Source organism: Phocoena phocoena, chromosome 13, assembly GCF_963924675.1.
Source record: "Phocoena phocoena chromosome 13, mPhoPho1.1, whole genome shotgun sequence".
Lineage (NCBI taxonomy): Eukaryota > Metazoa > Chordata > Mammalia > Artiodactyla > Phocoenidae > Phocoena > Phocoena phocoena.
In genome coordinates, this window is record NC_089231.1 from 53,157,563 (window position 1) to 53,445,920 (window position 288,358).

General features: G+C 40.9%; 5 protein-coding genes, 2 non-coding genes and 4 pseudogenes across 11 annotated transcripts; 6 read left to right on the top strand and 5 right to left on the bottom strand.

The window, feature by feature from the left end:
• Positions 1 to 11,289: 11,289 nt before the first annotated feature.
• Positions 11,290 to 11,709, bottom strand: LOC136133219 (endothelial differentiation-related factor 1 pseudogene; annotated as a pseudogene).
• A 10,956-nt stretch (positions 11,710 to 22,665) lies between these two features.
• On the top strand, positions 22,666 to 22,776 carry LOC136133358 (U6 spliceosomal RNA). Its single transcript, XR_010656506.1, has one exon. It is a non-coding gene; the product is annotated as a U6 spliceosomal RNA (small nuclear RNA).
• A 1,104-nt stretch (positions 22,777 to 23,880) lies between these two features.
• CLUL1 (clusterin like 1) lies at positions 23,881 to 49,675 on the top strand. Its single transcript, XM_065890523.1, has 7 exons — positions 23,881 to 23,992; positions 25,144 to 25,292; positions 30,130 to 30,297; positions 32,212 to 32,644; positions 36,787 to 36,924; positions 45,286 to 45,500; positions 49,487 to 49,675. Exons 1-7 carry the CDS (start codon positions 23,887 to 23,889, stop codon positions 49,673 to 49,675), a joined length of 1,398 nt encoding a protein of 465 aa, XP_065746595.1. The 5' UTR covers positions 23,881 to 23,886.
• An 8,772-nt stretch (positions 49,676 to 58,447) lies between these two features.
• On the top strand, positions 58,448 to 69,810 carry TYMS (thymidylate synthetase). Of its 3 annotated transcripts, XM_065890014.1 has the most exons (7): positions 58,448 to 58,658; positions 60,481 to 60,554; positions 62,940 to 63,114; positions 65,341 to 65,442; positions 66,140 to 66,315; positions 67,065 to 67,136; positions 69,673 to 69,810. In XM_065890014.1, the coding sequence occupies exons 1-7, from the start codon at positions 58,448 to 58,450 to the stop codon at positions 69,808 to 69,810; spliced, it is 948 nt and encodes a 315-aa protein (XP_065746086.1). The 3 variants fall into 3 exon arrangements, with proteins under 3 accessions (XP_065746086.1, XP_065746087.1, XP_065746089.1); XM_065890015.1 differs by lacking the exon at positions 65,341 to 65,442; XM_065890017.1 differs by lacking the exons at positions 60,481 to 60,554; positions 62,940 to 63,114.
• A 1,120-nt stretch (positions 69,811 to 70,930) lies between these two features.
• Positions 70,931 to 92,549, bottom strand: ENOSF1 (enolase superfamily member 1). 3 transcript variants are annotated; one of them, XM_065889576.1, is made up of 16 exons: positions 92,434 to 92,549; positions 88,899 to 89,007; positions 84,935 to 85,050; positions 82,928 to 83,014; positions 82,573 to 82,599; positions 80,455 to 80,527; positions 80,307 to 80,345; positions 79,829 to 79,911; positions 79,014 to 79,048; positions 77,014 to 77,101; positions 75,420 to 75,554; positions 74,559 to 74,600; positions 73,622 to 73,751; positions 73,293 to 73,392; positions 71,694 to 71,775; positions 70,931 to 71,075 (listed from the first exon to the last, which is right to left on the bottom strand). In XM_065889576.1, exons 1-16 carry the CDS (start codon positions 92,515 to 92,517, stop codon positions 70,974 to 70,976), a joined length of 1,332 nt encoding a protein of 443 aa, XP_065745648.1. In that variant the 5' UTR covers positions 92,518 to 92,549; the 3' UTR covers positions 70,931 to 70,973. The 3 variants fall into 3 exon arrangements, with proteins under 3 accessions (XP_065745648.1, XP_065745649.1, XP_065745650.1); XM_065889577.1 differs by lacking the exon at positions 74,559 to 74,600 and having other exon boundaries at positions 70,974 to 71,075; positions 92,434 to 92,517; XM_065889578.1 differs by lacking the exons at positions 84,935 to 85,050; positions 92,434 to 92,549 and having other exon boundaries at positions 70,974 to 71,075; positions 88,899 to 88,961.
• Positions 92,550 to 103,858: 11,309 nt separating this feature from the next.
• On the bottom strand, positions 103,859 to 181,876 carry YES1 (YES proto-oncogene 1, Src family tyrosine kinase). The gene is made up of 12 exons (XM_065889649.1): positions 181,730 to 181,876; positions 131,493 to 131,765; positions 126,932 to 127,031; positions 122,967 to 123,065; positions 120,823 to 120,926; positions 120,586 to 120,735; positions 119,470 to 119,625; positions 119,122 to 119,301; positions 113,204 to 113,280; positions 111,858 to 112,011; positions 108,083 to 108,214; positions 103,859 to 107,248 (listed from the first exon to the last, which is right to left on the bottom strand). The coding sequence occupies exons 2-12, from the start codon at positions 131,755 to 131,757 to the stop codon at positions 107,040 to 107,042; spliced, it is 1,626 nt and encodes a 541-aa protein (XP_065745721.1). The 5' UTR covers positions 131,758 to 131,765; positions 181,730 to 181,876; the 3' UTR covers positions 103,859 to 107,039.
• LOC136132721 (small ribosomal subunit protein eS25 pseudogene) lies at positions 109,938 to 110,315 on the bottom strand (annotated as a pseudogene).
• LOC136132722 (small ribosomal subunit protein eS26 pseudogene) lies at positions 117,503 to 117,851 on the top strand (annotated as a pseudogene).
• On the top strand, positions 168,396 to 168,492 carry LOC136133362 (U6 spliceosomal RNA; annotated as a pseudogene).
• A 42,141-nt stretch (positions 181,877 to 224,017) lies between the features above and the next one.
• TRNAE-UUC (transfer RNA glutamic acid (anticodon UUC)) lies at positions 224,018 to 224,089 on the bottom strand. Its single transcript has one exon. It is a non-coding gene; the product is annotated as a tRNA-Glu (tRNA).
• A 40,273-nt stretch (positions 224,090 to 264,362) lies between these two features.
• On the top strand, positions 264,363 to 271,067 carry ADCYAP1 (adenylate cyclase activating polypeptide 1). Its single transcript, XM_065889845.1, has 5 exons — positions 264,363 to 264,996; positions 265,324 to 265,434; positions 267,609 to 267,740; positions 268,185 to 268,283; positions 269,400 to 271,067. Exons 2-5 carry the CDS (start codon positions 265,325 to 265,327, stop codon positions 269,587 to 269,589), a joined length of 531 nt encoding a protein of 176 aa, XP_065745917.1. The 5' UTR covers positions 264,363 to 264,996; position 265,324; the 3' UTR covers positions 269,590 to 271,067.
• The last annotated feature ends 17,291 nt before the right edge of the window (positions 271,068 to 288,358 follow it).

Sequence of the window (288,358 nt, forward strand, 5' to 3'; positions counted from 1 at the left end):
TTTGTTTGTTTGTTTGTTTTTGTGGGTTTTTAAAATTTATTTTTGGCTGTGTTGGGTCTTCATTGCTGCGCGCGGGCTTTCTCTAGTTGCGGTGAGCGGCGGCTACTCTTCGTTGCGGTGCGCAGGCTTCTCATTGCGGTGGCTTGAGAGCATGCTTTTTGAGATTTATTCTTTTTAATGGGTTAAGGTGTGTTTTATGCCCCGTAATGTAGTCCATCTTGGTGAAAGTTCTGCGTGAGCTTGAGAAGAATATGTCATCTGCTGTTCTCAGATGCAGTCGTCTATCGATGTCAATTATATCCAGTAGATGGATGGTGCTGTTGAGTTTAGCTATGTCCTCACTGAATTTCCGCCTCCTGGATCTGTCCATTTCTGATACAGGGGTGTTAACGTCTCCAGTTGTAATAGTGGATTCATCTATTTCTCTTCACACATGGATCAGTTTTTGCCTCATATTTTGATGCTCTGTTTTTAGGTGCATAAGAATTTTATGTCTTCTTGGAGAATTGACATTTTCATCACTATTTGATGTCCCTCTAGATCCCGGATAATTTTCCTTGCTCTGAAGTCTGCCTTATCTGAAATTAATGTTATGACTTCAGCTTTCTTTTGATTACTATTAGCATGGAATATCAACCAGTGTCTTTATATTTCAGGTAGGTTTCTTATAGACAACATATAGTTGGGTATTGTTTTTTTTTATCCACTCTGTCAGTTTCTGTCTTTTAATTGGTGTTAGATCACTTAAGAACAAGAAAAATAAAAGATTTTATTTTACCTTCACTTATTCCTTCTCTAGTGCTCTTCTTTTTGTTCTTCCAGTTTTATTGAGCTATAATTGACACGTAGCACTGCATAAGTTTAAGGTGTACAGCATAATGATTTGACTTACATACATCATGACATGATTATCACAAGAAGTTTAGTGAACATCACCATCTCATATAGATGCAAAATAAAGGAAAAAGAAAAATAATATTTTTCCTTGTGATGAGAACACTTGGGATTTACTCTCTTAACTTTCATAACATACGGAAGTGTTAAGTATATATTAATCATGTTATACATTACAAACCTAGTACTTTTTATCTTATAGCTGGAACTTATATATTTTGACCACCTTCATCCAATTCGCCCCCCACCACCCCCTGCCTCTGGTCCTTTTCCTATGAGTTTGTTTGTCTGTTTGTTTTTATATTGTCTTGTATAAATTTATTTATTTTTGGCTGCATTGGGTCTTCATTGCTGCACGCGGGCTTTCTCTAGTTGCGGTGAGCGGGGTTACTCATTGTTGAGGTGCGCAGGCTTCTCAGAGCCGTGGCTTCTCATCGCAGAGAATGGGCTCTAGGCACACAGGCTTCAGTAGTTGTGGCTCCCGGGCTCTAGAGCGCAGGCTCAGTAGTTGTGGCACATGGGCTTAGTTGCTCCACGGCATGTGGGATCTTCCCGGACCAGGGCTCAAACCCGTGTCCCCTGCGTTGGCAGGTGGATTCCTAACCACTGCGCCACCAGGGAAGCCCTTTCCTTCACTTTTGAAGGATTACTTCACTGAACCCAGAATTCTAAGTTAATGTTTTTTATTTTCAGCACTTTAAATGTTTCACTCCACTTTCTTCTTCCTTGCCTGGTTTCTGAAGAGAAGTCAGTACAATTCTTATCCTGGTTTCCCTAAAAGTAAGGTGTTTCCCCCACTCCGCCTCTGGCCTCTTTGGGGAATTTCTCTTTGTCTTTGATTTTCTGCAGTTTTTTTAATTTGATAATGAAAGGCTTTAATTGTAATGTCATTGGCACATGTCATTGCTTTATAGTTTCACAACTTAAGTTTAAATATTAAGAGATACTTGGACATATTTTTTTTTTTTTTGCGGTACTCGGGCCTCTCACTGTTGTGGCCTTTCCCGCTGCGGAGCACAGGCTCCGGACACACAGGCTCAGCGGCCATGGCTCATGGGCCCAGCCGCTCCGCAGCATGTGGGATCTTCCCAAACCGGGGCACGAACCTGTGTCCCCTGCATCAGCAGGCAGACTCTCAACCACTGTGCCACCAGGGAAGCCCGGACATTTTTTAACCAAATAGGAAGCATTTAAAATACCATGGTGTTTAGCTAATGTGTATTTAAAAGTATAAAGGAGATTCATAAAAATAAAAAGATGTTTTAAACATAGGGTCTGTAAATACACCCTATTTTATCATTTATGGTAACATAGTATGGTATTTATTTGTTTATTTATTATTTTATTAATTAAAGTGTAATTGACCTACAACACTCTTTGTTCCAGGTGCACAACACAGTGACTCAATATTTCTATACATTACAAAAGGATCACCACTTCTACAGTTTGATAATTACATGCAGATTTTTGGTGTTGTCTGAGATTCCTGGATCTGTGGTTTGTGTCCATCATTAATTTTGGAAAATTCTCAGCCATCATCATTTTCAATATTTATTCTTTTCCTTTCTTTCTTCTCCTTCTGGTATTCCCTTTATACACATGTTATTGCGGTGGCTTCTCTCATTGCGGAGCACGGGCTTTAGGGTGTGCAGGCTTCAGTAGCTGTGGCACGCGGGCCTTGTTGCTCCGCGGCATGTGGGATCTTCCCAGACCAGGGCTTGAACCCGTGTCCCCTGCATTGGCAGGAGGATTCTTAACCACTGCGCCATCAGGCAAGTCCGCTTACACATTCTGATCTATCTTTTTCATTCTTTCTTCTCTTTACATTTCAGTTTCTGAAGTTTCTATTGACATATCTTCAAGCTCACTGATTCTTTCCTTGGTTATTAATGAGCCCAAAAAAGGCATTCTTCATTTCTGTTTCAGTGTTTTTGATTTCTAGCATTTCCTTTTGACTATTTTCTAGAGTTTCCATCTCTCTACTTACATACACATCTGTTCTTTCATAATGTCTACTTTTTCCATTAGTGCCCTTAGCATATCTGTTATTTAAATGATGATTAAGTCCTGTTGGTTGTTGGTGATGTTGAGTTTTTCTACAACCCTGCTGACTTTCTGTCCACTTATTCTATCAATCTGTTGAGAGAGAGATATTGAAGTCTCCAGTTATAATTCAGGATCTGTCTATTTCGCCTTTCAGTTCTATTAGTTTTTGCCTCACGTATTTTGCCACTCTGTTGTTTGGTGCACAGGCATGTAGGATTGCTGTGACTTCTCAGGAGATTGACCCTTTTACTATTATATAACATTTGTCTCAGTCCCTGATAATTTTATGAGCTCTGAAGCCTATGTTATATGATATAAATATATCACTTCTGCTTCCTTTGATTAATGTTTGCAAGATATATCATTTTACATCCTTTTACTTTCAACTTGCCTATACCATTATATTTGGATTGAATTTCTTGTAGACTGTATTTAGTTTTAATCCACTCTATCAATATCTGTCTTTTAATCAGTTTATTTAGGCCCATTCTTTTAGTGTAGATCTGCTAATGACAAATTCTCTTAGTTATTTTCTGTTTCTCTGAGAATAACTTCATTTCCCCCTTCATCCTGAAGGACACCTTCACAGGATACAGGATTCTGGGTAATCAGTTCTTTTCTTTTGGCACTTTAGTGTGCAGTATGCTGTCAAAGTAAGGACTAAACTAAAATAAAAATGAATGTGTTCCCAGGTTACGTTCATAAAAGCGCAATTCACCAAATGAGGAGGGAGACCCATTTCTATGGTCTGGAGGACGATGCTCACTTGTAGGTTTTACATCTTAAAAGGAACTGAAGAAATCAAGGCCTGTTGACAGCAGTGAGATAAATAGGGTGAGGGGATACAAAACCACATCCTAAGAGAAATGGCTTAAAATAACTAAGGCTGTTTCTCCTGAAAAGAAAATTCTCTCGAGGAATATGACTTCCAAAGAAATAGGACTTGTTCCACAGGGCTCCAAGGGGTTTCAGAGAAGGAATGACAAGGGAAAGAGATTTCAATTTCGTATCAGGAAGAATTTTCAGCAACCAAAGCTGCACAAAGATGGACTGCACTGCATAAAGATTATGTTCCTGTCATAAAGGTTCAGAGGTATGGGTCGGATGAATATTTTGCCAGTATGCCACAGGTATTTCAAGCTATTGATATTGTGATACCTTACCAAGCATCTCTATTTTCATTTGGGATTCCTGGATGTAAAATGAAATGGAGTGTATTTATTTATTTATATATTTTATTGAAGTATAGTTGATTTACAATATTGTGTTAGTTTCAGGTGTACAGCATAGTGCTTCGAGTTTTTTACAGATTATATCTGAAATGCAATGTATTTAGATAGAGAACCTTTAGACGTGGCAAATTCCGCTTTGATTTTAACAACCAAACAAAATTATTTATCCTACATAAGAACATTTTATTACTACAGTTGGTGATGACACTTATAGAAAATGTCTGCCCTGTTATGGATCTTGCCTGATACATTTATAATTCGAGGTGATGCTGTAAAGTGCTATGTGTGATTTTAACAATAGCCAACACTTAAATAGCACTTACTCTGTACCACCCACTGTTCGAGCAGCTTCTACATATTCAATAATTATCTCCACTTTACAAAAGCATTAACTGAGACACGAAGAGATTAAGTAATCTGTGCAAGGTTACACAGCTAGTAAGTGGTAAAAGGAAGATTTGAATCCTGTCTGTCTGACTCCTAAGTCTAGACTTGAAATGTATACATTGCCCACCACCCTAACTCTTTAATTTAATCAGCTTGTCAGGATCTGTCTACTCCCCAATGCATGTGTCCCTTTCAAAAGTCATGCTTAACCAATGGTACTGCTGGGCTCAGAATATTTTTGGAAGTTCTCTTTTGGATACAATCTAAACACCTCCAGCATATTCTCTGGAACATTCTCAAGAGGCAAATCTAACTCCACTGAGACTGGACTTAAGCTTTGGAAATAGCCTCAAGTGATTTGTAGTCAAATCTGATGGACAGAGTGGCTGGAAAAGCTGGATGTTATCATTTGACATTTAAAACCATCAATGCCACTGAAATGATGAGCCTAATTTCTCTGAATGGTTTGTAAACTGGCTTTGAAGTTTCTTCCAAAAGAGAAGAAAGGTGGTGACTGATGACAGTATGGCTGGAATAAGTCTCTAATCACCATAGCAACCCAGTGTTTTGAAAGAACAACACTCACTGGGATATGTCCATCTGGTGATGTTGTTATTTTCAAAGTTATACACTACACAGATGCATCCTTTGCTTGGTAAAAGAACTGTTCTTGCTTTTTTCTTTTTTTTGGCCATGTAGCATGTGGGATCCTAGTTCCCCAACCAGGGATCGAACCCGCACCCCCGGCATTGGAATCGCAGAGTCTTAACCACTGGATCTCCAAGGAAGTCCCTGTTCTTGCATTTATCAAGAAATAAAAAGGAGAAGGGAGAAGACACCAAATAGGAGATTTCCATGCATCATGTACTTGAATAACACAGATCTTGATTAGGTGCCATTAGGGAGAAAAGCTAAAGCCTTTGGAATCTCAGTTAGAAGTAACAGAGTCATCATATCATCTTGGGCAGCAATAGCTTCCTAGTGACAGACCTAAGTTTGAAGCCCAGAACAGAGCCAGTTCCTAGCTGGTTTTGGCAGAAAAATTACTTCTCTGAGCCGTAGTATCTTTATCTGTAAAACAACATCCTTTCAGGATGTTGTCAGAGTTAGAAATAATTTCTATAAAGGGATCTGATCCATACTAGACCAATAGAGGGAACATGTTAAAAATAATTGTAGATGAAGTGTACTAAGAAAGGCAAAGTAGATAAACGAGTACATCCTCTTCACATACAGAGTACAATAACCTCAGAAAAATGCTGTCTAAAATAAACTCTCCTACTGATTCACTGTTCACCCCCCCCAGGACCACTGAGAGCAAGTTTGGGACACAGTGTAGAAAAACTATTTAAAAATTTTATGGCTCCTTAGCAAGTATAGGCCTGCAATTTCTGTTGGCTTCCTGGCTCACTTGCTCCATCACCCAGAGTTTGTGAATCTGCCCGCCCCCCGCGGAGGCCCAGGGACAGAATCTGGCGTGTAGAGACTGACTTGGCGGCTGAAGGAGAGCTGCCTGCAGCTATGCACGGTGTACCTCGCGCAGCGCGCAGCCAGCAGGCAAGTGGAGGCTGAACCCTGGCCAGGACGCTCTCGTTAAACCCAGCGCCTGGCACAGGGAACAACTGCCCAGAAGTACCTTTTACTTGGCACACATGCACTGACTGCTTTTTTTTTCCTCTGCTTTATCTGCCCAGAGGGGTGCTTTTTTTCTAATTTGCACAAAGCATTGTATATATTACGCATGGGCCTGCCATCAGAGTGGTCTCTTTGTTTTTCTTTTTTAACCAAGTTAGCTTGCCAAGTTTGAAAAGTCAGGGATTTCACGCAAGATTCTATATTCCAAGCTTCTTTCGGAAAACGGGATGTTCTTTCCACAGTAGGCCCATATTCCTTCCTGACAACATTTTAGCTGGAACCAGATGGCCACTGCTCGCTGCAGACCCAGACGGCTGGTTCTCCGCAGGCCAGGGAGACTCCTAGGTTCCCCCCGCAACCGGGGGTTGAGAGGGGTTGGGGGGTCGCGGGTGGGGCTGGGGGTGGAGGGGAAACGAACGCTCTGGGCTAACAGGTCTGATTTCCAGCTAGTGGCACAGCTGGTGAACGTCTTCAGGGGGCAGCACGTGCCCGCATATGAGTGATAGGTGAGGCATGATGTCCTTTAGGAGGAAGAAATTTCTCTCCTTACCAAAAGCCAGAGAAAGGCACTGTCTGGTCAGGCAAACCCCGTGGATATGGGGCCTCTCCGGTGTGGGCAGAACAAAGCCACCCCCTGTTCTTTTTCCTGGGGAACGTGCAAACAGTGGTGGCTACTTCAGAGGCTGCCAGCAAAACTCAGGCCACCTCCTGGGCTATTCCAGGACATTTCTTCTCTTTATCAAAACAGCCGGGAGGAGGACGTAGATGCTAGGAGACAACCCATCCCTACAAATCTATTGGCAAAAAAAAAAAAAAACCAGCGGAAGAATCACTCTGACACTTGTGTATCAGTGTCAGGCAGTTCATGGCATTCTCCGCACAGGTGGCTAAATTCAGCGTCAGAGGAAACCGTGAAAGGGCCCAGTGATTTCAATCCACATTCCTGATGGGCCCTGGTTAATGATGTTAATGAAATGAAGAGCTGCATACACTATTTATGGCGAGATTAAGCCGATTACTCTAGCTTAGCCTACTTTCAATGTACAAATCTCACCAGTGGACAATGCAAGGCTCTGTTATCTGTTTTTCTCTCCCTGGGACTTTTCTCTGGACATTGGAAACAGGAATCCTAATAAGACCGTTTTTTACCTGTCTCATTTGAGGACAGGATTTTCAAACTCTCCCTTCAACATTGATGAAAATCCCTCAGTCCCTGACAGCGACCGCAGAAGCTTCCAAAAATATGCAGCAGCACAATTACTAGGAGAGATGAGATGTTGTTAACTAATAAAGGTGCCATAAATAAAGAATGATGAACCACCATGGGAAATGAATCGACAGAGAAGGACACGTCGGAATGTGGGATAGTAAAAATCACTTAAACTTTGCAGGACCTTGCAGAAAGTCGTGGTGATGTTCTGCCAGGTCCCTGGGAGAGTGGATTGAGATATGGCTGTTTCCCAAGACTTACTATCTAGTAGGCTGTGTTTAGACCCGCTCTGAGCCTTATTCCTTGGACAGCCTGGAGTCTCTCTCGTGTCTAAAGGGTTATCTGAGTTCCTCTCTGCACTTTACAACCTTTAGGCAGGAGCAGTTAATGAGACTATCAATTCCATGGAAGCATCTTGTTTGTAGCAATGGGGACGGGGGTGCCTCTTTGATAATTTAGAACAGTGCTGAGGAGAGGGTCAGATCTCCCTGGGGTGGTGTCACAAACTGGAAAAGTGGCTGTGGCACTGTGTTCCTCTACGGTTTTCTACAGCTGTTCCAGATTTTCCATGGGCTCACCTTTAAATTAAAAGAATTTCTGCACTTTCAAGAATTTGAAAACAAAGCCATGTGTGAGAATATGAGACCCGCTCCTATGCCCTTGCAAGAAATAGGTTGCATTCCTTTTTCTGCACTCAAAAAAACAGTACCTCCTCTTTTTTTGTTTTAGAATGCCATATATGTAAATGATCCCAAATTAATCTTTAGCATGTGCCCATGTTGTTTTGATTTACTAAACTTTAAAAATATGCCCATTGTTCCCTTTTAACAGCTTTCGGCAACATTTTCAGAAATGGAAATATATGAGCAAATTAGTAAATGAGTACAATTAGCCAGTACCATTTAGCAAGCATTCAAGGTACGAATTCTTCTACAATACACAAAAAGCATCAGTATAGATCTTATAATGCTATATAAGGTTTCTTATTTAACTTCACTCTTAATTAGCAACATACAATGAAAATTATATAGAGAGAAGAAAAATAATATAGTCACTGGAATAGTATTTTTACACACTTTTAAGTGATTTTGGTTTTGTTTTTAAGGGAATTGTGTGATATAGTGGAGAGAACAAAAAGATCTGGTTTAGATAGAATTTTAGTTCTCTGCCTTAACAGTTTTGTGACATTGGGCAAACTACTTAACTTCTCTGATCCTCGTTTTATTAAACTGTGAGGTGGAGTTGGTAATACTCATATAACAGGGTTGAAAGGATTAAATGAGATTCTGAGTAAAATGTCTAACGGTGCCTGACACAGTGTAAGATGTTCAATTAAGGTAACTCTCATTATTTGTAGTTTTCTCAGGTGATGGTGACTTCAGATGCTTAAGTAAATTTTTTTAAAGCTTTAGAAATAGTTGATTTTTCAAATTATTTAAATGATGTGGTGATCATTTTATAATGTACAGAAGTATCAAATCACTAGGTTGTACACTAGGAAATAACATAGTGTTGCAGGTCAATTATGTCAATACTTCCAAAAAAAAACACAAACAAACTCATAGAAAAAGAGATCAGATTTGTGGTTACCAGAGGCTGAATTGGATGAAGGTGGTCAAAAGGTACAGACTTCCAGTTACAAGGTAAATAAGTACTAGGGATGTGATGTACAACATGATAAATATAACTAACACTGTGGCATGTTATATATGAAAGTTATTAAGAGAGTAAATCCTAAGAGTTTTCATCACAAGAAAAAATTTTTTTCTATTTCTTTAATTTCGTGTCTATATGAGATGATAGATTTCCACTAAACTTCTCGTGGTAATCATTACTTCTTGTGGTAGTGATGGATGTAAGACAAATCATTATGCTGTACTTTAAACTATACAGTGCTGTATGTCAATTATATCTCAACAAAACTGGAAGAAAAAAGGATATAACTCACATATCACACAATTCCTTCATTTAAAGTATACCGCCCAAGGGGCTTTCCTGGTGGCGCAGTGGTTGAGAGTCCGCCTGCCGATGCAGGGGACACGGCTTCGTGCCCCGGTCCGGGAGGATCCCACATGCCGCGGAGCGGCTGGGCCTGTGAGCCATGGCCGCTGAGCCTGCGCGTCTGGAGCCTGCGCTCCGCAACGGGAGAGGCCACAACAGTGAGAGGCCCGCGTACCGCAAATAAATAAATAAATTAATTAAATAAAGTATACCCCCCAAAACTATTTAAAGGATTTATTTTTAGCACCAAAAATGTCAGTGACATTTTTGTCACTATCATGGAACTGTCATATTGTCACAATTATAAAAATTAATAATGATTTAAATCAGGGGTCCCCAACCCCCGGGCCACAGCAGACTGGTACCGGTCCGCGGCCTGCTGGGAATCGGGCAGCACAACAGGAGGTGAGTGACAGACAAGTGAGCGAAGCTTCACCTGCCACTCCCCATCGCTTGCATTACCGCCTGAACTACCCTCCCCACACCCCGGTCCGTGGAAGAATTGTCTTCCACGAAGCCGGTCCCTGGTGCCAAAAAGGTTGGGGACGGCTGATCTAAATTGACTTTAATTTAATAAATAATTTAATTAAAGTATTAATGAAATTATTTCCCTTAGTGTCACATCACAGAGGCAAATCTTAATTTTGGTGACTGGAATAGGGGTAACTATTCCTCTTATTTGCAAACTATCACTTGTTGTTACTGTATATACAGCAGTTGGATTTTTGTTTTTAATTTACTTCAGTAGCTTTAGCCTCTCCCACCAAGATTCAAGGCAATCCATTTGCCAATTTTTTTTCTAAAAATCTCTCATAAATTATAAATACTATACACAGGCTAAATCTTTCCTGTACTTCCATATAGGACATAAATCAGTATCTATATGATGTTTCTCACTAATAAAAGGAGTGTATCTGGTTCCAGAACCAGGCAGTTTTATTGCAATACTGAGTTTCCACAGTTCAGCCAAAAGTTTGAGGATAAAGATTTGCTGCAAAAAGCCTTAACTAGTTCTCAACTGCTTTCTCACTTGGCATATAAATACAAAAGTTAGAAATGGCCACTGGTATGATAGCTGTGGGTGCATACTCCTCCCGTAGAATATCAGAAGAGACTTGCAGTTTACAGACAAGGCTGGCAAGGTGTTCGGAAATATATCCAGAAACCTGAGGAAATTGGTGGAAAGAGAGGCTTGTTATTTCTGTAAATATGCTAGAGTACATTTTGATTTTACACCTGAGGAACCAATTAGATTAGGTATGTTTGTAAGGTTTGGGGTTAAGAAAATACTGTCAGTGGAGGGTTTTTCTTAGGACTTCTTAATTGATTCATCAGCAAAGTTACCAGATCCCAGTCAAAGAAGATTCTAAGTTTTACAAAACTCAAGATAACTGTCAAAGAGCTAGAATAGCTTTAGCACCTCTGAATAATGCCTCAATGAAGCTATATCGTGAGGAATCTATCTATCTATATGTATTTTTTTTTTTTTTGGAAGGGAAACAAATGTTTATTAGCTTCTCTATGAGCCGGGCTGGAGACGCAGCTCCTCTCCCAGACGGTGGCTGCCCACCCTGTGCGAGGTGGTCCCCCTCCGAGCTCCCTGGAGCCACCCCGGTGACGGGGCAGACCGCAGGGGAGAGGAAGGCAGCGTTCCGCACCCCACGTGAGGGACGGGGACAAGGAGGAAAATAATCAGGAGAAGCAAACACTTTGCAAGGTTTTGTTTGTTAGTCTGACAGCAGGTAGGGGTAGAGGGGGCTCCCGGGCAGGGCTACCGCCCCGTGTTCCGCGTGGCCGCGTGAAGAGACCCACGCTGGCGCTGGTGGTCACGCGGAACCAGCCAGACAAGATCAGCTGGAACGCGCTGATTTCGAAGCTTTGTGTTCATTTCGCCCTCGGCCCCTTCTCGATCGGCTTCCCAATGTCTTTCCCCCGGAGCTTAAGGCCGATGGCTCTCTCGATTTTGCCCAGAACCTGGTTGTTAGAAATGGCCCGGCCCCTCTCACGGTCAGCGACAACCTGTGGCTTTTCGTCGCCAGGGCCTTCTGCGTCAGCCCTTTGCTCTGCCGGCCCTGCAGGATCACCTTGCCCACCTCCAGGCTCACCCGGTCCTGATGCAGCTCCTCAGTCCCCCAGGTCCAGCTTGGCTGTGTTCTTGGTGATCCAATGCTGTTTGTTCTGGCCGGCGGCCCATTTCTTGGAAGCCTCCACATATTCTCCTGCTCTCTGAGCTGCTAGAGAGGAGGACTTGGCCTTGGCCTGGGCGGCCATGGGGCCCTTTTTGGGCCAGTCACTCTCAGCCATGGTGGGGCAAGTGGTCCGTCCGGCGGCTCCGAGGGAGCTGCTTGAGACCCGGCGACGCGACGTCCCCTTGTCGCTCGGCCGCTTCCGGTGCCCGCCGTGGCCCCGCCCCCTAAATCTATATTTTTTTAATTAACCCTAATTGTAGGGTGACCAACTGTCCCAGCTGACCTGAGACAGAAGATTTCTCAGGCTGAAGGATTTCGGTGCTAAAACCAGGACAGTCCCAGGCAAACCAGGTTGGTTGGTCTCCCTACCCAATGGCCTGATGTATATCATTAGATAGAGTATCTGGATTCTTTCATGCTTCAAAAATCTACATGGCTTGCCTGACTCTAGACAGTTAGCAAGCTTTTATTCATTGCCTGCTGGGGGCCAAGATCTGGAGATGATGTTGTACAATTAGTAGACAGGCATCCCTAACTGAAATATTTTGTGTGTCTCACGCCCTGTGTCTTATGCTGATTGCCCCATGTGGATACAACTATTTCCAGGTTCGTGTTGCTTTTGGAGCTATTAGACTGAACTCAGCAAAGCAGGATGACCAAAATTAGCCTTTCCAGTGGATTCTGTCTTGGTTGTGCTGTTGTCATCTAAGTTAGATATGATATCAAGAAACGTATAAAAACAGTTCCATGTGAAAGCAAATTACAATGGGCCAAAGATAGATTGTAAACAGCTTGCCTGCCTTCCCGCCTACTTTCCTATAAATATTAAGTTAAATATAGTATATGCCCTAACATTGTAATTCACTTCCACGAGGATTTATTGGATGATTATCCTGGGTCAAGCCCTGTGCTAGGTGCTGGGACTACAAGAACGAATGAGAGATGGTCCTGCCCTCAGGAACCTTCCATCTAATGGGGAGAGAAACATGTGTCACTTGGTCTCTATTTGCCACTGTCTCCCCCAGATCCATTCTCGCCCCCTCTCTGCCTTGCTCCACGCCTCAAGGATTGATCTCTATGAGCTGCATCTCCGGGGCTGTCTTGCTCTGTGGCTTCTGGTTGAGTTCAGCCAATGGGAGGCATTGTTTTGGCTTGAAGCTCTGACCATTGCTCTGTGATTGTAATTCTCTCCTCCAAGCCTCCAGCACTTGCAGGGCTCCCTTAGCCAATAATCAATTTCCTTACCTCTGCCCACTTCTGTGAATAGTCCCTTCATAAATTTAGTTTCATGATTTCATCTGAGTGTGCCTTCTGTTTCCTGTACAAACCCTGACTGATTCAACAGGTAAATAAACTACTGAATTAAAGGAGGTAAGTGAAGTAATAGAGGTATATATACACAAGTAGAATGGTGTGATACAGGAGGGCATGCTCAAGAATGCACAGAGAATGGGAATGAGTAAATGCTTCTTGATCTGAACACTGAAGGATAAATAATAAGTGGGAGAAAGACCTGGAAGGGGCAATGTCTAGCATGGAGAGAAAACTAACCAGGATGTATTCATGCAACTGTTAGCAGATTAGGACAGCTGGAGCACTAAGTATAGGGAAGGCAGCAGAGGGAGATAGTGTGGAGAAATAGACTGGGTTCAGGACATGTAAGGATGTTAAGCAATTCTGTTCATTTCACACGCACACTGCCTGCCTCTCTCTCTCTCTCTCTCTCTCTGCCAAACACTGTTCTAGGCACTGGAGATTCATTAGACCATAAAACAACAATCCCTGCTCTTAGGGGATCTAAAACAGGGCATCAATAGAGATGCAAAAGAGGGGACAAATATTGTAAAGGAGATCAAAAAGGAAGACAATGCCCAGGACAGTGCAGACAAATCTGAGATTTTTTTAAAATTTTTAATTTTGAAATAATTATAGATTCCCAGGAGGTTACAAGGAAATGTATAGGGAAACCCCATGTACACTTCACCCAGCCTCCTGCAATGTTCACATCTTATACAATTATAGTAAAATATCAAAACCAAGAAATTGTCATTAATATAATCACAGTGTTTTCAGATCTCATCAGTTATACACACACTCGTGTGTATGTGTAGCATCGCCACCATAATCAACATGCTCAAGCCATCATGTTACCTCTTGATAGCCACATCCACCTGCCATCCCTAACCCCTGAAAACTACTAATCTGTTCTTCATCTCTATAATTATGGTATTTCATGAATGTTACATAAATGGAATCATGTATCATGGATCCTTTGGGGATTGGCTTTTTTCACTCAGCATAATTTGCTTGTGACTCATCTAAGTTGTGTGTATCAATATTTCACTCCTTTTTCTTGCTGAGTAGTATTCCATGGATGTACCAGTGTTTGTTCAACCCACTGAACCCACCGAAGGACATGTGGGTAGTTTCCAGTGTGGGGTTATTATGAACAAAGCTGCTATGAAGAATTGTATACAGCCTAGATACTTTTTGAGTGAATGAATGAGATAAAATGGATAGAATGCAGTGACCAGCTGTAGGGGATGAAGCCTGACATTGTTAGTAAAAAATGAACCCCAAAGCATGTGCAGCCACCAAGTACTACAAAAAGGGTTTACTTTGTTTCACATATGTATGTGTCTTACACATATACTTTATTAATAATCAAATGGTATCTTTTAAAATAAAACAATTTAAGATAAGCAAACTGAATTTAAAACTCTAAAGTAAAACTTGACAACATATTTATGTTGTCAAGAGACAACAGCTCTCAGTACAATCATTTTAAATATTTAAGTAAATTTTAAAGGATCTTTGTTGTGATCTGGCATTTTTTAAATTCTGATGCTTTACAAATTCTGTTTTGTTAGTTGCTTGAGTTCCTATTCTGCAATGTGCTATTATTATTATGCAGGATTGTATCCATGCTCCTGAAAGAGTTTTAAAATTAATTCTAATTTGAAGAAAGAACATTCTACCCATAGAAGGTTCAAAAATAAAAATGATGAAGGACACATTTCAGGAAAACGCACATGGTATTTTACATCACCTACTTTAGAATAATTCCAGGATAGTTTCTTTTACTTTTGTTTTATTTATTCTACTTTTTAATGAATTTACAAATAACCCAAAATGTTCCCTAGTTTTTTTGCCTTCCAGAGTCACAATTTCCTTCAATACTCAAGTAAGGATAATTCATCCTGGCAAGTCTGTTGCCTCCTTTTGGGTAAAAATCTGGCAATAAGCCAAAGAGCATTCGTAAGGGCTCCTGATCTATCTACAAGATACGTGTATAATTTCTTTGCCCATTTTAATATTTTAGGTGTGTTGCCTTCTTGTAAAAATTTGCAGTCAGTACCCATGAAGAATTCTTTTTTGCCATGTAGAAAAAGTCTAGTTTGGACTTCCCTGGTGGCGCAATGGTTAAGAATCTGCCTGCCAATGCAGGGGACATGGGTTTGATCCCTGATCCAGGAAGATCCCACATACTGTGGAGCAACTAAGCTCATGTGCCACAACTACTGAAGCCCACTCGCCCTAGAGCCTGTGCTCCACAACAAGAGAAGCCACCGCAACAAGAAGCCCGTGCACCACAACAAAAAGTAGCCCCCGCTCGCTGCAACTAGAGAAAGCCCACGCACAGCAACGAAGACCCAACGCAGCCAAAAAATTTAAAAAAAAGTAAACGACCTTAAACAAAAAAGTCCAGTTTGCTCAGAAAAACCCAACAAGCCAGGTGATATATTCTATTATTTATATGCTCCTGTTCATATTTTATTATTTAATTTGGACTTGAAACTACTTAGGCAGTTATGGATCAGAAAGTGAGGCTGAAATGTACTATCCAACTGATAGAATGATTTATTCCTCCACAGGTCATTGGTATAGGCTACAGTTGTCACCAAATACGTATGGTATTTTACCTATCCTGTTGCCATGGAGATCAAGAACCAAATTAAAACACATTTGCCAGGGTCATAATAATGTAGCCAGAATTTAAAGAAAAACTTGATTTGCAGTTATATATAATTTTGCTTGTTTGCTCTGACGGTCTGTTGACTTCTAAGTGCTTTAGCTTATCAATAATAATAAAGCTTCTCGAGCCATTAACTCACATGGGTCTTGACATTCCATGAGCCCAGATTCAACACATCGTCTGGCAGTGTGCTTGGGTTGGCCCCTGGATTGAAGAAGAGAGGGAAGTCTGGGATAATTCCCAAATGTCTGGATCTGGTGACTGGGATCCCATGGTAAGGCAAGTTTGAGGAGAAAAAGCTGGATTAGGAACTGTTGAGTCTGAAATTCCTGTGGACCATGCAGTCCGAGAGGCAGCCAGTAGAAGACTGGCTATGAGTGTCTGAGGTTCCAGGTCACATCAGCCAAAGAGGGTGGCTTGGCATTTTCCCCAAGAAGAGAATCCTGGGGAATATAAACATCTAAGGCTGGGACAGAGGAAGAAGGTCAGGAAAAAGACCGAGCAGGTGTCTAATGTCTGATAAAGTGCCTGACACACAGCCGGCACTCTGCAAATACTGTGAAAGAATACAGAACGCAGCCATGGGGATCTACAGCAGGATGGTTGGGCAAACTGGCTCAGCTCACGCTTACCTGCAACTAGTCAGAAATGTGCCTGGGGCTTCCCTGGTGGTGCAGTGGTTGAGAGTCTGCTTGCCGGTGCAGGGGACACGGGTTTGAGCACCGGTCTGGGAAGATCCCACACGCCGCAGAGCAACTGGGCCCGTGAGCCACAACTACTGAGCCTGCGCGTCTGGAGCCTGTGCTCCGCAGCAAGAGAGGCCGCGATATTTAGAGGCCCGCGCACCGCGATGAAGAGTGGCCCCCACTCGCCGCAACTAGAGAAAGCCCTCGCACAGAAACGAAGACCCAACACAGCCAATCAATCAATAAATAGAAATGCTGTAGAATTATTTTTTTAAAAAAGAAATGTGCCTGGACCCAGAGGTTCATGTAACGTGTCAACCACTCTTCTCAGATCACTTCTGGTCAGTGCTGCGTCCACGTCACGTGCCCTTGGTCTCCCTTACATGTGCCTCTTCTCCATTTCTCTGGGGTTCTGGCTTGGTTCACCCCAGGGATCTCTTCCCGCCTGCCTGTGTCATCACACCCTTGTCGGGGGAGCAGTATACATTGCCTCTCACAGCATAATTGTGGTTTGTTATTATCCTAAAAGACACTCTTCCTGCGGAGGGGTTGGGATGGATGAGATAAAGGAGATTTAGAAGATGGAGAACCCAGTGAGACTAGGTGGAATTAAAAGAATGAAGGGGAAGGTGAACCCCATCCTGCTACAAATAAAAGGAACAGTCTGAGGAATAAGAGGAGAACCCAGAGAGAATGGTTCAGTAATACCAAAGACCAGCTGCTTTAAAAAATAGTTGCAGGACTTCCCTGGTGGTGCAGTGGTTAAGAATCCGCCTGCCAATGCAGGGGACATGGGTTCGAGCCCTGGTCCGGGAGGATCCCACATGCTGCAGAGCAGCTGGGCCCGTGAGCCACAACTACTGAGCCTGCGCTCTGGAGCCCGCAAGCCACCACTATTGAAGCCCGTGCACCTAATGCCCATGCTCTGCAACAAGAGAAGCCACCGCAATCAGAAGCCCGTGCACAGCAACGAAGATCCAACGTAGCCAAAAATAAATAAACAAATTTATATATAAAAAAAAAAAAGTAGCTGCTAGTCAACTGTGCCAAATGCCACGTGGAGGACAAGAAAGAGGACAAAAAGTAAGCCGTGGATTTGGTGATCAGTAGCTCCGTGATGCGTTTAACAACAAAACTTCCCACTGGCAGAGAGAGTGAAATCCAGGCTGCAGGTCAGGAGTCGTGGGAAGTGAGGGAGGGCTACACGCCCCAGGCTTTCTCATCCAGGGCAGGGCATCGCTGGACACCCTTAGAGCATCACAACCCCAGCAGTCCCCAGTGATTCTGCTCCTTCCCTCAGCTCACAATCCAGTCCTGCCTCCAAAATAAGTCCCAAGTCTGACCACTTCTCACTCCACCCAAGGAGCCACCCTTGTGTGGCCATCTGTCTGGGTGATGGAAACTCCCTCCCCCCTGGTTCCCCTCCCACCTGACTGTCCCATAATCGGTCCTTCACAGTGGCCACATGGGTCTGTTAAAACCAGTCAATCAGACCATATCATTGCCCTTTGTAAATCCTCCACAGTGATCCTGTTATTAAAAATAATTGTTCATGTCTGAGCCTGCCATACTACATGATCCGCACTTTCTGCCTCTTAGCATCCTACTTCCCCTTCCTCTCGCTGCCCTCCGCCACGTGCGCCTATTTTCAGTTCCTCAAACAGGCAGGGTTTGTTCCTACCCTTGCACTTGCTATTCCATCTTTCAGGCAGGGCTTGCTTCTTGCGCATGAGTCCTGCACTCCCTCATCCCTATGGCCCCGTATTGGTTTAATGCTCCGCTGTTAGCATCTTGAAATTCTTCATTTTTGAACTGAGGGGCCTCACCTTTCCATTTTGCACTGGGCTCTGCTCTCAGGGATCGTGTTAGATAGATGTCCCCTCCTCAGAGAGGCCTCCCTTGGCTTCCCAGACTAAAGCTGCCCCCACTTTCCAAAACACAGGCAATCCCCTTATCCCGTTTTATTTTCTTTGTAACAGCTTTCACGCTCTGATACGTTCTTGCTTAGGTACTTATTTGCGTGGTGTCCACTTCCCTCCCCCTGGAATGTAACAGGAGCTCCTACAGGGCAGGAACCATCTATTCTGTCTCGCCCCAATGTCCATAGAACCTCAGTGTGTGGAACACAAGGCTGCCCAACATACATTTGCTGATAAATGAGCTGTTCCAAGACTGAACTCCCTGGACACAAGAGAAGAACCATGTTTGGTGTCATGGAAATTCTAGAATGCATTTGGTATTTATATACATCCTGATCAATAATTAAATTTTTGTGGTGCTGGTCTGTTCTGATAAATTCTGATTTCATGATGAAGTTAAATGGGATATGAATTCTTCTTATTATATTCAAGGTTGGTCTTTTTCATGAAAGATTTTGAAATCTGGATTCAATGCCTACTTTTGCTGCCTATGTTATATGAGCCTAAAACATCATTTTAGTTTAGTCTGAATTTTTTAAAAGAGGTTGTTGGTCTACCTTCCAATTACATTGTGCTCTATGGCTCAATAAATCATTTTCGTTTGTATTAACTAATTTGACCTGTTCAGTAACTCTATACAAGAGATAAGGTGGCTGTGTTATTTTACCGATGGACTCAAACTATGTTGAAGCTTGATGAGAATACATGAATAATAATCACAGATATTTAGAGCTGGGAGTAAGAGTTGAGATTATTTCTTCCAATAATTTCTCATTTTTAGATGAGGACACAGAGAAATCCAGAGCCCACCACGAGGCAAGGATTTTGACAGAAACTGATTCTTAAATCAGTGAACTTTATACTTCACCATTGGTCCTCTCTGTTAGAGGTGGCCAACATTTGCCCAAAAAGAGTATTTACAGTCTACTTCAAAATTTTGCTTTTTGATGTGAATTATATCTTTAATTTTATTAAATCAATGGCTGAATAGATGAAGATAAAGAAAGAAGAAGGGAAGAAAAGGAGGGAGGGAGGGAGGAAGCAGAGCTAGGGAAATTATTACTATTGTTACTGAACCAGGTTCACTTTGCCTGACACTCAGCAAGCCAAAACACTGAGTTGCCAAGTTTTGCAGCAAAGAGAAGGTTTATTCACAAGGCAGTCAAGTGAGGACATGGGAGAACAAGTCTCAGACCATCCTCCCCCTTTGGGGTGCAAAGGCCTTGGGGTATTTGGGAGATAAAGAATAAAGAAGCAGGATGGTCTGAGGGGTAATGAACGTGGGGAGCATGAGGAAAGTGCTTGGGAAAAGGTGTGGTAATCATCATCGTTCTATGAAGGCCTCTGCACATTCAAAACTGGAGGTACTTAACATGGTCTGAGGGTGGAGTTTTTGGCCCTCTGACATCGAAACGTCACTGACTGGACACTCACACATGCCCAGTTGGAGGGTTGGTGGTCCTAACCAGTGTTAACCACTTCAGCTTGGTCTTATCCAGCTCATCTCCAACTAGACATAGCTGACTCCAAGTACCTGGAAAATAACTTGGGCAAACATCTTATTGCTTCAGCTGCCTGCTGCTTGGAGGATGTGCAAGTCTTAAAATGACCTTGATTAGCAAAAGCAGGTAAAATGGATTTGACTAATAATTACCCACGGTTTAATTATAATCTACATAAGTCATTTATTTGGATCTTTATGCTCTTGTCTTTTACTTACTTCTCTTATGCATTCTCTCCTTGATTTTTTTTTTTTTTTTTTTTTTTTGGTGGGAAGGGAAGGGACTTCTACCAGAGTAACACTCCCTCCCAAGCAGGAGTGGGTTATTTGACACACGGGAGAATCCAAGTTGTGGCAAAAGCATTAAGGCTTCGCTCTCTTTCCTCCCCTTTCTGACCTCACTGGTGCAAGACAGCAAATCCCAACTTATCCACAGGACACATGCAGGGCTGCCGGGTTACACAGCTCCACGGACCACGGACATTGTATCCTGGAGTTGGGCTCCACAGAAGAAACAGCACAAGTGGCACAGGCTTCCTGGCCTGCTCTGTGCCAAGTGGTTACCCGAAGGGAAGCCCAGAGGTTGTCTGGCTATGCCAGTGGCAGGGTGGGCCGATCTAATCAGGGGTGACATAGTAGCAAGTCCATTATGGGCACACATCTAAGATGCCCTGTCCAAGCCCAAACTTACCAACAATAAACCTGACATTTTGAAGTCCATCTGTCTGACTTCTCTATTTCTCAGTTAATACCCTGTGCCTCTTTTTGTTGTCCTTCTTAATTAAGATGACCTTGCTTCTAAGTGTCCTTAGTTACTGACTAGCTATAATATTTTACAACCCACTTAAACCTTGAATGTAATGATGTCATAATTATGAAAGTAACCAGATTCACGTGAAGTGTTGCCTAATCTTAAGAACAAAATGGCATCTGTGAAAACAGCTGAAACAATTAGAGGAAGAAAGTTTTTGGAAGCTTCAGGAATTTTTTTTTTTTTTTTGGCAGTACACGGGCCTCTCATTGTTGTGGCCTCTCCCGTTGCGGAGCACAGGCTCCGGACGTGCAGGCTCAGTGGCCATGGCTCACGGGCCCAGCCGCTCCGCGGCACGTGGGATCTTCCCGGACCGGGGCACGAACCCGTGTCCCCTGCATCGGCAGGCGGACTCTCAACCACTGCACCACCAGGGAAGCCCTGCTTCAGGCTATTTTTAAAGTAATTAGTACTAGTTAAGAATAAAGTTCTCTTCTAGGAAATTACACTTAAAGGGGGAACATGGAATGCAGAAAAAATCTACCACTAGAGAGAACCACCAGTCTTCCTAAACATTGGTTCCACTTTCAACAAAATGTGGGTTGTTGAAAAAGAGCATGTAGATGCCAGCCAGGACTTCAAATGGGTCCAAACTTGGACAACAGCAAACTAACAAGAAAGGTTCTCAGGGTCAGAGTTTGCACTGATGCTGCACAATTTCCTATGATTGACTTTCCCAGAACTGTGCTCTCCTCTTCCTGAGAAAAATACCCAAAGTACTGCTTCTTTGGCCAACCAATCACCTCTCAGGACAGGACACATCTGTTTGTAGCTGTGGATTGTAGTTGCTCAAAAATGACGTGAGGCTTCTTAAAATAATAATAGGTCAATTTGCTTTGAGCTGATCTGTTTTCCAACAGAGCTAAGAGGTTTTCCACTAAATCAGAGATTCAGCAGGTAGTCAAAACAGCTGAAATGAGGTGTAGGCAGGACTTCACGTGTGTCCTGTAATTGCCCATCCCTACATCCAAGCAGAGCAGAGATAAACTCCAGACTGCAGTTTACTCAGACACAAGGATCAACTTCTAAGGGCACTGAAAGGCAGGTGAACCAGTTCAAAACAGTGTGACCTGCTTAGAAAGTATTGAGTATCTAATAAGTATTGATTGGCTAATCCTTCAAAAATTGCAAAGGGGGCCCAAGACAATCTTGAGATTTCAGTAGCCAGAGAGACCCAGACAACACCTGGCTATGGTGACTCTCTAAATTGCTTTTAAATGAATCATTCGCTGAATTTTCAGTTCAGCTAATCAATTATCAAATTGTAGTAAAATACTCAGTTATATGCTCAATGTTATCACTTTAGTTAAAATGTGTTTGCATGTATTTTTTAAAATGCCAAATGACTATGTAAATAATCTTCAAAATGTTTTTTAATTAATTTTTATTGAGTATAGTTGATTTACAATGTTGTGTTAGTTTTTGCTGTACAGCAAAGTGAATCAGTTATACATATATGTATATCTACTCCTTTTTAGATTCTATTTCCATATAGGTCATTATAGAGTATTGAGTAGAGTTCCCTGTGCTATGTAGTAGGTCCTTATTAGTTATCTCAAAATGTTTTAACTAAGCATTTACTTTATTTCATATTGTTGCTTATACTTTCAATCAAAGAAATTTATTGGGCCTATAAAAGAATATACATAGAATAAATTTCTATTCTATTTATTTTATATTATTATTATTCTTTTTTTGGCTGCATCCAGTCTTAGTTGCAGCATGTGGGATCTTTCGTTGCAGCAGGCAGGCTCTCTTGTTGTGGCACGCAGGCTCCAGAGCATGTGGGCTCAGTAGGTGTGGCAGGTAGGCTTAGTTGTCCAACAAAGGATTGAACCTGCATCCTCTGCATTGGAAGGTGGATTCTTGACCACTGGACCACCAGAGAAGTCCCGTAAATTTCAAATTTAAATATATATATATATATTTTTTAAGGCTTTAATGAGTCCTATAAAAACATATTTGTGGGGACTTCCCTGGCAGTCCAATGGTTAAGACTTCGCCTTCCAGCAGGTGTGGGTTCAATCCCTGATCAGGGAGCTAAGATCCCACATGCCTCGTGAGATATGCCTCGAGGCCAAAAAGCCAAAACATAAAACAGAAGCAATATTGTGACAAATTCAATAAAGACTTTAAAAATGATCCACATCAAAAAAAATCTTAAAAAAAAAATTGTGTGTGCTCACTTCGGCAGCACATATAAATACTCAAATTGGAATGATACAGAGAAGATTAGCTTGGGCCCTGCACAAGGATGATATGCAAATTCATGAAGCATTCCATATTAAAAAAAAAAATCTGCGTAAGATAAAAGTAACTCAAGGTCATTGTTCCAGATCGTGTAGACAGCCCGCCCTCTAGTGTTCCTTTCTAAACCCTACCACATTTTAAACCATAATCTCAAAATGCTAGGTTAATAGGATTAAGAACTGTGTCATCAAATTAATAGAACAAGGCAAAATCCCTGACACAGACAAAAATTAAATCAGAGAAAAGTGAAGGTCCTTCCAGAAGCTGGTGACAACCTCACTGGGGAGAGCCTGCAAAGTTGGTGGTAAATATATTAAAACTTCATTTGGTAAATAGGGTCTTAATAGAAAGAGAATTAGTCCAAATGATAACGGTAGATATAAAATGTGATAGCTTTGTAAATACTAGTATTTTTAAAAGATATTCCAAATGTTGATTAAATAATGGAGTTTTTTTTAATAAAAAATATACATAAAGCAGATAAATATCCCCTTTGGGAGGAAAGATAATCTAAGTTATTTTATAGATATAACTTTATGAAAGCATACATTTTTACTTGGAATGTTTGCAACTAATATTTATCAAATTAAATTTAAAAGGAAATTTATTATCTGAGAAGAAACAAATTTAACTGTGCATGATTCATACATCCTGATGGACTTTATAAGATGTATGAGAAAAATCTGAGGGGTTTTTGCTTTCATAAAAAAATAAGTAGTAAGCCATTTAGTTTAAAACTTACTTGTGGACTCTGAATTTTGGAAAAAACAGTCCCTTTGACATACCTAATTCTGTGTTTGGGAATATTTACTGTTGACAAGGAAATAAAATGTAGTTTGGATTCTATGGGGCTGTTATCCATGCTATTGGTTGCCCTAAATTTCAAATGCTTCAGATGATGACCTTATTTAACTGTCAGGAAGAATGTAAACAAAATAGGGACTTGGGTTGTCTTTTTAAAAAATTTATTTAGATTTCAGGTTTCCTTATGTCTCAGCCATATCAGCATACATTGTCTAAAGTCATAAAGAAAAACTGACAGCAAAATGCTTTGGATCACCATGTGTTTTCAATTGATGCCAGTAGAAACTAACTTAACCTAAGGCATTTGATGCAGGTTTATTTTTCCTTTGCAGTCACAACGGAAACATGAAGCTGCCACTCTTGGTGTTTATTGTGTATCTGCTGTGGTTGAAAGATTGTCATTGTGCACCTACGTGGAAGGACAAAACTGCTATCCATGGAGGCCTGAAGGGTAATGTTTGGTTTTTTTATCTGCACTGTGTCCCGTTTTCCTGTTTGCATGTCCTGCTGGCATTTATGGTGATTTACAGTTGAGAGATAACTGTATTCAGGATGCCCTCTAGTTTCACGGTGAGATGTTCTCCAGGCACTTAAGCCAAGTAGACAAGACGCCAAGCATCTGGATAAAAATAGAAAATTCCAAATGCGTCTCTGAGAATGATCCACATATCCAGATGTTTGCCATCACAGAGATAAAACTTGCCAACGTTTTGAGTTGCATTGCTTGGTCTCATCCAGATGTTTGGTGTCCTCTGAGCACAGTTTTAATGAACAGTGAAATTCTTTTCTAGCATTTGAAAAATTTAAACAATTAAAGTAATCCATGCAGTTATTCTTGAGATAGTGAAAGAATGGGTTATAATGACATTGAATCTGGTTGGTCTGTGCTCATTAACTTTGGCCTTTGCTTGATGAGATATGCTTTGAGTACTTAACAGGAAAATAAATTAGTTTAAACGTTTCTTTTTTGGGGATCTGTAATTAAATTTGGAGGCCAGATTAAGCTCCTTTGGTGGCCACATTTGCTATTGTGAAGAGACAATGACAAACCACGAATTTCATACTCGCTAAAGGCTTATTAAAGGGGTGTAAGAGATGTCCAGTAGGTTATTAAAGAATCTTGCATTATACAAGATGCTTTCTAGGTTTTATGCCTCCTGGGAAGGTAACTGAAGCTGAAAGAAAAGGAAATTGTTCACTCTGTTTAAGATTCCCAGTTGGGCATTTAATATAAATTGTCTGTGAAGAAAATTCAATGTTTTCTTCTAATATAAACACACTTGAGTTTTAAGGGAAAGAAAAACAATTGGATAAATGAAAACAGGCCCTGAGGAAAATGATAAGAATAGGGTTCAATGAACTCTGACTTGGCTAGCAGTTCAGAAGTGAGGAACAGAAGATATCACCCGGGTGGTAGCCATGTCCATGTGGCAGCTGACAGCCCAAATCATTGTGATCTGCTTTCAAAGTTTGATGCTGTTAAAAAAAAAAAACAATTAAGCCTCTGCTGGGGGAACATGAAAAGTTGGTGAACTCATTGTGTTCTGATACGTTGTAATCTGATCAGATCTCAAAGGAAAAAACTACATCGTAATCTTTTAGGTTTTTCCAAGGCTGGGGAGATAGATATAGATGAAGAGGTGAAGAAGGCTTTGACTGGCATGAAGCAAATGAAAATCCTGATGGAAAGAAGAGAGGAGGAACATAGCAACCTAATGAGAACCCTGAAGAAATGCAGAGAAGAAAAGCAGGTACAGTCATTGAAAATCACACCTGTCCTTAACTATATCTGGACCATAAAAAGTGCATGTCTGAGTGCACTGGAGGAATTACTTATTTACCCTAATCATAGATTTTCTGGAGAGCAGCCCTTATTGGAGGAAGAGTTTGAAGAAAATTTCAAATTTCTTCAAAGAACATATTCCTTGTAGATTAGGCCTTCGATGGCCTCCAAACTCGGGAATTTGGGGGATTCGGCTTTGTTTGGGAAGTGCTGCTTTCTTAAAAATGCTTTACTGGTGCCTTTTGAGTTGGGATATTGTGTCAAAAGTGTCTGGGAGTTTTTGGCTACATCAGTGGCCTCCAAAGTTTTTTTCTTTGCCATCCCTATTACCATAATTATTGTTAGCATCCACTCCTGAATATATGCATTTTAATTTATTCATTAAATTAGACACATGAATTGCTACCGTTATTATCTCAAGGCACAGAATGCACTTAGGGATCATCATTAGCTTGGGTAGATGTAAGTCCATATTTCAGATCATCTAGATATTTTGAAAATATTTTAGCTTATTGACAAATCTGATTAGATCATCATATTTTTACTGACACAAGGCCAAAGAGCTTATAATGAAAAAGTGGCAGCCCTGCCATTTGCTTCTTATCTACTTGAGCTTAAGTTATTCATATTTTTTAATCTGCTGGGGTTTTTTTTCAAGAAACTTTTAAAGCCTCCTGTTCATTTTGTGAGGGCTAGTTTAGTTAAAAGTAGTTAAAAAACATCATTTACCTGAGTTCTCTTAAATGGCAAGTCATTGCAATTGGCTCCAAGTGAACAGAGAGAGGCAACCAGTGTCTCTTCCGCAGGGTCCTCACGCACAGCTGGCCACACACAGTGGCCTGACACAAGCACCAGCGCATGTGAAATAGTACATCAGCCTCATCAACTTTTTAAATTCAAATACCTTTACTTAATAGTTGTTGTCCAAACTATGTATCTTATCAATGGAGGATATACATTATATTCAAATGTCTATGGGCCATATTAAAAACTCTTCATATGTTACAGTATAAAGCTCAATACATTTCTAAATTATAGACATTGCATGGCTCATAGTTTAATATCATTAACCATTAACATAACACTCAGAACAGTTAAAAATTTTTTTAAATTTATTTTCCAACATACCCTTATAGAGAATATCAAAACTATAAAAATAATTTGGAGAATATTTTAAATTTTAAAATTGGGAGTAAATTACTTTTAAATTTTATTTTCATGAAAACATTTTTAATTGTGGTAAAATATGCATAACATAAAATTCGCCATCTTAACCACTTTTATGAGCACAGTTCAACAGTATTAAATACATTCACAGTACTTCCCCGGTGGCGTAGTGGTTAAGACTCATGCTCCGAATGCAGGGGTCCCGGCTTTGATCCCTGGTCAGGCAACTAGATCCTGCATGCATGCCGCAACTAAGACCAGCGAGCTGCAACTAAGACCCGGCTCAACCAAATAAATTAAGAAATATATATTTTTAAATGCACTCACATTATTGGACAACCGATCTCCAGAATTCATCCCATTTTGCAAAACTGAAACTCTATACCCATTAAACAACTCCCCATTTCTCCTTTCCATAGTTGATTTTTAAATTTAAAAAACACAAATACAAGTTCTAATATCTCTTCTCTAGACCTTGATCTACACCTAGACCTGTAGACCTATAAAGCTGGGGGTTACAAAGCTCTGGAGCTGCTGGAATTCATGGTGGCCACTGGGTGTCCCCTGATCCATTGGAGCAGGGCTACATCACAGGCTGGGACCCCAGAGCTGTAGTCAGCCTGTCAACAGCTGGTTGATTTTGCAGCTGTCCCTCTCCCTGCACCACACAGGGTCCCTGTCGAGGAAAGGAGATTGCTTGACCAGCAGCTGGAAGCCCTCCTCTCTTTTGGCAGAGATCAAAAGACCTTGAGGAAATGAAAACCAGCTCCTCATGAGGAAAATGTGGAAGCCCCTCTAGCTGTGTTCTTCCCTGGTGGGCTTGTGAGTCTGGCCACCAGGAATAACCACACTAGATATCATTCACAGGCCCTTTATAAAACACATTATCACCTGCAGTCCTTCCAACATCTGAGTAAACCATCACTTTCATTTTACAGCTAAGGAAACTGAGTTTTGAGATGTTAATTAATGTGGTGTTGTTGTTGTTTAAAATTCTTATTGGAGTATGGTTGCTTTACAATGTTGTGACCCTGTCATGACTGACCCAGGAGAAAGTCCACTGGCGCTGTGCCTGTGGAAGACCCAGTGACTTTCTGTTTTTCTCCCTTTCCCAGGCCTCCTGACAAGCCAAGGAGGGAGCACATGCTATGGAAAGAATGCTTGGTGTAAGTCAGGTTAGCAAGTGTTAGTTCCATTTCTGACCCTGAAGAATCCCAGGAGCTAGTAGAATTTTTATTATTTCTTAAGATGTACTTATTTTATTTTTTTTAAAAATCATTGAATTATACTCAAGGTTTGGGTACTCATTTAAAAATTCATTTAAAAAAGGAAAAACCGGGCTTCCCTGGTGGCGCAGTAGTTGAGAGTCCGCCTGCTGATGCAGGGGACACAGGTTCGTGCCCCAGTCCAGAAGGATCCCACATGCCACAGAGCGGCTAGGCCCGTGAGCCATGGCCGCTGAGCCTGCGCGTCCAGAGCCTGTGCTCCGCAACGGGAGAGGCCACAGCAGTGAGAGGCCCGCGTACCGCAAAAAAAAAGGAAACACCTGTTTAACCCTGAGTTTCCCTCCCTAAAATTATTTTCAATCTAAAATAAAGGATACTTCACACGAATTGACAAATATGGGGTGGGTGCCCCCGAGTCTCCCAGAACAAAACACATCCCATCCTCAGGTGATCCAGTGTAATCTCGATCCTCCTCATCAGGTTCTCCCTATTTATATTTAGTGGGAGCATCTGAAACTTGCTCTTACTAAAGTGGGAAACCCTAAAGCAGCTTCAAGTGATTCCCCACGCCCCACACCCCCATCCAGGTTTGTGTGGGACTTTGAACTGCAGGAAGAGAGTTCTAAGTATGGAATCTATCGCTGGGTGGGACATTTAGGGAGAAGCAGAAGGCATGGACAAGGCATTCCTAAACCAGAGACCTTCTTCCTCCATGGCAACATTTCAGTACCAAAACTTGGGCCATGTGATTTGGTCATTGGTTCTTGTTACACTCTTGGAGGTGAGTGGAAGGAAATCAGATGATCACGGACTATGTGCCTTGCTTGCTCATCTCACTTAATACGAAACCTTAAGAGGTAGATTCTACAGTTATTCCTATTTGCTAAGAAGGAGACATGGGCTCAGAGATGTTAAATAATTTGCCCAAGGGTCCACAGTGAGTGTAGTTTGTAATTGGAAATATTGAGATTTCAGTTTATAGTGACAATGGGCAGAATATTTAAAAGACTGATTGAGAAAATCTGGGCAGTACTGTTGCCTGTCCCGGTGAGGCAACATTTCTTGAGAAGTTGGAGGATTCCAAAATTGTTCTGCAAAGCCCAAAGAGACAAGTTAAACCTGTCTGGATCACGAGGTGCATTTGGCAGACTGGAGCCCTGCCAGGTTTCTTATGTAGGACGTAGCAAATGACACCCAGCTTAGCCCCAGGATTCTGCCATGAGGGCAGCTGAAAAATCCGAGCCCTGCAGAGGAAATGTGCGGGGATTGTCAGTGCCCAGGTGTTTCTTTGGACTTAATATGCCAGGAAAGGGTGATTTCTTTTTCGTTTCCCATAGGTAAAAGTGCATACTACATTGATGTTAGAAACTGTGCTCCCTCGTGTTTTTTTTCACTTAAGGGAGTCTTCATCCGCTCTGAGGCTTTCTCCTTATGGACAGGTCCATTATATCCCCTAAATCCCCTGAACTACTTCTCAGGCCTGGAGGGAGCCGGTCTGCAGAAGCCCACACTTGCAGGGAGACGGGGGTGGGGGGGTCTACGTGGGGCTGGCCTGGGGGGAGCTCTGGGGGCAGGGTTGACGTTCTCAGGGACAGGTGTCGCTTCTGCTGGGCGGGACCTGGCCGAGTACAGCAGGCACCACAAGGGGGAGTACTTGGAATGTGGATGAGAAGAATGAAGCCCCTCAGAATACAGCATCTTTGCTATTAGGATGCAACTCACTACAAGAATTGTGATATACAGTACACAGGAATTTGATATACAAGATTTGCTTGATACACAAGAATTGTGCTTTCTTGCAGTGTTTAAGAACATACAAAAATTAAAAGCAGCATAAATGAAGGAAATAAATGTGTCAACTTTGTAAGCCTTAAAAACCCATCTTCCACATCCTTCAAGGACTAGAAGTGAAGACAGACAAGTAAACAGATCAGTTACAGTCATTCAGCAGAGTAGGGGCTGTGTCTTCATTGTTGCTTCACCCACAGGCAGTGAATGTCCATCCCATAGCAAGCACTCAATAAATAGCTGTTGACTGTACAAATTAACAGGTGAATAAGAACTGCCCGGTCTTCAATAGAGATCAAGCAGTGCTCTTAAGTTAACAGAAAGCTTCAGGGTGGATCTGTCAGACACTAAGGGCTTGAAGAAGGAATGAGGTTTAGTATTTTTTGTTTTTGTTTTAATTTTTGGCTGCCCCACAGGGCTTGTGGGATGTTAGTTCCCTGGCCAGGGATCGTGGAACCCGGGCCCTTGGCAGTGAGAGTGCTGAGTCCTAACCACTGGACCACCAGGGAATTCCCAGAAGTTTAGTTTAGAATACGCACATTTTGTAAAGAGTGAAATCAACTAAGGTACAACACATAGAGTCATGAAATGGAAATAGGGTGTGTGTTTCTACTTTTTAATTAGGAGGCTCTGAAACTTATGAATGAAGTTCAAGAACATCTAGAAGAGGAAGAAAGGCTATGCCAGGTGTCTTTGACAGGTTCCTGGGATGAATGCAAATCTTGCCTGGAAAGTAACTGCATGAGAGTTTATACAACCTGCCAAAACAGTTGGTCCTCTATGAAAAACAAGGTAAGGGAAAAATAGAGCTCAAGGTTTCTAAGTTCTTAAGGTATGTGCTTCAGCTTACTTTTAAAAATTAACTTATGTTAATATTTAGAATAGATATGGATGATCTGATGTTGGCCTTTTGCAACCTAGAATCTAGCATTCATGTTTATGTATGAATCACTTGTGGATATATAATTTTTAAGTTAGAACAGCCATCCAGTGCTTGCCCTCCCTTTCAGGACACTGTGTGTATCTCTCAGAAACACCCTGACTCTTTCTGCCTTGTATTTGTTATTTATGAACACATTCCCACTAGATTGTAAGCTCTTTGAGGGCAGGAACCATATCTTATCTGCCTTCATTTAAGCATTGTAGGCATTCAATAAATGTTTGCTGAATTGCATTCTGAATAATAGCATTATAGTCTCTGATTTCAACCTGCTTTAGTGTTTTCTCTGGAGGCCAAGCCTTTGAAGGCATCCTCTGCCTCCTGAGTCTCTCCTTCAACGGGCTTGCCCTCTTGTGGCAGCACACACATGCCCGTGCACACACGTCCCCACATTCACGTCCCCTTTACCCCAATCCATGCACATCCTGTAGGACTGGCATGTTTTCTTTTTTGTCCTCTTTGGCTCTCTTCTGGGCAGAGGGAATCACAGAGGGTGGTGACCTGATTAGGATGAGCTCTGACCCATAAAAGGCTCCTCTTCTCTTGGCCTGAATTTCCCTTCCCCTTCAAGAAGTGGGCTGAGTAGGCAATGCAGAGAAATTCCCCTCTACATATCAGAGCATGCAGTAATCAGAGTCTGCGCCTGGCTTGGCAGTGCCTTCCCCAATTACAGAAGGAACAACCCCTAGGATAATTCATATGCCAAGTTAATTTGCCTCCACTGTTAATTGCATCTGCTCTATTTTTATAACCACTCTCTAACATACCAGAGTATACTGGAATGAGCACTGGCTGGAAGTCAGGAGCTTTGGAGACCATTCCTATCTGCACCTTTTGTGTGACCTTATGACAATTTCTTGGGCCTTTAAAGTTTCATTTTTGTGGCTGGGTTCAGGTAAACAGAAGCTGGCAGAGGGAGAGGCAGATGATCCACCCAGATTACTTTTTGAGAAAGGCATGAGTCTTCTAAGAATCCCTGGAGAATTCTTTGAACAGCCCTTGAGCAGGGGTGGGGAGTGCTCCCACAGTGATGTTTGATGGTTGCTACATTCCAAAACATACAACAGGGTCATATCACTATCATACAAGGGCAACTGTGTTCTGGCACGAACTTATGTGTCACATAGATGAAGTAGAACATGGTATGACTGCTGGAAGATCTCCCCCTGAATAGGAAATTCTATAATTAGAGCTTCATTCCTTTGACTACAGCCAAGGAGGGCTTTGATCACGGGTAATATGTAACATCTTGAAGTAACCTATTTAGCTGTATTAAGCATCTGTAGTTCAGTGTGAATGTATTGATCTTTTCCCTGGACTAATTTATGAGATGAGAGAGAGGAGAGCATAAAGACACGAATAGCATGCCACTGAAGGAAAAAAAAAAAGAAGAACTAAGGCAGAGGTGAAAGACAAGAGCCTTCTTCACAGTTTTCAGGCTGCACGGTCTAAAACCATGCATGCCAACCACCACCAGTACATCAGGACTGTGGCTTGTCAATAATATTGAAAACTTGGCCTTCTTAGGCCTTGGTAGACAAACAGAAACCAGGAGGAACTTCAGACCCTATTTCCATAGTCAAAGTCAAAGCCAGGTACATGAATGTTAATAAATTATCTTAAAGTGGATCACGTTTTCCTAGTTTGCCCAGAACTGTTCTTGATTTGGAATGACTACTTGTAAGTTGACATAAAAATTCACAGTAAAAAAATAGTCCAAAAGAAAATTAATTTATTTCATTTCTGTCCCCCATCCCACCCCACAGCTTGAACATTTTTTCAGGAAGATATATCAGTTTCTGTTTCCTTTCCATGAAGATAATGAAAAAGACCTTCCCGTCGGTGAGAAGTTCGTTGAGGGAGATGCACAACTGACCCAGATAGAGAACATGTTCAGCCAACTGACTGTGGATGTGGGATTTCTCTATAACAGGAGTTTTGACGTCTTCAAACAGATGCAGCAAGAATTTGACCAGGCTTTTCAATCATATTTCATGTCAGATACAGACTTCATGGAGCCTTACTTTTTTCCAGCTTTTTCCAAAGAGCCAGCAAAAAAAGCACATCCTGTGCAAAGCTGGGACATTCCCAGCTTCTTCCAGCTGTTTTGTAATTTCAGTCTCTCTATTTATCAAAGTGTCAGTGCAACAGTTACTGAGATGCTGAGGGCAATCGAGGATTTATCAAAACAAGACAAAGGCAAGTATTAAAAGATTATTTATTTATTTATTTATTTATTTATTTATTTATTTATTTTTATCATCTTTATTGGGGTATAATTGCTTAAAAGATTATTTAGATATCTGTACTAAAGGTTGAGTTTTATTTAACTTTGGAACTGGTAGCCATTTCTAAGTCATTGTACAATGTTCCTGAGAGTGATGGTTTATGGATAATCAAAGTCTCACAGCCTCTTAGAAAAAGCTTTGAGGTCTGCCAAACACTAGCCTTCTCCCGTCTTTGTCGAGAGCTCTGTGGGGCTGTTCTCTATTTCTAAAGCAAATTTTCAAAGCTGAGAAAGAAAACCCTGGTAAGGTGAGAACTTGAAAAAGACAGTTGCCTCCTTTATTAAAACTCAGGCAGATGCTTGGCTCTATTCTGCTTGAACACCATGGGGTTTCTTTAAAATCAGTCCAGGCTCCTCAACTTCCAGTTTGGGGAGAAAGTTAGTGCCATGTAAAACCAGGTCACATTTAGTGCCTTCCATGACCTCCTCTGCATCGCTACTGTAATCCCTTAGATCACATCATTTATGCACAAAACCAGAGAAAATACTCAGAGACAAACCCAAGACTGTAGAAATTTCTGTAAATGATAATAATCGCCTTCTACCAATACCACTCTGATATTCCATATTGGAAAAAGCAATGCTGCTTTATGTTGTTAAGGCAGAGGAGGTAACTTCTTTGGGCTTCTGTGGAGAGCCTGGGAGGCAGCATCTCAGAAACGAGAGTTGCCGTGTGGGCCACAGGTAGAATCTGTGTTTCCTTGGACATATCTCTATGGAACATTAAGTCAAGGACAGGGATGCTTTTCTCTAACAAAAAATGCAACAGGCTCCTTCTAGAAATCCCGCCAGTTGTGACAACATGGATGAACCTTGAGGACATTATGCTATGTGAAATAAGCCAGACACAGAAGGACAAATATTATATCCCACTTACGTGAGGAATCTAAACTAGTCAATTCCTTCCTTGCACCACCATCACCTCAGTGATAATCTAGAGATCCAGGGTCCCCTGCAAGTGCAGAAAGTTAAAACAAAAACAAAACAGCAAACAAAAAAAGCCTTTGTTACACCTTTATACTCTTCTCTCTCCAGTGTCCCTACCCTAACCAGACAGCAAGCTCAACAGAGGAGTGATTCTCTTCCCAGATGAGCACATGAGGACAGTTTATCAAAAATAGGCAGGCAGGGGCTGTGGGGTATTTGCATGTAGTTTCCATCACTTTTCTGGACTGGTGGTAGGTGAGGAATAAACCTATTGCCCCTAGAAAATCCACCTAATGAGACTAAACCTTTGCCCCTTGCGGTAGGCAGAATAATATAATAGCTTTCCAAAGATACCCAAATCCTAATCCCCAGAACCTGTGAAAATGTTAGGTTACACAGCAGGGGAAAGTAAGGTTGCAGATGGAATTGAGGTTGCTAATCAGCTGACCTTAAAGTAGGGAGAGTATTTGGGGTTGTCCAGGTGGCTCCAGTGAAATCACAAGGGCTCCTAAAAGTAGAAGAAGGAGGCAGAAAAGAATCAATAGAGACAGCCTCACGAGAGGAACTTGTCCCTACTTTGCCAGCTTAGAAGATAGAGGAAGGGGAACAGGAGGCAAGGGCGGGGGTGGCCTCCAGACCCTGGAAAGGCATGGAGATGGATTCTGCCCTAGAGCCTCCAGAAAAGAACAGCCTTGCCAACACCTTCATTTAGCCCACTGAGACCCACTTCAGACTTCTGACCTATAGCACTGTAAAATAATCTATGTTGTTCAAACCACTAAATCTGTGGAATCTGTTACAATATCAATAGGAAAGCTGCCTCCTGTCAATTACAGTGGTTAATATCTTCTGAGTGTAAACTACGTATCTGGCAGCCTTCACAGATAGGCTTTATTTGTCATCATCATCCCAAGAGCCAAAATTAGAAAAGTAGCTAAAATTGAATAATGAACACTGTTAAAAGGAAAAAGGTGATAAAAATATGAAATATCTTGTTTAATATATTTTTTAATTTTATTGAGTGTTGTTTCATTTTAGTCTCCATATGAAAGAATTTCTTTCCTACTTTGTTCTTTCTAGACTTCAGTTGCTGAATCTGTTGAAACAGAATAAGATAGCTTTTGCAGTTATCCTCACTTGGCTTACAAATCCCTAGAGAGAATAGATGAGATCCATTCGGTAAAACTGTGGTGTAGTAGCTTCACACAGTGCTGGGTGCTGGGAGCTGGGAGTTCTGGGTTTTAATCCTGCCCTGGAGAATTTTGCTGTCCTTAATTTTCCCATGGGGGAAACAGGCAAGTTGGGAGGGTAGATGATTTACTAGAAGTAACTGCCTAGAAGGGCCCTCAGGCTCTGTTCTGGCATGGCCGAAGGTAGGCGATGGGCTACTCTCATGAGTATAGCATGGGGAATTGGTTCAGATAGCCCTCAATTTGCCATCCTTGAATATACCAAGTATTCATCTAGATGCTGTGAATAAGCAATGATTATGACAGAGATGACACAGCCCCTAACTTTTAGGAGTTTAGTCCAGAGAAAGAAAAACAGGTCAGTGAACAGTTGCACTACCATATCTTAAGTGAAATGACAGAGGAAGTTAGGGAAGAATGACAAGATTAAAATGACAAGACCAAATCCCCTCTCTCAAAGGACTCGGAGTCTAATAGAGAAGACAAAATTAACAGCACATAATGCAGAATTGCTCTACAGTAGAGCTCACAGGGGTTCTCTGGGGTGAGAGGAGATGCCACTAAATCTATAGGGAATGGGAGAAAATGACTCCTATTCAACCAAGTGGATGGCTGCCTTACCCACCAGATGATCTAGCAAATGCCTCGTAGGTTTTTAAACAATAAACTTCAATTTTTTGTTTGTTGCTTTTGGCTGTGCCACGCGGCCTGCGGGATCCTAGTCCCCTGAGCAGGGATTGAACCCCTGCCCCCCTGCTGTAGAAGCACAGAGTCTTAACCACTGGACTGCCAGGGAAGTCCCAGTAAACTTCACAATTTATCTCGAAATGTTTCATTTTTTTAACATCAAAGATTTAATATAACGGAATATCATCAGGTTAAAAATTAATAACAAATTTTTCCTAATGTGAAACACTCAATTGGGAATTGTCAATTTGCTGTTGGACGATTTCTTTTTACATCATTTTTATATGGATGGTTAATTATTCCAGGAAAAAAAAAGTTTCTTAAAAGTTGATCTGCTTTAGATGTTTTCCTAAATCTTTGACTTACTGTTTATAACATTATATATGTGAAATGCAAAAAAGAATAGTAATAAATACCTACCACCCAGTTTAAAAAACAGACATTTCCAATATCTTTGGAACTCCAATACACATTTGAATTACAGCTTGAAAAAATTAAAATAATTACTAGAAAAAATTTTAATAGAAGCCCAAAGAGAAAAGTGGCTTACAATTCCCTATCTAGTTAACCCCAATGATATCAGAAATAATAATGATAAAAATAAGACACACTAAATTTAAAATAATTTAAATATACAAAGGAACAAAAGAAATGAAAGCTGCCTTCTCCCACCCCATCAAGTCTCTCTTCCAATAGAGTTACTATGAATAATTCCTCATGATTCCTTCCTGAAAATAAAATTATATGCATTAACGTCTGTGTGGGGAGTGGGGTTTGGGGGAAGCAAGTAGTAATAATAGTAATGATGAGTAATAATGACAGTAATGAGACTGCTGGATTAAAGGATACATGCACTTTTTTTTTTTTTTTTTGCGGTACGCGGGCCTCTCACTGTTGTGGCTTCTCCCGCTGCGGAGCACAGGCTCCGGACGCGCAGGCTCAACGGCCATGGCTCACGGGCCCAGCCGCTCCGCGGTATGTGGGATCCTCCTGGACCGGGGCACGAACCTGTGTCTCCTGCCTCCGCAGGCGGACTCTCAACCACTGCGCCACCAGGGAAGCCCGATACATGCACTTTTTAATAGATGCCAAATTGTCCTAGTAACTGGTTGCACCAGTATGCACTCTTACGATTGAATACAGAACAAAGATTTTGCAAGTGCTGGTTAGAAAGAGAAATGACATTCTATCCATGCCTTTAAAGTTCAAACTCTCTAACGACACTGATGTGAAAATGCTGTTACTTGTAGACTCCGCCCAGGGCGGCCTGAGTAGGACGGCATTGCCTGTGCGGGGCCGAGGGCTGTGCGGAGAGCTTCGCCAGAACTCGTCGGAATGTTTCCAATTTCACGCAAGATGCCAAAAATGTCAGGATTACCTGCGGGAAGGTAAATGATTATTATGTTCTCAGGGTTTCGATTGTATTCTGGTCAGAGGTCACAAATCTCACTTTTACAGGCATCGTGGATTCATTTGCTTCCCTTCAAGCTCTTTTTGGCGTGCTCATTGCCGTCTGGGGGTGCTCAGGGCAGGTTTATAAACGTTTATTATTCAAAAGTAGGTCAACTTACTTTTCCCCTTTTAAAAATTCCCTCATTATTCCCGTGAAAAATTTTTATGGTTAAAGACCAAGCGAACACTCTTGTGTGCGAAAGAGAACTCAGCAAATTAGGGTAACTTCTTTCTTCTTACTGCAGAGAAAGAAAACCACCAATGAAGAAATCTTCAAAATGTGTAAGCAAATTTTTTGCCAAATAAGCTTTTTTTCAAATGGCATTAACTCTTTCCAGATGGTGGGTTAATTACTAATTAGTATTTAAATACAGATAGTAGCTTCTCCTCCCAAGCCCTGAGCAGCACGTTTCCCGTCCTCCCAGATCTGACCAAGAGCAGCTTTCATTCCTTCCCCAGGTGAAAAATTCTCTCCACCGGCCCTTCCCCCTTTCCTCCGACCTTCAAGTCCCTTCTCCTCCCCAGCTGAAGTCACTTCCCAACCGCTAGGGTCTGAACGCAAATTTTCCTGCAAAATCCAAGAAGAGCTTTTGATTCCTGTGCTTCTGCTTTTTACCTTGCCAAAGCCCTAAGGGAAGGAAATTCTAAAAAATGTGGCTAAGATTTGAAGCAAGAGATTGAATATAAACTGGACCTTTTTATTAGAGCAGATGAGGGTCTTATTTCTTCAGAATTGCTCCCTGGGTGACTTTCTGCAGCTCTGTTTCATCATTTGGAAAATGAAATTAATATAGCTACTTCACACAGGTGTTTTGAGGATTAAATAAAATGTCTGAAGTACTCATGATTCTCATTATTCAAGCGTTTGTTTTTCAAGTCACAGTTACAAGGTTGCATACAGACAACAGAAGTTTTTACAAGAGAAAAATATACACTAATATACTGACCTCTTACAAAAATAGTCCCACTCAAACATGCCACCTATGTATCATTAACTTCCTTTAACTTCCAGTTAAAAGCTTTGAAGAATAATCTCTCCCTGACTGTCATAAGATAATAGAGAAGATGGGGTGTGTGTGTGTGGGAAGTGATTGGAAGAAGGTGATTGAAAGGTACAAACTTCAGTTACGAAATAAATAAGTACTAGGGCTGTAAGGTACAAGATGATGACTATAGCTAAAGCTACTGTGTGATATATAGGAACGTTGTTAAGAGAGTAGATCCTAAGAGTTCTCATCACAAGGAGAATTTTTTTTTCTCTTTATTGTATCTGTATGAGATGATGCATGTTAACTAAACCCACAACAGTAATCAATTCAGAATATATTGTGAATATGTAAGCCAAACCATCATGTTGTATACCTAAAACTTATACAGTGATGTATGTCAATTATTTCTCAACAAAACTGGAAAAAGAAAGACAATATATAAGAAATCAGATAATACAATATAAACACATCAAATAATCAGTATACATCAAGTCACGCAGTATACATGCAGTATAAATTGATTGCTGCAAAGGAAAAACACAGAGGAGAGGCTGTCCTAATGTGCTCCCAAACAATTTTTTTTTTTTTTTGGCTGCTTTGGGTCTTCATTGCTGCGCGCAGGCTTTCTCTAGTTGCGCTGAGCAGGGACTACTCTTTGTTGCGGTGCGTGGGCTTCTCATTGCGGTGGCTTCTCTTGTTGCGGAGCACAGGCTCTAGGCACATGGACTTCAGTAGTTGTGGCTCGCGGGCTCTAGAGCACAGGCTCAGTAGTTATGGCGCACGGGCTTAGTTGCTCTGTGGCATGTGGGATCTTCCCGGCCCAGGGCTCGAACCTGTGTGCCCTGCATTGGCAGGCGGATTCTTAACCACTGTGCCACCAGGAAAGCCCTCCCATACAATTTAAACTTTTATATTTTATGATAAATGTATATAGAATAAAATAATAGAAACACATGTGCCTAATACTAGATGAAGAAATAAAACATTACCAAAATAGATGAAGCCCCCGCTGGTGCCCCTTCCACATCACATCCTCTTTATCCCCTTATAAGGAAATCGTTTTGGGTTTTTTTTTTCTTCCAGTTTTATTGAGATATAATTGACATACAGCACTTATAAATTTAATGATTTGACATCGTGAAGTGATTAACACAGTAAGTTTAGTAAACATTCATCATCTCGTGTAAAAAAATTTTTAAAAGAGAAAAACATTTTTTCCTTGTGATGAGAACTCTTAGGATTTACTCTCTTAACAATTTTCATATATAACATATACCAGTGTTAATTATATTAATCATGTTGTATATTACATCCCTAGTACTAACATTTTATAACTTGAAGTTTGTAACTTTTAACCACCTTTGTCACCATCACTGACTATAGTCCCCACACTGTAGGAAACTTCTATTTTGAGTTTGGTGCTTATTATTTCCTTGTATTTCTTTTTTAAAAATTTATTTTATTGAAATATAGTTGATTTACAATGTGTTAATTTCTACTGTACAGCAAAGTGATTCAGTTATACACATATATACATACATTAGTTTTTCATATTCTCTTCCATTATAGTTTATCACAGGATGTTGAATATAGTTCCCTGTGCTATACAGAAGGACCTTGTTGTTTTCCCTGTGTTTCTTTATACTTTTATCATGTGTTTATATATAGCACACATACACACATATACCATACATAGCAATGTTTTACATGTTTTTAGTTTTTATATTGTCAAAGTATAACTTTTAAGCTTAAAAATATGACTCATACAAGTACAAAATGAGCGTGTTAAGATTGATTTAGGGCTTCCCTGGTGGCGCAGTGGTTGAGAGTCCGCCTGCCGATGCAGGGGACGCGGGTTCGTGCCCCGGTCCGGGAAGATCCCACATGCCTTGGAGCGGCTAGGCCCGTGAGCCATGGCCGCTGAGCCTGCGCGTCTGGAGCCTGTGCTCCGCAACGGGAGAGGCCACAGCAGTGAGAGGCCCCCGTACCGCAAAAAAAAAAAAAAAAATTCAAAAGATTGATTGATTCCATTAATAAGGGAACAAGCAGAATGATTAAGCTGGTTTAAATGAGTACAGGAGAGACTGAAGTATTTACAGTCAAGGACAGAATGTTGAAGTAAGATTGCAAAGTTAGATATAAAACTAGTTGATGTACCGAAGGGTAATAAAACTGTAACTTTTGCAGTTATGATTTCTATCAGACCAAAATAATTTATGTCTCTACTGGACAAAAATTATTTGCAACTTTTCAATCTGTAATTTACATCTAATTTCGTGGAGTCTGGCCCAAATCAACAGTGACTAGTAAATCCGACAAAGGATCATTTCCCTAGAGAATTAGGTAATCTTTGGGTGGACCTCTTAGACAATACTTTATGTGACATTGAAAGGACACACAGCCATTCTTCTGCATTGTTTCCAAGTTTTGGATAATATTTCTTAATAGTATAAATGTTATCGCTTATGTATTCTTTTGCACCTTCGTGTTTCACTCAGTACAGTTTGGGAGATTTAGTCATGTGAATGCGTGTGTTTCTAATTTCACGAATTCATTGTTGTATGTTAGTCTGTGGAAGCACATTACAATTTATTTATCCATTCTCCTGCTGAAGCACATTTAAGTTGCTTCCAGTATTTTACAAACAACTCTTGTATGTTTTGTCAAACAATGATTTTGCCTCTTTTATCAACATTTAACTCATTCTTTGTTCTAAGACTAAGCATACAGCTGTAATTATAATCTTATATTTGAAAAATATAAGATAAATGAAATATGTTCCAAAACATTATAAATCTTTTTTTTTTCATTATTTACCATGCATTTTTGGTCCCAATTTTAAATGGACTTACTGTAAGTAGCTCTTTTCCCATACCAGTTACTGGTACTCGATGTATACACCTAAATTCAAAATAGTAGTTTCAAGATAAAGGAGTTTGATGTGGAATGGTCACAGTGGGGGTTCATCTGTTTGGGTTATATTTTATTTCTTAATATAGGAGGTAGGCACATGGAATTTATACCAAGGAATGTCTGTCTCCAGCCCAGTTTCTGTTACATGAGATCATATAATTATCAGTTAAACTGAATCTCTTTTGAAAGTGATGTAGGCAATGTTAATAATTGCTTGGCAACCACAGGTATAAACTGAAAACTCTCACAGGCAGAAGGTGATACATGCACACTAGATTAAAGACAAAACAGCCACAATATTTTGCAGCTCCTCCCATCAAAAGCTGGAGTCTGTTTTTTCAACCTGAGAATCTGGGCTCGGCCATGGGTCTGTCCTTAAGCAACAAGATATTGGCAAATGTGAGCGGCTTGAAATGTGTTTGTGAATTAAAGTTGTCCTCTCTTGCTACTGGAAGCCTATCCACCACTGCGTGATCAAGCCCAGGCTAGCCTTCTGGAAGATGAGAGGTTCCAGCCATGCCAGCTGAGACCCTAAAAATGTGAGGCTCTAGACCATCCAGCCCCAGCTGAGCTAGCTCAGACATAAGAATAATCCAACCAACCCACAAAAACATGAGAAATAATAAATATTTTTTTGTTGTGCAACAAAAGCTAATGGATGCATATTGTCACATTTCATAAGAGACACCTGCTAAATGTGGGTTTTCTTTCTTCCTTTTCTTGAAACACTCATTCTCATGTCTATACGGTGACTAAAAAAATGCCCTAAGGTACTGATTATGTGAGTGTATTTTTTTAAGTAACAGCATTAAGATACAGTTCATATACCATAAAGTATACAATTCAATGTTTTTTAGTATACTCACAAAGTTGTATAACCATCAGCACTATCTAATTCCAGAACATTTTCACCCCAAAAAGCAACTCCATACTCATTGGCTGTCATTTCCCATTCCCCACCCCTTTCCCCTACCCAGCCCCTGGCAACCAATAATCTGCTTTCTGTCTCTGATTTTGCCTATTCGGGGTATGTCATATAAATGAAATTATACAATTTGTGGTCTTTTGTGACTGACTTCTTTAACTTGGCATAATTTTTTCAAGGTTTATCCATACTGTAGCATCTCTCAGAACTTCATTCCTTTTTATGGCTGCTTAATATTCCATTGTATGAATATACCACATTCTGTTTATTCGTTCGTTAGCTGATGGATATTTGGTTTGTTTCTACTTTTTGGCTATTGTGAGTAATGTTGCTATGAACATTTGTGTACAAGTTTTTGTTTGGACATATGTTTTCAATTTTCTTGGGTATATACCATGAAATATATATGGGTCATATGGTAACTCTATGTTTAACATTTTGAGGAACTACTAAACTCTCTTCCAAAGTGGATGTACCATTTGCATTCTCACAGAAATGTATGAGGGTTCTAATTTCTCCACATCCTTGTCAACACTTGTTATTGCCCATCGTTTTTATCTTAGCCAACCGAGTGGATGTGAAGTGGTATCTCATTGTGATTTTGTCTTGTATTTCTCTAATCACTAATAATATCAAGCATCTTTTCATGTTTTTATTGGCCATTTGCATGTCTTCCTTGGAGAAATGTCTATTCAAATTCTTTGTCCATATTTTAATTTTGTTATTTGTCTTTTTATTGTTGAGTTGTAAGAGTTTTTTTTTTTTTTACATATTCTAGATACCAAATGCTCATCAGATATATTATTTGAAAATATTTTCTCCCATTCTATGTGCTGTCTTTTCACTTTCTTGATGGTGTCCTTTGAAGCATGGAAGTTTTTTATTTTTATGAAGTCTACTTTATTTCTTCTTTTCTTTTTTTATTTTGGTGTCATATCTAAGAAACCATTGCCCAATCCAAGGTCACACAGGTTTATGCTTATGCTTTCTTCTAAAAGTTTTATATATTTAGTTCTTGCGTTTAAGTCTGTGATGCATTTTGAGTTAATTTTTGTATATGGTATGAGGTAAGGATCCAGCTTCTTTCTTTTACAATTGGATATCCCGTTGTCTCAGTTTCACTTGTTAAAAAACTCTATTCTTTCTTGTGTAGAACTGTCTTGGCACTCTTGTTGAAAATCCATGGACAGCAAAAGTAAGGGCTTATTTCTGGACTCCCAATTCTCTTCCATTTGTCCATATATCTATCCTATGCCAATTCCATACTGTCTTGATTATTGTACTTTGTAGTAAGTTTTGAAATTGGGAAGTGTGAATGCTCCAATGCTGTTCTTTGTTTTCAAGATTGTTTTGGCTATTATGGATCCTTTGCATTTCCATGTCAATTTTGGGATCAGATTGTCAGTTTCTACAAAAAGGGCAGTTAAGATTTTGATAGGGATTGCATTAAATCTATAGGTCAATTTGTGGAGTATGGCCTTCTTGACAATATTAAGTCTTCCCATTCATGAAAATAGATGTTTTTCCATTTATTTAAGTCATCTTTAATTTTTCTCACAGCGTGTTTTAGTTTTCAATACAAGTCTTACAGTTCGTTTAAAACATTTGTTCATAAGCATATGGTTCTTTTTATGCTATTGTGAGTGGAATTTTCTTAATTTCATTTTTGGTTTGTTCATTGTTAGTGTATAGAAATACAACTGATATGTGTATATTGATCTTGTGTTCTGCAACCTTGCGGATTTATTACTTTTTTAAAAACAAAATTTATTTATTTTTGGCTGCATTGGGTCTCTGTTGCTGCAGGCGGGCTTTCTCTAGTTGCGGTGAGCGGGACTGCTCTTCATTGAGGTGCGCAGGCTTCTCATTCTGGTGGCTTCTCTTGTTGCAGAGCACAAGCTTTAGGGCACACGGGCATCAGTAGTTGTGGCACACAGACTTAGTTGCTCCACGGCATGTTGGATCTTCCCGGACCAGGGCTCGAACTCATGTCTCCTGCACTGGCAGGCAGATTCTTAACCACTGCACCACCAGGGAAGCCCTGACTTATTACCTTTAATAGTTTTGTGTGTGTGTGTGTGTGTGTGTGTGTGTGTGTGTGTGTGTATGTATTCCTTAGGATTTTTTGTATACAAGACTATGTCGTCTATGAATAGAGATAGTTTTACTTTTTCCTTTCTCATGCAATTTTGTTTTGCACAAAGTTTCACCTTTATTTTAGGGAAATCTTTTTCCACTCTCTAAAAGAGTAAATGAGTGTCCCTTGTAGAATTCTCCTTGCCTAAGATCATGAGGTAGCTCACCACCTTCTTCCCCCATAATTAAAAAAAAAAAAAACTACACCACTATTCTAAAAGTTAACAACTCTTAACTTGCAAATGAAGATATTTTAAAAGAATATCTGGATCTCCTTTCAAATGTATAATGTATCTTGTTAACTGTGACTCTCTTTGTTTTCAAAATATTTTCTTGAATTACTTTTCAAATGTACACTATTGCAATTTTTTTTACCTGCAAGTACAAAGGTCTCCCTTTCCTGAAGATCCCAACACAAATTTTGGAAAAGTGTGAAGGCTGGAGGATCTTGCATTATATCTACATATCAAAAAGAAACAATAACCAATTTTTAAGACTTGAGATGAGGTAGTCACCTAGCTTCTGGTTGGTGGATTCTCCCCCACCCCTATCTTCCTGAAGGCATGGTTTCTTAGTAAACAGCAGAAGACATAGTCGAAAGAGCTTGTGATCTTTTTCTACAATAACAATCTTTTATGATCCCAGATGCCCTAACACATAGACACTTCTGTAGTTTGCAGATAAATAATCTTTACAGAGTATCAAGATGCTCATCAACGCAGCTCTATAAATTCCTTTAACCCTGTTTCAGTTCAGAAGGACTGTTGTGCAATAATAACACAGAGCTGCAGAATCTTAGTGACTTGTGAGCACAAAGGTTTCTTTCTCTCTCTCTGTCTTGTCAATTACAGCTTGCATGGGAGCTCTGCTGCATATCTCCTCACTCAGGTTGATGGAGCCTCCACCATATGGAGCAAAACTAGTTCCACTGTCAGGGGAGGGAGGGTGATAAATCCTAAACCATTCTTAAAGGATTCCTCCAGCAGTAAGACACATCACTTTGAATATGGCCATGCTCAACTTCCAGGTGGCAGAAAAGTGCAATCTCCCTTGTGTCCTGATCAGAGTATAAGTGAGCAGCCCTAATGACCTTCAGAGACACTATGGAAAGGAAGACAAGGAAAAGGAACATTTTAAATCTTCAGTGTGTGCTGGCTCTGTGAGCAGGCATTCTGCAGTGTCATTTCATTCATGACGATCATACCTGGCTGAAAACTCACTCAAGGTCAAAAGACTGGAAGTAGAAAGCTTAAGGGCTGGGACTTAAATCCACAACACCCAACTCCAAGTCCCACATACCTTTTTCTTTACCATGTTACTTTCTTCTTTGCTAGACTGTCCTGATGTTCCTAAACTATACACAAAAGTAGATGAGGCCCTTGAGTTGGTCAACATATCCAATCAGCAGTATGCCCAGGTTCTCCAGATGACCCAGCATCACTTGGAGAACACTACATACCTGATGGAGAAGATGAGAGAGCAGTTTGGCTGGGTGACAGAACTGGCAAACCAGACCCTAGGAACCAAGAACATCTTCAATTTCATAAAGGTAATGGAGAGACTCAAGAGCAGTTATGGAGACTAAGTGTGCATACATTGATTTTTCTGTTAATTTACTTATTAATTATGTCTGAATTTGAAAACAGGCTCTAGAAGGATATTCGTACTTCCACTGTGATTGTACTCAGGCTGACTTGTGCATGGTCTTTAGAAAACAAGAAACTCTATAAAGAAAATCAATTTAAAACACAAAATACTTTCTAATCCAGAGGTGGCTAATTCTGCTTAGAGCTATAGTGCTGATACAAGTAACCATGAAAAACCTGGCCAATGTCGTTTTTAAGGGAGAAGACTTTCAGGTAAAGCAACTTGAGATCAAAGGCTGACTCTGAAACTTACCAGCTGAATAAGTTTGGGAAAGTTTCAGAATCTTTCTAGGCCTCAGTTTTTCCATCTGGAAAATGGGAATAATAATAGCTACCTTAAAATTAATGTCTGTAAAACAATGAGTATAAGTTCCTTATCCAAAACAAGAGCTCTGTAAATTATAGCTCTCATTAGCTTTTGACACAACAAGCTACTGACTTACCTTGAAAATTAAACACAGTTATATATTAATATTCACATATAAACATTGCTATCTTAAGTTGCACTTATACCATGTCTCCCACTTGCAATCAACAACTCCTGTTGCATAACATAAAATAGTGATTGAATTTCTTCCCTGATGCACCCCCTTCACACACCATATTACATTAATATACGATGCACCAGGCAGTGATTTCTGATGAGGTTGGTATTGGTGGGCTCCTAAAAAGACCCAGATACAGAAATCACCGGCAGAGCAATTGAGGGTACAATATTTTGTGTAGCATGTAATGTTAACAATCCCCCGGGATCCCTTTACCAACTCCAGCTGGTGCTGCTGCTAACTGCTCACCACTGAAATCTTCTCCAAAGGGTTGTCCTTGGGGCCACTTATGCTCCAGAGCTCCCTGCAGGATCAGGCTGAGGCTGGAGGTCACCTGAAGGCCACCTCCCAGATTAGCATCTCCCTCTTCTCTATCTTGCTCGCCTCATCCCCCTAAAAGTTTTACTGAAAGCACCCTTAATAAATAACTGTGTCAGAATCTCAGGCTCTGCTTCTAGGCAGTCTGACCTAAGACATTCTGTATCCTAGTGATTCACTCTCTTTCAAGGTACAAGGTTGTGGTTTGAGAAATAAGTTTAGAGAGTCACAACCAGCACATTAAACAAACAAACAAAAGCAAAATAGAACACACCAGAAGAAAAAATATTAGAGTGCATTGCATTTAATAAGTCAGATGCGTATGTCACGGAACTTTCATTTCCATGATGTGTGTTTATATATGTGTATAACTTATATGTAAGATGTGGTTTATTTTCTTTTTCTATTTGAGTATAATCGATTTCTTTTTCTATTTGAGTATAATCGATTTCTAATTGAGTATAATCGATTTCTATTTGAGTATAATCGAGAAATACTCAATAGTATTTCTATTTGAGTATAATGCAACTAATGTTGCATTAGTTTCAGGTGTACAACAAAGTTATTCAGTTATATATATGTCAATATATTCTTTTATATATACATTCTTTTTCAGATTCTTTGCCATTATAAGTTATTACAAGATATTGAATGTAGTTCCCTGTGCTATACAGGGTCCTTGTTGTTTATCTATTTTATATATAGTGGTATGTATCTGTTAATCCCAAACTCCTAATTTATCCCTCTGCCGCCTTTCCCCTTTGGTAACCCTAAGTTTGTTTTCTAAGAAATGTGTGTTTTTGAGTCATGATGACAAATGTGTTTATAACTGTAGACCATAGTCAAAAGGTTTTGAAAGCCACTATCAATTCTTGCTGACTCTATTACTTCATTAGATAGATCATTCCCTAGGAGAGTAAAATAATGTGATATATTTGATCATTCTCACAAATATAGACTTTTAGTTTAAAGAGGAAAAATTCTTGTAAGGAATGAGGGAAAGAATAAAATTTTAAGAAAAATTTTAGCAATGCTTTCAATCTTTAGAAAAGTAGAGCCAATATTTAACTTTTTATCATCATCAGGATTTCCATTCTATGCTTCAATTTGCTTCCATTCTAGTGGCTCTGAGTAACATTAATTGATTTAACTAAAATTTTTGATATTGATAACAAAGACACTTCTATACAAAAAACTCCATAGAAAATAAAATTATGGTTTTCAATGGTATATTTTTCTAATAATAATCACTGCTAAAGAGCACTCAATATTTGTCTGGCAATGTTCTAAGAACTTTTCCCGTGTATTAGATCATCTAATACTCTGTGTTCCTATAAGGTGAGTATGATTGTTTCACAGATTTTTCAGATGAGGTACAGAGAAGTTAAACAACTTGTCTGAGGTCGCACAGCTAGTAAATGGTAGAACTGAGATTCAAGGTCAAACAGCTTTTCTTCAGAATCCTTGGACTTAACCACTTTGCTGAACCGCTTGTAAAACTTATTTTTCTTTAAACAGCTCTTATTTCATCATGTAATGGAAAGTGCAAATTTGTAAAACAGCACATACTGAAGAGGAATCTTTTGTAAAATAATATACAAATTCCAGCAGGTGAAAAAAGTTATGCTTTTTAGGTTGTAGTTACATGTTAGTGTTATAATTGTTTATTCAACTAGACGTAAACGCTTTATGCAGTTTTTATGTGTGTTACATGTATCAAAAGGAAAAGGGGGAAAGTTATGTTAGCTTTATAAACTAGAATTAAGAAATCACCAGTGTTGATTTGGCTTTTTAATATTCTGCTTTAGTTTTTTTGATAGGGAAATTTATTTGAACACATTTTCAAAATAGTTCTTTTTTTACATAAATTTATTTATTTTATTTTTGGCTGCGTTGGGTCTTTGTTGCTGTGCGCAGGCTTTCTCTAGTTGCGGCGAGCAGGGACTGCTCTTTTTTACGGTGTGCAGGCTTCTCATTGCAGTGGCTTCTCTTGTGGAGCACAGGCTCTAGGCACATGGGCTTCGGTAATTGTGGCACATGGGCTCAGTAGTTGTGGCTCACAGGCTCCAGAGCACAGGCTCAGTAGTTGTGGCGCACGGGCTTAGTTGCTCTGCGGCATATGAGATCTTCCCGGACCAGGGCTCAAACCCATGTCCCCTGCATTGGCAGGCAGATTCTTCTCCTATTTTTATTTTATTTTATTAATGTTTTGGCCACACCATGGGGCATGCAGGATCTTAGTTCCCCAACTAGGGATTGAACCTGCGCCGCCTGCCGTGGAAGTGCAGAGTCTTAACCACTGGACCGCCAGGGAAGTCTCTCTGGCAGGCAGATTCTTAACCACTGTGCCACCAGGGAAGCCCCAAAATAGTTCTCTTAAGGTTACATCAAGTTGCATGTCATTACAGTTTCATTTAAATTATTAAAATCAAAGTATATGCCCTTGAGAACTTATTAAGAAAGTAAACGACATGCATTTCAGATGACTGGTTCTTACAAAAATCGCACATACAACCATAAATTGTAAATTTCCTGTGGAAACTCAGTACAAAACTTGGTACATCACATTAATATTTGTGACACAGACAGTAGCGCTCACCAAATATCCCATCCTCTCACTCACACTTTCTTGCTCCTCTTGCAGTTAAGTGGTGCCATGTGTTAAGTTCTGGCCAATGAAATGGGAACAAAAATTTCTAGACTGAGATAGAGAAGAGCCTGTGTGTGATTATCCATTCTCTTTCTCTGATGAGGATGTAAAGAAAGCCATGCGTTATTACATGTGCTACAGCACATGTGAGATGATGTTCCTTTCTCAGCCAGGGTGCTGAGCATCTAGGTGGTTCACAGCCCTTGTAATGGGCATGTAACATGAGTGAAAAATAAATTATAAGAAGCCACTGGAATGCTGGGGCTAATTTGTTACCTCAGCACAACTTAGCCTATCCTGACTAATGTGGTATTAAATTAATGCTGAGTGTGTGCTGGAATTTAGTAATCTTTTGTTGTATAATCCTTCTTCTTAGGTAGTTCCAGGTGTTCATGAAGGAAATTTTTCCAAACGAGATGTAACGATGACAGAGGTAAGCATTCTGCCTTCCCCTAATTTCACACTCACCATCCCTCATGAAGAAAGTGCTGAGAGTTCTAACTTCATTAGCTACATGCTGGCCAAAGCTGTACAGCATTTTAAGGAACATTTTAAATCTTGGTAAGCAGAGTGCTTGATTAGGAATGCTTGTCAACAGGAATAGATGATTCATAAAAGGGAAAAATGACAAAACTAGTTTTAAAATACCTTGAAAATATATTCAACCTCATTAATAATCAAAGACATGAAAACTAAGACAAGATAGCAATTTTTGCCTATTAAATTTGCAAATTAAAAAAAACCCTGATAGGATGTGATGAAATGAGAATTCCCATATGTTATTGCCGGGAACATAAACTGTTTTTGCCTTTTTGAAAAGCTATTCAATTATACATATCAAGAGTCATAAAATTTCTTTTTGATGCATTAATTCCACTTCTGGAATCAATCAGAAGGAATAAATCTAAATTTGAATAAAAGTTCCTACCCCAAGATCCATATTTGCAAAATTATTTAAAATGTTAAAAACAATCTGAACATCTAAAAATAAGAAAATGGTTAAAAGATTATGGCTAAATATGCTCAGTAAGTCTTATGAAACCATTAAAGATATTTATAAAATTTAAATCATAACAGGACAACTACTGGAACAAGGGTTTATTCTAAGCCTATCTGTGAGGTAGATATTATTATTACCATTTTCCAGAAAGGGAACTTGAGACTCAGGATCCAAGGTTAAATGAATTATTCAAGTCAGCAGGTGGTAGAGCCAAATTTTAACTCAGTTCTCTCTGACTCAAAATTGCCACATTATACTGGTTCCTGTTAGGACATTTGGTCAAAAAAAAAAAAAAAGTACAAAACTCTATAAATGTAATGATCAAAAAAATCTAAAATCTGCATTAAAAATAAAAAGGATTGTCAGGAATTACAATGGGAAATGGATGATTTATTTTAAAAACTTTCCATTTTCTGATATTTTTACAATTTTCTGTAGTGAATAAATAATTTTAAGATTTCAAATTAGAAGATGTTATTTTGCTAAAATAGCTAGGTAAATGTAGATTGAACCGTATCAATGTGTTCCGCATCTCTAAACCTTAGTATAAGTACTTCCATTCCATGATAATCCTACATTGAGATAAAATGTAAATCTATTAAGTCTGCAGAGAAAATAAATGAATGACATTTCAGGCATACATTAGTCACCATCTCTGTTAAACTTAGGATGATCTAAATTAGTGGCACAATTAAAACTGTACATAATAATCTCCTTTGGTAACATGATCAATCTTAAAAGAATAATTTTTAATTCTAAGTTATTATTCATAAGGGATCTTGTTAGTAGGTCACCATCAGTGTATAATTAAGCTGGATATTACTGGATTTGCTGCCTCTCCCTTTACCTCTGAATTTTGGAGAAGTTTCTGTTCAAGTTACATCAATCAACCAATATCTTTTTAGCATCTACTAAGTGAAGGCACAAGACCAAGGTACGGTGGAGGAGAAAATGATGAATTTGAGACATACAAGACACACAGAACAGTAATAGGAGACAGCATTTAGTGAGTGCCCAAGGGGGCCCTCTAGGAGTTGAGGGGAGTGTCTTTACTTTACCATGGAGGAGAAACTTCTCAGTGTGGTACATTTCCATTTTTTTCCTCTTCGTTTTCCATCGGTCTTCTATCCCCCTCATATTTTCCTCTTCTTTTCTCTTTCCCTCCCTCCTTCCCTCCCTCCCCCCCGCTCTTCTCCCTTCATCCCCCACCAAAATATATATGATATATATCATATATATGTTTGATCATATATATATGATCAAATAATATATTTGATCATATGTGCATATATATATATGGTCAAAATATAAAGGTGAGAATATTTCAAAAAAGATTCCAAAAATAGGGGAAAATGTGAGCAAATGGGGCCAGAAAGACAGGAGTGTCTAGATACTAGGGATGCTGAGAAGTCCTATTAAACGAATCTACTCCCACCAGGGCCCTCTGCACCTCCCTCTATCCAGGAACCTCCCCCATATGAGTTTGTGTTCTTTCTTCACTTGTAAGCATGGAAGGGGGCTTCCCTGGTGGTGCAGTGGTTAAGAATCCGCCTCCCAATGCAGGGGATACAGGTTTGAGCCCTGGTCCGGGAAGATCCCACATGCCGCAGAGCAACTAAGCCCATGCACCACAACTACTGAGCCTGAGCTCTAGAGCCTGTGAGCCACAACCACTGAGCCCACAAGCCACAACTACTGAAGCCCATGTGCCTAGAGCCCATGCTCCGCAACAAAGAGAAGCCACTGCAGTGAGAAGCCCGCACACCGCGATGAAGAGTAGCCCTCGCTCACCATAACTAGAGAAAGCCCGTGTGCAGCAACGAAGACACAACACAGCCACAAATAAATAAACAAAACATAAATAAATTTATTTAAAAAAAAGAATATAGGAAGGGCTTAAACACCTTCCAATATTATATATATATATATATATATATATATATAAAAAGACATGGAAGGATACTGTCTGCCTCACAAAATGAGTGGGGAAGCTGGGCAGCTGTGCCTAGGGCCCAAACTCAGTGGGCCACAGTGAGACACTGCAGGATTTTGAGGGAAGAAACAGTGTGCTAGTGTTCAAATGGGTATTGATGATTTATTTATGACTGAATAATAAATATATTTTCAATAAAATCTTTTCACAGATTTTGGACTGAAGAGGCTGCAATGACAATGGAAAATATGTTGAAAAATTGAGATAGTGAACAAATTATTTACTAATATGGCTCACAAAATGATCTTTCATAAAGGCAGTATTAATTTTTTTCTTTTTAATTTATAGTTCTTTAATTCTAAAAATAACAAAATCACAAATTCCAAAACTTTATTTATTTTTCTTTTAATTATTTTTTTTTTTTTGCCGTGCCACCCAGCTTGCAGGATCTTAGTTCCCCCATCAGGGATCAAACCCAGGCCCCAGCAATGAGAGCACGGAGTCCTAACCACTGAACTGCCAGGGAATTCCCCCCAAAATTTAGAAGACAACGATTATCCATAGTCCCACCATCTTCACAAAACTGTTATCATCTTACTATTTTTTCTTATTCACATTTTCCACTTATTTTCTTAGATGGATTCCAAAAACTTGAATTATTTGTTTAAAGGTTAACATTTTATTGATATATATTGCCAAATTTGATAGCAGCAATGTCTAAAGTACTACTTTCTCATATCCTAACATTTCAATTTAAAAAAATCTTTACTAATACATGAAAAATTTTCTTACTATTACAACTTTTATGTTTTTGATTATAATGTACATTTTTCCAATTTGCTTACTACCTGAATTTCTTCTTTTGTGCATCCTATTTAATTCAGTGGGTAAGACTTTGTGTGTTTTGATTAGATCAACATACCAAGCTCTCAAACCTGCCAACAGTGAAATAGCAACATACTAAGGAAAATAACAGGAAAGACGGGGGAAAAGAATCACCCTGTCATTTCCATTCAAATATATGAATATTTGTTAGGCCCTTACTCCAAGAATGTAGATCGTTAAAACATGAATCCCAATTTTATAGGGTAGAACATACATTAAGAACCCTCTGGAATTCTCATCTAGTCATCTAGCATCCTAAATGCCTAACTTTATTGATTGGTTTGGGATGTGTTTATTTCCCTATTCCAGACTTTCACAGCTGTAACTGTGGTTGGCATCCACAGTTACAGGCTGTAACAGAATGTCTTGCACATCCCAAGTATCCAATAAGCATTTGGTGATTGGTTCTTACTGTCATTACCAGAATGAAAGGCACACAAAGGGAAGAAACACCTTAAATAAAGTAATGTGTCGTAAACAGTAGAAATTTATCGAACAAGTACTATGTGCATGTAGAATACAGAATGAGTATCTTCACATCAGAGGCAGGGACCATTGTAGAGGTTTAATAATCCAGGGTTACTGAGAAGATCCCTTTGAATAGTGTTATTAAAAATATCCATACAGTTGAGTTTTCTGTTATTTTGCTATGTATTAACTTTTTCAAAAGCCAAGGGTATTTATTCTGTCACTCATTCCGGACTTTATTCCAAGAAAAATGCACTCAGTCTATAAGTAATTTATTAATATTTTGATTATTGATGCTTTTTTAAGGTAAGAACTGATGCATCCTATATGCGGCAAGTAGAATTACCTCTTCAGCTGAGACCTGAAAATCCAGAAATACATAAGATAATGCAGGAAATGTAGCTGCAGGAGAGTATGTCAGTTATATATTGTAAAGTACTGTTAATTGTCTTACGTTGAATGGCAGTTTAGTAACTTCAAATTGAGTTAAAATGAAAATTCCTTTTTAAAAAATCAAATGTAAATATTACTGTATTCTATGGTATATTCATAGTTTGTATATTAAATATTAAATCACCAAGGGGTCTGTGTTCTATCACTTCTACTACAAATGTGCCACTTTCTAATTAACAAAGATTCTTTTTTTCAATTTGCTTTTACAATATAAAATATTTGACTTCTTGAAAAAAATCTGTAATTCATTCCTTTGTTTAGTAAAGATCTATAGCTTCTGCATAGATTTTTTTTTGTGGTAAAATATGCATAACAAAATTTACTATTTTAATCATTTTTAAGTGCACAGTTCAGTAGCATTAAGTAAATTCACAATGTTATGCAACTATCACCATTAACCATCTGCAGAACTTTTTTCATCTTCCTAAACTGAAACTCTGTCCCCATTAAGCAATAACTCCCATTTCTCCCCTGTCCCCCAGCCCTTGACAGCCATGATCTGTCCAACTCTGACTACTTTAGGGACCTCAGATAAGTGGAATCATACAGTATTTGTCCTTTTGCAACTGGCTTAGGGTAGTGTCCTCAAGGTTCATCCACGTGGTAGCATATGCTGGAATTCCTTTTCTTTTTAAGGCTGAATACTACTCCATTGTATGTGAGTATCACATTTTGTTTATCCATTCATCTGGAGTTGGACACTTGGGTGGCTTCCTTCTTTTGGCCATAGTGGAGAGTGCTGCCATGCATATGCGTGTACTACATAGTTTCTTTTAAAAATTAACACAACAGTGCTCTTTTTTAACAAGGCCATACAGATTTTACATAAAACACAAAGTGTTTTTGACTGACTCTTACTTAACCTCAGAATTTGGACCTTGGTGCAATACAAAAGGAGAATCTTTTGCCAGTATATCTCACTAAGGATTACACTGGGGATATATTTATAGTCAGTCTTTCAAATCATAAAAAGAAATATAAAGAGAGGACTTGAAACCTTTAAAGCATTTTTCACCCAGTTGAGCTATTTGGTAGGAAAGCTTGTCGGACAGACTTAGAGTTCAAAGGCAGCCCATCGAAAATAGTCAATTCCAAATGAAGACAAAGCTGTTTTTATCATAACTGAAGGCTATATTTAAAAGAAAGGATACTATTGATAGAATCCTGGATACCTTAATGTACAGTAAATCTCAAATAAATAGAGCCTATTCAGCCATACATTTGATATATTTGTCAGAGAAGGTGCCAAAAAATAAGTTATAAAGGGAACCTGACTATTTTATAGCCAATGTGCCATCAAAACCTTGTAGAGTAAAGAAAAGAAAGGAAGATACTGGCCTCAAAGCACCTGGCAGAGAAAAGCCTTCCCCTGCAGGCTGACCTGGATTTTAATCCTGGCCACCAGATTTCATAGGTGTTTGACTAGGCAAGATCCTTAATCTCTCTGAACCTCTGTGTTTTTAATCTATAAAATGATAAAAGTAATAGTTTTTGTTTTATTAGGTAGTTGTGAGAACTACAGTAAATAATCCATAATGATAAGCATCAATCGATGGTAGCTTTGACTATATAAATAATACTATTATTTAGTATCTGACTCATAGTTGGCTCTCAAAAATTTTAGTTTCCTGCTTTCCTTTACCTAATTGTGCCAACATTTTTGAGAATTTGTCGTGTAAAGAAGAATCAATATCCAGACCAATAATATTCAAATGTTCTTGCTCTCCTACACACTGAAAAGGAAATTGAAAAATGTATATATGCTCTTGCACATGATTTTTCAATATAAGTTGAAAGAATAGGGAATTTTAATTTTCCCATGTATTGTAAATAGTAGCATCTTTAAAAATATCTCATCCTTTTTTGAAATGTGCCCAATGGAATCTACATATCATGGCAATTTGATATCCAGTATCATCCATTTAAACAAATACACAAGTTTTTATCAGTAAGAAATTTTATCTCATTCCATTTTCTCCTTAAACTCTTATATTTTCATTCTATTTTCTCCAGAGAATTTTATTCTAATGTAATATATTTTATGCTTAAACATCTTTATTGATCAATAAAATATAAATATTTTTAAATTTTGAAAATTAAAAATTTCCTGGGACACAAAAATCTAGGTATCAAATATTCATTCTGGATTGAGTTATCATTGTAATTTATTACTTGTACATAATTGATCAAAATAAATATATTACACATTTCTATGGCTATTAAACATAAACAGTGAAATTTTTAACAGAAATAGATCTCTTAATGAGAAGAAAAAGCTTTTTTTCCTCCAGTAAGTTAATGGATCCATTAATAATTATTATTTCTTCCTAGAATGAGATAGGATTCAGCATCAATATCATCCTTATTTTGCGTTTTTATAGATGTGAGTGCTGTGAAAGCTGCTGTAATGCATTTGAGGTTAGAATGCTCTTTCCCCAGATCATCCCCTGCTGGTTTCTTCTCACTATTTAGATCTCAGCTCAAATGTGACCTCCTCAGGGAGGCCTCACCTGATGGTGGGATCTAAAGTGCTCTCTCTGAACCCAGTTATGTAATCATCATAGCACTTGTCGCTCTCTGCAGATGTCTTGTTCTCAGATTTAGAAATTGCTCCTCTAGGCTAGAGTGTCAGTTCTGTGAGAGTGACCTTGTCTATCTTGCTCCTTGGTGACTTGTGGTAGGCACTATGATGTAAACGCTGTTGGATGAATGAATGAATAATAAGCTTGTCTGAGAGGATCATTTGTTTATAGAGCAGCAACCGGGAAGGAAACCGTTCTCTCTCCATTATCATCAAACCAAGGTCCTCCAAGTACTACAATGGAAGAGGAGTCTCCACACAGGCGGGAGAGTCTACACTTGTGTCCCAAGATTAACCCTGTGGTACAAGTGATATTCAATTGGAACAATTAAACTCAGCTCAAAATAACAAAAGGGAAATAAACACAGAGAGTAACTGCAACTAGGTAATCTGGGAGATTTTCAGCCTGGGACCAGGCACATGGTTGGAAATGTGTGGAGACACTTTTGCTCGCCGTGGGATTGGGGGAATATCTATCTGCATTTAGTTGGCCTTGCACAGGCACCTACAGCCCTGCGGTAATTAATGTGTGGGACGATCCCTCGCAGCGAAGACTGCACCTCCACATCGCATTTGAGCTTCTCACACCCAGGGGCGCTCTCAAGCTAAGGCAGACAACATGAGTCCCCATCCCTGTCTAAAGCCTGTTTTCTGAGTTCAGGTTTCCCACAGAGCAGTCTCTGCCCAAATGACCATCAGAAAAAAAGCCCGCCGCGTCTGGAGACAGCCACCACGTCCACCCCATCCATCCAAGCAGTACAGCGCAACACAGGACGGCCATCATCCCCAAAGCAGATACAGGTGACTTTTTAATACTATCATTACACTGGTGTGGGCGTGGGGGGTGGGATGAGGAAGGTGCTGGGGGAGGGGAAGGATGAATCTAGTTGACCTGGGAAAGGCCAGCCTAGCAGGTGACGGATTAGATAGGTTTAATAGATTAAATATATCTAAAACATCTGCTATCCAGTGCATTTCAGTTTACCCTTTGTGAGCACTCATACAACCAAAGAGCAAGAACATTCCACCCAAAAGAAAACACAAAAACACAACATTGTTTTTGCCGAGCAGATTAGGCAGAGCTGCAGGTGAAAGATATTTATCTCCTCCCAGAATGTTTTCCTGTTACAAAAATTTTAACCTTGAGTTTGAGAAGTGCCCTTTAGCAGAAAGATTCGAGAATCTTCCACAGGCAATAAAGTTGAGATGGGGGGAGGAGAGGGGAGAAAAAGGAAAAACCATCGACTTTATTGAATGGAAAGAAATTGTGTTTAGTATGTTTCAGAGAGAGCCCACATCTCCTTCTTGGTAACCCTAGACACAGCGACATCAAGAAATTTATTGAGCATCTACTATGTGCTCAATAAACAGGTGATTCAAAAGACTGCTGTTGCATGTACATGTATTAGTACCTTTTAAACTCATTATCAAATATTTTCTACCCACCAGTGTTTATATTATAAACGTTACGCTAAAACTGAAAAATTTGGTATTCAAAACTGAAAACGGCTGGCTGTTATTAATCAAGTAAAAAAGCTGCCTTATTCTATTTGCTCCAGCTGCCGGCCTTGAGTGAGGATGGGGGAAAATGGAAATGCAAATCACTTGCAGCAGCCTCCCTCAGTTGTAGGAAACACCTCAGATAACAGGGTTTTGTTTGTTTTTCGATTGCGCGAACACGTGTAAATTGTTTCAGGGTCCCCTTGATCACCGAAAGGTGCGGTCGACCCTGAATCTTTCCAACGAGGGCGGCCTGTCTCAGGCAACGCACCAAGATACAGCTTTAGGATTTCCTTCTAGGCCAAAGGTTCTTGACTTTTAAAATGCCATAAAGGTTACGTGATTCGGGAAAGCGCGCGGTCCCAGCTGGCGGCCCAGCGCGCCCAGGGGACGCGAGGGGCGGGGCCCGAGGGGGTCGGGGCGGGGCCGACGTCACAGGAAGAGGCGGAGTCTCATGAGCGGTGGCGGGAAAAGAGGACCGTTGAAAGCGGTGGGTCGCCTCGCCCGCTGCCGCGCCATGCCCGCCGCCGGCTCAGAGCTTCCGCGCCCGATGTCGCCGCCTGCCGCGCAGGAGCAGGGCGCCGAGTCGCGGCCGCCGCCGCCGCACGGGGAGCTGCAGTACTTGGGGCAGATCGAGCACATCCTCCGCTGCGGCTTTCGGAAGGATGACCGCACGGGCACCGGCACCCTGTCGGTGTTCGGCATGCAGGCGCGCTACAGCCTGAGAGGTGAGGCTGACGCGCCACGGGGGTGGGAGGGCGGGCGCGCCGGGTGTGCACGGAGCTGCGGTGGAGAGAGCGTTCCGGACAGGCCGGGCCCCGCGGCGGGCGTTTATTCAACCTCAACCCCGCGAGGAGGGGAAGCGGCCTTGGCCCCACTTTGCAGACGCCGAAAGGGAGGCTCGGATTAGAGAGGTGACTTGCGTAGGGTCACACGGACTGGAGGGACAGAGCTGGGAGGTAAAACCGGGTCCTCTGGCTCTTAATCACGCAGTTATGCTGTCTCCCCAAAGCGGGCGCGATCCTGCAGCGTTTGCCCCAGATTAGAGGGTGGGAGAGGATTTGCTCGGGCTTGACCGGGGCCTTGGCTGGAGGGCCCCTTTTCTGCCCCTCCTCTTCCCTCCGCGTCTGCTGTTCCGCCTTGCAAAGTTTTAAAAAATTGGAGCGAAGATGACGTGGGCGAGGCCGCGTTGGGAGGAGCGAGCCGAAAAGCAGGGGCGGGAACTTGTGGTTCACTACAGTTTTGCCATCTGGTCCCGCGAACCAGCTTTCCTCTTAAACCTTGAAACAGGAACGCAGAGTCCGAGTAGGAGTTCATATTTATTTGTCTTTGTCTTTAAAACAGGGTGGCTCCTGGGAAGAAGTGTGTCTAGGGGGCTGTTAGGGTCGGGCTTTCAGGGGACAGAGGGGCGGGGTGGGGGTCGGCACCGGACGAAAGTTGAAACAGGCGTGGAGGGCGGTTGTGAGTGGGGAGACCAACTGTTGGTGAAGCAGATTGACCCAGGTCAGGGGAGAAACCCTCCGCCGCCCACCCATTGGAGAGACTGGAAAATACGGGGCTGCAGTGGCCGATGTGGCTTGGACAGCCTAGGGAGTTTTGTCTGAGCAGAGGGATCCACCTTCCTGCAGCTCCAGCGCAGTGGCGACCGGAGAGCCACAGACCTCGTTTCTACCCCCGCCCCTCTGCTTAGACCTTTGGCAAGTGGCTTAACTTCTCCCATCTTCAGCGTCCCCATGTGCTCAAAATGAAGGAAATCATCCTCAAAATGGAGGGAAGCAGGTGCTTGAAAGAATCTGTTCTTGTTACATGAGTAGCACCTGTACAAGTGATAATGTCGACTGAATAGGTACCAAATTTAGAGAGAAGCTTTTACAGTTTTCTCTATTGCTTGACGCAAACTTACGTATTACCTCCTGGTGTCTGTAAAAAGGGAGGTCATAATGGAGCCTCAAGGAAGAGGCTGTTTTGAGGATCAAATAGGATCATGCATATCAAGTGTTTAAACAGTTAACTATTTTTATTACACTTAAAAGAACAGAGGTTAATTTTCTTTGCGACTATCTAGAAACTATTCATTTTGGGCCAGGGCAGTATCTACTATCCCGTGGTCTTGAGCAAGTTATCCCTGGCAGGATAATCATGGAATAGGAGCCTTCAGGGTTTGTCCTAGGTCACATTCTATGTGTTGTCTTCGCACCTCTGTGATGAAGGGTTCACGCTAACCAGGTAGTGGGTGGTAGCTCTTTCCCTGTGTACATGTGCATCCCTGCCTGTTCCCTGCCCCAAATCACTGTGTGGAATTCCTGTGTCTGGTGGTCAAGGGGCACAGGAGGGTGGTCTCGGTCTGAATTGTGTCACTGACTTGGGGCTGCAGCCTTGGGAGCTCCACTCTGATCCGGGGGTGCCCACGTAGCAGAGGTTGCAGTTTTCCAGCTGCTCTGTGGTCACTCCAGGACCTTGTGTCCTGGAGCAGTTTGCTTTTACAGAGAAAGTTGGATGGCATGTTCTGTTTTCCCATCTTGAAATTATACAATAAACTTTGTTTTCCAGATGAATTTCCTCTGCTGACAACCAAACGTGTTTTCTGGAAGGGTGTTTTGGAGGAGTTGCTGTGGTTTATCAAGGTAAAGAAATTGCTGCTATTGGAAATCAATAATCTGTTCTCAGTACAGCATCAGCTAGATCCTTTTAAAAGTCACACCATGTCACTCCTCGGCCTAAAGCCCTTAATGGCTCCAATTTCACTTAGTAGGAGCCAAGGTCCTTACCATCCTGTCTCAGCTCTGGCCTCCGCGAGAGTCCTGCTCACTCTGCCCCTCCCATCCTGGCCTCCTTGCTAATCTTTGAGCACACCAGGACATTCCCACCTAGGGCCCAGGCACCCGCTGGTCCTGCTCCCTGGAACCTTCTGCTCCATGTAGCATGACTCGCTCCCTCACCCTGAAGTCTCTGTTCAGTGAGCTTTCCCTGCCTCGGATCTAAAACTGTGATTACCTCCCCACCCTCTCCTCCCACCCCTCCTTTGTTTTCTCTACAGAGAAATACCTTATGTATAAGGTCTGCCTTCCCCCTTTACCCCCTCCAAGGGTGAAGGCAGACAATCAATGAAATAAAATAAATCAATAAAATCAATAAAAATTTTTTTTTTTTTTAAATTTAGAAAAGTGTTAGAAGCTCCATGAGGGCAGAGAATTTCTCTTGTCCACTTTTGCATCCCCTGAGACACAGCCTGCCACACAGTAGGCACTCAGCATGAGTGATCACTGAATATAGATCCCAACTGTGCTCTCGTGTTGGGATAAGCTGGAAGGGTCTCTTGAGTAACAAGCTAGAGTGCCGTGATGGCAGCAGCCACACCTGGGCTTCCCCTCGCTCCATCTGGTTCAGACCAGTGATATTCTGGCCAGTGCTGGTCACAGGGTACCTGAGGAAATGGGCTCTGTTCTGGGCTGGGCTAGAGGTTGGGATCCCTTCTACAGGGCACTTATGTGGCTTGTATTGTCTTGGGCCAAAGCAGGCCCAAGACCTCTTAACACCTTTTAGAAAAGGTTTAGATTTGGATTCAATCCAGTCTCCCTTAGTTCTGTATTCTCGGGGTATTTTCTTCTGCATTGGCCTATCTCAACTGACAGCGAGCTTCTACTTCAAAATACATCAGCGCAAATCTCAGAAGAGGACGTTTGTAAAGCAGCTAGAGCCCAGTCTGAATAGATGGGAAGGGAGACTTTTGAAGCCACATGCGAAGGGTTGAGAAATGAGTTGTTGGAAGTGAAAAAAATCAGTACAAACTCAGTGACAGAAAGGGAGGAACTGAGATGCTCAGAAATAAAATGTATTCGCTTGTTTTATCTTAAAGCTTGAGTGCAGGATTCTAATAAATCCTTGTCAGGAACACATCAGACTCAACCTCTGATCATCACTCCATGGGTGACTCAAAAATACAGGAGTTAGGGATTTCCCTGGCAGTCCAGTGGTTAAGACTCCGTGCTTCCACTGCAGGGGGCACGGGTTTGACCCTTGGTCGAGGAAGTTCCACGTGCTGTGTGGTGCAAAAAAAAAAAAAAAAATACGGCAGTCAGAGCTTACCTGCACTTCAGCTGGGATCTTTGGGCAATATGGAGATGTATGGTCTGTGCAATAGTTAATATTGGGTCGAGTGCCAAGCGTTTTGCTTGTATTTTCTACTCACAGTAATATGGGTGGTGGTTACTACTGCTGTGCTCTTTTTTGGGTGCAGATGGTGAGGCTAGAGGGGTCAGGAAGCTGGTCAGAGAAGGGAGGAAGAGAGGCATGGGGCCCAGGTGTGTGTGGCCTCATAGCCTTGCTTGGAACCTTACAGCGTATCATACCCAGAGGCTGGTGGGGTCTGTCCTTGACCTGGATGCACCATCAGGATAAAGGCTAGGATGACATGGGCCAAATCTAATGAGGTAAAATACATGAGGAAAATAAAGCTTGTACTTGGCACCAAAAAAAAAAAAAAATAATAACCCCCCAAAACCCACACCTTAACTTTGCGAATATAGGTTGGGGGTAAACATGACTTGATAGTGGCACTTGTAAGATGTATGACTGACATATTTGCCAGAAAAGCTAAGACTGATTAGGCCAATCAGCGGAAATATCTGATATACCAGGTCTAAGATACACCAAACAGATTGCACATGAGGCATTAGATTCATCCTGGGGTATCACACTTAGACACAGAACACATTTAGTTAAGAAACACAAAACTGTTAGATGAGATGGAAGTAGTTAAAGGACTTGGAGGTGTTTCGAATTTTAGTTGAGGGGAATAGGAAAAAAGATTGGAGATCGTGATTGCAAAGAAGGATTGGACCATCCTGGGGGCCCTCAGAAAGTTTGGACTGGGACCAGCCTGCTTAATGATGGGATGTGTCAGGTGCTGTCCCCTGTCTGTCAGCACAGACCCACTTAGGGGGAGGCTTTTGGGGGATCGACTGATGGCACAGAATTCACTGGATGCTGCTCTCTCCCATCTCTTCCAGGGATCCACAAACGCTAAGGAGCTGTCTTCCAAGGGAGTGAAAATCTGGGATGCAAATGGGTCCCGAGACTTCTTGGACAGCCTGGGATTCTCCACCAGAGCAGAAGGGGATTTAGGCCCAGTTTATGGCTTTCAGTGGAGGCATTTTGGGGCTGAATACAAAGAGATGGATTCAGGTGAGGAGACAGAGTGGGGCCTCAGATTTCCTGAGTGCCTCTCACAGCCTGAGTTTGTTCCATTGTTGCAAGTGAAGCCTGGGGGATAGGAAACCGGAGATGGGGAAGTGGATGTATAACTTGGACCTTGTGAGGGGCGCTTCAGATTCAGGTGGAGGATCAGGTCAGATCATAGCAGGGTGGTTAGCACTTGCTGGGTCTTAGCACCTTCCATACCTTGTTCATCAGCAGATAGTGACCCGGTTGGTGGTTGGTCAGTGTGTTGGGTGTAGGGTTGGAAGTTCATCTGGGGGACAAGAGTGTCAGGGATTGCCCTGTGGCGGCCTTGATCTTCCCTTTTAAAGACTGAGCTGCCCAGCACACTGTAGTGGTGCTGGGGACCGGTCTCTGGTCACCCTCTCTTCACCGTCCTGGTGAGATGGAGGAAGGTGAAACATCTCACCCCTGGGCGCCCACCCTCTGTCACTTAGTGGCTCCACTTGCTGACTGTCACAGAATCCAGTCCAGGTCCTTTGACCCTTCCTGTCCCTCCATCCCTAGGTCAGGAGTTGCAAAAGCAAATGCCTACCTCGGGGTGGGTGTGTGTGTGCGGGCACGCCGTGCATGTGCATACACACAGGAAGTAACAGTTTGCTGGCTGGGCAAAAACCAGTTACCTGGAAAGCCTGTGCCATCTAAAGGGGACAGTCACACCTCAGCTCTAGCCAGCTGGAGGGATTTGGGCCTGATGTTGGGTTTTTCAATAAATGGCTAAGTCTTTGGAATGGTGGCAACTTTGGTAAGTTCAAAATGCTATGCCAACCTGAAATAGGCAAATTCACAGAGACCAAAAGTGGATGGGGAGTTGTTTAATGGGTACAGAATTTCAGTTTAGGAAAATGAAGAAGATTTAGAATGGGTAGTGGTGATGGTTGCACAACATTGGGAATGTACTTAACGCCACCAACTGCACACCTTGAAATGGTTAAAATGGTCAACTTAATGTTATATAAATTTTGCCACACACCAAAAAAAATGCTCTGTGGGCCGGTTTCTCTGCAGGTGAGTGGTCTTTCTGTTGTTAGAATGTAGCCCCCGTCCTAGGACATCCTCAGGATGTGAGGCTACACCCCTGGCTTAATTGTGCCTTAAATCCTGCCTCATGTTCAATTATTTATTCTTCCTTGAGGGACCTGATGAAATTATGGCCTTAGTTTAGAGTTGTATGAACGCTTAGCTGTTGGATTTCAGTACAAGAGTTTTTGTTTTGTTTTGTTTTTAATTTTTACCCTGAAATAATTATAGGTTCACAGGAAATTGCCCAAGAAAATGTAACCTCTCACATAAATTAACATTTGTAAAACCCACAGCACTTACCAGATTTCTCCAGCTTTATAGATTTGTGTGCAATTTTAGCACCTATAGATTTATGTAACCACCACCACAATCAAGATACAGAACTGTTCCTTCACAGTTCATCTTTTTTTAAATCTTTGATGTTACTTTTCTGGAACTGTGATGGTGATAGGACTTTCTTCCCCAAATTTAGAACTACTGGACTTGAGCATAGTCTGACTCCAATAAGTGGAAGTTTAACCAGAGGGATGTGAAGCTCTGCACATCTCGGCTTCCAGTTCATTTCAGAAGGAGGCAGGGACTTAAAAGTCCAGAGACCAGAAATGGGACAAAAGTATAAGGTGGTATAATAACTAGAGGTTTCCTGATATTTACAGTCAGTAGGTATTTGGCTGTTAAATTGTAATTTTAGGTGGGAGTGTTGGAAGGATAGTGTCTAGATGACAAAAAGGAATTCTCATCCTCTGTTAGTTGGACCGTGTATTGTAGGGTAAATTAGTGAAGATCCAGCCCTGTGCCTGGCAGTGGAGCGTGACAAGATTGGTTGATGGTATAGAGACTACGTCCTGTGGGGACCACTGGAAGAAACAGATTGTTGAGGCTGAAGAAGGTTAGTGATAGGAGAAGGGGGAGGAGGGGCACCACGGCCAAGTATTTAAAGGACTCTTAAGTAGGTAAGAAATAGACATTGTTATGGTTCCAGAGGACAGACCTAGGAGCCAAGACTCAATATAACCCGACAAAATATAAGACATTTGTATTGTTCGTTGGCTGTCGTGTAACTGTGCGCCAGGGGAGGCCATGGGAGGACAGTGTGGTCGATGACCTCCGAGACCCTCTCATGGGATGCTGTGATTCACGTGTGATGTGTTCTTTTTGCCAATTCTGCAGATTATTCAGATCAAGGAGTAGATCAACTGCAAAAAGTGATTGACACAATCAAAACCAACCCTGACGACAGAAGAATCATCCTGTGTGCTTGGAATCCAAAAGGTTGATTGCATCCCAGTCACCCTGCCATGTCTTAACTGTACCTCCTGCAGAGGCTGCCCGGCTGCCCCTGTGACCCTGGCCATGTCGCACGTGGTCCCATTTTCACCTTTAGAGGGTGAGGTTGGGCCCAGATGAAATTTGTATTTTATGGGCTTTAAATTGCCTATAAAAATACACATGAAAATTTTAACATTTTAAATTGAGGCAGATGGAATTTCAGATCACCTCCCCCTCACTATTATGAACATTTTAAACAATTATATTGTAAAACTAAACTCTACCAAGGTGTACTAAATACCCAGAGTGGAATATTTGCATTTATGATAGAGATTTTGAATACGGGAAGGTGTGCCTGAGTGGCCAATATCCTGTGGCCCCTGCAAATGAATTCATTCCTCCTATACTTGTGGTTTGGTGCCATGGTGGTAGCACAAGTAATTCATTTCAGCTCGGGTAGAAGAGCATGGCTTCAGTTGTCAGCATGCATCCACAGAAGTCTCACGTTGATGGACAGGTCTCTGTTGTCGACCGTATGCCATCCCTGGGGTTGGAACGGTCTGTGAGGGTCACGGGGGTCGCTGGCCCAGTGGCTCTTTCTCACCATCTCCGCTTTATGAGTTGGTTCTGTTTCGCTTTGCCTAGAGCTGTGTTCTTTAAAACCACTGCCCCTCCTGACTTTCCTCTGCCATCTCCTCAGATCTCCCTCTCATGGCCCTACCCCCGTGCCATGCCCTTTGCCAGTTCTACGTAGTGAACGGTGAGCTGTCCTGCCAGCTGTACCAGAGGTCAGGAGACATGGGCCTGGGTGTGCCCTTCAACATCGCCAGCTACGCCCTGCTCACCTACATGATCGCACACATCACGGGCCTGAAGGTGGGCTCCTCTCAGGGAGGAACGGCTGTTGCCAGCCTAAAGCACTGAGCTCTTATTTTTAATGATTTTTTTTTTAAAATTTATTTTTGGCTGCATTGGGTCTGCGTTGCTGTGCCCGGGCTTTCTCTAGTTGTGGCGAGCGGGGACTACTCTTTGTTGCGGTGCGTGGGCTTCTCATTGTGGTGGCTTCTCTTTTGTGGAGCGTGGGCTCTAGGCGCATGGGCTTCAGTAGTTGTGGCACGTGGGCTCAGTAATTGTGGCTCACGGGCTCTAGAGCGCAGGCTCAGTAGTTGTGGCATACAGGCTTAGTTGCTCCGTAGCATGTGGGATCTTCCCAGGCCAGGGCTCAAACCTGTGTCCCCTGCATCGGCAGGCAGATTCTTAACCATTGTGCCCCCAGGGAAGTCCCAAGCACTGAGCTCTTAGATCCTGTAACGTGGAAGAACTAATTGCAGAGAATTTTGTCTCCAGTTAGTCTTTAAATATGATAGATGTAAATGAGGAACTGGCTTACTCTGTAACCTCCTTGGAGCTTTCCCGTCCTTTTGCTCTGTATAAACTAACGGGATCGTATAGGTTATTTATTATAACTTTGATGAATCAACTTTTCTCAAAATTGACGCTGGTTAAATTCCTTGTGAAAAGCTTTGGGATGTCTGCATACTCTGTATCATGTGTTTTTACATGATGTGTTTTAAAGGAATTCAAACTAAAGCATTTACTGTTCTGCTTTCTCCCATGGGGTTTAGCCAGGTGACTTTGTACACACTTTGGGAGATGCACACATTTACCTGAATCACATTGAGCCGCTGAAAATTCAGGTAAGAAATGTATCTGTCACACTTTGGGGTTTGGTACCTTCTCTTGATAAAAGGTCGATATGGAAAACATCCCTCCTGTAATAAGTGTTCTCCTCAGTGCTCTGACAGAGATAAGAGGACCTGCTTCCAGGTTTGCGGGTGGTGGTGGGCAGGCAGGGACAAGGCAGACAGGCCTCAATGGCCACAGACACTTTACATGACACGTGCTGTGAGGTATTAAGTACCAGTACCAGGAGGTACCAGTACCAGAGGAGGAGGCCACAGACACTCACGTGCTGTGAGGTATTAAGTACCAGTACCAGGAGGTACCAGTACCGGAGGTACCAGTGCCAGAGGTACCAGTACCAGAGGAGGAGCCATCTTTGGACCAGAAGGTTTAGGACCTTCCCAGAGGTGGCATTTTAATTCATTCTTTTACTTGGAAGAGTGTTTAAATGCAAATATTTTCCCTTAGTTTTATGCTAACATACAGTATTTAGGTCTGAACTTTGAAAAGTCTGTGTTCACTTCCATAATTTACAGCAGCCAACAAAGGATTTGTTTTGGGGATGTTTTTTGTTGTTGTTTTTTTAATTGAAGTATAGTTGATTTACAGTGTTGTATTAATTACTGTTGTACAGCAAACTCAGTTATACATGTATATACATTTTTTTCATATTCTTTTCCATTATGGTTTCACAGGATATTGAATATACTTCTCTGTACTATACAGTAGGACCTTGTTTATCCATTTATATACACTAGTTTGCATCTGTTAATCCTGAACTCCCACCCCTTCCCCACCTTGGCAACCACCAGTCTATTCTCTCTGTTCGTGTTTCTGTTTCATAGATAGGTTCATTTCTGTCATATTTTAGATTTCACATGAGTGATATCTCATGGTATTTGCCTTTCCCTTTCTGACTTCACTTAGTATGATAATCTCCAGTTGCATCCATGTTGCTGCAAGTGGCATTATTTCATTCTTTTTTATGGCTGAGTAGTAGTCCATTGTATGTATAGATGTATCACATCTTCTTTATCCATTCATCTGTCCGACATTTAGCTTGTTTCCATGTCTTGGCTATTGTGAATAGTGCTGCTGTGAACATAGAGGTGCATGTATCCTTGAATTACAGTTTTGTCTGGATATATGCCCAGGAGTGGGATTGCTGGATTATATGGTAATATTATTTTCCATTTTCTGAGGAACCTCCATATTTTCCACAGTGGCTGCACCAACTTACATTCCCACCAACAGTGTAGGAGGTTTCCCTTTTCTCCACACCCTCTCCAGCATTTATTTGTAGACTTTTTAAAAATTAATTTTTTTTGTGGTTTGCGGGCCTCTCACTGTTGTGGCCTCTCCCGCTGTGGAGCACAGGCTCTGGACGCGCAGGCTCAGCGGCCATGGCCCACGGGCCCAGCCGCTCTGCGGCACGTGGGATCCTCCCAGACCGAGGCACGAACCCGTGTCCCCTGCATTGGCAGGTGGACTCTCAACCACTGCGCCACCAGGGAAGCCCGTAGACTTTTTAATGATGGCCATTCTAACTGGTGTGAGATAGTACTTCATTTTAGTTTTGATTTGCATTTCTGTAATAATCAGCAATATTGAGCATCTTTTCATGTGCCTATTGGCTATCTGTGTTTCTTCTGTGGAGAAATGTCTTTTGGTGTTGTTTATGGTTTCCTTTGCTATGCAAAAGTTTGTAGTTAGTTTAGGTCCCATTTGTTTATTTTTGTTTTTATTTCCATTGCTTTGGGAGACTGACCTAAGAACATTGATGCAATTTATGTCAGAATATTTTACCTATGTTCTCTTCTACGTGTTTTATGGTGTCATGTCTTATGTATTTCCAACAAAGGATGATTTAAGATGGCAATAAAAATGAGTGTGCTTAATGAACCTCAAGGAAAAAAATTCAAACCTTTAGCCCCTTCTGGATTAGGTCTGGGTTTGGCAAGTCTTTGAGGAGCTTGGCTGCTGTGATTAGAGGGTGACCCAGGGCTCATCCAAATGCTCCTCTCTGGCAGTCTGCTCCAGTCATGCTGGACGGAATGCTATGTGTGGTCGTGACCTGTGTCCATGTCCTCATTGCTGCTGTCTGTTCATCCCAGGAGTCCTGGCTTGCATCCCTTTCTGTTGTCAACACGTGTCATCTTCTTTGCCCTTTCTGCCAGGGACAGTTGGGCTAGGGTTCAAGGGACTCAAGTAACCATTCTGTAGCTACTTTTTATTAAAGTAGAAGAATAGGCCCTGTCTTTAACAAATTTACCAAGAGCAGTCGATTATAAGAACTTAAACCTGGTGAGCCACCAAGGCTCCTGACACCATGTGATTCTACTGAACACCCTTCACTCTCCATGTGGGCGAGAGAATTGGTCAGCAGCATTGAATAACCAGGGACAAGGTATCTGTAGTATTCCACCCCTGAAAAATAATATTGATACTTTATTGGTAAAATACTGTTATTTGTTTCATGAAGGGACACAGGGAGCAAAATTAAAGCAGGTTGTATGGATCTGGCAAAATAATGGCCTTATGTGTTTTTAGCTCCAGCGAGAACCAAGGGCTTTCCCGAAGCTCAAAATCCTTCGAAAAGTTGAGAAAATTGATGACTTCAAGGCTGAAGACTTTCAGATTGAAGGCTACAATCCTCACCCGACCATTAAAATGGAAATGGCTGTTTAGAGTGCTTTGGAAGGAGTTGTTTGAAGGATATTTACACCTAGGTGAAAGTTCATTTTGCTCTAAAGGAGAAGGAACTAGGTCAAAACCTGTTGGTGATCTATCAGTTATTATTAACTTTTAAGGATGTTGCCACTGGCAAATAGAACTGTGCTGGTTCTCTTAGTAATAAAAGACCTGGAGTTAGGGTAACTCACTGAGGATGTATGTAAATGTAGAGATTGTGAATACAGACAGGAAAGAGAAAATATATATACTCTTAATTCAAACTTTGTTTTTATGAAAATGGTCAGTGAATTTCAAGAATTATGTATAACTAACTACTGCCCAAATTGGAGCAAGCTGGATAACACCATCAGTCATAATGCCTAGTGTGGTTATGAACATATAAAAGTTATATTTGTTTTATATCTTGCTGTAATGTTCTGCATTCATGTTTTGTTTTTTAATTCCATGTTGCCATTTATCTGCTCAGTTCCTGCCTAAAACAGATTTAACTGAACCCTCCTAAACAAACATACCTGTGCTGTGTTCTCTTTTGGATGCTGCTTAGATGGGTAAGGTATATTTTAGAAATGCTGACTAAGCTATATTTCACCCTATTTTTCTATGATTCATCTAATTCTAGCTGCATTTTATCATTAAAATACAATGATTATTTGGGATAAAGGCTTTAAGGGTTATAAAAATAGTCTATGAAATATCCCTTTACCCTCATTAGCTTCAGCATGAATTCTCTAATAACGTGCTTAGACTGAGCAAGAGAAAGATGCTAAACCACCTCAGGGCTGATCAGTGAATGTTTTTACCTTTGCTGCATATCAGATACCCCATAGTGCTGCACGACTGTTTTATTATGCTAATTTATGACAAGTGTGTTTTTAAAAAGATTAAGGAATTATTCCAACATGCTGCTTATTTTCAAAGTTTAATGTCTAGGTACCAGCACTTGATAGAAATTTTCACATCTTCCTGGACTTTGAGACAGTTGGATCTACTTTTGTTTAAAGATTACATAGGAGAATGTTTTTGGCTGAAAGAATCAAGTAATGATGACTAAGCTGATGCCTGAGGTTAGTATGACTTTCAGCTGAACTTGTTCTGATTGGTAGGATGAATTTTTTTAAGCCTTTTCACTTAAAGCAAAAGCTGTTAAGCATTCAGCTCTAATTCCCTTGAGCAGCAAGGAGCTTCTCCCAAACTTCGCCATCTGGATACTGGTGTTTCTTTACAGATTCCTCCTTCATTTCTGTTGAATAACCAGCATCCTATCAAAGACAAAAAATGGAATCATGTTAATAACCACCTAGAACAAAAGTCATTTATTTTACTTATTTCTGCTGTTCCTAGAAATGCTTTTAAATCTAAGTCAGAGGCAACTGAATTAATGTTTTAAAAATAAGTTTGCAGGTTGTTTGAAATGGGGGAGAGGGACGTACTTTATTGGCTGCTTCTCAGGATTAGTGAACTATTCACACTTCCTTTGATAGTTCAACCTCTGTTGGTGAAAATGAGCCCCGATCTCTTGAACAGACGGATAAATGGCGCAGATAACACAACTGCAGTCAAAACCTTTCACTAACTTGCTAGATGGTGCCGGGGTTTTTTTTTTTAGTTTTGTTTTGTTTGGGGCAGGAAGGACCCAAGGAGTGCATGTTTTCAGGTCCAGCTGGTGAGGAAAGGCTGGCGTGAGAGAAGCCTTGTCAGGGGCATCCTGACCTTCAGGCCTGGGGAATTTGACTAAAGAGCCATATGTTTCTAGATATTGAAAACAGACTTGAAGGAGACAAAGCTTTGTGCTCTGGGGTCTAGCTCCTGAGAAGAGTAGGGCAGGGCTGGCAGTGCCTCCTCGGGGGTGGGGATGGGGCCTCCCTGGCCAAACTCACCTTAGGAGGCATGTAGGAAGCCTTCTTGATTATCACGGGGTACTTGAAGTGCTCGTGAAGGTGGTCGACGTATTCACACATCCTGGGAGGAAGGAATCGGGTTGGGGTAAAAATGCCTTCAGTTAGGTAGTTCATGTGGTGCTGTTAGGGCAAAGGGGCGAGCACCACTAAGAAAGGATGGACTCTGCCAAGGCTTGGCTGATACCATGTATTTCTATGTAAGTCCCTCAGCCTCTGGACTTGAGGTTCTTCTCTAAGGTAAAGCAGTATGGGGGATTGGATGAAATGAACTGTGAAGTATCTTTTAACTTAAGGTTTTGTGAACCAAAAGGCATCAACTTAGACTTAGACGTATCTGGGATTATTTGGGTGCCTCTAGCCAAAAGGTGAACAGATTAAAGTCACCAAATGAGGTCCCTTCCAGCTACACGAATGACTTAGAAGAGCACAGGTTTCAGGATCAGACCAATCTGTTCAAATTTGGTGTCAGCCACTGTCTAGTTTTGTGACTTGGGGCAAGCGACCTAACTCTACTGCCTTACTTCAGCCATTGGTTAATGAACAGCTGAGATGAGCAGGCCGTGTGTCCAGTGCTGGGGACACAAAGGAACTGGTAAGAGAGGGCCTTGTGGTTTCAATGGCTGTAGATACCAAGTTGTTGACTATAATATGTACTGTGTATAATCTAGAACAGGCTACAGATGAAGAACCGGCCCCTTGGGAGAGGACAGTGGGCTTTGAAGAATGAATAGAAGCAGTGCTCCACACACAGGGTTACAAAGCAGGTGACAGCACATGGCATCTGTGTCTGGTGGCTGTCCCTCCTGCATGGTGGCATTCCCAAGCAGTGAGGTCTGCTTTCAGGGGGTGGCATAAGGTTCTCACCCACTCATAGGCGGGCATAGTGCCCAGTGGGTCAGAGCTGACCCTCTTTTGTATTCCTCAGAACTTTGCAGGACCTGTCAAGGTTGGTTAGGAGTGTTCGTTTGTCTAGTTTAAAATAGCTCAGGTTTAAATACCCAGCTGCAGAAAGAACCATTACTTTATAGTTGAAGTCCCCATAGACCCTCACAGGTCCCACTTCTCAGTCCTGAACGTGATGTTCACCTTTCCCGCGCATGTCCTCATGCTTTCACTGTATACTCCTAGTGATCTTTCTGCACCATCGCATTTAAGTCTTGGAGGAGAGAAAGGCATAATAAAGTTGCATGTCTGCAGGTGACTGTAAGGAGACTGTCCTAATTTAAAGCTCACCTGGTACATGTTGAGAAATAAGATGGAACTAAAAGATGCAGCCAGATCCTGAAGACTCCAGTGTTGGGAAGAAATTGGACAGAAGCAGAGAGTATACATATGAAAGCGGGGCTTTAGAAAGTCAGAAACAGGAGCTGTTTCTGGTTTCCATTTGGTTGCAGACTCTCCCCATCCCCCTTATGTACCTAGAAAACAGTAAGTCAGCTACCAGGAACCCACCCTCTAGAAGAAAAAAGACTATTCAGTAGTGGGTCTCAAACTGCCTTTGAGTTATGGGATGTGCCAGTGGCCAGGGGTCTGGCCTGGATTGAGACACAGTACTGAAGTTAATGCCACATCACTGACCTGTCTTTGAGGCTTGCAGAGACTGATATGAAGTCAAATATAATCAGGTGCTGCACCAGTTCACAGAGGCCAACTCCACCAGCATGCGGGCACACAGGAACTAAAAGTGAAGACAGATTTCCACTGAGTGCTAAGTAGGGCAGCGAGGGAGAAGTGAAGGAGAACCTGTGGCTTTTCTTGTTGCCTGCAGGTGATTAAATCGTTAATATTTAGGAATGAAAATCATCAAGGATTCCCTGATTAAGCCAAAAAAAAAGTCAAAATGGGAAACTGCAGAGGGAACCAGGCAGGGAAATGGTGTTTGGTCCGCGACCCCGCGGTGCCCTTACTGTCAAACTTTTTGGCCATCAGCAGCACTGAGAGGTTCTCGTTTACACTCCCCAGCCTGCAGCTGTCGATCTGGAGAAACTGCAGGGCTTTTGCCTGTAGGAGTTGCTTAAATATCACTCTATTGTGGCACTGGAAATAGAATTAAAATACACCAACAGAAGAGTCAGCCTCAGCCTTCAGGATCTATATACCTGGCACTGCCCCCATTCCAAGTCTCTCATTGGTGGCCTCCTGGAAGCCCGGACTGTATTCATTTTTGTTCTCACTTGGCATGAGGTGAGCCCTGACAGGCCAGGCGGGGACCTTCTGATCACTTTGTTACAGATTTGCTGGCGGAACCACGTGTGTGTCATGGAAAAGTCACACCACTCGCCATCTATCAGTGCATAACCGCCACCTCTAAGTGGGAGATACAGCATCAGGATGAAACAAGGGGATGGCGATGAGCAGGTGGCACGGGCGACAAAACAGAAGCGTGGCAGAGCGGCACTGCTCCTTTTGCTGGGAGAGCCGAGAATCTGTTCGCTCACACAGCTCTACTCGTGGGCCGCCTGCCGCGGGCTTTGGCAGGCGCTTGTGCTTCGTTTATAAGCACGAAAAGGGAACGCAATCATGTTTACCCAGTTTGGAAGCTGGCTTTCTTAAAACCACATGGTGCACATTAGGCCCCTGCAGCTTTAAATTGCTGCCTTGTAAATTCCGATGAGCTACTTTGAAAAAGATAAATGACCTTAGTCATAGGAATTGTAGAAGAACATGCAAACTCGACTATATATATGTCTTACTCCAGACTATGAAGTGGTCTAAGGTGACCCAATTTCTAAGATGAAGAAAATCTCCCAACTCAGAACAACAACACAGGTGATATAGCCTAGCGTATGCCAGTGTCCCCAGTCAGCGGCCAGTGTGTGCTGACCCTGAGGAGACATCTCTTACCTGTTCTCCGGTGGCAACGCCAATTCCCAGGGGGACCAGTGCCTGTAAAATATAAGGCAATCTGATGTTATTTTCCTGTTTTTGAACTGAGACTCCTAATGTTTAAAAATATTTAGAGCTGTTCAGCTATTTAGAGCTGAAGAAGGAAACAGCCCTGCCCTCGAGCCGTGTGAAGTTTAAGGAGCCACAGAAAGTGGTAGAGCGGGTGGGGGAGGTGCACTGGGCCATCTCTGTCTGACGCCAGCACGTGTTCCATCCCACAACCAGTTCCTGATTTCTCACCCATCTGGCAGCCTTTGGTTTAAATAGGGCTGCTCATGGAGCTCGCTCTGTCAGAGGATGCAAAAATATAGGGCTCCCAGAAGTTACACTTTCTCCTTATGAGTGACCCACCTGGCGCTCTGGCTTATAGATCTGTGCTGTGAACCCGGCTAATGGGAGACTCCCTGAGAGACAGGATATTTCTCACATATTCTTACATATGAAAGGGAGAGAAAGCTGGCCCAAATTCAGGTGAGTTTGCCCAGGAAGCGCCCTGGTTAAAGGGCTCTGTGGAAACGGATGGGCAGGTTTCTCATGGGGAGGCCTGACCTTGACATTAGCTAAGCAAACCTTTGCTTGTGAATCAGCCAGAGGAATCTACACTTTGTTTCAATCTGGGTGAGTAAAATATTTGAGTATCAGTCAGATTTCTGTATTTATAAAGTATGGGAATCAGGTCTGTTAACCTTTGGATTGCTGGTAGCCTTTCAACTGGTAGCAATTTACTTTCTCTAAAATAAATAGAACTGTGAAAGGGAATAAGCCCAGGAATCTTAGGATCTGTGACCAGCACTCTAGCAGCAGCAGCAGGTTTTTTACCTTGGAAATGGTGGCATGCCCCAGAATGTCATCAGGGGAGGTGGGCTCCTCAATCCACAGGGGCTTGAACTCCGCCAGCTTCGCCACCCACTCCACGGCCTCGGGCACATCCCAGCGCTGGTTGGCATCCATCATCTGAAAGGAGGGAGAGACCCTTCGTGGGGAGGTGTGCCCGCTGCTGACCTTGCTGCAGGCTGTGGCTCCCAGGGAGGAAACACTGTCACTTGGTGCCCCTGACTGCTGGGGCCCAGCACACACCCCTAACAAAGGGAGCCCGAGAGCAGCCACCAAGACGAACTCTGGCTCCAGATACTGTCTCAGAGGAGATGCAAGTTGCTCAGGGAGCCACTGTGAGGTCCAGGAGTGCTTGCTGGCCCTGGAGCTCCAGCCTGATCTACATTTAGAAACCACCCAAGTACATTTGTCTTGCAGGGTTCATCATTTGTAGGAACTGTTTTATCACATTCTGAATCATGCACAGTTAATACTGAGTTTGTTCAATAGTCACTTATTGGCTATTACCTACTATGTGTTTGGCACAATAATAAATAACCCAAACTCTACCATTAATTAGGCATCTACTCCACTAGGCATTTAATGGATTTTGTTCCATTTAATATTTATAATAACTCTATGAGGCAGTTCACATTAACCCATCTTACAGACAAGAAAACATAAGCAGAGAAGTAACTTGCTCAAGGATGATAAGTAAATGGTGAGTTCAAATCCAGGCCTCTCACTCTAAGGCCTGGGCCCTCTGTGTGCAGTGAGACTGCCAGGAAGCCAGGTGCTGGGTGTGCAGAGACAAGAAAGGGCCCCTCCATCCCTGATATCATCACACTTGGAGAAGCCAGACACAGAGATGGAATTCTTCAGTAGAATGTGCTGAGTGGTCAGAGGTCCCTTGTGGGACTCTGTGGGAACCAGAGGATAGTGTGCCCAGAATCTATTCCTGTCATAAATTATTTAGATGAGCATGACCTCACAAGACGAAAGTAGCATTAATTCATGTATAAATAATGGGACTTTTGATCTTAGGTCCGGGACTCAAACTTCTATTTTAATATATGAAACATGCCTCCAAAAAGATATAAAAACATCTCATTGTGACTATTTTATGAAAATATTTTACACATAGGAAGAAATGTTTTATAAAAATATGTAGGAATGACTGGTCCTTAACATTTATCTCGGCAAAAGTTCCAGCATTTCTTGAGCAATGGCTCCCTGAGACCCACCTACCTGAAGGCGGGTTGGCAGATTTAAGAAGGGGGGGGTTGAATGATTGACATACCAGGGGCGCCAATGGGAGACCTGTTTGCTCAAGTGCATCTGTCCTAGCACAAAGGAACAATCCCTAAACCTGATCTTACTGAATTAGTTCCGTAGAATAAAAAACTATCAATCAGCCCCCTCAGTTTTTTGGTTTTTTAAACAATTCGCCTACTCCAAGAGCTCAAAGCTGTACTTCTGACATACGGTGTTAAAATTCCCAGTGTTCTTTAATCCTTGCTTGAAACAAGTTGTATTTTGGCCCTGGACAAGGCTTCTCACACACAGCTGCTTACTTCTCAGTGGCAGGGAGGTTACTTACCAGCGTCTTCTCAGGGCCGATCATGTTTCTGATGAGTCGGCATCTACGGATGTCATCCTGGAGATCAGCACCAACTTTTACCTTAAACCTATAAAATAAGTTTGGTCTCGTAATTTAGATCTGTCCCCTGACTTGGCAAAGACACGTGGCTTTTCTGCAGAAGTGACTGTTTCTGTCAATAATTCACAGGTCACATTTTCTAGTAAACTCTTCCCTTTCCCAATCAATCTTCAGACAAGCCACTCAAAAATAACCCTGTAAGTGTATCTTTTTACTCAGTATCGGGGCAGTAACTCTAAATTACCTGCTGTCCTGAAGTCCAGCAATGGACAGAGCAGCTAGATCTTTAATAACATTAACTGAGTTTTTTGCTGTGCCATGAAGAAGAGTTAAGAACGGAAAAGGCATAGTCAGACTTGGTGGGTGAGCTGGCATCCTCTCCCTCACTCACCAGCCTCTCTGTCCTACACACGGACATCAGGCTGCCGCTTTGGAGCCAGGATGGCCCAAGGTCCTCCTCTCCACAACACCCACCCTCTGTGCTGACAAAAAAGCCCCTCTCACAGCCTGTGCTGTTCTCTCCCCTGTGCTCAACACCAAACACACTAAAGATGACCTTTCTATCCTGGGTGGAAGCCTTAGCTTCTGGATGCTGGGCTTCCCATGCTCAGGGGCCTAGGAATCTCTCCTCGGCCTTCTCTGACTCCTAGCGGTGTCTGCTCCAGCCTTTCCTGGGTACATGGAGGGAGGGAAGGTGCCAGCACTTACTGAGCACCTGCTACCAATCCCGGCTGTGCTGGTCCTTCTCAGAGACAGCAACCTTGAGGAGAACCATGAGATATTATGATTCCCATTTTATAGAGAGAAAATGAGGTTCAGAGAGGTTGAACAATTTGCCCATTGTCACACAGCAGGCAGGCACTGCAGGAGATGAAGGGAAAAGGCGTGAAGTTGATTCCAAATCCACCACATCCCAAGCCTCTCCACTGCTTCATGCTGCCTCCATCAAGTTCTCAGTCCCCAACCCTTTACTTAGCTGAGGATTCAACCGTAACTCTGCCTCTCACAGGTCAGTGGGTACGCAGATCACCCAGGGATCTTGTTAGAATGCAGGTTCTGATGGAGCAGGTCTGGGGTGAGGCCCAAGATTCTGCACTTGCTTTTTAAAGTTGATGGGAGATCTTGTTTTTGGTCTTTACTTATTAAGCAACCTATACAAATGGTTTTCTAAATCTACCGCGAGCAGCAGGGCACGCTAGTGCTGCTGCTCCACAGACCACACCTGGAGCGACAGGAGGCGGGTGGCCAGACTCGCGCAGAGAGCCTGGTGACGGCTCACAGGCACAATGTCCACCTTGAGCCGCATGGATGGGCTCAGTGACCAGATCAAAAGGTGATGGTCCCTGTGTCCTGCACAGCTTCGGGATTCGGGGCCACTGCCCACCATAGTTTACCCCAAGGAAACCCCAGGATGCCCAGGGGTCCATAACCACGAGGGAGAAGGACAGAAGAGAAGGCAGAGGCTTGGTCTGGAGAGGAGGTGGCCTGGGGAAGAGGGGGGCCAGGCTCTTGGGAGAAGAACTCCGAAGATAATTATTGCGACCAGTGGCTGGAAGTTACAGGGAAGCAAAGGGTCTGCTACATTGAAGCTCTTCTAACACTCAGAGCCTTCCAACAATGCACAAGCGCCCTACAAGCTCGCTGCCTCTGGAGGTTTTCACATAGAAGCTGAATCAACGCTTGTTACTATAATAAAGAGTAGATTTCTAGATCGGGGCCAGAAATCAATTATCTTTTTCAACTCTGATGTTCCAGGATTCTAACTAGACTCATAGCTCGTCTTTGGAGAAAGAGCTTCAGCTGAAATTTCCCTGGTGTGTCCTTACACACCAGACTGCCCCGGGCGAATCCTGGCCTCCTTGGTACCTTTGGATCCTGGCTCTCTCCACCGACCAGCCTCTCTCGCTAACTGGAGAGTCAAGTTCACCCAAATAAGTTACCTGGTCCAGCCGTCCTCCAGCGCCTTGCTGCAGAGCTGTGGGGAGAGGAGCAGAGCCATCACCATACACACACTCCTAGATCTAAGCAGCACCTTGGCCATCTCTGATTTGGCTTCACAAATGCTATGGCTGTACCATGAACCAGAAGAATCACCATGTGTTGAAATTCAGAGCAGAAACAGCTTAGCCAACAGAGCATGACCGCTTGGTGACTTTCTTTCCTCATCTCTATGGGAACCATTTCATTAATGGTCACAACATTCCTGGTTGGGGAATGGAGCATTTCTGTCCCTCTTTTTAAAGCCAGGATGTTCCGTGGCATCCACAGGAAGAGTGGATAAAGAGTAACGAACAGAAGCTAGTCTCCCCTCTCTCTCGCTCTCAGCGGCAGGTGAGCACAGGGTGATGGGAAAGGGCAGTAAAGCAGGCAGGCGCTGACCACCCATCAGGTGCCACCATGTGCTGCGAGCATCACACCACGGCAGCATTCATCGGAATCCTCAAACCCCCTCCACCCCGGACAGCTATTATTTCCCCACTTCGCAGTGAGGAAACTGAGGCAGAGCACGGTTAGGGCTCACATTGCACCATGTTATGCTGCTGCCTCTGCCCGGGAATCAGCTTCCCCCTCCAGGGCCGAGGTGGGGCTCACCAGCTCACGGGCCCAGCGTCCACAACAGAAACGGCTTTCCTTTTGCTCACGTCCAAGGACCTCCAGGGCAAGGCCTGGGATCCCTAACGATTCAGAAAGGCTAAGAGGAAAACATGACGTCCCTCCAGAAAGCCTGTCTAGAAAACCAGGTTCAAGCACCCACTTGCTTCAGCGTGGTGTCCGAGTAGCCCAGCCAGGCACACGACGTGGTGTAGGCGGGGTAGCCGTGCGCCAGCATTTGCTCTTCTGTGGAAACACAACGCTCGTCAACATTTTTGTGTTTGCAGGACCTTCAGCTTTAGACTTGCCCGTGGCTGCCCGCCCTGCACAGGCACCTGATGGCGGTGTGGATCCCAAGGATGTCACACCCAGGTCCCGAGATACCCTCTGGGACGCCCTGCTGGCCAAGGCCTTGCCCGTGGCGTGTGGTGTAACCCTAAAAACAGCCTTGCTCCCAGCAGTGGCCGAAGTGAACTCTGACCTAAGAGGTCACACCAGGAGGCCGCTGCATCTAGACTCAACCATCTGTCTGTGGGCCTGCTGCAGGGGGATGATGCGAACCCCTGGACACTCAAGGACGGGGACACTCGGAAGTGCACAATGATAGCAAAAATAATGAAGAGAATTTCCTCACAACCCACCTCGCTCTTTTTTCCCAACTTGACCTTTCTGCAGGATTTCTGGAAAAAATAAAAAGCATTATCACTCTTTTAGACAACAAAGCACTCGGCCCTGTTGCTTCCATATAAGAATGGACCAGAAAGCTCCCAGTTCCTGGGGATGACTCACCATAGGCTTCCTCCTCTGTCAGGACGTCAGTGATGTACCTAAAATCTAGGCAGGATACCAGCTTCCTGGGGTCCTGGCAGCAAGACAGCAGGTAGGAAAGGCCCACATCAATTCACAAGTGGATTATGTTTCTAAGAATCTGCTGGACATGGGCTTATTCTGACCGGGAAAGGACCTTTGGGTGCCCTTCTCCTCCCTCCCCGAAGTCGGGGCTTTGGCCTCACTGGGGAGGCCCACATTCTAGGCTGGGTCTCTGGCGAGACCTCCCCACCCCAATCTAAGTCAGTCAGTTTGGAAGCAGGTTGTACTGTGACCAATAGTACTCCGCTGTAACCCTTAAATATCATAAAAGCTTTCAATGCCGAGATTCTGCTTCTTTTAAGACCACTGGCATTGAAACAGGTAACAGGATCCAAAAGAATGAAAAGTCCACAGGTGGGATTTCAGGCACCTTCCTAGTGGCCCCAAATCATTCAGTTCTGGGGGCCACCTCCAGCACCCCTCTGAGAGGCCAACCTTGAGCCTGCAGGTGGCTCAAGAGGTCCACGTCCTTCCCCTTCAGATGGCGCCCCCATGCCACCCGCAACCATGTCAGAGAGATGATGTTACAGCCTCTCATTTTCACTTTCCTCCAGAGAAGAGACAACGTCTGCCGGCCCAACAGTCTTCAAGGCCATGGTTCTTTGTTTTTTCTTTTTTTTTTTTAGTAAATTTAGTTATTTATTTTATTTTTGGCTGCGTTGGGTCTTCGTTGCTGCACGTGGGCTTTCTCTACCTGCGGCGAGTGGGGGCTACTCTTCGTTGCGGTGCGCAGGCTTCTCATTGCGGTGGTTTCTCTTGTTGCAGAGCACAGGCTCTAGGGCACACGGGCTCGGTAGCTGTGGCTCGTGGGCTCCAGAGTGCAGGCTCAGTAGTTGTGGCACACAGGCTTAGTTACTCTGCGGCATGTGGGATCTTCCTGGACTAGGGCTCGAACCCGTGTCCCCTGTACTAGCATGCGGATTCTCAACCATTGCACCACCAGGGAAGTCCCAGGACCTTCGTTTGTTAACCACCAGATTTTCAGCAACCATCTAAGGCATCACCCCAAGCAAGATGATGCTCAGAGAGGTTAAGCAGCATGCTCAAGGTCACACAGCCAGGAAGTGGTGGAGTCCCCAGATTCAAAGCCAGGTCTGCCTGGGTCTGAAGTTCACTCCCCTTAACCTGCCCAGAGTTTTTTCCTCCTTGGCAGCCAGGTGCTCATCCCTGATATCAATAGGTCAAGGAGAAAGGAAACGGCAGGGGCACATCTTTAGAATTCACTGTGGGCTCCTTGCTCAAGAGTCTGATCTGCCATTTGCTCTTGGAGTCAAAGTGACCAGATAATATTTTAATAATAACATCTTGCTCGTCAGAGTTTGTAAAGCACTTTTCTCAATTGGTCTTTAAACCAATTCTATGGAGTTTCTAGAGAAGTTATGATTATCCCCTTTTCACAGTTAGGAAACAAACGGAAACTCAAGAATTTGTGTTACATGTGGAAGCAAGTGCCACAGTGGGGGAGGTGGGACCGTCGGACCTCCCTGCCTGCGTGAGCACAGCTCTTTGTTACTTCAAATACCAGAAAAAGAATATTAGACTTGGGACTTCCCTGGTGGTCCAGTGGTATAGAATCCATCCTGCAATGCAGGGGACGTGGGTTTAATCCCTAGTTGGGGAACTAAGATCCCACATGCCGCGGGGCAACTAAGCCCGTGTGCCACAACTACTGAGCCCACGCGCTCTGGAGCCCGCGAGCCACAACTAGAGAGAAGCCCGCACGCCACAACTGGAGAGAAAAAAGACCCACACGCCACAACTGGAGAGAGAAAAAACCCACACGCCACAACGAGAAGCCCACACGCCGCAACGAAGAGCCCGCGCGCAGCAAAGAAAGATCCCGTGTGCCACAACTGAAGACCCGACGCAGCCAAAAAAAAAAAAGAATATTAGACTTTACTGGGTTTTGCTGGATCAGCACTATAGTGATTGATCCAGAGACAGTGCTGAATGTATTTACTGATTATCAAAAGGCAAGTAATCCATGAAATCCATTTCATTTACAGAAACAATGAGAATATTAAAGAATTTACTTACCATGTCAACAAGTAACTTCCACAGAGGCTTGAAGAAAAGAGAAGATTTGTAAAATGTGTGAAGTACCCAAAACGTGTTAAGTACCCACTTGTCTACTGACAGTAACTGCACTAGTGGCGAATTCCCACTATCAGACTAACACCTGCCTCCCAGCCCCTCGCCTCTGCCACCCCTTCTTGCTCAGCCCTTTCTAACCTACTCCAACAACAACCTGACTGTGGCCAGTACCTCTCAGCGGAGACGAATAATCGAACAATTCTCCGTATGTCACTTGGGAACCTGCTGTGCGTTTGCCTTTGCTCGTAGAGGAAGTGTTTGTGCTGCAGGGTCACAGAGGTGCTGCCTGGAGGATTACCTTTCCCTCCTGCTTGGCCCACAGGTCCCACACGGCATTGAGAACGGCCGACGTGGCCAGATGCACCACACCCTTCTCGGGACCGATCTGGTTAGGAAGCAAAACACACCAGCACTTCTTAGAAAAGAAAAAGATATTTAAGTCTTCTAGTCAGGGACATGTTTCATGAATTAAAAGGCAGCGATGGAAACTCACTTCGAGGGTAAGCTCTTTTTCAATAGTTTCTAACCTATAGAAGATTTGCAAGAATAGTGCAAAGAACTCCTATATATTTCTCTCTCTCTTTTTGTATATACATATATACACATATACACATGTACAGAAAAATAAAATATACAATATAAACTTATTTTACTGAGTAATTTGAGAGTAAGTTGCAAATATCATGCCCCTTTAACCCTAAATACTTCAGAATGTAGCTCCTAAAAACAAGGACATTCTCTTACATGACCACAGAACAAGGATCAAATTCAGGGAATATAACATTGATAGAATGCTGTTACCTACAAAGACAGTCCATAATCAAATCTCACCAACTGTCCCAATAATGTACTTTCTTGTATTCACATATTAGATTTAGCTGACATTTCACTTTAGTCTCTCTTTATCTGGAGCAAATTTTCTTCTTTTTAAAAATGATACCAATATTCTCCAAGAGTACAGGCCAGTTGACTTACACAATGTTCCTCCATCTGGGTTGGTCTGCAGCCCCATCATGATTAGATTGCAACGTTGCCACCACATTTTTTTATTTAGGGCTATTATCTTTTAGCACTTGGGTAAGGCAGTATCCTTTAGGCTTCCCCACTGTGTGGTTACCATTTCCCTTTCTAAGTAAGGAGATTAATATTGCCCCCAAGTTTTAGCATCCATTGGTGATTCTTGCCTTCAATCAATTACAGGTATGGTTGTAATATGGTGGTTTTCTAATGTTACCATTCCTGTTATATTAGTGTGTATTCAATTGTAATGACAAAGTTTCCCTTGTTGGCTGGTTGTTTGCTATCTGAACAGACTCATGGAGTCTTAGGTTGTTATTCAGTGACTTGTACACATCACCACCACATTTCTCTTGATGCTTGAATTGTCCCAGATTCGACCAGTGGGAACTCCTTCGAGGGGATGCTTTAAAAGCAAGTTTCACTTGGTTGGCAGAAGTTAAGAATGAAATTCAAGGCAATGTGGACAATATGCCTTTCTCTGTGCATGGACAGGAGACTGAGCACTTAGGAAAAGACAGAGCTGATGTCAGGAGACATCGGCAAGGTCTCCGCTGCTAGACTGAACTTACTGTGATAAAATCCTCTCTCTAGAACCTCATTTTCTTCATGCTTTGAACTTAGGGTTCAAATATAGCCCTATACACATAAAGGTGCTCTGGTCTTTCTCTTCTTAACCTTTGTTCTTCTCTTACGTTTGTCCTTAATAAGTGCCTCCCACAACTTCAATTCTACTCACATTATGTCTCCCTTAAAATGGTTGCCCATGGGCTTCCCTGGTTGCGCAGTGGTTGAGAGTCCACCTGCCGATGCAGGGGACGCGGGTTCGTGCCCCGGTCCGGGAGGATCCCACATGCCGCGGAGTGGCTGGACCTGTGAGCCATGGCCGCTGAGCCTGCACGTCCGGAGCCTGTGCTCCACGACAGGAGAGGCCACAACAGTGAGAGGCCCCGTACGGCAAAAAAAAAAAAAAAAAAAAAAAATGTTGCCCATTCAGCACTTTATCCTCTAGAGAGTCTAGACCACTTCTCCCCATCCAGAGAGCAGAGATGAGGTCCATAAGGGCAGAAATAGCTCTCAGGATCCAAATATGTCCAGATTCAAGTCTTACAGAAAGGAACAGATTACCTCAAAATACTGATTGTCCAAATGGTTCAAGCCCTAATTTATCTGAATAAAATGTTTTACCTTAAAATTGTAAACCTGTCTCTATTTTCACAAATGCTGCAATCAAAGGACATGAGACTGGAGTTATTTATAGAAGTGTTTTACAAAACAGGTGCCTTACCCATCTGAGCTGGCTGTCGCTCGTGAGCTGTCTGTAGAAGCCTCTGAAATCACCAACAATGTCCCCGAGGTCCTTGTTAAGCAGGTGGGGGGCCAGGGCATTCACAGCACAGACAACTATTAAAGGGGATTTAATTCTTGTTTAGTTTTGGTGTAAATAAATTAAGACCCGCAAGCACCACAAACAATCTAATGTGGGCATTAATGAAAATAGTTTTAAATACAAAAGGTACATGCCTTTAAAAATTGCCCCAAATATGTCTTCTATGGTTGTCATAACTAATAGCACACAATAGAACGACTGTTAATCTATATACTGAGCTTAATTTCTGAAAAGAGCAAACCCATTTTGATTGACAGAGCCATAGATCTGAAAGTTTAAATCATGTTCCCAAATCATTTTCCTGTTCACTTTGTAAAGTGTCCATATGTCAGCTTCAAAACCAAACCTTGCTAATTCATTGTTCCTAAGGAATAAGACTCTGACTTACAGAATTTTTTTTAAAAATGCCTTTTCATCATTGTCAAGTATAGAAAGTATCTTGAATTCACAGCATAACTCTATTAAAAATGAAATGAATTTGCAAATGGCTTAATACTTACATGTAAAATGTTAAACTACATGAAAACACTTTTCATAAACATTAAATTTCTTACCATTGACTTGTGATAGACTACATTTTTCATAACTAATTTCAAAGTTAATCTTCATTTGGGTCAGCATTACCATCAATTACTTATTTTTGGTGTTCTACTTAAAAAAGACTTTACTGTGTTATTTCAGATGAACAAGTAAAGTAACAAACTGTATGGGAAAGATCCTTCTATCCTTTGCTCAGTCTATAAAACAGTCTATGTGTAAAAGGCCAAAATAATCAAACAAAGTCATCAACTTAGCCCTAAAGCAATGAATTTATTATAAAAAATTTTGATCGACTTTTGTTTGGTATAGCCACTGCTTCAATATTAAAATTCTCACATCATTTCACAGGATAGTTGTAGAGGCACAGTTTTACTATCAGTCAGATCTTAGGAGAAAGATGTTTTGAAAGTATTTAAAACATGTTCTTAGGATCTGCTTGGCCTCTGTGTGACGCAGCCCTCAGATGATTCGCACTGGCTCTCACATACAGCATTTAGGGCTGATCCACACTTTCTGTGTTCTCTAGGGCTTTTGTTAATGGAATGCAGACTGATTCCAGTTCAGGTGCTCAGTCCCTGAGTGCTCCTCACTCCTTGATGGTTGGTGCTCTTGGATTAAAGACATCTGAAGAGTAAGTCAGCGACTCAGAGAGTCCGTATCATTATCTGCATCAAACCTCTGTTCTACTGAGATGGTTGCTGAAAACCATGGACTGTTCGCATCACAAAGCAAACACATTTAACAAATATTAAGGATGGGCTCATCTTTCACAGCTCTAAGAGAAGCGCAAGCAACACTAATACATTCACCTAGAGGATGTGGATTCTCCTCGCTCAAACTGAGGCCACTGCAGGAAGTTTACTAAAATTTGGTGCCTTCCACAGAAATTTGGGCGGTGGTGGTCTGACTCCAGTGTGGAGAACAGTCTGCTTCAGGTGTGCACGTCTGAAGCGATGGGTGGGAAATCCGTCTGGAAACACTCGGCCTTGAAGGCAGCTCCGTGCTGACTGAGGCCAGGGTTCTCTCCTGTGACTACATCTGTCCAGGACTCACTTCCTGGGACCTCCTGCCCGGGAGGGACAAGTCAGTAAAGGCTATGGAGGACCGTGGGTCTGAGCTCTCATGCTGGCAAGAACGCTTATGGCCATTTTTTTATCTTTAAAAATTATGCTTTTTTTCACCTCTTTTTCTTTTCCTATTAAAAGAAACTATATTGGTCTCATTTATACATAAAAAATCAACCATAACTTCCCCGCTCTCTCACATATAGGCGCTTTCTTCACAGTAATGAGGAAAGCATTGTTTTCTTTCTGTTTTCTTGGATCATAAAAGATGACTAGGTAAGTAGGCTGATAAAGGCTGCAGAAGAACCGTGATGAGCTAATGGAATTTTTTTCAACTTTAATTTGAACACCACGTAACACGTTCAGTGAGACGGCAGTGGCAGTGAAAAATGCAACAAGGTTAAAATTAAAATGGGTTCCGTCATGCTGTGGTCTGAAACAGGTGGAAGCCACCTCCATCACCACAAAAGAGCCATTTGTTCCAGGCACAGAGAGGTGGAAATTGATTTCTCCTGCTCGAGGCATCCATTTGGACAGTGTGGGGAGGGGAGGGGAGGGGTCAGGGAGGTCCCTACACAGTGAACTCAGCAACACATCTGTCCCAGGGACCACGTGACAGTGCAGCGTCCCTCCACTGCGGGCCCAGTTCCAGGTCCTGGCTGTTAACAGAGTGGTTCTCATGGCTTGTCCCAGAACACATCTTGTAAGCCTGCTGAGTTTTGTACAAACTTTGGGGGCCGCCCTGTATGGCTGGAGAAAGCAGCTTCATAAAGTGCTCAATTTACACCAGAGAATTAAAGTTGCAGGAGAAGCTGATACACAGCTCAGCAAACTGTGGGGGTCAGCGGTCACTGCCTGGGAGAAAACATCAACAGTGAATGGCTGACTTAGGGGGAGGGGGTCAGGGAATCATTGCCGAGGTGCCTCCTTCTGCCCAGCCAATTCCTAGTTACCCCTCAAGGCTCATCTCAAAACCTCACCGTCCTGACCCTCCTGGACAATGAACTAACCTTCTTTCTGTGTAGCTTGTACTCAAAAAAAAAAAAAAAAAGGCCTTCTCGCACTGCACTATTGATTCTTTTTTATGTCTGTCTCCCTGAGAAGTTCGTGATTTCCTTCTCCTTGTACGTGGGACTCTGTCCCCTTTCTCTCTCTCTGTTTGTAAAGTCATTTCTGCAGTGCCTGGCAGAGCGCCTAGCACACAGGAGGTGTCTGCGGAAGGCCCAGCTGACGGATGACTGGACAGCAGCCCTGGGAGGAGCTGGAAGAGCCTGATGGCATCCACATAACGCTCAAGAAAGGTTCCCTTGTCCTACACACACACACACACACACACACACACACACACACACACACACCTTTTATCTGTTCGATGATACTAAAATCGTTCGGTGGGTCAAGAGTTTTCTTCTACAACTAGGCAAGGGCTGACAGTACAAATATCCATGAGGGAAGTATCGCATCACCACCAAAGTTAGAGAATCTATTTCCTCCCTTCCTGGACCCTCACCCTTCAACCTATCATAATTCGGCTTCAGCTCCTAATGAGCCATTGAAATTGATCTGTCAGAGGTCTTCTGTTTGTACATATTGAATTTTGTACACTGTGCGTGCATTAAAAAAAACAATTATGCATTTAAAAAAAAACAAGCAAATAATTTGTATGTAAATATTCCGGAGAGAAAGCACTTCGGGCAGTCAGGACTAACCGAGTAGCTGTCTGGGCCTCAGTTTCCTTATCTCCAAAAATGTGGACGCTCAAGACCGCTGAGCCTCATCCAGCTCTGAGAAAAGACAGGCTTACTCACAGCTCAATGTGCATTCTTCACTATCTGCTCTTCCAGATAAGAGTTCTGAAACTGGTAAGGACCTACAGCCTTTTCTGCCCAGAAGAGCAGTGAATTTGAAACCAACTCAGTGTGGAATATTCAGAAAAGCAAGTAGGCTGTGTGCACACAATAAGCCTTGTTCTGTGAATGCGTGCCTGCCTACGTCATGTCCCTCACTCACTCACACAGTTCAGGTCCTCAAAGCTCTGCACAGAAATCGGCTGAGATTCAAGGATTCACCTGTAGTCTATGGATGACTACAAGGAGAGAAGCCAAAATCTGCTATTTAAAAATTTATCCCAATGAAATAAACCATTAAACATTGTTTTTACTCACTTCAAGCAGTGTAAATACGGAGGAAAATAAGGTCAGAACTGGAATGTAAATGAAACTTAAGCATTCTGGAACCTCAAGGGATGTTCAGCTCACCAACTTCAGTGCCTTTCCCCAGAGTGAAGGTGATTCCGTAGCCCTTGAGTCCATCTTCCGCATCCGTCTCCAAGACAACGTAGGCAGCTGAGTAATCAGGGTCTGTGTGCTGGAGGGGAAATGATCCCCCCAAATCCGCAAACGTGAGAAATCCCCAAATAAACCCGGGAATGACGTCACATAAGAACAGAAAACACCAAAAAGAGTTCCCATCAGAGGGAACTGTTCATGTTCCCCAAAGGAAACACAGGAGCTCTGAATGGACAAAAGGAATGTCCTCCTGAAGGATGGCAGTTGGACTTGAGGTGAGAGTGAAGATCCAGGAATGAGATCTGGGAGTCTTTGGCATAAAAGTGGTCACTGAAGCCATGAACACAGAGGGGGTCTTAATGGGAGTGTGTGATGAGACAGGAAAGGCATTGAGGCCTGAGCCTTGAGAGGGAAGAAGGGGGTCAGTATAGGAAGGAGCATCCAGAGAGGCAAGTGGTCAGCGAGGGAGGGGTGGGCAGCAGACAGCAAGAAATGTAGACCAGGGTGAAGGACACTGGAAGCAGAAATAGAAAGGGCAGTTCCAAGAGAAGGAAGGAAACACAGGTCGACTTCAGGTTAAGGAGGAAGTAGATGTACGGATGGAGGCAACAGGCATGGACCAGTAATCTAGGGTTCGGTGGGGAAGGGACAGAAAAGGGGTGGAGAGGCCAAGTAAAGACTATTCCAAAGTGGGAAGCCCTGTCCATGTGGGATGGAGAGGGGCCACTAGAAAAGGAGAGACTTAAAATGAAAAGGGAACAGGCCCTGGCAGTCAGAAAAGGTGGGCATGGGGACACAGGCATAAATCAGTTCTGGAGAAGGACATGCCTTACAGAATAAAGGGAAAGATGAGAGGGACGGCTGGAGGCTGATGTGCAGAGATGGGGCCAAGGGCACATTGGTCTTCAGTCTTTGTGGCGACACAGTGGCACAGGACTGGCTGGCAGAGGCGGGAGAGAGTGGTCTGGACAGCAGCTCCAGGGAGCTCAGCAGACAACAGGGAATGGAGAGGAAAAGTATGGCTGGGACAAGACATGGAAGCAACCTAAATGTCCACTGACAGATGAATGGATAAAGAAGATGTGGTACATATATACAATGGAATATTACTCGGCTGTAAAAAAAGAATGAAGTAATGTCATCTGCAGCAACATGGACGGACCTAGAGATTATCACACTAAGTGAAGTCAGTCAGACAGAGAAAGACAAATACCATATGATATCACTTATATGTGGAATCTAAAATATGACACACAAATGGACTTTACAAAACAGAAACAGAGTCACAGACATAGACAACAAACTTATGCTTACCAAAGGAGAAGGCAGGTAAGGATAAATTAGGAGTTTAGAATTAACAGATACAAACTACTATATATAAAATAGATAAACAAGAAGTATTTACTGTATAGCAGAAGGAACTACATTCAATATCTAATATAAACTAAAATGGAAAAGAAAAAAAAAAGTCTGGCTGGGAAGTGGCAGGCTCAGCTAGAGCTGGGCTCTCTGGAACCGTAGTTAGCTCCTGGATAAGTGCTGGTAAGAGCACTGCAGGCCCGAGGGCTCCACGTTTCTTAAAGGGCTGGTAAGAAATCATAACTGGAACTCACTGCTTGAACGAATATGGGGAACAGTTTCAGGGCTCCTTCATGAAAATACCCTACTTGTGATCAGGAAGACTCGCTCTGCTGCTAAGTGCTAAGGGAGCAATCCTCAGTCATGGCAGTACTGCTGAGGACTGACAAGCAGACTTGCGATTAAGAAGGAACTTCCCTGGTGGTCCAGTGGTTAGGACTCTGCGCTTCCACTGCAGGGGGCACGAGTTAGATCTCCTAAGATCCTGCATGCCTCGGGGTGGCCAAATAAATAAGTTAATTAATTAATTAAAAGGAAGGCACTTGGAAATCAGCATACAACACACACCACATCTCTGGGAGATAATACTTAAGTATTTATGAGCTTGCAATACAGCTGTCAGATAATAATCTCTCCTGACCCAGAGGTCATAAACCACTCAGGCCAGAGACAAATTCCATTTCCTAAATTATTCCACGGTAAGCCAGCAACCTTAACACTTCACAAATTCAAAGAAGAGAAAAATGGAGGTCAGCACTCTTCTGCTTCAGTTTCTTCATATGTCAACAGTAATTACAGCCACAGTTATTGCCAGCCTTCTCTGTGTCAGGCTCTCTACACACATCTCATTTACATGTATAAAGCAGACACTGTTATACCCATTTTACAGACGAGAAAACCCAGGCCTGGAGAGATTGTGTGGTTTCCCCACAGCTGCTACACCTCAGAGGGGCAGAGACGATAGCACATGATCAGGTATTCGAATTTTACAAGTCAGTAAAATTTCAAATATTTGTTTGGAGATGCACAAAGGATTGCCCAGTGGGTGTATTTTGTCATTTACCATAACATCATATAAGAAAGGACAAATAAGGGTTTTTAAAAGCAGGAAGAACCTAGTCTCAGAATAAAGGACATTCTTTTAAGTAACTTTAGCACTTTTTAACAAGAGGTCATTTCAGGTACACAAAGAGCATAGGGAATGTAATACACATCAGGGTGCCCTCCACCCAGCTTAAGAGGCAAAACTTTACAGCGTGAATGAAAGTCCTTGGGTACCCAATTCCCCTCCCTCCATACAAGTAACAGATAATCATTATCCTAACACGGATGTTTCACACATTCATTACATACCCTGCAACTTTGTTTTTCCAGTGTGCCATGTGTGAGTGGGCAGGGAGGGGCAGTGAGGATCCAGTGGGGACAGGCCTGGAGGAGACCCTGCACAGGACTCATATTTGGGAACCACTGCACTAGAAGGTGGTGGTGGCGTGGGCTGTCCTGCTAACACTCTCAGGGAGCAAAAATGCCCTTCAGTGCTTACTTTACTGCATCTCCAAAGGCGGACATCTACTTAACTCTTTATGTGACACATCCTCTATAATCATGTTTTCAGGTAATTTCATGAGAGCCCCCTCTTACACGACCCAGTTACTGCGAGTTTGTTCGTCTGGTTTTCCAGCCAGACTGTGACTCCTTCACTTCGCAGATGGGCCTCTTGGGTTAGGAGCTTTCCCAGGTCACACAGCAAGCTGTGGCGGAAGCAGAATCACCACCTAACACCCTGCCCGGGGCTTCCTGGTCTCCTTCTGGTTGAGAAGCTAGCGCTGTGTGTTTTAGGGTTTCACTGGTAGGAACCTAACAACATCGTTTTGCAAATACGATTCGCATTTCCAGCAAAATGAGAATTGTAAATGTAAAAACAGTTAATACTAAATGTCAGCAAAGAAAGGAACAGTAAGAAAAAAGAAAAAAACCTAGGAGGGTGGAGAGTGTCTAGATACCTTCATTCCCCTTCCCGATCTCTCCACTTACAAAAGCAACGGTTCCAAGGTTGGGAACCTTCCTGGGGCCTGTGGGGTGCCCCGAGCCTAAAGGGTCCAGCGTCGGAGGGGCGGGAGGGCACCGGCGGTCAGGCAGCGCTTACCATAGCGTCCGAGCCGTGGCCCCCGAGCGACGTGGGGAAGCGCACGTCGCGAACCGAGAGCCGAGAGATCCTGCCGCGCACCATGTCGTCCGCACCCCGGGGGGCTGCCAACTCTGCGGGACACCCTCTGCACGGAGGCACGCGCGCGCGCACGCGCATGTGCAGAGCCCAGCGCGGTGGACGCTGATTGGCCGCGCGGCCACACGGCCGCGCTCGAGAACTTGGCGAACTCAGTAAACTTGGCCCGACTGGAGTGGCCAGCCCAGTTCAGGGTCTCATGACTCCCACGTTTTTCCGCGCCAAGTTTCCGCCCGTACTGGGGGAGCTGCACCACAGGCGGACTCGTTCCGGTTCTCCACCCACCTCGTTCGGCGTCGGCAACCCCGCAGCACCCTGCTCCGCCCAGACTAGAAACACACAAAGTGACCTTACCAGAGCGGTGCCCGAGAGTGCGAGTCCGGTCAGAGTGAGATCGCCTAGCAGCAGATTCCGGTCAGCTCAGCGCCTGCCCTCAGTCGGAAGGTCAGCCAGGATAGCCTTGGGCTAGAAGATCCTAAGGGTCTTTTAAGTGACCTCAGCCTGTTTACCACCTGATAAATTAAGAGGCGGGTCACGATTTATTACACCCTTGCTGATGCAGAGTGCTTTAAATACATGACCGCTTATCCGCCCAACTCTACAAAGTAGGCAGGTCATGTCCATTTTACTGGTGAAGGAATGGGGATTTTGAGAGATTGATTTAAGAGACTTGCCCAAGGCCACAAAGCTAGTTAAGTGGCTTAGAGTTCTAGCTGCAAACCCAGGGCTCTGTCCTCTGGGTTGCAGGGACTCTGGGGTTCAGAGCTATAGGATCCCTCTGACAGCATGGTGAAGGCTATGGGCACCGCCCCCTCCAATGTACACATGTAAGTTTTTATACCATTTTGGGGGGGTGGGGGTCACTGACCCCTTGCCTTGTAGTACAGCAGGCCACCTTTCAGTTCCTACTTCTGGGGACTGTTTTGAAAATTAAATGTTTGGGAAGCAGTGCTGTATAGATAGTCCATTAATATATGTTCCTGTTGGTATGGCAAGGATGTTTTCAGGGATACCCAGGTCACCTCTGCTGCTCAAAGATGCAAACCCCGTTGAATGAATTCCTTTGGCTGAAGACTGAGATGGTTAACTCAAACGCCTACAGAGGCTGCATGGACACCAAGAAGCAAAGGTGTGGGCGGGGGCAGGGCGTGAGGCAAGAGGCAGTCACTGCAGCTAAGGCGCAGCCAGTTAGCTCCAGAGCTGATTGTGGCCCTGTGGGAATTAGAGCCCGGACTGCTGCATCTTCACATTTTCCAAGGGAAGTCTGAAATTCGAATGTTAATAGGAAATAGCCCTTCTTTTCCCTGTCCTACCCACTTTGCCATTTAGATAGAGATAATTTTATATATGGATCAACATTTATTAACACTTAATTGTGTTACCTATTTGTTCACCCCTATTTTTTGCTTTCTTGATTTTGGGGTTGGGTGTGTGTGGCTGGAATATATGCTCAATTTATTTTTTTCAGAATGGGTCTCTGGCCTGGGTGATATATTCCGAGTACTTTGTGTTCTGAAGATGTCTTTTTCTTTCAGATCTGAAGGATTTTATTGTATAGAATTCTTAGTTCAAATGAATACTTTTTAAAGTAATGTTAAGTCTCAGTCTTTAAAGAATAAGCTGAGTTTTGGTTTTTTTTTCCACTCTCTGGAAAATGTTTGGATTTTCTCTTTATGGTTTAAAAATATTACTAATATATGTTTAGGATGAACTTAAGTATTAATCTTACTCTACAACTGATGGATTCTTTCAAGCCAGAAGCAATGTATTGCTCTGGAAAGTTTTCTCTACTGTTCCTTTCATTGGTTCTTCCTCTTCATATGGAACTTATGTTGGTTTGTTAAGTTCAAATCTGAATCTGTCACCCATGCTTTAACTTAAACAAAAACAAAAAATCCACAATTTTTTTGACTCTTTGTTGAGTTCTGGGCATATCCTTTGGTTTAATATTCCAGCTTACTGACTGGATCAGTTTATCATACAGGGAGAGGCCTGGCTACCCAGCTATTCCAAATGCTGACCACACCCCCCATCCAAATCCCTATAATTAATAGCCCCATTACTTCCAGGAAAAATAAAGTAAAAGGGACAGGATTTATACTCCCATCTTACACAGTAAGAAAACCAGTTAAAATATTTGGAAGAAAGGACTTCAGACACTGGACCACAGGAGAGCAGAACTGTGATCTTGGAGAGAAGAAAAACAAATCACCCTACAGTTGCACCAGCTTACTGTCTGGAGGCTGGACGCTACTGGAAAGGGGGTCCCAAACTGAGCCTAGCAGCCTTACTGACTTGAGAAGACTAATATTAGTGTTTGAGGAGGCCAATGTGGCTGTAATTTGAGAGGCAGAAAACAGAAGGATCTCTTCTAATCTTTGGCTGAGTGTGGATATGCACATGAATTAGAGGAAACTATTCAAATTTGAGGAAAGTCACCAGAAAGGAATAGGCAAAAAAATTATTGGAGGTTGCACAAGGTAGGGAATGGTACCTATTCCTGCCAGCCAGAGTGAGAAGATTTAGTAATACATGGGGCATCAGGTAGAATCCTCAACGGGGTATTGCCTTACTGGCAGAAAAAGTCTCCTAAGACTAAAGATTGTTTTGGATCTAACAGAACCTGAATGCAAAACTTGGAAGGATTCAACTGATTCCAAGTTAAGACTAGACAAAATAATACCTGGAGTTTCCACAGGGCTTAAAATAGTTCCTGTCCCCATGAGCCAGGGTAGAAAGTGCACATGAATCAAAATTCAACATTATTTAAAGGAATGCCCCCCTCCAAATTCTAGCAACCAAAAATTACAATTTATAGTGTCCAGCATCCAATCAAATTTACTAGGCATATACAAAAGCGGGAATATATAGCCCATGAACAAGATAAAGGTCAATGAATAGAAACAGACCCAACAGTCCTAAAATTCAGACAAGGACCTTCAAGATGGAAACTACAAGCATACAGAGGAGAGGTATGAAAGATACAAAAAAGAAAAAAATGAAAGCTACAATTTCTAAGATTAAAAAAATACACTGTATGGGATTATAAGCAGAAAAGACACTTCAAAAGAAAAGATTAGTGAATATGAAGACAGAGTAAAAGAAAGTATCCATAATGAAGCAAAAAGAAGGATTAAACAGAAAAAGAAAAGAAGAGAGCATCATTGACCTGTGAGACAACAGTAAATGGCCCAATAGACACGCAGAGTTCCAGAAGTGAATACAGAAAACAAATTGAAAAATAATGGCCCCAAATTCCCAACTTTGATGAAAACTATAATCCACTGAATCAAGCATCTTAAACTCTAAGTAGAATAACTTTTAAGAAAGTCATGTGAAGGTACATCATAAATAAATTGCTGAAAACCAGGAATAAAAGACTATTTTTAAAACATTCTGAAAAAAAAAAAAAGACACTCTACATTTAAAGAAATAAAATTGAGGACAACAGAAGACTTTTTGTCAGGAATAATGCCAAGTTAGAAGACAGTGAAGAGACATCTATAAAGTACTAAAAGGAAAAAAAAACCCCTGTCAACCTAGAATTCTTAACAACTAAAACATTTCAAAAAGGAAGTCAAATAAAAACTTAAAATGCAGTACTATCAGACCTGTGCAAGAAGAAATATTAAAGGAAGCACTTCATGGAGAAGGAAAACGATATCAGAAGAAATCTGGATCTATGCAAAGGAATATTACCAAGGATAAAGGGAAATATTTAATAATGATAAAGGAGTCAATTTGTCCTGTGACACAATAATCATAAATGTATATGCACCTAATAAGAGTTACACATGAAACAAAAAAGATAGAATTAAAAGGAGAAACAGAAAAATCTACAATTATAGTTGAGGATTTCAACATTCCTCTTTCAGTAATTGATAGGAAAAGCCAACAGAAAAGCAATAAAAATATAGAAGACTGAGCAATACTATCAATTAATTTGACCAAACTGACATTTCTAGAACACTCTAGCTGACAAAAGCAGGATGCATATTATTTTCAAGTACAAACAGAACATATATCAAGGTAGAACATATTCTGGGCCATAAAACAGAGTTTTAATACAGGTATACATTTGAGAGGATTGAAATTATACAAAATATGTTCTCTGGCCAAAACAGAAATAAACTAGAATAAGAGAGAGATATCTGGAAAATCCCCAAATAATTAACAATTAAATAGCAAACATATAAATAAGCCACGAGTCAAAAAAAGAACTCAGAAGGGAAATTAGAAAATATTTTGATATGGTAAGAACATATCAAAATATGTGGAATGCAGTTAAAGTAGTATTTAAAGGGAAATTTATAACATTAAATGTTTGTATTAGAAAAGAAGGAAAGTCTCAAATCAATGATCTGAACTTCCACCTTAAAAAAAACTAGAAAAAGAAGAGTAAACTCCAAAATGACAGAGCAAATAAAACCCAAAAGGATGAAATAAGTGAAGATAGGAAATCAGTGAAACAGAACACACATGCACCTGGGTGATCGTGCACACATGCACACATACACACACATAAATACACGCATATAGAGCAAATCAATGCAACCAAAAGCTAGTTCTTTGAGACAAATCACTAAAACAGATAAACCACTAGCCAGACTAATGAGGAAAAACAAAGGAGAGAAGACACAAATTACCAAGACTACAAATAAAAGTGGAGGCAGCACTACAGATCCTACAAACACTAAACAATAATAAGGGAAGATTATGTACAAACCACCAAAGTTCATTCAAGAAATAGATAGAGGGTAGGAGGGAGGGAGACGCAAGAGGGAAGAGATATGGGAACATATGTATATGTATAACTGATTCACTTTGTTATAAAGCCGAAACTAACACACCATTGTAAAGCAATTATACTCCAATAAATATGTTTAAAAAATAGATAAATAATCCTATAACTATTACAAAGTTTAATAATTTAATTCAAAGTGAAAATTTTTCCCTCAAAGTAAATTCCAGGCCATCTCAGCTTCACTGTTTACCAAACATTTATGAAACAATAGCAATTCTATGTAAACTCCTCAAAAAAATATGAGAAAACATTTCCCAGCTTTTAAATAAAGAGGTTAGTATTATCTTGACACTAAAACAAAGATATTATAAGAAAATAAAACTGCAGAACAATAGCACTCATGAACATATACACAAAAATCTTTAAAAAATAGCAAATCTGACATTAGCACTATATAAAAAAGACAAAACATCACGACTGGGTGAGATTTATCCCAGTAATGCAAGGTTAGTTTAGCATTCAAAAATCATTAATGTAATTCTTCTTCTTAATAATAGACTAAAAAAGAGAAACTATATGATCTTCATACAGACTGAAGAAGTATTTGACAAAATTCAACAATGATTCATGATTTTTTAAAAAATCTCTTATCAAAGTAGCAAAAGAAGAAACTTCTTCAACCTGATAAAGGACATTTGGAAAAAACTATTGCCACCATCTGACTTTATAGTAAAAAATTAATGCTTTCCCCATAAGATTAGAAACAAGCACAGTGGTTGGGAGTCCGCCTGCCGATGCGGGGGACACGGGTTCGTGCCCCAGTCTGGGAGGATCCCACATGCCGCAGAGCGGCTAGGCCCGTAAGCCATGGCCGCTGGGCCTGCGCGTCCAGAGCCTGTGCTCCGCGGCGGGAGAGGCCACAGCAGTGAGAGGTCCACGTACCGCAAAAAAAAAAAAAGAAACAAGGCAAGGATATCTGCTTTCACCACTTCTATTCAATATACTTCTGAAAGTCCTAGTTAGTGTAATATGGCAAGAAAAAGAAACAAAAGGCATATTGGAAAGAATAAAGTAAACCTCTTTATTCTTGGACGACATGATTGATGGTTTTTGTAGAAAATCAACTTTGACTCACAGACATAGAGAACAAACTTACGGTTACCAAAGGGGAAAGTGCGGGTGGGGGGGAGGGATAAATTAGGGGTTTGGGATTAGCAGATACAAACTACTATATATAAAACAGATAAGCAATAAAGTCCTACTGTAGAGTACAGGGAACTCTATTCAATATCTTGTAATAACCTATAACGAAAAAGAATATATATATATGTGTATAACTGAATCACTTTGCTGTATACCAGAAACTAACACAACATTGTAAATCAACTATACACCAATAAAACTTTAAAAAAGAAAATCAACTTTGTAGAATTTACCAAAAAAAGCTTCTAGAATTAACGAGTTTAGCAAGTTTTAGGATTCAAAGTCAATTTAAAATCAATTAGGGATTTCCCTGGTGGTCCAGCGGTTAAAACTCCACGCTCCCAATGCAGGGGGCCCTGGTTCAATCCCTGGTCGGTGAACTAGCTCCTATATGCCACAACTAAGAGCCTGCATGCCGCAACTAAAAGAGCCTGCGTGTCACAACAAAGATACCGTGTGCCGCAACTAAGACCCAGTGAAGCCAAATTAATTAATTAAATATTAAAAATATAAAATCAATTACATTTAATATAACTAAAAATGGGAAATTAAAATTAAAAAACAATGCCTCTTTGTATTAAAAGTCTGGAATACTTAGACACAAATTTAACAACGACAACAACAACAAAAAAGCAAGATCTATACACTGAAAACTTAAGACCTAAATGTACACAAAGTTCATAATCTTGGATTGGAAAATTCAATATTGTTGAGATATCAGTTCTTCCCAAACTGAACTACTGATCTGATGCAATCTAATCAGAATCCCAGCAGGATTTTTTGTAGCTATTAAGGACTTGATTCTAAAATCCCTATGGAAATTTAAAGAACCAGAATAGCCAAAATAATCTTGAAAAGAAGAACAAAGCCAAACAAGTTAAACTACTTGATTTTAAGACTTAACTATTATAAAAGCCACATTAATTAAGACAATGTGGGGCTTCCCTGGTGGCGCAGTGGTTGAGAGTCCGCCTGCCGATGCAGGGGACACGGGTTCGTGCCCCAGTCCGGGAAGATCCCACATGCCGCAGAGCGGCTGGGCCCGTGAGCCATGGCTGCTGAGCCTGTGCGTCCGGAGCCTGTGCTCCACAACGGGAGAGGCCACAACAGTGAGAGGCCCGCGTACCGCAAAAAAAAAAAAAAAAAAAAAAAAAAGACAATGTGATATTGGCATAATGATACATGTAGATCAATGAAACAAGATTCCTGAAATAGACCCACACATATACAGTAAACTGATTTGAAAAAGATGCCAAGGAAATTCAATGGGTAGAAGTCTTTGCAACAAATAGTGCTAGAACAAATGGATATTTGTATGGAAAAACAAACAAAACACTACCCTTGGCCTTTACCTTATATCATATACAAAAGTCATCTTGGAATGCAGACATAAACATAAGAGCTAAAATTATAAAACTTCTGTAGAATACAATGGAGAAAATCTTTGTGAACTTGGGTAAGGCAAATTTTCTTAAGATACAAAGAGTGTAAATCATAAAAAAAATGATAAATTGCACTTCATCAAGATTGAAAATGTTTTCTCTTCAACAGACACCATTAGGACATGAAAATGCAAGGTGCAGAATGGGAGAAAAATATTTGTAAAACATGTATCCGGTAAAGTCCTTGTATCCAGAATATTGAAAGAATTACAACTCAGTAATAAGACAAACAACTTGGTATCAAAAGATGGGCAAAACAGACCCTCCACCAGAGAAGATATATGAATTTGAAATAAGTTTATGAAAAGACTCTTTTTTAATATAGCAGCCTTATTCATGATAGCCCCAAACATCCATCACTTGGTAAATGGACAAAATCAAATTGCAGTATATTCATACAAGGGGAAATTTCTAAGCCATAAAAAGATGAATCTCAAAAGCATGTGCTAAGCGAAAGATGCCAGACACAAGTGACTACATACTGTGTGATTCCATTTATGTGAAAACCTAGAAATGTAGAACTGGAGTGGCAGAAGGCCCTCAGTGGTTGCCACGGGTCAGGAGTGAATGGAGAGGACTGACTGTAAAGGGGCATAAGGGAACTTTTTGGAAAGATGAAAAAGTTCTAGATCATGATTCTGGCAGCAGTTTCATGACTGTATACGTTTGTCAAGACTCACCTAATTGTACACTTAAAATGGTGAATTTTATTTTATGCAATTATACCTCAATAAAACAAACAAAAAAATGTTGCGCTGGGGCTCCCTCCTCCTCTTTTTATTTGTTAATTTTGAGTTTGAATTCTCTGAAATTGCACTTAAAACTCTCCAAGAATTTTCTCTTGTATTTATTTTGGACTGGGTTTCTTTTGGTTCCAGGAGTTTCTCAAAATTTCTGGATTGATGTCATCTTTCTAATTTTCTAGCAGTGGTAAGGATTACAAAAACAGACAAACCAACAACCCAAGATCTTTGATCCTTTGAAAGAGTTTGGGGGGCTTCCCTGGTGGCACAGTGGTTAAGAATCCGCCTGCCAATGCAGGGAACACGGGTTCGAGCCCTGGTCCGGGAAGATCCCACATGCCGCAGAGCAACTAAGCCAGTGCGCCACAACTACTGAGCCTGAGCTCTAGAGCCCGAGAGCCACAGCTACTGAGCCCGCGTGTCACAACTACTGAAGCCTGCGTGCCTAGAGCCCTTGCTACGCAACAAGAGAAGCCACTGCAATGAGAAGCCCACGCACCACAACGAAGAGTAGCCCCCGCTCGATGCAGCTAAAGAAAGCCTGCGTGCAGAAACGAAGACCCAACACAGTCAAAAATAAATAAATTTATGGGGGGGAAAAAACAAACAACTTTATAAAAAAAAAAAAAAAAAAAGAAAGAGTTTGAGATCGGGAGACATAAAAGCATACATGTAGTTTGCTAATTCCACAGTATATTTTCTCAATGTTTTAGGAGACCAAGGCTGAGGCTGTCCTTGAAAACAGTGATTATAAATAGCAATTGTAAGTGAATAAAAGGACTCTCATAACATTTAAGGGACACACCACTTTAAATAATTCAGTTTTTCTATTAGGATCACTGTCACTCCTTCTGGCCAACTGCAAAGTTGTTTCTTTTTATTTCTCTTGTCCCTATTACCACTTGGGCTGGGGGCAATTTTTTACTTCAGATTCTCGAAGTCCTCCAGCTTCCTCATGCTAACTTGACCTTTAAGATGTGACTGAAGCTGTACTGAACTGCTCCCCTGTGTATGTGGGAAACCTAGTGTCTGTCCCTCCCAGGGTCTCTGAAGCGCTTGGCGGACTTTTATTTTGTCACAACATTTAAACCCTTACATGTGAAATCCACCCCTCCCCTTTTTTGTACCTTGTCAACCCTCTGGACATTCCCCTAATCCCTTTACTTCCCCAAATGCCACCCACCCAGGGTGTGTAGCAGAGCTGAAGGAAAGTTTGTGGTAACAGAGGAGAGCTGATCAAGCATCTTAGACATCTTGTTTCTTGAAGGTCTGTCGGCCTTTCCTGCTACTGTGGGGTTCTCACACCATTTAACTTGGCTTTTATTGTTTTACTAATTTTCTGGGTACCTCCTTTTTCTTCCATTTCCTCTTTTTCTTAGGTCAGCACTCCCACCCCCTCATTCCTATTCATTTTTCATTCTACTCATGAATTGAATGATTCATTCATTCTTGGAGTGTTACATCTAACTAGTCTGTTCAATGGAGTTTTAACATATATGGCTACCAATTTTTTTTTTTTTTTGTGGTACGCGGGCCTCTCACTGTTGTGGCCTCTCCCGTTGCAGAGCACAGGCTCTGGACGCGCAGGCTCAGCGGCCATGGCTCACGGGCCCAGCCGCTCCGCGGCATGTGGGATCTTCCCGGACCGGGGCACGAACCTACGTCCCCTGCATCGGCAGGCAGACTCTCAGCCACTGCGCCACCAGGGAAGCCCGCTACCAATTTTTGAAAAATAGAAATTTAATTGAAAAATTCTTAAAAGGTTCCAATTTAGAAATTAAGAGTTTTGAATATGCTCAACATTTGGTGTGTTCTCTCCATTTAATAAGGTCTTATGGTAACTTTACATTTAACAGAATATTGTATATTGCTACTGTTCCAAAAATGTTACTGTTTTGCATTAACTCTCACTTTGACATATAACATAAGAGTTTCCAATTTTCTACTGATACATCTAGTGGTGGCATGATGAGCATCAGTCAGGGTCCCAGCTGGAAACAAATGGCACACTCGAATTAAGATAAATCAAGGATATTTACAAACAGCGGGGGGGGGGGGGGGGGGGGCGCGGCGGCGGGGCAGGATAAGGGAACCACAAGAATTAATGCAGCAACCAACATTAACAGAAGCACCCCTAAGGCAGATAAGATAGGGGATGGGAGGTCCCCCAAAGGAGAGGAGGTCCCTTCAGTGGGAGGACATAGCCAGCCCAACCTCACAGGGAGTGAACCAGGGGAATAAATACCTTGACCTCTCTTTCAGGTTTCCTCCGGTCTTCTGCTAGAGCTCCTCGTTGGCTCAGCCCAAGAGGAATCCAGAGCAAGGGAACCCACTGGTGAGTACAGGCCAGCCTTCCAGCAGAGTATGGCTGTGGAAGGACAAATGGAAGACACCGGGCACACATTGCTTATTTTAATCAGAAATATTCCTTTCTGTATCGACAATTTGTTAATTAATCGGGACTCTGCTGTTGAAGGAAACTCAACTTGATGTCTTAAAAAAAAAAAGTAAAGAAAGAAAGAAAATGGAAGAAAGGCAGGGGAGGAGCTGATTTTAGGGAAATAAATGCTGTTCAGGCACACACTCTCCTCCTCATCTCTGCATATGCTTATTTGTTTTGTATCCAAGTGGGGACCTGGACTCCAAGAGCATTGAGCATTGGGGTAGATCTTCAGAGCAGTATAATCAAACAAAGGATGATTCATCTTCCAACTCCATGGAGAAAAGTCTCAGAGAACTTTACTAGGAGATTTAAATCTTGATTAAAAGAATAAATCAAGGGATGAATAAACATTTGAATAGATAGGATGGGAAGACTGATTGGAAAGATGTTATTTCTTACAAGTTAACTTATAAAACATAATGTAATCCTAACCAAAATCTCACCTGAACTTTTTTGGAGTATGAAAAATGAAGTCTAAACTTCATCAAGAACTTGCCAGAATACCAAGATGAAGGGAAAAAAAAGGAATCGCAAAGGCAACTTGCTTAACTATTAAAATGCATTATCAAGTGATTAGTCATTGAAAGTAGTGACGTCAGAATGGCCAGTTAACTGGACAAAACCAATACAGTTGGCATGGATTAACCAATAATTGGTGCTGGGAAAATTAACTGTATGGGAAACAATCATGCTAGACTCATAAGTCACATTTTATACCCAAATAACTTCCAAACGAATTAAAGAGTGATGTAAAACACAAAAGCATAAAATGTAACAGATGAGATGAATATTTAATCTTGGGATGCAAAGAACTGTTTAGGCATAAAAAAGATTTGATAACATACAAATGTACAACTTAAATGTCAAAAAAGTTACATGCAAACTTAAAAGGCAAACAGCAAACTAGGAAAACATTCTTAAGTTGAGAAACTATTACTGTACTGTATAAAAATATTTAATAAATGCTTACTAAATGATGTGTTTGTTGATTAAATGTTAATTTTCTGAAATCATTAAGGAAAAACAAAGTTAATAATTTTGATAATATAACAGTAAACGGCAATTAATATTATTACCTTATTGAAAATAACAAATGCTTTTGATTGGCCATTCATAATTTAGTATCTTATTTTCATTAAACCTATAATAGAAGTATAAAACACACATAGAAATAAGGCTCACATATTTTTCATTTTTAGAAAACTGAATCCTTTATGATCAAAAGTAGTTATTCTATTTTATACCCTTCACAGATTCTTCTGTGAATAGCTTCACTTAAATCACTTAGGTTTCTCTGTATAATACATTAAAACTGTAGTTGCTGATATAATTTAAAAAAAAAAACCTGTAAAAATAATGTCACTCACTCACCTGACATGGAAAATTAACCACACAGAATGAGTTCAATAATATTCTTTCTGAATTTCATAAAGAATTGATTTAACTCTCTCAAGAGTCATAACAACACTTTTTTTCCCCAATGGAAGAAGAAACAGAATATACTTTGCTTTAAATACCAATTCTTAAAAAACTGATGAGAAAGTATGAGTAGTGGCTAAAAAGATAAATCGGTGCATTCAATGAAAATTTTTATTTCAATTATCCACAAAACAATATAATAACACTTTATAAAAATATTAAGTTTTAGGCTACCATTATTCATTTAAAAAAGTGTGCTAGAAGGCTGTTTTTGCCAACTTCCTCTTTTGGTAAGGAAAACACATTAAGAGGTTGAAGAAGAAAAGCTGTTGGAAAAAATCTTCAAATGTACAAAGTTGTTTATTTTTCTCAGCAATTTAAAAATACATAACCATTTAAACTGAATACACATTAAGTTAGTGTTTTATTTCCTAACTATACAATCGATATTATAAAGAACTGCTCCATTCAGTTAAAACCTAATGAATACCATCAACTTTTTCTGGCCTATTTTTCTGAAGAGAATTAGTACATAAACATATAATTTTATCCTTTTTAAAATGCTTAGAAAAATTGTAATATCATAGTTCACACAAAGCCCTTTAAAACTCTGATGTCACAGGTTGTAGACGTTAAAGGTAAGTGATGACAGCAGAATTCTTGGGAAAACCCTCTTGGAAGAGGGATTCAATACTAAGCAGGTTACGTAAACATAAGAAGCCACCACAATTTTTAGTACCAGAACTGTTGCCAACCTGCATGAAGTTCATCTGTCACATTTTAAAATGGTTTGAATCTCAACAGAGATACCACAGCACAGAATTTTAAATTTAACGATCAAATCAGGTATGTGATGGTGGTCAGTAATAATATTCCTAAAATACTGGGACCCGATGTGTTGCTTTATTTAAAGTGTGACTATAAAAGAGAGTATTTTAAAATGTAAATACCAGACTTTTGTCAGATTCAGTCCCTTTGCTAGACACTTAAACCAGTGATGCTGCTATTCAAATTCGTATTCTGGAATTTTCTTTTTGAGTTAGTCATAAAAATCAGTATTATTCTGTATGTTTCACTTCTGTACTTTAAATAGGCAAAATCTGTCCCCCTCTTTTCACCACTGCTATTATTCCAAATATGTTTTCCTCCTCAAATCAACTAAATTCTAGAAGGGAAAAAATGATCATCATTAAGCATATTCAAAAAGTGAATGTAGATTCAAACATGGATTTGAAACCTGGAGTTCTAAAAATGTTTTGCATAAAAGCTGTATCACTGGAATTAGTGGGAAGCCTTAACTTAGCTATTTTGAGGCTATAGCACTCATTTAGTATTTATGTTAAGAAAGATTAGTTTTATAGTCATACCTTATAACTCTTAAAATCTCAGAAAATAAGTGAGGAGCTTTGAGTGCCAGCAAAGCCATTTTGTCACTCTGTAACGTCAACATTAAACATTACATTCCATCTCTCTATCTGTAAAACTTTCACATTTTCTTTTCTCATATTTCTTTAAATACATTTTCCTCTCTGTTAGTCTATATTCAATAAGAGCAAAAGTGCATTCAAGTCCCTGATCTAGTGATATTTTATATTTGTGGCACCCATCATCATAAGTACATATTAGCAATCTCACAGTACCAGTCTGTTTTTCAGAAAGGACTATTTAAATGCTGGGTTTATTTTTTTTCATGCTATCTAAAGATTAAAAGATTTCCCCTTGGGTTGGATAGTATGATTTCAATTATATATTGCCTTTAAAAAAAATCAGTGCAACCTTATAAAAGATTAACCCATATTCTAGTTACCTTCATTATTTTAAACTGAGCTATTCAGAAATGATTAAAGTGAAAAATTTCTTCTACTTTCCAGTTCCATGAGTATACTGAGTATTAACATAGTGCATTATGCTTTCAAATTCCACTGCTGTTGTCTAACATTTAATCAAGTTTTAGATGCTGTTTATATTCCTTTTTGCTTCTAAAGACCTGGCCCACTTCCATGCAAACAAAGGCATATATTAAGGTTGCATATTAACTGTTCAATTTAGAAAAAACTTTTAAGAATAATAAATGCAAGAAATTTTTAAAAATTGGAATGGAATTGTTTGGTCCCGTAAAGTTCTGTAATTCTAGATTTTATTATGGTATAACTTTTTAATCTCCCAAGTTTTGTCTATACTGATTGATAAATTTCTCTTAATTATGAGTTTGGGGAATAAAAGAAAGGTAGTGATTCATAAACAGTAGCCTTGTTGCTCTTCATTGTCATGCTATCACTCACACAGTCATCAATATCTTAACTATACTTTCTTTGGACCCTGAAATAAGCTGAAAAATTCATCATTGGTACTTTAGAGTTTAACACTTAGGAATAAAAAAAGTGGTTTTGTGCAACCACATCTGTAATTCCAGTTTACCATCAAAAACATGCAGGGTGAAGAAGATTTTCTTCTTTTGATTCCTGTACGTGAGGAAGTCTACACAAGTTCTTTACATTTTGGCAGATTTGTGCATATAAAATTGGCTTCTTGGATTATAAATTTTCTCCTGGCTGGTACTGTGGCTCTGTAGCAGTGAAGTAGTCTTCCAAGAAGGACTGGATATATTCAAACGTTGGTCTTTCATCAGGGTCCTTCTTCCAACAAAGATTCATCAATTCATGTAGGGACTCTGGACAGCCCTGCGGGCACGGCATCCTGTACCCTCGTTCCACCTGTTCCAGCACCTCGCGGTTTACCATACCTATCACGCAAGATTCAAACACCAAAAAACAGTGACGCCAAACTCTACTAGCAAAAAGAACAAATCCCCTAACCACTAACTAATTGGAGGTATATTCGAGTGAGTTTATTTACTGAAGCGATTCTTTCAACAAAGAAATAAATTTTAAATGTCAAAGTACATCAACAAGAGCTTAGAAAATGCTAATCTGTTTCAACATATCTTTCTTCATTCCACCTAAAATCTGGCTTTTAATACTAATGCCTTCAATGAGAATTCAGAGTGCTACTCTGAGGTACTGATACTTTCTGATACTAACAGTTAATAATGACCAAACTTGGGCTAATGAGGAACAGTGGCCAAGAACTTTCAAACAGGAATTCAGAAGAAAGAGTGCTAGTCCTGGTTTTGCCAAATATACTAATTATGTTATTTTACAGCAAGTCACTTCCTTGAAACAGTTTCCTTATCAACTGTCACCTCTTTGGCTTACCTCAAGTTATTACACAGTTCCTTTCTTGTATTCCTCTGTAATCCCCACCAACCCCATCAGCAGTGCACCCTGTGTTATCACAGGGTAAGCATACCCTCAATTACCTGGGGAAGGAGAGGACTAGGATATATTTATGCTCATTTCCTAAGAGAACAGCAGAGCGAAAAGGCCCTTTTAGAAAATGCCCTAAAGGGAGAAAACTGAGCACACCTTATCCTATCTCAAGGACTGTGGCTCTCATAGACTGCTCCCCATCCAATGACAAAAAAAAAAAAGAGACAGAGAGAGAAAAATAAACGTCTCCCCTAACCCCTTACACTTTTGCTCATAATAAACTCCAGTTACATGAAATGCAAACTTACCTGGATATGGCACTCTGCCCTTTGTTACCAGTTCCGTCTGCAGAATTCCAAATGACCATACATCAGACTTTATTGTAAATCGACCATATAGTGCAGCCTCAGGAGCTGTCCATTTGATTGGAAATTTTGCACCTAAAACAGTATTGACAAGCTTGCTTCAGTAACTTGCTTTTCTCTATTTGTGTAAATATGACATAAGCAAGGTTAATTTTTTGTCACTATCCCTACTGTACATGTCATCAGTGTCAAATTCTTCAAAAGTACAAGATATATGGGAAAATTTTCTTTAATACTATTTAAAATTTGCATTAATAAAAATCACATTTCTTCCTGATAAGATATTCAATGACAGAATGGCTGATGGGGATAGAAAATTATTCAAGAAAATAGAGGTGGGGGCGTCCCTGGTGGCGCAGTGGTCAAGAATCCGCCTGCCAATGCAGGGGACACGAGTTCAAGCCCTGGTCCAGGAAGATCCCACATGCCATGAAGCAACTAAGCCCGTGCGCCACAACTACTGAGCCTGTGCTCTAGAGCCCGCAGGCCACAACTACTGAAGCCCATGCTCCTAGAGCCCGTGCTCCGTGACAAGAGAAGCCACTGCAATGAGAAGCCCGTGCACCTCAACAAAGAGTAGCCCGTGCACAGCAACGAAGACCCAACGCAGCCAAAAATAAATAAATTTTTTAAAAAAAGAAAAGAGAGGTAAAAACTCTAGTAAGAAGCAACCAAGTACATGGGTTATAGGATCTGTAACTTTTAAGTCAGTCTAGCTCCTAGTAGTTCTAACTGTTGGTTGCCAAGAAGCTATTCTATCGGTTCTAACGTCTACTGGTTTTCAACCACAATCTCCTTTCTAAATATTTTATGATATCTCTCTGGAAAATTTTATTGTACTATCATTTTTAAAAGACTAAAAAATATTTAGTCAAACATTTAGTGTATACTTACTTTTTATGCACAAGACGTTATGCTAATTGTTATAGGAGACACAAAACCATAGCCTTTGTGACGTTTATACACTTATAGTGAAAATGAGATTATAGGTGTCTTAAATACTTGAAGTTCCTTATATATGTATATAATGTTGTAAAATAGTTCTTTAGATGTTCAAACAGAAGATCAATTTTCATTAGCACACAAAAGGTTTCATTTAAAAAGTGGAGGCTAAGTTTAGCCTTAAAGAATGCTTAGAATTTTTGCAGGTAAAGATTAAAGAACAATAGGAAGATATTTCAGCTGGAGGGAACAGCACAAACATATGGAGACTGAAAAGAAAGCACTGTGTTGAAGACAGGGTTTCTCAACCTGGGGACTACTGGCATTTGGGGCTGGATAATTCTCTGCTTGGTCGGGGCTAGCTTGTACTTTGCAGGGTGTTTAGTGGTATGCTGGGCCGCCCCCAGTAGATGACAGTAGCAGCCTCCCAGTTGTAACAACTAAAAATGTCTAAAGGGACTTCTCTGGCAGTCTAGTGGTTAAGACTCTGCACTTCCACTGCAGGGGGCACAGGTTCAATCCCTGATTGGAGAACTAAGACTCCTCATGGTGCGTGGCGCAGCCAAAAAAAAAAGTAATAAAATAAAAATAAAAATGTCTCAAGAGGTTGCCAAATGTCCCTCGGTGAGCAGTACCACCACCCCTGTTTGAGAACTGTGATTTAGGGAACAGTTCCCAGTGGTGTGCGTACCAATATGGTCAGTGACAAAAAGATACAGTCCAATGAAAAAAAGAGAAAAAAAAGATCACATATCAATTCATAAAGCTAAAATCACTAATTTATAGGTATATTCTTTTTTTTTTTTTTGATTTAATAAAGTTTTATTTTTCCAAATATACAGCTGGTGGGACCTGTTCATGCATCTTCACCAGCAGCTGGAGCATCTCCACCCTTAGTATTTCTGGTGTAAATTACTTGAGCTCTGTGCTTTGAAACCAGTTTAATAAGTCCTTTACTAAGCAGCTCCTGCAAGGCTGCCCTGGCCAGGGAGCCACGAATCTTCAGTCTCTCAGAGACGACAGCTGGAGTAATAAGCTTATAGTTGGGAACTTCTTTACAGAGTTTGTCATATGTTGCTTTGTCAAACAAGACTAGGTTATTGAGCTTGTCCCAAACTTTGCCTTTGGACCACTTCTTCTTTTTGGCTTTACCCCCAGACTTGTTCACTGGGTCTTTGTCTTTCTTGGCCGACTTTCCGGCATCTTTCTTCTTCTTGTCATCCTTGGGCGGCATAGCGAAGCCGGGAAAGCAACTGCCACCACCTCGCCTAAGATGTCGGACGAAAAGCTATAGGTATATTCTTTATTCTGAGATTACATTCTTCCCGCTTGTGTAGTGTTAAAATGCTTTCTTTTATGAAATGATGGTCATAGTGGATAGCTGAGAAAAGGTTTTTTTGGTATATCTACTAAATAAATCTTTGCTAACCTTTACGTTGGTCTTACTAGTTTGTATTGAAATAGTCTGTTTATAATTCAGTTGCAGACAGACATTAGGCAGTGAGCTCCCTGACAGCAGAAATCATGCCTCTTACAGCTGTGCCCTGAAGTCCAGCACGTGGAAGGACTCAAATGTTTGTTAAAGACAAGCTGGACCTAGACAGTAGGAGATGATGAATGCCAAGGTATCTTTTTTATAGCTGTGGAGGCCTGAAGGTTTCATCAGGATGAACAACCTATGTGCTGATCTGCACTCGACCTTACGTACTCTCTGCCTGTCAAAGTTACACTCTTTCTTTTCATAGTGGACTGAGCGTCCACTATGTTAGGTAATGTCAGGCACTCTACATCTATTAATGCATTAAGTTTCACAACAATTTTGAAAAGTAAGTATTACCATCTAATATTTGTAAGAGAGGAGACTGAGGCCCAGTCAAAAAGGTTAGGTAACTTGGGTGAAATCTCTGGGCTAACAGGAAATGGAACTGGAACTCAAAAACCCATACTCTTGAACATATGTATATATATAACTGATTCATTTTGTTGTAAAGCAGAAACTAACACACCATTGTAAAGCAATTATACTCCAATAAAGATGTTAAAAAATTTTTAAAAATAAAAAAAATAAAGAGGGAGGGAAGACACAACATTGACTTAAAAAAAAAAACCATACTCTTTCTGTATGCATATATTTTGTCCTTTAAATGTATACTGAATGAGAGCTCAGAGAGATAGACACCAAATAAAAGAAGTGACCTGTTGTAATTTCTGTAAGCTCCCCTCCGTCACTGTTTACAGTGTCAATCTTATAAGTGTTTTTATTTACTACAATTTTATATATAATAAAGAATTATTGTAAATCTGGCACAGGACTGGTTTCCAAAGCCTTTATAAAATTGTATGCTATTTCTTAATACATTAACTCCTAGTCCTTAGTGTAGTAAAAACTGGATGGTTCTGAAGTTTGTTACAAAAGTTATTTTAAAATGTTTCTTATTTGTTGGCATGCCAAAGGAAGTGTGAAGAGAATACCGCTTGCTATATTTATAATGCAAAGAACACCCACAGTTAGATTCTTCCTTGGGGGAAATAACTATCAGAAAGCCACAGTACTATGCACCGTGTATAATTTTATGAATAAAAATCAATGTTTTTATGACTTTTTTTTTCTTTTCCTTTCTTTTTTATTGGAGTACAGTTGCTAATGTTTCTATGACTCTTCTGAGCAGACCGAGAGCTGTTCTTCTTATTCTGTAAAACCCTGTATATTCAAAAGAATGGTAAGAAAAATCCATCGAAAATGAGGTTACAAGCATTTATTAAAAAGCCATTTTACCTTGTCTAGCTGTATACTCATTGTCTTCAATTAACCTTGCTAAGCCAAAATCTGCTATTTTGCACACAAGGTTTTCTCCTACAAGAATGTTAGCAGCCCGAAGATCTCGATGAATATAGTTCATTCTTTCAATATACGCCATACCATCAGCAATCTTGGGAAGAAAAAAAACATATGATACAAAGGGAAGGAGGGAGAGGACAATTCTGGTTAATGTTAAGTCAGATCGCTGAAGAATCATATATCTTCAAAAGAAATGATGGTAACGGGGCATAGTCTAGCAGATAATAATAAGAACAGAAAACCTTTTAATGGAGTGGGGGGAGGGAGAGGAGGATACGGAGGGAGAGAGGGAGAGAGAGGGAAGGAGAGAAGGAGAGGGGATAGGGGAGTAGGAGAAAGGCCCACAAAGCCTGAAGCATTTACCTGGCCCTTTCCAGAAACAGTTTGCTGGCCCCTAGTATAGAGGGGCTCAGAGCCTTGAGCTCAGGTGTGTGGACGAGGCTTGACATATGCTAAAGTCTCACAAGTACGGTTTCTTGGTATAAAGTTTCTCTAAATTGCTATATCCCATGGACATTTGGACACTCACTGAGAAAGGAGTCTTAGACCCAATGTGTCAACCAAAGCCAATAAAAGGCCCCTTGAATACCTACCACACACCTGAATATAACTTTTAATAGTTTTCATTTATATTTAAAAACAAAAATCCAGAATAGTAAAACTATCCCATCTTTAACTGTATACTGCCATCTTAATTCTTGTTTTGGACTATATTAAATAAGAAATTCAGCATATACTTTATCTTTATTTATTTATTTATTTATTTAAAGATGAATATTATTAATTATTTTAGGTATATTACCTTCCAACCTTCTATCCTGGTAGGATCAGTATGATTCTATGTTGCTTAATATCTGCCTATCTACGGCATCCCACTCCCAGCTTTGTTCAGGGCCTTTTGCAGCACACACTTTAGATTTCTAATATTTTCTTTGGAATAGCGATCATTCATTGTCTTAAAAGTTATCTACTGAAATATAAATACATATAGCTTTTATATTTGTGGATGCATATGTTTCTGAAAGGCCATATGATACAGGAAAGCACTGTACTGGGAGTTACTTACCTGATTCTAATACTAATAAGTTATATACTTTTAGATACCTGGGTCCTCAAGATACTACAGTATCTGTAACATACGGAGTTCAGACTGGATTATCTGCAATGTTCTTCCCAGCTATAAAATTCCATGATTTCACTATTTGAACAATAGTATCTACTAAGATTACATTTTTAATGTACACTTGCAATTCAAATGGACACATGTATAAACACACAAGTACCTGAGCAGCCATGTCAACCAGTTGTGGGAGCTTCAAGTACTTTCCATCTCCCTCCTTCAGGAAATCTAATAAGCTCCCTGTAACAGACAGCAAGACATTCATAAAAAATAAGCAAATCTTAAATCAGAATTGCAACAAACATTCCCCTACCTCCAAACAAATCATATCACAATACAAAACTTCAGCTTTTTATTCTTCAATATTTTTTGCAGCTTTGGAATTTCTGAATAATTATCTTTAAGATTCTAGAAGAGGGCCCTAAACTGAATTTTTTAAAACTTCTGATAACATGAAAAAAAAGGGAAAATGCAATCATCTCACCAGATTACAGACATTCTTTCCTTGTTTGCTTTGATCAAAATCAGTCCAATTTTTAGTCAAAAAGTAGTATTAGATACTTATATTTTTAAGTCAATCTGTAACAAGAGCTCAGACAACTTGAGGACATCTTGGGGTACTTGAAACTAAAGCTAGGTGGCTAAATAAATGAGTTGATGTGAAGTGTTAGTACAACCAACTTCTCTCAATTTTAGCAGAAGATACCATGCAACAGCAAAGTACTATGCATTACAGCAGAGATAAAGGTTGGAAAGAAAACGTCTAATTGCTATTCTATTACAGGTTAAAAACCATGTACCTGAATTTAATCAAGAGAAAATATCAGACAAACCCAAATTAAGGCACATTTTATAAAGCAACTTTGTTCTCTCAAAAAAATAACAATGTTATGAAAGACAAGAAAAGCTGAGGACTGCTCCAGATTAAAGGAGACTAAAGAGATGGATGACTAAAAGCAATGCACGACCACGGACTGGATACCAGATCGGGGTGGTGGGGGGGAAATTGCTATAATCGTCACTGGGACAATCGGTGAAATCTGAATATGAACTGTATTTTAGGCAACAAAATTGTAACCATGTTACATTTCTTGAACTTGATCATTGTACTGTGGTTATGTAAGACAATGTTCTTGTCTTCAGAAGACAAACTCAAGTATTTAGAGGTAAAGGCATAACGTCTGCAATGTACTCTCAAATGGTTCGGGAAAAAACCCTCACATTTATTCATACATATATATAGCACTGGGCGAATCTGGCTGAAACATACATGGGAATTCTTTGTATTATTTTTTGCAACTTTTCTATAAGTTTAAAAGTACTTCAAAATAAAAGTAAAATAAAACAAAAAACAAGGCAAGACAAAGAAAGCCCTTTCCATGTTGACAGGACTATGAAGCAAGACATAGTCATGACTTAGTCTCTTCATTTATAGAGATTCAAAGTCAGGGAATATCTCTCTTCCTCTGGTCCGTCTATGGCAGGGAGGACATGTTACTGTGTTTGTCCATTTATCTGCCCTTTCAAATATTTACTGAGGGTCTACTACATGTGAGGCACTGTAAAAGGCATAGAAAATACAAAGATAAATAAGATCTTAAAATACTATATGAAAGTATAGTATATAGATCTAGAAACTATATGCACACAAATATTGTCCAGTAGGTGTTATAAAAGTTACTGTAAAAACTACAGTGGAGACACGATGGATCTGGTTAATTCTATGGAAAAATCAGGAAAGGCTTCACAGAGGAGATGCATCTTGAAGAAGAATGGGGTCAGACAGAGAATCCCAGGAAGACAGAATAACAAGTATAAAGGCAGTAATTCATGAAACGGCACAGTAAGTTCAAGGAACTGAAAACGGTCCTTCCTATGCAAGAACATGGGCACAAAGATGGGAACTGATGAGAAAGAGGCTGCAGGAGTCAGAACACAGAAGGCAATGCATAAATGGACTTTATCTTTTTTATATGAAGTTTTATAGAGAAGCAATATGATCAGATTTATGTTGAAAAAGCAATCACTCCAATCTGATGAATGAAATTGGACTAAAACTGCATAAAAGGAGTAAGTTTAAAAGTTCCTGCAATAGTCTAGGAAAGAGTAAGAAGAGGAACATTTCCAGAAGCACTTAATAAATGGAATTAACAGCCCACAATGGACTATTATTACATAAGGGGGTGGGAAAGTGAAGACTATGGGGCCTCATTGCCAGAGTCTGTGTTTCTAACAAGTGTCCAGGTGATGCTACTGCTGCCGCACCCAATGTTCCAGAGTCTCCTTCCCCTTTCCAAAAATGGCAAGTACAAGAATATTCACTGCAGCACTGTCTGTGATGGTGCAAACTAAAAGCAACCTAAATGTTCATTGGGAAAGGAACGAATAAACAATGGAACACTCATACAGAATTTCATTCAATAGTTAAAAGTACACAAATGAGATCTCCCCTTATCCACATGAATAACTCTCAACAACGTAATGTTGAATGAAAATAAAGCTGGTTAAATTTATGTAATACTGTTAATAGGTAACTATATATTAGTAGAAGTATATCAACAGGAAAAACAGAGATGGGAAAAGCAACAACTTCAAAACTGAGGTTACCTCTGAAGGGAATGGGCTCAAGGAGGGGTAAAAACAAGGATTAAGTTAGAGCTTTAATGTGTTGTTTCCTTAGTAGAAAGATCTGAAGCAAATATGGCAAAATGTAAAAATTAGTTAAATTTGGATGGTAGGGACATGGGTGTTATGGTATTCTTTGTATGTTTGAAATATTCTGTAATTTTAAAAGAGTAAAATGGCTAGTTAGGAAGTAAAGATGTAATACTGTCTGTCTTCTTTAAAGAATCTTGGGGCTTCCCTGGTGGTGCAGTGGTTAAGAATCCACCTGCCAACGCAGGGGGACAGGGGTTCAAGCCCTGGTCCCAGAAGATCCCACATGCCACAGAGCAACTAAGCCCGTGCGCCGCAACTACTGAGCCTGCGTTCTAGAGCCCGCGAGCCATAACTACTGGAGCCCACGTGCCTAGAGCCTGTGCTCCGCAACAAGAGAAGCCACCGCAATGAGAAGCCCACACACCGCAACGAAGAGTAGCCCTCACTTGCCGCAACTAGAGAAAGCCCATGCACAGCAATGAAGACCCAATGCAGCCCAAAATAAATAAATTAATTAAAAAAAAAAAAAAGAATCTTGGCTGTGAAGGGAAGCAGAAGGTAAAGAGAAGTCGGTGAAAAGCAGATGTTGGGACCAAGAGAGGGTTTTCTTTTTTAAACGAAAGGATTTAACTGTCCTTAAACAGAGGAAGGAACACTTCTTTTTCTTAGCCTGCAAGACAGACTGATGTTATATAAATACGCTGCATGATAATGTTGAATATACAGAAAGAAGCAAAAGCTACAGTTGTTTGTTTCGGGATTTAGAATCTAGATAAGGAGCCATGATCAATCCACTATGTAGAACATCATTCAGTGTAATGATAATTGCTAAAACAGTACAAAGGCTACAGAGCACAGAAATCCAGGACTGGAATGTGTGTTATTTTGACAATTCTTTTTTTCTGATCTTTAATTACAACAAACCCCCCCTCCCTTAAAAGTTTCTTATATCCATTTATCAGAGCATTTTGGATCATATCAGTGGGTCCTTAACCTTTTTTTGGTCATGGGTTATTTTGAGAATCTGATGAATGAGAGAGTCTATGGACTCTCTTTCTAGAAAAACATACATAACTGTGCAAAGATTGACAGAGAACTTCAGAGGAAGTTCACTGACCCTCTGAAGCTCATTCATGGCAGAGAGAGCATGTATTTGATAAGTAATTATGAAACCAATTCAGAGCAGTCCTTAAGTTGGTCTCATATACCTCTCTGGCCTTATTTCCAACCAGTTACCTTCTATACTTTCCACTACCCATGGTTTTGTTCCCCATTTCCTCATAGCTCTGCAGAAAAATACTGGTACCCTTCACTTTACTTATTCATGTCCTTCATAATCTTAAAGGGTATTTCAAGACTTGTCTTTTCTACTAATATTTCTCATTTTATTCCAACCTATGTTATCTCTTCCTCAATTTCTATGTTTCTAGGTGTTTTGAATGTGTCAAAACACCTAGAAATCCATTATGCTTTGAACTTGTTTGTTGATAGCGAGCTGTTATTTACTCTTATACTGAAAATTAACTTATTGGGTTAGGTCTTTTCTCTCTTAATTCAATGTAAGTTGGTTAGGTGGCTTTATTTCTTTGATACCTTATAATACTGGCACACTGTTTATATATTAGAAGCATTCAATACATTTTAATTGTTAACAATTTCTAGAGCATTCTGATTATAAAGAGAACACACGAAGCAATGAGTTTGGATAGATTATGGAGGGCCAAGTTCTAAGTGCCTGAATAGCAAGATGGGGAATTACAGAGTTTAAAACTAGAAGGGCCTCTCTCGCCTCCCTGCTTCCAGGATGACCAAGAAAAGAAGGAATAATGGTCACCCCAAAAAGGGCCGCGGCCACGTGCAGCCTATTCGCTGCACCAACTGTGCCCGATGTGTGCCCAAGGACAAGGCCATTTAAGAAGCTCATCATTCGGAACATCGTAGAGGCTGCAGCCGTCAGGGACATTTCCGAAGCGAGTGTTCTCAACGCCTGTGTGCTTCCCAAGCTGTATGTGAAACTGCATTACTGGGTGAGTTGTGCCATTCACAGCAAGGTAGTCAGGAATCGTTCTCGGGAAGCCCAGAAGGACCGAACACCTCCACCCCGATTTAGACCTGCGGGTGCTGCCCCATGACCTCCGCCAAAGCCCATGTAAGACGCTAAGTCCTTAAAGACTAAAGAAATAGTGTCCCCTGCAAAGACAATAAAATGGAAATTATATTTTAAAAAAAATAAAAAAATGAACTAGAAGGGGCATTTGTGATCTTGTATACTAAACCTCCCATCTAGAAATAATCCTAACCCAGCAATCTGACAACATAGACTTCTACCATATTCCCCAATTAAATACTTCTTGAAATCAATATACAAAGCTAAACGGACCATTAGCTTTATCTCCACTATATTCTTATGCTATCAATATCCTGATTTAAACTTTCTCTTTGTCCCTTTTCTCCCTTCTAGTTCATCTAATGTACTCTGACATGGGATATTTGGCAGTTGTTTGAAGTAGAGATTCTTTGCCAAAAGTGCCATGTGCTTTGGGAGCTTTAGGTAATGTTTTGGCTCTCAATTAGTAGGCTATATCAATTCTTAACTTTTGGTTTTCTGTTTCTTTTGGGGGGAAATATTTTCTTATGGTCAATGTGTAGCTTGTAGTTGGTCCTGTCACCGCTAGATGGAACTACATCACTGATCAAGATGGACAAATGGTGAGGGATGACTCCATCAGTGGCTCTGACTAGTGACTCATTAAGACTAAAAAAAGGAGATAAAATTCAAGAGGATAAAAAGCAGGCCTGTCAGCAAGCATATTTGGTGACTTACTAGTTCCTCTTCTAATGCATCATCAGCAAAGGGAAAAAGAGAGAAGAGCAACAGCCTTCCCTTCTTTCCCTGGCCCTAACCAACCCTGTTACTGAAGATCCCACACCTTGGGGTCTGGGGTTTGGAGAAACGGAGAAATTTCAGTTGACAGTAGTGGCAAAAAGCAGTTTCTAGGATTTGAGTGAGAGTATATTAAAACTAGATAAAGTTAATTTTCTTAACTTTACCTGATTTCTTTGCTTTAGTACTAAAGATATAAATAGCTTTCTGATTGCATTATTTTAAATCAACTAGTGTGAATACTTCTTTTCTTTTTCACCTTCCCAGCTATTCCACTGACTTTAGTCAAATGGAATGAAGGACTATTTACTTTCAAAATAAATTCAGTGCTTTATTTCCTTTTTAAACTCCGTACTATCACTTGGAATAACTGGAGCTAATTTCCATTAAACAAAATGTCAGGTTTTCTCTTTTCACATGTCTACATAAAAAAATCTTAAGTTAGAAAATACAGTAAAAATCTGGATGCATAAAAACAGATGAAGACTTAAAATTTATTAATAACATGAATACCCCATGAAATACTAACATACACATACCTTTTGACATAAATTCAGTGACAATGTAAATTGGCTCTTCAGAAACAACAGCATATAGTGGAACAAGTTTATCATGTCTTAACTTTTTCATTATCTGAGCCTCTTGAAGAAAAGCTTCTGGCATCATTGTACCTGGTTTTAGTGTTTTGATTGCAACTTTTGTGGTTCCATTCCATGTTCCTAGAGAAACAACCCACATTTCACTATTTTAATCTAGATTTTAAGAGATTTACAACAAACTTCAATGAGCAGCAGTAACCTCAAATATTTCAACATATCTTGTCATAAATTGGGGCATTTTCATCTATGGCTAAACAATGACAAAAAACAAAAGTTCAGGCTCCTTACCCATCCATACTTCACCAAAACATCCTTGTCCTAGTTTAACCTCCAGTCGCAAAGATTCTCGAGGGATTTCCCAAGCATCTTTTGCTAGACCTTGAGTCTGGGGTTTCACAGTTGGACACACAGTTGTTAACTTATGGCATAAACCATCAGCATGTTCTAGATAAATGAATAAACTACACTGTAAAATGAATAACTTACAAAAATTAAGGTACATATAATTGTACCAGTGTTTTTAAAAGTTTAAATTATAGGAAATAAAAACAATGTTCTATCAGTTTTATTACAAAAGCACAAACACAAAAAGGGAGTTGCATAAAAGAAGCAAAACATACAAGTCAAACATTTTATTAAATACATCTTAAAAGTTATTATTTATTATGTTCCATTATGTCCCAGCTATTGTGCTAATTCAGCCCTTTACAAATATCTCATATAAATAAAAGAGACTTAGAAAACTTAAGCAACTTTCACAAGGTGACCCAGTAAATACATGATAGAGATGGGTTTCAAACCCTAGATCTGACTGCCTCCAAAGTTCTGCTTTTGACCACTGTGCTTCATTTCTTCCCAAAGAGAATGTTACCATTAATTGTTATTTCTAAAAACCGCAAGTGAGGAACTTCCCTGGTGGTGCAGTGGTTAAGAATCTGCCTGCCAATGCAGGGGACACAGGTTCGATCCCTGGTCTGGGAAGATCCCACATGCCACGGAGCAACTAAGCCTGTGCGCCACAACTACTGAGCCTGTGCTCTAGAGGCCGCGCGCCCCAACTACTGAGACTGCATGCCACAACTACTGAAGCCTGCACGCCGAGAGCCCTTGGTCCACAAGAGAAGCCCCTGCAATGAGGAACCCGTGCACTGCAATGAAGAGTAGCCCCCGCTCTCCGCAACTAGAGAAAGCCCACGTGCAGCAACGAAGACCCAACGCAGCCAAAAAAAATGAACCCAACTCAATAGTAAGTATTATTTGTTCCTCATTTTAAAACTAAAATACATTGGGCACATACTGTGTATAAAGTAGCATGTTAGACCTTAAGAGACATGAAGACATGGATGCTGTCCTCATAAAATTGAACATGAGGAAATAATTTTCACCCTTGAAATATTCACGTACCTGTATAGTGTTTTACCAATTTCTGCAGAGTATCAAATTGTGCTCTGGTTGTGATATAGTATCCACCATTGTCAAGTTTCCTAATTTTGTAGTGTTTCACATTGTCACCCCTTACCTCATCCCAATCACGAATAGAGAGGGAATAAGCACCTAGAAGGGAAAATGAACACTTCTACTATACCTTTCTTAAAATACTGCCCAAGAAAATTTTTATACTTATATTAACAATATTCATACCTTTAGTAGTTTCACTCTCTCTTACTAAGAAAATACCTCGTTGATTCCCAGGATTCAGAAGTAATCTTTCAGCATCTTTTCTCCCCATTTTGCCAAAATACCATCTGGAAAAAAAAAATGAGTAGTGTTCTGAGTTAGAAGGGTGTAATAAGCATCAGAAAAATTATACATAGATATTAGTAAGAACGGAGTGGGATAGGGAGGATGACAAAGAACAGAACACAGCTTTAAAATACAGTAAAACAGAATGAAAGATCTTTCTTAAATAGTACAAGTATTACTATCAGAATATATTGTCATAGTATTTTCATGTATTAACTACTCAACAAGTCTCTTAAACTCCACCTGGCAGTCACAGGAACCGTAAATATAGAAGGAAAGGCAACAATGACAGTCTTTTAGTCAATGACAGATGAAAATATTAAGATTATAGTAGGAAGAGTAAAAGTGGTTCTCTGGCAACAGTGTGATCATTTGTATTCAGTAAGATGCAAGTAAACCATGTCCAAATTATTAGAGACTCTAAATTACTGTGGGTTCATTTAATACAGTTTTGTGAATAAAAATGCAATTTTTGCTGAGGAGGAGCCACAGAATAGTGGAGAAGAAAGACCAAAGGACAAAATGGAAAGTCACAAGTCCCAAAGCAGAACAGAGAGTTATGGAGACAAATTACACATCACTAATAAAAAAGCAAACAAATATTGATAGAGCACCTACTATGTGCAAGATGCTGGGTTAAGTGCTATGATATGAAAATGATGTATTATTTATGGATCCCAGATAAACCTGCTTTGACATAAAAGTACAGGCATACCTCATTTTATTGTGTTTTACTTTACTGCGTCTTTTAAAAAATTGTAGGTTTGTGGCAACCCTGGTCAAGCAAGTCTATCAGAGTCATTTTTCCAATAGCATTTGCTAACTTCGCATCTCTGTGTCACATTTTGCTAAGTCTTGCAGTATTTCAAACATTTTCTTCCACATAAGACAGCAAACTTAACTGCTAAATGTTGTGGGTGATCTGACTGCTCCACCAACTGGCTGTTTCCCCAACTCCCTCTCCTCATGCCTCCCAACTCCCTGAGATACACAATGTTGAAATTAGGCCAAGTAATAACCCTACAATGGTCTAAGTGTTCCTTTCTCTGAGTGAAAGGAAGAGTCGATCAACATGGCAAACTCTGTTTTTTATTTATTTTAAGAAACTGCCACGGCCACTCCAGCCATCAGCAGCCACCACTCCGATCAGCAGCCACCAACATGGAGGCAAGACCCTCTACAGCAAAACAGCTATGGCTTGCTGAAAGCTCTGACAATGGTTAGCATTTTTTAGCAATAAAGTATTTTTAATTAAGGTATGTACATAGTTTTTTTAGACATAGACTGTTGCACACTTAATATACCACAGTGTAGTGTAACCATAACTTTTATGCACTGGGAAACCAACTCACTTTACTGCAATATTTGCTTTATTATGGCTGTCTAGAACCAAATCCACAATATCTCCGAGTATGCCTGTAATATGTCACTGAAGGTGAACTTTAACTTTTTGAAAGCTGTAAGAATGGTACTTAGAACTCCCATACACACTCCACCCAGGTTTCCTGTTAACATTTTGCTTTGTCATATTCTCTTTTTCCCTGTGTATGTGTGTTTGTGTGGGTGTGTGTATTTCCTTCTGAACTGAATGATAGTTGCAAACATGCTGAATCGTTACCTCTAAAAGCTTCAGTGTGTACATCCTAAAAGACAAAGATACTCTCTCTCCATAGCCATGGAGCAAGCACCTAAGTCAAGAAGTTAACACTGATACAATAACATCAATGGAGGATAAATTTTTGACGTGAAAGAGTCTGCAGAATATAAAAAGGGTTAATGCAATTATTTTAAAGTGAAAAAATAAAGGCTAGGGACTAGGCATAATACAGTATTATAAATGCAGATTCATTTATGATCCTACTGTAAGCAAATACTATGGCATTAATTATTAATTTTCAAGTAACATCTCCTATTTATACGATACATTAGCTGTATTAAGACTGGTATGTAATTGCACGTGTGTAAAGTTGTGGCTAAGTAGAATGTGCATTAAGACATTTTAAAAATCAAAATAATTAATAAAATATGAAGCAGTGCCATACTCTTCTGCCTGAATGGAATCTGCAGGGGCTACATAATTGCTAGGGATATAGCCATTCTTTCCTGTAGCAATTGATCTTGCTTCCCACCAGTCTCCTTCCCTGCAACACATAAAACAACAATTACCACAAGGTAGACCACAGCTCAGGACACGATCTATTGCAGTGCCATCTTGTATCTGAAACAGACAAGAAGTATTACTTCCATTTTTATTTATGCATTCATTTGATCAAGAATTAAACTCCAAGAATAATATTTTAAAAATAGGTTAGAGGACATCACTGGTGGCGCAGTGGTTAAGAATCTGCCTGCCAACCCAGGGGACATGGGTTTAATCCCTGGTCCAGGAAGGTCCCACATGTCATGGAGCAACTAAGCCCATGCGCCACAACTACTGAGCCTGCGCTCTAGAACCGTGAGCCACAACTCCTGAGCCCGTGTGCTGCAACTACTGAAGCCTGAGCGCCTAGAGCCTGTGCCCGGCAACAAGAGAAGCCACCACAATGAGAAGCCCGCACACCACCACGAAGGGTAGCCCCTGCTCGCCGCAACTAGAGAAAACCCGCACGCAGCAACAAAGATCCAACGCAGCCAAAAAAAAAAAGGTTACATGAATTAAGGGAATAAGGCCAAGCAAAATCACAATTGCATTGTTTCTGCTTCAAACCAAAAAACAAAACAAAAACCCTAAAAAACAAACAAAAAAAAACCACTTTAATTTTAGTTATAAAATCTCTTTTTTACGTAACCTAACATTTCAACCTAAGACAATAAACTATGCTGAATAAAACAATTTGCGAAGTAAATCTTTCAGATTACTCAGTTTCAATGAAATGTTTTCTCATTTAAAAGCTTTACTGAGATAATTTGTATACCATAAAATTCCCCCATTTAAGATTTTTTAAGAGTTTTGCAGCCATTACCACTATCAATTTTAGAACATTTTCATCACCCCCAAAAGAAACCCTGTACCCATTAAGAGTTACTTCCTGGGCTTCCCTGGTGGCGCAGTGGTTGAGAGTCTGCCTGCCGATGCAGGGGACACGGGTTTGTGGCCCGGTCCGGGAAGATCCCACATGCCATGGAGCAGCTGGGCCCATGAGCCATGGCCGCTAAGCGTGCGCAGCCGGAGCCTGTGCTCCGCAACGGGAGAGGCCACAAAAGTGAGAGGCCCTCGTACCACCAAAAAAAAAAAAAAAAAAAAAGAGTTACTTCCCATCCCACCCCTCCCCCACCATTTCCAACCACTAATCTGCTTTCTATTTCTATGGATATGCCCATTGTGGGGCATTTCATAGAAATGGAACAATACAACACGTGGTCTTTTTGACTGGCTTCCTTCACTCAGCATATTTTTTCCAGCATTTATCAGTTGCTCATTCTTTTTTTATTGCTAAATTATTTTCTTTTTTAAAAAAAATTTTTTTATTCTTTCTTTTTTTTTTTTGGCTGCATTGGGTCTTCGTTGCTGCGCGAGGGCGTTCTCTAGTTGTGGTAAGCGGTAGCTGCGGCGAGCAGGGGCTACTCTTCGTTGTGGTGTGCGTGCTTCTCGTTCCGGTGGCTTCTCTTGTTGCGGTGCACGGGCTTCAGTAGTTGTGGCTCACGAGCTCAGGAGTTGTGACTTGCAGGCTCTAGAATGCAGGCTCACTAGTTGTGACTCACGGGCTTAGCTGCTCCGCGGCATGTGGGATCTTCCCAGACCAGGGATCGAACCCGTGTCCCCTGCACTGGCAGGCGGATTCTTAACCACTGTGCCACCAGGGAAGTCCCAATGATTTTCTTTTTAACAATGCATAAAATTACAATGTTTCTTTCTATCATATTAGGAGAAAAAATTCAGATGCCCTAGAACTACTGTAACCAAAATATTAGCAATGAGCAATAATAAAAAGATTTAATTCCTGGAATAAAGTATACTTACAAGAATGTTATCCATGAACATCCAAATAAGACTAAAGTCAATTCAGAACATGAGAACTACATGTAGTTTGTAATAGATAAGCCTTGACTTTTCCAAAATTAATGTGAAAGGAGAGTATATTATCAATCTGCAATGAGGAAGACATATGGGTTCTGCTACTATAGATTAAATGCATGTTTTGCTTTACCAGAAATAAGTATTGAAAATATTTTGTCTACATTGAAATTTCATAAATTCTTGAGGTGAATCTGATCTTTAAAACATGAAATGGAAAATCCTTTTGTAATTCAAATGTTTACAAACTCATATACTTGGCTTGTAGCTTCCTAGTATACATTAAGTACGTTCAGATATACAAACTGAAAACTTTGATCCTGATAATCATTCACTGATTCATTCAAACATTCACTGAGTATCTTTTAAGTAACAGACCTTACAATAGAGTGTGCTAGAAACAGGTAAAAAGTCCTTAGTCTCAAGTAACTCCATCTAGAGCAGGATTTCTCAACCTCGGCACGACTGACACTTTGGGCTGGACAATGCTTTGTGGTGGGGGGGCTGTCCTGTGCACCGCAGGATGCTGAGCAGCATCCCTGGCCTCCATCCACTAGATGCCAGTTGTAGCACCATGGATGTAACAAACAAAAATGTCTCCAGACATGGTCAAATGTCCCCTGGCTGATTCTGCCCCCATGCTGAGAACCACTGGTCTAAAAGGATGATAGGCAAGTGATAAATTTTAATTCAAAACTGTGATGACTGCTATAATTGAGGTTTGCACAGGTTGCTATGTAAACATGTAAGAGAGACACCACCAAATCCAGCAGGAGGTGGGGACTGGGCCAGGCAGGAAAGGTAGAAAGAATATCAAGAAAGGCTTCCTTGAGAAAGGACACAGGAATATACCCTTTGACGGATGCATAGGGTTGGCCAGATGAAGGAAGAAAAGTGGAGGGACAAGAAGTTACATTCCAGAAAAAAGAAATCGCATATGTGAAAGCACAGAGAAGGGGAGAATCCCCAGTGTATTCAGAATCATAAATAAGTAATTCACTCTGGCTGGGCAGTGGAGTGAGGAAGGGGAAAAAGCGCAATGAATGACGCCTGCTCTTATTGCTGTTTTAACTTGACAGCAGCCAGTAGCTATTGAAGGATTTTAAAGCTGAGAGACAGAATCACATTTCATGTTCTCAAAAAATAACTGGTAGCAGGTGGGAACAAAGATGGAAGGAAACATGACTGGATGCAAAGAGACCACAAATGTCTATTCTGAGAAGTTACAAAGCGGTCACTGTGCCTGCTAATGAAATTATGGGATCTATTTTCTGTAACAAGCGCTGAATTTTCTATGGTGGCCCACTAAATGACAACAAGTCTGAGAGTCACATAAGGCAACAGCAACGTAACATGGTCAGTTTGGGACTGCAGGAGTTCCTTAGCCTTTTTAGTTTTTTTTTTTTTAAGAGAAAGAGATTGGGCTTCCCTGGTGGCGCAGTGGTTGAGAGTCTGCCTGCCGATGCAGGGGACACGGGTTCGTGCCCTGGTCCGGGATGATCCCACATGCCGCGGAGCGGCTGGGCCCGTGGGCCATGGCTGCTGGGCCTGTGCATCCAGAGCCTGTGCTCCACAGTGGGAGAGGCCACAACAGTGAGAGGCCCGCGTACAGCAAAAAAAAAAAAAAAAGAGAGAAAGAGATTAAGATCTTTAAATCATCTAGTACTTAGATAAATGGGATCATAGAAATATCTTTATAAAGGTTTTTTTTAAGTAAGGTACTTACTTACATATACTCCCTCAATCCTCACTCTTAAATCTCTACTGTTTATGGCAGAACCACAGCAACACAATTTGTAGAAATCATAACTTCTGGCTCTGGCAGTAGTATTATGCCGTATGTCTAAAGAAACCAAATGTATCATCCAATCCAGTGGGCAGAGACCCACGCCCCACTACTCTCGTCTCTGAATCATCATCCAGCTCAGTAGTTTCAGTGTAAAGTAGGCTGCCGTTGGTATCTCTCCCCCATAAAATGTTCATAACACTTACGTATTGTTAATTATTTGAAATCTTTCACCCTTCTTAAATGAAAGGTCTTCTGTAGTTCTAGCTTCATAATCATATAAGGCCACAAATACAGTAACACCACCTATTGGGGGGAAAAAAAGACCAAGGTAAATTATATAGACAAATTAACAACAGAGAAATTTAAAAACATTGCCAACAACAACAACAAAAGCTTATTAAGCATAGCTCTTTTCCTGGTCTCCAGAATCTATTTTTAGAAGTTGGAGGGGCTTCCCTGGTGGCGCTGTGGTTGAGAGTCTGCCTGCCGATGCAGGGGTCACGGGTTTGAGCCCTGGTCTGGGAATATCCCACATGCCGCGGAGCAACTAAGCCCGTGCACCACAACTACTGAGCCTGCGCGTCTGAAGCCTGTGCTCCGCAACAAGAGAGGCCGTGATAGTGAGAGGCCCGTGCACTGTGATGAAGAGTGGCCCCCACCTGTCGTAACTAGAGAAAGCCCTCGCACAGAAATGAAGACCCAACACAGCCATAAATAAATAAATAAATAAAATTAAAAAAAAAAACAAGTTGGAGATTTGGGTCGCTGAAGTTTTCAAATTAAGATGCTATCTTAAGGCCTTCCATGAGACTACTGTACTCTACAAATTCTAAAATTCTATAGACCCAGAGAGACATTTTTAATCTTGATTCACAGCTGCAACATCTCTAGCTTGACAAGACAAAGTTCAAATCAATTCTTTAGCAGAAAAAGCATTAACGAGTATTATAAACTACTAGCATTGATCATCTCAATTTCCTAAAAACACTAAGTGAACATTCCCATCCTTAAGACTAATCATTCACTGTATAGCACAGGGAACCCTACTCAATACTCTGTAATGACCCATATGGGAACAGAATTTAAAAAAAGAGTGGATATATGTATAACTGATTCACTTTGCTGTACAGCAGAACACAACACTATAAATCAACTATACTCCAATAAAAATTATTTGAAAAAAAGACTAACAGTAATAACTAGGGTTTTATTAAGATTATTTATTATATTTAACACAAAGATAAAAACAGCATGTTTTTCTTAGAAATTAAATGGTATGGCTGATATGGATTATAAATTCCAAAAGTAATTTTGTCATATAAAGCACTGTATGTAGTTGCTTAAGACATAAGCAACTTAAATAACCAAACTATTACCTGCAAGCGAAAGAACAGAATCTCATTTGTCTGGCTTCTCCCCTGAGGCCCGGTCATATATTAACTACCTATTTGACATCTCAAATGTCTATCAAGCATTTAAAATTTATTAGGTACAAAACAAAGGTGTTGGGCTTCCCTGGTGCTGCAGTGGTTAAGAGTCCGCCAGCCGATGCAGGGGACATGGGTTTGTGCCCCGGTCTGGGAAAATCCCACATGCCCCGGAGCGGCTGGGCCCATGAGCCATGGCCGCTGAGCCTGCGTGTCTGGAGTCTGTGCTCCGCAACGGGAGAGGCCACAACAGTGAGAGGCCCGCGTACCGCAAAAAAAAAACAAAAAACAAAAAAAAAACACAAAGGTGCTGACTTTTCTCCTCTAACCTGAAGTCTTCCCTACCTCAGCAAACACTACCAGTCAGGTATTCAAGCCAAGTCCATTACCAGCACTGTCAGTTCTACCTCTAAAGTACCTTACCTACTTCCTTTTCATTTCCAGCTCTTCCACCCTAATCCAAGTCCCTGTTCTCTCTTACTGGGAAAGTAATAGCCTAACTCACTTCTATATCTGGTTCCCTACATCCACCCTTCACGCGGCTGCCAGAGGGAAGTTTTTAGAAAGGGAATTCAATCGTGCAAATTCTTTACTGAAATCTCTTCAATAACTTCCTTCTAGCTTTGAATAAAACCCATACTTCTTACTATAGTCTATGAGGTCCTGAGAAATCCTGACTCTTCAAACGCATTATCATGTAATTCTACCCTCTGCCCATACTAGTCCTCAAACCTGCCAAGCCCATCTGTACCTCCTAAAGTGCATTTGTTATTCTCTCTTCCCAGAAAGCTCTTTTCCCAGTTATGCACATATTTAGGTCATTCTCATCAAACCTCAGCTCAAACAATTTCATCTCAAGATGGCTTTCCTTGATCATTTAAAGGGCCTTCGCCAATCATTCTAGTTAGTTCCTTCATAGTATTTATGAACCATTAATCATCCTGTTTAGTTGTTTCTATAATTATTATCCAACCCTCATTATAATGTAAACTCCACTGGGGCAGAAATCTTGTTTCTCTTGCTTACAACTCTCTATACCTGGCACACAGACACTCATCAATAAATCAATACCCATGAATGGACTATTTCCCATAAATAAACTGCTTTAGGTAACTCAAGTGTGTCTTCTCAACAGTTAATCATTTTGGATTAATATCTTTCCAGAACATATAATCCTGAAAATAAACTTTTACTGGTGACTGAGAAATACCATCATGACCAACTATTACTGAAGTATTTAGAGTTAGGGGACTGGAATTAAGACTATTATTGACTCTTTGATGTCCATAACTTCTCAAATGAGCAGTCTAACAGAATTTGTGTATGACATTCTCTAGTCACTATTTTTGGTCTGGAGGTGAGCAGAGTGAAGAGACGCATTTATAGTCCATGCTTGTAGAAGAGATTCTTCTTTTGTCCCCTCATGTTGTTCAATTTGGTGCCGGCAGCTGTTTTGCCAAGCCTAAGGATGAAGTGGACACTCCAAGGGCTCCAAGAGAGACACCAAAGAAACTCGAGTCCTTGATGACATCAAGGAACTGCTGGATCAAGGAATCCTGGAGCTCACCCTACCTTTTAAAGCCAGTTGTGCTTTGTTACTCAAGGGAAAAGCATCCCGATAGGGGACCCTTCACAAAAGAACCATCTCTCTTTTTGAAGTTTCTGACTACGTTTTTAGAGCATTTCTGACTCCATGAAAGGTTGTTGGCCATCACTTCTTGCTGTTCTCTGAAAGGATATTGTAGGGTAAAAAATGAAGTTCTAGAATAGGGCATTAAATCTGTGCCCTCCTGCTTATTATCTGTGACTCTGAAAAAAAAATCATTTAAACACTGAGCCTCAGGATTTTTCTTTTTTCAGTCAGTAGTGTCTAATCGAAAAACTGTATTATCATCACAAAACTGCCATTTACCTAACATTTATCAAGTAACTACTATAATACTTTAATAATGGCTAGCACTTTACAATCCTCAGAAGTTGTAATATTCTAGAGGGAGGGGTATACATTTTTCAGGGTGGTTGTTTTTTGGCCGTGCCGCACAGCATGTGGGATCCTAATTTCCCCAACCAGGGATCAAACCTGCGCCCACTGGACTGCCAGGGAAGTCCCCAGGAGGGAGGGGTATACTTTTTTTTAAAATAGATCTTTATTGGAGTATAACTGCTTCACAATACTGTCTTTGTTTCTGTTGTACAACAAAGTGAATCAGCTATACATATACATATATCCCCATATCCCCTCCCTCTTGAGCCTCCCTCCCACCCTCCCTATCCCACCCCTCTAGGTCATCGCAAAGCACCAAGCTGATCTCCCCGTGCTATGAGGCTGCTTCCCACTAGCTATCTATTTTACGTTTGGTAGTGTATATATGTCCATGCTACTCTCACCTCGACCCAGCTTCCCCCTCCCCCACCGGTCCCCAAGTCCATTCTCTATGTCTATGTCTTTATTCCTATCATGCAAGTAGGTTCATCAGTACCATTTTTTTCTCTTTAAGATTCCATATATATGTGTTAGCATACAGTATTTTTCTCTTTCTGACTTACTTCACTGCATATGACAGAATCTAGGTCCATCCCCCTCACTACAAATAACTCAATTTCATTTCTTTTTATGGCTGAGTAATATTCCATTGTATATATATGCCACATCTTCTTTATCCAGTCATCTGTCAATGGACATTTAGGTTGCTTCCATGTCCTGGCTATTGTAAATAGAGCTGCAATGAACACTGTGGTACATGACTCTTTTTGAATTATAGTTTTCTCAGGGTATCTGCCCAGTAATGGGATTGCTGGGTCATATGGTAGTTCTATTTTTAGTTTTTTAAGGACCCTCCATACTGTTCTCCATAGTGGCTGTATCAATTTACATTCCCACCAACAGTGCAGGAGGGTTCTCTTTGGGGTATACGTTTTTAATCTTTATATTTCCAGTGCCTGCCAGTCAGCACTCAATAATTATTTGAAAAATGAATTAGTGAAATAATTAATTATATAACCCAGTACATAATCACCATCAGATTACTACCAAATTTCCCATAATCACCATCAGATTACTACCAAATTATAGAACCCAGTACATAATCACCATCAGATTACTACCAAATCACCATCAGATTACAACCAAATTTCCCAGTACATAATCACCATCAGATTACTACCAAATTTCCCAGATGTACACAATAAGACTTGAATTTATGTTGGAGACTTTAATTTTTACATAAACTTATTTTAATAGTCCCCCAGTAAGTTATTTCTGTTATAGCAGGCAAACTATGTATTGCCCAAGGTCACATTCTCAAACCAACAACAGGATTGTCCATTTAAAGCTCACCTGTTAAACCAGCAGGATATGAAGTTGGCACCACTGAAAATGAGGAAGATGTTCCTCCAAAAGGTGTCACCCCTGAGGATCCTCCAAATGGTGTCATGGAAAGGTTGCTGAAATTAACAGATGTGCTCTTTGTGGAGGATGTTGGTGCCACTGCAGTGTGCTCTGCTCCATAATGGCTGACACTTGTACTGACCGGTTCTGGAGTGTTTTCTGGTCTGTATTTAATGGCTGGACTTTTGTTCTCTTTACTTTTAATGCAGCCCATTATCAAATCTACAAAGGTGGTAAGACAAATTTTGAGAAGCAGTTAACATAAAGCATACTTCAAAAGGTGCAATTCAATAGTTGACTTTAAACGAGGCATTTTTCCCCTGCAAATAAGTTAACAGTAACAAAACAAAAAGAACCTAGACAGCTGCAAATAAAGTCTCTCCACATCATTTATCTTTATTACAATTCTGCTAATGTATCATTCCAATCATGTCATTCTCCAGCTCAATCTCCTTTAAAGGTTCAATGACAACATGCCACAGTGTATTGGGAAAACCATGGGCTCTGATGCCAGAGGCCAGAGTTTCAATCCTAGCTTCTTACTTCCTAGTGCAGTGACTGCAGGTATGTTGCTTAACTTCTCTGCACTTCAGTTACTTGAAAAAGGAGAACAATAATATCACCTACTTCATAAGGTTTTCTATAAGGATTAAATTTCTTACAACTTCTAGACAATCTCTAGTTCTACACAGTGGGTACTAGCAAATTCTGGTTGTTTTCCTTCTACCTATACCAGCACTGTGTAACAGAAATATAATCTGAGCCATGCATATAATTCTAAATTTTCTAGTAAATACAATTAAAAAATAAAAACAGGTAAAATTAATTTTAATAATATATTTGATTTGACTCAATAAATCTAAAATATAATTATTTCAACATGTCATCAATATGAAAAAATTTAATGAGATGTTTTATATTCTCTTGTACTAAATCTTAGAAATCTGGTGTGCATTTTAAACTTACAGTACATCTCAATTTGGACCAAGCACATTTTAAGTGCTCAACAGCTGTATGTGGCTGTGTAGTGGCTACTACACAGGACAATGCAGCTCTATATCTTTTCCCTTCCCTACCAATGGACGCACTCCCAATGCTTGCCAAATTGGACTTCAATTTATCTTTCCCATTTTATCATTTCCTCACTTACCTTATGCACACATGGAGAAAAAATAAATTCCTGTTTCTCCAATACATATGCCCTGTGCTTTCCCATTTTTGTGTTTTCCCTCCCAAAAGTGCCTCTGTCGGTTAATACTCTCCTCACATCTCTACCTGCTAAAATTTATCCATTCACTGAGGGTCATTACAAATGTTACTTTACCATTCAGGCTGTCTCCATAACTGGTAAAATACCTTCTTCCTTAAAACTTCTAATGTACTTTTGGAGAGATTTTTGTACGAGACTCTTACTTGCATCTTGTTTTCTGCTAATTCCCAGCCTACCCTCAAGTCACTGGCAACACACTTCTTAAAAAGCAAGAGTTTCTCACCTCTTATATACTGTACAGCCTACCAACATGACTTGCATATAGTATGTTTACTGATATGACAAAATCTGCATTATTCCATTCACTTCCTGCAGAAGAACTAATGGTGATTTCATTAATTCACTTTGTTTTTTTCCTGGCTGTGACGCGTGGCATACGGGATCTTAGTTTCCCAACCAGGGATTGAACCTGGGCCCCTGGCAGTGAGAGTGCTGAGTCCTAACCACTGGACTGCCAGGGAATTCCCTAGAAACATTATTATAAATGTAGGATGTGATTTACATTTTTAAGTAAACTTCAGGTGCAATGAGTTATACAGATTTTAATGGACTGTCTTAGAAACATAACGTTATTTAAAATATTTACATGGGAAAAGCCTCTTTCAAGTTCCAAGCTACTAACTTACAGATACATATTAACAACATATATTTATTAGACACTATAAAGGGAGCTAAGGATGGCAAGAATGGTTCATTTTCTTTAAAAAGGTCACACATAAGGAAAAAAATACAGTATTGTAAAATTTGAAAAATGCCAGAGTGAAAAAAAAACGCTAGAGCAGAGGTACATACAGAACATCATGGGAATACAACAGAAGTTATGAGCTCTGCCTTGAGTTCTTGGGAAAGAAAATTTTGCAGACAATGGCATCTGAGCTAGGTCTTGAAGAGTTGGAGATTTCAGGAAGAAGAACTAGGATATTCCAGGAAGAATGAAGTGGGAAGAATGGTTCAGATGTTTGGAACAGCATGGTGTATTTCGGGAACAGAAAACCCTGTGGCAGGAGTATAAGGGGGTGTTTTTGAGAATGGTGGGACAGATGGCTAGTGTTCGAGGAGAATTTACACACAAAGAGGATTATTTGCTAAGCAATAACTTTTAGATTTATCCAGGGAGCATTGGAAAGTTAAGATTCTTAAAAAGGTGAATAGGGCTTCCCTGGTGGTGCAGTTGCTGAGAGTCCGCCTGCTGATGCAGAGGACACGGGTTGGTGCCCCGGTCTGGGAAGATCCCACATGCCATGGAGCAGCTGGGCCCGTGAGCCATGGCCGCTGAGCCTGAGTGTCCGGAGCCTGTGCTCCACAACAGGAGAGGCCAGAAGAGTGAGAGGCCTGCGTACCGCAAAAAAAAAAAAAAAAAAAAAAAAAAGGTGAATAGCAGAAAATATGTTTTAGAATAACTGTGGTAAAAGGACAAATTATAGAGTGGAAAGAAAGAAAGAATGGCGGCAGTTAGTCAAGTTACAAAACTACTGCCATGACCCATGTGAGGCAGGACAAAAGCAGGAATACTGGGGCCAAAGATGAGGGGAAATGAGAGGTACACACCAAGTAAAATAATCAACTCTAGGTGATCGGCTGGGTATGGGTGGAGGAGACATGAAAAAGGAGTCATTTACTCAGTCCCTACAATTTACCAAACACTTAAAAGTAGTTACTATGTGCATGCTAGGGGCTAGATGATGCAAAAGTTTCTAGTTTGAACTGAGTGGAAAGTAACACCATGAGGTAGAGAAAAGAGAAACAGGTTTTTCTGGACCAACCAGTTCAGTTTCAGATGTTAGTTTTAGGGGTCTGTGGGGCATGATGTTAAGAAGTCTAGTGGGGAATGACAGTAAGTGTAAGACTCAGAAAGAGTAGAAACCAGAGAAAAGTTAAAATTTTTTTCACAGTGTTACCACACCTTTTGGAGATAATAAAACTCAACCAAGGCACAGATTTGGAGAGGTGTGAAAAATTAATACAGTGTTGCAGGACACCTACAGATAAGGGATAGACGGGCAAGGAAATTAGGAAGCAGCAATTAAGAGTTGGGAGTGCTTTCATAAATACAAAAACACAAGTGGAAAGGATAATCATTAACTTCAAGGTAGTGGAAAGGGTTGGGGAAGAGTTTCAACCGTATCTGTGGCACTTTTTTTTTTTTCTTAAAAGATAAATGAAGCAAATAGAGAAAAATGTTAATGTGTTAAATGTAGGTAATAGATATAATTCTTTTTGTTAGTTTGGAGTATTTAATACATTTTTAACAAGTAGAATAATACAGTGGGAATAGAGAAATAGACTTTCAAGAAGAAAATGACTAATAATGGTAAAGACCAACATGAAATCAAGTGGCATTTAAACTGATTTTAAAAGGCCAGCTGATTAGTAATTAGGAGCTCACCGATGACTTTCACAAGAGCATTTCTTAGCATCATGAAGTTAGAGCACAGTTAAGTTGAATAATAAATTAATGACTAGGCCATAAAAATATGGTGAATTCTGGAATGCAACATCTTCATAAGCTGGGAACATATACTTTGTATCAAAACGTTTTATATGATTTCTTTGTCTACTTCACAGATCCTTTCCTTCACAGTCTTGGCGTAATCTAATTCGGCAGACACTTGGGTTACTCAACAGCCATCCTGCTTTGATAAAAGAACCCTGATTTTGTTCACCTTCCTTCATTTGTCCAGCCCCCGGTAATAAATAATGACTGATTTAAGCCACTCTTGGTCCTATCCCTTTGCCATTAACTGTGTAAGCCATGAGCATGGGCTTCTAGGCAGTTTCTCCTCACTTGTAAAAAGGAATACAAGACAGAAATATTCCATTTCATTCCCTAGATGTTATTGTTGTTGATGCCTAAATCTGAGACTACCAAGCACCCATGTGAAAGGAGGACACAAACATACTGAAAAGGGGAGGGCAGAAAGATGAAAGGAACTTGGGTCCCTGATGCTGCTGCTCAGTTACTGAACTATATAACCCTATAATAACCCGAGAACACAATTTAGCTCCAGAAATCTTACTATGTGAGATAAATATCTACTGTAAAAGTCAATTTTCTTGTTTGGTTTTCAGTTACTTGCAGCTGAAAGGATCTTAAATAATAAACTACTCAAATCACATGACAATGGTTAATATATTAAATCCCTTTCAACATATCAAGAATCAATAGCTTAACAAAAAATAGATCTTCTCTCAAAGTATTTACATAAATCTGAGCTACCCTTAAGACTGTAAAATTTATAGTCTATAAAAGTAAAATTCAATTTTTAAGCAAATGATTTCATATAGATATTTGCTTGAGTATAAGGTGCATGAATATTTGCTGAAAAACAGGCTTTACCTCAATTTGAATATTACTGTTACTTTAAGATTTTCTGAGAAATATGAATTTAAAATTTAGATTACAGAAACTTCTTCCCTTAGACACTATCAGATATTCTTTCCTAAAATGTTCTTTTTTAAAAAAATTAGCTTCGGGACTTCCCTGGTGGCGCAGTGGTTAAGAATCCACCTGCCAATGCAGAGGACACAGGTTCGATCCCTGGCCCAGGAAGATCCTGCATGCCGTGAGGCAACTAAGCTCGTGTGTCACAACTACCGAGCCTGCACTCTAGAGCCCATGAGCCACAACTACTGAAGCCCGCACGCCTGGAGCCCATGCTCGGCAACAAGAGAAGCCACCGCAATGAGAAGCATGTGCGTTGTATCTAGAGAAAGCCTACATGCAGCAACGAAGACCCAACGCAGCCAAAAAAAGAAAAAAAAAAAATCAACTTTGGGCTTCCCTGGTGGCGCAGTGGTTGAGAGTCCGTCTGCCGATGCAGGGGACATGGGTTCGTGCCCTGGTCCGGGAGGATCCTGCATGCCGCAAAGCGGCTGGGCCCGAGAGCCATGGCCACTGGGCCTGCGCGTCCGGAGCCTGTGCTCCACAACGGGAGAGGCCACAACAGTGAGAGGCCCGCGTACCGCAAAAAAAAAAAAAAAAAAACTTTGAGGTGTAATTTACATACAATAAAATGCACCCATTTAAAGTGTACAGTTCAATGAGTTTCGGCAAATGTCTGTAACTATGCAACCAATACTATAATTACAATATAGAAGATTCCAATCACGCCCAAAAGATTCTGTTGTACCCTTTTCCCAATAGGGAAAATCCCCAACCCCAGCCCTAAGCAATCACTGATTTGTTTTCTCTAACTATAGATTTATCTTTTCTAGAGTTTCATATAAATAGAATAATACTATAGTCTTTTTCGTGTCTGCCATTTTTTTAAATTAGGCATTGTGTACCTGAGATACTTCCATATTGCTGCATATATAGGTAGTTCATTAATTTGTATTGCTAAGTAGAACCCCATCATATACCATAATTGTTTAGCCATTCACTTGTTGATGGGTATTTGGGTTGTTCCAGTTTGGGGCTATTATAAATAAAACAGCTACAAACATCCCCATACAAGTCTTCAGGTGGGTAGATATGTGCCTCTCCCCCCTCTCCCCATAAATACCTAAGGAATGGAACTGCTTGGTCATATAAACTTAAGTTACTGTAATAAGCTGCTAAACTGGTTTCCATAGTGACTGTACCATTTTGCATCCCCACCAGCAGTGAATGTGAATTCATTCTCCACATTCTCAACAACACTTCTAAGTCTTTCTTTCCCCTCTCAGAAACCCATCACATGTTTACTTGGGTTTGGATACGATCCAAATAGTCTACATAGCTCTTTGACTTTTTATTCTATCTAAAAAGCTTTGACAATTGAAATCTACTGATATCAAAGGTAGCTGACAATATAAAATGCATATGGCTGAATTGATGTTACACACATTTACAACATGAGCATTACCAAAATCATTAGAAATGTTGATTAACCACTGATTTTAGTTCACTGATATAAACAATGGTCAGGACTTAGGTAACTGCCAAACACCCTTAACACCATTTAATTTGCCAATGCTACCAAGAGCATTTTAATCTCAAACATGCCCTCTAAAATCCAGTATTATTTCTACACTCAGATTAGATCCAATGGCAATCTAAGACTGCATGGTTACTAAGATGCAATGATGATTCCTTCATACCTTACTACATCAATAGGTCAGTTTCTCACTTTTAAAACCCTATCTTTAAAAATTAAGGCATAAATGTGTAAAATCCACTCATATTAGTATACAGGTCTGCAAGTTTTGACACATGCATACAGTCATGCAACTGCCACCTCAATGAAGATAAAGAACAGTTCCATCCCCACCCCCATCCCATGACACCTCCATGCACTTTTTGTAGTCAACCTCCCCCTCCAACCCCAGGCAACCATTAATCTGTTTTCTGTTCTTACAGTTTCACCTTTTTTTTTCCAGATACCATACAGCATGTAGCTTTTTGATTCTGGCTTTTTTCAGTTAGCATAATGCATCTGAGATCCACCCATGTTTTTGCAGGTATCAGTTCATTCCCCTCCCCCACCCCCCTTTTTTTAGTTCATTCCTTTTTATCGCTGAGTGGTATGCATATACCACAGTTTGTTTATTCATTCCCCAGTTGATCTGGGTTGTTTCCAGTTTTTTGTGTTTTTTTTTTTTTGCGGTATGCGGGCCTCTCCCGTTGCGGAGCACAGGCTCCGGACGCGCAGGCTCAGCGGCCGTGGCTCACGGGCCCAGCCGCTTCGTGGCATGTGGGATCTTCCCGGACCGGGGCATGAACCCGTGTCCCCTGCATCGGCAGGTGGACTCTCAACCACTGCGCCACCAGGGAAGACCGTGTTTCCAGTTTTTGAAAATCACAAATAGAGCCACTATGACCACATACACATAGGTTTTTCTGTGAACACAAGTTTTCATTTCATTTGAGTAAATACTTAGGAGGGAAACTGCTGGGCTGTATGGGAAGTATAACTTTATAAAAAACTGCAAACACTTTTCCAAAGCAGCTTTAACATTCTGCATTCTCCTGATCAAAATGAGAATTCCAGTTGCTCTACATCCTCATCAACACTTGTTATCGGTCAGTTGATTTTTTTAGGTGTGTAGTGCTATTGTTAAGGTTTTAATTTATATTTTCCTAATGACTAAGCACCTGATATTAAGCATCTTTTCATGTGCTTATTTGCTACTCATATCTACTTTGGTGAAGTATCTGTTCAACTCAATTTTTTAATTGGGTTGGCTTCTTTCTAATATATTCTGGAAACAAGAATATTTACTAATATAATACTATTTATTATATTATTTAATATTCCAGAATCAAGTTCTTTGTCAAATATTTTTTCCCAACCTATAGGTTGCCTTTGCATTTTTATAGCAGTATCCTTGAACATGATTTTTAATTTTGATGCTCAATTAAGAAGTTTTAATTTTATGGTTTGTGCTGTGTCCTAATTGAGAATTCTTCACCAGAAGAATTTCTCCTGTTTTCACCAGAAGTTTTAGCTCTTTATATCAGGCCTACTGAGCCATTTTAAGTGGATTTTTGTATATGTTGTGAAGTCTGCGATCCCATATTTTTAAATTGGATATACAGTTCTTCAACTGCCATTTGTTGAAAAGACTATCCATTTCCCATTGAATTATCTTGATACCTTTGTCAAAAATCAATTAATCATACGGCTTCGCTGGTGGCGCAGTGGTTGAGAGTCCGCCTGCCGATGCGGGGGACACAGGTTCGTGCCCCGGTCCAGGAGGATCCCGCATGCCGCGGAGCAGCTGGGCCCGTGGGCCATGGCCGCTGGGCCTGCGCATCCGGAGCCTGTGCTCCGCAGTGGGAGAGGCCACGGCAGTGAGAGGCCCGCATACCACAAAAAAAAAAATCAATTAATCATAAATGCAAGGGTCTGTTTCTATACTATTAGTTCCATTGTTTTATATGTCTATGCTTGTGTCAATTATCACACTGTCTTCATCACTATAGCTTTACAGTAAGTCTTGAAATTAGATAAAATAAGTCCTCCAGGGTTTTTTTATCTTCTCCAAAATTATTTTGGATACTCTATGGAAGGGGTCAACAAACTTTTTCTGGAAGGGGTCAAAGAACATTTTAGACATTTTAAACTTTGCAAACCAAATGGTCTCTGTCACAACTACCTGACTCCACCATGTTAGTGCAAAAGCACGTTAGTGCATAGACAATACATAAGTGCTAAGTGTGGCAATGTTGTAATAAAACTATTTCCAAAAACAAGCAGCGGGTCAGATTTGGCCTGGAAGTTGCAGTTTGCCTGTGCACTAGGGTCTTTCATTTCCATACAAACTGTAGAGTCAGCTTGTCAATCTCTAGAAAAATGCCTGCTGGAATGTTGACTGGGATATTGAACCTACAGATCAATTTGGGGAGAACCGACATCTTGAAAATATTGATCTCCTGATCCAAGAATACATTACTCCATTTATTTAGAACTTTAAAAATTTCTCTCAGCAATGTTTTGCAATTTTCAGTGTATAGATAGATAGGTCTTGTTCAATTTTTGTTAAACTTATCTCTAGGCATTTCATGGTTTTTGGTTATTACTATAAATGGTATTACTTTATTTCTATTTCTAATTGTTCATCACTTATATAAACATATATTAATAATGTATATACTTGATACTTATATATTGACCTCATATCCTGTGACCCTAATAATAATAAGTTCACATCTTAATTCTAATAGCTTTTTTTTAGTTCCATAGGATTTTCTATATTAAAGGTCATGTGTACAAATAAACACTTTTACTCTCCTTTAGCACCTCTAGTACAATGCTGAATAGAAGTGAGGAGAGAGAACATCTTTGCCTCGTTCCTGATCTTAAGGGAAAAGCATTTAGTCTATCACCATTAAGTATATTAGCTGTAAGGCTGTAGCTGACCTTCATTAGGCTAAGGGACATTCTCTTCTAATTCTGTGTTTGCCTAGAGTTTTTGTCATGAATGGGTGTTAAATTTTGTCAGATATTTTTATATATCTACTCAGATGATCACATGGGTTTTCTCCTTTACTCAACTGATATGGTAGATTAAACTAATTGATTTTTGAGTGTTAACCCCACCTTGGCACCTCTGCATTCTTGGAATAAAACCCATTTGGTTATGATATATTACCCTTTTAATATATTCCTAAAGGCTAATATTTTGTTCAATATTTTTATGTCTATAGTCAAAGAGATATTGCTCTTTTATTCTCTTGTAATTTGTCTGTGTTTGGTATCAGGATAATTTTGGCCTCATGAAATAAGTTGGGAAATGCTCCCTTCCTCCTCTATTATTTTAAAGAGTTAAAATTAGTATTACTTCTAAAATGTTCAAAAGAATTCACCAGTGAAGCCATCTGGGCCTTGAGTTTTCAATTACAAATTTAACATACAGGGCTACTCATATTTGATTTTTCTTGTGTTACTTTGGTAACTTTTTCAAGATTTGTCCAATTCACCCAAGTTATTAAATTTATATTAGCATAAAGTTGTTCATAATATTCCTTTATTAATCTAGTCTAGCACCACAGCCCTTTCAAGGTTTCTATTAGAAGTCCAGAGTAATCAACAAGGACTTTTTCCCCTCCAGTTGGTAAAACCTCAAATGCCTCCCAACCCTCCGTGATCTCAAAGAGCCACCAGCTCACAACAACAAACTGCTCTTTGCCTGGCTTTACAGTTTCACACTCTGCAGGTACCTTCCAGAATTCAGCAAAAAATCAGAGAGACTCCTTTTCAGACTGTTAGCGTTATTTTTCTAAACAGTGGTCTTTCTGCTGGAATTCTCCCCTGCAATTTCCAGCTGCCTTGGCCTCCATGAATTCTGATCTCCTCGACTTATTAAGACTACTCTCAGGCTTCCCTGGTGGCGCAGTAGTTAAGAATCCACCTGACAACTCAGGGGACACAGGTTCAAGCCCTGGTCTGGGAAGATCCCACGTGCTGTGGAGCAACTAAGCCTGTGCGCTACAACTACTGAGCCTGCGCTCTAGAGCCTGTGAGCCACGACTACTGAGCCCACGTGCCACAACTACTGAAGCCCACACGCCTAGAGCCCGTGCTCTGAAACAAGACAAGCCACCGCAATGAGAAGCCTGCACACCGCAACAAAGAGCAGCCCCCACCCCGCTCGCCACAACTAGAGAAAGCCCACGCACAGCAATGAAGACCCAATGCAGCCAAAAATAAATAAATAAAGTTAATTTTTTAAAAAAGAAAAGAAAAAAAAAGAACCACCCTCCTTTGTCCAAGATCCCTATCCCTGCTCTGCAATTCAGACCAAACCTCTAGAGAAAGCTGGGGTGATTAGGTGACTGTCCAGCTTACCTCATTTGTTTCCTGTCTTTCAGGGATCACAGTCCTGTATTGCTGTTGTTCAATGTCTGAAAACAATTGTTTCATATACTTTGTCCAGATTTTCAGTTTTTGGTTTTGGGGGGAGTGGTAAATCCATCACAGTAAATCCATCATGGCCACTTTAAATGTTCTTAAAAGGGACTTCCCTGGCAGTCCAGTGGTTAAGACTCCACGCTTCCAATGCAGGGAGCATGGGTTCGATCCCTGGTCGGGAAACTAGGGTCCCACATGCTGCGAGGCACGGCCAAAAAAAAAAAAGTTCTTAAAATTAATCCCTAAAAAAACATTTCATTCCTTGGTTTTAATATCATTAAAGTGCAGAGAGTATTATTTCTAAATAAAATTAAGTCAGTTTATATAACAGATAATGGCCTTATTCCTTAACAATAACCACTTTCAGGGACTTCCCTGGCGGTCCAGTGGTTGAGACTCTGCGCTTCCACTGCAGGGGGTGTGGGTTCGATCCCTGGTCGGGAAACTAAGATCCCACATGTCACTCCACATGGCCAAAAGAATCATCATCATCATCATCATCATCATCATCATCATCATCACTTTCAAACAAATTAACATTTTAAGTGTTTTACTATAATTGAAGTGCTCTGTAGTATTTTTAATTTCAAGAAATAATTTTTAAGGTAGCATTTATGTACCCACTTGCTAAGTCTAAAATTTATACTCAGCTTAATGAGTTAGGCTCTTTTGGACTCCAGAAAGTTTTTATTCTAAACATAAAAACGGTAATAGGGAAGAGGCAAGAGTCTCATAAAAACCATAAACTACAGAACAATCTAATTATACAGATTAATCCCAAAAGGCTGATGGTGTTCAAGTTTGAATGCAGGTCTTGATACTGGGTAATCATTGCTTTATTGTTAGGAGCTTATTGCTTCCCTTCTATAACGTGGATTCAGCATCTCTATTTCCATACCCCTGATGCTTCAACCAACTATTTCACTCTCTACTGGGATAACAGTTCCCTACTTCTAACCCCTATTTACTCATAAATTTTGATTCATTTATGGTCTATTCCAGGTTTCCTCAAACTCCCCCAGCCAACTGCCTAATTCACTTATTTCTGAGTTTGCACTAGCATGAAGAAGAGTAAAAGCAAAAGAATGTAAGTTGCTATCTCACTGCCCTAACCTGCTGACCAGATTTGTCCGTCAGGTGCTCACCCCATGGTCTCCTTACAAGATTGTGGGCCTAGAAATTACCATGATGATTAGTCTGTTCAGCATAAGCTCTTGCTTTAGTACCTATTAAAAATACATATATTTTAGCGAAATGTACTAAAAGTAAAAACTTTTCCAACTGAAACAAATTTCTGTGTTAGATTTTTTTTCTTTAGTGGAAAGGAAGTCAGAGATATGGAAGATTAATGTGTAATGCTGATCTAGCCCCACTAAGTCACCAGCCATTACCAGAGGGTAGAGTCAGGCAGGTTAACAAATGCAAAGTTTTTCTGTGATCCCTCATCACGCCTAAACTATTGTACTTTCTCATCTTCCCTGGATAAAGGGCAAGAGAAGGTAGAGTGGAACTAAAAACATCAACAGAGCTTTGCTGATGGGGAAAATTCTCAAAAGCAGAGAAGTAAAATGCCCCCCTTCTATTTCTCACATGGCTGTCTTGTCATCCCCCAAAAGAACATAAATTATAGTACTCGAAAACCTTTTGTTTCAAAATGCTATAGGAAATAAAGGATTGATAAGGTAGTGACAACAAGAAGAAATGCTACCAGATATTTAAGATGGTCAGGCATTCTCTTTTCAAACCTCTGGCCTTCATAATCCAGTCCATTTCAACGTTCCCTCTTCTCTCTACACATCCCACTTATTTTGGCAAAAATTTTTTCTAACTTTCCTATGTTTCTCATACTCACTTAAAATATAATCTGAATTTTCTTGATTTCTGCCCATGCTTGCTGCTTCCACTACATTAAAACTGCTCACTAAGGTCCCCAATTAACTTCATATTGCTAAATCAATTCAGTCCTCATCTCACCTAACCAGTCAGCCACAGTCCATACAAGGGATCCCTCCCTTTTCCACCTAGTTTCTAGGACACACCCTCCTCACCTCCTGACATCTAAACACAGGCCTTCTCCAACTACACTCACTCCTTTGCTGGTACACCCAGTCTCATATCTTTAAATACCTGTACAACAGTATATATCAACGGTTACCAAAGTCTCCTCACTTGAACTCCAGATTAGTTTTCTAAATATCTACTCAATATCCCCAACCTGCATGTCTAAAAGCACCTCAAATTTAACATTTCCAAGACTCCTAATCTTTTTCCCCAAACCAGCTCCTGCAATCTTCCCCATATCAGTAAATGTTAACGCTGTTCCTCCAGTTGTTCAGGACAAAAACTCTGAAGTATCCTTTAATCTCTTTATTTCACATCCTATATCCAACTCTACAGCAAATTCCTAGGCTTTATTTTACAAATATATCCAGAATCTGAAAACTTTTCTCCACCTCCACTGCTAATCTGGTCCAAGTCACACCATCTCACTAATTCAACAACATGGAATTACTCCCAACAGCCTAGATGGTCTCCCTGTTCCTGCTTTTGCACGCCCTCACGGGCTTTTCTCAAAGTAACAGAGTTATCCTTTTAAAACGTGAATCAGGGACTTCCCTGGTGGCGCAGTGGTTAAGAATCCGCCTGCCAAAGCAGGGGACATGGGTTCGATTCCTGGTCTGGAAAGAACCCACATGCCGTGGAGCAACTAAGCCCTTGTGCGACAACTACTAAGCCTGCGCTCTACAGCCCGAGTGCCACAACTACTGAGGCCACATGCCACAACTACTGAAGCCCGTGCGCCTAGAGCCTGTGCTCTGCAACAAGAGAAGCCACTGCAATGAGAAGCCCACGCACCGCAACAAAGAGTAGCACCCGCTCGCCACAACTAGAGAAAAGCCCATGCGCAGCCACAAAGACCCAACGCAGCCATAAATAAATAAATAAATAAATTTATTAAATAAATAAATAAATCACGAGTCATTTCACATCACTCTGTGCCACAATCTGTCCAAGACTTTCCACTGCACTCAGAGTAAAAACCAAAGTTCTTACAATCGCCTTCGAGATCCTACTACGGAGCCCCCATTACTTTTCTTACCTCATCTACTACTGTGTCCTTATTTGCCCCATGGCCTTCTTGCTGTCCTTCAGACAGGCCAAGTAACTCTCATCTCAGGCCACTGCCCCTTCTTTTCTCTGCCTGGAAAGCTCTTCTGCTACATACTGGCATGGCTCATACCCTCAGCTTCTTCGGGTCTTTGCACTATTACCACCTTCTCAATAAGAACTTCTCTGACCACCCTATATAAAGCAGCAGTACAACATTCCCTAGAGTACTGCCTATTCCCCTTTAACCTGCTTTATTTTTCTTGATAGCACTTATCACTATATAAAAACATAAGCGTTGACAGCACAGACTGTTCTGTTATTTGCTTATTGGATGTACAACACAGTGCTTAAGAACAGATTTTAGAAACAGAATGTCTGGGTTCAAAGTCTGAGTCCAGGGCTTCCCCGGTGGCACAGTGGTTGAGAGTCCGCCTGCCGATGCAGGGGACACGGGTTCATGCCCCGGTCCGGGAAGATCCCACATGCCACGGAGTAGCTGCGCCCGTGAGCCATGGCTGCTGGGCCTGCGCATCCAGAGCCTGTGCTCCGCAACGGGAGAGGCCACAACAGTGAGAGGCCCGTGTACCGCAAAAAATAAAAAAATAAAGTCTGAGTCCACCGCTCAGCAGCTTCGTGAGCTTTGGCAAGTTACTCAACCTTTCTGTGCCTGTTTCCTCATCTGTAAAATGGGAATAATAAAAGTTAAGACTCAAGAGTTATTGTGAGGATTAAATGAGTTAATACATGTAATGCGCCTACAACAGTGCCTAGCATATAATAACCACTAATGTTTGCTATAATGGTAATGACTTTGAGGATAATGATGGCTCTCCTCTCCAGAATCTAATGGCAAATTTTGTTTTTAAATTTTATTGAAGTATAACATATATGCAGAAAAGTAAATATAACAAATGTACAGCTAGACGAATTAGCACAAACAAAACACCGATGTACTCACCACCCAGATTAAGAAACATACTTAACTGCCAGCAACCATCCTACTGGAAATATACCTTGCAGGAGATTGCTGGGTCACAGAGTACACACCGCTGAACAGTTTTCCAGGGTGGCTGCACCAGTATATAATCCCATCAGCAGATTATGAGAGTTGCTATTGCTTCACATGTTCATCAATACTTGGCATTTTCAATCTTTTAAAGTTTATCTGTTCTGGTGGGTATGTAGTGGTCTCTCACTGTGCTTTAAATTTTATGTTCATAATTATTGATGAAGTGAGCACCTTTTCATATGTTTATTGGCCATTCTCTTTTGTGAAATGTCTATTCAAAACACTTACTCAGTTTCTTATAGGGTTGTCTCTTTTTCTTATTGATCTATAAGGCATTCTCTGTAGTATTCCCAGAACCTAGAACAGAGCCTGGAACATAATAAGCATCAATAATATTTTTTAAATGAATGAATGCCTGCTCTGTTTTTCTTCAGATCCTAATCATCTCTGTTTCTGCAACTATGCTACATAATTGGATAATTTATAGTGATTCTCAACCTCTAATCCAATCCAAGGAGGTTCTAACTTGTGAACTGCTTAATAATTTTTATAAAAGAGACCTTGTCTAGAACACCATCCAGGATTAAATCTTTCAATGGCTTCCTACTACCTACAGAATAAGAACCCAACTCCTTAACCTGGTATTCCAAGTTAACTTCCCCAATTTACCTTCCCAACCTGCTTTCCCTACCACCTGCTAATCTTCCCAAACACAGACCTGGGGTTGGGGGAGACAAAAAAGCCAATTAGACTTTAAGTATGTAAATCAGGGAGCAGAGACTGTCTTTTAGAGGCAGAGCTAGCTGGATGTACAAAAGCCCACAGACAAGACAGAACAAAGTGGGATTCTGAAACTATAAGTAGTTTGGTGCTGAAGTACAATGTGGAAGAGTAATAAGGGGAAAGATGAGGCCAGAAGAGACAGCAACAGGGAACAGAGCCTATACTACAAGGATCTTCTTCTGCTTAATACAAATTGCTTTAGATGCATGGGTATTCATTTAATTTTTGTTGAAAGAATAAATCAGGGACTTCCCTGGTGGTCCAGTGGTAAGACTCTGTGCTCCCAATGCAGGGGGCCTGGGTTTGATCCCTGGTCAGGGAACTAGATCCTACATACCGCAACTAAAAAAGGCTGCACATTGCAACTAAAGATCCCACATGCTGCAACTAAGCCCTGGCACAGCCAAACAAATAAATAGTTAGAAAAAGAAAGAATAAATCACTGAATTGTAACTTGATTCTGACTTAATTCTTTCCAACAACCTGCCTAACATTTGTTTCTCCCCAAAAGGCCAAGCATAGCAAGCATTCTAGAAATACTTGTAGGTTTTTCAACTATTTCCTTAACTTATCAATTCCATAAGTCAGATAAAAGTTTTTCAAATTTCCATCAGGCAGTCATATATTAGAACTGCCTATACTATATCAGAACCTGCTTTGTAACAGTATGTTTAGTAGAGCTGGAACAGATTTGAAATAATTTTTAAAATGCACCTGGCTCAATCATTAGCAAGTAACACTTCACATTGTACTCTATGTTAAGGTATTCTGTCTTAATAATATTTTACACTTTAACAGTGTTTTATGTCTCCAAAGTATTTTTTTATTATTTAATTTGACCCCATAATAATCCTAATATTACCAGGGGAAAAAAAAAGTAGGTATAACCTCTACATCTTTTATTTGAAGAACCTGACATCTGGGTGGGTGAAGTCATTTGCTCAAGATGAAGCTAAAAGTAAGCACAACTGGGGAACTGGGTCTGAGTTCTAGGCTGCCCTCTTTCCACTACCCATACAGCCTCTGGGGAAGCTTGTGTATAACATTTTCTGTTCTTTGATAAGTTACTGAACATCAGCCCTTTAGAAAATGTTACAAACATGATAATACTATTGGCAGTCAGCCTCACTGCTCTACCCACAACACAAATCTACGAACTCTGAAAACAGCATCCCGCCCCTCTCCACCATAACCATGTTGTTTTATTATTAGTAATAGTGATTAAAAATTCTCAGATGACTTAACACATTTTTGAACTCTTAAAAAAATTTAAATGTACATTATTTCTATAAACTAACTCTAGCAAGTTAACCAACTGTGATATTATATGCTGTATCCAGTAAGGGGGTAAAAAGCCCTAGTTTGACACAGTGCTCTATGGATCATAAACATAGTCAATGATTTTTTCTCTTACTTTCATTTTTAAATCCCTTCCCTTTAGCATAAAGCACAAAAGATAAGCAGGACCATGAAAGAATAGAAAACAGACGGAGAGGAGGAAACATCACAGGACTAAAGGGCGTGCACTTTGTCTAGTAAAAGCAAACAAAGAACTTAATTTCCCAAGAGTCAAAGGAGAATAGAAAATGTGAGCAATGGAAAACTGAGCTTGCAGTCTCACTGACAGCAATTTTCTACCACCAATTTTTTCTTTTTTTGCACTTTAGATGTGCAAACAAGTGAACTTAAAGAAAAAGCCAACTCATTCTAAATTCTGGGTTGTTCCGCATGGTTTCTTTAATGAAGTCTGGCACAGGATCAGCCATAAGGACCTGATGTAAAGAACTGTAAAGAATACTTAAAATTTATTGTGTTAGGAAATACAGTAACAAATTACAAATTAATGTAAAGCCCCAAGATATTTATTACTTGTAAGTATTTATAAGCATCATTCTCTCTACAAACTCAGTCAACTCTTGAAAAAATAAGCTGATTTTATACCTATCTTAAGATTTTTTTATCGTTCTTTGTCAAGATTTTTGACCTAGAAATTACAGTAAACAATTAGTTAATACTTTCAAGTCCTTATGGAAATTAAATGCTCCTCAGACACTGTATGGATTCTTCTTTAGTCGTAGTTTTAAGCCTTAAAAATATATCATTCAGGGCTTCCCTGGTGGCGCAGTGGTTGAGAGTCCGCCTGCTGATGCAGGGGACACGGGTTCGTGCCCCGGTCCGGGAAGATCCCACATGCCACAGAGCGGCTAGGCCCGTGAGCCATGGCCGCTGAGCCTGCGCGTCCAGAGCCTGTGCTCCGCAACGGGAGAGGCCACAACAGTGAGAGGCTCGCTTACCGCAAAAAATATATATATATATCATTCAACTATTTCTATAATAATGTATATATCCCTTCTGTTTATCTTTTTAAGACTAAAGAGAAGAAATTAGATACACACACGACTTTAGAAACATCAGTTTATAAAACTGACCCAGAACTCTTTAGCTTTCTCCAAATTCCTGTAATATTTTTTTTCCACTGTGCTTTTGCTGTAACAATATTTTGAGTTTCAATGCATGTTTTAGTCAATAGATTTAAAACTGAGACATCTATTTGGTAAATAAAATATATAACTGTAAACATGAAATTAATGCAGATCTGAGGAAAGGGAGCTTTAGCAACAGAAGCAACAGCAAGGAATAGTCAGATGTATTTCAAAAATCAAAATAAATCACATGACGAGGGGCACGGCTGGAGATGAGTTCAGGGAAGCAAGGCAAGAAGCGAATCAGTTTAATGTTACCACTCTCAGAGACCAGGAACCTTTCGGACCTTTGATACCATTTGGTGCAGGTCTTATATTCTGTAAAATCACTAGCCTTTTATTAGGAATAAGCAGAAACTGTATCCTCGCCTCTCGAACTCAGGCTAGTATTTCTACTAGTACGAAAGAAGTTTTTAAAAACACATTTTGGGGAGTTCCCTGGTGGCGCAGTGGTTTAGACGCCGCCTGCCAATGCACAGGACACAGTTTCAATCCCTGGTCCGGGAAGATCCCACATGCTGTGGGGGAACTAAGCCCACGTGCCTACAGCCCGTGCTTCGCGACAAGAGAAGCCACCGTGATGAGAAGCCCGCGCAACGCAACGAGTAGCCCCCGCCTGCCGCAACTAGAGAAAGCCCGCGCACTGCAACCAAGACCCAACGCAGCCAATCAATCAATAATACATTTTGATTGGTATCCAGGAATTTAATTGTAACTTGCACATATTATATAGGTTTAAAACCATCATTTATTTAAAAACTATTGTGAAATAATTTTAGATGTATGGAAGAATTATAACCTTCTTTTTAAAACACTGTCCTTTTTAGCTTATTTTGCCAACTTCTCAAACAAGATGTTACATTACTACATGAAGTAAACAGTTTACTTTGGTTTTGTCAGAGGTTAATACAGTGTTTCAAAATGCTTGCTTCAAAATTTGAATTACCAAGTATGTTAAAAGATATTTTAATTTTTAACTTCCACGAAGAAAGTGCTGTCCTGTCAGCAATAATTTTTTTTTAACTGTGGTTTTGTCATACAATATGTACTCAATAAATGTTTATTTTTCTCTTTCCTGGCACTGATTTTGAAGGAAATAAAAGCCAATATAATTCTCTGGATATCTACTAGGTAAAAGGATACGTGGAGTACCAATTCTGCCTTTAAATAGGTTTTTTTTTTCTTCTAAACATAAAAGTCTACAGAATAATGGTAATTACACAGTAGAATGGCAAAGACAATCAATGACTTTCTAGCGATTTGCTGGAAGAGACCGTGATTTTACTTTTTTAAAATTAATGGAAAAAGTCTTTCAGATCCTCTAAAATATCAAAATTCATTAGATACCTATAGGCACTGCCCTCCAGAAACATGAAGGGTGAAGATGAAAGACTAGTTCTCATTTTGTCAACATATCCACTCTCTGCAGGAGGCTTTGTTAGCTGGGACAGCTATCTTCCAAGAACTCAAATTCATCACGTCCGAAAAAGAATCTGCCATCTTTCCCACCAAAATCCACTCTTCCTTCTCTGTCACCCAGATGTCAGTGAATGGTGAGTACACTGTTCCAGTCCACCCCGCTGCCTCAGTCAGAAACCTGAGAGTCATTCTTAACTCATACTCCTCCCACGCTCCCACACATCCAGTCAGTCAACAGGAACTGACAATAATACTACCCTGTAATCTCCAACATTCTTCCACTTTTCCCTCAACTAATTACTACTTCCCTCAGTACTAACCATTTACTGTCTGGATTACTGCAAAAGCTTCCTTCGCTGACCTTCACTGTCTCTAGTGTTTAAGAATTTCTCCAGTCTTTTCTGGGTGTAGTGTGAAGGATGTTTGTGTTTTCTAAAGAGAAAATCTGATTAGGAGCCTTCAATGGCCCTGTCCATATACTGCTCCCAATATAAGGTCTAAATTCCTTAATATGAAATAGGAGTCCCTGCATGATTTGCTTTATTTACCTCTCCTGGCTCACCTCTTTCCATCCATCTCCTTGCTCCCCGCATATGAATTTTTTTTAGATCCTCAAATGCACCATTTTCTTTTCATAAATACTCACCACAACCTACCTCTTTCCTTATACTTGGCTTATGACTACTCAACCTTCAGCTCTTAGCTTAAATGTTCAAGGCATCTTCCCTGACCTCTCACGTGCTCTTATAGCCCATTTTATTCCTTCCCCACAGCATTTACTAAATTGTCACTGCCTGTTGGTCTCTGTTGTACCTTGGCCCGGTGCCAGCCCACAGAAGATGGTCAATAAATGTCTTTAGAGTGAATGAATAAGAACTGACTTGGAATTAGACCACATTTCAATTCTGGTTTTGTTTCTTAATAGCTACTGGGATTCTTGATCAAATTAGTTAATCTCTCCTAAACCCAGGTTCCCTCATTTTTCTGGAGGAATGATATCTATCATGAAAGGTTGTGAGAATTAACTAATATTGTATGTAGAGCAGCTAGCAGTACCGTAACAAAAACAAGTGTTTGCTTTAGTTAAGACTATTCTGGCTACAAGGACAGAACTAACTAGAGGTAGATTAAGCAAAAAGAGCATTTTAAATAAAGGTTACAGCAGTGTCTCATGGAATCCAATCCAAGGTCATAAGAAAAACCCAGAATCAGGAGCCCAAGTCATAAAAAGTTAGTTTGTTCATTTTTCTCTCTTCCTCCTGAGTCCTCCTCTCTCTGCTCACTCCCTCCCCAACCCCCTCTTCTTTCCTCCTCTTCTCCCTGCCTATTTAATCCCCCTCTCTTCTCCATTCCCTTCCTATATTTGTCTCAGTCCCTCTCCATCTTTCACCTCTGCTACTCTGTTCATCTGTCTTATTCTTTTCTCCTGTGGGAGAATGGCTTTTTGGCTCTTGACTTCACATGGTAGAACAGTTCCAGAGTTATGGCTATCAACAGTTCCAGAGTTATGATCTTCATTTTAGAGCCAGACAGAGGATTCTAAGTATCAATTCCAAATTCCTAAAGGACTCTGGCCCATATTGGGTCAGCTACCTGCTTCTGGGTCTGTCTCTCTAAGTCAAGAGGTGGGATCACCACCGGAAATGGCAGATCCCACTTTAACCATGAGATGGTGGAGAAGGTCCTAGAAAATAAGGGAGTCTGAGCAATCAAAACACTTGGCGTTTACTGTTCCACCAAGTGAAAGCTATTAACATTTGGAGAGAACTATTTTACTCGAGTGAATTAGCTACAATAAGAATATATTAGTAATTAGTCATGTTTTAAGTTATACTTCTTTGATTTTAAATTTTATATGAATGGAAAACTTGATAACAGCATATATAAAAAGGATTATTGGGCTTCCCTGGTGGCGCAGTGGTTGAGAGTCCGCCTGCTGATGCAGGGGACACAGGTTCGTGACCCGGTCTGGGAAGATCCCACATGCCGTGGAGCGGCTGGGCCCATGAGCCATGGCCGCTGAGCCTGTGCGTCCAGAGCCTGTGCTCCGCAATGGGAGAGGCCACAACAGTGAGAGGCCCACGTACCGCAAAAAAAAAAAAAAAAAAAAAGGATTATATTCTCTTTATTTCTAACTTCCTGAACTTCTGATCTCAATAGCTAATGATGCAAAACAGACTACTAAGGTAAATTTACTTACTTAATTTTATTTTTTTATTGCCTCACTGCATGGCTTGTGGGATCTTAGTTCCCGGACCAGGGATTGAACCCAGGCCCTTGGCAGTGAAACTGCTGAGTCCTAACCACTGGAGGACTAGGGAATTCCCAAACATTTGTTTTTTATAAAGAAAGAGGATTCAAGGATATTCTAAGAAAGTTTTAAAATTATACAGTATACTTAATCTAGAGACCCAAAGACAAAGTTGAGAAAAGACGTCAAAAACACTTCTAAAAATTTTTAACTAGCACACTCTAAATGCCTTCCACATACCTTGTTCCAAATTGAACAGAAAAAAAAAAAAAAAAAAAAAAAAAAACCTTAACTGGAAAAACCATGTGGGAAAAACCATCACATAACCTTTTACAGCTCTCTAGCAATAAATAGGGATACAATGTTATAACAAAATTAAATCTGAAAGCTCAATTTAGTTGATTGGAAACAGTAGGAAAAAACAGTAAGAAGCGAGTTAATTTCTGCTTCCCTGCCCAACACACAGATTTTCCTGAGCTTGTATCTCATGCTGGTCAATTTTTCACCTGATAATGATATTTGTAATATACTTAGTTTTTTAGCTTTTTCCTTTAAGTATAATAAAACTGGCATGATAAATTACTAACACTCCTAGTCAAATTTCACATTGGGGGCTTCCCTGGTGGCGCAGTGGTTGAGAGTCTGCCTGCCGATGCAGGGGAGACGGGTTCGTGCCCCGGTCCGGGAGGATCCCACATGCTGCGGAGCGGCTGGGCCCGTGAGCCATGGCTGCTGAGCCTGCGTGTCTGGAGCCTGTGCTCCGCAACAGGAGAGGCCACAGCAGTGAGAGGCCCGCGTACCGCGAGAAACAAAAACAAAAACAAAAAAAAAATTTCACATTGGCAAAAAAAAAAAAAAAGCCCATTTTTGAGATATATTTTGTCATACATAGAGCCAAAACTTTTCTTGTAATTCTCTCTCTCTCTCTCTCTCTCTATATATATATATATATATATATATTTTTTTTTTTTTTTTTTTTTTGCGGTAAGCGGTCCTCTCACTGTTGTGGCCTCTCCCGTTGCGGAGCGCAGGCTCAGTGGCCATGGCTCACAGGCCCAACCGCTCCGTGGCATGTGGGATCTTCCCGGACCGGGGCACGAACCCGTGTCCCCTGCATCAGCAGGTGGACTCTCAACCACTGCGCCACCAGGGAAGCCCCTAATTCTATATATTTTGTCATACATATAGCCGAAACTTTTCTTGTAATTCTAAATGTTCATAAGACACTTACTAAATATAACTTCTAATTTCTTCTTGTAATAAAGTTTTTACTTTTTTCTCTTTTTAATTGCAAATTTCCTACATGCTCACCATATTAAAATTTAAATAATAGATGTATACAAAGTTAAAAGGTGTTGGATGCACTAACTTATTTAATCCAGACAATATCCATTGAAGATACGTCCTATTACCCCTGTTTTACAAATGAGGAAACTAAGGCCTGAGAGGTTAAGTAACTTGGCTCTATATCACAAAAGGGTCAGAAGTTGAGCGTGAACTCAGAAGATCTTGTCTCAGCGTTTTCTATTTCTATTTCTACCACAACAAATTATCCATTGATAACTTCTATTCAAATTACCTATTTCTATAACTGCCTTAACAAATTATCATAAACGTAGTGGCTTTAATCGACACAAATTTATTATCTTACAGTCCAGAAGTCTAGCTGGGCTGCTTTCCCTTCCACGAAATCTAAGAATTGGTTTTCTCGTTCCTTCCAGCTTCTAAGGGCTGCTGCACTCCTTGGCTCAATGACTACCTTCTTCATCTTCAAAGCCAGCAGCATTGCCTCTCTCTGGCCTTGCTTCTGCCATTTACACTTCTTTTGACTCTTCTGGCTTCCTCTTCCACTCTTAAATCCCACTGTTCTTACATTGGGCCCACGGCCCCCCTGAATAATCCAAGCCCCTCTAAATAATCTAGGCTAACCTCCGTAATTTTTTTTTTTTTTTTTTTTTTTTGCGGTACGCGGGCCTCTCACTGTTATGGCTTCTCCCATTGCGGAGCAGAGGCTCCGGACGCACAGGCCCAGCGGCCACGGCTCACGGGCCCAGCCGCTCCGCGGCATGTGGGATCTTCCCAGACCAGGGCACAAACCCGTGTCCCCTGCATCGGCAGGCGGACTCTCAACCACTGCACCATCAGGGAAGCCCTAACCTCCATATTTTAAAACCAGTTTATTAGCAACCTTAATTCTGCCTGCAACTGTACAGTAATTCCCCTTGGCCGTGTTAACCTAATGCATTCACAGGTTCTGGGAATTAGGACATGGATCTCTCCGTGGAGTCATAATTCTGCCTGCCACTGTGCCCATACTTGTAATCAATATATTCTCAAAATCACACTGATCTGGGGGCTTCCCTGGTGGTGCAGTGGTTAAGAATCCACCTGACGGGCTTCCCTGGTGGCGCAGTTGGTGAGAGTCCGCCTGCCAATGCAGGGGACACGGGTTCGTGCTCCAGTCCGGGAAGATCCCACATGCCACGGAGCGGCTAGGCCTGTGAGCCATGGCCACTGAGCCTGCGCGTCTGGAGCCTGTGCTCCACAACAGGAAAGGCCACAACAGTGAGAGGCCCGCGTACAAAGAAGAGTAAAAACTGTATAATCACTATTAGTACTTGACTAATAAATACTTCAGTATTACAAAAAAAAAAAAGAATCCACCTGACAATGCAGGGGAAAAGGGTTCGAGCCCTGGTCTGGGAAGATCTCATGTGCCGCGGAGCAACTAAGCCTGTGCGCTACAACTACTGAGCCCGTGTGCCACAACTACTGAAGGCTGCTCAGCTAGAGCCCGTGCTCCGCAACAAGAGAAGCCACTGCAATGAGAAGCCTGCGCACTGCAACGAAGAGTAGCCCCCACTCGCCATAACCAGAGAAAGCCCACGCACAGCAACGAAGACCCAACACAGCCAAAAAAAAAAAAAAATCACACTAGTCTGTTAGGGTTCAGAGTTTATTATGATTTAAAGCTAATTCTGTACTAAGCAACATAACTTTGCTAAATTAGGAGAATGGTTTAATTTAACCAAGTAGAACAAAGTAGTTGAATCAATCAAATGAACAACTCATTCATTTAACTAGGTTTTAAAGGGAAATAAGCCAGTAAGAGTACCACCTTCCTCTTCCCTTACAAAGGGAAGTAAGTACTAGCCTTGGAGGAAGAAATAAGAACGGGCAGAGCTGGCCTGGCTCTAAGTGGCTGGAGGAGAGAGAAGCACTGTAAAAGGTCCGAGTCCTGGTAACAGGGCTGTGGTTGGCATTACGAGCAGCCTGTCTGGATGACACTCTGGACCCAACTGTTCTTTCAGTGTCCCCTGAATGGGAATTCGTTAGGAAGCTGGTCTCAGCATAGCAATTACCAAAATCACAAGGACTCAAAGACGGGAGACTAAGTGGGTGGGTGACTTCCTTGACAGCACAACACCAACAGCATAACACCAAACACGGAGGCGTTTTCCTTTTTTCCCCTCTGGAGTGAGAGGGAGGGGTGCTTAATATAGGAGTACTGAATTTGGGTGACACATGCAGGAGAGCTAAGGAAATCTGAAATAGGACCTTTGTCTCTTGTGGTTAGCCCAGAAGATATTCTGCAACATACACTACTTATAAAAATGTCATCATTAATAAATCCTCATTATCATGGATTCCATATTTGCAAAATAGCCTGCTTGTTAAGATTTATTTGTAACTCCCAAACCAATGATAATTTATGGTGTTTTAGCAGACACTTGCAGACACGAGCAGAGCTATGAAAAATGAGTTGCGAGATCCACACGTACCCAGCTCAGGGCAAGCAAGGCTCTCATACTGTAAACTAGTGTCCTTTCCACGGTCTATCTAGTGCCACTTTCTTTTCTTTTTTCTTTTTGTGTTTTTGTTGGTGATGTTACTGTTTAAAATAGTATCCCAGGTGTTGCTGCTGAAGCGCTGTCCTCTCTCTAAACACAAGGCTGTGGTGCACCTTCTAGAGAAAATGTGTGCTGGATAAGCTTCATTCAGACACGAGTTATAGTGCTATTTGTTAGTTCAGTGTTACTGAATCAACAATACACATTAAATAAGGTGTGTTTTTAGTAGTTTTCTCCCTACTTGTTGAGCCTTCTAGGGCAGACTTAAGATGTATTACTGGAAGGAATCTTAGTTCTTTCAGGAGAGCTCAAGAAGAAGGCTAGATAACTGTAAACTTAGTGAAATCTAATTGTATTTCTCTGTTTTGCTAGATAAACTATTTGCCTCCTCCAAAAGAAAATATAAATAAGGTGTGTTTTTAAATAGAAGCACACATAAAACAGATTATACATTTATCAGCTGACAAAACGTTGTAATCAGAGGCTCACAGGGGCCTAACCTTGTATTTCCTCTAGGAGCAATGGTTCAGTATTCACTAAATCAGTGTTCAAGGTGACTTTCTAGAACATAACTACTGCAAATAATGTAAACTGACTATATAAATACTTTGATAGAAAAGACATCCATAAGCGAGTCAAAAGTTGTGCTTTTGGAAAACTGATTACATACTGCTAAATTTCCCTCTAATAAATTTTTTAAAGGAAAAATCTAAAATGCTGTACTTTTAAAATGTATAGCTTTTTGTTCTGCTTTAAAATTATATCTTTAAATGTACTAAAGCCCTCCAACAATTTCTTTGCCACTTTTGCATTTTTAAGTGAATTAAAATTCATTCAATTGAACTGTTACATTATATTGTTTTGCTCCAAATAGAAAAGTATTGAATTTGCTAGGCATGTATTTAGTCATCAATTACTAAAACAAAAATCAATAATTTAGCAAATCAAGAACAAGTAGTTAAGACATTCTTTTTTTTGTATATCTAATATTGTGCACACCCACTACATTTCAAAATGTTTTTCTGAATAAATGAATGAGCAAAAGTAATATACACAAGGTAATATACCAAAAAGTAGTCTGATTAAGCATGTAGGGTAAAATAACTAATGAATTTAATCATAACCTAGTAATAAATATATTTCTCTTAATTAGATGACAATGATTTCAAAAGGAGCTAACACTTACTGAACAGTTAGTGTGTTATAGCCACTGTGCTTACCACTTAAAATGAATTATCTCATTTAATTCTCAAAACACTCTGAAAAACAATTACTGTTACTTTCCTCATTTACAGATGCAGAACCTGATACACAGAGGATTAAGTAACTTGTCCAAGGTCACATGGCAAGTGAGACAGTAAGACTCCAGACCTCCAGTGGTCTACCACTGTCAAACTGAACATCTTTAAAGCTTCAAGTTGTATAAATGGGTCTCTATTTTCAATTTTTCCATACCACCTGCGTGATAAGGGTCTGAGGTACTTATTACAAATGAAGATTCCTGGCTCTCAGTCCAGATTTACTGAATTCGATTTCTGGAAGTAGAACTCAGGAGGCTACACATTAACAGACATCCCAGGTGATGAGCAGGCACTCATTTTTAAGTAATGATGAGAGCCACCATTTTTAAGTATATGATTGACCCCTTATTCCTATGCTCCAAGCATACCTATTTACTATAACCAGAAAGCACCCTGCTTTGTCCATCTTCTCTGTGTCTCTGTTCCTATTACCAGCTTCCTATGGAATGTCCATTTTATTTATCCTTCAAAACCTTCTCAAATCTTACCTTCACCTGGCGTCTCCTGAATGGGCCTTTCTCTTGATCTGCCATTGTACTTTAAGACTCCAATACAATATTTCTCTCAGGTTATCTAAAGAAGTGGAATACTTAATTGATAGAAAGGAGAGTTTCCTTTTTACCTCCTAAAAAGCCTTATTAATATGGTGCCTTGCCTGGAGTAGATGTAAATTTTTTTTAAGTTTGTTGAATTGAATTACAGATTCTCTTCCCCATCAATGTTTAGGACTTGACCCAAAAGATAAATATTAGTCAACAAATTAATGTTTGAATCTGGCTTCTTTAACCAAAGGGAATGGAGATAAAAAGACTGTAGTACACAAAAAAAAAATCACCCTAAGTAAAAATAAATTTAGGGCTTCCCTGGTGGCACAGTGGTTAAGAATCCACCTGCCAATGCAGGGGACACAGGTTCGAGCCCTGGTCTGGGAAGATCCCACATGTCGTGAAGCAACTAAGTCCATGCACTACAACTACTAAGCCTGCACTCTAGAGCCCACGAGCCACAACTACTGAAGCCCGCACGCCTAGAGCCTGTGCTCCGCAACAAGAGAAGCCACCGCAATGAGAAGCCCAGGCACTACAACGAGGAGTAGCCCCCGCTCACCATAACTACTAAGTTCACCGCTCACCACAACTACTAAGTTCACCACTCACCACAACTACTAAGCCTGCACTCTAGAGCCCACGAGCCACAACTACTGAAGCCCGCACGCCTAGAGCCTGTGCTCAGCAACAAAGACCCACCGCAGCCAAGAATAAATAAAAATAAACTTAATCCATAATAATTAACAAGATTAATTTACTAGTTATCTACATCTCCTTTAATCTGTGAAAACTGATAATGCTTATGACCTCAACAACTGCTCTAGCCTCAAAATGTCAGTATAAGGTAGGTGACAAGAAAACAGCAGCTATATGAGAAAGGTAAAATGCATGTTGACCATTTCCAGACATTTCTGACATCATCTTATCAATTCAAGGTGGCAACAACAATTGATAATATCGGTTTTCTGCATTATTATTTAGCAACTGCTATTACTCCACTTAGAAATAGGTAGGAATGTTATAGACACGAGTAAATGAAAACTTATAGGAAAATAAGATTTGGTACTTATCAAATTTTTATATAGTCAAGCTCCAAGGACCATATCTATATCATAAAATCAAACAGATCTACATGACATATTTTCTGAAGGACTTCATCCATTTACATTTGAATTTCCAAAGAATATCAATTTGCCTGCTTTGGCTCTTGGGAGTAAAAAATTAATGTGGAAGTAGTGTGAATGGTTTTATCATAGTCCAATGGAGCTGTCACATTAAAAGGAGACATGAAGTTTTTGGCCTCTCACCTTCCGAGATGGCCCACACACTGTCTATGGAGTGTGTATCTCCCTGATTAAACCTCCTTTCATTTAAAAAAAAAAAAAAAAAAGGGGAGACATGAAATTTTTAATCAAAGAAGAGTTGATGTTTTCTTTCTTTCTACTTTCATATTACATGAGAAGCCTTTTACCCTAGGCTATAAACGATCACAGTCTTTAGTTCCTTAGCATGACCTAAGAATCAAAGCCAGAACCTTGGTACAATATTTCTGAACTGTTCCTTACTTCTGTGCTATACTATTTCAATCCTGAAGTCATTTTTAAAAACATGTATGTAATAACTATGTGAATATATGTCAACATTTAAAACATCTTATTAAAAAGTTAAAAGACTGCATTTGATTTTTACGGTTTATCATATAAAGGAGTGCAAGTTTCCAACAAGAGCCACAAAAACTGTATTAGAATTGGTTAAGATTTTTTGCAATACTGATACTATTTTGTGCTCTTACCAGAATATTACAGTAGTATTAGCAGTATTTGCTTGCTTAGAGCAAGTATATAAAAAAGGTGGGTTGTATTATTATGGCCCACATTTTATAGTATTATTTATTTGAGGAATGGGTATTTAAAATTCCATGAGACAAGTTACCTATACATGCATAAACTATTTCTGACTGGAAACAATTTTCTCCTATTTATCATTTTTGAGTATTGACAACAGAATACTATATGCTATAAAACCTAAAGAAATGGCACACGAGTGTTTTTTCAAGTTTTCCTAAATAACATGAATACATAAGATTTTTCATGATCCAATACTCTTGTGTCAAGGAGGAAATGCAAACTGAAATTATAAAATAAAAAGAATAACAACTTCCTACCACATCAATGAGCTATAGCAAAGGCTGTATTCAGAGCAAAATTCATAGTCTTACACACCTATTACTAAAAAGAAATTAATACAAATAAAATTTAGGGAAAAAAAACAAAGAAACTCAAAAAGAGGATTTTAACTTGTAAATCATACTGAGATTTCTTTTCCTGTTGTTTCTAATTAATTTTTCTTTTAATTTTCTTTTATTTCATTATTATAATGGAAAAACTTCCAATGTGATTTACAAATAAAAATCAATGAAATAGATAAATCACTAGATTTAATCTTAATCAAGAAATGAAAAGGGCGAGTACACAGTTTTAGGTGTGAAAAGAATGCTAGAGCAACAGAAGATTTGAAAAAACTATAAACGGGAACTTTAAAAAAGTTTTAACAATCAGATGAAAAGGATGACTATCTAAGCAAATGGAAGTTAATAAAATTAACTCAGTTAAAAGACAGGAGACCTAAATAAATCAATAAGCATGAAAGGGGTTTAAACCTTGTCAAAAATTCCATCAAAAATTATTAAATATTTTATGGGTAAATTATCTGACACCTGTCAAGAATAAACTAGTTCTATGCTCTTTAATCTCTTCCAAAACATACAGAAAAAAGTTTCCTTATTTTTTTACTGACAGCCGAATCCTGACAGTTGGTTTGGGGTCTCTACAGAGCCAAGAAGTGGGGAAACAAGGGAAAGATCTAGTGAAGAGTTCCTAAGTCGGGGAATCTTCGCACTCTCTTGGACTGCTAGCAAATATTAGTCCCTAGCAAATTAAGAGTTTTTCTGAGGAAACAACAGCACTGAAAAGCCCTTAAAATACCACAGACACCAAGGACCAGCAGCAGCATGCTCTTCTAGCCCACCGCCAGATATTTGATCACTGACTTAGTATTGTTTTTTAGTTTTTTAGGGTTTTTTTTGCAGGCTTAGAGAATTTTTATTGAGAGTCTCGGACAGCCTGGAAAATGCAGTGCAAATAATATATATTTTCTACTTTTTAATCTCAAAATATATCTAATTTGTCTTTTGATTTTTCTAACCTTTTGATATAGATTTTTCCTAAGAGAGAAGTCCACGCCACCTGTCTTTTAGGGATGCAATTTTCTTGGTTGTAATATTTTTTCAACAGACATTCTGGATAATCAAGAAACCTCCTTCCCAATCACTACCTACGTTACTCAAAAACTCTCCATATTCATTTATTCATTCAAAAATTACTTACTGAGAACCTAAGAAGTGGAGATATAGTAGTGAACAAAAGTCCCAGCCCTCATGCAGTTTGCACTCATATTGGGAATAGTTAACAGACAACATTAGGCACTTACTATGTGCCAAGCACTGTTCTAAGTACTCTTGCACACATTAACCTACTCAATCTTTAAAACAACCCTGTGAGTTAAAGGCTTTTTCTTTTTACTTTTCCTTTAAAGGTGAGAAAACTGAGGCATAGTGATTATGTAACTTGATCCAAATCAAAGATAACTCCCAGGCAGCCTGGATCTAGAGCAATGCTATCCAACAAAAATATGATGTGAGTCACATATATAACTTTAAATATTCTAGTAGCCGCATTAAAAAAGGTGAAAAATAGGGGAATTCCCTGGAGGTCCAGCGGTTGGGACTCCGCGCTTTCACTGCAGAGGACCGGGGTTCGATCCCTGGTGGGGGAACAAGGATCCCACAAGCTGCATAGCAGGAAAAAAAAAAAAGGCGAAAAATAAACAGGTGAGATTAACTTTAATAATATCTTACTTAACCTAATATATCCAAAAGATTATAATTTCAACATGTATCAACCAAAAAAGTTGAATTATTTTATATTCTTTTTATCATATTAAGTCTTCAAAATCTGGATGTATTTCACACTTAACAGCACATTTCAACTGCTCTACTGTCCCATGTGGCCAGGAGCTACTTGACACATTGTGATTAACAATAAGGAATATGTATTTGGTTTTCCTCCCTATCCCTAGCCCAGAGCTCCTAAAACCCTTGGAATTTCCTGACGGATAAGAGCAATAAAGGTGAAGGAACACCTTTTGTTATTCACAAGTCCCTGAGTTTGTGTTAGTGGTAACTAGTAGAAAGCCCCTAGGGTGAACCCACCAGTGGATTGAGTGGCTGGAACTTTCAGCCCCACCACACACTCCCACCTCAGGGGAGGGAAGAGGAGCTGGAGCTTGAACTAAACACCAACAGTCAATGGTTTAATCAGTGAAGCCTCTGTAAAGAGGCCTCCATAAAAATCCTAACTGAAGGGGTTCAGAGATCTTCCAGGTGCTGAAGAGACCTGGAGGTTCTGGGAGGGTGGCTTACCTGGAAGCCCCACACCCCTTCCCACATACGTTACCCTGTGCATCTCTTCCATCGCCTGTTCCGAGTTGTATCCTTTTATAATAAACCAGTAACCAAGTAAACTTTTCTTGAGTTGTTAGCCATTACAGCAAATTATCAAACCCAAGGAGGTGTCATGGGAAATCCCAATTTACAGCAGTTGGACAGAAGTTGTGGGTAACGTGTAGACTCACTATTTGCAACCTTGGTATTCTCATAAGTAATGAAATAGAGATAAAGAGATAGGAAGTTTTAGGTGAACTCCTAAGGCATAATTATGTTTTAGGTATGTCTATTTAAAACTAGATTCTCCAAGGACTTCCCTGGTGGCCCCGTGGTTAAGACTCCACACTTCCAACGCAGGGGGCCCGGGTTCCATCCCTGGTCAGGGAACTAAGATCCCACATGCCACGTGGCGTGGCCAAAAATGAAAAAAATAAATAAAAATTGCAAGTAAAAATAGTTTCTCCAGACTTTTGGTAACTTGAAACTTTAAAGTTTTGCTAAATTAAGTTAAATGATGGGAATTCATTGAATATCCAGGTCATTTCAAATAAGATAAAATACTGAAACATTAACTGCTAAACAAGTCTATCTACTTTTGTCTTCTTACGAGAGAAAAACTAAAGACGTCTGGGTTTATTAGACACATCCTGTACCACGCTGAGGAAAGAAACTATGTTATGAGAAACTAACATAATATTGTAAATCAACTATACTTCAATTAAAAAAATTATGCTCTGAGGAAATGTATGTTTCTAGAGGTTATAGAATATGTTCATAAAATTTGCCAATGGGGAAATAGTGGTACGACAAACAATCCACAATTACTTACTTCTTAGTTTCCATCAGAAATTAAGGTTTTTAAGAGTTGAGAATTTTAATTAATGTAATTAAAACTAAAAATTAATATGGAAAACATCTTTGTATGCAAGGAAAAAGAAGGTATAAGGAATGGAAATGCATTTTGTTAAGGGAAAGAAAGTAGGGGACAAATTAATATGGATACAGAAAGTTGCAGAAGATTTGCAAGAGAAAATAAAGAATCCATAGAAAGGAATTCTATGGGACTTCCCTGGTGGCAAAGTGGTTAAGAACCCACCTGCCAATGCAGGGAACACGGGTTTGATCCCTGGTCCGGGAAGATCCCACATGCCGTGGAGCAACTAAGTCGTGTGCCACAACTACTGAAGCCCACATGCTCTAGAGCCCATGTGCTGCAACTACTGAGCCTGTGTGCTGCAACTACTGAAGCCCACGCGCCACAAGAGAAGCCACCACAATGAGAAGCCCGCACACCACAACGAAGAGTAGCTCCCACTCGCCGCAACAAGAGAAAGCCTGCATGCAGCAACGAAGACCCAACGCAGACAAAAATTAAAATCAAAAAAAAAAAAAAAAAAATGAATTCTATGTGTGGTCAGGATTAAGATCAGGATGAATTTAATTGAGTCAATGAATTTTAAGATTAAAGGTAATATGGTACAAAACTTGAATATGTTTTCTTTGTTAAGAAAAATTTTTTTGTGGGGAATACTGAGCTGCTAACTTTCTTTACCTTTTAAGTAATTTGTTCTAACTCTATATATTTGCTTTTGAAATCTTTTATTGTCACTTTGTTAAGTGAATAAGTATTGTTTCATGGTGACCTATGATCTATTTGACCAAGTGTTTTGAAAGTTGGTATGCAACATTTCCATTCCCCAAATTGAGACAAGAATACACCCTGTTTCAACAAGAAGTAGCCAGAGCAGCTGTCGCCCCATTCCCTGAAAGATTTGGGGAAAGTTAAAACAGGAGTGGGGACTGAAACCAAATCCCCCTAAAACCAAGCTCCATTACAAAGTTTATGGTTAATATGTCTATCCAAAACTTTATCCCCTTTCTTGTCCCCTCTGACCTCAATGCCATGCTAACTGAACACTAATCAACCAGAGTCAGATGCCTAAAGCTGCTGATGCAGATATCATCAGTAATATACAAACTCAGGTCATTTCTCCAGGGCAAGATGAGCTAACAGACCCCCAAGCCATGGACCACCTGGCTGGGAGAATCATAAACCAGAAACATCCTGACTCCCAAAACTATGACTGAAAAATGTCACAAGACCATGCCTCTTTGTGACACATGGTCACAAGACCATGCCTCTTTGTTCTTCCCCTTTAAGAATATCCCTAACTCAATGACCAAGCTGGAGTGGGCCTGAGGCTTGTCTCCCACTCCCCTGCATGGCACCCTGTAACAAATCCTTACTTTGCTACAAACTCCTGCTGTCAGAGTTTGGCCTTCTGCACTGCAGACACACAAGCCCTCTGCTCAGTTTCAGAGCCTGGGACATCTTACACCAAGAAAATTAAGTAATACTCAAAACATGATGTGGATATATCAAAAGTGTACAGGAACCATCTTGAAGAGGCTCTTGCTGGCTAAATACAGGATGAATTTGAGCATCAAAATGAATGACACTGGGGCTTCCCTGGTGGCGCAGCGGTTGAGAGTCCGCCTGCCGATGCAGGGGACTCGGGTTCGCGCCCCGGTCCGGGAAGATCCCACATGCCGCGGAGCGGCTGGGCCTGCGCGTCCGGAGCCTGTGCTCCGCAACGGGAGAGGCCACAGCAGAGAGAGGCCCGCGTACCAAAAAAAAAAAAAAAAAAAAAAAAAGAATGACACTAATAGATTATAACCTGTTGACTAAAAAGAAAATCCAAAAATCACTCTGATATAAATGAGTAAGAAGGGAAGATTTTCTTTCAGAATCCCAACTAATAAACATAGAAGGAATTACACAGAAAAGTATTACTTTGCAGCCATCATTTCAATAATCAATTCAGGCAAGACTCATTCATGGAGTCTAAAACTATTTTCCTACATATCACTTATTAATGAAAAAGAGAAAAATGCTAACTTTACAGTGGAGAAACCTGACAGATATCACCTTACCTAAGCAGAATTAATACTGCTAATAATGGGACTAACAAGGTGTGCCTCCTGATGGGCTATACCAGGAACGACACAATACCCCTGATATATCAGTAGTATTCCTGCCCTAATTCATAATCTAAATCTAATCACGAGAAAGCACAAATCCTCAATAAGGTACCCTGTACAAAACAAGCATTCTGACTTTTCAAAAATATCAACATCATGAAAGATAAAGGCTAAAGAACTATTCAGATTAAAGGAGACTAAAGAGCCATAACTAGATGCAGTGGGTTACATTCTGGATTTTTGTTATAAAGAACACTATTAGGACAACTAGAAAAATTTTGATTATGGACTGCGACATTAACTCCTTAGGGCTGCTGTTTAAAAATAAGTAAATATGGGCTTCCCTGGTGGCACAGTGGTTAAGAATCCACCTGCCAATGCAGGGGACACGGGTTCGAGCCCTGGTCCGGGAAGATCCCACATGCCGCAGAGCAACTAAGCCCGTGCGCCACAACTACTGAGCCTGCACTCTAGAGCTCGCGAGCCACAACTACTAAGCCCACGTGCCACAACTACTGAAGCCCGCACGCCTAGAGCCCGTGCTCTGCAACAAGAGAAGCCACTGCAATGAGAAGCCAGCGCACGGCAACGAAGAGTAGCCCCCGCTCGCCGCAACTAGAGAAAGCCCGCACGCAGCAACGAAGACCCAACACAGCCAAAATAAATAAATAAATAAATTTATTAAAAATAAATAAATAAATATTTTTAAAAAGGCTTAAAACAACAGAAATGTATTCTCTCACAGTAATGGAGGCCAGAAGTCCAAAATCAAGGTGCCAGCGGGACCACGCTCCCTCTGAAACTCTGGATAGACTCTTTCTTGCCTCCTGCTAACTTCTGGTTGTGGCTGGCAATCCTTGGGACTCCTTGGCTTGCAGCTGTGTCGCTCCCATCTCTGCCTCTATTGTCACATGGCATTTTCCTCTTCTTATCAGTACACCAGTCATACTGGATTAGGGCCCACCCTAATTCAGTATGACTTCATTTTAACTTGATTACATCTGCAAAGACCCTATTTCCAAATAAGGTCACATTCACAGATACTGGGGATTAGAACTTTTGGGGGAAACACAATTCAACCTACAACAATTGTCTATTAGATAACTGTGTCATAGTGATGTTAAAATTCCTGAATTCGATTGACTGTACTGTCGGTGTATAAGAAAATGTCCCTGATTTAGAAAATGTACACCGAAGTAATTAAGGGTGATGAGAATGATGTCTGCAACTAACTTTCAAGGTGGGGATGTGGGGAGGATACCCACACACATATACAAGAAAGGAATGACAAAATCAAATGTGGCAAAACGTTAGCAACTCTTCTGTAACTTTGAAATTATTTCCAAATAACAAGTTTTTCTAAAACCACACATGAAATAATACCTATGAATAAGCTTAACAACAAATGTTCAGAGTCTATATTAAAAAAATAAAACTGTGGGATATAAAGAACCTTAATAAATGAAACAAACCATTTATTTTTAGATAATAAGATCCATTATTATAAAGGTGTCCATTCTTCCCTAAATAAATCTAAATAATTAACATTATCTAGATCAAAAGCACAATGTTCATATGGAAAAGCAAATGTATAAGAATAGCTGAGAATTTTTTTTTTTTTTGGCGTTACGCGGGCCTCTCACTGTTGTGGCCTCTCCCCTTGTGGAGCACAGGCTCCAGACACGCAGGCTCAGTGGCCATGGCTCACGGGCCCAGCCGCTCCACGGCATCTCGGATCTTCCCGGACCAGGACACAAACCTGGGTCCCCTGCATCGGCAGGCGGACTCTCAACCACTGCGCCACCAGGGAAGCCCGAGAAATTTTTAAAAAAAGAAAAATGAGGAAATTTGTCCCACTAGTAATCACAACCTCATGGTTAAGAGTATAGGCTCTGGAGTCAGAGTTGGTGACAGTCCTAGCTTGTGACCCGAATAAATATAACTTCTCAAAACCTACTTCTTCACCTGTAAAAATAAAGATATTGAAAATACTTAACTCAATTGCTTGCTTTGGCAGCACATAAACTAAAATTTGAACGATACAGAGATTAGCATGGCCCCTGTGCAAGGACAGGCACATTTGTGAAGTGTTCCATATTTAAAGAAAGAAAATCCTTTCATTAAATAAGATGGCTACCGGTCAGAACATTTAAGCCAGATTTTCAAAAGAAAAAAGAATACCTAACTCTGGGTTTTGTGAGAAATGAATCAGTAAAATATGTTAAAGTATTTACCACTGTGACTGGTACACAGGTAATACTCGATACGCATTAGCTGCTGCTCCTGCTGTTGTTACCAGGGTCATGATCATCCTCATCATCAAGCTATGTGGTACTGGCCTAGGAATAAACAAGTAAATATCGGGAAAACAAAGAGTGCCCCAAAACAAGCCTGAGAGTAAAAGAATTTGTAAATGCTAAATGTGGCATTTTGAATCTGTGGTAAAAGGAGAGATTTAGATTTAATAAACAGCATTGGTGAGCTCTATCATCTGAGGAAAGAAAAAAGGAATTGGATCCTTATCTTACAACATATATAAGTTTCAGAGTAAACAGCTAAATTATTTGTAACATAAAACAAAACAAAAACCTATAAATAGAATTTTTTAAATTATTGTCAACTGTGGAAAGTATTCTTAGAACACAAAATTCAGAAGTTACAAAAGGAAAATTACTTGTAATACTTTAAGATAAAAGAAAAACATTAAACAAAATAAAGACAAGCAGAGATATGAAGTGTTTGCAACATAAAGGATTAATATCCATTGTACACGAAGAATCTGTAAAAGTCTTTAAGAAAAAGACAACCCAAGAGCAAGATTGGCAACGGTTATGAGCATGCACAGAAAAATGCACAGTAGACTTCAACTGAAAAAGCAAATAAAAATAACTCTGAGATATCTTTGTTCATATATATAATAAAAATAAAACAATGTTCACAGATATTACGGGATAAACACACATGCTTATCCCATACTCCAGTTTAATTTTCCTTAAAAAAAAAATCCAGAAATACATAAAAAGAGCTTTAAACCTGTTAATATTCCTGACTCTGAATATCAGAAAGATAAAGCAAAGTCTATAGTGCCATTAGAAGACTTAATTACAGAAAGGGGAAAATAAAACAGACCAAAAAATAAATAAATTGGAAAAGGAATCACTGACCCTTGCTGTTAGAAGGAAACTAAGCTTTATCAGGTCCGACCACTCACCAACACAGGAAAATACCACTGACAGATGATCTAGAGCCAGTATTTACTCAGACTACAAAGAGGTGGTTCAACAATCCAAGAAAGCACTGCTGGACAACTAACTGTTAAGAATTACTTCTCTGTAACATTCCAATTGTTTATAAATGGTAACTGTTTAATAAACTGTTACAGAATCTTGTCCAGATTCAAAGGCAACTTTCAGTTGTCTGCATTTATTAAAATTCACCTTTTAAGGCATCATTTAATCATTTTTCTTTCTTTTTGAGATGTCTGTCTCTATGATTTCTTTTTTTTTTTTTAATTTTGTTTTTATTTTTGGCTGCATTGGGTCTTCGTTGCTGCACGCAGGCTTTGTCTGGTTGTGGCAAGCAGGGACTACTCTTCGTTGTGGTGCACGTGCTTCTCACTGCTTCTCTTTGTTGCAGAGCACGGGCTCTAGGCGTGCGAGCTTCAGTAGTTGCAGTACACGGGGTCAATAGCTGTGGCTCGCAGGCTCTAGAGCGCAGCTCAGTAGTTGTGGCGCACAGGCTTAGCTGCTCCGTGGCATGTGGGATCTTCCCAGACCAGGCATCAAACCTGTGTTCCCTGCACTGGTAGGCAGATTCTTAACCACTGTGTCACCAGGGAAGTCCACCATGATTTCTTTCTATTATCGGTGGGGTCCTGGGAATATCAGAAATGTCTTTTAGAACCTTCAGATGGAATTCTTCTGGACCTAGAAGCCTGAAATCAGTCAAAGCTAGATACCCTCTTACTATCTACTATCTAGTTTCTTATACTTTTTTTCTAGCTTTTCCATTAAAGAGCATCCTCTTGTTCCAGAAGTTAGGAGATTAAAAAGAAGACGTGCTAGTTGTTTCTTATGATCTATCATTTCGACTTTCTGAAGTTGTGATCTGTGGCTTTTTTCTTACTGCTGGCTGTGATTATCTCGAAGAATCGTCTACATTGTCATTAGTTTTTCCCTCTTCTAAGCATCAATCATCCTAAAAATCCTATTCATCCTCTGACAACCTAAGAGGTTCTTGACTCTCTCTTCTACTTGACCTTTATTACGAGTTCGTTCTATTCATTAAAAAAAAAAAAAATCAAAAACTAAGCCCCAGTAGGAGTGGCTTAAGGGGGTGGGGGGAAGGGGAAGTGTGAGGTGAGACTGGGGAAAGGGAGGTTTAGCTCCATCATAATTCCCACCTGCCACTATTCCCCACCAAATTCTTTGATACGGCTAATTACTGTCTTTTCTCAATCACTAAAAGTGCTATCTAAATGTATTTAGATAAAAGCCCCATTCTACTCTGACCCCCTTCCCTACCAGGGTGCTTCTCAAACTTTTCATATAAAAAAGTCTGGGAAATTCATTCCTTTAGGTGGTATATTGCCCACTAGAATCTTAAACCATCACCGTTAGTTTGCTCCTGTACTAATATTGTTGCCCGAATTAAGAAAATACCATCTGTGCCCACACCTTTCAAATAAATATTCTAATCATGTTTATACAACTAAATAGTGTATTTCCATATACCTAACTCATTCAACTACTAGGTTACTTCCTGTTCCCTTCTGTGGCAGAGACAGCTACGTTTCCACTAAAAATGCCTTCTCCCCTTCTATGGTGTAAAGTTGTCACTGGAAGGTAGCTGCCCTGCCAAGGACTATTTGTCTCAGTTCTACCAGATACAAGCATATGACTCAATCAGTGTATGGGGAACCGATGTGTGCTAGAGTTTTTAAGAAGCATGGCTGCTAGAGATATAGTTAGAGACTATGATATAAAGAAAAGAAACCCATTTATTCTTACTTCTCCTTAACATTTACAAGTCACTGCTAAATCAAATCTCAGTTTCTTCATCAGACTCAAGTAGAGTGTTTATCTGAATTCATCCTGAGCATTAATGCCATTGTTTAGCACTGGGCCTGCCACTCCAAGGAGTCTTGAGGTTACTTACTGCATGAGTTTTCAGTGAGAAGCTGGCTGCTGACACTCCTTTCTCCTATGCCCATGGCAAGCAAATATTGCCAGCGAACTGCTGTACTTGCCCATATTTTAAAACTATTTAATACGTGCCTACTATGTGCTGTTGTTCTAGATACTTGGGATAACTTCAGTAAACAAAATAAAGATCCTACCCTCGTGGAGCTTACCTAGTGGAAGCCATTCTAAGCTCATAGAGTTGGCACAACAGGGTATTTTATATATTTATTTTTTGGCTGCGCTGCGTGGCATGCGGGATTCTAGTTCCCCCAACCAGGGATGGAACCCGTGCTCCCTGCAGTGGGAGTGTGGACTCTTCACCACTGGACCACTGGGGAGTCCCTGGCACAACAGTTTAAACCTATCTGCTAATCCTTATGTAGACTCAATAAACACAGGCAGTGATGGAACTGTTGGCAGTCATGTGTGGAGTTGTACTGCGGATATTCTATGTAGGATAATAATGCAACAAAATCAAGCTGTATTCCCATAGAAAACAATGCTCCAGCTTATAAGAGAGGACAAAGGGTACATTCTTAGATACAACGGAAGAAATAAAAGGAAGCCAAAGAAGAAAAGGCTTCTAAGGTGGTGAAGGAAATCACTGTCAATGGAACTTGACACAGTAGCAAAAGAGTAGCAAACAAAATTTCCATTTAGAGCTTTAGATGAGACTCTTCATGCAAAGAGTGAGGAATTCATGGAACAATAAGATTTCAAGGAACAAGCCAGGGCTTCCCTGGTGGTGCAGTGGTTAAGAATCCACCTGCCAATGCGGGGGACAAGGGTTTGAGCCCTGGTCCGGGAAGATCCCACATGCCACGGAGCAACTAGGCCCATGCGCCACAACTACTGAAGCCCGCGCGCCTAGAGTCCGTGCTCTGCAACAAGAGAAGCCACCACAATGAGAAGCCTGCGCACCGCAACGGAGTCCCCCGCTGGCCGCAACCAGAGGAAAGCCCGCGCGCAGCAACGAAGACCCAACACAGCCAAAAAAATAAAATAATAAAAATTTTAAATAAATAAAAGAACAAGCCAATGTGGAAGAATTCTACTGGATTTCCTTAAGAAGGAAGTGCAGCTTTCAATGTTGGTAAGTCTGTACCAAGGTGCAGGAAACCACCATCCTACTGACAGAGCAAATCAGAAAGTGTGCTCTTTCTGCAGCATGTGCCTGAAACATGATGGAGGACAATTTAGACAATACAGAGCTTCCATCTATTTCTACTAACTCATCGAGGAATAAATCATATACTTAGGAGAAAAGAAGGCAATACTGCACAGAAGGAAAACTGATTTGACCATAAACTATATATATGTATATAAATATGTATGGGGGGAGGCTGACTATATACAGACAGACTATATATATACTTTACAAACCCAAACTTACAAATGAACCACATTTACTCCAGTTGAGTTAGAGTAATAACCCACTTCTGCATGCTCCTTTGCTCCTTTGATGAATTTTTTTCTTTTTGGCCACGCCACACAGCTTGTGGGAGCCTTGTGGGATCTTGGTTCCCCGACCAGGGACTGAACCCAGGCCCTCCACAGTGAAAGCGTGGACTGGACTGCCAGGGAATTCCCTCATGAATTAAATTTAGATAGGAAAAAAACTTGATTGGAAAAACATGCAAACACTGTCTCTGTAATGTGGGCTGTAGCTACAGTTTAGTTAGTGTAATAACCCAATTTTTTAGCTCATATAATAGTTGACCTCAACACCCATTATGAAATATGCACCACAAAGCTAATTCCATTAAAAAGAAAAGTGTAAGTGTTGAAAATTCTCAACCCGATACAAATGTACAGTTTAAGGAAGAAGGAAAAAGATAAAAAATCGCCCTTTCCATCATTGCTCCTTATCCCTAAGGAAGGTGTCTTATAGGAAACAGTCTTGCTGTCAGTTATTCAGTCACATCAACGAGCCATGTGACCTTAGCAAATTACATATACTTACTGGTCCTCAGTTTCTTTGTGTGTAGTAAAAGCCTATCTTATGCATGATTCCTCTGTGGTTTTGGAATGCCTTTTCAAAGATTTAAGTTAAACGTGAAAATGTATATGAATGTATAGCAAAGCATCTGACATAAAACAGGCTTTCTTGGGACTTCCCTGGTGGTCCAGTGGTAAAGAATCCGCCTTCCAATGCAGGGGACGGGGTTCGATCCCTGGTCGGGGAACTAAGATCCCACAAGTTGCAGGGCAACTAAGTCCCCACACCACAACTACTGAGCTCGCGCGCCTCAACGAGAGAGCCCATGTGCTGCAAACCACAGAGCCCATGTGCTCTAAAGGCCACATGCCACAACTAGAGCGAAGCCCACGTGCCAAAACGAAGAGCCCGCGCCACAATGAACGATCCTGCATGCCGCAACTAAGACCCGATGCAGCCAAAAAATTGTTTAAAAGAAAATAAATAAAATCTAAAAATAAAACAGGTTTTCTTCCATCTTTACCCAATACCTAGCAGAAGGAGTGAATGGGTGGGAAAAAGAAAAAAGGACACAAAAAAGAAAATTATAAACTTCATACTACATCCACTTCTCATTTCTCCTCTTCTACTCCCCTCATTTTTGTTTCTCATTCCCAATCTTTTGACCTGTTTCCATTTCTCACACTGGGTCAGGGTAGGAAGCAAGTTTCACAGTGCCTAGCAAGCAGGTGGGAGGAACTAGGGAAGCTTCTGTCCTTAAATTAAGCTCAGAGTCCTAGCATCCTAATATGGAGCTCATAACAGTGATTTTTAAATAGTGAAAAGCAGGGAAGGTGAGGACTGGCAAAGCTACAGGTTATCCACTGTATAATCAGAGCATTTAGTAGGCCAAGTATTTCATTTGCTCAAAGAGCTCAGCAAATTTAAAAAAACACACAAAACTTAAAATCAATCAGAACATATTTACCACAGAAACACTGTTATATCTTTATGTTAGGTTTTTACAGGTAAACTCTAATGGGCTGCCCAGAAATCTAACCAAAAAGGCTAACCTTAAAAAAAGAACTTTTTCTGGGAAAAATATACTGATTTTCCACCTTATAGTTTTAGTTTCGTTTCTTTTCCTTCCTTCTCTTTCTTTCTACAAAATCTATTATGCAAACCTTAAAAAGCTAACCATTTTCAAATGCCCATGCTTATTTTGTTCTAAATGTTAACTACATGTGTTAAAGAAAAATATCCTAAACAATTAGTCTCCGGTTCTATCAATTAAAAAAGATGTTTTAATTAATGTCAGAGGCTCTTTTCCCGATACAATGCAGCAAAGCTGTCATCCAGTCCTGACTACCTGTTAACTGACATCACAACTATGTGCTTCAATGAATCATTCAGTCCTTTTCTAACTTTACTGCAAAATAAAACTGAAATGTTTTTTTCAAAGCCTTGCTTTCAAATGTGTTTTCTTATAGTAAAACCTCTGTACAGGTGTTGTGGAGCCTGTGTATGTGAGTCACACGTATCTGTAATGGACTAACATCTAGAAAAACAAGTCTTCCTGCCTAGAGAACTGAATCGGTTTACTTGAGGCTAAATCTATGTAGTACAAAGGGATTTATTAAAGCTTCAGATGTATCACACCCTAACACCATCAAAAATCAGAGAAGTATTCTAATGGATTATCACACTAAAAAGATCAATCCAAAAAATTCATAACAGCCTCATAATTATAGCCAGTTCCACCGAACTGTGAATTCCTAGAAGGTAGCAGTCATGCTGCAATCATTTTTATAACATCAAAACTGACACAGTATTTGTTGCACCACAGGTTTAATAAATGTCCACTTAATGAACAGAATACACTTTATTTGCCTGAGAAAGTCCAGGGTCAAGTCTGTGGGTCAGTTTTTTACCCTAACTTTTACTTACCTGATACCTAATTGTATTTCAAATTCTAGACTCTAAAACATTTCCTTAAAATTTTATCAATATAAAAACTTCAACTGCAGTAGAGCCACATATTTAAATAAGGCTGAAAGAATATTAGAAAACATCTGGCCCAACTGTACCCCTGTTTCAAATGGTGAAACTGAGGCCTATGAAGTTCAGTGAATTGACCAAGGCCACATAGCTCTTCACTGTCACAAGTGGAATTAAAATGCAGATGGTCTTCTACCTTTTAGTCTTGTCCTTATTACACCATGTTACCTTCTCTGCTCCTTTTCAAATGCCTGACTGCTGCTAATTAAAAAGTACCTATAATGTGAAAATACTAATTACATCAGAACAAATGTAAGAAATCAATAAACTTGGGACTTCCCTGGTGGCACAGTGGCTGAGAATCCACCTGCCAATGCAGGGGACACGGGTTCGAGCCCTGGTCTGGGAAGATCCCACATACCGCGGAGCAACTAAGCCCGTGCGCAGTAACTACTGAGCCTGCGCTCTAGAGCCCACGAGCCACAACTCCTGTGCCCTAGCGCTGCAACTACTGAAGCCCACGTGCCTGGAGCCCATGCTCCGCAACACGAGAAGCCGGCGCACCACAACGAAGAGTAGCCCCCACTCTCCACAACTGGAGAAAGCCCGCGCAGCAATGAAGACCCAACACAGACAAAAAAAACAAAAAACAAATCAATAAACTTGCCATGAAACAGTTTTTAAGTATTAACTTATGAAGCAAAAGCCACCAATTTTCTCCACCCCACCCCAATTTCTACTTAACACTAAGAAACTAAAAGTTACATTAAAAAATTAGAGAAGTGACTAGCCTCTGTAATCAGTTTAAGAAAACCTAAGGTCTACATATATTGTTAGAACAGAGGCTGAAACCAGACAATCTTTAGGTTTCAGTGGTCAGTCTTTTCCTCCCAGTACTTCCTGCCTCCACCCCCACCAATAATTCAGCAGACATATCCTATGACCTATGCATTCTTTCACAGATTACATCAAGAAAACAAGGATTTTTTTCTTTTTCTCCTTGGAATATACGAATATTATCACAATTATAATATTGTCACTAATACCATGATAGGATACCCCCCCAAAAAAATTTTTTTTTTAATTTTTGGCGGCACTGCGTGGCACCAGGATCCCCGTTCTTCGACTAGAGATCGAACCTGCACCCCCTGCAATGGAAGCATGGAGTCTTAACCATTAGACCACCAGGGAAGTCCCCAAGATGTACTTTTTTTACAATCTAGGATCTTGGGCTTTCAACATTCACTAAAATAGTAAAAAAAACACTTATTTAAAATAAACCTTACTAGAAACTAGTATAACTTCAACTACAAAGAGTTTCCAGTTTATGTTAGAAGTATCAAAATGACCTTTAAGTTCACATTTAAAGTTTCAACTTTTTAAACAGTTTTATAAAATCATTTTCTAGACCAAAACCTATGAGGGTTAAAGATCTAAAGAACTTGTTTTAACATCAGCTTCTGAAAAAGTACTAGGCTGCTTGTGTAAAATTTTACTACAGGTATACCTTAAAAACATGTTGTGTGTGGGGAAAGTCTGTATATATAAACTCATAAATATACACAGAACCACATCCCTGAATACAGCTCAAAAGGATTTATTCTATTAGGGAGTGTTCTCAAAGATTCATATAAAACAGTTCCTTGCCACAGCGAGTACTAGGTCAAGTATATCACAGTCATGGAAAGAAATAATTAGAATGCAAGGAGAAATGTGCTTTGATACCAGCGTTCTGTGGGAGCACAGAGAAGGGCGTCAACACACCAATGTCTTGTTAAGTATGTGCCACGATAACAATGTGTACTTGTTAATGTTCAAGTATACACAGTCTTCCGTACTTCTTCCTTCCTTCTGGTTACACCAGTTTGAGAGCTACTTCTCCCAATACTCTCTATTCCCCATCCCAAATTAGCCAAATCCTGAACCACTAAATTCCAAAGCCAGAACTATCAATAGGAATTGTCTAGATTTTCCAACGGTAGTGGTAAACGAGAGGACAAGATGCTGCTGCTCTTTGCTTGGCACACTGAGCAACATTTCAGAAGCAGCAAAATTTGCCTGCGGCCTCTTCCAGTCTGGGGCTTGCCATATAGAGCTGATGCTGTATCTGCGTTTGTTGATGTCCAACTTCTCACACCCCAGGAATAAAGAACAACAGGAAAAATAATCTAGGGTTCCTACTTGCAAAACTCCAGCAGTCACAGGGGATATACCATGTGCAGCTAGTTCTAGAAATAATCCCTTTTGAAGGTCTTCCACTTACTGGAAAGAAAGCAGGGAGTCCAAAGAACATATCAGCTCTGCCACCCGCCAAGCAACAGTAACAGCAGCAGCACTTCGAAGAGACACGGGTTAAAACAGCACAGAGTATATGGTATACGCTTCAGAGAACCTGAAATCACATATATATTCAAATTAGGGAAGCTGAAGGGCACTGCTGTCCCGGGTTGGGGGGCGGGGCGGGGGAGCAGAGGCATAGCTCAGCCCATCAGTAACCTCATTGTACATTATCCTGTACTCTGAAATTACAGGATTCCCTTTCTTTCCTGGAGTGAGCTTCAAGATCTTAAAGAATAACACCAGGTAAACCTAACCCAGACCAGGATGTGTTGCTATCAAGTCTGCTAGTTCCAAGACAACAGTGGCGCTGCTGCAGCCAACGATTCCTTGGCACACAGACACGTTAAAATGATCCTGGCAGCGGCACTGGCTCTTCTCTTTCACCCTCTGTTGTTACTCTAGCTCCTTTTGCTAAATCTGCCTCTGAGTATAGACAGGAGCTGGATGGTTCATAATCACCCAGCAGCTGTAGCTGAGCAATAGGCAGCCTAATTGCGGCGCCGGAGCAGCTGAGAGGAAGAAAAGAGAGACTGCATACCCTTCCATAGCCATACAAACCGCCGCACACACTACCAATCAGATACCAGGGTACCTTAACAGGAACAGACGATTTCCTTTAAAGAAAAGCACCTCACTAGAGGAACTTGTATTTGTATTACAGACCTGTTTAAACGTGAACTGAAGGTGACCTAAGCCATGTAGCGTTCTGAACAATGGAAGATCTTAACTAAAACTTCCTGTAAATATTCACACAACAAAGCCAGCACCACAAACATCACCTTTGTAACATAACTGAAAGTTCCTGTGATATAAGAACTTGGTACAGCCATGATCTCCTCTTCAGCTCTACATTACCACAATGCAAAGCAACCACACCAACAACTAACACAGCAAGCCATTACACAAAGCAAGTAAAGTAGCATAAGGCAGCGATTCACAGCATTTTGGAAACTCCAACACCATAATGTCATTTGAAACAAAACACCATTTCTTTAGGTGCTATACGGCACATCTCCATAAAGTCTGAGTAAATGAAAACTTATTTTATGCTGAGAATTTTAAGACATCCTTAAGAATATCAAATCGCAGGCTGAAATTACCAATCTAAAGAATTATTGTTCCAGAAAACTGAAAATGGATGAAAGACTTATTACCTTGATGCCATAGTTAAATTTTGCGTCTTAAACTGTCATGTTACCATAATCTTCTGAAAAATAGGGCATATTTTATATTTGATGATAGAACAGTGTTCCCTAGTTTAATAAACATATTTTGATTACCTACTATTTGTCATGTACAACATACAAAACTGAAGAGGATTTAAAGTTAGTTAAACCTGGTGTCTTTCCTCAACATATTAACACAATTAACATATGTTACTCACCTGTGAAACTAGTTACATACGCCAGCTGGTATTTCCCAGTTATGGTTTAATAGGTCTAATCCTGTTTGCAAAGGGCAGCCCAGCAGTATTCTAAAGTCAGTCACCAAATAGTAAGTCCTTTAGCGAAACACCTTATACACTGTAAAGTACATTACACACAGGCTTCTTTAAAAAGGAAACTTTAAAAGTTTCACATAAACTAAAACACAGACACAGAAAAGCAATCATGGCTTAATGAACTATACCTTGAACTATACCACCATCAGGTTAAAGAACTTTGCCACCACTTAAGGAGCCAGGTTCCAATCACAGCCTCCTCCCTCCTCTTTTATATTTACTTTTACAGGAATCACTTCCTTGCAGGTTTTTAAAAAATACATAGTTTTACCCCCCGAGTTCGCATTCCTAGATACCAGACCTTAATACTGCTCTTTAAAAATTTTTGACATTAGGCTTTTTTTAATATAATGCTAGTAGAAACTAATAATAAATAACGTCTACGCTAAACAGACTCACTAAAGAGCTAAACATATTTATAAAGAAAAATTACATTAATAAATTATTTACTGCCTAAAAGGATGCAAATTTGAACTCTACATAAACAACTCTTAAAGCATGTGTCGCTAATATTTCATTCACACTGGGTCCTTGCTATCTTTTAGAATATTTATTCTTTTAACATTACATACCATGAAAGAGATTTATTTGCATAGATGTTGATTTTTCAGCTTGAGAATTCACTGATTTAAAAAAAAAAACTTGAACCATGCATTAATATTATACTTCAGCCATAAGACAAATTCCACCTATCCCAGAAGATAGGTCAAAGCTGTAATTTCACTTTCGGTTGAACAGAATGGAGTCAATTTTGTGGTTTATGAAGTCAGCAAAAATGTACTGCAAAATTAAAGCTATTATAACATTATGGTGGTTACAGCAGAGTACATATTTTAAGAGCCCTTTTATACTTTATCCTGGAAACATGAATGTGAACTGTCTTGTATTTAGATTCAGATCAAAGTCTTTTTTTTCAAATTTAGGACCCAATGAATTGTCAACCAGCATTCAAAATCTCCATTGAGGTTTAGCTAATGTCCAAAAATTTAAATACAATTACACTTCCTTTTCTTAAAACATCAACTATGGCAGGGGTCTAATATATTAGTAAAGACAGAACAAAACATAAATAATGAAATATAACTTTCTTACAGAACAACAGATGAAAATCTTGTATGTGACACATACAAGGTCCTTGGCTTCTAATACAAGACACTCCTTCATTACCTGTCCATTCAAAATGTTTCCTGTCCACTGTGTGCCAACCATTGTGCTAGTTAATACATTAAATTTACCACACTTTGCCTTAAATGCCTATAGTCACATGTACCTATTTAGTAATATTTTCCTTAGTGTGTAATTTAACCACAGATAATTTAACAGGATGGTTTCAACACACTTAGAATTATCAAGTTAACTTTGCCACTGCAATCCTGCAGTTGCAATGCACGAGTATACCACCATCATACACATGTATATGTGAGATCATCTATGTGAACACACATTCCGGTGGGAACATATATACACATAATAAATGGCTTGAACATAAAGTTTGATTCCAGTGGAGACTCAGCTTTTCATTTCTCTAACAATTTATAAAGCGTCAGACCGTGTGTTATGCCGTGCCTGTTTTAATTAATGAAGCAGAAAATAATTCTACCAAATCCAAACCATGTTGGGTCCCACCCACTACAGAACAAAAATTAAAGCAGTCCCTACCCTACATCGGATTTGATTTTCTAAGAGCTTCTTAAAACAACGTTGCCCCATGCCCAATAAAGCAAAAGCTGGAAGCAATTATCAAGAAGAAAAACACATTAAAACAAAATTTTCTGTAACACATGTGGACAGAGAACCGAACCAAATGGGAGGCGGAGCGTCATAACACTAAAAGTGCACGCTGAACAGCGTATTTCCCAACCCCCAACCCAAAACAAAGGAAAACTTTAACATGTTGCGGTTTTCAATCAAACCTAGCGCAGCGAGAGGCTAACCCGCTCGCCCCCACCTCTCCCGCCCGCTCTCCCGGCACAGTTGCCATCCCGCGTCCGCCGACAGGCAGACCCCCGACCCCGGGGACGGGAAGGGGCCGCTGCTCCCGCCCCTTACTTCGGCCAAAAGAAACCTCGCCGGCCCCTCGCCGGGCGGCCAGCACGACCTTAGAGACGCGCGTGCGGGTGTCCCGGCGCTCCCAGGACCTTGGGTCGGACTTGGGCGGGACCGGGAAGGAATGGACTGGGCGGAGACCGAGGCAGAGGGCAAGCAGGTAGCGCCGGGAAGGACACACGCCCGTCGGGCGAGCCGGGCCGGGGGAGGGGAGAAGTTTCTCCCAACTTCCCGACTCGGAGCCGGCGGGGAGCGGCGGCGCCTCCGGGCGCAGGCAGGCGCCGGGCCTAGCGCTGCGGGGCCGGGGTCGGCCGCCTCCTGCTCCGCCCGCGGAGCCCCCGAAGCGTCCTTACCTGCGCTCCAGCGGCGCTCGCATGAGTCGCCGCAGCGGCGGGGAAGGGTGGCGGGGAGGGGGCGGCGGGCGGAGGGGAGGCCCGTGGGGCCCTCTCCGTCCTCCACCTCCTCGTCCCGGGCGCCGAGGGGCAGCAACGACGGCACAGCCAGCCGGGGACTCGCTACTTCAGGAGGGAATTCCCGGGCTCCCCAACCCTGCGGCCTCACGCTCCACCTCCTCCCCGCGCGGTGCCCGCCCTCACTCCCGGCCCCGCCCCCCCGTGTAGGGGCGGGGGCGGGCTACCTGCGCGCGCGGCCGCCCGCTCACCGGAACTCGCGCCGCGCCCGACCGGGCTCCCGCGACCTCGCCTTCCGACGCCGGCGCGCGCTCCCTCGGGTTGCGGGCCGCCCTCCAGCTGTCCCGGTCGGCGGCGAGATCGAGTCACTAATCCCGACCCAACATGGCGGCGGGGTCTGGGGCGGATTCCCGAGGCGGTGCAGGCTGAGGGGGCGTGAGGAGGAGGCGCTTCTCCACACTGAAAGCAGGCCCACAGCGCCCCCTCCCCACGCGCGGAATCTGCGGCTCGGCTGCCGCGGAAGATAGGGTGGGGTGCCTCGGCCTTTCTCCTTTCCTCTCGCCCCGCTCTCTGTAGTGCCGAGGGCTTTGTTTTCGTGGGGGAGTATAGGAGTTTGGGGGGTTGGCTGTTTGCTCTTCAGAACTATGCTTCCGCACCCTTTGTCGTGGATAGTAAAATCTCAGCCCAGCCACGGGGGTGTTACTAACACCCTCATCACCAGCCTGATCGCCGTCCAGAAACGCTCGCGTCTGGCCTCCTTCCGATCCAGGGATCCTGTCCCAGCCCCAGGAGCTTCCTGTTGACTGTAGGTCGAACCAGCCTTGCCGGGAGAGGGAACCAAAGCCGAGTTTTGTTGGCGACTCTCCCAGTAATGGTGGCTTTGGCTTGTCTTGGGACAGCGTGTACTTAGGCGATGCTGGCAACGTCCCAGAGGAGGAACTGGGGCAGGTGTTATTGTCCCGTTTAACAGCTGTGGAAACTGAGGCTGCCACCCCAACGAACGTGGAGCAGCCACAACTAGAATCCTGCTCATCTGAATCCGAGCACCTTTCCTACTGGCCTTGCAGCCAGCCGCTGAAGCAGAAGGAAGAGGGTCCAGAAGGTCCAGAAGGACCTGGGAAAAAATGAGGATCAGCCAGTGTCCAGAAGGGCTGAATATAGAGTGTCTTCTGCTGAAATCACTTCTGCCCTGACAGACTCTCAGATTAACTTCCTCTTCGTATTTCCTCTTTGGTGGGGTTATCAGAACTATTAATGTTGGTACTGTTGGTTTCCTTTGTGGTTTTTAGCGAAATTCAGAATCATCTTCGACAAATACGAAATGGTACAATCATATGTGCCAGTATTCGGGTATTCTAGAAACTTAGGAAGTGCATATAAGGGTTTGAAAAAAATTTTTTTTCAGCTCACTGAATGAGCCAAAGATAGGCGTAGGCATTCACATTAACTAAAAGGTAACACCGTGCTTTATATGATTTAGCTGCTAAAACTTCATTTGCCCTTGACTGTCTTGGTTATTAAAATTTTCATGTAAATTTATATTTAGCTTTTTTTTTAAACTAGAAAATAAATTCCTTGAGCTGCTACTTTTCTAAACTTCTGTGTAAAATAGAGATAGTATTTTTTGTCCTAAACTCTCAGCCTCAAAAAAGTCAACTCAAAAATACTAGTTTACTCCAGTTCAAGGGATGAAGTGGCTTTGGAGATGTTCTGTATGGAGTTTTAAAGATGGGAGAGGGTGTCAAAATCCTACATGTTTTGTTATACTCACTTATCTTCACTTTTCTTCCCTTAACCCTCATTTTAATTCTTTTTATTACTTCATTCCCTGTTTTCTCTTTCGGAATATTTGTCTGACAACATCAAGCTTCAGTCTGTAAATATTCTGGAGATTTTTCAATCTGGAGTCTCACTTATTTCCAGGCGTATTTAAAACAAACGGGACAAAGAGAATCTCTAAAGCCTCACTGAGTTTGGTATAATAGAAATTGCTTTCAAGTGAAAATCTGTTCATTTGTGAAAAGGACAAATGAAGAAGCACACCCCTGTGTCCCTCCCACACAGCAGGGAGGTCTGGTATGTATGGGTTAAGGAGTGATAAGGAACCTAAATCATGGAATCCCTGGGCGAGTCTGCTGGATGAAAAAGCTAGGGGAAAGCTTGAAATAAATTAATGAAATAGGTTAAGTCCCTACAAGAGTGAAACACATTGTTTATTTAAGCTTATTAATGCTTACAATTATCTGACTGGTGGAAAGTCTGAAGGATTTGGGGTTTCCTTGGGGCCCACTCCCTCTCACCCTGGAACATGTGATTTTGCCAGGAAGTGGTTGTGTGTGGAATAAACCTCTCCCGCCTGTGTCAGTCATCTGCTGCTGTTGCTGCTTGCATCACTGAGGCTGTGATGATGATTTTCTCTTCCTGGTAACTAGAGAGCCTGCAGTCCTACACAGGGTGCAGGCACTGGTCTCTGCTCTTTAATGACTATCCTCACTACCACCCCCTCCCCTCCAAATGCCTTCCACCATAACCATTCAAAGCTTGGATCTCCTTAAGTCACGGTGCCTCGGGTTATCTACACCACCTCAGCCTTGCCTCCTCCACCTGGCCAATTAGGGCAAATATGAGGAGCCCTCTAAGCAAAGATAGGGAAAATCGAGCAAAAGGCAAGTATCCATCCTTGAATGTTAGGCTTGTTGTGCCAAGCTCTGTGGTGAGATGCTGTACAATTTCTGATGGTTTCATCACCTCCAGGACTGGTGCTCACCTGGGCAAGGTCTGTCTAAGAGAAGCACTCCACTGGATGTGTAAGGACACCTCCTACAATGAATAGATACAAGAAACGGTGATCTTATGTGAGCTGCAGCAAATCCAGCCCATCGTTTTGCCCTGTTTTGTTGCTCTCTCCAGTGTCTAACTTACTGCCTGCCTGGTCTACAATCTTAGATTTCTACCCAGTGCCTGGTGTGCCTCCCCAGCTCCGGGACTATTTGTTGGAAATCTAGTCTTTGCTGTTGGAATCTACTTGGGCGTCATCTAGGTTTATTTTTCTGACTTCAGTTCTTCCTAGTTCTCCTGTAGTTTTGTCCCAGGCCTGTTATACCTAGCGAAGTCCCTACCAGTGTCAGCAGCTCTAGCTCCCCGGGTACCACTCTGCCTGTTCCTAGATAGCCTTTGCCATCACTTCAGACTTTCTTGCTCTCAACTTGGTTCATCACTCTGTTCTGTGACAGCAGTTTCTAAGCTGGATGGCACTTGGCATCTTCTCACATGCTGTCCACCTTGCAGAATATAGCATGCAGTGGACACCTTTTGAAGGTGTCTGTTTAACCCAAGGTCCTCTACTCTGAGAACCAGTCCTCTCCCAATAGCCGGAGTGTAGCCCTTTGATCTGAGTACCCCCTACTTTCAGGCTCCAGCTTGGAATTTGGAATTTTGAGGGAGTGACACAAAGGTGACTCAGAGGTTATTCATGATGTTGTGGTGGAGTTCAGGGTGAGTGGCATAAGGTGAGTGTCCAGGGGTAGGGAGGGCCCAGGAGCAGCAAGTGTCCAGTGCTGCTGGTGCCTGCATCCTAAGCAGACCATCCCTATGGCAGGACCTGGACTCTGCCCCACCTCCCTTGGTTCTTGCCTGAGCCTGCTCCACCAATCCTCCTGTTCATTCCCTGAACTTCCAAAATTAAATTCTCTTTCTGCTTAAATTAAGTAGAGACCTTCTGTTCTTTGCAAATAAGAGCCACTGTTAGTTTCTGCTACTTACTCATAATGCTGACAGTAAACTCAAGTACTGTGAGGGCAGCACCTCCTGCCCCCTGCACACAGTGGGGTTGGGTGAGGGCTGGGGGGAGCTCGTTTTCAGGGAGAGGATGAAGCAGATACATAGAAGTTTTTCCGGGGATAAGAGCTTGTAGGACCCCAATGCCAACTCTAGTTGCCTTGAGCCACATGTAAGACCCCAAGAATAGAACATAGCTGGCAAATCAGTCCCTCCTCCAGCTGCCAGGGGCAGTCATTTTTTTTTTTTAATTTTTTATTTATTTTTGGCTGTGTTGGGTCTTCGTTGCAGTGTGTGGGCTTCTCACTGCAGTGGCTTCTCTTGTTGCGGAGCACGGGCTCTAGGTGTGCAGGCTTCAGTAGTTGCAGCACGCGGGCTCAGTAGTTGTGCCTCACGGGCTCTAGAGCGCAGGCTCAGTAGTTGTGGCGCATGGGCTTAGTTGCTCTGAGGCATGTGGGATCTTCCCAGACCAGGGATCGAACCTGTGTCCCCTGTGTTGGCAGGTGGATTCTTAACCACTATGCCACCAGGGAAGTCCAGTCATTGCTTTTACATCACAGCAGGCATCTACCCTTTCTCCCAGAGCACTACCTCCATCCTCAAAATCCTTCTCAACACAACGATTCAGGCAGCAAACACTTGAAATTGTTGTTAGATATTGCAACCCATTTGATACCTCTGCCCTATAGGCTTATAATTTCCTCCCAAAATCTATATGTGCAAGTCCTGTAGCCATTCCCAAGTGTTTGACCTGATACATTAAGCTGATGTGTGGTCAGTGTCTCTGACAGTGAGTATAAACACGACCGAAATTGCTACCAGATTGCTACTTCCTGGAAAACTTTACAAATGGGTTATAAAAAGTAGAACATAACTTTGCTTAAATGCAAGAAGTTAGAATGTTTACCTACATCAAAGGTTTAGAAAAGAAACTATACATCAGTCATGCTCTTATCTCTTAAATTAACTAACATCAGATCATGAAACATAAAGGACTGGAATCAGGGAACTCTTTTTTATTAGATATTTTGCAAGCTAACACTGCGGTTGGGGTTTAAAAATATGTTTGGAATGAATCTATGTCTTTGAAAAACTCTTTTAACATTGTGTTAAAGCTATGCTTTCTTTTTGTACTTTCAGTGGTATAGATCATTATTTTTTGCATTGTGTCTGAGCAATTAAAATCTGACAAGATCGTATTATATGATGTACACCATAACACACTTTTAATTCTTTAGCAAAGTGTATTTATGCTTCTTTTATTTGTATATAAAGAAGGCTTTTGAGTACTTGAAATAGCTACTTAATTGCTCTTCTTTCTAGGGGAATATCTTACATAACAAATATCTAACATAAGATCTATGCTTTGATGAAATGTCTTAGGTCATGTGAATGAATTAATGTGACTGCAACACCGATACCAGGGTTGTAAAAACCATGGCTGTCTCTTATTGAGCCCTTACCATATGCCAGGTGCTTTACCTGAGTCATTCACTGAATCCTCATAATCCCTTTGGAGGTTAGTAGTATTATTCCCATTTGCAGATTGGATCCCATTGCAGAAAAGAAATTATTTCTTAAATGTATTTCAATGACTATGTAAAACAGCATTTGTTTCTCCAAATTCTAAAATAATTAAAATTGGTAAACTGCCTTTATAATTAGGAAACATAAATAAGAAATGTGGGATTCTACAAATTTCATAGGAAATTCTTTAATGTATAATCTTGTATCTCTAAGAAAGGGTTGGGGACAAACTTAAAAGATGCATGAGAGGGCTTCCCTGGTGGCGCAGTTGTTGAGAGTCCGCCTGTCGATGCAGGGGACACAGGTTCGTGCCCCGGTCCGGGAAGATCCCACATGCCGCAGAGCGGCGGGGCCCGTGACCCATGGCCGCTGAGCCTGAGTGTCCGGAGCCTGTGCTCTGCAACAGGAGAGGCCGCAACAGTGAGAGGCCTGCGTACCGCAAAAAAAAAAAAAAAAAAAAAAAGAGAGATCTTATGACTTTATTAACTTGAAGGATTGGAAAATTAATGGCAGTATACTTTCTTTGTATTGAAATTCAACAAATTAAATATTAATAGATTTTCAAAGATTTTATGTGGACTTTTTTTTCAGGGAAAAAGGAATTAATATCCTACCACATTTAATGTTAAAATACATAGTTTTCAAAAAAAAAATTCATAGTTTTCTTTAGGATATTCATTGGAGACTAATACAATCAGTTTTTACACTTTATACCTAATTTAATTAAAAAATTTTTTTTGTTTTGCTTAAAAGAGCTAGCCACTATTTTTTAAAATTATCTTTTAGCTTTATTGTTATTATCATCATTTTCATTTCTTTATAGTGAACTACTCTACAACCATTTCAAATTTTTGAGCCCTGAGTTCTGGTCATTAATTCCTGTGGGCCTATGTCCTTCTGAATATTTGAAAGCATGTTTACTAAAGAATCAACAGCCATGCACTGAAGAATCAAAGAGTGTACAATGACTCACACTAAAGAGGATGCTATTTAAATAATCCAAATGTGACTAACTTCAAAGTAGAGATTTTTTGGGGGGGACACCTGGTAATTTTGGCATAAAATAGAAAATTGGCACTCATGCTCATTTCACATAAAATTAATTCCAACAAGTTAAAATAGAAGCAGAGCTGGAGACCAAGGAATGGATGTTTTGTTTTGAAAACCAGACTGGAAATTCTGTTTATATTATAGTAAGGCCCTTTTAAAATTTATTTGAACTTCTGCTCAGGAAAATATTTAGATTTTCCTTAGCCCTCTTAAGGACCTATTGTCTAGTTGTGGATTTTATTTGAAAACCTTGAAACAGAAAAAAAAAAATTCCTCCTTTTGTCAAAGTCTCCAAGCCTCACATATTCTCTTTAAAAATCACCAGTCTCATTTCCTTTGAGATGATGAGCTATACATCCAAAGAACAAAGCATTTCCTGAGTCTGTTTAGAGTACATAGGATTAGTTCCTAAGTGTTTGTCATGTACCCTCAAGAACCTGGTAGAAAGTAAAAAACAAAACAAGAAAGCCAGAAACCTCCCAAAGAATACAGAAATTTATATAAAATCTTGAGATGGCAAATAGCACAGAATTACGTAAAGTCCCAGGAAGTATTTGATAAGTTTGGTCATTTAGACATATAAACACTTATTAAGCTTTACGTTCCTTAAGATAGAAAGCTATGACAGTGGAAAGATGTTTGGACTGGGAATAAATACTAATTCTGGTCCAACTGCTAGTGGATATGGGGTTTCTTTTCTTTTTTTAATTTGTTTGTCATTTATTTTTATTATTGAGCTGTAATTATTCTTTGTACATTCTGGATACAAGTGCCTTATGAGACATAATGATTTGCAGGAATGTTCTCCCATTCTGTAGATTGTCTTTTCATTTTTAAAAAATCAATTATTTATTTATTTATGACTGTGTTGGGTCTTCGTTGCTGCATGCGGGCTCTCTCTAGTTGTGGAGAGTGGGGCCTATTCTTCTTTGCGGTGCGCGGGCTTCTCATTTCGGTGGCTTCTCTTGTTGCAGAGCACAGGCTCTAGGTGCGCGGGCTTCAGCAGTTGTGGTACACGGGCTTAGTTGCTCCACGGCATGTGGGATCTTCCCGGACCAGGGATTGAACCTGTGTCCCCTGCATTGGCAGGTGGATTCCTAACCACTGTGCCACCAGGGAAGTCCTGGACATGGGGTTTCTTTAGGGATGAAGAAAGTATCCTGGAATCGGATAGTGGTAATGGTTGCACAACTTTGTGAATAAACTAAAAACCACTGAATTGTACACTTTAAAGGGTGAATTCTGTGGCATGTAAATTGTATCTTGATTAAAAGAAAATTCTGGTTCCAGAATTTTATTCCCTTCTGTAACTATGTAATCTTTTTTCCCCAGCTTTACTGAGGTATAATTGACACATAACAATGTGTAAGTTTAAGGCTTGCAAGGTGATGATTTTGATACCCGTATATATTGTGAAATGATTACCACAATAAGGTTAGTTAGCACATCAAACACCATTTATGCTACATAGACTAGATCAAAGGAATAAGTATAAAGTACATAAATGCCATTATGTAATTTGCAATGGAAAGAGTAGGATACTGGGACAACTGACTATCCATTTGGAGAAAGAAAAATTTCTCTTGAAGATTTTGTGTAAATTTATTGGCCATTCATATTTCTAATTTTGTGAATTGTCCTTTACCAACTTTGCATTTAGGTGTGATTGTCTTTATGAATTTGTAAGTGTCCTATTTTGAGATTCTGAATTCTTCATTTTTCATAAATGACGGCAACATTTTCCCCAAGTTTTCATGTGCCATTTAACTTTATTTGTAGGTTTTCTTTTAATACAGAGAACTTGAGAAATATTTTATTCCATTTATCAATCTCTTCCTTTTTGGTTTCTTTTAAATCCCAGTCTTAAAATTTCCTTTCCAACCTAAAATTATTTATATATTTTTCCTAGTATTTTTGTGATTTTTTTTGCATTAAAAAATTTAGTCCGTTTGAATATGTTTGATGTTGTAGGACATGAAGTAGCAATCTTATTTTTCTTTTTTTTTTCTAAATGGATAGTCAGTTGTCCTACTATTCTCTTCTTTCCACTAGGATTACATTTATCTCTTTTTCTTGCCTGATTTTTCTGACTAGGAGTTCCAGGACTAGGTTGAATAGGAATTGTGAGAGTGGGCACTTTTGTCTCATTCCTGATTTTACAGGAAAAGCTTTTCGCTTTTCACTATTGAGTGTGATGTTAGCTATGAGTTTCTTAGGTATAGTTTATATTATGTGAGCTATGTTCCTTCTACACTCAATTTCTTGAGAGCTTTGATCATGAAGGGGTGTTGAATTTTGTCAAATGTTTTTTCTGCATCTATTGAGAAGATTATATAATTTTTATCCTTCATTCTATTAATGTGATGTATCATGTTTCTTAGCTATATAATCTTAAGTAAGTTTCCCAGGTTCTTAAGACTTCAGTTTTTCCACTGTAAAGTGAAGGGGTTTTATTAGAGCAATGCTTTTTACACCGTGGTTTGCAATCCTTAGTGAGTGGCAAAATCAATTTAGTGGAGGGCAACCAGCATCTTAAAAAAAAAGAAAAAGAAACAAATATCTGAGTGTATTGCATATAAGAAGTATTATTTTGCCAAACTCTTATTTCCCTTATATGCGAATACATAAGGAGTCATGATGTAAAATATGTTTTTTTTTTCACTGTTGGTTACAATAAAAAGTTAGCTGATTTGTAATCTCCCTCTTATAAAATTCTGTCAATTTACACTGTTCAATTTGGTAGCAGCAAAATCTCCAATCCTTACTGCAAACAATGAAGCAGTATAATCATTATGATCATTCCCATTTTATAGGCAAAGAAAATGCGGGAAAGAGAAGTTAATAAGACAAAAACATACAGCTAGAAGTGATAGAGCTGGTAATTGAACCCAAGTAGCTTAATTTTAAAGCTGCCACTTTTAACCACTATATCATTCTATCTAGAATTCTGGCAATAAATTTTTAAAGTTTTAAATTGACCTACAATCCCGTAGCCCTTCTCCACTTAATATTATAGAATTTTGTATTTTTGGTGAGTATTGGTTTTGTATTTTTGGTGAATATTGGTTTAAAAAAATAAGAGTTTCCTTGATATTAAATTAACCTCATCTGAGAAATCATTAAAAAGAGTGGGGGAGGGAGTATCAACACATCAGTTCAGACCATCAACTCACTTCTTAATGCCCTTTGTAGATCCCAAGATTTTGGCTGAGTAGTAGAAACTTTTCACTTTAAAACAAACAAAACAGGGACTTCCCTGGTGGCGCAGTGGTTGGGAATCCACCTGCCGGTGCAGGGGACACGGGTTCGATCCCTGGTCCGGGAGGATCCCACGTGCTGCGGAGCAGCTGGGCCCATGTGCCACAACTACTGAGCCTGTGCGCCACAACTACTGGAGCCTGCGCGCCTAGAGCCCATGCTCCGCAACAAGAGAAGCCATTGCGATGGGAGGCACGTGCACTGCAATGAAGAGCGGCCCCCACTCACCACAACTAGAGAAAGCCCGCACGCAGCAACAAAGACCCAACACAGCCAAAACTAAATAAATTAATTAAAAACAAAACAAAACAAACAAAGGTGTTTCTGCAATAAAGAATCTTCCCCTAAGAATAAAGCTCCTATAATTCCTTTGCTACGTTCTATTGAAATAACGAGTTGTTCAACTTTAGCTCAGTTGAATTTGGCCACAAAAATACCTAGTATTCTTCCTCAGATCAGAATTGTTCTAATTAGCTCCCCAGGAAGGCAAAAGATCATAAGAAGCCTGAGAAATAAGAAGCAGAATTTAGATGATGCACTGAAGTCAATGCAATGAAAACAGTAACAGCAAAGGTCAAGTTCTGTCTTCCTATCTTATTTCTTCTTGATGATAGCTGTATCCTGTGACACACACACATACTCACTCTTCTACTAATGCAACAAACACAACGTTATTTTGACACAGTCCCAGCTTCTCAAGATGACTCCAATCTCTTGGCAATAAAAATTGGAAACCATCATTTGTTAAGTGCTTGTTTTTACTAAACTTTTGCCCTGATTTATATACTGATTTAAATGGTCTTCACCACAGTTTGTGAGATTACTCCACTTTTTATTTTCTTTTTTAAAATGTATTTATTTATTTATTTGGCTGCACTGGGTCTTAGTTTCAGCACGCTGTGTCTTCATTGCTGCATGCAGATCTAGTTTCCTCACCAGGGATCGAACCCAGATGCCCCAACCCCTGCATTGGGAGCCCAGAATCTTAAACACTGGACCACCAGGGAAGTCCCTACTCTACTTTTTATCTTATTTTATTTTAAATTATTTATTTATTTATTTTTGGCTGCGTTGGGTCTTTGTTGCTGCACATGGGCTTTCTCTCTCTTTTTTTTTAACATCTTTATTGGAGTATAATTGCTTTACAATGTTGTGTTAGTTTCTGCCGTATAACAAAGTGAATCAGCTATATGTATACATATGTTCCCATACCCCCTCCCTCATGCATCTCCCTCCCACCCTCCATATCCCATCCCTCTAGGTGGTCACAAAGCACCGAGCTGATCTCCCCGTGCACTGCAGCTGCTTCCCACTAGCTATCTATTTTACATTTGACAGTGTTTATATGTCATTGCTACTCTCTCACTTCATCCCAGCTTACCCTTCCCCCCTCCCCGTGTCCTCAAGTCCCTTCTCTACATCTGTGTCTTTATTCCTGTCCTGTCCCTAGGTTCTTCAGAACCTTTTTTTTTAAAGATTCCATATATATGTGTTAGCATACAGTATTTGTTTTTCTCTTTCTGACTTACTTCACTCTGTATGAGACTCTAGGTCTATCCACCTCACTGCAAATAACTCAATTTTGTTTCTTTTTATGGCTGTGTAATATTCCATTGTATATATGTGCCACATCTTCTTTATCCATTCATCTGTCGATGGACACTTAGGTTGCTTCCATGTCCTGGCTATTGTAAATAGTGCTGCAATGAACATTGTGGTACATGACTCTTTTTTTTTTTTTTTTTTGGTTTTTTTGGAATGACTCTTTTTGAATTATGGTTTTCTCAGGGTATATGCCCAGTAGTGGGATTGCTGGGTCGTATGGTAGCTCTAGTTTTAGTTAAAGGAACCTCCATACTGTTCTCCATAGTGGCTGTATCAATTTACATTCCCACCAACGATGCAAGAGGGTTCCTTTTTCTCCACACCCTCTCCAGCATTTATTGTTTGTGGATTTCTTTATGATGGCCATTCTGACTGGTGTGAGGTGATACCTCATTGTAGTTTTGATTTGTATTTCTCTAATGGTTAGTGATGTTGAGCATCCTTTCATGTGTTTGTTGGCAACTGTATATCTTCTTTGGAGAAATGTCTATTTAGGTCTTCTGCCCATTTTTTGATTGGGTTGTTTGTTGTTTTGATATTGAGCTGCATGAGTTGCTTGTATATTTTGGAGATTAATCCTTTGCAGTTGCTTCGTTTGCAAATATTTTCTCCCATTCTGAGGGTTGTCTTTTTGTCTTGTTTATGGATTCCTTTGCTGTGCAAAAGCTTTTAAGTTTCATTAGGTCCCATTTGTTTATTTTTGTTTTTATTTCCATTTCTCTAGGAGGTGGGTCAAAAAGGATCTTGCTGTGATTTACGTCATAGAGTGTTCTGCCTATGTTTTCCTCTAAGAGTTTTACAGTGTCTGTCCTTACATTTAGGTCTTTAATCTATTTTGAGTTTATTTTTGTGTATGGTGCTAGGGAGTGTTCTAATTTCATTCTTTTACATGTAGCTGTCCAGTTTTCCCAGCACCACTTATTGAAGAGGCTGTCTTTTCTCCTTTGTATATTCTTGCCTCCTTTATCAAAGATAAGGTGACCATATGTGCGTGGGTTTATCTCTGGGCTTTCTATCCTGTTCCATTGATCTATATTTCTGTTTTTATGCCAGTACCATACTGTCTTGATTACTGTAGCTTTGGAGTATAGTCTAAAGTCAGGGAGCCTGATTCCTTCAGCTCTGTTTTTCTTTCTCAAGATTGCTTTGGCTATTCAGGGTCTTTTGTGTGTCAATGCAAATTGTGAAATTTTTTGTTCTAGTTCTGTGAAAAATGTCATTGGTAGTTTGACAGGGATTGCATTGAATCTGTAGATTGCTTTGGGTAGTATAGTCCTTTTCACAATGTTGAGTCTTCCAATCCAAGAATGTCATATATCTCTCCATCTGTTTGTAACATCTTTAAATTCTTTCATCAGTGTCTTATAGTTTTCTGCATACAGGTCTTTTGTCTCCTTAGGTAGGTTTATTCCTAGGTATTTTATTCTTTTTGTTGCAGTGGTAAATGGGAGTGTTTCCTTAATTTCTCTTTCATATTTTTCATCATTAGTGTATAGGAATGCAAGAGATTTCTGTGCATTAATTTTGTATCCTGCTACTTTACCAAATTCACTGATTAGCTCTAGTAGTTTTCTGGTAGCATTTTTAGGATTCTCTGTGTATAGTGTCATGTCATCTGCAAACAGTGACAGCTTTATTTCTTCTTTTACGATTTGGATTCCTTTTATTTCTTTTTCTTCTCTGATTGCTGTGGCTAAAACTTCCAAAACTATGTTGAATAATAGTGGTGAGAGTGGGCAGCCTTGTCTTGTTCCTGATCTTAGAGGAAATTGTTTCAGTTTTTCACCATTGAGAACGATGCTGGCTGTGGGTTTGTCATATATGGCCTTTATTATGTTGAGGTAAGTTCCCTCTATGCCTACTTTCTGGAGAGTTTTTATCATAAATGAGTTGGGCTTTCTCAGTGGCCATGGCTCATGGGCCTAGCTGCTCCATGGCATGTGGGATGTTCCTGGACTGGGGCACGAACCCCTGTCCCCTGCATTGGCAGGCAGACTCTCAACCACTGTGCCACCAGGTAAGCCCAGGAGGCTATTCTTCATTGTGGTGCATGGGTTTCTTTCTCTTTGTGGTGGCTTCTCTTGTAGCGGAGCACGGGCTCTAGGCATGCGGGCTTCAGTAGTTGCAGTGCATGGGCTCAGTAGTTATGGTGTGTGGGCTCTGTAGTTGTGGCGCATGGGCTTAGTTGCTCCGTGGCATGTGGGATCTTCCTGGACAAGGGAGCAAACCCGTGTTCCCTGCAGTGGCAGGTGGATCCTTTTTTAAAAATATTTATTTATTTATTTTTGGCTGCGTTGGGTCTTCCTTACTGCATGTGCGCTTTCTCTAAGTTGTGGCGAGCGGGGGCTACTCTTGGTTGCAGTGCACGGGCTTCTCATTGCAGTGTCTTCTCTCATTGCAGTGCACAGGCTCTAGGCATATGGGCTTCAGTAGTTGTGGCACACGGGCTCAGTAGTTGTGGTAATGGGCTCAGGAGTTGTGGCTCATGGGCTCTAGAAAGCAGGGTCAGTAGTTGTGGCGCACGGGCTTAGCTGCTCTGCAGCATGGGGGATCTTCCTGGATCAGGGCTCAGATCCATGTCCCCTGCATTGGCAGGTGGGTTCTTAACCACTGTGCCACCAGGGAAGTCCTGTACTTTTTAAAAACTGAAACTCAGTTAAGATAATTTGGTATTAAATGATCTGGCTTGAGTTAAATCCCACATTCTTTGGGCCAAGCCTGGTAGTTTTTCCCACTGTCTGGTTCTGAAGTGTTGCCCCTCCCTCAATGCACCTCTGTACACAGCATACATGTATTTAGTATGGTTTCTGTTGTTGTGATTATTTGAAATAAATGTAACATGTTTACCCAGACATTTCCATTTTTTAGCTTCCATCTGCTATAGGATCTATGTTTTGCTAATACAGAATATTTAGAAGATTTAGTTTAAACACAGGGACTTTTATCTTTGGTTCAGCTCAAATCTTGACTATTTCCTTTATATTTGCAGTCACATACACATTTTTCACATTTCCTTTTTAATGCTTTGCTATGAATTGTTAAACTTAAATCCTGCAGCTAATGCCTAATGGGCCAGGAACAATGTAGCTATTTAGACAGAATTTTGCAAATTAATTGTGAAACTTAAAGAGGAATGGAGACCCCGTGTTGAGTTAAAAAAAAACCAAACCGACAACTATAATCCTATTCTTGGAACAAGGCTTGAGATAATGATCCCCACAAAGAAGGTAAGCGACGTAAAGAAAAAGCATTTGTATAAAGCATAAAATAAGAAATGAACTTCAAACTTATAAAACCTAGATTTCCCTTGTGGTCCAGTGGGTAAGACTCCACACTCCCAACGCAAAGGGGCCCAGGTTCAATCCCTGGTCGGGGAGCTAGAACCCACGTGACTGCTGCAACTAAGAGTTCGCATGCCGCAACTAAGAAGCCCACATGCTGCAAGTAAGAGTCAGTGTGCCACAACTAAGACCTGTCGCAGCCAAAATAAATAAATAATAAATAAATTGTTAAAAATTATAAAAACTATTTTGGAAAAATCAGATTATAAACTTCAAGACACAGGAAGAACACATTTAACAGAGATTTTAGCCAAGTAGGAATAACGCAGAACCAGTGTGAGAAATGTAATGGGTCTAGCCACATACAAGCTTTCTGGCCATTTATTTTCTAAGGCAGATATCATTAATTTCACAGTTACTAAGTGCCAGGCAAATTTCCTGTACTTTAAATCATCTTAACCCATTTAACCCCTCACAACAATCCTATAAATTTAGATATAAATGAAGCTAAAATCTCCAGAGAGTTAGAACTATTCTTTTGTGATGAATATCCTTTTCATTTTATACCAAGTAAGAAGATAGAGAATAAAATTCTTGTTCATTTTTTTGGCCGTGGCCTATGGGATCTTACTCCCCACCAACCAGGTGTCAAACCCGGGCCCGTGGCAGTGAGAGCACCGAGTCTTAACCACTGGACTGCCAGGGAATTCCCAAGAATAAAATTTTAATTGATGAATTTTAAAGAAACTAAGCCTTAGCAAAGCTAATGTGTCCAAGTGTGTACAGTTATAACAAATGGCATCACTATTTTACTCTGAGTCTGAGTCATGATCACTGTTCTCCCCCACAAATGAGAAAGGTGCTCCCAGTCCTGCCTTTTTCCTTAGAGAACTCAGGTCCTTAACCTCATATCAATAACTTTTAACTGCAAATTATATATGGCTTAGGCCTTTTTCAAAACCTAGAATTTACTTATTGATTAAATAAGATTAGAGTAAGTAAGATTAGAATCCTTATATAAGGGACTACTTTTGGATATTTGTCATGAAGAGGAGATATTTAATTTCAGTAATAGATGTTGATTAATTTCCTTATTGCCATAATGACTGTAAACAAATTATGATATTTTAAATTTATTTGGTCTTTTTTTCCCACTTGGAAACCAATAATATTGTACACAAAATTTCCATTTTAATTGTTTTCTTCATTGTGTAACTTATGAAAAATCAGGACATTGAAATGAAGTGATTTTCCAGTTTCTTTTACTGAGTCAACAGTAGCAAATCATTGTTACTCAAGAAATGCTTAGTGTACAGAATGAAACAAAGAAATATCAAATTATATGCTGCTTGTAGAAGCTTAACAACTAGAATATTATATACAAAGATGAATAATAGCTCATATTTGATACATGCTAACGAAGAGCATAAAGAAGAAAATCTTTGGGAATTCTCAGTTAGAGGAAGATCTGAGTACGGTGAGGCAGTTAAAAAGAGCTCTGGGGCTTCCCTGGTGGCTCAGTGGTTGAGAGTCCGCCTGCCAATGCAGGGGACACGGGTTCGTGCCCCGGTCCGGGAAGATCCCACATGCCGCGGATTGGCTGGGCCCGTGAGCCATGGCCGCTGAGCCTGCGCGTCCGGAGCCTGTGCTCCGCAATGGGAGAGGCCACTACAGTGAGAGGCCCGCATACCGCAAAAAAAAAAAGAGCTCTGAAAAGGTAGTGGGACATAATTGGGAAAGACAATTCCATAAAGGCATTCCTCAAAGAGAAGGTGATGGCTTAGGCAGAGTTTCAGAGTCCCAGATGTGTGTTCAGATAGAATGCTACCAGGGCCAAAAGTCGAGGGTTTGTGCAGGAATAGCATAGGAGATAAAGGTCCCTGATGATCCAGCATTTACAACTTTTGACTTCAAACATGAATTTTCCTATCAAATGCCTCCAGCTCTCACACTACAGAACTTTTCGAGGGTGGGGCATTTATCTTATCTACCCTGATGTTTTCAGTGCTAACACAGTACTTTGAGTGCCTGACTCAGAAAAGACATTCTGCAAGTATTTGTTGAATGGATGGATGAATGAATGAGTCTCAGATAGATTCAGTGAATTACTCAAGGTCAAACAACTAGAAAGTGAGTTACAGCTGGCACAAACTGTTGCTTTTTACTCTATTCAGATGTGAACTATAAAGTGTTACAGAATCATTATTTTTCCATTCTCCTTGTCTTTTTGGAAATTTTCTTGGATGGACCTTAAGAAGCTTGTATTAGTTAAGGTTCTGCACAGAAACAGAACCAATGGGATATGTGTGTGTAGTTGTATGTGTATGTGTGTATTGAGAGAGAGACACACACACACACACACACACACACAGAGAGAGAGAGAGAGAGAGAGAGAGAGAGAGAGAGAGAGAGAGAGAGAGATTGATGATAAGGAATTGGCTCATGCAACTATGGAGGCTGACAAGTCCCAAGGTCTGCAGGGTGGCTCAGCACAGTGGGACCCAGAAGAGCCAATGGTGTAGTTCCAGTTCTAGTCCAAAGACCTGAGAACAGGAAGAGCTGATGTTTCAGCTCTAGTTTGAAGACAGGAAAAAGTCAGTGTCCCAGTTTGAAGTCAGTCCAGCAGGAGGAATTCTCCCTTACTTGGGGGAGGGTCAGCTTTTTTTGTTCTACTTAGGCTTTCACCTGATTGGATGAGGCCCACCCACATTAGGGAGGGCAATTCATGTAATGTTTTTAATTTTAAAAAAATTTATTTACTTATTTTTGGCTGCGTTGGGTCTTCGTTGCTGTGCGTGGGCTTTCTCTAGTTGCGGCGAGCGGGGGCTACTCTTCCTTGCAGTGTGTGAGCTTCTCATTGCGGTGGCTTCTCTTTGTTGCAGAGCACGGGCTCTAGGGGCGCGGGCTTCAGTAGTTGTGGATCGTGGGCTCTAGAGCGCAGGCTCAGTAGTTGTGGTGCACCGGCTTAGTTGCTCTGAGGCATGTGGGATCTTCCTGGACCAGGGCTCAAAACCACATCCCCTGCATTGGCAGGCGGATTCTTAACCACTGCGCCACCAGGGAAGTCCCCATGTAATGTTAATCTCATCCAGAAACACCCTCACAGACGTGGTCCAGAATAATGTTTGACCAAGTATCTTGGCATCACATGGCTCAGGCAAGTTGACACATAAAATTAACCATCACAGATCTTTACCACTCACAAGTCATGTAGTCAGTTGAATATCCCAAATCTATTCCACTAAAACATCATGGGCTACATATTTAGTTCTCAATGTGTATTTATACAAGTTCCTTTTGTTGAGATAGTACAACATGATGGTGAGGAGCACCTCTGGTTCAAATTCAAGTTATCAGATGTGTGACCTTGACAAGTTACTTCTCTTAGTGTCAGTTTCTTTATCCATTAATTGGGAGTAATAATTGTTCCTCCATCTTAGAGTTGTTGTTATGAGAATTAAATAAAATAAGAGCATAAAATACTGAGTACAGTGCATGGCTCATAGTATTCACTCAATAAATGATGGCTACTGTTTAAGAAAAAATACTAATGCAGGGACTTCCCTGGTGGTCCAGTGGGTAAGACTCCGAGCTCCCAATGCAGAGGGCCTGGGTTCGATCCCTGGTCGGGGAACTAGATCCTGCATGCATGTTGCAACTAACAGTCTGCATGTCGCAACTAAAGGTCCCGCGTGCTGCAGGGAAGATCCCACGTGCTGCAACTAAGACCCAGCGCAGTCAAAAAAAAAAAAAAAAAGAGAGAAATACTAATACAAATTTAATGAATATGGCATACCATTACCACTTGTTTGATTTGATCCCATAAATATTCTTTTAAAATGTCAAGTTACGTTTTTAATTTTAAACACTCAAGTGAAATAATAATTCTTGGCAGGTACCATTCATTTATATTTCTATCTTTAATTCCTAGTGCAACACCTGATACATAGTAAGCACATGATAACAATTTTAAGAATATTTAATATTGTATCAAAAAATATAATTTAGGGTGTTTGAATTCTGTCACCCTAAAAATATAGAAAATTTGAGAATAATTTTTATGCACAAATGCTAATTTGATTTGAAACGAAACATTTGGAGAGGTTATAATAGTAGAAGGCAGGTATTTTCATTTATTTAATATTTGTTAATTATGTTGCCCTATAAACCTGTGAGCCTATAAACAGTTTCCATAAACAACTAAAGATGACATGAACTTTTCATTGACTGAATCAATAAAGTAAATAATTTTTATCACATTTTAAAATCACAGTGGCATAAATATAATGAAAATAATACCTTACATTGAATAATACTTTATACTTTTCAAGTTATTCAAATACACTATCACATTTGATTCTTAAAACAACCTTGAAGAGTGGGTAAGTAGATGTTATTATCCTCATGTCAGGGTCAGGAAACTAGAAATGAGAGATTCAAATTAGTATGTCTAACCACAAGCAGCAAATCAATGACTAAGCTAGAAGCTTTTAACTTAGTATGCTCTCTAATACACCAAACCTCATTAGACTAAATTCCACTCTCCTAAGTAAAAAATATCAGCATGGCCTTCAGTTAAGAAGGGATTTTTCTTCAATACATGTGATTATTAGGCAGTGTTTATCCCATGCTAAAATCTCAAATTTTTATTTTAATACGAATGCAAAGTAGGTTTTCTACATATCACATCAATACCAAAAAACTATAACCACAGTGATGAATTTTATACTCTTGAGTACTATTTAAGGTAGTTTGGGTCACTAAATAACATCATATAATTTAGATGATAGTTTTTCTCATATTAAAGTTAGAGTCTTGGGTTTGACACAACTGTCTTTTTCTATGTTACTATAACATTTTCCCTTTTGATGTGATACTGTTTACTGTGTTGTCTTAAACTCACTCAAAAAAAAAAAAAAATCGGACTTCCCTGGGTGGCACAGTGGTTAAGAATCCGCCTGCCACTGCAGGGGACATGGATTTGATCCCTGGTCCGGGAAGATCCCACATGCCGCGGAGCAACTAAGCCCGTGCACCACAATTACTGAGCCTGTGCTCTAGAGCCCGCGCGCCACAACTACTGAAGCCCTCATGCCCTAGAGCCCACGCCACAACTACTGAGCCCACGTGCTGCAACTACTGAAGCCCACACGCCTAGAGGCCGTGCTCCGCAACAAGAGAAGCCACCACAATGAGAAGCCTGCGCACCGCAACGAAGAGTAGCCCCGGATCGCTGCAACTAGAGAAAGCCCACGCACAGCAACGAAGACCAAACGCAGCCAAAAAAATAAATAAATAAAAATAAAATAAAATTAAAATAAATTCTTTTTTTAATAGGAGCATGGTATGCACTGGAAATAATAGTTTTTGTAATTTGGTGTAAGGGTCATATCCTTAATACCAATTTAAGAGTCAACTTCTTTTTTGTTGAAATTATAATTTTGACAAGATGATAAAATAATTAGAATGACCCCAAGTCTGCCACTCTGATGGTGTAGTTATTTGGTTATCATTGCATAATTTTCTCCTGCTAGTTCATCCCCCAAGTTGCTTTTCCAAAACCCCAACATAAACAGCTACCTGGTAGTTTTGAGTTCAAGGACCATGTCTTTCACATTATATGCCCTCATACACTACCCAGAATCATGCCCTGCATGCAGAAGGTGCTTAATATGTGCTTGAGCAATGAATATATAAATGAAGTTCTTTTGGAAGAGACCTGGGAATACTTCTTTTGTTAGAAGTAAAGATGAATAGATACCACAACGCTGGGACGTCAAGAACGACAGTCCTGTGCAGAAGTGGAGAGAAGCAGCAGACAGCACGGGAAAATGCAGTAGAGGCAGCACAGAAATGAAGCCCAAGGAAATGAAGGCAAACTGGGACCCGGAAACTAAAGACAGGGGCAAGTCAGGGATAGGGATGATGTCATCAGAACAACAACAGAGGAAGATAGTTTTGGCAGCAGCTTTTGAATAGACGTTGAAGAAAAAAAATGAGAGAGAGGGGAAAAAGGAAACGGGAAAAGGAAGTCTGCTCAGCACGCAGGATGACATTGTGGTGGGAGGAGAGCTTCCTGTCACAGCTTGACGTTTGCAACATCTGGTCACCTCTTATAACAAGGAAACTTAAGAAACTGGAGCCTTCTCAAGCAACCAGGTTAGAACATGTACAGATTCCACGGCCGTTAACAGTGCTGCCAGACAGGCACATCCAAAGAAAGAAAAAAATATAGACGGAAGACAATTGTGTCTCTTACACTGAGAACACTCCCACTAGTTTTCCAATGTAAGTATTCATATTTGGAAAAGTATATGCTTTACGTGTTTTGGGAATTTATTAGTTTTGTATTAAAATTAAAGTGTTGAAATTTTCTCTTAATTCAATGATTTCAAATGGCAAAATGTAGCTAAGAAATTTGCAAAGAAAACAGTTGTTTCCAAAGCTAATGATTTTCATGACCCATTTTTCTGTCACACTGTTTAATTTTTGCGAGATTCCATACCTTGCTTCATTTACAGTATTGGCCAGTTTTCCACAATGCAATTGTGCCCTCTAGCGTTTCTTAGTATTTAACGATGGCTACTTTGGAGTTTTAGAAAGTGGTCACAGGTAGAACTGACTTGATGAGTAGGGAAAATAGTTAGGATTTCCACCTTATCATTTGTATCAGTCAGTAAAAGTGTGGCTATGTTATGGTAACAAATAAACCCCCGAATTTCAGTGGCTAAAAACACAATTTTTTTTCCTCATGGAAGGTCCAATGCAGGCTGGCCAGGCCTGTCTACAAGCAGCATCTTGAGAATCCAGGCTTCCTGATCTTGTGAACTCTGCCACCATGTCAACTGCCAGACTCAACAGGACAGGGAAACAGATGGAGCGGGCCCACTGGCTTTCACCTGCTCCATCTTGGAAGGGACACATGTCACCCTGCTACTTTCCACTGGCCAGAACTAGTCCCCAGCCCAATGGCAAGGTGGCCTGGAGGGTGGGAGAGGCAAATGGAGGTTCTGGGAGCACCAATGGCCTCTGATAAAGCTTCTACAAGAGCAGCGGGGGACTTCCCTGGAGATCCAGTGGTTAAGACTCTGCACTTCCACGGCAGGGGGCGCAGGTTCGATCCTTGCTCAGGGAACTAAGATCTCACATGCCACGTGGCACAGCCAAAAAAAAAAAAAAAAAAAAGAGCAGCTGGGAAGGAACATATTAGCATATTAGAAATTCTAGCTGTGTTATTCTGGGAAATATTTTTGATTTGAAGTTTTCCATTAGGAGATTATTCTATCAAAAAGAGAATAACAAGAGCAATTTTGATGTTCACAATTCTTCATTTTTGACACTCAAAATTAAATATCCCCTTTTGTATAACGGCAGAAGTGTAGCAACAGACTTTTATATTACAATACCTGTTCTGATTGACTTTTGTATAAAATAAAATGTCCTTTAATCCTTTATTCTTTGAGAGAACTATCTTCCTTCTCCTGCATCTCTTCCTTGGATGTTTAAGTTATGATTTTTATTGTAATTACTTCTTTCCAACTTTAATTGGATATATTGGAAAGCTGTTCCCCAAACTGTTGTCCTTACTGACATCCCATCTTGGAGACGTATATTGCATTTATTTATGAAATTTTACAAATTTTATCTATTACTAGGAAAAATATATTTAAGGAAACTTTATAGTTATTTGTTAAGTATTGAGCTTGATGGCTCTTCTTTTGATTTTTTTTATTGTGGTAAAATATATATAACCAAAATTTACCACTTTAACCATTTGTAAGTGTCTAGTTCAGAGGCACTAAGTACATTCACTTTGTTGTGCAATCATCACAACTATTTATCTCTGGAACTTTTTCATCATTCTGAACTCACACTGTACCCATTAAAAACTAGCTCCCCATTCCCCCCTACCCCCCAGCCCCTGGCAACCAGCATTCTACTTTCTGTTTCTATGAATTTGACTACTTTGGGTACCTCATATAAGTGGAATCATACAATATTTGTCATTCTGTGTCTGGCTTATTTCACTTAGCGTGTTTTCAAGATTCAGCCATGTTGTACCATGTATTAGTACTTCATTCCTTTTTAAGGCTGAATAGTATCTCATTGTATGTTTATACATTTTGTTTATCCATTCATAATGGCTCATCTTTGACAATATCACATTAATTTTGTTTAGTCAGTAAATCATTAATACATCTTTTGAGACTCTTCTATAATTTCTAGCACATCTTGATTAGAGAGATGTAAAACTGTTCAACCCTTGGTCATCTGTGTCCTCTTAGACTGTATATCTGAAATATCTTGCTATTTCTACCTTTTGTTAGGTCTTCTGGCAAGGCTCCACTTTTTAAAGGAAGTTTTCTTCTGGGGATAATCAGCCATAGTGTTTGGCTTCCAGTATGAGCATTTTCCATCATTAAGCTTCTCCTTTTCTACTTCAATATTTAAGAGACAAGTTTTTAAAGTTATCTTAAATATGGAGATGCTGTAGAGTGACAGATACTTCATCTCTGGCTTCATCATATTTCTAGAAGTCTTTGTCATAATTCTAGTTTTATAATTTTAGTGTTAATAATATTATTAACACTCATAGAATAATAATAGCTACTAGGCACTGTTCTGAGTACCTGATACACACAGGACATGATGAGACTGGCTTCTGAAATAGAAAATACAGGAGGAAAAGCAGGGTGGAAAGAGGGAAAATGATGACTCAAGGTTTGGACGTGTTGGCTTTGAGATGCTGGAGGAAAGTCGGTGTCTTGTGTAAGAAAGCAGGCGGGAGATGTGAATTTGTATCAGGACTCAGGAGCACTGCTGGGGCTGGAGGGGGATTTAGGAACGAATAATATGTAGGGAAGAGCTGCAGCTGTGGAACAAATGAGATTTCTAAGGGAGAGAGAGAATGCAGAGGGTCCACTTAGCCCAGCAGCAGCCAGGAGCTGAGCCGGATCGATGAGCAGGAATTAGCCAGGCAGGAAGGGTGATGGTCTGGAGCCTGCATGGCCCCTGGTGGCTCTGTTCTACTTTCCGTCTCCATGAATCTGACTACTTGGGTACTTCATATAAGTGGAATCGTGCATATTTACCATGGGAGCAGGGAGCAGTGGTCGCAGCCAAATCACGCGAGGAGCTTTGCAAAACTACCCCAGAGCCAGAGATTCTGAGTCACAGGGTCTGAGATAGGCTTCAAAAAAACCAAGTGAGAACACTGTTGTGGAAGAAGACCAGAGGAGGACAGTGTCCTGTAAGCTCAAGGAGGTGAGGCTGCAGGGAGGGGACAATGGTGACAAAGAAGGGAGAGGAACGGGGCACCCACTGGGCCTGACAAACCAGGCTTATCAGGAGCTTCAGTGGGGCAGTTTCCGTAGAGGGATGAGGGGAGAATAATTGTCCTCTGGGACACTGAGAGACACCGGGATCAGAATTACCGGTAGAAAGAGAAGGATTCAAGGCTGGGGGGAGATGCAGATAATGATGAGGTAGAAGGGAAGGAAATGGAGGGACTGGGTGCCTGGTAGCTTGGGTTTTCTAAGAGAAGCTGCAGGCACATTCACTGGAGGCCACTGCTGGGTGTGTTAAGCCATGGGGATAACACAGGCTTGAGGCTCAAACTGCAGCTCTGCCATTTCCCCACTCTGAGATCTCTGTGCCTCAGGCTTCTCATCTGTAAAATGGGGATTTAATTTAATTTAATTTAATTTGTTTATTTTAAAATGGGGATTCTAAATACTCTTTTCTGCCCTATAGGATTGCTGTGAAGGTTATGATGAGTTAGTACATGTAATACTCTTAGGACAGCACCTGGAGGACTCAGGTGTGTTCTGTGCTATGGAGTCAGGGGCTGGTGGCTGGGTGTCCTCGGAGGGGATTAGAAAAAGAAACATCCAGAGGAGAGAGGTTGTTTTGGTTTGAAAACCACTGCCCTTTGGTGGAATGAATTTGGGATTGACAGTGTTGACATAAGGACTTTTATCCTGCCTTTGGCACAATATCGCTGTGGTTTGGGTCGGGTCCCTTACCTTCTTTGGGTGGCAGTTTTCTCCTTGGTGAAACGCGTGGGCTGCTCTCTGGCACCCCTGGTTCAGGCACGCAGAGTGTGGGATTCCCAGCACAGCCGCGCAGTGCCTTTCGAGGTTCGCGGGTGCCACCCTGTGGTAGAAATGGATAGTGTTGTCAACAGGCTCCGCGAGGCTGAAGACCAAGCGACCCAGCTTTCTAGATGGGTTTTTATTATATACAGAAAAATCTCTCCAGGGACAAGGGACCCTATCCAGGGTGGGAGTGCTCTCTTATTAGCATAAATGGAGCATGAGTTGGACATGGCACAGTAGCCAGAATTTCATTATGGCCATGATGAATAACTTAACACACGTGAATAATTTATAGTGTGCTCAGCCCATTAGAGCAAGAGGGCCAACAACACTAGCTAAAACTTGGAATCTGTTTACTTCAGTGCATTTTTTCGTTGTTGAAACAGTGACCTTGAAAATGACCCCATCTCCATAGTTAGGCCTATCTCACGAGTTTCCCGGTAGAGTTGTAAATCTGCTCTGTGTGTGTCCCGGCATTCTGTCCCGGCATTTGTTGAGCTGAGAGAAGTCACAATCACTCTGCCATGAGCCCCAGCAGCCTCTTCTGTCTCTAAAGGATTTTTAAATGACTGATTAGTAATATTGGAGAACCAGTTGTATGATTCAGAAAGGTTACTGAGACAAAAGTTTCTGGGAATGGCCTTGGCTTATGAATTCCCTGCCATGGGCAGAGAGAGTGTCTGCAACAAAGGCTGTCAGGAAACAAATATAATAAAACGATAATAGACCGGAGGGAGGTTCTCTGTCATTTTGCAAATTTTTGAACCCTGGAAGCACAAGAGCCATGCCTCTGGTTTGGGACTGCATATATCTGCTCCCTAGGTTTAATCCCACTTTTTTTTTTTTCCCCAGCAAAATTTCAGACTGAAATTTTACCATCCAAAGAGCTAGCTTCAAAAGTTGCTCACGGGACTTCCCTGGTGGCACAGTGGATAAGACTCTGCACTCCCAATGAAGGGGGCCTTGGTTCTATCCCTGGACAGGGAACTAGATTCCACATGCATGATGTAACTAAGAAGCTTGCGTGCCACAACTAATGAGCCCATGTGCTGCAGCTAAGGAGCCCTGGAGCCACAACTAAGGAGCCCGCCTGCCACAACTAAGACCTAGTGCAACCAAATAAATATTTTTTTTTAAAATTGCTCAGAATATCTCCTGTTCCTTTATATTGGGTTGGCCAAAAAGTTCGTTCGGGGTTTTCCGTACATCGTGAGGAAACAAACAAACTTTTTGGCCAACACAATATTTGGGTCATTTTATTCCCTCTATAAAGAAATTTGTGGATTAAAAACTAGAGCATCCTGGGAGTTCCCTGGTGGCCAAGTGGTTAGGATTCTAAGCTTTCACTGCTGTGGCCTGGGTTCAATCCCTGGTCGGGGAACTGAGATCCTGCAAGTGGTGCGGTATGGCCAAAACAAACAAACAAAACCCCTCACCGCCCCCCCCAAACCGGATAGTATCCAAAAATTGTTACAGGACGATATCAAATCCATCACCCACTTTTGTAGTTCCATACATCAATCCTGTCAACCTACCCTTTAATTCCTTGTCCCTCAGTCTCAGATCTAACTTCCCAGGCAAATGTAGTACACCCTGAGAAATTTAAACTCCCTACTCCCATCTGTAAAAGGTTAGGATATTTATACTCATTCATATTTCCTTCTCATTTCACAACAAAAGGTGTGCACCCTCCACTCGTGTTCTGGGTCCTATGACCTCTTACCTCCTACCTATACATCAACTATCATCGTTTTCTGTATTTTCAGCTTCTCCTCAGCATATAATCATGTGTTAGTGATTCGCATCTTTAAACAAAGATGCAAACTTGATCCTATTCTTCACTTCAGTTACTGTCTTGGGTCTCTGCTCCTGGTCTGAGCTGACCTTCTTAACAGGGCAGGTATGTTATCTTTCTGCATTTCCACGTATGAGAATAATTCCTCAGACAGTCATAAGGCTTCCAACTCAGGCATGATAGTGAAGCTACTCTGCTAAAATGACCATGGCCAGATTCAGTGGTTGCTTTTCTGAGCCCTCTTACATACTCACATGTAATGATGGCAGAACAACCAGATCCTCACGCTGTGATTTCCTTTCCGGAACAACCTGAGATCATTTTCTCTACTAATTACATGTCTCAAAGGGGGGGATCTGATATTTCTAATGACATTTCATTCATGAAGGTCAGAGGGTCACATGTTAGTTACTGGGCTAGATGTCAAAATATAGAATTCAGCACTGGTTTCCACTCTCTGGTTTACAGTAAATTCTGTACATCATGTGCCCACTTAATATCAAAATGTCTGTCATCTTTCATAAGGATACAAGGACAATAAAAGTTAAAGCACTTATTTAAAAAAACCCATTTCACACCGCTGACCACCTTCATCTTTTAACTCTCTCCTCCTGGCTTCAGTGACACCAGACTCTTCTTTTTCCTCTTTAGAAATTCCTTCTCAGTTTCTTTTTTAGGCTTATGGGTGTGTGTGTGTGTGTGTGTGTGTGTGCATGCGATGCTTATGATTTATCAACCCCCTACTAAATGCACACATTATCTCATTTAATCCTCAAACAACCTTATAAGGTAGGTGTTTTTAATCTCCATTTTATGTGAGGAAGCCAAGACTCAGAGAGGTTAAATAACTCTGAGTAACATAATCAAACCCAGGGTCATCTGTCTTGAGGTTAAGTTCTTACCCTCTGATGTTATAGCGCCGCTTCAACTTTAACACACCTGAAGGCCATCACACATGCTATTCTCTTTTACTGCAATGTTCTTACCGCATCTGGTTCCTTCACATACTTCATGCCTCAGCCTAATTGCCATCTCTTCAGAGGAACTTTCCTGATCATCTGATCTGTAGAAGTCTTTCTCTCTTTAGTTTTTCTCCATCACACCATCCTCTATAATTATTTTGTGTTTGTTTGGTTATTGTCTGACTGCCCCCCTAAGAAATAAGGTCATTGAAGTCAAGTCACTTGTCCAGGGTCACCATGAACATTTGCACAGGTTGTGCACTGTATAAGGATGCCTAGTTGAGGTAAGTGAATGGGCTAAAATCTGCCTTTACTTACCCACCAGAAGGGTTGTCTTAAAAAAAATTGTTCACAGATATTATCCAGGCTGGCAGTGGATGTGATTTTGCCTATCTTGTTCAATAGTTTATATCCAGAGCCTAGAACAGTGACTGGTGTGTATTGGACTTTCATAAAATATTTAGTGAATGGAAGGGAGTAATATAGCTGCAGGACTGGTTTATACTAGAAAACAACCAAGGAGTCCTTAATAAATAAAAAGTCTTCCAATGAGTTTCATTATACGTAGAGTAAAATCAAAATTCTTTTTTTTTTTTTTGGCTGTGCCGCGAGGCATGTGGGATATTAGTTGCCCAACCAGGGATTGAACACTTGCCCCCTGCAGTGGAAGTTTGGAGTCTTAACCACTGGATCGCCAGGGAAGTCCCCAAATCAAAATTCTTTGCATGGCCCATTGCATAGCACCCTTCTGATTGTGATGAAAAATTCCAGTAGTTCTAACCTACTTCACAAAAGACAACCTTCCAGGTATCTTTTGATAATCAAATTCATGATAAGTCCAGAGCCCACACATAACATAAGGAATGCTGTTTCCTGCTATATTTCAACTTGCATGAAGGGATAGTCTGTATTTCTTTTTCTTTATTTCTTTTTTTATTTTTGGCCACACCGCGAGGCATGTGGGTTTTTAGTTCCCTGACTAGGGATGGAACCTGTGCCCCCTGCAGTGAGAGCACAGAGTCTTAACCAGTGGACTGCCAGGAAGTCCCAATATTCTGTATCTTAGAAGTCAGTTGAAGATGCCTTGAACACTTGGATTTTCTCCCTATTATAGGATGGCTTTTGATGGGACTCTTCACCAAAAAACTACCTAGTGACATTAGTTCACTCAGGTCTTGTGATTCCAATCAAATTTCCCTGGGAATGTTTCCTTGTCCATTTTTATTAGAATAGCCACTTACATGGGAATTCTGTACCAATTCTGGAATTTCTTTGACCCTTTCTTTGATAGCTATCTCGAACCACTTGGACCCTCACGGTACGTAATTCCTCCTTAGATGTCCACTTTAGCTTTCTTTTTGCGGATGACCCAGCTCTTTTACTAGATTCATCCTCATCGAATTCCATTCCAGCAGTCACATAACCATCTGCTTCTGTCTGACTTTTTACTGTGTTCTTGCCCTTATCCATTTTTACAAGGGTTGCCCACCAGTGCAGGGGAGACTCTGATCCCAGTGGTAATAGTAATTCAGCAACTGTGGAATCACCTCCCTTCAAGCTCCCTGGGCAGATGAGGTTTTTTTCTGATTCTGAAGGTGACTGGGAATTCATTGCCTGATGACTAACTTCCTCTTTTGTAATGTGATAGGAGGGGAAGCAAGGCAAAAATCTCAACCTCTAAACTCCCTGTGAGGCTTTAATAAGATGTGTTTACAAAGGAACAATTTTAGAACACCAAACCAAGCCAAACAAAATGCCAGGGCCAAAGTTTTCGATTTTTCCTTGTTCATTCATCTGGAAAAGTAAGTGGCAGCCGTGGTGTTTGGTGTGGCCAGGATGGCCTTAGTTAACATCAAGAACATGTGATTTCTCCTAGTCCGTATTTCCAGTTAGTCCTGCTTGAACATACACACGCCTCTTAAATGCTATGCATTTAGAGCTTCAGATCTGGAACAAATGTGATGACCTCCGAGGCCCTCATTAGCTTGCCTACTAACTTTAGGAAATTTGGGCACTGGCCCCCTCTAAGCCTCAACCACAGGAAGTGTGGGGTGGAGAGACCGCTTTCCTACGGCCCGTTACTCAGAATACTTGCTTGAACCAAATGGAAACCATCTGGCCAAGTGGATTTATTGTCATGAGCTAACAACACTGTATATTTTCATGTAGATTTAAAGGGCTCGGTTTCTGAAAAAATTTTTAAAATTGGCACTTTAATCCACTTAAGCCATTTGTTACTTATTTCAGTTTGCGGTAGATATTTTATTTTATATTTTTGGCCGTGCTGCGGGGCTTGTGAGATCTCAGTTCCCCGACCAGGGATTGAACCCGGGCCCTTGACAGTGAAATCACCAAGCTCTAACTGCTGGACCGCCAGGGAATTCCTGAGGTAGATATTGTAGATCAAATTAAAAGTGATCATTTTCCTTTTTAAGTATATTTGGCCCCTCAGTATTGCTGCTTTTCGAAAGTGTGTCTGACAATTCTCAACACAAATAGTAAGATGATGAAAAAAATGCTAAGAAGAAGTAGGCATCTTTCTAATCCCATGAGTAAATTTTCTACCCAAAGTGTTTCTGGCAGAGGATTCCATTTTATATAGTAACAACATTTTAGACAGCCTGGAAACAGCCTAGATTACCTGGTGTAATCATAACTATCAGTTATTAAGCATAGAATGCATGCTCTGCTAAATATATGTGCTAAGTCTTTTACATGAGCTATAGCTCATTTAATCTGTATACTGTGAATACAGGGTAGTTACCAGTTTTATTTTACAGATAAAGAAACTAAAGTTTGGAGGAACAGAGTAAATTGCGTCAGGCAAGATGATGGGTGAAAAGCAGGAAAGTGGGACCTGAACCAAGGTCTGTCTGACTCTAAACTCTGCCTGCCAAGTGCAAGAGCGATATAATTATGTTTATTTTTTCTTGGCTCAGAGCAGCCAGGGCATTAAAATAAATCCTAAACTTGTGAAATAATGACAGTTGCTTTGCAGATATGTTATTTTGTGCAATTATCATGCTTATGTAAGGTGTGTATTATTGTGACCATTTCACAGATATGGAACTGAATCTCAGAGATAATTTATCACACAATTATTGATTGAATCACATGCAAACCCAGATAGGTCCTGGCTCACAAATCTCCTCCTGGGAGTTTGTTAGATGCAGAATCTCAGGGCCCCACCCCCTCCCTCACCTGTTGAATCAGAATCTGCATTTTATGAATTTGGTAAATTTGCAGGATACAAAATTAATGCACAAAAATCTCTTGCATTCCTATACACTAATGATGAAAAATATGAAAGAGAAATTAAGGAAACACTCCCATTTACCACTGCAACAAAAAGAATAAAATACCTAGGAATAAACCTACCTAGGAAGATAAAAGACCTGTATGCAGAAAACTGACACTGATGAAAGAAATTAAAGACAAAACAAACAGGTGGAGAGATATACCATGTTCTTGGACTGGAAGAATCAACATTGTGAAAATGACTATGCCCCCCAAAGCGATCTACAGATTCAATGCAATCCCTATCAAATTACCAATGGCATTTTTTACAGAACTAGAACAAAAAATCTTAAAATTTGTATGGAGACACAAAAGACCCTGAATAGCCAAAGCAGTCTTGAGGGAAAAAAACAGATCTGGAGGAATCAGACTCCCTGACTTCAGACTACTACAAAGCTACAGTAATCAAGACAATATGGTACTGGCACAAAAACAGAAATATAGATCAATGGAACAGGATAGACAGCCCAGAGATAAACCCATGCACCTATGGTCAACTATGACAAAGGAGGCAAGGATATACAATGGAGAAAAGATAGTCTCTTCAATAAGTGGTGCTGGGAAAACTGGACAGCTACATGTAAAAGAATGAAATTAGAACACTCCCTAACACCATACACAAAAATAAACTCAAAATGGATTACAGACCTAAATGTAAGACTGGAACTCTTAGAGGAAAACATAGGAAGAACACTCTTTGACATAAATCACAGCAAGATCTTTTTGATCTACCTCCTAGAGTAATGGAAATAAAAACAAAAATAAACAAATGGGACCTAATGAAACTCAAAAGCTTTTGCAAAACAAAGGAAACTACAAACAAGATGAAAAGACAACCCTCAGAATGGGAGAAAATATTTGCAAATGAATCAACAGGCAAAGGATTAATCTCCAAAATATATAAACAGCTCATGCAGCTCAATATTAAAAAAACAAACAACCCAATCAAAAAATGGGCAGAAGACTTAAATAGACATTTCTCCAAAGAAGACATACAAATGGCTAAGAAGCACATGAAAAGATGCTCAACATCACTAATTATTAGAGAATTGCAAATCAAAACTACAATGAGTATCACCTCATACCAGTTAGAATGGGCATCATCAGGAAACCTACAAACAACAAATGCTGGAGAGGGTGTGGAGAAAAGGGAACCCTCTTGCACTGTTGGTGGGAATGTAAATTGATACAGCCACTATGGAGAACAGTATGGAGGTTCCTTAAAAAACTAAAAATAGAATTATCATATGACTCAGCAATCCCACTACTGGGCATATACCCAGAGAAAACCTTAATTCAAAAAGACACATGCACCCCAGTGTTCACTGCAGCACTATTTACAATAGCCAGATCATGGAAGCAACCTAAATGCCCACCAACAGACAAATGGATAAAGAAGATGTGGTACATATATACAATGGAATATTACTCAGCCATAAAAAGGAATGAAATTGGGTCATTTGTAGAGATGTGGATGGACCTCGAGACTGTCATACAGAGTGAGGTAAGTCAGAAAGAGAAAAACAATATCGTATATTAACGCATATATGTGGAACCTAGAAAAATGGTACAGATGAACCGGTTTTCAGGGCAGAAATAAAGAGACAGATGTAGAGAACAAATGTATAGACACCAAGGGGGGAAAGTGGTGGGGGTGGTGGTGGGATGAATTGGACGATTGGGATTGACATGTATACACTGATGTGTATAAAATGGATGACTAATAAAAACCTGCTATATAAAAAAAATTAAGTTTAAAAATTAAAAAAAAAGGAAGAAGTAAACTATCCTTATTTACATGACATGATTCTTTACACAGAAAAGCTTACGTAAATCCAAAAAATAATTCCTAAGACTAATAAGTGAATTCAGCAAGGTCACAGAATATAAGATTAACATAAAAACCCAAATATACTAACAATGATCATGTAGAAGCTGAAATTAAAACAACACAATTTACAATTGCTCAAAAAAATGTATATAAATCTAATAAAACAGAAATGGGACTAATATGATGAAAATCCTGATGAAAGAAATCAAAGATCTAAATAAGTAAGAGATGTACCATTCTCATGGGCTGAAAGACTCAACAAGGATGTCAATTCTTCCAAATTAATACAGTTCCTATCAAAATTCCGGCAAGACTTTTTCTTTGGTAGATAAGTTTATTCTAAAATTCACATGGAAAGGCAAAGGAACTAGAAGAGCTAAAAGAATATTGAAGTTCTTTTTCCTGTTATTTTTCTGACTCTATTAAGGAAATTTTATGTCTTGAATCTAGTAATTAAAAAAATTGGGGGCTTCCCTGGTGGTGCAGTGGTTGAGAGTCCGCCTGCCGATGCAGGGGACACGGGTTCGTGCCCCGGTCCGGGAAGATCCCACATGCCGCGGAGTGGCTGGGCGCGTGAGCCATGGCCGCTAAGCCTGCGCGTCCGGAGCCTGTGCTCCGCATCGGGAGAGGCCACAACAGTGAGAGGCCCGTGTACCGGGAAAAAAAAAAAAAAATTGGAATGTGGAAAAAAAAAAAAGAATCTGCATTTAACAAGAATCCCAGGTGATTAGTGTGCCCGTTAATGTCTGGAATTAAGATTACATAGAGATTTTGGAAGCTACCTGAGGTGTCCCTCCTCTGCCTCCCCCTGCTCCAGTTTTTCTCCTTAATCTGTAAAAATAACCAAAAAAAAAAAATCTGTTTAGTCGCTATCACTCACCAATACTTCATAAACACGGTCTCATTTAAGCCTCATAACAACTCCACAGTGTCAATACTATCATCCTCACTTACAGGTAAGGAAATTGAGTCTTGGGGAGAACAGAGTGCTAATGTAGGAACCGGAAAAGGTAATATAATTCCTCTCAGGTGAAATTAAGGTTCAAAATGGTATAAAATACTGCTTCTTTTGATTTTCCTTTTAACTAATGTTTAATATAAAAAAGCTGAAAATTGTAGCTATTTGTTGAGTACTCATAATTTACTAAGCACTGCACTAAGTGCCTTACCTTATCTAAATACGTAAAACTATTATATAAATGGAATTTATTCTCTCTGACAAGTAGACAAATATCATGGAAGCATTTGACTTGTTTATCACAAACTAATGGGTTAAAAGAAGGAATGATAACTGTTGATTAACTGTTATCAGCAAGACCATCTGACCATCCGCCAACGACTCAGTCAGGTGTGGGGTTCCCTCCAAGGGACGTTTGGAACCATACAGCGGCCCTTTAAGGTTGTCACAATGCATGGGAGGTACAACAGGCATTTAGTGTCTTGGGATGAGGGATGCTAAATGCTCTGTCAAGTACGGATTCCAGCACGACCAAATATCATCCCACCCCAAACGCCACTGGTACTCTCCTTGAGGAATGGAGACCTTTACCACAGTTTTTGTGTTTCTAAAACAAGACTCAGCCTTGGAGAGAACTGTACTAATTATTTCCGTTCCCAAAGACTTAACACTTTCCGCTACCAAATCATTGTGACAAACCCACTAGGACACAGATATACTGAGAACCCGGGGGCTGTGAGGCCATCGGAAATGATTTAATGGTCAGAGGGACCACTTGGATATATCTCTTCTCCACCTACCTAGACTTCCACCGCCTCTCTCAGACAGGAAACCTCCGCTTCCTCGCCACCCTGGCTGGTGTTGGAGAATAAGGCACAGCCGGGTCCCACCCATTCCTGGGTAGAGGCGCGACCAGTTTGAGCGTGAGCCTCGGATCTCTCTGAAGCAGGTTTTCCTAGTGGGTGGGGCTACGTGCTTGAGCTCACCCTTCCTGCTTCACTTCCTACTGTAGGAGTTCCTGCCCGAGCCCCAGGCTAAAAGGCGAAGGTCAGGAGCCGGGCCAGGGGCAGCTGAAAGCGATGGATCTCGAGCTGTTTTGCAGGTTGCTCTGGCACCTGGAATGCAGGCGTTTCCAACTGGCCTTTCCTGGCTCCACAGTAGTTTCATCTACCCTTGGATTTGGAGGTGAAACGGGCAGCTATGTATGAGGAAAGCGGTCGGAAGCTGCACTCTACCCTCAGGCCTAAGCCTTTCTCCAGACCTGCTTTTAAGAGAATTTATGTTAACGGCTTGCTTAGCTATTTAAAAAGTGCCACTGTCTTTCCTTCTGTGTTCCTTCCCACTGCGCATGCTCGTCAGTGAGCCTGGGAAAGGAGCTGGGGGGAGGTGGAGCAGGGCTGCACAGAGGGGCCGCTGAACCTTGAGCACGTTCAGTCGCAGTAGTAGCTGCCATGTCCATGAACTGCCTACACTGTTCTCAGCACTTTTATTTACATTATTTTCTTTCCTCAAAACAACTCTGATAGGTCTTGTTCCTGATGTGGAAGGAGAAACTTTGAGACCTTAGTAACTTGTCCAGGGTTACTTAATTATTAGATACAAGAGTTGGAATTCAAATAGTTTTCTGTAGTCCAAAGACATTAAACATTTTAAAATTAAAAGACAAAGCTGGGCTTCCCTGGTGGTGCAGTGGTTAAGAATCCGCCTGCCAATGCTAGGGGACACGGGTTTGAGCCCTGGTCCAGGAAGATCCCACATGCCCCGGAGCAACTAAACCTGTGCGCCACAGCTACTGAGCCTGAGCTCTAGAGACCGCAAGCCACAACTACTGAGCCCGGTTGCCACAGCTACTGAACCTGCAATCTAGAGCCCGTGCTCCACAACAAGAGAAGCCGTGGCAATGAAAAGCCTGCGCACCACAACCAAGAGTAGCCCCCGCTCTCCCGCAACTAGAGAAAAGCCTGCTTGCAACTAGAGAAAGGCCTGCTTGCAGCACCCAACGCAGCCCAAAATAAAATAAATAATAAAGAAATAAAATTAAAAAATAAAAAGACAAAGCAATTTCTTCCATGTTTTATGATGCAGATTTATCAACAAAGCACTTTATTTTTGAGTTTATGAGTAGATCCTGTTGACTGAAATAAGAACACATGATGCAAAAGTTGTGAATTAAGTTTTATTCAGGGACCTTACTGAGGACTACAGCTCGGGACACAGGCTCTCAAGTAAGCTCTGAAGAACTTCTCTGAAGAGGTGAGGGAGGAGCCAGGTTATAGATGAATTTTTTTTGCTGGGAAAAACATATAGTCAAGCACAAAAAGATTACTGCTGATCCCAAAGAACAGACATCTCAAATTAATGATTTTAGTGTTTTTCTAAGTATGGGAAGATGCAAGAATCTGGGGTCATTGAAATTTTTCCTTAGATAAGTATCTTATCTAGGGACTGGTATATTCAAAGCACAGAATGCTTTCTGTTTTTCTCCATCCTGAATTCCCCTCAGGATACACTGTCGGTGGCTGACTACAGTGACTAATGGCTTGATCCCTGTAGAACGGAATGGCAAGCAACATTTTTTTCTTTACAATCCAAAGCTGTATTTTGAGAAAAAAAAATACATGGTTTCTGGTAGCTTCCCTAGGAATGTAGGCTGCTCTGTCTCTGGCAAGAATGTGGATCAGGTTCCTAAATTTTCCCAACACTTTCAACTGTGCCATCTGCACGTCTGGGATCTAAAGCATATGTATTTTCCTCCATTCAACAACACAGAAGACTGGCATTTTAGTTATTTGTCACTACGAATTGATTGCAATTCAGCCCTTGCCAGGGTTTGCTTGTGACATCTGATAAGAGAGAGAAAGAGAAAGGAAGAATATGAAAAAAGATTTGTGGGAATTGTGATTATCTGTTCTTCCAGGGTCTCCAAGTTATTGGACTGTATTATCTTAGGTAATCAGAGGATAATGTTCTTGAATCTGTGTGTGTGTGTGTGTGTTTGTGTGAGTGTGTGTGTGTAATCACAGTTCCTTTAAAAATATCCTTATAGGAGTAACAAAACAATGCTGTTAGGCTAATCTGTCATTTTACTAATTTCTAGGGCTGCTTTAATTGCTCTTGCAGAAATGACAGGTGTCCCTTTCTTTTCTCACTGTTTAGGGTCTGTTTCACAAAATTGGATGTTTGAGGGGGGAAGACTTTTTTTTTTTTGGCCTCTCCCCATGGCTGGTGAGATCTTAATTCCCCAACCAGGGATCGAACCTGAACCCTCAGCAGTGAAAGCACGGAGTCCTGACCACTGGACCACCGGGGAAATCCCAATGGAGGAAAACTTCCTTTTCAGATACAGAAGGCTGGTTCTTCAGTCAAGGTATATAAATGTCCAGGCTTTTACAGTATATGAATAATTATCCATTATATTATTCAATGTATTTATATAAGGATCCCTTTGAGACATTCCTGCTGGAGTCTAGTTCACCTTTATGGAAGAATTCATGTGCCTTATTCTATTCGGAAGTGAGACTTCATACTAAATATCTTTGCTTTATTGTTTTGGTTCCCAGAAAACTCATTGCCAAATGAGTACTTGACTATATTGCTTAATTAATTCCAGATGCTAAGTATACATATTGTTCCTTAAAAATTACATTAAAAATTTTAATTGTCAGCTTGTGTCTTAATATTTGTAAGTTATCTAAAACATCTTCTCCCACTTAATTTTTTTGGCAATAGGCATAGAATTACCCTATGGATTACTTGCTAACTGCCAAGGGCAAAAATACCTCAAATGGAGAGATCTGGCTTTCACCACCACAACCCAGTGATCAATTTTATAATCAGTAATAGTAGGACAATCAGGCATTATGTGCCTCCTGATGAGATGCAATATGATGTACATATTACCACTTGCCAAATATGTTAACTTGAATGTAAGCAAGTCTGTAGGTCTTACTTCCAGTTCCTAGAAATAGAAGGGATAGAGAAATTAAAAAACATCTTGAAGAAACGAAGTTAAAAATAGAATGTGGGAGATTGTACAATGAAAATAATTGGGGAGATAGAGTCAGTTCTAGATTAAAAGAGATGGGAGAGGGAATTCCCTGGAGGTCCAGTGGTTAGGACTCCGCACTTTCACTGCTGAGGGCCTTGGTTCAATCCCTGGTCAGGGAACTAAGATCCAGCAAGCTGCGCAGCGTGGCCAAAATAAATAAACAAATAATTAAAGAGATGGGAGAAGGTACCGAAACTAGATGATTATTTTTAGGCATGTAAAGTGCAGCCACTTTGGAAACAGTTAACAAGTTAAATGTAAATTTGCTCTGTGATCCAGCAATTCCTCTCCTGGGTGTCTTCTACCCGAGAGAAAATATATATCCACACAAGAACTTGTATGTCAATGTTCATAGAAGCATTAACAAAAGCCAAAAACTGGAAACAATCTAAATGTCCATCAGCTGATAAGTGGATAAACGAAATGTGATCTATCCATACAATGGAATATTACTCAGCCATAAAAGAAACAAACTATTGATACATGTTATAACATGGGTGAACATCAAAAACCTTACGCTAAGGAAAAATGTCTAGATGCATAAGACCACATATTGTATGATTCTATTGATATGAAATGTCCAGAAAAGGCAAATCTAGAGAGACGTTGGGTAGATTAGTCGTTGTCATGGGCCGAGGATGGAAATGAAGATTTACTGCATACTGTCATAACGGAGCTTTTGGGGGTGGAAAAAGTGTTCTAAAACTGGATTGTGGTGATGGTTTGTGCAACTCTGTACATTTACTAAAAATCATTGAAATGTCCACTTATAATGACTGGATTTTACAGTACATAAATTCTACCTCAATAAACGGATTAAGAAAAGACTATGGCAGGGCTTCCCTGGTGGCGCAGTGGTTGAGAGTCCGCCTGCCGATGCAGGGGACGCGGGTTTGTGCCCTGGTCCGGGAGGATCCCACATGCCGCGGAGCGGCTAGGCCCGTGAGCCATGGCCACTGAGCCTGTGCGAACGGAGCCTGTGCTCTGCAACGGGAGAGGCCACAGCAGTGAGAGGCCCGTGTACAGCAAAAAAAAAAAAAAAAAGAGCTATGGCAGATGTGATGTTCTGTGAGCCTTGCAGCTTTCCCCTTTCTCCTACTGATACTAACCCTGAGACTGTCCTGGAGGAGAACTGAGGGACTCAGCCAACAGCCAGCACCAACCACTGCACCTGGGAACGAGTCCACCTTGAACTTTTGGGAGCCTGGCCAACCTTCTAGGTGAGTGAGTTCTTCAGGAGTGAGCTCAGGTGAGACCACAGGAGGAAACACTCGGCGGATCCACAGATCATGAGATGTAATAAGTTGTTTTACATTAATTCTATATTTAAATATATACATTTAAATAAAAACATATACTGGTGAAGTGATATGGCAAAAGATTAACAGCTGTATTTAAATGGTGGATATATGGTTATTATGCTGTTTCTATTTTCTGTCTGTTTGAAAAATTTTAAATGAAAAGTTAAAATAGACACATAGGGGAAATCATACCTGGAGAGGGAACTAAGCATTTGGGGTAGATACAAATCCTTCCCTAAATTCATGTCTGCATTTCCACCCACGCAATTCTTGAACATATGAGATGGGTCTTGAGTGAGTAGCTGCTGGGGGAGCAGAAGGGATTCTAATTAGAGGAAAGAGCAGATGCAGTGAGATAGAAACAGGAAAGGGTTTGGTTCATTTGGGGCTTATCGCTTCTCTATTCCACAAAAATTATTAGCATCTACTATGTGCTCGGCACTGATAAAGGTACTAGGGATTCAACAGTGAACAAATGAGCTAAAATTCCTGCCTAATCAGTGCTTAAACTGTAGTGAAGGAAGACAAATAATAATAAACAAGCAAATGAATAGTATATATGGAATATCAAATAATCAGGAGTGGATCCAGGTTTTGTGAAGTTATACAAAGTTGGAGTATTCATTACTCCAGAAAAACCCCGACATCATCCATGAACATAGGAAGTTCTGATGCTGATGCTTCATGAGCTTCATAGTAAATCTGCTCAAGTATCTTTGTGTGAATTTCTCCAGAAGAAGAACCGGGACAGATAAGTGGTGGATGTGGAAAATAATTCCAGGAAATACTGGTAGTGGGTGGGGCCGTGAAACAGAAGAAAATTAAGTTGATAAATGTGGTTACTCCAGCCTGGGGAACTGGGAGATGGTATAGAATGAAGGGCAAGAAGCCTGGGGTATATCTGTGCACCATCTCCTGTCAGTCATGGGTTCAAGCTTGCTCTAGGCAGGCCAGTCAAAATTTCTAAAAGATAGACTTATACGGGATGGTTGGAACTCATACTGTAGCTCCCTCTGCTGTAGTTAGTCTCCAAACTGCAATAAACATTCACCACCTTTCTCACCTGCCACCCATTCTAGATTCCCCTCACCTGTGTCTCATCTTTCTGCTGGTCTAGGTTGTTTGCCTAGTGGGAAATCCAGATCTTTACCTGGAGAGGTCTGAGCCCTTAGCTCCTGTGTTCTTGCCAGGCATGGTTGTTGTATATGGAAACAAGTGGGAGCCTGGTGAATCCCTGAGTTCCAGACATATTCTTCCCTGCCTTGATTATGTAGCAGCAATCTTATTTCCTCATGCTCTCTAAGGTCAACTACCCACACCAGCAGAGTAACTCCACTCTGCTTTCTGATCCACTAGCAGAGAAGCCCCAAATGCAGTCAAAGCTTTAGGTTCAGTGGAACTGTTGCTAGGTTTCTTAGGAGAAGTGTTCCTGTGGTCCAGGAGAGCCTAACATTGCAGGGACAGGAACTACTTCCGCTCTTTGGTTCCAGGACCTGTGTGATCTCCTAACAGAGCCACAGCACCTCTTCATGGCCAGTGCTTCAGAGCAATTTTACCCTTTCAACATGGATTGAGAAGCAATATGCACAGGCAGATAAAAACAGGTTGTTTAAAGGGAGCAAAACATAGGCTTAGACCTCTACGAGTACCAGAAGAAAACAGATCATTGCTGAAACTCCTTGTAGAGAAAATGTGCAGTTAGAGAATTTTATGCTTGGCCAGATTGCTGTTTGTTTGGGAAGATTAAAGGAAGATGTTATTATACATGCAAAAATCCTGGTAAAACACTTGTATTAGAAAGAAATTACTTGGACATATAACTCAGTTCATCAGGAGATAAACCAACATTTAAAATTTAAGAATTAAGATACCATGTACAATGGAATATTACTCAGCCATAAAAAGGAATGAAACTGGGTCATTTGTAGAGATGTGGATGGACCTAGAATCTGTCATACAGAGTGAAGTAAGCCAGAAAGAGAAAAATATCATACATTAAGGCATATATGTGGAATCTAGAAAGATGGTACAGTTGAACGTATTTGTAGGGCAGGAATAGAGACGTAGACATAGAGAACGGACATGTGGACACAGGGTGGGGAGGGGAGGGTGGAATGAACTGGGAGATTAGGTTTGACAAAAATACACTACCATGTGTAAAATAGCTAGTGGGAACCTGCTGTTATAGCACAGGGAGCTCAGCTCAGTGCTCTGTGATGACCTAGATGGGTGGGATGAGGAGGTGGGGTGGAAGATCCAAGAGAGAGGGGATATAGTTATACATGTAGTTGATTCACTTCATTGTACAGTAGAAAGTAACACAACATTGTAAAGCAATTTTACTCCAAAAAAAAAAAAAGAAAAAGAAAAAAGATATCTTGGCATATAGAGAACAGACTTGTGATTGCCAAGGGGAGGGGAGGGATGGACTGGAGTTTGGGGTTAGTAGATGCAAACTATTACATATGGAATGGGTGGACGAGGTCCAACTGTATAACACAGGGAACTGTATTCAATGTCCTGGGATAAACCATAGTGGAAAAGAATATAAAAAAGAATGTATACATATGTATAACTGAGTCACTTTGCTGTACAGCAGAAATTAACACAACATTGTAAATCAGCTATACTTCAATTTAAAAGAAAGATATCATGGCATAAAAGACTGGTATCAGTTAAACTTAGATTACAGGACCAAATGCAAACTTTATTGAAAAAACTGAAGAAGACCTAAATAAATGGAGAGATAGAGCATATTTAGAGATGGAAAAACTATGTTTTTATTGCTTAATTACTGACCGTTCTGTTGGTGGACACTTAATTTTCTTTCTTATTACAAATCAGACTGAAGTGAATGTTCTTTCATATTTCTTCTTAGGCACATAGGCTAGAGTTTCTCTATATACGTTAAAGTGGAATTTCTGGTTCAGAAGACATTTTTTTTTTTTTTTTTTTGCGATACACGGGCCTCTCACTGTTGTGGCCTCTCCCATTGCGGAGCACAGGCTCTAGACGCGCAGGCTTAGCGGCCATAGCTCATGGGCCCAGCCGCTCCGTGGCATGTGGGATCTTCCAGGACCGGGGCACGAATCCGTGTCCCCTGCATCGGCAGGCGGACTCTCAACCACTGTGCCACCCGGGAAGCCCAGAAGACATTCTTATATTCAGTTTTACGAGATGTTCCTAAATCACTCTCCAGAGTGGTTGTAGGAATTATACTCCCTCAGGTAGAACATGAGAGTCCTTGTTTCACATTCTTACCAATATTTAGGTCTTTATCATTGTTGAAATTTGCGTGAACAGTAGCAAGGCCCAGCACCATGTCATATGTTCATTGTCTATTTGACTTTCCCTTTCTGCCAATTGCCTGTTCATATCTCCTGTTTGTTTTTCTTTTTCTTTTTCTTTTTCTGTGGTCATGCCCCGCAGCTTGTGGGATCTTAGTTCCCTGACCAGGGATTGAACCTGGGTCACAGCAGTGAAAGCGCTGAGTCCTAACCACTGGACCACCAGGGAATTCCCTCTGTTCATTTTTCTATTGGGTTATTTGTCTCTCTCTCTTTTTTTGTTTTTTTTTGCTTTTGATTTGTAGAATTTCTTAATATGTTCTAGATACTAATCATTGGTAAGTTATATGAATTACAGGTATTTCCTTCTCCTACCACTCTATGGTGTCTTTTGATTTTATTTATAACTTTTTGGGAGTTTGTTTTTTTGGGGAGTTTGTTTTGTAGCATTTGAGCCTCGAGGCATCCACTGGAGGGGGTCTCGGTAGAGAAAGACCCAGAGATTTTGATCAGGGTGATGAGTGATATGGGTGGATGTTGGTAGGCTCTCATTCCAGACTGCTGAAATTTAAATCCCACTACCACTTGTGTAACCTTGGGCAAGTTATTAATCTTTCTGTGCCTCATTTTTCTTGTATGTAAAGTGGGAATATTAATAGTACATGGATTATTATAAGGATTAGAGTGTATTAGTTTTCTATTGCTGCATAACAAATTACCACAAATTTAGCAGCTTAAACAACACAAATTTATTATCTTATACTTTCTGTGGGTCAAGAGCTGAGTTAGGAAACTCAGTTCTTCCTCCTGTGTCTCTTTTACTCTCACTTTACTAGCAAACTCACAACAGTTCTGACACCCGATGTGTGGGTTTCTTCCCACCAAGCAACTCCATGTGACACTAGCTGGGTATCCTACAATTTAACTTCATTCTGACACTATCTACCTGGGGATAGAGTCAGACCCCACAGGTTAAGGGCTCAGTCCTACAAGACTGCTCCCCTCCCCCTTTGTTTTCGGCCACACCACATGGCTTCGGGGATCTTGTTTCCCCCATGAAGGATTGAACCCAGGCCCTTGGCAGTGAAAGTGCAAAGTCCTAACCACTGGACCACTGGGGAATTCCCTCCCCCACCCCCTTTTAGATGCCAGTGGCAAGTCCAGGTTGTCACCTGTGCTTCTGACCTAAAGGCTATACATTGAAGGTTCTCACGACCCCCTCTCTGGGTTTGATTAATTTGCTACTTGCTGTTGGCCAGCTGGGCAACCTTCTCATATCCTAGAGGCAACCTGCCTTCCTTGCCACGTGGTCCTCTCCCCAGCATGGAAGTTTGCTCCTGTGAGATCAGTAGAAGAATCTCTCTCATCCTCTGAATCTCTTCCCAAAGGAAGTGCCCATCTGATTAGGTCAGGCCCACCCAGGAAGATTTCCCCTTTTGATTAACTCAGCTGACGAGGGAACTTAATTACAACTGCAAAATCCCTTCTGCCATGTGATGTAATATAATCATGGGAGTAACTACCCCACTATAGTCACAAGTCACATCCACACTCAAGGGGGATGTGTACGATGGGGAGCAGGAATCTTGGGGACCATCTTACAATTCTACTCGTCATAACATTTCTTCTCACTGGTTAACCCACCTTAGGTTTTCTGTCTATTCCATAAACACATTTGTTTTTAGAACTTGAGGAATTTCATATTGGACTTTCCTATTTGTTACCCTCTGGGCCCTTTGGGAAAGGGTTGTCTTGAACAGAATGGAAAGTAATAGTAAGAGTAATTGGGAAGAATCCCCCTGCTGCCCTCGAGAAGTCATGCAGGATCGGGACAAAGCCAAGGAGCCCTGCGCCTTCTTTTCAGGGTGGGACTGACAGCTGAAGCCAATGACACATCTTGTGTCTGACAGTTGGTTGCCCTATTAATTACACAGATGAATAACTTTTCATTAGGTTTCCCCCTTCAAAGTTGAATATGTCTTCATTCTCTTTAGAGTCTTTGGCAAATTAGATTTCTGGGTCATTTTATAAAAATTTAAGTTCGTTATTTTTAATGATGCCTGGAAGAAGGAAGAGAAATCATCATTTATAGAACTTTTAATGGGAAAAGTAATTTCTGTATTCTTTCGGGTGAGCACTTTTGGGCAAAAGCTAGTCACAGAATCCCCATTATTATTACTTCAACTATGAACCTGAGTTCAAAGAAGAAAGATTTGCTGATTTTTGTGTTTGAGATTCATGTACCCGAGGTCCAGGGAGTGTTCAATTTATTATTATACCATAAATTATGCATTAGATTAACATTTTTTAGTGATTCACTTTCTCATTTATTAATTTAATGAACACAATTTTTCAAAGTGAGATTTAATATTGTGAGTAATACAGTGGTAGTAAGGATCAGATAGAACAATTCATCCTGTGTTAAGTGAGAACATTTTCATAACTTAGAGCATTATCCCTCATATAGAGAGATTGAACTAAATGTCAAGCTTCCTGTATTTGCCCAGAGAGCTTATCAGGATGGTTTGTTAAAGAGGAAACATCTTGTGTTTGGCTGAAAGTAGCAATTTAGAAAAAAAACTCAGGAAACTTTTAGGGACTGAACTGGTTCCATGCCTTTAAGAATTTATAAATGAACTAACTGTGGAAATGAAAAGAAGTGGTTGTAAAGATTATTTCTCAACTTGAAAGAATATGAACCAGTGTCATCAAGAACTTAAAAACCAGTTTGGGTGATACATATGGTATATAATAAATAATAAAATTCTGTTCTATCTTTTATTCTAAGTAGCTGTAAGTATAGAACCAACTGCAGATACCATGCCTAGCTCATAGTGAAGCCATGAGTCGCTGGTCTTTATGAAAAACAAAATTCATCAATAAGCTTTAGAAGAAAGAAAACATACTCAACCTTGGACCCTATGATATGATAATATTACCCAATGCACATGTTGAAAATGCAATTTACTAACATTCCATCTTAAAAACAAATCATAGAGGATTCATTTTTGGGGGGATTAAACATAATTTGAATAGATTTCACCTCAACACGTCAATCAGGTGGGATACTTTCAGGTGGAATGATTTTGCTGAAAAAATTTAAAAACTAAGTTATAGCTTAGTTCTAGTTAGTTTAGATTAGTTAGTTTAGTTTAGTTCTAGTTCTTGGTAGTCACAGCTCTGTCAGCTTGCTGCTCACTGCTACCAGATCTTCTCTCTTTTTTTTTATTTTAAAAGATTATTTTTTAAAATAAATTTATTTAGTTTTGGCTACATTGGGTCTTTGTTGCTGTGCGCAGGCTTTCTCTAGTTGCAGCGAGCAGGGGCTACTCTTCCTTGTGGTGTGCGGGCTTCTCATTGCTGTGGCTTCTCTAGGCATGTGGGCTTCAGTAGTTGTGGCACGCAGGCTCAGTAGTTGTTGCTCCGCGGCACGTGGGATCTTCCTGGACCAGGGCTTGAACCCGTGTCCGCTGCATTGGCAGGTGGATTCTTAACCACTGCACTACAAGGGAATCCCCCAGATCTTCTCATTTTTAAAAAGGATTTGATTTATGTGTTTATTGAGAAATGATTGCCACAATAATTTAGTTAACATAAATCACCTCACATAATTACAAATCTTTTCTTGTGATGAGAACTTTTAATTTTTACACCCTTAGCAATTGTCTTTTTTTAATTGAAGTATAGTTGACACACATTATATTCGTTTCAGCTGTGTAACATCGTGATTTGACATTCATGTACATTATGAGTTGTTCACGATAAGTCCAGTAACCATCTGTCACCACACAGTTATCACAATATTATTGACTATATTCTCTATTCTGTGCATTACATCCCTATGACTTATTTATTTTATAACTAAAAGTTTCTACCTCTTGATCTTCTTATTTCACTCAACCTCCCACCTGCAACTTTCAAATATACAATATTGTTAATTATAGTCACCGTGCTGTACATTACACCCCCAGAACTTATTTGTCTTATAACTGGAAATATGTACCTTTTGACCTCCTTCACGCATTTTGCCCACTGCCCACCTCCTGTCTCTGGCAACCACCATGTCTGTTCTCTGTATCTTTTTTTTTTTTTTTAAGATTCTACATACACCTGAGATCATATAGTGTTTATCTCTCTCTGTCTGACTTATTTCACTTAGTATGATGTCCTTAAGTTTCATCCATGTTGTCACAAATGGCAGGATTTACCTCTTTTTTGTTTTAAATTGCTGAATAATATACATATTTCTTCTATTTCTTGCCTATTATAAATAACATTGTAATGAACTTGGGGGTGCAGATATTTTTTTGAGATAGTGATTTTGTTTCCTTTGGATAAATACCGGAAGTGGATTTGCTGGATCATATGGTAGTTCTATTTTTAATTTTTTAAGGAATCTCCATACTGTTTTCTAATTTACATTCCTACCAACAGTGCATAAGGGTTTTCTTCTCCCCACATTGTCCCCAGCACTTATCTCTTGTCATCTTCTAACAGGTGTGAGATGATATCTCTTTGTGGTTTGATTTGCATTTCTCTGATGATTAGTGATGTTGAGCATCTTTTCATGTGCCTGTTGGCCATCTGTATGTCTTCTCAGATCTCCTCATTTTTTTTTTTTTTGCTGTACGCGGGCCTCTCACTGCTGTGGCCTCTCCCGTTGCGGAGCACAGGCTCCGGATGCGCAGGCTCAGCGGCCATGGCTCACGGGCCCAGCCGCTCTGCGGCATGTGGGATCTTCCCGGACCGGGGCACGAACCCGTGTCCCCCGCATCGGCAGGTGGACTCTCAACAACTGCGCCACCAGGGAAGCCCTCCTCATTTTTAATAGAAGCAGAAATCTGTGTTTTGTTTTGCATGAGATCTTCTAATTTTTAAATGTTGGCTCAATTTTTATAAAAAGTACCTTTTGCCTCCAAAACCCCCACAAAAACCCTGTGTGTGGCCCACCGGGGAGAGAGAGCTGTGTGGGGCATTGATATTGATGTGAAATAGAAAGAGAATGGATTCAGGGCTGCTGTGCTCAACTACCTGGCCTCTTAGGGAAGCCTCTTCATCTTCTGAACCCCAGCTTCCATTTATACAAGAGGGGATCTGCAGATGTGTGGTTCCCAGAGATGGGGGTAGGGGTGGAGGGAGGAGGAATTGGATAAAGGTGGTCAAAAGGTACAAACTTTCAGTTATAAGATAAATAAGTACCAGGGATGTAATGTGCAACATGATGACTGTAGTTATGGTATATTTGAAAGTTGTTAATAGATCCTAAGAGTTCTCATCACAAGAAAAAAATAAAAAACAATTTTTTCTTTTTTTATTGTATCTCTATGAAATGATGAATGTTAACTAAACTTACTGTGGTAATCATTTCACAATATATGTAAGTCAAATCATTATGCTGTACCCCTTAATACAGTGCTGTATGTCAAATATATCTCAATAAAACTGAAAAAAAAAAAAGAGAGGGGATCAGATGCCATGTTCTCTAAAGAACCCTCCTCTAAAACTCTTGAAGAATTGCTTTTTCTGTTTTGTACCGGCGACATGCTGTTCAGTCAGCATGTTTCTTGATGAATCTTCTACCTAATATATGAAATTCATGAGTTCCTTGTTTTTTCGTTTATTTTTCTCATGCCCATTATCTTCCACATAGATGTTCTCAGAGCAGGAGCATGCTCTGGACCATCTGTAGCTTATTTGCTCTTTTGTTTTGACATTTTAGGTTTTTCAAGGATTAGTTTCTTCAGGTGTAGTTCAAGAAACTAACATATCTATAAAGAGAATTAGCATAATAATTATTTTCTCTCTCCTCCCCTCCTTTTCATTTTGTGTGGCATTATGTCTCGGGCCATAATAGGTAGCAGAAATGAAGCTGAAGTTAGTAGATATTTAGTGAATTTTAGCTTTTCAGGCAGTCATTCTGGTTGATTCGGTTCCAGTTTCTACTTCACCTTTAACAGTGTACAAATTCAAAATATTCTAGAACTAGTTGTAGTAATTACAGTTTTGCAGGTTAGGCCACAAAATATGATTTTTATTAAGACTGATTTCTTAGATTGTTGGAATTATTTCTGTGCCACCTGGGCTTGTTATGCCATCTAAAAGCACTATACCATGTATTATTATTATTTTTAAATTTTATTAGAGTATACTTGATTTACAATGTTGTGTTAAAAAGCATTATACCATTTAAAACAACCACACTCAGGTGTAAGAAAAACAATAAGAAACAGGCAGCCTGATGTAAAATCCTATTCAGCATCTCTAACCTTTTGTCAGTCTCTCTGTTTTACATATTTGCTGTGAAAAGGTATCCTTAGCAACAAAGATCATTGGCTTGTTATGCAAAAGAGACCCCAGACTGTTCTTATAAAGATTCAACTGCTTGACACTGGATTTGCTTTTCCTTCCCAATGATAATAAGCACCCAGATGGCAAGACTGGAGACCTGACAGCAAAAACACATGGGCCACAGCATTTGAATAAAAAGTAGGATGCGCTTTAGGCCATGTGCCCACGTGCCTGAGGGCCTCTCCTTCTCAGCCCTCTCTTCTTGTCTTTCATCAGAGCCTCTTCTAGCAAAGCTGCCCAACAAAGGCAGTCTGGCATTTCATTATGGCACCAGGGAAATCAAAGGGAAGATAAAAAGGCTCATGAAGCATTTAAAAAACTTCATAATGGAAATAGTTGAGTTCCACCTGAAAGCAAATGTATATTTGTCAACATTTTCAATAATGACAATATTGTCATTATTGAAAAAAAGAATAATAACGAGAAAAAGGAATGATGAGCCCCCAAGATGATATTTGGGTGCATTTGAGAAGTAATAACATGGAGGCTGTTTTCTAATTTTTATTCTGAAATTGGTGATTTCTCTAATCAAAGAGAGTTCCCCTGCTTCTACGGTGGTTCTAATTAAGTAGGGGGAAATGTTCAGAAAGAGGGTATTACCTTTGAAATTCCTTTGAGACATTAAATGTCCTTCCCCCTTTGTCCTGAAGGAAACAGCAGCAAATGTCCTGATTTGAGGTGGTGAAAAGAAGCAGGGTCTTCCTGCCTAGAGGCTGCTTTGACACTAGTTAATTTCCTACAGGTCAGAGCTACCTGCTAATTTTGTGAATGAGAAAAGTGGGAGAAGAAGATTGCGATAAAAACAAAACCCTTCCTTTCTTGGCACTCCTGTTTTGGTAGCCGTTTTTGGTCTCTGGGTTGGCATCTACCTGCAGAAAAATTTCCTAGAATGAGCTGTTCACACTTATAGGAGAAACCTCTGCACTGCCCCCCACCCAAAATTGAATTTTTTCCACCTTTTCTTGGCTGCCTGACCATTAAGTGACATTTATAGTTCAGGCAATGCTTTGTGTTTCTGCCCTACTCCTTTCCGGGTGGAATAAGGGCGAGCAGCTTGGGGAATCTCACTCTGAACAAGGCTACCCAGGCCCACAGGGAACTCTGTGTTCCTTCACGAAATGCAGAAATAATGAATTAGCCCAGGTTGTGCAAAGGAGTTTCTCAGACTGTCTCCTCTTGTGGGATTCAGATCTGTTTCATAATCTTCCAGTTTCTGAAAACCCAAGGTGACTTCCAACACAAGGCATCTGGGTGTAATTAAATAATTGTTGGCAATTACTTGCAGAGTCATACACACAGGGAAAATGGGAGACCTTCTGATTGCAGCAGTGTTGCTTACACCTGTGGTTTTTGTTATTTAAACCCAGACACGACTCATTGGGTATCCTTCTTAATAATGAGTCCCCCTTAAGGTACTAACTCAAGCAGTTCTATTATCTTTCTGTCTGAAATGACCAAATTTGCTCTTACCTTAATCAAGTAAGTTATCTTTACAGTCTTTCTCGGGGGAAATCACCCCTTAGAAAAGCATAAACTTCTTTTATGTGGAATAGAATGCATATACTACCCAGAAGATAAGGCGTATAAAAGCAAAAATGGTTGGCTGTGGACTTGGGACCAGTCTCCCTCAGGCTTGATCCCTCAATAATCAATCAGTCCTTAAGAGGGAGGGTATTTACTTTTAAAATATGTTATTTTGCCTTACATCAAAAGAACATGAGCCCAAGTAAACACAAAGCACAAGAACAAGGGCCTTCAGGTTCAAAGTTAGGATTCCATTAACAGCTAAGTAAACCTGGGGGGAAAAAATCTGATTTTCTCTCTTTCCTAACTACGGTCAGAGATAATCAAGTGCTCCCTTGGCTTAAGACACTAACTTCGGTAAACACATACATGTTATATTTTTCTGTTTCGTTTTTGCATTCCTCTTGCTGTCTCATTGAGGGTTTCTGTGAAATAGTGCAATTCAAATTGCTGCTGTCAATTCCAGTTTTGCCTTCTTTTACTCAGCAGTTGGGGAAAAAAAGTGCAATTTAAGTAACTGAGATATTTATTTAAAGTGAAAGATAGAGGGACTTCCCTGGTGGTCCAGTGGTTAAGATGCCACGCTCCCAACGCAGGGGTCGCAGGTTCTATCCCTGGTCAGGGAACTAGATTCCGCATGCCGCAACGAAGATCCCGCATGCTGCAACTAAGACCTGGTGCAGCCAAATAAACAAATAAATATTTAAAAATTAAATAAATAAAGTGAAAGATAACGAAGACTGAGGATCCTGCTCTAAATTGCTTGTAGTCTCCGTCGCCTTTATGATAGATGGTTCCTACTTACTTGCTGGATTGTGCTCTGTGAACCAGAGGATTTCCTGTAATGATGTAGAAGTCGTTTCAGGACCCTATCTTGGTCGCTATGTTCGTAAAAATAGTTCACCAACCCAGAAAGGCCAAGGGCAGTGATTTTGGCAGAGAGCAAGTTCCTCAGAAGGAGCACTAGGTGGCGGTGCTGCGCCGTAAGTGCTAGAAGGCCGAGGCCCGCTGCACTTCAGGGCTGCTAGGATTTCTGTGGAGAGAAAGAACCCTGATCACTGATGTTTGTGCCCCAGAGCGATCAGATTAACCCAAGCAGAGGTGGTCCTTACAGGATATATATCTGGAAAAGGAATTTTCTGTTAAGTTTTCGTTAAGGTTGTGATTTGTTATATCAACAAACCATGGGACTTCCCTGGTGGTCCAGTGATTGAGACTTTGCCTTCCAATGCAGGGGGTACAGGTTTGATCCCTGGTCGGGGAGCTAAGATCCTGCATGGCTCCCGGCCAAAAAACCCAAACATAAAACAGAAACAATACTGTAACAATGAGTCAATAAAGACTTTAAAGACGGTCCACACTGAAAAAAAAAAAAACTTTATTAAAAAAAACATTGTTTCACAGTCTAAAGGCTGGGGTGTTTTGTTTTGAAAAATTGGGAAGGAAATATAAGGGCAAAATTCAGAGTCTGTCAAGATTATAAGTAAAATTTTACATTTTTTCTTTATTTATTTTAAAAATTGAAGTACAGTTAATTTACAATGTTGTGTTAGTTTCAAGTGTACAGCAAAGTGACTCATATATATATATTTTTTTCCACTATAGGTTATTATAAGATATTTAGTATAGTTCCCTGTGCTATACAGTAGGTCCTTGTTGTTTACCTATTTTATATATAGTAGTGTGTATATGTTAATCCTAAACTCCTAATTTATCTCTCCCCACCCCTACATTTTACATTAATTTATGTTTTCCATTGGATGATTAAAATTTTCCTGAGGCTGAAGGCTTTTGATGGCTTACTGGAAAAATAAAGAGCTGGTGGTGGGAGTGGCACTGTGGGCTCTGAAGGAGGAGCGAGAAGGTATCTGGTGAGGCATCTACTTGTCCGGCCTGTTCTCAGCTGCAACAGAAGAAATCAGGACTGGAGACCACAAAGCTCCCTTCAGATTCTAACGGTCTATGATTATCTGATTTTAAGCCGTTGCAAAGTATGAGCTCCTGAAAGCCATTTAATTTGATTCCAGTTTACTGTAAAGGCATGTGAATGTTTATAATACGGTATATATGTGAATACTACTCTTGTTGAATGTCAGAAGGGATATGCATTCCTGGAATTCCAAGATATGGAAGGAAAACTTTGAAGTTTTGGTTGAGGAGGTAATGGAATTGTCTATAATGATATTAGCTCAGTGCTTTATTTTTGCTCTAAATGTTTTGGAAACTGCTGGCCTTCTATTTGCTACATGTAAAATTACATTAGGAAGTCAGACAGAGAAAGACAAGGACTGTATGTTTTCACCCATATGTGGAATCTAAAAAAGCTGAACTCAAAGGAGTAGGGAGTTGGAATGGTGGTTGCCAGGGGCTGGTGAGGGGGGAACAGGAAGATGTTGGTCAAAGGGTACAAACTTCCAGCTGTAAGATGAAGACGTTCTGGGGATATGATGTACAGCATGGTGACTATAATTACAATATTGTATCATATACTTGAAAGTTGTTAAGAGAGTAGATCTTAAAACTTATCACCACACACACAAGTTAGTTATGTGAGGGAATGGAGATGTTAATTAACTTTATTGTGGTAATTATTTTACAATATGTACTTGTATCAGATCATCACACTGTACACCTTAAACTTACATATATTATATGTCAATAGTATCTCAATAAAGCTGAAAAAATACCCCAAATCACATTAGAATTTTTGAATCATAAGTCTGACATTACAGAATTATACAAGTTTTTCTTCTAGGGACATGATATATTTTACACATATATATTCTGTTTAAATTAACTTACTAATTTTCTTTTAAATAATTTGTTTATTTATTGAGGGAACCAGTAATGGGCTCTGCCTTCAAGGAGACTACATTTTTCTGGTCAGACAGTGAGTTGGGCAAGCAATTCCAATAATGTGTGGTAACTGAGCTAAGTGGAGAAATACAAGATTCTCTGAGAGAGCATAGCAGTAGCTATGAAAATTACTATCTGTAGACACTTCACAGGAAAAACTGATTGTTAGATTAGATTGTATGGAGATTTTTATAGAAAAAGAATAATCCTTTAACAGAGGAAACAGAAAAAGACATAAAAACTGAATGTTAGATTAGATTGTATAGGGATATTTATTCAAAAAAATAATCCTTTAACAGAGCAAACAGAAAAAAACATTGTGTGTCTGTGTTAAATGCTGCTTTTCTTTATGGAAACCTGGAAACATGTAAAATTCTTTGACCACTTTGATCATAGATGCCATAGAAAAGCTAATACTAAACACTAAATAATATTAAATATGAAGGGAAATACTAAGGGAATATTTTTCTCTTAGTTTTCAAGTCACATAGACAGTTGAATCTGAAAAAAAAACTTTAAATATCAATAGGCTTTCTATTCTCTGTGAAACTTCTTTTTTCCTCTTGTTATTATTCATATCCTTCCTCTAAGAGAATGATGAATTCCTAATTAGAACTGCATAGTTACCCTAAATTTGAAATTAAAAGGCAACAATTTGCATTTGCAATACAGATCATTTCAGGTTAATGGCAACTTTTGCTAATGCAAGAAATACACTGAAGTTGCTCATTCATACTGTGAACAAAACAAGGGAGAAAATATTCATAGAACCAGTGATTCATAGTTATTTTTGTTGGGGTGAAAAACCATCTCTTGAGAAGGACAACGGTTCAATGAACAAATGCCATGGTGCATTGGATGACACAGACAAGGCTCGTAGCTGAATGGAGGAGGACAAAAGTTTTTTTACAAGGACGGTTTTGATGCAATTGGAATATTACATTTATAATGCCCTACTCCTTGTTGATGAGTAATCTGATTTCAATGATGACCCTTTGCTTGAGATACATATATTCTGGCAATTGACTCCTCTTTCCACCCCCAAAATAGAATGTTTGAAATTGTCCTTTATTAATATTTTCAATATTATTTCCACAACTTGGGCTCCTTCTAAGTGCTACATCCAGTTCTTACAACCAGAATGTTTTGTGAACCCTTCTCTCAGGGAAAATTTTCAGGGTGATCCTCCTGAATCAGAGAATGTTAGGGGTGGACATGGTTTTAAAGATTGTTTATCTAATCCCTTATTTTACAGATGAAAAATTAAATCTTGAGGAGTTTAGTTACGTATTTGATAGGTTGTGGAGCTCCAACTAGAACTCAGAGAGGAGAAACCAGGTGAGAATTTGTATGTATGAAGAATCTACTGTGGTAGCTGTGGACCCATCTTATTTAACTTTAATCCTTACCATAATCTTACGTCACGGGCAAATCCGTTTTTTTCTTTTTTTTTTTTTGGCCGTGCCACTCAGTTTGTGGGATCTCAGTTCCCCAACCAGAGATTGAACCCAGGCCAGAGCAGTGAAAGCACAGAATCCTTACCCCTGGACCACCAGGGAACTCCCGGTGAATCCTTATTTTTAGACAAAGAGGTTAAGGCTAGAAAAGTAAGGGATACTAGTCCAAATCCAAGTTTGCTGGCTTTTCACTCACTCACTCATCCGCTTAAAAAATACTGAGAGGCGGTCTGTGCCAGGCGCCAGGCTGGGGACACAAAGGTGTGCAAACAGAGGTGGATTCTGGTCTTTAGTCGTTTATGGTTTGGCTGCAGAGACAGACACTAATTAAACAATCACACAAAAAAGATGTAAGATTACACTGACGAGGGCTGTGAAGGACACGACGGGTCATTTGTGCCACATCCTGATGTGAAAGCAGCAGTTTCCCATGAAGGTGGTCCTTGCAGAGGCTTGCCCAGCCTGATGCCAGCCTCTTGGAGAGCCAGCTTGGGGGAGAGGCTGGACGGGTTGGTGGGAGGAGAACAGAGGGACAACGTGCTGCCCTTTGACTAATTTCTCTGGGGTCTCCTGGTCTTGCTTTCACATGGCTTCCTCTACTGATTTTTCTGTCATAGTTTGAACAATAACCCTGTCAATATATTTTTCTTGAAAACATGATAGACAAGACTTTGCTCTGTGAAATTGTGCTCAGGAGGGTGACAGCTTGCTTTGCTCTCTCCCAGTCACACGTCTGAGTCTTGGTAACACTCCATGGAAATTGTGACATTGACAGTGACTTCTCCTTACTATGAAGTACGATTCTAAAAGGTTAAGTTGGCCTGCTTATCTATGGGTGAATGTCCGTCTATCCATCCGTCCATTCATCCATCCATCTTTCCATCCATTCATTTTTCCATCTTTCCATTCTTTTACCCATTTTTTTTAGTGGTTTTTCCCTCTTTCTGGCACAATTGCATCCTAAGGAATTTTTGTCATTGGGTATGATAACTCCATCAAATTTTGTTTGCTTATAAGACAAATCAAAGAGAATATGGAGAATGAAATGACTTTGTTTTGACAAAATGGTGGAATCCTGAATGAGTGTTGTCATTTTTATTTTCACTGCTGTCATCATAAAGTCTGTGCAACACAATTTTTTTCTCTTTTGGTGATATCGTTCTAGATATATTTCCTTGCAAATATGTGCATATGCTTACTCATTTCATGAAAATGAAATCACATCCTATAAACATTTTTGTGGCCCTTTTCCCTCTTAGCAATATACCATGAATATTTTAAGTTCAAATTAATAAAGCTCTTCATAATAATTTCAATGGCTGCATGGCATCCCATTGTCAGAATGTGCCATAATTTATTTATTGAATCTCCTGTTGTTAGGGACAGTTTGGAATTTCTCCATTCTCATAAACATTGCTGCAATGAACATTCTTTCATGTTTAACTTTGTGCTGTTGTCAACAAATTTCTTTCTGATAGATTTCTGTATTAAATTCTGATAGAATTGCTATATTAAGGGCTTTTGATACATGCTGCCAAATTCTCATTTTTCATGAGTTTCTCTCAATTTATAATCCCCCTCTAACAAAGCATGAGATGTCTGTCTCTCCAATGATTCCCCGCCATAGTAACACTAAGCAATGGCAGTGAGCATTTTTAACTATTGAAAACTTTTCCATGTATTATTGACTAGTTGCTTTTCTTGTTTTGCGAACTGTCTGTTCTATATCCTTTGGCCAATTTTGTCCTGAGCTGTTTATTCTTTGGTAAGGTCTCTTTATATAGAAATGACATTTTCCCAGTTTATTATTTATATTTTGACTTTGATAATGATGTTTTTGAGTTACAAAATCATTTGAGATAGTCAAATTTATTTACTTTTTCCTTTGTGGTTATTGCATCTGCTGTTAAGGAAAGACTTCCAAGTTTATATAGTTATTCTACATTTTTTTTTTTTTTTTTTTGCTGCATCACATGGCTTGTGGGATCTCAGTTCCCCAACCAGGGATTGAACCCAGGCCGCGGCAGTGAAAGCCCCGAATCCTAACCACTGGACCACCAGGGAACTCCCTAGTTATTCTACATTTTGTTCTAATAATTTATTTAAAAATATTTTTATATGACTGGAACCTATTTTGGAATATGGTGTGTATAAGGAATATAATCTTTCATTCTAAAATAGTAGGTTGTTAAAGAACCATTAATGGACTATTTTATTATTTCCTCTGACTTGAAATTTCATCTTTATCATATACATAGATTTCCAATTCACATAGTGTGGCTTATCTCTCTTTTATTCAGGCTTAAATAATTATGCCCTCACTAAAGTTTTGAGCTTATTAGTATAGCTCCTCTGCATTTTTTGCTAAGACTATTCTTAGGTATTTTATAATTTTTATTATTAGTTATTAGTTACTTTTAGTGCGATAGTTTCCATTTTATTTTCTACCGCTTATTGTTAGGACATAGGAAAGCTATTAATTCTTGTATACACATTAATTTGTGTTACCAAGTGCAAACTCGAATAATGTGTATATGATAAATTTTAAACTGTTAGCTAATATTTTAAATTGAAGCACACTGGAATCTTTTATGAATGGATTTTTTTTTGGATTTACTAGATACATATTTAATAGGAAGAAAATTTGCTTTGAAAGATGAAATTGTTGCTGAACATCCATATCATAAGGAATAGCAACATTTATTTTAAAGGCAGACAGCTTTTTTCTTTAGGAATAATCTTAGTGAGTTTTTGGTCATGGAAGTCTTAGATTGGCAGAGGGTGAAGAAAGGAAAATAAAGGGGACTTCCCTTGCATTCCAGTGGTTAGGGCTCTGCACTTCCACTGCAGGGGGCATGGGTTCAATCCCTGCTTGGGGAACTAAGATCCCACAAGCCCTGAGGCAAGGCCAAAAAAAAAAGAAAAGAAAAAGGAAGCTGTTCTGTTTAGTAAAATAACAGGAACATTCCTAAATTCCTGTGCCATCTGAAGAGGCAGGGGTATGGGGAACCCCAAGGATGAGAATAGAAGAAACTATGAGGAGTAATGACCTCAGTGGGGGGAGGAGTACCACGAAGATAGAACTGCTAAAAAATTCCTTGTAAGGGGATTGTTCCTTGTAAAGAACAGTGATATTTATTAATAAATTATAAGTTGATTCCTGTTCTGAACCCTGTTGTGATCTGTTCTAGAATAGAGTATATTCACACAAAATTTGAGATGTAGTAAGGTCAACAGATCAGCAAACGACTGCCACTGAAAAGATAGTTTATTGCTCACAGTTCCGGAGAGAAGTGGGCATGCTATACCACCTGGGGTCACATGAGGAAGCACCAGGGTTGGTCATGAAGAAGAAGAAGGGGGAGGAAGTGTGGGTAAGCACTGATTGTGGTTTATTTGGAAAGAAGCAATTAAGGAGGGGTAAGCAGGCTTAGATTGCTAGTTTGCATAACTTTAGAGGCTCTGGAATACAGAGGCGGTTCCTAGATGTCTGGGGTGATTGGGGCAGGTGGATAATGGCTAAGGATCTGAGAGCCCTATAAAAAGGTGATTGGGAGTGTGGACTCTGTATTGGCTGGTGTGTATTTGAAAGGCATGTCCCCAAACAGAGGACTCCTCTTGAGGGGGCAGGGGTGTTGAAGGAGGCAGAAAGTCAAGACAAGGGCACTCAAACATAAAGAAGAACAAGGTATGTCCAGCACATGTACATAGGGCAAATATTAAAGCACTGAGTTTACAGAAGCTATAAACATGCTTAATATTGATATGTAATCCTTCTCAGTTTTTTAAACTTTCAGTAAAGTTCTGTTATATGCAACTGTCTTATATTAATGGTACTTTGGGGAATACAGGAAACAGGGTTATTTTCCATGTTGCAGGTGTTGCTACAGAGAGTGAATAGAGAAGGAAATCAAAGTAGGAGGTGATCAAGAGAAACATAAGCGCTCCCACCAAGAATTCTCAGAAATACTGAGGAGGGCTATGTGGATAGAGGCTCAAGTCAACTTACTTGGAAAATAAATGCTTCAGGGGACTTCCCTGGTGGTCCAGTGGTTAAGACTCCATACTCTCAATGCAGGGGACACAGATTCAATTTCTGCTCGGGGAACTAAGATCCCGCGTCCTGCATGACACATGGCGTGACCTAAAAAAAAAAAAAAAAAGCTTCAGGAAGGCTGGAGGAGGTGGAAACAGTCAACAGCAGCCCTTTGGGTTATGATGGTAGGAATTATAAATTCTGGAGGCTTTAGGGAATGGTTTGAGGGCTGGTCTGTTCCTAGAGAAGGGCTCTCTTACAAAAGTGATTCTTGGGGCTTTTAAGAGTCATGGTAATGAATTTTGGGAATCTGATGAAACCGATACATTTTCTCTCCATAAAAATGTACAATATTTTATATACCATGTCAGGAGCTTTACAGAAGCCCTAGAGCCCATCTGTAGATGCTGGTCCATGAACCTGGGGAAAATACCTCCCAATATTAAAGTCATAGTAAAAGACGTGAACACTAAATGGTCTCCTTAAATTGGTCACAACACCTATAGTCCAATTACGCATCTTTGATACTCCCACATGTTAAATGAAAAACTACTTTTTCTTTAATCAAGGTTGGTTCCTTACCTATAACGTAGTGTAAAGTCAGGTTGACTTAGAATGACAGAGGTGTGACTTTTATCATAAATGCCAGGACAGTTTTCTAGTATTTATTATTAAGACTTAAGATTTTTCTCTATAGGCAATGAAGTTAAGGACTCATTTTCATACCCTTGTTTCTATCTAAGAGTATGGATAACACCAGAAAATCTAATTCTTCTTGGTTCTGAGTAGAAGAAGAAAAATATGATTATCAAAAGAGATTTTATCTTCAAATTATTGAAAGTTTTCTGAATAGTTCAAAGGAGAAATAAAGATCACATAATGGCATAATGAAAGCCTGCTTGACATTTTTCTTAAAATTTTAATGAGGTAATTTGAAAACTTATAGCTGTTTAATACCTGCCTCGGGACCACGAATTAGAAGTAATTTCACTGGTAAAATGATACCTAGAGGGAATAAAACAAAGCCATCTATAAGGCTTTCATAAGACATATTTCAGGAGCCTACATTTATCAACTTATCTATCTTAAGTTGCAGTAAGAAGGTGTTGTATAATAAAGAATTTGTCTGGTCTTTGCCCTAGGTTCCTGGGGTGGAGATTTTAGGCCCTTGGAATTTTCCCAGTGATAGAGGTAACTATTATTCTTAGGGCACCCCTCAGACCACACTTAAGTTTATGCTAATAAGGTGACTCACAGGGCACGGTAGATGGCTTCAGGGTGGGGGCTGGCCTTGCTGGAAAGGCCAACCATGTGATTAGAGGGATGCAGCTCTGAGCCAGGTGATAGCAGCCCAGTCTCTGGCAGTGGGGAGAGCAGCCAGAGATTGAATTCAATCACACTGCCAATGACTTGATCAATCACACCTACCTAATGAAACCCTGATAAGAAAGCTAGACACCAAGTTCGGTCAGCTTCTCAGTTGGTGAACATATTGATATGCCAAGGGGGTCCTATGTCCTGATTCCACAAGGAGAGGACGTGGAAGTTTCATATTTGTGAACTTCCTAGATCTCATCCTAAAGGTTTCTTCTTCTGTCTGGTCGTGGTCTACATCCTTATAATAAAAACCACAATCATAAATATAGAGCTTTCCCGAGTCTTATGAGTCTTTCTATTAAATTATCAAACCTGAAGGGAGTACAGGGAACCTCCGAATTTTTAGCCAGTTGGACAGAAGCCTGGGAACTCCAGGTCTTGCATCTCAAGTGAGGGGGTTCCTGTGGAGGTTTGCCCTCTCAACCCATGAAGTCTGTGCTAACTCTGGGTAGTTGGGTAGTTAGCATCTAAATTGCAGAAGGAGTTTCGGTGGACATGAGCAGAACTTCCTTCAGTAAGGTAGTTGGACATTGGAACTGGCTACACACTGAATAGGTCTGATATCTCCTAGAACCTCTGGAGGATGCACAGCCCTGCCAACACCTTGATCTTGGTCTTCTAGCCTCCAGAACTGTGAGAGAGTGAATTCTATTGTTTGAAGCAAAAATAAAAATTAGCTTTTTTTAAAGAAATAGATCTTTATTGGAGTCTAATTGCTTCACAATACTGTGTTAGTTTCTGTTGCACAGCAAAGCAAATCAGCCCTATGCATACACATGTCCCCATATCCCCTCCCTCTTGACCTCCCTCCATTGCAGCACTATTTACAATAGTCAGGACATGGAAGCAACCTAAGTGTCCATCGACAGATGAATGGATAAAGAAGATGTGGCACATATATACAATGGAATATTACTCAGCCATAAAAAGAAACGAAATTGAAAAAATTAGCTTTTATACAGTAGTTTATGTTGAGATGGTGCCAACTGGGACTTTCAAATTTTACCGCATTGGATTAGGGAACCAACAATTACCCCTTGTTATCCTGTTTAACTCTTTTTTTTTTTTTTTTTTGGCCACGCTGTGCGGCATGTGGGATCTTAGTTTCCCGACCATGGATAGAACCTGCGACCCCTGAAGTGGAAGCGTGGAGTCTTAACCACTGGATTGCCAGGGAAGTCCCCTGTTTAACTATTAAACAATAATCCCATGAGATCGGTGTGGGGAATGAAGAAAATGGATTTCAAAGAGGTTAAGTAACTTGTCTGAGACCAATTACAGAGAACATAATGGATCTGGAATTCGACTATAAACCTGTCAGACCTCCTCAAACCCAAGGAAGCTTTGTTACTGTACATACCATGGTCAACATGGAACAATAGTGGTTTCTCTGTTAGAACTTTATAACTGTAGTGACACGAAAGGCTGAATCAAGGTTCCCTCCACTTTAATTTTTTTGTCAAAACTTTTAACTCATTATATCAGTGGAACATTGTTACTTTTGGCAAAGGGTGATACAGTCAAAATAAAAATAATCTTGATAAAAAATAACCTTAGAGTTTCTTTTACAGAGACAATAGATTAGCAAGAAAAGTCTCCGAACACTGAGGCAAGGGTCTGTGCATGTACCACTGTCCCATCAGAGAGGATGAGCTAGTTGGAAAAATTAGTGTTTCAGTGATAGCCTAGCCGAGGATAGAGTTAACCATTGGTGAAAAGGGTCCCAGTGTCCTGCCTCCCGTCCCTGCACTGTGTGTGTGTGTGTGTGTGTGTGTGTGTGTGTGTGTGTGTGTCTGAACATGTGTGTGTGATGACATTATACTCCAGGTAGGCTAGGAGTCTGTGAGTGCTTCCCTTCCCAACTAAGGCCTGAGGAGAAATCCAAGCTTTACAGAGAATCCCCTCTCAAAGTATGGTTTGGCAGTGGCAAATTCCCAGAGGGGAGGTCTGGGCAGAGGGCCTGAGGCTGTCCCCTGAGTCACCTGTGGACCTCGAGGAGTGCAGGAGAGCATTAGAAAGGTCCCTATGTGCTCAAGAGTAGAGTAGGATTGGCTGAGAGAAGGCTGATGGGCTAGAAGTGGTCTCCAGTCATGAATGCAGGGAGGTCATGATGCAGGGAAGCAGTCAACAGATGTTACATGGACCATGTGAATGAGGAACCACCAAGGACCCAAGAAGATGAGTTACATCTCTGTGGATGCTCATGGAGGACAGAGAAACATCAAGAACCAGACACCTCATCTGTGGAAGCACAGGCACTTTCATAAATTCCCCAGCATTTTTGCCCTTGGGTAAAGAGTGGAACAGTGGGTCCCTGGATTTTACTTGGAAAAAAAATTCCTGAACTGACTAAAAACATGGAATGACTGACTGAGTAATCATTCATTTGACTGAGTTTACCTAGAAATTATTAGATAAAATTTTCTGCTGTTGGGTAGTAATAGAAGCTCAGGTAAGAAATTAAATTCAGTTATAGGAAAATAAAATACAGTTTTGCATATATGAGTTTATGGCTGTAAATATTCATTCTCCTCTATGCAATAATACAAACCAAATTAGAGTGTTTCCCACCTGCCCCCATGTTTTTCCATAATTTTTCATCAATTTCTCTCTTATTTCCTCCCACGCAGGCTGGATTGCTAGGCTACCCCTGTCAGCTTTCTCAGATTTAGAGGCCAGGAGCACCAGGGGACTTGGAAGATGTCAGGTTGTTAGTTATTATTGTAATAACTGTTTGGTTAAATTAAAGCTCTATGAATTTGTATACTGAAAAATTTCAGATGATTCCTATTTATTTTAGCTCTGTTCCTTTTGCAATAAAAGACTTCTATTTAATTATTAATTTGGCTGTTATTTCTGGCAATTCTTGGCTATAAATAAATGTTTTAAAAATCTTATCCACAAACCACTAAGGATTTTTTTCCTGGTGGTAGAGCTGTTATATATGAAATTTTGACTCTGTAAGTAGTGTGTAACCATGAATAAATACTATCAATGTAAATTAAATTTAAATGATAGTTTCTTCATGATTTTGGAAGGACTGGGGACAAAGAATACAATTTAGACACAACTTAAAATGTCTTATTGTGACTCAGTGACAAGAAGTCACTATTAGAGATTGTGCTGGTTAGTTTTATGTGTCAACTTGGCTAGGCTACGGTAGCCAGTTACCAATCAAACACTAAGTCTCTCTGTGAAGGTATTTTGTAAATGTGGTTGACATATCCAATTAGTTGACTTTAAGTAAAGGAGATTATCCTTGGTAATGTGGATGGACCTCATTCAATCAGTTGAGAGCCTTAAGAACAAAACAGGTTTCCGTGAGGAAGAAGAAAGTCTGTCTCAAGATAGCAGTGTCAGCTCCTGCCTGAGAGTTCCAGCCTCCACTATGGATTTCAGAGTTGCCAGCCCACACCATCCTGTAAGCCCATTCCTTGAAATCTCTGTCTCTCTGTCACTGTCTCTGTGTCTCTAATATAAATTATATTAGAACATCTAGAACTACTTTCGGTACCAAAATCTGTATCAGTCAAGGAAAACAGTAAAACCGGTTTTGTTTTCCTTAATTGACACAGATTTTGGTACCAAGAGTAGTTCTAGAGGAACTGAATCTTAAGGATGAGTTTCTGAACTGGTTCTGGGTTTTCTGGAATCAGCAATCTAATATGATTTGATTTAAAGGCACGAATGACTCTATTTCAGGGGCACTGGTAGTCCATGGCATAAAGCAGCAATAGAGATACACAAAATATCACCACTGGATACTCCAAATAGTTTTAGGAGGTAAGGGTATGGGTGACCATGAGCTTGAAACTTTAGAATGTTGTCAAACTGATGAGTATAATGAGATTGACTGTTGTTCTTAACTGCACTGGAGAAAGTGGGGAAAGAAAAGAAAATGAGCTCAGGGCTTCAAATTCTCAGCTGCATAAATGAGCTCAACGTTTCTATTTCTACCCTGAAAGAAACCCTTATCTCCCGTAGCTTCAGAGCTGAGATTTCTAAAAGTCAAGCTGAGAGTATCATCCTGGAAGTGGCTGAATTATAATTCTAGTTGAATTCTCAACCTTGCAGCGTGTCTCCTGTTAAAGTGAAGACATTGACTGGGAAGGAATGGGGCATATGGGGAGAGCCTGATGAAGCTGAGGTTTCGTTTTTCTTAAAAAAATAAATCTATTTATTTATGGCTGCGTTGGGTCTTCGTTGCTGCACACGGACTTTCTCTAGTTGTGGCGAGCAGGGCATACTCTTCGTTGTGGCGCACAGACTTCTCATTGTGGTGGCTTCTCTTGTTACAGAGCACGGGCTTTAGGCATGTGGGCTTCAGTAGTTGCAGCACATGGGCTCAGTAGTTGTGGCGCACGGGCTTAGTTGCTCCGCGGCATGCGGGATCTTCCCAGACCAGGGCTCGAACCTGTATCCCCTGCATTGTCAGGTGGATTCTTAACTACTGCGCTACTAGGGAAGTCCCAAAGCTGAGGTACTTGAATGACTAAATTCTGCTGAATTTCCTTTGACAATAGAAGTAGCCCTTCCATCCCTATCTGAGGAGGTTAACCTTGCTTTGCTCCAAGAACCTGTAATGACCTCCCCTGAGGTAGTAGCCTGGAAAGAAACTGCTGATTCTCCTGAATGATGGTTCTAATTTATACTGACAGAAATCCGGAGAATATGTGTTAGGAATGGATATTAAAGTTGTAGGATAATGGTGGAAGGAACGTAAAGTTTGATCAGGCTGAATTTATTGTTATGGGTCCACTAAGTGTAGATTCTGGAGTCAATGTTGAAGCCCAAGGGGTTAGAATGGGCTCTAACAATTTGTCTGGTTGGTTGGCTAAAACATGGACCAAAAGGTAGCCTCCACAAAATAAAGTTGGAATGCCAGGACTGCCTTGGCATGCTGTAGAGGAGGATATCCAAAGACTAAAGGAGACTGAAATATTAGAGTGGATTTATCATGTTAATTTTCCCCAAGTGAGGGTTCCAGATGACACTCTTTCACCATGGTTATGAGAAACAAATTTGTAAGTGGAGTGCCAGCATACTTAAAGTACTCTGTGGTCATTCTTCTCTTTAGGTCAGAATTTGCAGTGGAACCTGCTGCTACTGAACTGGAATCCTTAAACGCATTGGGGATAATTGGATCCTGGGGCATCAGAGGCCAAGTGGTAGCACTTAATCACCAAAGACACAGGGGGCATGATTATTGTTGTGGATCTCTAGGATATAAGCTCCACAAAAACACAGGCCTTGTCTGTTTTTTTTTTTTTAATGCATCCATCTTCAGAACTTTTAACAGTGTCTGGCACATAGTGGATATTAATAAAATATTTGTTGAATGTATTTTCTATTCTTTTTTTTTTTTTTTGGCCACACTGTGTGGCATGTGGGATCTTAGTTCGAACCTGTGTCCCTTGCACTGTGAACTTGGAGTCTTAACCACTGGACCACCAGGGAAGTCCCTGTATTTTCTATTCTTGATCTGGCTTATGCTGATTTTATTTTATTTTAAAAATAAATTTATTTATTGATTTTTGGTGGTGTTGGGTGTTCATTGCTGCGCAGGCTTTCTCTAGTTGCAGCGAGCTGGGGCTACTCTTTTGTTGAGGTGCGTGGGCTTCTCATTGTGGTGGCTTCTCTTGTTGCAGAGCTTAGGCTCTAGGCACGCCGGCTTCAGTAGTTGTGGCATGTGGGCTCAGTAGTTGTGGCTCGCGGGCTCTAGAGCGCAGGCTCAGTAGCTGTGGTGCACGGGCTTAGTTGCTCCACGCCACGTGGGATCTTCCTGGACCAGGGATTGAAACTGTGTCCCCTGCATTGGCAGGTGGATTCTTAACCACTGCGCCACCATAGGGAAGCCCCTATGCTGATTTTAATATGGCATTAAATAAGAGCCAATACTTGGGAATCTACTGTTTCCAGGATTAGCTATATGAATCTTAATAAACATTGATTAAACGAGATAAAATACATGCAGTGTCAAACACATTGTAAGGTAATCAATAAATGACACTTGAATTTGCAATCTGCATGCCGCTGGCTTTCTCTTCATTCAGGTAGAATCATTCGTTAAGCACCTATTATTTTCCAGGCCCTTGGCCAGTGCTGGGGATACATATATGAATAAAACATGAACATTGGCTCCAGTAAGCTCAAGTTTTTATTTATGGAGAACAGAAAGGAAAACAAATATTGAAATCCAAATATCGAAAGTGCTTTAATAGGTCTTAAGTTTATGGTGATCCCAGAGTTGGTACAAAAGAGGGAATAATCAAATTTGCTAAAGTTAGGAAGAAAGTGTTCTCAGGGAAGTTTCCAAAGAAGAGGAGATACTTGAGGGACGAGGAAAGCATTCTGTCAGGGGAAATAGCACTTTAAAAAGCAAAGAGCTAGGGCTTCCCTGGTGGTGCAGTGGTTGAGAGTCCGCCTGCCGATGCAGGGGACACGGGTTCGTGCCCCGGTCTGGGAAGATCCCACATGCCGCAGAGCGGCTGGGCCCGTGAGCCATGGCTGCTGAGCCTGTGCGTCCAGAGCCTGTGCTCTGCAACGGGAGAGGCCACAACAGTGAGAGGCCTGCGTAGCGAAAAAAAAAAGCAAAAAAGCAAAGAGCTAGAAAACTAACTGCTGGGCTTATGAAACTCTAATAAATTGGTGATGCCTACTTAGTGGGTAGGATGGAAGGAGTTCCATGGTTGAGATGAGTAAGGGCTAGATCTACACTGTCCAATATGGTAGCTCTCTAGCCTCATGTGGCTGTTGAGTCCTTGAAATGTGGCTAGTCTGAATTGAGATGTGCTATAAGTGTAAAGTACATTTTGGAGTTTGAAGAGTTAATAGAAAAAAATGTAAATCTCACTAATAATTTTTTCACATCAATTACATGTTGAAATGATGTTTTGGACATCATTTCCAAATATATACTTAAAATTAATTTCACTTGTTTCATCTTACTTTTCTAAATATCACTACTGGAGCATTTAAAGTTACATAAGTGGCTCCCATTTGTGGGCTGCATTATATTCCTATTTGACTCTGCTGGGCTAGAGATGGATGGATAAATGGATCGGTACATTCTTTGTCCTATGAGCAATGGGAGCCTTAACTAGAGTGGCACTGTGACTAGATTTGAATTTGAGCAGCATTCAGGGGGTTGTGTGGAGGATGTCATGGAGGGAACTGGGACTGCAGGTAGTTAAGTGTGCACTGCAGGAGCCCAGGTGAAGGATGAAGAGGGCCTGAGCTGAGCCTCAGGTGAAGTGGATGATAATGAAAAGAAGATCTAACAGGGTATGAGTCTGCTATGGGCTTAATTGTAGCCCTTAAAAATGTGTACATTGAGGTCCTAAACCCCAGAATGTAACCTTATTTGGGAATAGGGTCATTGCAGGTGTAATTAGTTAAGATGAGGTTATACAGGCACAGGGTGGCCCCTAATCCAGTATGACCAGTTTCCTTATAAAAAGGGGAAATTTGGACACAGACACACACACAGAGGGAGCATAATGTGGATATGAAGACAAAGATCTGGGTGACATGTCTACAAGCCAAGGAATGCCCAAGATTGCTGGCAAATCACCAGAAGCTCAGGGAGAGGCCTGGAAAAGCTTCTCCCTCTGCCTTCAAAGAAGGAATGAGCCCTGTCAAAACCGTGATTTGGACTTCTGGCCCCTATAAGTGTGAGACAATAACTTGCTGTTGTTTAAGTCCCCTAGTTTGTGGTACTTTGTTCCTGGAGCTCTATAAACCTAATACAGTGTCTCTTAAAATTTCAGATTTTAGGGAATTCCCTGGTGGTCCGGGGATTAGGATTCGGCGCTTTCACTGCTGGGCCTGGGTTAAGATCCTGCAAGCTGCATGGCGTGGCCAAAAAATTCAGATTTTATTTAGATTGAATTAATATTGCCTAGGTTAGCCTATGGGGGTGAGTTCTGTTGTCAAAGGGCCATGATTTTTTCACAGCTGTGGACCAACTTTTAAGAAATTCTTCTTTCCAGGTTTATAGTGGTAGGATGGAGAGAACCGGGCGCTGGGAAGCTGGGTCAATATCTATATTTTCTTCTGGTCTGTGAACAAGGGGGTGGTGAGAAGTCAGAATAGTCTCTTCCATGCTAAACTCTCTTTTTGGTCGCTGTGATGGATATTTCTCATGGTGTGTTCTTCTACTGAATTCAGTATTCAGGCCCTGAATGGGACTGAGAAACTGCAATAGTTTTCAGTGGCTGCAGCATCACTGTCCATGGGTCTTAGGTTCCTGGAGCCAGTTATAGGTGATTTTACAGGTGAGGGAAGTCTGGGGTTCAACAGGGTGGCCACGGTCCACTTGTGTTCATTGTGTTTATACAACTGAAAGGAGGTAGGCTTCAGGAAATAATTATTTTTTTTACCGTTGGTCTTTCAGATTCAACTACTGCCAGCAAATAGCCTTGGTTTATGGATAATTCATATTCATGGCCATGTGGTGTATATTTAACAGTTATATGCATGCCTCAAGGGATCTCATGACTTAAAATATAATAATTTTATTAGTTCTTATTGATTTATAAGTTATCACTTTCTACTGTAATGTGTTATTTATTTATTTTGGCCACCCCATGCGGCATGTGGGATCTTAGTTCCCCAACCAGGGATGAAACCTGTGCCCCCTGCAGTGGAAGCTCAGAGTCCTAACCACTGGACTGCCAGGGAAGTCCCATAATGTGTTACTGCTCTACCTGATTTTGAGCTGGATATGAATATGCTTCAGAGGTAGAAATAAAAGAGTTTACTGAGGTATAACTCAATAAAGTACCCAAAATCTTAAGTTTACAGCTCGATAATTTTTACCTATGTATAGATGCATGTAACCATCACCCAGGTTAAGGGGTAGTACATTTCCAGAAGGCTCTCTCCTGCAACTACCTGGTCAATACCTTCCTCTAAAGGTAACCACTATACCTCTGTCATCATAGGTCAGTATCAGGCACAATTTTAGTGACTTCTTTTAAGCATTATAGATTTCTCTGTATCTGGCCTCTTGCATGTTTTTATGTCAGAGTGATGTGGCTTTCATAAAAGCCATTGAGGGACTTCCCTGATGGCGCAGTGGATAAGACTGCACGCTCCCAATGCAGGGGGCCCGGGTTCGATCCCTGGTCAGGGAACTAGATCCCACATGCATGCCGCAACTAAGAGTTTGCATGCCACAACTAAGGACCCCACATGCTGCAACTGAGGAGCTGGTGAGCCACAACTAAGGAGCCAGCAAGCTGCAATTAAGACATGGTGCAACAAAATAAATAGATAAATATTTTTTTAAAAAAGCCATTGAGTACATCAACTATACCACAATAAAAAAGAAAAACTTAAAAGAAAAGGTCAAAACAAAACAAAAAACAAACAAAGCTAATGAAAGCAAGGAAATAGCAGGCAGAAAAGTTTTCTTTAGGATATGTGTTCATGCTGCACAGAATCTCGGGGCAAATCTAAAAAGAAATCAAGTTGCAAGTATAGTGACTTTTTTTTTTTTTTTTTTTTTTTTTTTTTTGGTGGTACGCGGGTCTCTCACTGTTGTGGCCTCTCCCGTTGTGGAGCACAGGCTTCGGACGTGCAGGCTCCTGAAGCGCAGGCTCAGCGGCCACGGCTCACGGGCCCAGCTGCTCCGTGGCATGTGGGATCTTCCCGGACTGGGGCACGAACCCGTGTCCCCTGCATCGGCAGACAGACTCTCAACCACTGCACCACCAGGGAAGCCCTATAGTGACTTTTAATTGCTGCCTCTTCTATGTATTCTAATTTAATTGTTCATCTGGGCAGAATCTGCTGTGTGATATGAGAGCAATGTAAATGAGGAGTATGTGTGTGTGTGTGTGTTATATGATACTTGTAACAGAAAGAGGTATCTTTTCTGTTAACTTTATTGTGGGATAGGAAGACAGAATAGCCTAGATAAAATCTGTGTTAAGAGAATGTAAATTCTGTAGGCCAACTACAGTCTTTGTAAGCATAGTGATTTTTTTCTTTCACACAATGCCATCTAACTAGAATAGCAGAAACTTGAAAATGCAAAAATCTCTCCAACAGTAATAGATAACTTTCCCATTTTAAAAGAACATTCTAACACTCTTTAAAACCATTTTGGTTTAGATCACATGGGGACACTGCCATTGATTAGCTGTGGTGAATACAATACAAATTAGAATCTCTTGGGCTAAGATTCTCAAGCACAGGGTGAACTAAACTACTGTAAACACTTCACATCCATTCAGATACACCCATTTCTGGAACTTCAAAACCATCAGCTAAAAACAACTCTTTATTCAAATGATTTTGGGATCGAGGCTACACATACCATGACTTAAAACAAAATGGAGTTTAAACTCTCCCTACAGACTTCTCTGCACTTTGTCAGGACTAATTGATATGAAACCAATGCATTAGACCAGTAGTTCTCAACATTATCCTCCTACTTTTTTATTTTTAAGGTTAGCACAGTGATTTTTATTTTTATTATTTTTTAAAATTTTATTTATTTTTGGCTATGTTGGGTCTTCATTGCTGCCTGTGGGCTTCTCATTGCAGTGGCTTCTCTTGTTGTGTAGCACGGGCTCTAGCCACGTGGGCTTCAGTAGTTGTGGCTTGCAGGCTGTAGAGTGCAGGCTCAGTAGTTGTGGCGCACGGGTTTTGTTGCTCCATGGCATGTGGGACCTTCCCGGACTAGGGATCAAACCCGTGTCTGCTGCATTGGCAGGCAGATTCTTAACCACTGTGCCACCAGGGAAGTCCAGCATAGTGATTTTTAAAAGCAGTTTCATATGTATATGTATAACTGAATTACAGGTTGTACAGGTTGTTAGTTTCAGGTCGTACACCTGAAACTAACACAACATTGTAAATCAACTATACTCCAATTTTAAAAAAAGCAGTTTGCAAAGCTGCCATAGCTTGCATTCATGCTTGCTGTCTTAAGTAACAGCACAGCAGTTATCCTTGTGAGTGGCAATGACTTACCTGCTGCACTCATCTTCTTTAACTGAGATATTTGTTGGAGATTTCAAAAATAAAAAAACATTTTTGGCAGTTGTATGCACCCACCAATATTTTCTGAATGAAAGCAGCAGTGGAGGAGTAGAGGGGATCTGACTTAAGGAACTGTCTTAGCTCAGGCTGCTGTAAGGGAATACTGTAAACTGTGTGACTTAAACATCAGACATTTATGTCTCAGAATTCTGAAGGCTGGGGAGTCCAAGATCAAGGTGCTGGCTGATTCAATGTCTGGCGAGGGCTCTCCTCCTGGTTTGCAGATGGATTCCTGCTTGCTGTGTCCTCACGCAGAGCAAGGGATGATCTCTTCTGTGTTTCTCCTTATTAGGCCACTAATCCCATTCATGAGGGCTCTATGCTCATGAGCTAATTACTTCCCAAAGGCCTCACCTTCAAATACCATCACATTGGAGATTAGGGTTTCAATATATGAGCTTTGAGGGGACACAAACATTCAGCTCATAGCAGAAACTCAATAGACAACTTAACAAAAGTGCATTTTGATTCCAGTTATTTTGATTGTAAACCTCATGACGGCAGAGAGTTTACATGCCTTATGCTTCTTTTTTAGCCTCTCCAACACATGTTGCTGTTAACTGACAAAAACTTGCTGATATTTTTATCTTGATTTGGCTTCAGTAGACGTGGTAGATGTCTGTTGACTGTGGCTGCTTGCATAGTGCCACACTGTGGACCTCAGGGCTCTGTCACCTTATGTACAGCTATACATAGTATTACTATGTTTAACTTTTTATGTAATTTTTGGTTCCTTTAGCTCAAGAGTTGGGAGGTTTGCTTCACGTTTTGGTGCGGCTTGCTGCTAAATATAAAAGTTTGCACAGTATTAGGCTACAGTGAAAGAGAACAGGTAAAATCTTTCTGGCTCTAAAATATGTCTGAACCTCTATAGCAGAAGCATTTGGAGAGGAAATATGAGTGGTCCTGCCTCTGAAGAGTGGAGCTGACTTTGTAGGGTGTCTTTCTCTGAATCCAGGACCCACGTGTCTCAAGGTACTTAGGTGCTCCATCTGAAAGGTCCTGTGGCCTCCTTCTTTTGTTCTCTGGCTGTTACTCTGAGTCGTGCAGTTTTCGTAAAGAGATTTTATTAATTTAGCAAAACATTTGCCTTCCTGGGACAGCCTTATTTACGAGGTGTCTGTTGTGTGAAACTTCAGGGAATGGCCATCACACACTGTTGCCCTAGTGCACGTAAACCACACAGACAGCTTTACCCAGACCAGTCTGCACACCATGCATTGAGCTGGCCCAGTAGCTCCTTGTTTTGTTTTGTTTTGTTTGACCACGCCACACAGCTTATGGGATCTTAGTTCCCTGACCAGGGATTGAACACCTCACAACACAAATGAACGTACCTATGAAACAGAAATAGACTCACAGACATAGAGACAGACTTGTGGTTGCCAAGGGGAAGGGGGTGGGAGAGGGAAGGATTGAGAGTTTGCGATTAGTAGATGCAAACTATTATATATAGGATGGATAAACAACAAGGTCCTACTGTATAGCACAGGAAACTATATTCAGTATCCTGTGATAAACCATAATGGAAAAGAATATGAAAAATAATGTATATATATATGTACAACTGAGTCACTTTGCTGTACAGCAGAAATTAACACAACATTGAAGATCAACTATATTTCAATAAAACTAAAAGAAAAGAAAAGAACCCAAGCCCTCAGCAGTGAAAGTGTGGAGTCCTAACCACTGGACTGCCAAGGAATTCCTATGTAGCTCCTTGTTTTAACATCCTAGTGAAGCATCGTGAGATTGCAAGCCATTTAAAAAGCATTAGGCCCAGTTAACAATTGCCTTAAACTATAAGGCCTTGTAGCCACTTCTGTTCAGCGTGTTTATTAGGGTTGTCACTTTACCTGGTTCTGTTGTATTTATGTACTCCCTTTCTTTTCAAAGTGCTTCCCAACAAGATATTAGTTCTGTGCAGAAGTCCTGTGAGGGGGAGCAGACTTTTATCCCAATTTAAAGCTGAAAAATGATGGCAAAATGGAAGTTGAAGGTGAGGGTATATATATAAAACAGAGGTGTTGCCTGCACTTGCAGGCAGGAGCAGATCCCCAAGTCTTTATGATTAGTTTTACAGTCGTGCATCAGAGTCCTTCTCGGCATTTCCCAGCATCCCCTGGGAATTACTTGCACCTTGTTTTGGAGAGGGGCATTATACCACCTGTATTAGTTTCCTAGGCTGCTGTAACAAAGTATCACAAACTGGGTGGCTCAGAACCACAGAAATTTATTGTCTCACAGTTCCAGGGGTTAGAAGTCCAAGTCAGGGTGTTGGCAGGGCCATCTTCCCGCTGAAACCTGTTGGGGAAGGAACCTTCCTTGCCTCTTCCAGCTTCTAGAAGCCCCAGACATTCCTTGGCTTGTGACAGTATCATGCTCACCTTCACTTGGCATTATCCCCATGTCTCTTCACCTAATCTTCCCTTTGCACATATGTGTGTCTCTCTCCAAATTTCCCCATATTACAAGGGACCCCAGTTATATTGTATTAGGGCACACCCTAATGACCTCATCTTAAATTGACGACATCTGCAAAGACCCTATATTCAGATAAGATTACATTCTGAGGTGCTGGGAGATTAGGACTTCAACATACATTTTTGGAGGACACAGTTCAATTCATAACACTGCCTTTTGAAAATTCTAACTAATGCCTCAAACATAGCACTTCACCAAGCCTGCTTGCTAGACACTGTTCAGCCCTGATAACATCTACCCCTGAAGCCTGGCATGGAAAGGATGTATTTTATGAAGGAGAGGTCAGGAGATACTAATCAGATGTCTAGACCTACTTGGTCCCACAAACCATGACAATAAACTTGGATCATAAAGGAGCCAAATTCTGAACAAAACACAAGTTAGATGATCCACCTCTGAATAATGTATGATAAATTATTCTTCCAAGATACAGTCAACCTCATTCAGTACAAATTTAACACATTCAATTAATCTTATCAATAATGAGAGGATTTGATACATACACTAGACACAGCTACTGTTGATGACCGTATTGCTTGGCTCTCGCCTCTGCTGTGTTTCTTCCCGTACCTGCCTTTGCTGTGCTATCTTCCTTAATGTGTTGACTTGGTTCTGTTCTTTCTTCCTTTCTGATTTGCCTTCAGCTTTCCTTCCAAGTGGAGGTCACAGATCAGACCTACATGATGAGAAGAATCAAATAGATGCTTAGCTCATTATAAGACAAAAACATTTCAACAGAGGAAGTGCACATTTATTGGAAAAGTAATAAAGAAAAGCCATGAATTATATTTAAAAATAAACCTCATACTTATTTCTCTTATTATAAAATACATGTTCATTAAAAAAAAAACTTTAGGGGCTTCCCTGGTGGTGCAGTGGTTGAGAGTCCGCCTGCTGATGCAGGGGACGGGTTCGTGCCCCGGTCCGGGAGGATCCCACATGCTGCGGAGCGGCTGGGCCCGTGAGCCATGGCCGCTGGGCCTGCGCGTCCGGAACCTGTGCTCCGTAATGGGAGAGGCCACAACAGTGAGAGGCCTGCGTACCGCAAAGAAACAAACAAACAAAAAAACTTTAGGAAAAACACATAAGCATTAAAATAAAATAAAAAGAATCCATGATCCCCTTCATAATTCCAACACTGTCAATGAACTTTGTTAATGTTTTGGTATATTCCTTCCGGAGGCACACGTGTAAACATTTTGCTTTTACAAAGCTGGTATTGTACATGTGGGTTTATAATCTGTTCTCTTTCTCTTTTTAAGAACATGTTGTAAGCATCTCCTCATGTCATTAAAGATTTTTTTTACAGTGTCATTTCCTTTCATCAGTCTGCAGTGGAAATAAAGTTCCATTGTAGGGATATACTAAAAAAATTAATCAATCCCCTACTATGGGACATTTTATGGTTGTTTTCAAATGTTTCTTATTATAATCAATGGTGCTGTGATTAGGGTTGTATTAATCTTTTGATAGACCTATACTTATTTTCTCAGCATAAATTCATAGAAGTAAAATCAGTGGGTCAAATTTATGAATAATTGACAAACTGCTCTCTGGAAAAGATGGATCAGTTTACACTCCTGCCAATAGTGCTTGAGAACACATATTTCCTGGCATATTTGATAATACAACATGGTAGAATATAAAAATATCATTCCAATTTGGTAAATTAAAAAACCAACACTTTAATTTGCATTTGTATGACCATTTATGCTACATAGAATAGATCAAAGGAATAAATATAAAAGATGTAAATATAAGAAAATAAAGACTATTATGTAATTTCCAATGCAAAGAGTAGGATACTAGGACAACTGACTATCCAATTGGAAAAATAAAGATTTTGTGCAAATTTATTGGCCACTCATGTTTCTAATTTTGTGAATTGCCTCTTTATGTCCTTCACCAACTTTGCATTTAGGTATGATTATCTTTTCTTTATGGATCTATTCGTGTTCTTTGTACTTTGAAAATTTGAATTCAAATTTTCATGTTTATTTTTCATAAGCAATGGCAAAATTTCCCCATTTTCCTGTTTAACTATTTAACTTTATTTGTGAACTTTATTTTAATACAGAGAAATTTTAAAAAATTTTAGTCAATTTATCAATCTCTTACTTTTTGGTTTCTTTTAAATTGCCAGCTGTACAATTTTCTTTCCAATTCTAAAAGTATTTCTATATATTTTTCTAGTATTTTTGAGATTTCTTACATTTAAAATTTTAATCCACTTGAACACGTTTGATGTTCTTGTAGGACATGAGTAGCGATCTAATTTTTTTTTTCCAAATGGATAATTAGTTGTCCCAGTATTCTATTCTTTCCCTTGGAAATCACATAGTAGTATTTATTTCTTCATATTTATATACTTGATATTTATTCCTCTGATATATTATTTCATCAGCACCACACTGTTTCAATTACTGCAACTTTATCACATTTTTTAATACCTGTGAGTGCAACCTTATTCATTACTTACATCTTTAAAATGTCTTTAAAATGATACTTACACATAACTTGATTTATTTTAAAATGTCAAGAAAAAGCAAGAATTGTTCTAACTACTGCTTTAAAACTCATGTTTTGTTAAATAATCGTGTGCTTTTATGAAAGTTGATGCTTCTTTCCCCTTTAATAATAATAATGGTAATTATACAGTAATAACAAGGAGACCAAATGGTAGGAGAAAGTACAGTAACTTTGGAAACAGGCAGTCCTGGGTTGGAAACCTCACTTTGTCATTTATTAGCTGTGTGCTTTGGTCAAGTTAGTTCACCTTTAAGAGTCTCAGTTTATCCATTGGTTAAAAAAAGGAATAAAACTACCAAATCTACTTCCTAGGGCAATAAGAGGATTAAATGGGACATTGCTAATACAGAGCAAGCAAGTCACTGCTGTCAAAGAAGGACCCCAGTAAATGTAATTTCCCTTCCCTTATACTGGTCTAGGATTTATTGTTTGTAAAACATTTTTATATACATCACCTCATTTGACTCACAAAAGTCTTGACTCATTGGCAATCATACGATTTCCGTGGTATTAAATTACACGATGATTTAATAAGATATGATGATGATATAATCGGTATTTAATGGTCATCTTACAAGATAATGTTTTTTTTTTTACTTAAAAACATCACTGAAACTTCTGCTACACTCTTAGGTATGAAATCACTTTAAATAATGACTCAGGATGGCAATATTTTTAACCTTTTCAACAATTTGATAACATGAGTAAGAATATGTGCACCATTAATGCACATATTTTTAGACACATACCTATTTTCTAAAGCAAAGCCCATAAGTATGTGATATGTTTGTAGTCTAACTAAACCAGTTTCTGTTGTGTTAATAGCATTGGATTCCAATTACATTAACCATAATTTTTAATTTAAAAATTAATAAGAAAAGAAACATTTTCTTCTCAGTTGAGTCAAATCATGGATTAAATCTCATATTAAATTAGTAATTTATATTTATAACAACTCTGGAACAAATAAATATGTAAACTAGTATAATATACTACTGTCACTAAGACTGTCTGAAGTCACTGAGACTTGAATTTGAGTCTCTGCTTTACAATGTAGCAGCTGTGTGGCTTTGGCTAAGTTACCTAAGCACTTTGAGTTTTAGTTTCTCATCTGTAAAATGGAATAATAGTAGTATCTAGAAAGAAGATTGTTTGAGGGTAAAGGAAATAACTCTAATCAAGCATTTATCATAGTAAGTGTTCAATAGATAATTATTTTTGCTGTTGTTATTGCTATTATTGACTGGCGAGTAGCAAAATTATGCAGCCCCATTGGAAGGAAGGACTTAAAAGAATTTAAAGAAACAATAATTGAAGCTTTCAAATAGTAAACTCATGGCTAATATAATTGTATTTCAAGCAAATGATAGTTTCTTAAAAAATTAAATCATGCCTCTATATTTGGGTGGAGAGAAGAATTAATTTAAAAATATTTGTAGAGATATTATTATTAACACAAAGTGTTAGTAATAAAGATAATGAAAAACAAAGGCTCCAAAATTATTACAAACAGACCTATATTCACAGATAGATAAGGCTGAGTTTGAACCCAAAGGACAGAGGTTTGGGATACTATGAACTCATAGAGCAACATCCTGTTTTGATTTATGCATAAAAGCCTTGTTTTATTTTGCACACAGATCTTCCTTCCAACATTTTTAGAGGCCGTCACAAAAACTCATTTAAGATATTGGGTTTCCTGTATCCTCTTCAAGCTTTTTTTCCTGCATTTAAGACTTATATGAGCAGAAGATTTAGACTTAAGTAGAGAGAAGACTTCCTTCTCCTTGGCTTTTAAGAGGACATGTTCTGGAAATCTCTGGAGAATCTTGCAGATGCTGCACAGTGAAGTATGGGGTATATATTTTTGGAACCTAGGGTAGGGGAGGAAAATCCTTCTTCTCTTCCCTTCTAGGTTCTTTGGTTGGCCTACTAATTAAATCAACATAAGACAGATTAACAACAACAGCAACAAAAAAAACAAATTTAATTCGTATGTATGGAAGCCCATAGAAATATGAGACTACAAGAAGAGACCAAAGCAGGCAGCTTTTATACCTTCTGGACAAAGAAAAAAATAAACTTGTGAGGATTGACAAGACAAAGAAGTTTGGACTTGGGGTAGTAAATTAGTGTAGAAGTAACAAGGTTTGTTTATAATACCCTTCTTGGCCCTAAATTTTCTATCTCTGGTGATAAGGATGCCCCGTCTACCTCCTGGGACAGGGAAGGTACTTTCACATGGGAGATTTATTTCCTGCTTTTAGGGGGACAAAGGAGGGTTAGTGTTTTTCTTGAACCAGCTGTTTCAAAATAATCAATATGCCAAAGTGGTCTATTTGGGGCAGGCTGCCCTGAACCCCATCAGCAGTAAGCTAATGCTCAGAACCAGGCCTTAGAAGAGCCACATATATGAGATAGTTGAAATCACCCAAACTTTCAGCAAAGGTTCAATCCTAGTTTTTGCTTCTTGAGTGTCTGCTTTGTCTTAAAACTGGCAAAATTTCTTGGCCCTGTGAACAGGCAGTTCTGTTCTTGAATTAGAAAGGTATGTTTTTGCTCATGTGGTTTGGAAAGGCTTCCTTTGCTGATTGTTTTCAGAGTGTGTGAAGCACTAGATTCTGAAGGTCAGAGAAACCATGACACATTCTGGGTAAGCTCATCAGCTCCTCACTACTTTGTGAGTTCAGAGGGGCATGATGCAGGCAGTCCAGTAAATGATGGTCATGATGTTCCACTGCAGAGCATCTGGGTTTCCCTACAGGTATAATCGGTATGAGGTGAGTCATTAGTCATAACATTTTCTGGAAGAGTCAGAAGAGAAAAAGTTTAGAGTGAAATTGAATACAGTGTTGCAATTTACCCTTGTCACTCATATGAGAGGATGATGTTTTGCAATGAGCTTGCTCACTGAGAAAGCTTACTGTAGCCTGGTTCCTAGCTAAGTATTGACTTAGAAATGAATAGAATGAAAATATAAGATTTTCTCAATCTGGTTTAATGTTATTTATACTAGGAATATATGAAGATGTTGTGTGCAAACATGTCCTTTCATATGGAAAAAAAAATCCATGGGGTAGGGGATGGGGATGGTGGTGGTACAGGGCAATGGGGAGAGCTACACAGTCAAAGAAAGGAAAAATGAAAACATGGAAACTGTGTAGGATGGGTAGCTAGGCCAGAAGGAAAGTAGTGGAAATCTCCTTACCCGAGGGAACTGAGTCTTGTTTACGCCAGGTGTTTGCTAATGTTGTGAAGCCATCTGCAAATTCAAACTCTCAGTAATATCCTAGACATATTCTTCCTGTTTGAATACAAACCCCACTTTTTCAAGGGCTAATGAGTTCTTTAAAATCGAGTGTTGTTTGAGGGTTCAAGGCTTGAAACTTCAAGGAGACATGTGTTTGTGACCAGGAAAAACAATTCAGGGAAGTGTTAGTTTGACTTGTAGCTAGCATCCACCATTTCAGACTAAAAGTTTTGTTTCCATATCTTAAGGACCAACGGGATAAAAAGGAGTTGATAACGTTATAGGTTTGAAATTCAGGATCTTTGATCATTTCCAACCAATATTTCCAAACAGCCTCTTCTGGGTAGGTCATGGCTTAGCGGGAAACTGCCTGCCTTCTGTCGCTCTCCCTCACAGAGGACCTAGGTGAGGCTTTGCACTCTGAAGATTTCCGTGGTTCCACCAGCTTCTCTGACTGAACATGATGCCAGTTACCTGCCATTCTTTGCTTCCATGGTCGGGAAAGAAACTGCTTCCGGGGAATTCTTCTACTTCGTCTAGTGAACGTTGCGGGTAAGGGTCGGGGCTCTTGGAAAAAGGACTTGAAATTCCTCTGCGTTACCCGTAAATTGGAAGTTCTAACTCTTGGGTCCCTTCTTCGTCCCCTCCCTCTTCTCCCTGTGTCACTGTCAATTACACTTGGGCATCTGGAGGTTTCTCTCTCGTCTGCATTTGTAGTGAGTAAGCAAGTCCATATCTGCCGCCACGGTTTCCTGCGCGGCCCTGGCCGGGACCCCTTGCAGCTCGCACGGGGTGGCTCCGGGCCTCTCCAGCCTGGTGTGATGCGCGCCTCCTCGCTGCTCCCCCAAATCCCCAGACACAGAGGCCCCCTGAAAGCAGCGTCAACACTCGAGTTAGAACGCTCCCGAGGTTGGAAGCAAATTACCACTCTCAGGGCATTTGGGGGTAGTTTTGGTCGTTGAGACATCGGTCGCCCCATATTCCCCTCCATCGAATAGAAAGCAGAAAGGGTCTGCGCTCGCGCCGAGGGTCTGTCGAGGCAGGGGTGCAGCCCCAGACCCCCCAAGTTCTTGAGCTGGGTCCTCAGCTTCTAGCCCCTCCCCTTTCTCAGCCTTCCCAGCATCTCCCGGCCCAGCGGTTCAGGACCAGACCAGAACTTTCAACAATAGGATAGCATCTTTGCCCACGGGACACCAAACTCGCCTAATCAGAGACGCTGCAATGGGACGAAAGTTCTGCGGGACGACCCTTTTCCGGGTTCGATTCCCCCAGGTAGCAGTGGGTCGGGGCTGGGCGGGTCTTTGGATTGTGCTGAGCAATGCATGGATCTCCGAAGCTTGATTGTTTTTGGAGTTCAGTGGCCAAGAATCTCAAATTAAATTCTCTGCTTAGTCTTTCACTTCAGTGAACGGGTTCGGGCCTCGAGGCCGGTAATTCTGGCGTGCTGGGCCCTGAGGTCTGAGCTCACAGGGCCCACGCTGAGAACAGTCCAGTGGCACATCTTTTGTAAACCAGAGGTGCAGGTTGGATTCTTGGGGTGGGTGGAGCCGGCAGTTCCGTCCTCCTCCGCATAAACGTATTGGTGTTTGTGGATTTCCCCCTTTAATAGTCCATGAAGTCAACAAACTCCCCACATGGTGGCTCCCTTTACTAAAGTTGAGTAGTGAATTGGTACAAGGAGTCTTGGAAATTTTCAAATATTTCTAAAGATTTAACTCATTTCAGAATTCGCGTGGGCGGAAAGAGTAGGATTTTAATCGGGTTCACCTTTGACGTGAAGCAAGGCGGAAGACAGGAAATCCACAGTCGGTAATAGCTCCGGGCGCTTTAGTAAGAAAGCCGTCTCTGCTTGATTATCCGGTCGTGTTCACCGCCGGCTCTTTGTGTGCGAGCTTACTCCAGAGGCAGAGCTGAACGCTGAACACACGCATGTAAACACTCCAACATAAATCAGCGAACATATGCAGTGGAGACAAAGAGATTCACCCCCATGTAGATGTGGTTTGAATCTTTATTGCAGATAGGCAATCTGGAGCATCCCCAGGAATAAACTAAGAGGAAGTGGCAGTTTCTGGCCATGAATGGTCAGAACGAAGCAAAACTTTGCCACCTTGGAGGAAGTATTAAATCTCGAATAAGAGAGCGGGAAAGGCATTGAAAATGAGCAGCATTATAATCTTGTCTTAGAAAAAGCATGCAGAATATAGCTTCTCTAAATCATAGTAACAGGAAACACTCCCACTAAATTGCCATTTCCTCTAATTTTTGTTTAAGATCCAAATAATTAAAATGCACACTAATGGTTATCGATGGCTCTGTTTCCTTTTTAAAAGAAATAGACCCGAGTTCCCTTACTGGAGTAGAAATTTACAGATCTTCTTAAATAACCCCGGGACTTGGAAGCTTCCGGGTGTATATAGTCTTCCCTTATTGCTTTCCTCTCCCCACGTCATTTTCAGTTAAAAAATTTTAGCCATCCCCAACGAAGGGATTCCTGTTAGAAACCCTCAGTAAGTGAATTTGTACTGGGTATCCTCGTGCTTTCCCCGTCTGTCTGTATTTCCCCAAACAGAACTCAAGCTGTAAATAAAGGGGAGAAACATATTTCTCACTCCCAAATTCTTAAAATTTCAGTTTTTGTGGAAAATACAATTTTGCAATTTCAATGTTAAAATTAGTAAGAGCCACAGAAAGTGTGAAGGCGTCCAAATAGGTCATCTAGAGATCCAAAAACCAGGACTAAGGGGAGACATAGAATGCTCTTTACTCAGAAGGGCAGGGGCAAGGGTTGGACAGTTCTCACCATTAAGGGCATTCGTGGACACTGCAAGGGAGGAACATATCTGAACAACGGGGGAACTTGGACGATGAATCGCCACATTAAGGGCACCACTACCAAATCTTCAGAGGCTCTGGTGAAAAATTAAACTAGTGGCAATTCTCAATGTTCGCAGCATCTGCGACCAAACAGTTCAGCACTCCAAGCCTGGACAGCTCCACAGGCCGAGCTCCGGACGCGGCTTTAACTCTAATCAATTCTACTCAGAGCCAGACTGTCAACGACAGCCAGACTCATTAGCGATTTACTGAAAATCCTCCAAGACTTCCCTTTAAAAACAAAACGACTTCCACATTTAATTGTCTATCTAAAAGAACATACGCAAGAAATTAGGAGATCTAAATTAAATTTATTAATAGGAGGGCTTGATGGTGCTTAATTCCAGAGCTCAGAGCTCTGATTGCTGGGGCTTGATGAAAAAGCAAAAAGAAATAAGAGGGACATAGTTAAAAACATGATTTTCACCATTCTCAAAATTCTATGAATTCTTTACCCATCCTTGAGAAGTGGGTAAAATTGAAAACAATCAAAACAATTAAACTTCTTTAAAATTGTACTGTATGAGTGAAAGGTGTTTATGAGAAGTCGATGACTCCGGATCTTATCCAAGAGGACGGCACAGAATAGTTAATATGTTCCTTGAGGGACTAGGATGCTGACGTCTTTTTCTGATACCCGATCATTACGTGACTGGAAAAAAAAAAAAAAAAGGAAGTCATTCCATGAATAAAAATCGGAGTGCAACAAAATATTCTGTACTTAAAGGCCATGGGCAGACAGATGTTGACAAAGAAGGCTCTTCCAAAGCCACGTTCGGATTGATTTCTGCTAACTGCACATATAAACAGGAGCAGAGGGCCGGTCACCTCTGTAACCACCGGCAGCAGCCAGCAGAAGCCGCAGCTTCAGACGCAGCCAGAGGGACTTCTGAGCAGAGAAGGCGCTGCCGACTCGCGCAGCTGCCTGACCAAGTGGCTCCCACAGACGCCGGCTGCGCCGCGGCCCTCTCTCTTTCCTTCGTCTCCTTCTAAGACTTTCCCTCTTTCCTTATCACTTCTTTCTCTCCGTGAACTTAAGGCCACTTTGTCCCCCACCCCTCTTAACTCGTCGCCCCCTCCTTCTTCCTTCTATATCTCTCTCCTCGCCCCCTTCTCTCGGTGTCACGCTCCCTCCTAGTCCTGAGCGTCCACAAACTTTTGAACAGAATACCGGCCTCAGCAAACAAGTCCTTCAGCTCCTCCTGCTGCTCCTGCTCGTTGCTGCGGCTTCTGCTCAGACACTAACGCCAGACGGTGATGCCTCTTGGGTTGTGACTCCAGCGCAGAAACTTGGAGAAGCCCTTTGCCCGCCGTCCTACTTGGCAGCAAACCCTCTCCTGGCAGCGGTAAGAGTTGAATGGTAAGGGGAAAAAAATCTTACCAAACCAAACAACTCACCTGACTGCTAATTCTTTCGCCAGCATCAGGGTACGAGTTAGCTTTCCTTCGTACCAGATCTGGCGAGTTATTGGGCGTTGGGTATATACATATACTTTCTAACTAGAGCGAGAAGGAAGTGGCGGGGGCGCGCCGGCTGTCATTAAGCCGTATTCAATACTGGGAGTCAGAGGTGAGCGCCGTCCCTCCCTCAATTCAGGGAGTTTCTAGGGGTCGGAGGGTGGAAGGCCAGTGGCGTTCTGACCGCTGTGTGCTCTCTTTCGCGTCCTGCGCAGAATGACCATGTGTAGCGGAGTGAGGCTGGCCCTGCTGGTCTACGGGATAATAATGCACAGCAGCGTCTATTGCTCACCTGCCGCCGCCGGACTCCGGTTTCCTGGGATCAGGTAGGTGCTGGCTGCCCTAGCTGAGCTGAGGCCGGGGCTTCCCTTCCCCTGACACCTCCTCGTGGTCGCCCTCCTGCAGTTCCTCGGTCAGGCTACGACCGGTCAGGCTTACCACCACCTCCCCATGCGCCCCCACTGCACCGCCACCAGCCTGGGTCCGGCCGCGGGTCAGTGGCCGTGGCTCAGCGGGAGGATCCCGGCAGACTCCGCTGGGCCTCAGCCCCCCTCCCCCAGCCCGCCGCAGCCGAGGCGCCTGGGTGGACCGAGCGCACTTCGGCGGGCTGGAGAAACCTCCCCTCCCCCAACCCCTCCCACGGGAGGGGGGCAGGGCCGGGCCCTGAGTTGACTTCTTTTCCCTATTCTTAGCTTGAGTTAGGAGAACTTTGGCTCCCGGAGCCAGTTTGGGGGGGGGGTGGTTGAGAGTGAAGCTCCCGTGGACTTTGCTTTGTTACAGCTTGTTCGGGACTATCGGGGCGGGGTCTCCCTCTCTCTCCTCTGCTCTCCTCACCTCAATTCGAATTCTTTCTACTGGAAGAGCTTCCTCTCAAGTGATAGGTTTTCCAACTGCATTTTGAGTCTTGGGGAGAGGGAGTGTTGGCCGGGTAGAGTTAAGAAGCTATTTGAGAGAAGGAAAACAAAGATGAGGGAGGGGGAAATAGATGAAATGGATGCAAAGGAGCAACAGAAACCAAACTGGCAGGCAGTACTGGGAAGGCAGCCCTACCCACCCCAGGCAGGAGTAACCCTGGCTTCCCCCACCCACCCCCAATTCCGGGTTTCTAATCGGTCGGCGCTGCCCAGGTTCCCCGCCGCAGCCCCAGAGTCCCGGGCCTGTCAGCGGGAGAGTGGAAGCTCGCAGCGCAGCGCAGCATCGGCACTCCGCTGTGCACCGGGCTCCCGGCGGCGAGGAGCGCGCGTTCTGACCGCAAAGCTGCTCCTCCGAGCCGTGCCCAAGAATGATCTCCTTAGGGGTCGCTGACCATTGATTTGGGTTCTGGCTTCGGTATTAGGATTCCAGCATCTGGGCACGGGGTACGGGGTGGAAGTGCCCAGAAAGACCAGGAGACTCCGAGCAGCCGGGCCAGGGCAGACAGGCGCGTCGCCGAGGAAAGGCTGGGTGTGGGGCGAGCGCAGCAATGCCTTGCCCCTACCTCTCCAGGAATGGAGGAAAGGCAACCGAAGTAACGAAGTATGGCTAACCCCTCCTAAAGCGCGCTACTTGCCTTGGCCGCTTTCCTAGTGTCTCCAGCGGCCGAAAGCGAGTGGGTTGTGTATACTAACCCACCTCTCCCGTCCTGTATCAAGGATTGAGTTGGTAGGTTAAGGGCGACTGCGAGATCGTTGTCTCTCGGTCCCCTGTTGACCCTTTGACCCTCTCCCTTTGCCTCTGGGTTGAGATGCTGTCCCGCCGCCCCGCCACCGCTAACATATTAGCGCGAACTATCTACTTACTGGACTTAAAAGCCTTATTACACCCCCAGCTATTTTCAAAGTCCCGTGTGCCTGGCACTTTCTCCGGGCAAGAGGTACCGGAGGGCGCGGACATGCCACAGAATGAGCCGCTGCCAAACAGGCTAAGTTTAGGGGCATCTATTACTCATGTTCCTGCCAGATCCTCTCCCGCCCAAAATAGAAGCCGGAGGTTCTCCGTGACCTACATCTGCGCGGGGAAGGACTCCCCTGGGCTCGGAGGCTGGGTGGGGGTGGCTGCTGGCGTTGGCCGCCGGACTCCCCAGCCATCCACCCTCTCTGGCTCCCGGCCTCCCCTATCCGGTCTTCGCGTGGCCAGCGTCTCTCTCCTAGAGCCCTTCTCATCTCTGCCCGCCGCTGCTTGTGGACGGAGGCTCAAGCGCCAGGCCGGGAACGGAGCGGTCCTCCTCCGTGGCCAGGTGTGCTAAGTCGGCGCAGACGCCTCGGCTTCCCAGTGCCCGTTGAGGCCGCGGCCCGGGCAGGGCGACCCTGCACCCGCGAGAGGAGGGGTGGGAATTTCTGTTGGGTGGAGCTTTCTCCTCCTACTTCTACCCGCACCCCTGTCCTAGAAGAAGAGGCAGTTCTCCAAGGGGCGCCTTTAGGAAGAAGGAAAATCGTGAGAGCCCCTAGGGATCTTTGGGTCCTCGCAGAGCCGAGGAGGGACCTGTAGTGACCACTCCTCGTGCCCCCGACTACCGCTGCAGGCCGGAGGACGAGGCGTACGACGAGGACGGAAACCCGCTGCAGGACTTCTATGACTCGGATCCACCTGGCGTGGGGAGCCCCGCCTCCGCGCTGCGCGACGCCTACGCGCTCTACTACCCGGCGGAGGAAAGGTACCACCGCACGGCCCCGCGCCGGCCCAGGACTGGGAGGGAGAAAGGGGCAAGGGGTGGCCCATCGAGTAGGTTCTTTTTCATAAAAGCCCTCAAGCCTCTCCTCTCCCGGGATGGTTCCCACGAGAGCGAGAGAAAGTCAGTAGCGGGCCGGTTTGTGTGGACGTGAGGGCCGCGTGGGGACGAAAGGTCCGTGGCCCAAGGAGTGGCAGTGAGTGCGCGCCCTGGCCGGGTTCCACACCTGCGGTCCCCGGAGGGCAGGACGAACTCCGGTTCCTGGCACTCACGGGAACATCCCAAGAGTCCTCCCCGACTGCCTTGCCTCTGGGGTTTTCCCCGGCAGCCTCCCGGAGCACCGGGGGTTGTGCGTGCCCAGCTGGGGACCTGGGGCTGCCACTTAGGGACAGTCAGTGACCCCAGGCGCGCACTTTGCCTCCTTGTTAGAGATTTCGCCCACGGGGTCCTTAACAAGGCCTACCGCAAAGTGCTGGACCAGCTGTCCGCCAGGAAATACCTGCAGACGCTCACGGCCAAGGGCGTGGGGTAAGAGTTTGCGAAAGAGTTAACCCGCGCGTAATGGCGCGCCCCCGCGAGCGCCGGGGTGGGTATCTGTGCCAATGCGTGCTGGGCGGGCGGCGCAGCTTCTACGTCCGTGCGTGCACGTGGGGCCGAGGGTGCGTCTGCGCCGCAGGGTCTGCCGGGCCAGCTCCCGGACGCAGACTAAGGTTCGGAGACCGCGACTTAAGTTTGGCCAGAGAGCTCGGGAACTGGGCGGGGAAGGGAGAAGGCAGGAAACGCGGGGAATCTGATCCGTTTTGAATAATTGAAAAAAAGAAAAAGCCCCCTCCCCCACCCCAGGCCTTCAAAACCTTCAAGCTTCGTGGGACGATTGGCTAGGATAGCCTCTATGCATGACTTTTTCTTTTCTCATTTTTCTTTCACTGTAAATTCAGTTCGAAACAAACAAATCCTCAGATTTGGACCCTTAAGGAAACAGTTTTTGCTGGTGCCAGACAAACCCAGAGCACTGGGCTTGCGTGGAGCATCTCTCAGCAGAAGGCAACATTTTAATAAAGCCCATGGGACAAAAGATTACATTTTCCTCAATTAATAATTCATGCGATGAAAAATATTGCCTACAGCCTGTCTACTTATATTATTATCACGTTTTTCACTTTAGCGCGCAGGAGAGGAGTGTTCATGTCTGACTAGGAATTGCGAGATCGATGTAAACTCCACGGCAGCAGCCAACTTGAAATTTAGGGCTCTTCGGTTATTTTCTCTGTACGTGGGGTTGGGTGGGGGTGTGCCAGGTACGGTCAGGACGATTGAGCGCAAAAGCATGGATATTCAAATCTCAGCGGGCAGCGTTCGGAGAGAGGTTGGCCTTAAGTCGCTTGCCTTTGGCCCGGACCTCATCTGGGGCCCATTCTGTAAGGACTTAGTGCCCCAAGATAGTCGGTGGGGAGGGAGGAGTGAGGGTTCCCATCGCAGCCCTCCCTCCGGCAGCTCTCTGGCCGAGCAAGGCGGCCCGGTGGGCTTTGAGAGCCGGCGTCCTCCCTGAAGACTCCCGCTTGGGGTGGGGCCCGTCTGCCTCCAGCAACTATTCAACCTGTGTCTCCCGCCCCGCCACCCTCTTCCCGACTTCTTTCCTTGCAGTGGGAACCTGGGCGGAGGCGCGGAGGACGACTCGGAGCCGCTCTCCAAGCGCCACTCGGACGGAATCTTCACGGACAGCTACAGCCGCTACCGGAAACAAATGGCTGTTAAGAAATACTTGGCGGCCGTCCTAGGGAAAAGGTATAAACAAAGGGTTAAAAACAAAGGACGGCGAATAGCGTATTTGTAGCGATGAGTTACCAGCTACCCTGTGTATACAACCCTGACACACTGAAAAGTCATTTTCCCAACTGACTGAACAGTCATGGCTCTTGTGTTCTGTCCAAACATGTATTTATGTATGAAGTAAAGCCATTAAATGAATATTTTGATAATAATATTGTTTTTCTTTTTACAAAGCACTAGAGAATGCACAGATATACTTTGTGGACCAATTATTGATATTGATATATATATATATTACAAATATATATTAAGAATATATATATAAAAGTATAATTGAAAGCAGTTCAAAGTGTGCACAAGGATTGAAAATTCGCCTGAGCTGTTTGTTTTTATATAAAATAAATAGAAAAATAGACAATCATTGTTTTGAATATTACTCCTATTTTTGTAAACTGGAATTAAAAGGACAGTATTTTTATCCACTACAGGCCTGAAGATATTAATACCGACCATTTGCTACTGTACATAAACAGTGATGCCCTGCTCCAGGGAGATTTTGAGTAATGATTTGGGAGAATTGCTGAAGGGCACTCTTTCCCAGTGAGTCTTTGGGGCAGGCTGCTTCAATCCCAGCTGGACTCAACTAGCCACTGTCCCCCTCGCTGGGTGGCAATTCCAATACTTCTGCTTTCTTGGATTCTACTTTTATGTGTATTTGTTTCTCTTCAGACTCACCCCAGAAGGAAATTCTCCTGATAAAACAACAGCTGGATCCAAATTGCGCTTCTCCCCAGGATTCATACCACTCCCTGGGGGAGGAATCGGACTCTACAGAGAAGGGAGACTTGAATAGGAAGCTCCCTTTTCTGTACTTCCAGGGACCCCAATATTCCAAGGTTAGGGCAATTGGAACAAAGTGAAGGAAATGTAGGAATATTGGAAAAGGCAGAGCGTACGGCAGTAGGAGGAGGACCCTCCTGGAGAGGGACTGGCTGGGGGCTGCCTCAGGCCTGGGAGCTGGGCATAAGCCGAGTCCCACCGTAGTCCCCTGCCTGCCTGACTTTGGGTGCTGGGTATTGGAAATGGATGCAAAGTACAATGTGTTTTTCTCCAGTGCTGTCCATGCTTCTCATCTTGTGAAATGGCCAGGATCCTCCCCTTTGAACCTTGCTCTGTAGGAGCCACCCTTTTCTTTCGTGGTTTTCTGAAGACTTCTTTCCCACCCTCTCGCACCAGTTTTTAAAGTACTGTTTACCATTTTTCATTCACTTCTCTTAAATTTGTAATGCTTCTTAATATTTTTGTTGTTTGATGCTAGCACTTATTGTAAAGTATAGGAACCCTTGTGTAGTTACCACTAAGTAATTATGCACTAAATATGAATCTTTTGTTTCTTGTTGATTGAGTTTGTAGGTAAAATGTATTTTTCTACATTATGGCTTATTGCTTAGTAAAATTTATTTCATAAAACCAACCTTTGTCATATTAGAATGTGTAGTGTTCACATGTTGGTCAGTTGTACTAACTGATAAATCATTTAAATCTCATCTTCATATGTATGAGTACTATCTTATATTTGTGGTCAAGAGTGAGGTAAGCAAGCTCCAACAGGCCCTGAGAATGTCCCCTTGTATTCTTTCTTGGCTACAGAAAGCATGTCTGTCTGTTTTCTATCAATTTCTTGAACCTGTCAAGTAATCTCAATAAACAAAAGAACCTTCACCCAGCAACCAGCTCAAGCAACAACAGGCAAACCAGCCAGCCAAACTCCCAAATTTCAGGTCCAAGTTCTTTTGAAAAAAACAAAACAAAACAAAACAAGAAAAGATTAAACATTAGCTTGTAAAGTTTAAAGGACCTTTCCTTTTCCTTTACGGATTTGATCAGTATGAAGTCATAAATCAAAGAAAACTGACTTGGATTTGCATTCCCAGGCGGGATGGATGCTGCTGGGAGATCACATTGCAAACAGTGAAAGCACAGAGGCATTCGATCTATGCCTGAGTCCTGTGTACAGAATCAATCTTTCTTTAATTCTGCAGTCTCCTCAGGCAATGTGACACGGGATGCAGTTTGCAGCTTTAGTGCCTTTCTTCGCCTTTTAAATCGCCACGAATCACAGATGGCTATTTAGTGGCCCTACAATGCTGCAACACATCGGCTTGCATTTTAGTCTTATTTGTTTCTTGGATAATGGGCAGTTTTCTGTATTTGTGTCAGCTGTTAGTGGTGAAATAGGGCTCTAGTTAACCTTTTCTTTACGAAGTCTAATTTAGTGTTCCCGTGGCTAGTTGCAAGCATTTACAGTGATCACCCAGTTTAATCTTTTGTATATTTTTTAGAAATGCCAAGAGCCTTACTAATAACCTGGAGCAGATTTATGATATAGTGATAATTTAGATAGATGTTAGTCTTGAAGCTCTTATTTTATGTGCAACTGATTATAAAAACATCTTACCCGAGTATTATTACACACATGATATCTATAATTAGGACTTTGATAACTGTTATATAAAGTGTGTAAAATTTGTATGAATAAATTTTTATAAACAATGCAACTTCGTCTAATGTGTGGGGAAAAAAGACATTCAGGAAATAACTACTTTAAAATCTCTTAAAGTATTTTCTTTAGCGACCATAAGATTTTTCATGTCTGGAATATCTAATCATCCATGTATTTTCATAAATTGTATTTTAATATCTGCTTGATGGGTTACTGAATTCGACTAAAAATTTAAAGTAGCTACTTAGATGGAGACGCCTAAGAAGATACTAAGCTCATAAATAGGTGAAGATATTGGAACCTTTATAGGATGCTCAATTTAGATTAATTTCCGTCCCCTAGTGTGTAAATACATTGCTCAGTACTCAGAAAGTTGCTATCCAGTGGTGGGAGATAGTAACTGGGTATTAGTTACACCTTTGAAATAGAAATCTAACATTGTTATTTTGTAAGTAACTCTGCACACTAAATTGGTCTCCATAAAATTCTGTATAAAAATGACTTAACTTTGGAGGTTTAAAAATATGTTTAGAGATCTATAAACAACTGTCTCTGATTAAAATGCTTTGGGCAGAAGGAAAAAAGGATATGAGTAAGCAAAGAGTTAATTAAATATCTTTAAAAGAAAATGTACTTTGAAGTCCAGGACAAAATGTGAAAAGTCATTTGTGGATGTTTTTTTAGTCATATTAACAAACTTTAAAGCAAAGCCTTCATATGAAATTCCCATACATTTCTCAGTGGTGTTTATTTTGGAGCCCTTGCTATTTCTGGGTTAAAAAAATGTAATAAAAATCACTTATAATAAGTCACATACAATTTAATTTAAATTGCCAAGTTTTCATCCTAAATATTAATGCATACAATTAATAAATCAATAAATGTGTCACAATAATATTAAAGGACCAGTAAAGATCTGCAAGGATTCAAAAACTATCTTTAGAACTTAGCTCAGTATTTAAGGCCCAGAATCATATAAGGAGGACCTTATGATCTAGAGGTCTCATTTGTAGTGTATCTAAAAAAATGAACAGTAAAATTCATGTTTACATTGGATTTTATTGGATAAGGAGTTTTTCTTCTCCATCTTTAAACTGCCCCCTCTGCTGCAACCCTCCACGGAGTCGCTGAGTGTGTGTGTATATATATATATATATATATATATATAGTATGCTAGTGTGGTAAGTGGAAGAATGAAGAAAAATAAAGCTAATTTATTTGGTTGAGGGCTAATGACTTGTTGAGAAAATAGAAATAAGCCCCAGACTGGCTGACTTCAAGTGAAGTTAATTGTATTTAGCAACTTTCTATATTCTGTTACGTGGGTTAACTCAAATGATGGTTGTTCCTTGGAGGGATTGATATATTTAGGTACCCAAGAAGTCATCAGATGTGCCCTATTGGTGATAGGGCTGGGGACACATTGATTCAATAGAGTATATATTTACTGAACACCTAAAATGGAACAGGCACACTGGTTGAGAAAGCCTAACTAACATGTGGGAGTTAAGCTAGTATTTTTTGAAAGAATATTTTTCTGCAACAGGATCACATGGGGGAACTTGTTAATAATGCAGATTTCAGGGCTTCACCAGAATCAGTGAATCTGCATTTTAAATAAAAACCGTAGATTAATGGGCAATGAAGTTTGAGACTGCCTAGATCTAGAATTTGGCAACATATGTAGGCACATGTGTGTGCTGGGACTATTTTTTTTCATATTAATAAGCAACAGGTTATGCTCTCTGTACACAGTAATAAATACATCAATAAGCTGTATTCTCCCAGGATGGACATTAGGTTCTTGAGAAGTTGTAATATTTTCTTTAGGTCACTAAGTCCATAGTTAGCATTATTTTACTTGTACGTTCTGGTTGGACCTCTCTGTTAGAGGAGCTTCTGGAAGAAGGGTGATCCTGTAAATAGAGTCTAAGTAGTTCAATCACATGACTGAGAGATTAATGAAATAATAGAACCTGCGCAGCTAGCTGGCAGTAACTGCGGATCCAGAAGTCAACTTGCAATTGCGTTATGTCCAAATTTGGCTTGAATGTGTCCCCCCAGCTGTTTACAAGATGATTTTACTTGGAGGCTCCACTGACCTCACACTCAACCCTACTGTTCATGCTGTTACAAGACTGGGAACCAACATCAAGTCTGAGCTCTTTTTCTTTGGAACCCTTCTTTGAAGAAGGGAGATGCCTGCTTCTTTTTCGGCCTCACCACTGGCTTCCTGCGCTGGTTCGTAACAGGTCAGCCTGTGCTTGGTCATTTCCCCTTCAACCAGGTAGCTTTAGCTCCTTTTTATCCCTCTGATGTTCTGGGGCAGCCTCCACTGTCACAGGGTCCAAAGTTCCTCATACTCTGGACCCAACATGATCCTTCTTTAGAAGGAAAAGTTCTTATCGGTCTTGGAAACTTGAATGCTCCTTTTCATCTCCCACAATTCCTCCATGGCCGGAATGTCCTTTCTCAACCTAACCCAACCTAAATATTCTGTAAGGGCTGACTCACACCCTCCTTTTTAAGGGATCTTCCTCAGCCTCTCTGAGTAACATACTGATACCTCCACCACCATCCTTGCACTTGTTTCTGGTGACCCTTACTCTGCAGCAGTACTTCTGATCTTTAATTCCACGCTGCTCTGACCTGTTCCTGAACTGTTTTGTAAGTGCCTGGCTTGTCTCCCCAGCTCCATGATCTCCTGGAAGTCGTGGATGACAAAATGCACGTTAATGTCCAACACACTTCTGGGAACATAATAAATACCTCTGAGTGATGGAAATAACAGAGGACTTGCAGAAATCACCTTGACATTTCCCCCTTAGTCTAATAGGACAGCTACAAAGTGTATGTAGTAAGTGAAATTAACTTATTAATTAGGTGTTCATTGTAAATCAAACTAGATCTTACTCCAGGAAAAGCTACATAGAAAAGAATGCCAAATTAATTAGGTGTGTTTCTGCGATAAGATAAAATGAACTTTAAATTCGTATGTAGGCAAAAGGCTGCGAGAGACTCAAGCCACCAGGCCTTAAGTTTTTCATCCTGATGAAGAATTGTATTTCCAAATTAGAGGGAATTCACCTTATGCCTCAGGAAAGTCATACTTTTTCCTAGAATAAAGGAAAAGGGATTTCTTGAGAAACAGACTGGGAACTGGACTGCTCTCAAAGTGATAATTAACAGGGTAGTTATCTGCAGCTGTCAAACTTCTCCCATCAACAGAAATGTGATTTGGAACATAAGTTCATAGACAGGAAAAGGCACATAAGGAAAGACATTTTTTAACAACAGTGGAACATCGTGGTAGGTGATGTCATCTGGTCTAAGTTTATTTTCTTCTAGCTATATCTTTGCTATATATTACAGAATCCTAATTCAGGGAGGACTATTACCTATAAACCTAAAAGAAAATAAGACAATATGGTATGCATCTGTGCACATTTGCCCTCCTCTTGTTAACTACCTGGATTTACTCTTTTTTTTTTTTTTTTTTTTTTTTTTTTTTATGGTACGCGGGCCTCTCCCTGTTGTGGCCTCTCCCGTTGCGGAGCAGGCTCCGGACGCGCAGGCTCAGCGCCTATGGCTCACGGGCCCAGCCGTCCGCGGCATGTGGGATCTTCCCAGACCGGGGCACGAACCCGTGTCCCCTGCATCGGCAGGCAGACTCTCAACCACTGCACCACCAGGGAAGCCCTGGATTTACTCTTGAACACAGGTCCCTCATGCAGCTCTTGGCTTTTATGGGATGCAAACTGCACTTCTAGATGTAACTAATCAGGATAATTGTCCCCCCGACCACAATTCAGGGCTTGACATGTTACCAATTTCAGAATAGTGGGATTAGAGATTTTTTTTTTTTTTTGCTGGAAGCTTCTAGGAAAGAGGCTCTTTTTTTTTTTACTTCTGAATGGCATGGTGTATGATTTAACACAACATATAAGAAGCCAGCCTCACAATGGAACTGAAGCCACGAAAGACAGACAGGAGTGATAGGAAGAAACATGTCCCTGAAAACAACATTGAGCCCTTGAATCAAACGAGCCCTTGAATCAAACAACCCTGAAGCCTGGACTGAACGTTCCTGTTAAATAAGCCCATAAATCCCCTTCATTGCTTAAGCCAGTTTTGTTTGTTGTTTGTAAGTTAAGACCTGTGTTGCAAGTCATGGAAACCCGACTCATACTGGCTGGGTATTTTTTCTTCATAAATCAGGAGAGTGTTAGAACTGGTCTGCAGAAGTTCTAGCCAACAGGAAGTGTTACAGCTTCCATTGCCCCAGTGTTCCAAAGCCTTCAACATGCTCTGCTAAAATTTTACTTTAATGTTTAAATATTGTAAAACATCTAGAAGTAAACCCAGTAACTGCTTTTAATTATAGTAAGAAATATCCTGTGAGGACCCTCACCATCCTTTGCCATCAACTCTACTACTTCTCTGAACCACTAGCATCTTAGAACTGCTCTGCTCTGAAACTTTTTTGAAATCCTGCCTTTCCCTGTACCCATGAAACTTGTGATAAAACTCAATAGAGCCACTTTGGAAGACAGTTTGGCTGTTTTTTTTACAAAAGTAAACATACTCTTACCATAAGATTCAGCAGTCAGGCTCCTTGGAATTTGTCCAAAGGAGTTAACAACTTATGACCACACAAAAACCTGCACACAGATGCTTAGAGAGTCTTTATTCATAATTGCCAAAACTTGGGAGCAACCGAAATGTCCTTCAGTAGGTGAACATCTATGATGTTCTGATGCGCCCACCCCTACAGTCCTTGTGAGAGTTCAAATGTCCAATTGACATATTCACCTGGATGTCCAAGCTCGCTAGGTACCCCAAGCTCAATATGTTCCCAAACGAATCATTATCCACATTTATTCCTCCTGTTTTTGACATCATTATCCATCATGTTACCCAATCTAAATACTTCAGAGTATTCTTCTCTTCCTTTTCCTCCTCTTTACTCCATTTATTTAATCGGCCAGTAAGTCTTACCGGATTTTCCAATCCTATCTTCTGCAGAACTCCATATTCACATAATCCTTTGCTGTTTTCACAGTAGCCTCCTAACACTTTGGCTCCACTTACTTCTTCCTAGTCATTCTCCTCTGCCTCCAGAATGATCTATCTAAGATAAAATCCTGGTTATCTTACCTCCTTATACTGGCTTGAAAAAATTTTTATGATTTCTTCTGGCCTATTGGATGGAGTCCGAAGTCTTTAGCATGTCTTTAATAATTTCCCTCTAACCTACCTTTCTCTTCTCACCTATCACCTTCTATTTGTGGGTCCCTCTCTCTAGAACGGTCTTCTATCCTTTTTTTTCCCCTGGTGAAATGCTACTAATCTTTCAAGGAAGGACTAGCTCCTTTCTCTGTTTTCCTGCTGCATTTCTTCATACTACTTACTAGACATGCATACACATCTTTTGCTGATAGGATGAGAACCTAAGGACCATAATTATTCAACTTCCAACGCTTAGGGCCTGTAGCTTCTGGCACATAATGGACACTCAGTCACTACATGTTGAACTGAAATTAATTCCATGAAGTTGGTGAATGATTATTCTCTATTTAGACACTAGGAACAAAATAATTTAAGGTATAACATGAAGTATTTTGGTTGGATATTAGGAAGGATTTTGACAGCAACAAATACTTTTTGAGTGATTGAGTCAAAGCATATTCCTTTGAATACCCAGTGTTTGTATGCCGAGGTTGAGTTCTGCAGGATTGTTTCCCTCTTTTTCTTATTCTCTTCTCACCCTAGCAGGTGATAAATCTTATACTCAGGTGACAGATGGGAACAGCAACACAGAACTTGAACATGGTAAGTACTCACTGGAAGTTGTCTGTTGACTAAATGGATTTGTTTTCTGAGAAAATATAGGCCACCAATTTAGAGCCCAAATTCCTTGGAGTTGCTTAAAGGCCCCAAGTATATTTGACCTTGTGCATTGACTTGTGTGTTTCCAAAATTTAAGCTTTGATGAGAAATTAAAAAAAAAACAAACACATTCACACAATGGACATGAGACTTTCTTGAGTGTTTGGGAATTTTCCAACTTGCTTATATATGCAGATGTTCTTGGATAAGCCCCTGCTAAGATCTCTTCTAGTTCTCCCACTTTGAGTGTAAATAGGGAGCATCAGAGAAAGGCCGTCCGACTTCTTTAGTGTCATATACTTGCCTGTGGAAACCAGATGCTCAGTTCTACAGTGAGCTGGGGAAATAAATGATGCTCTTAGCATTAATTAGATGGAAGCTATCTTGGGATTGTGATTTTGCAGGGGCACATCTTGCTCACATAACTTTCATAATTATGTAAGGAGCTGATGATCCCATTTGCAGATTCTGTCTTCTGATCATGAGATTATTTATTGTGCTTCAATTAGAAAGAGGGAAGGAGAAGAAACAAAAATGTGAACCAGATCAATCTGCTGATTGCTAGGCATCCTGGTGAAAAAGGATATTGAAGCTGCTGAAGCAAGTCCTCTAGATTTCCCATAAATCCAATCAGTGTGTGTTTTCCTCTAGTATCATCAGTAATGGAGAAAGGATCCTGTCTTTTCTTACTTGGATCTTTGTTTGAGATGTAGTAAGGTAGAACTGCTGTTTTTTTTTTTTTTTAAACTTTAAAGCTGATAATCAGTCTATCTTTTTTTCTTTTTTTAACATCTTTATTGGAGTATAATTGCTTTACAATGTTATGTTAGTTTTCTGCTTTATAACAAAGTGAATCAGCTATATATATATCCCCATATCCCCTCCCTCTGGTGTCTCCCTCCCACCCTCCTTGTCCCACCCCTCTAGGTGGTCACAGAGCACCCAGCTGATCTCCCTGCGCTATGAGGCTGCTTCCCACTAGCTATCTATTTTACATTTGGTCGTGTATATATGTCCATGCCACTCTCTCACTTTGTCTCAGCTTACCCTTCCCCCTCCCTGTGTCCTCAAGTCCATTCTCTACATCTGCGTCTTTATTCCTGTTCTGCCCCTAGCTTCATCAGAACCATTTTTTTTTAAGATTCCATATATATATGTGTTATCATATGGTATTTTTCTCTTTCTGACTTACTTCACTCTGTGTCAAGTAAGACTCTATGTCCATCCACCTCACTACAAATAACTCAATTTTGTTTCTTTTTACAGCTGAGTAATATTCCATTGTATATACGTGCCACATCTTCTTTATCCATTCATCTGTCGATGGACACTTAGGTTGCTTCCATGTCCTGGCTATTGTAAATAGAGCTGCAGTGAACATTGTGGTACATGACTCTTTTTGAATTATGGTTTTCTCAGGATATATGCCCAGTAGTGAGATTGCTGGGTTGTATGGTAGTTCTATTTTTAGTTTTTATAGGCACCTCCATACTGTTCTCCATAGTGGCTGTATCAATTTACATTCCCACCAACAGTGCAAGTGGGTTCCCTTTTCTCCACACCCTGTCCAGCATTTACTGTTTGTAGATTTTTTGATGATGGCCATTCTGACTGGTGTGAGGTGATATCTCATTGTGGTTTTGATTTGCATTTCTCTTATGATTAGTGATACTGAGAATCCTTTCATGTGTTTGTTGGCAATCTGTATATCTTCTTTGGAGAAATCTCTGTTTAGGTCTTCTGCCCATTTTTGCATTGGGTTGTTTGTTTTTTTGATATTGAGCTGCAGCATGAGCTGCTTGTAAATTCTGGAGATTAATCCTTTGTCTGTTGCTTCGTTTGAAAATATTTTCTCCCATTCTGAGGGTTGCTTTACATCTTGTTTATGATTTCCTTTGCTGTGCAAAAGCTTTTAAGTTTCATTAGGCCCCATTTATTTATTTTTGTTTTTATTTCCATTTCTCTAGGAGGTGGGTCAAAAAGGATCTTGCTGTGATTTATGTCAAAGAATGTCCTTCCTATGTTTTCCTCTAAGAGTTTTATAGTGTCTGGGCTTACATTTAGGTCTTTAATCCATTTTGAGTTTATTTTTGTGTATGGTGTTAGGGAGTGCTCTAATTTCATTCTTTTACATGTAGCTGTCCAGTTTTCCCAGCACCACTTATTTTTTTTTTATTTTTTAATTTTTTTTTTAACATCTTTATTGGGGTATAATTGCTTTACAATGGTGTGTTAGTTTCTGCTTTATAACAAAGTGAATCAGCTATACATATACATATGCTCCCATGTGTCTTCCCTCTTGCGTCTCCCTCCCTCCCACTCTCCCCATCCCACCCCTCCAGGCTGTCCCAAAGCCCCGAGCTAATATCCCTGTGCCTTGCGGCTGCTTCCCCCTAGCTATCTACCTTACTACGTTTGTTAGTGTGTATATGTCCATGACTCTCTCTCGCCCTGTCAAAACTCACCCCCCAGCACCACTTATTGAAGAGGCTGTCTTTTCTCCAATCAGTCTATGTTAATAAGTAGCTTATGTCCCTGAAATTACTCTGAAGGCATCCTAACATAGGAGGGAAAAAATAAATTTATGCAGTAAGGGTTTATCTGACTGTACCTTGAAATAACTAACTTTTAGTCATTCTTAATAAGTTATCTCTGTGTAGACTCAAGTCGTTTAGCCTTTAGGCTTAATTTCGTTTTTCATTCAATTTATCTAAAAAACTGTAGACAACTGATCCCCAGATTCTTGCAAAGGTATTCAACTCAAGTCTTTGAAAGTATTCTTTCTGGTTCCTTTAAATGACTGAAGAAATCTGCCAGGGAACTGAAGGGTTGGTGAAAATGAGGGCTTGGACAGTTACTATTCTAGAAATTACCATTAATGTGATAAACACAAAGGATCCATTTTTCAGCAAAGGATTTCATAAAATATAAGGCTGGAGGGGGTTCTTATGAGTGTGGCTTCCTAGGTCTCCCCAGTTCCTTGGGGGAGATGGGCTTGGGAGGGTAGCAAAGGTAATTTGCCTGCCAAAGGTGGGTCCTGTCAGGCAGAGGGAAGCCCGAAGTAAGGGATTTCCAAATCTCTTTTACCCCCAACTACAGTGCCCCAAATCCCCAACTTAACTACTTTATAGTTATAATAACTGCTTTTAGCAAGTCACCTGTGTCTAATGTGCTGCTATATTTTCTTATTTTATAACCTTTGCCCCGCTGTGCACAGATTATATAATAATGACTCCACCAATTTATAGTCACATGGAATGAACTATGTAAAGATGACCAGTTGTGAACACACACAAACAGGACTAGCTACATAATTTTGGGGGCCTACAGCAAAATGATAATGCAATACCCTTTTAAAAATTTCTAGACAACAGCAAAGTACTAACCCAAGCGCAGAACTGTTCTGAGCTCAGGGCCTAATGGGAGTGTACAGATCATACGGCCATGAAACTGGCTCTGGTTCTAGATTTGGGAGTGCTGAGTATGGCAGGTCTGGCCAGAGCTTACCCCAGAACCCTGTCTTTATTTGTTCTTAATGTTCTATCCTTTGTGTGTGTGTGTGTGTGTGTGTGTGTGTGTGTATGTGTGTGTTGTGTGTGATTTGACATGCACATAATTTTATTGTCTATTCAGTTTGCCATTGGCTGTGAAGTAGAGGAGAACAGATTTTTAAAATTATGGCTAAAAAACACATAACATGAGCTCTACCCTCAACAAAATTTTAAGTGTGCCATACAGTATAGCTTCCTGTAAGCACAATGCGGTACAGCAACTTTCTAGAACTTTTTCATCTTACATGACTGAAACTCTCTACTCATTGAACAGTGACTCCCTCCCTGCCCCTCCTGCCAGGTCCTGGCAGCCACCCTTCTACTCTCTGCTTCAGTGAGTTTGACTACTTTAGTACCTCATGTAAGTGGAATCATGCAGTTTTTATCCTTCTGTGACAGGCTTATTCACTTAGTATAATGTCCTCAAGGTTCATCCATGTTGCAGCATAGGCCAGGATTTCCTTCTTTTTCATGGCTGAATAATATTTCATTGTAAGTATGCACCACATTTTCTTTATCCACTTATGTGTCAATGAACATTTAGATTGTTTCGACCTCTTAGCTATTTTGAATAATGCTGCAGTGACCATGGGAGTGCAAATCTCTCTTATCTTCATTGTGTCTTTTTATTTATTTACGGCTGCATTGGGTCTTCATTGCTGCGCGTGGGCTTTTCTCTAGTTGTGGCAAGAGGGGGCTACTCTTCATTGTGGTGTGCTGGCTTCTCATTGCAGTGGCTTCTCTTGTTGCGGAGAACGGGCTCTAGGTGCGCAGGCTCAGTAGTTGTGGCACAGGGGCTTAGTTGCTCTGTGGCATGTGGGATCTTCCTGGACCAGGGCTCGAACCCATGTCCCCTGCATTGGCAGGCGGATACTCAACCACTGTGCCACCAGGGAAGCCCCTCATTGTGTCTTAATTGGTCTAAATACCACTAACAAATAAAAGTACATTCTTTTGGGGCTTCCCTGGTGGCGCAGTGGTTGAGTATCCTCCTTCCAATGAAGGGGACACGGGTTTCAGCCCTGGTCCAGGAAGATCCCACATGCCACAGAGCAACTAAGCCCGTGCACCACAACTACTGAGCCTGCACTCTAGAGCCTGCAAGCCACAACTACTGAGCCCATGCGCCACAACTACTGAAGCCCGCGTGCCTAGAGCCTGTGCTCTGCAACAAGAGAAGCCACCGCAATGAGAAACCCGCGCACTGCAACGAAGGGTAGCCCCCGCTCGCCGCAACTAAAAGAAAGCCTGCACGCAGCAACAAGGACCCAACGCAGCCAAAAACAAACAAACAAACATAAAAACAAGAAAAACAGTACATTCTTTTGGAAATAGTGTTCAACTGTTAAATGACTAAAACAGAATAATTTTACTGCTTTTTCAGGCTGCTCTCTATTGAAATGACCATCTTAGATTACCCAGCTGGCAATGCAGGCATCGAGCTAACATTCCAGAGGACTAAACCCATTCTGGGAGAACACAAGATGGTCCAGGCCCCACGGTGGACTCACTGTGAGGGTCAGTGACACATAGTGCTGCCTCCCTGACCTCTGCATGGCTGCATTCCATCAGCAGAGTAAAGAAAAATACCGCTCTGGAAAGGATGCTCTGAGACTGAGTAAATATTTGCCAGCAGGGCCTCAGCCCCTCCAGGCAGAGAGACCTAGGGCATTCAGCTGAGAGGACCTTACTATTGAGAGCTAAGGCTTGACTTTTGTGTGTTAGCAATGCCTCTAGCAGCATCAGCTGGCTCTTAGCTGATTCTGCAATCTGTTTCTTGTTTGCCTAAATCTTAGTTGTTGGGGGTTCAGTTCTTATTCTTGATTAGGGTGTTTCTGGGGCTTTTACTTACACAATCATGTTTTGCTTCCGGGAGAAAAATGGGGAAGTTCAGGTTACAATAGTTTCCCTTTATGAGGAGCAAATAGCTTGGTTTAATATGCAGGTGCAAAGGGAAAAAGAGAGAAAGTAGGCTGAGTGATTGCTGGCCCTGCAGTGATAAATTTTCTAACAAGCTCCAGGTACATATGGCTTTCTCAGCTTCAGCCTCTTTGCTGATCAAACCTGTGAGCAGGTGAATGAGGGTAAGGCTTCCCTTTATACAGATAGACCTAGGTGTATAAGTCACTTACACATGTTCTTGGGCTATTTGTACCAACAGAGGCTTCACTGAGCACCTACATATACTGCGAATTCCTCCTTTCCTGTTGTGGTGCTAGATTGAGCATCCATTTTGTTCTGAAATTCTGTGATTCTCCAGTCATCTGTGATAGTGAGAAGTGGTTACTCTCATCATATTTTAAGCTTGTGAGCTGTCCTGGATCTCTCCTCTCTAACGGTCCTGCTCAGGAAGGGTCAGGGTAGGGTTATATATAGGACCACTCAATGTGGGCCACAGGGACACAGCTGAGGAGGGCAAGGCACCAGGGGAGCTGTGGTGAATGGAGCCCACACTGAATGAATTGACAAGGTGGTGCTGTTATTAGTGATATTTGGGAATGAATATGACCCCGGCTTTTTTTTTTTTGCGGTACGCGGGCCTCTTACTGCTGTGGCCTCTCCCGTTGCAGAGCACAGGCTCCGGACGCGCAGGCCCAGCGGCCATGGCTCACGGGCCCAGCCGCTCTGCGGCATGGGGGATCTCCCCGGACCGGGGCACGAACCCGTGTCCCCTGCATCGGCAGGCGGACTCTCAACCACTGCGCCACCAGGGAAGCCCGACCTCGGCTTTTATTGTGTGATCTCCTTTCAGGAGCTTGTAAACCAACCTTTTTATTGGTCTGTTCCTGATAGCGTTACATCCAGAGTACTGTGTTTTGGTTTTCATATCTAAAGGTGCATGTAGTAAAATTGGAAAGGGACCACAGATGAGCAATGGAATTGATTAAAGGCATGAAAAATAGGACTCATGCCTTATGAGGAGATGTCAAAGAACATGTGGCTATTTTACTGGAGACGAAATACTGAAGGGATTCTTAGCAGGCGTTAAAACAGTAAATATGTTATTTAAATGGCACTGATTATCTCTTCTAGAGCAGACCTAAGGAAGCTAACAGAAAATATTTGTTAGATACAAAAGAGCACATTTTTTTAAATTTAATTTTTTTTTTTTTTGGGTACGCGGGCCTCTCACTGTTGTGGCCTCTTGCGTTGCAGAGCACAGGCTCCGGATGCGCAGGCTCAGCGGCCATGGCTCATGGGCCCAGCCGCTCCACGGCACGTGGGACCCTCCCGGACCGGGGCACGAACCTGTGTCCCCTGAATCGGCAGGCGGACTCTCAACCACTGCGCCACCAGGGAAGCCCCCACAAAAGAGCACATTTTTAAAAAGAAAAGATGACTGAACATGGGAATGGGTTTCTTAAGAAAATTGATGAATGCTTCTTTTTCACTATTTACATCCAGGCTAGATGACCCCAAGGGTTGGATAGTTGAGGGGTGGGTGGGGCTGTACCCTCGAGGCCTCTCCCAGAACCTGTATTCTGTGTTCTCAGATCTCCCTCTGACCCACGGGAAGATGTTAGCAACATACTGTCCTGGATTAGGAGGGTAGGGATACCTTCCTTACCTATCTGACTATTTGCCTCCCTCTTAAGTATCTCCTTTAGCCGTTTGCCCCACACTTTAGGGTAAACTGGCTCTCCTGATATGAGCAGCCTGTAGACTATTGCTAGGGAGCATGGGTCAGTTCTGGCCACAGGAGGTGGAAACCCAGGGGTGGAGTCTGGCCACATCTGTGTGTGTTGGAGGGGACAGAACCATTTGGTACAGCCACTGCTTGGCCTGACACATGTATGCAGAAAGGTATGTTGCCAAAAATCTCAGCTTCTCTACACTGGTGCCAAATAGAAATACGGAGACAGAATTTAGGAGGAAAGAGAAAGGGTAGCCTTATTTCTTTGCCAGGTAAAGAGGGAACATAGCAGGCTAGTGCCTCCAAGAACTGTGCCCCCCTTGGAGAGGGTAGTGAGAAATTTTTATAGTAATGGTTCAAAGAGGGTGTGATCAGCTTGGGGACGTTTTTCTGATTGGTTGGTGGTGAGGTAAGTGGGAGTCAGCATCATCAACTTTCTGGTTCCAACTCGTCTGGGGTTTAAATGTTTGTGGGCACCATACCATCATTAATTGTTAACTTTTCCTACCTGCAGGGGCTTTCAGTGTCTGCAAAACAGCTCAAAGATATCTTGTGTGTGTCCATTGATGGGGAACCAGGACCTTGCCCCAAGGCTAAACTATTGTTTCTCTTGATTCTTTCTCCCTTGTCTAGGATCTTCCCTAATTAACAACTGCTTGAATCTGCCCTTTGGAACTCAGGGAAGGTCATGGAGGCTGAAAAGAAGGCATTATTTCTAGTAATCAAAGAAGTGGGGGACACAGAAAGGATTTATGTCCAGTAGCCCCACAGGGCCCTGCTGGGTATCAGCTATACCAAGAAGAGTTGCTGGATTTTGCAGACCATGGTTAGCAGCCCAGGTCTGCCCTATACCAGCTGAGTGAACTTGGATCAGCCACTCAGTTTCTGAATCTCTTATTCTTCCTCTATGAAATGAGTATGAAAATAACAATACCTAATTCACCAGGATTTTATGAGATTCAAATGAGATGAGAAAGTTCTCTGTAAACTATAAATTCCCATGCAATGGTCACTGGCCTGAGTCGGCCTTTTGCTTCTACTTACCTGGTTTCTGGTGTCCCTGTTACTCTCATCTGCTGCTTGCTCCTCCTGCCTAGACCCCCATGTGGCACTGGCCTGTCCAGGCTTCTGACTTCCTTCCCAGAGCAAGATTCAGGGCTTCTCAGCCTCCCTGTATGTAGCCTTCCTCTACCTCATTCTTTCAGAATCCTAATCTCAAAGGAGTGACTATAAATTGGCTGTAATGGGCTGATTGGACAAACTAAGCTCTCTAATCACTCAGACTTTAAATGGGCAACCATTGCCAGGTAATAGTTTCCTGATCCAGGTGAGATGCATGAGCTCTTTAAGAAAACCCTTAAAAGGATGGAGGGAGTGCTGGTGATGACTGGAGCCTCAGGCTTCTCTGAGGAGCATGTGGGGGAGTATTTCTGCTAGACCCCCCGTTAATCACCAAGACACACCATGTGGCATCTGCCTGCATGGCTCAGTGCAAATGGCATCATCTGAGGAGAAGCTGGGCCGGGGGAGGGTGGGTTTTCCTGTCTTCCCTGCGACACACACACTCACTCAGACTCTCTGAGGAGAACATTCATTCATAGAGGTTAGGCTGGGGGCAATTTGGAGAGCTAAATTCTGAACATTTGTCAGTAAAATAATGCTGCCTCTTAAAATAGCTCAAGGATGTTTCTGTGCAAGGTGGTTTCTGTGGATATTTGTATATATATTAATATATTTATATATATAAAATCTATGTCTATGTAAAAGGTATATCTTTATCTACAGTACGTATAAAAACACATTCAAGCACATGCCCAAATATAAGTCATGAACCAAAAATGACTGAATTTACATAAGTTACAATATTTATGTCCTAAGGATGGCTAAACTTAGCTACAACATCTAATTTGCAGTGACGTCTTTCTTTAACAAGTTTTATAAGAGGGATGATTTAAGTCAAGGAAGAGCAGTGACTCATTCACATGGTGGGCCAGTGGCTGAGCTAAGTTTAGAAAAGAAGGGATGCTAGGATCTTCTGGGGCTTAGAGTTTTACTGTGAAGTCATTTTGCTCTTCCACACTGTTTTTTAACATTCATTAGGTAAAACCAAGAACTTGTAACGCAATAGCAAAATTCTCATTTTCCTTATTTAATTAGTTCACTTAATATAGCTTTCTGTTTTAGGCTCTATTCTGGGTCACCATTCAAATAATTTGAGCTTAGTTTGGTTGTTTTGCAATTCATGGTACAAGATGTTACCAAGTTGATTTTTACCTTTAAATTTTGGCTAAGGTAAAAGCCTCCAGCAATTAGATATGGAAATGGAGAGACAACTGGGAAGTGTAAGAAATTCTTTTGCTCTGAAGGGAGGAGTCAAAGATCTGAAAAATACATTGTTCTACGTTCATTCAAAAAACCTGATCTAAATTCTAGGGCCATAAGGGAGAGAAATTACCCTCAAGGAGCTCCTATTATTCTGGGAGGAAGATGGAAATGCAAAGTAATGTGATGCAGGGAGAGAAATATAAGGTCAGGGCTGGGGTGGCCACTTCAGGCAGTCACTGACTGATGCATGCAAAGGCTAGGAAACATGGTGTGAGTGGAGCAGCAAGGCCTAAGTGAGTCTCCTTTGGATTTTACTATCTGGGGCTGTTTAAATGCAGAAAAATTTCCTCCAGCTGGAATTGCTCCAAGGAATCCTGTGTAGATGTTGCAGAGGGAGGGAGTCTGGAGAGCTTTTAAGAGTCTTTAAATTCCTCTCTAACCGATTTTTAAGATTCTCCAAAGATGAGGATTCAGATACTTTTGTTTCTGGTGGTCGGGACTCGTGACCCGCACACCTTTTCACATGCCTCATGCATCACGGTGTTGGGCACTGGTTGGAAGTCTTGACTGGGCTTTTGCAAATCATAATGCCCAGACTGTGATGGAGACAATTAATCAATATCAGGGTGGGGGTGGAGGTCCCAGACGTCAGAATTGTTAAAGCTCTCCAGGTGATTCTAATGTATAGCTAAGATTGGGTATCAGTGGTACAGGGCAAAGTGTGATCCCTTGGACCAGCAGCATCACCATCACCTGGAACTTGTTAGAAATGCTAATTCCCAGTTCCCACCTGAGACCTACTAAATTGGAACTTCTGGAGATGGGGCCCAGCCATCTGTGTTTTAACAAGCTCTCCACATGAGCACGTGAAAATTTGACTCAGCAACTCCAAACTTCACTGATTTGCTACCTGGGACTGCTTGCTACCATG

Coding starts and splice junctions, on each gene's coding strand:
- ENOSF1 (XM_065889576.1), bottom strand. CDS start 92,517: ATGGTGCGCGGCAGGATCTCTCGGCTCTCGGTTCGCGACGTGCGCTTC. Junction 82,600..82,927: donor GGGCCAAGCAGGAGGGAAAG/GTAATCCTCCAG, acceptor CTTTTCTTCAAG/CCTCTGTGGAAGTTACTTGT. Junction 79,912..80,306: donor AGTTGGGAAAAAAGAGCGAG/GTGGGTTGTGAG, acceptor GTGTTTCCACAG/AAGAGCAAATGCTGGCGCAC.
- ADCYAP1 (XM_065889845.1), top strand. CDS start 265,325: ATGACCATGTGTAGCGGAGTGAGGCTGGCCCTGCTGGTCTACGGGATA. Junction 265,435..267,608: donor CTCCGGTTTCCTGGGATCAG/GTAGGTGCTGGC, acceptor CTACCGCTGCAG/GCCGGAGGACGAGGCGTACG. Junction 267,741..268,184: donor TACTACCCGGCGGAGGAAAG/GTACCACCGCAC, acceptor CCTCCTTGTTAG/AGATTTCGCCCACGGGGTCC.
- YES1 (XM_065889649.1), bottom strand. CDS start 131,757: ATGGGCTGCATTAAAAGTAAAGAGAACAAAAGTCCAGCCATTAAATAC. Junction 127,032..131,492: donor ATATCCTGCTGGTTTAACAG/GTGAGCTTTAAA, acceptor TCCCCCCAATAG/GTGGTGTTACTGTATTTGTG. Junction 119,626..120,585: donor ATTGGTAAAACACTATACAG/GTACGTGAATAT, acceptor TCATTTATCTAG/AACATGCTGATGGTTTATGC.
- TYMS (XM_065890014.1), top strand. CDS start 58,448: ATGCCCGCCGCCGGCTCAGAGCTTCCGCGCCCGATGTCGCCGCCTGCC. Junction 60,555..62,939: donor AGTTGCTGTGGTTTATCAAG/GTAAAGAAATTG, acceptor CATCTCTTCCAG/GGATCCACAAACGCTAAGGA. Junction 66,316..67,064: donor CACACATCACGGGCCTGAAG/GTGGGCTCCTCT, acceptor CATGGGGTTTAG/CCAGGTGACTTTGTACACAC.
- CLUL1 (XM_065890523.1), top strand. CDS start 23,887: ATGAAGCTGCCACTCTTGGTGTTTATTGTGTATCTGCTGTGGTTGAAA. Junction 23,993..25,143: donor TATCCATGGAGGCCTGAAGG/GTAATGTTTGGT, acceptor GTAATCTTTTAG/GTTTTTCCAAGGCTGGGGAG. Junction 25,293..30,129: donor AATGCAGAGAAGAAAAGCAG/GTACAGTCATTG, acceptor CTTTTTAATTAG/GAGGCTCTGAAACTTATGAA.